General features: G+C 54.9%; 10 protein-coding genes, 1 long non-coding RNA gene and 1 pseudogene across 34 annotated transcripts; 5 read left to right on the top strand and 7 right to left on the bottom strand.

Moving 5' to 3' along the window:
* Positions 1-1,973: 1,973 nt before the first annotated feature.
* GIPC3 (GIPC PDZ domain containing family member 3) lies at positions 1,974-4,844 on the bottom strand. Its single transcript, XM_036315488.1, has 6 exons — positions 4,446-4,844; positions 3,577-3,762; positions 3,264-3,444; positions 2,728-2,840; positions 2,381-2,462; positions 1,974-2,257 (listed from the first exon to the last, which is right to left on the bottom strand). Exons 1-6 carry the CDS (start codon positions 4,668-4,670, stop codon positions 2,106-2,108), a joined length of 939 nt encoding a protein of 312 aa, XP_036171381.1. The 5' UTR covers positions 4,671-4,844; the 3' UTR covers positions 1,974-2,105.
* Positions 4,845-7,707: 2,863 nt separating this feature from the next.
* On the bottom strand, positions 7,708-13,061 carry HMG20B (high mobility group 20B). Of its 5 annotated transcripts, none has more exons than XM_036314526.1 (11): positions 12,961-13,061; positions 12,653-12,708; positions 12,121-12,229; positions 11,974-12,027; positions 11,396-11,599; positions 10,665-10,785; positions 10,424-10,470; positions 10,086-10,158; positions 9,608-9,823; positions 8,868-9,000; positions 7,708-8,362 (listed from the first exon to the last, which is right to left on the bottom strand). In XM_036314526.1, the coding sequence occupies exons 2-11, from the start codon at positions 12,688-12,690 to the stop codon at positions 8,350-8,352; spliced, it is 1,008 nt and encodes a 335-aa protein (XP_036170419.1). In that variant the 5' UTR covers positions 12,691-12,708; positions 12,961-13,061; the 3' UTR covers positions 7,708-8,349. The 5 variants fall into 5 exon arrangements, with proteins under 5 accessions (XP_036170419.1, XP_036170420.1, XP_036170421.1 ...); XM_036314527.1 differs by having other exon boundaries at positions 12,875-12,966; XM_036314528.1 differs by lacking the exon at positions 12,961-13,061 and adding an exon at positions 12,918-12,958.
* Positions 13,062-25,899: 12,838 nt separating this feature from the next.
* On the top strand, positions 25,900-36,428 carry MFSD12 (major facilitator superfamily domain containing 12). Of its 2 annotated transcripts, XM_036313455.1 has the most exons (10): positions 25,900-26,334; positions 29,543-29,753; positions 32,615-32,753; positions 32,874-33,056; positions 33,340-33,432; positions 33,523-33,615; positions 34,542-34,712; positions 34,804-34,898; positions 35,862-35,992; positions 36,085-36,227. In XM_036313455.1, coding segments are annotated over exons 1-10 (1,416 nt in total). In that variant the 5' UTR covers positions 25,900-26,036; the 3' UTR covers positions 36,087-36,227. The 2 variants fall into 2 exon arrangements, with proteins under 2 accessions (XP_036169348.1, XP_036169349.1); XM_036313456.1 differs by lacking the exons at positions 34,542-34,712; positions 34,804-34,898 and having other exon boundaries at positions 36,085-36,428.
* A 135-nt stretch (positions 36,429-36,563) lies between these two features.
* On the bottom strand, positions 36,564-40,474 carry CUNH19orf71 (chromosome unknown C19orf71 homolog). 2 transcript variants are annotated; one of them, XM_036313461.1, is made up of 4 exons: positions 40,087-40,474; positions 37,079-37,317; positions 36,875-37,000; positions 36,564-36,781 (listed from the first exon to the last, which is right to left on the bottom strand). In XM_036313461.1, exons 1-4 carry the CDS (start codon positions 40,167-40,169, stop codon positions 36,603-36,605), a joined length of 627 nt encoding a protein of 208 aa, XP_036169354.1. In that variant the 5' UTR covers positions 40,170-40,474; the 3' UTR covers positions 36,564-36,602. The 2 variants fall into 2 exon arrangements, with proteins under 2 accessions (XP_036169354.1, XP_036169353.1); XM_036313460.1 differs by having other exon boundaries at positions 36,875-37,317; positions 40,087-40,324.
* A 220-nt stretch (positions 40,475-40,694) lies between these two features.
* FZR1 (fizzy and cell division cycle 20 related 1) lies at positions 40,695-67,628 on the bottom strand. 5 transcript variants are annotated; one of them, XM_036313450.1, is made up of 14 exons: positions 67,427-67,628; positions 50,165-50,299; positions 48,958-49,083; positions 48,786-48,849; positions 48,571-48,698; positions 47,815-47,897; positions 47,222-47,405; positions 46,392-46,457; positions 45,839-45,941; positions 45,514-45,698; positions 45,065-45,298; positions 44,589-44,693; positions 43,929-44,021; positions 40,695-43,757 (listed from the first exon to the last, which is right to left on the bottom strand). In XM_036313450.1, exons 2-14 carry the CDS (start codon positions 50,231-50,233, stop codon positions 43,464-43,466), a joined length of 1,734 nt encoding a protein of 577 aa, XP_036169343.1. In that variant the 5' UTR covers positions 50,234-50,299; positions 67,427-67,628; the 3' UTR covers positions 40,695-43,463. The 5 variants fall into 5 exon arrangements, with proteins under 5 accessions (XP_036169343.1, XP_036169344.1, XP_036169345.1 ...); XM_036313451.1 differs by lacking the exon at positions 67,427-67,628 and adding an exon at positions 67,234-67,380; XM_036313452.1 differs by having other exon boundaries at positions 43,461-43,651; positions 43,920-44,021; positions 67,427-67,625.
* Positions 59,953-64,024, top strand: LOC118658241 (neo-calmodulin-like). The gene has a single exon (XM_036313462.1). The coding sequence runs from the start codon at positions 60,084-60,086 to the stop codon at positions 60,594-60,596; it is 513 nt and encodes a 170-aa protein (XP_036169355.1). The 5' UTR covers positions 59,953-60,083; the 3' UTR covers positions 60,597-64,024.
* A 10,772-nt stretch (positions 67,629-78,400) lies between the features above and the next one.
* On the bottom strand, positions 78,401-80,208 carry LOC118658243 (annotated as a pseudogene).
* Positions 80,209-82,639: 2,431 nt separating this feature from the next.
* On the top strand, positions 82,640-88,324 carry DOHH (deoxyhypusine hydroxylase). 3 transcript variants are annotated; one of them, XM_036313457.1, is made up of 5 exons: positions 82,640-82,795; positions 85,165-85,482; positions 86,302-86,378; positions 86,955-87,195; positions 87,487-88,324. In XM_036313457.1, exons 2-5 carry the CDS (start codon positions 85,209-85,211, stop codon positions 87,879-87,881), a joined length of 987 nt encoding a protein of 328 aa, XP_036169350.1. In that variant the 5' UTR covers positions 82,640-82,795; positions 85,165-85,208; the 3' UTR covers positions 87,882-88,324. The 3 variants fall into 3 exon arrangements, with proteins under 3 accessions (XP_036169350.1, XP_036169352.1, XP_036169351.1); XM_036313459.1 differs by having other exon boundaries at positions 82,642-82,795; positions 87,537-88,324; XM_036313458.1 differs by having other exon boundaries at positions 82,644-82,748.
* A 3,713-nt stretch (positions 88,325-92,037) lies between these two features.
* SMIM24 (small integral membrane protein 24) lies at positions 92,038-95,642 on the top strand. The gene is made up of 4 exons (XM_036313463.1): positions 92,038-93,843; positions 94,049-94,160; positions 94,461-94,523; positions 95,144-95,642. The coding sequence occupies exons 1-4, from the start codon at positions 93,777-93,779 to the stop codon at positions 95,256-95,258; spliced, it is 357 nt and encodes a 118-aa protein (XP_036169356.1). The 5' UTR covers positions 92,038-93,776; the 3' UTR covers positions 95,259-95,642.
* Positions 95,643-103,503: 7,861 nt separating this feature from the next.
* On the bottom strand, positions 103,504-168,040 carry NFIC (nuclear factor I C). 5 transcript variants are annotated; one of them, XM_036311843.1, is made up of 11 exons: positions 161,194-161,329; positions 151,308-151,839; positions 126,399-126,470; positions 122,909-122,983; positions 122,036-122,159; positions 121,317-121,441; positions 115,239-115,364; positions 113,176-113,360; positions 112,442-112,589; positions 110,347-110,432; positions 106,015-106,169 (listed from the first exon to the last, which is right to left on the bottom strand). In XM_036311843.1, exons 1-11 carry the CDS (start codon positions 161,221-161,223, stop codon positions 106,152-106,154), a joined length of 1,521 nt encoding a protein of 506 aa, XP_036167736.1. In that variant the 5' UTR covers positions 161,224-161,329; the 3' UTR covers positions 106,015-106,151. The 5 variants fall into 5 exon arrangements, with proteins under 5 accessions (XP_036167735.1, XP_036167734.1, XP_036167736.1 ...); XM_036311842.1 differs by lacking the exons at positions 110,347-110,432; positions 161,194-161,329 and adding an exon at positions 167,592-168,040 and having other exon boundaries at positions 103,504-106,169; XM_036311841.1 differs by lacking the exon at positions 110,347-110,432 and having other exon boundaries at positions 103,504-106,169.
* LOC118657618 lies at positions 136,914-144,060 on the top strand. Of its 2 annotated transcripts, XR_004968058.1 has the most exons (6): positions 136,914-137,059; positions 139,661-139,891; positions 140,264-140,344; positions 140,460-140,537; positions 141,301-141,531; positions 142,741-144,060. It is a non-coding gene; the product is annotated as an uncharacterized LOC118657618 (long non-coding RNA). The 2 variants fall into 2 exon arrangements; XR_004968059.1 differs by lacking the exons at positions 140,460-140,537; positions 141,301-141,531.
* A 46,513-nt stretch (positions 168,041-214,553) lies between the features above and the next one.
* On the bottom strand, positions 214,554-258,025 carry CELF5 (CUGBP Elav-like family member 5). 7 transcript variants are annotated; one of them, XM_036314219.1, is made up of 13 exons: positions 257,649-258,025; positions 241,940-242,022; positions 231,792-231,843; positions 229,901-230,029; positions 228,803-228,882; positions 226,720-226,866; positions 225,747-225,888; positions 225,516-225,662; positions 223,947-224,009; positions 223,467-223,553; positions 219,950-220,093; positions 217,732-217,974; positions 214,554-216,381 (listed from the first exon to the last, which is right to left on the bottom strand). In XM_036314219.1, the coding sequence occupies exons 1-12, from the start codon at positions 257,905-257,907 to the stop codon at positions 217,772-217,774; spliced, it is 1,536 nt and encodes a 511-aa protein (XP_036170112.1). In that variant the 5' UTR covers positions 257,908-258,025; the 3' UTR covers positions 214,554-216,381; positions 217,732-217,771. The 7 variants fall into 7 exon arrangements, with proteins under 7 accessions (XP_036170112.1, XP_036170115.1, XP_036170113.1 ...); XM_036314222.1 differs by having other exon boundaries at positions 217,732-217,899; XM_036314220.1 differs by having other exon boundaries at positions 231,795-231,843.
* Between the last annotated feature and the right edge of the window lie 746 nt (positions 258,026-258,771).

Here is a 258,771-nt window from a genome sequence, read left to right as displayed (position 1 = left end):
AGTCTCAGATCTGAGCTGGGTTCCAAAACTGGTCTGCGTTCTGGAACTGGTTTGGGTTCCAGAAACAGGCTGGGTTCTGGAACTGAGTTGGGTTCCAGAGCTGGGCTGAATTCTTGCACTGGCCTGGGTTTCAGAGCTGGGGAGGGCTCTGGAGCTGAGCTTAGACTCAGAACTAAGCCAGGTGCCAGAGCTGGACTTGGATTTGGAGCTAAGATGGGCTTCAGAGCTGGGCTGCATTCTTGAACTGGTCTGGGTTCCAGAGCTGGGGTGGTTCTCAGAGCTAAACTGAATCCTGGTGCTAAGCTGGGTTCTAGAGCTGAGCTGGGTTTCAGAGCTGAGCCGGGTCTCAGAGCTAGACTGGGTTCTAGAGCTGAGCTGGGCTCCGGAGCTGGGTTGAATTCTTGCACTGGTCTGGGCCCCAGAACTGGGCTGGGTCTCCGAACCAAGCTGGGCTCCAGAACTTGTCTGGGTTCTGAAGCTGGGTTTAGTTCCAGAAACAGGCTGGATTCTAGAACTAAGGTGGGTTCCAGAACTGGGCTGTATCCTTGAGCTGGTGGGGGTTTCAGAGTTGAGTTGAGTCTCGGAGCTGAACTGGACTCTAGAGATGAGCTGAGATGCAGAGCTGACCTGCTTTGCAAAGTTTGGATCAATATCAGAGCTGCCTTGGGTTGTGGCCTGAGGGGTTTCCAAGATGAGCTGAGTCCCAGAAGTTGATTGAGCCATGCAGGCCTGGGTCCTGGAGCTGGGCCTGCTCTTGGAGCTAGACAGAGTTGTGGAGCTTAAGTCTGTTACTGCATTGGTCTGGGACCCAGGACTAGAGTTTAGCTGGATTCTGGAACTCAACTCAGTATCAGCAACTGACTGTGTTTTGGAGCTCGATGAGATTTCAGAGGCAGTCTGTGCTCCAGAACTGAGTTGAGTTCTAGAGCTGGGTTGAGTGCCTAATCTGGATTGAGCTCTGGAAATTGGCCAGTCCTTGAAGCTGGTCTGGGCCCCAGAGTTGGAAGGTGTTCTAGAGCTGGTCTTCGTACTGCAGTGAGAGTGGGGTTCAGCATCAAGCTGGGTTGTGGAGACAGGCCTTGCCTCAGAGATGGATGAGGTTCCAGGGCTCGTCTGAATTCTAGAGATGGGCCTGGTGGTAGCACTAGGCTGGGATCTAGAGCTGGGCTCACTTTCTGAGCTGGACTCATCACTGGAGCTGGACTGGGCCCCAGAATGAAACTGAGTTTTAGAGCAGGGTTGGGATCTGGGCTGAGCTGCCACATGCATCGGGGTTCCTGAGCTGATCTGGGTTCGTGAATAGGGTTGAGTTTGGGAGCTGTCTTTGAATCCTACGCTGGAGAGGCTTCTGTAGTTGGGCTGATTCTTAAGTCTCACCTGGGTTTCAGAACTAACTGGTGTTCCTGAACTAAACTGGGTGTCCAGGTCTGGCAGCATCATGGAGCTATCTTGTGTTCCAGAGTCAGGTCGAGTTTTGTGGCAGGGCTTGGTCATAGAGCTGGGCTGGCTTCCGATGCTGGCATTGATCACAGAACTGGGCTGGGTCTTAAAACTTGTCTGGGTTCCAGAACTTGACTTAATGCCAAAGCTCGGCTTGTCCTCAGAGCTGTCCTGGGTTCTAGAGGTGGGCTGAGTTTTGGAACTGGGCTGGGTTCTGGAGCTAGGTTGGGTCTCAGAACTGGATTGTGTTCTAGAGATGAACTTAGCTTCAGAGCTAGCCTGTGATCTAGAACAGAGCTTGGTCTCAGAGCTGGGCTTGGTCTCCAAACTGGTATGGGTTCTAGAGTCGAACCTGGTCTCAGAGCTTGCCTGGGTTCTAGAGCTGGGTTGGGTCTCAGAACCAGATGAAGTTCTAGAGATGAACTTGGCCTCAGAGCTGGCTTGGAGTCTAGAGCAGGGCTTGGTCTCAGAACTAGGCTTGGTCTCAGAACTGGTGTGGGCTCTAGAGGTGACCTTGGTCTCAGAGATGACCTGGGCTCTAGAGGGGGACTGGGTCTCAGATCTGGGCTGGGCTCTGGAGCAGGGCTGGGCTTCAGGAACCAGCCTGCAGGGCTGGGGCAGGGGGCTGGGCTCCGGACTGGGGCTGCGCTCAGCCCCAGGGCAAATTAGCCACAGGCCTCCCTGGCCTCCCCGATGGCGGCCCACACCTCCACCACAAACTCGTCCGGGAAGGCGAACTCGCCCAAGACGGAGTCTAAACGGCGTGCAAACTCCTGAACGCTCACTGTCTTCTTGGATGTCTCCACCATGGTGGACGCTGCCAGGGTGGGAAGGAAAGTGGGTAAGAGTGCTCTGGGACCCCAACTTCCCCTTGGGACCCTACCTCCTCCCAGTGGGCTGGCCTCCCCCCAGGGTCCACCGGCTTACCCTGGCCCCTTACCCAGCTCTGGGTCCCGAATGCCCATGTAACTCTCCAGTAGGTCATCCACCTTCCGGGAGGCCTCCTCCTCAAATTCAGTGGGCTGGGGCGCAGGGGGACAAAACAGAGGGTCAGAACCACAGATCCCTCCAGCCCAGCCCCTCCCAGGCTCCTCCCCTTGGGTACCAGCAGGCCGGGACCTCGCGTGCCAATGCTCCTGCACCACCATTGCCCTGCCTCACCTGAAGACCCATTTTGCAGGTGGGGAAACTGGCGTTGTGTGAGGGAGGTCTCAGCCTAGGTCACGCTGACTCAGAGTTAGAGCTGTAGGTGTTAGAGTCCCTGAAGGCCCCCCTCCCCTCACTCACCACTTCCTCTACTGTGGCAGCCCCCCCAGAACGAAGCCGCAGGGTCTCCCGCCCGCTGGTCACTTTTGCTTCCACGGGGCATTTGCTGCTCCGGCTCCTCTGGCTGATCATGTCTGGAGGGGACAGAGTGGTGGAGGGGCACGTGTTCTGGGTAGATCCACTCTTTGTAAACACTGGGAAACCACCAGCTGAGACTTTCTGGAACTTTCTTATCCTTCAAAGGCCCCCTTGTGTTCATAGCCTTAAAGCAGCACTTTAAAAGCTCCCACCAAGTGACACAATAGATCTAAACACCGCCTCATCCTTCCTCCATCTTCCCAAACTCCCCCGTCCCCAGCTAGACTGTAGCAGTATGGAAACCACCCACCTGTCCCCAATACAATGCCAGAAGTTCCCCCTCATGTCACCAGAGGCATCTAGAACCTTCCATCCTACCCCACCCCACCCCCACCCTCCGCTGACCCCGGCATCCAGAGAACCCACTTCCCCAAGAGCTCCCCCCACCGCCTGCCCCCAAGGCCACAGGTGGCCCTCACCGAAGGCTCTCTTGGGCTGCACCAGGCGCAGGGTGAAGGGCTGGGCCTTGGGCAGCTCACGGAGCATCTTGGCGACCTCGTAGTGGCGGCAGCCGACGATGGAGTGGTCGTTGATGGCCTCGATGCTGTCGCCCACACACACGGCTTCGATCCTGTTGATGATGCTGCCCTCCTTGATCCTCTGCAGGGACCCAGAGTCACTCCAGGGGCCACCCCCGCAGAACCCCTTTAGACCAGAGGGGGGCAGGGCCTGGAGCACCCGGAAAGTCTTACCCCCCCTTACCCCCCCCCCCCCCCCCCGCACCGCGGGCACCTTGATGAAGGCGTAGCCGGCCCCGTTGTCCGTGATGGTCAGCCCCAGGGCATCCTCCGTCTTCGTGACCTCCACCTCCTTGGTCTCGCCGCGCACATGCGCGAAGATGAAGTCCTCCAGGCCGATCTGGCCGCCCAGGAGCTTCTGCATGTCCACCTTGTGGCTGTTGAGGGTGCAGAATAAGATCTGCCCCGGGGAGGGGAGCTCAGGATTAATGACAGCGCTCACGCCCCGCTGTCTGCGCAGAACCGCGGGCGGGATGGGCTCAGGGGCCTGACGGGGAAACCGAGGCACAAAAGACACTGGCCCAGCCCACAGGATCTTCGGGGGTGGGGGTGAGGAGACAGGCCCCCAGAATGAGGGGCAGGGTGAGAAGGAGGCTGCAGGAAGAAACCTCCTTTCCCACCCCCGACTTCTGTTCCAACCCCTTGGTGCCCTGATCCCCACCCCCCCATCTTTCCCGGCCGTTCTGCATCCGCTGGCGCCCCCTGGGGGCTGCACGGCGCACCGCTCTGCACCCGGCCTGTAACCCCGGCTGCCTCCGACGTATCGCCTGGAAAGGGGCTGCCTGGAACCCCAGCCTCCAGCCGCGCCCAGGAACCACAGACACGCTTCCCCGAGGGCTGTATCCACCTTGGCTGCGGGGGGGAGGGGGGTGAATTCCCGGACGATCTAGCGACTCACTAACCCCTTAGACCTGCTCCTCTTTTGTGCAGGCCGCTCAACGGGGCATCTCCAGTGCATGGGCACCATTGGGTCTGAGTGGTGCGTCTCCGAGGCCCCGGGCCCCCAGTCCAGGGGTCCGAGCTCCACCCTTACCCCCGGGTCAGCCCCGTGGGCCTCGGGCGCTGGGGGCCCGCGGTCCTCACCTCGGTGGGCGCGATCCCGAAGGCCTCGGCGATCTTGGCGTAGAGCTCTCGGACGTTGGTGAAACCCTCGATCTTGCCCGTGGGGCTGCCATGAGCCAGCTGCGTGCGGAAGACGAGGCGCGGGCGGGCGCGGGGCGCGGCGGGGGGCTCGGAGGGTGCGGGCGAGGGCGCGGGCTGGCGCGGGGCCTCGGCCCCTCGGGCCTCGCGGGCCGCTGCGCTCTCCATGGCCGGAGGAGCTGGGCGACCCGGGCCACCGCCTCCGCCACCGCCGGATCCGCTGCTTCCTGCCGCCTCCCCTCCCCCGGCCCAGGGCGCGACAGCCGAGCTGCCCGGGTAAGGGGATCCAGGAACCCGAGCCGCCCAGGAAGGCGACACCGCGGGGTGCGGAGAGGGGGGCCCGGCCCCAGGTGTCCAGGCCCTGCCAGGGCCAGCTGCGCGCTCCCCAGGGAGGCTGGGCGGTCTGCGGGGCCTGGGTTGTAAAGCGGGAAACACGGATCACAGGAAAGGAGCTCACTGCGAGGGCGCTCGCTTGATCCTTGCAACAGCCCGAAGCGGTGGGAGTAAGGTTCCCCTGGTACAACCTGAGGCACATCCCGTCCTTCCTCTGCCCACCACCCTCCAAGCTCCCACCTCCTTCACGGTAAAAGTGGGCTTTGTTCCTCAGCCCATATGGCCTTGCACGACCTGCCCCCATTCCAGCCCTGTCCTCACTCTCTCCCCCTCCATCACGATCACGGCTTCAGCTGTTCCTCGACTCCCAGGCACAGTCCTGCCCCAGGGCCTTTGCTAGTGCTGTGCCCTGTGCCCCGCCCGGGAGCTCTTCTCCCAGATCTCCAGATGGTTCCTTCCCTCACTTCCTTCAGCTCTTTGCTCAAATGTCACCTCCTCTGACTACCTCCGATCTCTCTTCCCAGCTTTCGTTTTCTCCCTAGCACTGAGCATCACTTGACAAACCAGATTATTTTTACTTATCCTTCTTGTGCCCTGTCCTCCCAACTGGAAGGTCGGCTCCGGCAGGGCGGCGGTTCTGATCTCTTGTTCCCCTGCTGTGTAAGGGGGCCCAGTGCCAGGCACACAAGGAGCAGGCACGCGGGCAATATTTGATGAGGGAATAAGTGGAGCCCCAGGTTACAGATGAAGAAGGAGGCTCCAGCGCCAGGAGGCCTCTGTAAGAATCCCCTGGGAACACAACACTAGGCATCAGGAAATCTGGCTCAATGAACAGTGGTGGAATGCCGTTCCCACTGAATGAGGGGCCTCTCGCCTCGGAGGACTCTCAGAATCCAGACATTGATGGGAAGAGGCTTTGGGTGATGTAAGAAAATGTATGTAAATGTTTAAAGCCTACAGAACATGACACACACCACAACATGGATGAGCCTTGCACACATGATGCTCACTGAGAGAAGCCAGACACAAAAGGCCACTCAGTGTGCGGTTCTATTTGTGTGAAATGCCCAGAACAGGCAAATGCCCCGAGACAGTAAGTGGATTCGTGGAGAGAGGGGCTGGGCTGACTGCTTAGCGCCACCGGGCTTCTTTTTGGAGTGATGGAATGTTCTGGAATTAGATTGTGCCAATGGTTGCACAACTTTGTGAGTACACTGGAAACCACAGAATTGTACACATTAAAACCTTTAAAAAACGAAAAGAAACCCAAAACGATCAAAATGGTACTCTTTCAGAAGGACATATTCATGTGCTAAAAGGATGTCTAAGACCTGCCCAGGAGTGATAAGCTCCAAATTTGGGATGGAGATACCTGTCCCAGGGAGCTCACACCTGGGAGGGGGGGGGGGCGGGGGGGGGAGTTAACAATATCCAGTTGTATCAGTCTCCAAGGGCTGTCATAAAAAAGTACCACAAACCGGTGGCTTAAAACAGATTTATTTTATTTACAGTTCTGGAGGCCAGAAGCCCAAAATCAAGTTATCAGCGCGCCAAGACCCGGGGTAGGATCCTTCCTTGCCTCTCCGAACGTCTGGTGGTGGCCTTGGCATTCCTCAGCAGCTTGCGGTACCCAGATGTCTGCCTTTGTCATCACATAGCTGTCTCCTTTCTGCGTCTGTGTCTAAATTTTCATCTTCTTATAAGGACACCAGTCATACTGGATCAGGCCCACCCTACTCTGGGATGACCTCATCTTTTCACTAATTATATCTGCAAATAAGGTCATATTCTGAGATCCTGGGATAAAGACTTCGACATATCTTTTGAGGGGACATAATTAAATCTGTAGCATGGGTGTTGGTCAAATTAGTCTCCAAAAGTTTTAGAATGTTTTATTTATTTATTTGTTTGTTTGTTTGTTTATTTATTTATTTATTTTTAAATATATTTTATTGATTTTTCACAGAGAGGAAGGGAGAGAGATAGAGAGAGTTAGAAACATCGATGAGAGAGAAACATCGATCAGCTGCCTCTTGCACATCTCCCACCCGGGATGTGCCCGCAACCCAGGTACATGCCCTTGACCGGAATCGAACCCGGGACCTCTCAGTCCGCAGGCTGACGCTCTATCCACTGAGCCAAACCGGTTTCGGCTGTTTGTTTATTTATTGATTTTTACTGATTTCAGAGAGGAAGGGAGAGGGCTAGAAACATCAATGATGAGATTCATTGATTGGCTGCCTCCTGCACGCCCCCTACAGGGGATCGAGCCCACAATCTGGGTTCAATGCCCCTGACCAGAATCAGGAACCGGGACCCTTCAGTCCGCAGGCCGATGCTCTATCCACTGAGCCAAACTAGCTAGGGCTAGAATGTTTTAAATATTCCATTAAACACTGAAGTCTCAGAGTTTCCTCAATAAGTTAAGCATAGAATTACTATATGACCCAGCAATTCCACTCCTGGTGATGGACCCAAGAGAATTGAAAACAGGTACTCAAATGAAAACCTGTGCATGAACGCTGAACGTTCACAGCAGCACAATTCACAATGGCCAAGCTCAAATGTCCATCAGCAAATAAACACAGTGTGTCCATCCACACACCGGATATTAGTCAGAAAAGGAGTGAGGCACTGACACTTGCTATAATGTGAATGGGCCTTGGAAAGGGTGCTGTGAGAGAAGCCAGACACAAAAGGTCAGAGTGTAACCCCAGGTGAAATGTCCAGAACAGGCAAATCCAGAGACGGAAGTGGATTCCTGATTGTCAGGGGGCAGCGGGAGGGGGAGGGGTGTGGGGGGCAGGCCTGGGAGCATCTTGGGTAGTCCTGGGCACATCTGGCTCAACCTCCTACAAAAACACACACAAGCTTGAAATTCAAATTCCACTTTATTACTTTTTTTAATTTAAAAGTCCAGATTAAGCAGTGGCCAAGGGGCCACCTTCATGACGGTCGGTTAGCTGAACGAGGGCAGGGGGTCAGTCCCAGTTACTCCATTCTGAGGTGCAGGAAGTCGAGGGCCACAGGCAGAAGGCTCTCCCTCAAGCATGAGGGCATGTCCTGCAGTGTGCCTGCTTGCGTGGGGCACTTGTGGTCAGCACCTTCGGGGAGTCCCTCCCTGTGTCAGGTATGGGTTTCCACTGCCCTGTGTCCTGGGGCAGATCCCTAGAGCCACTGTAGCCTGTCACCCTCCCTACACCAGTGTGGAGAGCTGCTGTTGGTCCCCTTGTGTCCTGGGTCATGCTGCCCATGTGTGGTGTTCCCACATCCCTGTAGTATGACATGCTCTATGAGGCCACGGGGTTCTGTGTGTTGTGCATGGCAGGTGACTTTTCTGGATTTGGGGTGCTGGGGAGGTTGAAAGCTAGGGGATGGTGTAGAGTAATGGAGCTCCCAAGGTGCAGGATTGGGCCTGGCCCCAAAGGGTGGACCCCCCCATCCCTCTTCCATGGGGTGGGGGCCACCAGCAGAGCTTGGTCTTCGCTGGATCCCCACGAGCTGACCAACACCTTCATAGGTGCTCACTGCAACAGGAGAGAGGAGGGGAGTCATGATGGGGGACGCCATCATCTCAGTCCCCACCACCATCCTAGGGGACACCAGAGGCCACCTTCCTTAAGCAGCTCCAAACAGATGTCAGGGTAGGGGGCCTGAAGCTGACCCCATCTAACCTGGGGAGCCAGAAGACACCCAGAATAAATTGCCAAGAAGCTTTGGAGAAGTTCTGGTTCCCCTAAGTGAGTCCAACTGGCCAAGGGAGGCTGGCAGATCCCACCCAGCAGCGTTAATACAGTCTCGCTGAGCTCGTGGTTCCGCCATTGGCCTCCTGCCTCAAGCACCAAATAAGTCCCACCTGGTAAACCTCAGGTGGGCGGGACCCTCAGAACAGGATCCGGCTGCTGGATCCCAGCCGGCAGTGCCCGGGGATTTCCAGAATCCCACCCAAGGGGAAATGCGGTCAGGGCCGGTCTAGCCTGCGGCAGTCCCCCATCCAGTCCCCGGCTGAGCCAGGGGCAGACCCGCACACACCTGGCAACCTGGGCCAGGATCTCCTTGATGCGGACCACGAGCTTCTCGTGCTGGGCGGGGTCCCGCTCGATGGCTCCGTGCAGCTGCGTCATGTAGAAGTCCAGCGTGCTGAGCGTGGGCGTCTCGCCGGTGCCTGCGGGCGGCAGGGGGCTGGTCAGCCGGGCCCGGTGTTGCAGTAGCTGTGCTTGGGGCTCCAGGGCACAGAGGTCAGAGGACTGGGGTCTTTATGGGAGGAGTCCTGGGGAGGGGGCCCGTGGCGCGTGCCCGTGGGGTCGGGTGAGGGGTCAGGGCGTCTGGACCTGAGAGTCAAGGTCAGTTGTGAGAGAAGGTGGGGGTGAGGGTGGGTCAGAAGACGTTAGTTGGCCCGGGAGAGGTTCTGGTGGGAGGTATGGGGGTCTAATGGGGGCGAGAAAATTAGTCAAAACTGGCCAAAGACAATCACTAAAGGCGGGACGGCTGGGGTCAGTGAGGCCGGGCTGGCTTGGGCCTGGGTCAGTGAGGTGGGGCAGCAGCGCTGACCGGAGCTGCGGGCAGTCAGTGCGGTGGAATGGGGGTGGGGAGTGGCAGGTGCGTGCAGTGCTTGGGGTAGGGAGGGGGTCAGTGGGGTCGGAGCTGGCTATTTCCAGGGTCTGGGCAAGGAGGCGGAGACACCAGGGGCATGACTCCTGGTGGCCCGGGTGGGGGTTGAGGTGGGGCAGGGTTCCCCGGACGGGACCCCGGTGGGGGCGGGGCTTCCGCACCCGGGACGGGCAGCGAGGCGAAGCTGGCGGTGAGCGCCTGGCGCACAGCCTGGAGCTGCTGCTGCAGCGCCAGCGTCCGCCGCTCCTCCAGCGCCAGCTCCTGCTCCAGGCGCTCGCGCGCGCTGCTCATGTTCTGGGTGTGCCTCTGCAGCACCGCGTTCTGCTCCTCGAAGGCCACGTTCATCTTCCGCAGGCGCCGCAGCTCCGCCTCCCGGGCTGCAGCGGGAGCCAGGTCAGGGCTGGCATTGCCTCCCCCTACCCTCTGCCAGGCCTTTGCCCGAGCGGTGCCCCGCGCCAGGCCTTAAGGCATTGCTCTGCCCCAGACCCATCCTTGAGCTCCCCAGCCTCAGGGCAGGTGAGGAAAATGGCTTGGCTTTAGGGGTAAATACTCCCACTCCCTACCTGTTGCCTTGGAGCCCTCTTTTGGCCCACCCTCCTCCTAACACCTGTTTCCCCAAGAACCCGAGTTGGTGCTCACCTTTGTTTTGGTCCAAGAACTCTTCAGTGAAAATGGGGACATCAAAGGTGGAGAAGCCATCGGAGTCCCCACCCTGGGACAAGACAAGTGGCAATGTTTATTTTGAGGGGGCATCCAAATGCCCTCTGGGACATCCCCCAAGCCTGGGGGTCTCCTTGAGCCACTGAGGTCGAGTCTGTTAACACTCCCAGGGGGTGGCTGCCCCTACTTACACAGGGTGGGCAGGGCCGTTCACTGTCCATGAGCCTTGGTCCTGGCTCACTCAGGGCCTCACCCAGGGGCCTAAAGACTTCCGGACCTTTCTCACCTAGGCGCTCTGCTTGGAGGAGGCCACTTACCTTGTGTCCATTCAACAGGGTATTCATGAGCCCGGAGCCCGAGTCCTCTGGGGGGGAAGGGGAGGGCAGGGTCAGCCTCCCAGGTCTCTCCTCTGACTCTGCTTTGCTTTGTATGTGCTGCTCCCCTGCCTGGAACACCCGCCGTCCCCTCCCTCCCATGTGAACCCCATGGAGGTGAGGGGTCTCCAGGCTCACCCCTCAGAGCAGGCACTCGGCTGCCTGGGGCTGGGGCCCTTCTCACCTTTCTTGATCTTCTTTTCCTGGATCTTCTCGGTGCACATCTTGTAGGCTTCTGACTGCTGGTACGCGCGCAGCTCCTTCATGTACTGCTGCTTCTCCCGCTCCGCCTCATCCAGGTACCGCTGGCAGGGCAGCATGAGAAGGCTTGACCCAACCCCAGGGCCGAGGAGACCTCCAAGGCCAGGCCCCCATCCATCACTCATCTCACGGTGCTGGACATTCTCCGAGCGCATTACCCTCCAGACAAAACCTGGCCCCTGAGCCTGCTGCTCAGGGTGCCTCCTAGCTTCCCACCTCACCACCAGCCTTCATGAACCACTCTACGGGGTCTGACCATAGGCTCCCACCTCCAGGCTGCCCTCCAGCACCCGTTTCACCTGTTGAAATCCCACTTATGAGGGTACAAGCCAGTGGTGAGTTTTGTTACCTTTTCTTGATGCTTATGCAGTTTTTAAATTACTAGGATTTGAAACTCGGATTTCACATAAAAATCTAGCTCCCGCCCCTACTTCTTTTAGACGTTGGGTGACCACACTGGTTAAGTTTTCTGTCTAGTCTCCCCTATTGCTACCCTCCCCACAATGAACTGGGGAGGCCTCATGGGCGGTCAGTTCTCCAGGAGGAGGAACCCTCCACACCAGGTCCTTTCAGGATATGGCTGCAGGGGCCTGAATGGGTGGGGGGAGGTCAGTGGTCCCGGGCTGGCCCCATCCGCCGCCCCCTGCCGTCCACCTGCTTCTCTGTGGGCTGCAGTTTGCTCCACTCGGCACCCAGCATCTTGGTGATCTCAGGAAAGGGCAGGTCCGGGTGGCGCGTGCGAATCTGCTCTCGCCGCTCGTTCAGGAAGCGCACGTAGCCAGTGACAGGTGCTTTGGGGCCATTTGGCAGGATCTTCTTTCGCTTCTTTCCCTTGGGCCAGCCTCGCTTCTTCACAGGCTGCGGAACCAGGCGGCGCCGTTGGGAGGGGCCTAGAGGGGGGCCCAGAGGGGGACGGGGCGGAGCCTTGGAAGACGTGGGCGAGGCTAGTGAGGTGGCTAGCCAGCAGGTAGGACCCAGAAGGCCTGGAGGTGTGGCCAGGTCAGGGGCTAGGATTGTGAAGGGAGGTCGAGGAACCCTGGATAGAAGTGAGGGGTATCAGAGGCACTGGAAACAGGGGTTCAGGCGGTTTCTGTTGTGGGTGTGGTCTCTAATACGCCAAAAGGTGCTCCCCCCCCCCCGGGGGGAGGCAAGCAGTGGGCGGAGCTTGCATTCGGTTGTGGGCGGGGCCTGGCGCAGAGTGGGCGGGGCCTGGACGCAGAGTGGCAGCGGACCTTGTGAGGCGTGGCATCTAATATGGGGCGGGGTCTCAGCTTCCAGACGGAAATCTGGGCAGTGGGCGGAGCCACAGCGGGTCAGCGCTAGTCGGAGGTGAGGCTGGAGACCCAGAGCCTCCCCCACCACAGTTCGGGGGCTCTCACCTCCTCCTCGTGGGACCCCTTCTCACTGGCTCGCGGGCCCTCGCCGCGCTCTTGCTTGACAGCCACCACGAAGCCCCCATGCTGTGCAGGAGCCTTGCCGCCCGCCGGCCTGGAGTCACGGGAACGCCAGTCACTCCCACCCCGACCCCGACCCCGACGGTGGGGATGGCAGAGCGGGGGCCTGAGTTCTGGGAGCAGGGGTCTCTGGGGGGCAGGGTCCGGAGGTCGGATCAGGAGCCAGTAGGGACCCCCGAGAGAAGCTTAAGCCACAGGACTCCAGGGTCACACCCATTCATTACCCCCGACGGCAGATAGGGCAGCAGCGAAGGGACCCGATCCCTGTGAGGGGGGCAATGGGGACCCCTGGGAGGGGCTGGAGCCCGGGCGTGGGGAGAAGCCCGTGGAGGCGCTAAGGCAGGGACTGCCCGGGTGGCGGGGAGTCGAGACCCTGGGGCCGGGGTCCAGGAGCTCTAAGGCGAGCGGGGCTGAGCTGCGCCCCAGTGGGGGCTGTGGAAAGGGGAGTCGCACTCACGCGACGGCCGCGCCGGGCTGCTTGGGGCCGTGGGACATGGCCGCTCCCGGCCGCACCTGGAACGCAGACGCGTGGCTGAGTAAGGGGCGCCCAGGCCACCGACACCACGGGCCCGCAGCGCTTGGGGGGGCCGAATCCCGGGGCTGGGAAGGCCTCCAGGGCGGGCGCTCCTGGGATCCTTTGTTGGGCGATCGGCCCCCGCAAGGCGCTGGTCCTCCCCACCTGGCCGGCAGGCAGCCCCGTCCCCGTCCCGAGACCCCCGCACCGCCGGCCCCTCGCTGGGCCCTGAGTTCCGCAGCTGTTTTCACCTCCAAAGAAACTTTCCCGGACCTCTCGGCTGCGGCGCCTCGCCAACCAACCGTCCGGAGCCCGCCCCTGCCGCCCGCCCCGCCCCCGGCAAGCCGATGGCGGCCTCCACGCGCCGTTGGATTGGGTCGCGCCCTCTCCCGGGGGCGTGACCATGCAGATGAGGGTCGGCGCGCCGGGCCGCGATTGGCTGGGGCGGCCACTGAGCCGCGTGGGAGGTGGAGAGGGAGGCTGCGGGCGGTGCGTCAAGTTGGGCTGCGCTCGGCCGCTCGGGGGCTAATCAGGGCGCTTTGAGGCCTCGCCTGGCGGAGCCTCTTAAAGGGCCAGTAGGCACGGCGCCGACTCCTCCGCCGCCGCCGAGGGAGAGATTCCCCGCTCCGGCCAGACCGGCTTTGGCCCCGCCCCAGTTGTCATAGGGACGGGGGCAGGTTGCTAAGGAAGGGGTTAAGGACCATCTGGGCAGCCACTGGCCTCAGGGCGAGGTGCACCACGTTCTTAGCATCCTGCAAACCCGGTGGGAAAGTTTCCCGTTTATTGACGGGATTTAGGGCCCCGGACACCCCCCTGTGCCTGGTCCTGCTCTGAGACAAGGCAGAAACTGCGCTCCCTCCTGTGCAATGAGGACATGGACGATGTCCAGGACCAGGAGGCTGGGGTGCTCTGAGGCTAAGACCAAGAGGCTGGTCAGGCTGGGGCTGGGTGAGGAACTGGGCTGGGAGCACTTGGGCAGAGGTGGTGCGACAGGAAGGCTGCTAGGACCTCGTGAAGCTGGAGGGGCAGGAGTTCTGCCCTTGGATATCGGGGACCTCCCGGGCATAGCCTGGTCTTCTCGTGGTCTGGGCTGAGGCTGCCTCTGCCTCCAGGATGCCAGGAGCAGTCTCTGGATGCTCACGATAAGCCCACTGGTTCCTAAACAAGCTGAGAGACATCACCTCCTGCCCCATCTCATCTCACTCCACTCCCCCCTCCTCTGGCTTGCTCCATGTTCTTCAAATACATCCATTTCATTCATTCCCACCGCTGGGCCTTTGCACTCGCTGTTCCCTCCACCGGCCTGGCCTACCCCGAGACTGTCTGCTTGACCTCCTTCAGGCCTTTGCTCAAATGTCACCTTCTGAGCGAGGCTTTCTCAGGCTTGTACCCCACGTCATACACCCCGTCTTATTTTTTCTCCATAGCTCCTTTTCCTCCACGTGACCTGTTGGCTTGTTTTCAATTGATTTGAGAGAGAGAGGGGAAGAGAGAGAAACCCCGATTTGTTGTTCTGCTTATTTGTGATTCACTGGTTGCTTCTTGTATGTGCCTTGACCGGAAATGGAACCTGCAAGCTTGGCATATCTGGACGATGCTGTAACCAACTGAGCTACCTGGCCTAGGCGGTGACCTGCTTGTTTGTTTGTTGCTGTGTTCCCAGCACAGACAACAGTGCCCACAGGAGCTGCTTAATACATCGACATTGACTCCTGTACTTTTCTAAGCACACGGATGCGGCTAAACCTGGAGTTACCATGCGATCCAGCAATTCCACTCCTAGGTATCCACCCAAGCCAACTGAAAACACTTGTCCACACAAAAAACCTATGCAAGAAAGTTCACAGCAGCAGAACTGACAAGAGCCAAAAAGTAAAAACAACCCAAATGCCCATCAATTGATTACTAGATAACCAATATGTAGTCCAACAGAATGTCATGTGAAACAATAGAGTATTATTGGCCATAAAAAGGAATACACTGCTGACTTATGCTACAACAGTGGTGAATTTTGAAACATGATGCTTGGTAAAAGATGCCAGTCATGCCCTGGCTGGAGTGCCAAGTGGTTAGAGCACTGGCCCAACTAACCCTAACTCTGCCTCCCTCCCTCCCTTCCTTCCACTCTCTCTAAAAATCAATGGAAAAAATATCCTCAGGTGAGGATTAACAACAAAAAGAGAGATGCCAGTCACAAAAGGCCACATAATGTATGATTTCATTTATATGAAGTATCCAGAACAGGCAAATTCAGAGAGACAGAGAGCTGACTCGTGGTTGCCGGGGGATAAAGAATGAATGGGTGGTTCTTTCACGGGTTTTGGTACCAAAAAAAGAAAAAAGGATTAATTTGGAGGGGAATAGGCATGACTGCTGATGGGATGAGGTTTTGTTCTGGGAGATCAAAATGTTCTAAAATTAGACTGTGGTGATGGTTGTATAACTGTAAATATACTAAACACCTTGGAATCATACACTTTAAATGGGTGCATTATATGCTACGTGGTTTAAATCTGGCTAAAAGGATGAGTGTGCCCTGGAGTCCTGACAGACCCAGAGTCCTGTTCGATTGTTTCTCAGCTGTGTGTTCTTCCATGCCTCTCTCTGCTTCCTTAAAGACAATATAGGTAACATTGAGGGCAAAGACAACTATTCAAAATTTCTAATTACATTCTTTTTTTTTTTTTTTTTGAAAGATGGGGCATGACCCTCTATCCACTGAGCCAAACCGGTTTCGGCTTGTGTGTAATATATTTTATTGATTTTTTACAGAGAGGAAGGGAGAGAGATAGAGAGTCAGAAACATCGATGAGAGAGAAACATCGATCAGCTGCCTCCTGCACACCTCCCACTGGGGATGTGCCCGCAACCCAGGTACATGCCCCTGACCGGAATCGAACCCAGGACCCTTCAGTCTGCAAGCCGACGCTCTATCCACTGAGCCAAACCGGTTTCGGCTAATTACATTCTTTTTTTTTTTATTCTCATCCGAGGATATTTTTCCATTGATTTTAGAGAGAGTGGAAGAGAGAGGGAAAGACAGAGAGAACATTGATGTGAGAGAGAAACATCGAAGGGTTGCCTCTCATACACACTCCGACTGGAGACTGAACCCACAACCTAGTGCCCTGAGCAGGGAACGAACCAGCAGCTTCTTTGGCGTACAGGGTGACACTCCAACAGACTGAGCCACCTAGCCAGGGCTATAGTATTCCTTTTTTGGTTCTTACTGAAGTTTTCATTTCATTTTCAAATATGAGCCCGGTGAAAATGCCCAGATGATAAGTGCACATATTACATTTTGTTCACTTATCATAAGCCACTTTCTTTTTCCTTTGTACTCATTGACTAAAGAGATACATGTCACATAAAAAAAATCCAGCAAGCCAGCTCTGGCTGGTGTTGCTCAGTGGTTAGAGCGTCCACCCGCACATGGAAGGGTCGCGAGTTTGATTCCTGGTCCAGGGCCCCTACGGTGCTTGGGTTGCAAGTAGAGCCTTGGGTGCACTGGGGAGGCGACCAACTGATGTGTCACTCTCACAAGGTATCTCTCTCTCCTCCCTCTCTCCCTCCCTCCCTCTCTCTCTAAAAATCCATGGAAAAATGTCCTCGGGTGAGGATTAACACAAAATTTGAAAGTATAAATCAGCATATTTTATTTATTTATTATTTTTTTTAATTTTATTGATTTTTTACAGAGAGGAAGGGAGAGAGATAGGGAGTTAGAAACATCGATCAGCTGCCTCCTGCACATCTCCCACTGGGGATATGCCCGCAACCCAGGTACATGCCCTTGACCGGAATCGAACCTGGGACCCTTCAGTCCGCAGGTCGACGCTCTATCCACTGAGCCAAACCGGTCTCGGCGAAATCAGCATATTTTTAAAAAATTCTAGGTAAGACTTGCAAGCTGGAAAACCGGGAAAGACCCGCCCTCTGAGCCCCACCTCTTTTGCTTGACTGACAGTCTGGTGTTGCCATAGAAACAATGTTTCCACTCCCAATGTACCACACAAGGAATTCAGGGCTCTTCCTGCGCATCAAAAAGAAATGAATGGCTTTGAGGGCAGTTTGGGAAAACAGTCTGTAGCTCCTTGGCATCAAGAGAAGTGCTTTGCACCCCGCCAGTTGGCTCAGCTGGTTGGAGTGTGAGTCACCCAGACACCAGAAAGGTTTCAGGTTGGATTCCCTGTCAGGGCACATACCTAGGCTTCCGGTTCAATCCCTGGTTGGAGTTCATTCGGAAGGCAACCCATCTATCTTTCTCCTCTCTCTCTCTCTCTCTCTCTCTCTCTCTCTCTCTCTCTCTCTCTCTCTCTCTCCCTCTCTCTCTCTCCCCCCCCCCCCTTCCCCTCTCTCTAAAATCATTAACATACCCTCAGGGGGAAAATGACTTGCATCTGGGAGAATGACTGCCAGCAAGAAATCAACAAACAGGTGTTGGGGAGATTGTAGAGAAAGGGGAACCCTGGTGCGCTGCTGGTGGGAATGCAGACGGGCAGCCTCTATGGATAAGTGTGGAGGTTCTCAAAAAATTAAAAATGGAACTACCTTAGGACCCAGTGATTCCAATTCTGGGTATATATCCAAAGAAACCCAAAACACTAATTTGAAAGAATATATGTTCATTGAAGTGTCTTTTTAAAAATATATATATATTATTGATTTTTTACAGAGAGGAAGGGAGAGAGAGAGAGAGAGTCAGAAACATCAATGAGAGAGAAACATCGACCAGCTGCCTCCTGCACATCTCCCACTGGGAATGTGCCTGCAACCAAGGTACATGCCCTTGACCGGAATCGAACCTGGGACCTTTCAGTCCGCAGGCCGACGCTCTATCCACTGAGCCAAACCAGTTGGGACCTTTCAGTCCGCAGGCCGACGCTCTATCCACTGAGCAAAACCAGTTAGGGCTTTTTTTTAAAACAATAACCAAGCTATGCAAGCAACCCAAGTGCCCATCAGTAGACAAATGGATACAATGGAATATTACTCGGCCATAAAAAGAATGAAACCTGCCCCAGCTGGTTTCCCTCAGTGGATAGAGCGTTGGCCTGCGGACCAAAGGGTCCCAGGTTCTATTGTAGTTGAGGGCATGTATCTTGGTTGCAGGCTCCTCCCCGGGTTGCAGGAGGTAACCAATCGGTGTGTTTCTCTCACATGGATGCTTCTCTCTTTCTTCCCCTCCCTCTTCCACTGTCCCTAAAAATCAGTGGAAATATAGCCTCAGGGGAGGATTGGAAAAAAAGGAGAATGAAATCTTACCATTTGCGACAGCATGGGTGGTCCTAGAGAGTAGTAAGTGAAACAAGTCAGTCAGAGAACAGCAAATACCGTATGACTTCACTACGAACAAACAAAACAGAAACAGACTCAGGTACAAAGAACAGACTGCTGGTTGCCAGAGGGGAGGGGACTGGGTAAACAAAGTGAAGGTCTTGAAAAGTATAAATTGGGCCCTGACCAGTTTGGCTCAGTGGATAGTGCGTTGGCCTGCGGACTCAGGGGTCCCGGGTTCGATTCTGATCAGGGGCATGTACCTTGGTTGCGGGCACATCCCCAGTAGGGAGTGTGCAGGAGGCAACTGATCGATGTTTCTAACTCTCTATCCCTCTCCCTTCCTCTCTGTAAAAAATCAATAAAATACATTTTTTTAAAAAAGAAAAGTATAAATTGGTAGTTACAAAATAGTCACGGGGATGTAAAGTACAGCATAGAAAATACAGTCAATAGTCCTGGCCGGTTTGGCTCAGTGGATAGAGCGTCGGCCTGCGGACTGAAGAGTCCCAGGTTTGATTCTGGTCAAGGGCATGTACCTTGGTTGTGGGCACATCCCCAGTAGGGGGTGTGCGGGAGGCAGCTGATCGATGTTTCTCTCTCATCGATGTTTCTAACTCTCTATCCCTCTCCCTTCCTCTCTGTAAAAAATCAATAAAACATATTTTTTTTTTAAAAAGAAAATATAGTCAATAATATTGTAATAACAATGTGTGGTGCCAGGTGGGTATACGTAAAGTATATGATTGCCTAACCACTGTGCTGTACACCTGAAGCTAATACAAAATGATATGGAATGTAAATTGTAATTGGAAAGAAAAGCACTTTTCCTTTTCACTATGTCTAACAATGTCTTAATGACAGAAACGCATCAAATAAAGATAAATACAGGGTGGGGCAAAAGTAGGTTTACAGTGTACATATGGAAAATCTATACTAATAAAAGCCTAGGTGGCCCTTGCACGCCATGTCATCACAAGATGGCCTCGCGCACAGTGGAGGGCTGCTCAGCACAATGAGGCCTGGGGGGTCCCGCGGCTCCGCACAGCGCAGAGGAGGCTGGTCTCAGCGTCTCCACTGCCTTGCGCAGAGGAGGCGGGTCCTGGTGGAGGAGGCGGGCTGCAGCAGGAAGGGCAGTTGGGAGTGATTGGGCCGGCAGGGGAGTGGTTAGGGGGCCATCAGGCTGGCAGGCAGAAGTGGTTAGGCAGGCAGGCAGGTGAGCAGTTAGGAGCCAGCGGTCCTGGATTGTGAGAGGGATGTCCGATTGCTGGTTTAGGCCCCATCCCTGGGATCAGGCCCAAACCAGCAGTCGGACATCCCCTGAGGGGCCCCAGATTGGAGAGGGTGCAGGCCGGGCTGAGGGACACTCCCCCCCCATGCATGAATTTCATGCACTGGGCCACTAGTAATACAATGATTAATAAATAATACTACAAGAATAAATTCTGTGTTTCGAGTATTCACAACTGAAAACCTACTTTCGCTCCACCCCGTACTTTTTCTGGAGGAAAAAAATGCCTTCCTATATTTTCTAGAAAAAATAATAGTGTATTCAGTCCAGTTCATGCTATTCATACACAGCCCAACCCCCAACAGGCAGCATTTATGTATTTACATCCTTCATACATTTATCTAAAAGCATATCCTTTTGTCCCCAAATTATAAATTGGTTTTTCGTGGCGGCATGAAGTTCTCTCAATTCCTAGCTTTCAGTGCAACCAGTGACCCTATGATTGTTTGAAGGCATATAACCTCATGTTAGTTTCTTTGCATCCATTTCTATGCTTCATTTGGAAATTTTATAATATCAAAGCAGGAAAAATACTCCAATTTGTAGCCCTAGAAATACTAGAAATATGAGATCCATTCAGGATGTCTTAAACTTTTTGTTTTTGAAATTAATGTTTTTATGCAAATATTGCCCAAACCCCTTTTATTTGTACAAGATTAGTGTATTAAGGCCACCATACTCCCCATTATCAGCTTGTTACATTTATATTTCTTACTAAAACTTCCTCTCTCTCTCTCACTCACACACACACACACACACACACACACACACACACACAGCTTCCGAGGGCTGCAGGAACAAAGCACCGCAGGTAGGTGGCTTGAACTACAGAACTGTATTGTCTCGCAGAATTCCAAGATCAAGGACTCGGCCTGGATTGGTTCCTGCCGAAGCCGTGGTTGCTGGCAAGTCTCAGGTGTTCCTTGGCTTGTAGAAACATCACCTCATCTCTGCCTCAGTCATCACATGACGTTCTCCCTGCGTGTGAGTCTGTGTCCAAATTTCCCCTTTGTGCAAGGACATCAGTCATACTGCACTGGGCCCGGCCTACTCCGGTGCCACAACTCCTTCCATCTGCAACCACCCTGTTTCCAAATAAGGTCATAATCCGAGGTCCCGGGGGTTAGCACTTCCTCATATTAATTTTAGGGGACACAGTACAAAGCACAACACATTCATACGCACGTGTGTGTGTGAGCACGTGTGCGTGTGTGCGTGTGTGCGTGTTCCTGTAAAAACTGAGGTCAGATCTTGCTTTTGTGATCACCCTGCCCTCGTGTTGTAAACATCAGCCTGCAGGTCGCTCCTTCCTCTGATCGCCTTTATTTGTTGGGTGTGCAGCAGAGCCTTGGTCCCTCTGCTGTGTAACATTCCCCTGAGGGAGGGACCGCCACCTGCCCGCCAGTCCTGGCTGGTCCCCGTTAGGGTCCGTCCCAGTGTAACAGCCCCAGCTACAGACATCTCCAGCCTGCGGTCTGAGGCTCAGAGACAGCTTTGCCAGGGTAGGCAGAGTCATGAAATTGATGGCTTGTAGCCCTTCCCAGTTAATTTTTTAAAAATATATTTTTATTGATTTCAGAGAGGAAGGGAGAGAGATAGAAACATCAAAGATGAGAGAGAATCATTGATCAGCTGCCTCCTGCACGATCCACAATGGGGATGGGGCCGCAACCCGGGTATGTGCCCTGACCGGAAATTGAACCTCAACTGCCTGGTGCATAGGTTGATGCTCAATCACTGAGACACGCAGGCCGGGCCCATTTAAATTTTTAATGCTCATTTGCCAACCTGGGGTGAGTCAACTCTTCTCCATCCCCAGGAAGAGTCAGGGTGTGGGTGGTGCTTCCAGGACATGCCAGCCCCCCCCCCCCCCCCCCGGGCTTTATCACACACTGAATTTAGTACGTGGATCATTTTAATGGGGTTGAGAGGCTGAGAATGCAAAAGGGAAGCACAGGGGTAAGAGCTGCTGGAACAAAAGGGTGTAGGGACAGGGGTCTCAAGCATCTGAGGAGAGGGCACCCCTGTAGCTGCTGGACCCTCAGACGCTCAGGGAGGTAGCCCTGAACCCTAGCTGTGTGGTTTGAGCAACTTACCAAAACTTCCTGTGCCTCAGTTTGCCCTTCCTTGAAGTGGGACAGTAACTACCTTCATGAGGTCGTTGAATGGACTGAATGAGTTTAATTCAAGCTTGGTGCTCAGAACCGGGCCTGGCCGGTTTGCGATACCTGAGGTCCAACTCTTGTCCATCGAGAATGCAAACCCCTTTTGCAGAGAATTTTCTAGTGAATCCAGGGCAATTCAGTTCCTCAGGGGCACTGGACCATGTCTAGGGATGATTTTGGTTGTCACAACTGGCAGGAAGGGATGCTCCTGGCATCGAGTGGGCAGAAGCCAGGGGTGTTACAATGCACTGGATAGCGCCTATCACAAAAACTGATCATGTGCCTGCCCCCCCAGCCATCCTCCGATCAAACCCTCCCTTCCCTTTCTCCCCCACCTGCCTCCACCTCCAGCTTGGGTCATCCTGGGTCTGAGTCAAAGGGAGAAGATCAAAGGAAACACCCCCACTCCCTCTACCCTTGTCCCTTCCCCAGATCTGAGGCTGGACTGGGGCCATCAGAACATCAGATTTCTGGCCAGGGGAGGGGGGACGCAGGTCTGGCGTCAGGGGGCAGCTGGGGACGCTCTGAGATATTGAAGGCTGTTTGTATCTCTCTTGACCCCAAGCCTGTCTGTCTGTCTGTCCAGTTCCAAGGGCTGGGAATTCATCTGTCCTTCCTGACTGCCTTCCCTCTGGGCAGAGCCTAGATCCTCCTGGCAAATCCAGGCCCCCCTTAGCCCCTGGGGCATGTCTGTCTCCACTGGTTGCCCAACCGGTAGCTGAGTCAGTCCTGACTGGGAATGAACAGCCCACCCCTCCCATAGGACTTTTTTTTTCTTTCTCCTCACCAAGGATATTTACTGATTTTAGAGAAAGAGGAATGGGGGGGGGGGGGGGAGAGAAAGACTTTGTCCCCCTTACTCTGAGGGACTGGGACAGAACTGCCAGGGCCCCTGGGAGGGCTTCAGCTGGAGAAACCTAACAGGTGATTGGCAGATAAGGGGTCAGGACTTTACCCCCAGGTCACCGAGGACTTCAGGTGGAGTTTGGGGGGTAATCTGAAAGAAGCTTGAATACTGAGCCACCTTTTCCCATCCAGGTGGACCCTCCCCTGCGGGGAATGAATAACTCAAAGATATTGGTGGTCACCTGTTGACCGGGGTTCAAACCTGCAACCTTTTTGGTTACGGGAGGACACTCCAACCCACTGAGCCACCTGGCCAGGCGTCCCATAGGACTTTTTATCTGACTCTTCCATTCTCTCCCAAAACTCTGCCTTAAGTCTTTGGTGACCTGGAGGTAAAGTCCTGGCTCCTTATCTGCCATTCAATCACCCTTCTGGGTTTCCCCAGCTGAAGTCGTGACCATGGGGAATTGGGAGGGTCCAGCTCTGACCTGGTCCCTCAGACTAGAGGGGTCCCTCAGACTAGGGGCTCCAAATCCTTAGGGATCCAGCATTGCTCAGCATGAGGCTAGATCCCCTGAATGAATGAGTCCACGAATGAAGGGCAGCTCTCCAGCTGAGCCTCAGAGTCAGCGGCAGCCTTGCTCCTGCCTTCCCCACAGTCAGGGCCAGAACCCAAAGATGTGTTGGGGCTCCCCCCTCTTGCTGGTGCTGAGTCTGTCCCAAGAGGCTGCTGGGATGATCCCCGAGTTCCTGCCCCACACAGAAAGCTGATGGAAGAGTGGACACTGAGCCACCTTTTCCAGTGCCTTTCATTTCTCTTGGTTAAATCTAAAGGGAGTTTGACTTTCAGGAAGGAATTGAGGTTCTTATCTTTTCTTATCCCTTTATCTCCTCCCTGTCTGAATTTCTGATTCTCTGCCTGTATGTCTAGCATTCAATTATGTGACAGACATTTATTTTTAATTTGTATTTCAATTAAATGTATTGGGGGTAACATTGCTTAATAACATTATATAAATATTAAGTGTAAAACCTTAAAATCTGACATCTGTGTGCTCCATTGTGTGCTCACCACCTGAAGTATAATCTTATCTCCTCACCATGTATTTTACCCCCTTTACCTTCTTCATTCTCCCCCCAACATCCTTCCCTCTGGTAACTAGTGTTCTGTTGTCTTAGATATTTCTTGAGCTCCTATTATGCGCCAGGCATTGCTGGAGGCAATGCAGTTACTAAGACTGTTCAGGTCCCTGCCTCGGGGCAGACAGTTACAGCTGGGAGTGGGGAGAGCAGATGCTCAGGGCTGTGATGGAAGCAGCCCAGGGCACTGTGAGAACCCAGAGTAGTAACAGGGGTGGGCAACCTTTTGTGAGTGCGTGCCAAAACCAGCAAAATCTCTGACTCAAAATTCTTCTGCGTGCCAACCCTAATTTTTTGAGAACATGTTAACACCTACTTGATATCTCTTAAGGTGTACATATGTGAAGAACCTTGAAGAAATAATAAAATTCATTAGAGCGACAAAAACACAGTATATGATGATGAAAAATACATTTATTTTTTAATGTGTACATGTACACTGATAGTCCGACAGAAAACTTTATGACTCCGTTTGATATTATCAGTGGGACTTTTTCTGCTGCATCGCTGATGACAGAGATTTTACATCAGGTTTATATTTCGTGACCTTCAGAGATATGCATGAGCTACTAGTTTCATCCGTCAGGCTACTCCTATTACGAGACTTATCAAAATTCATCACTGAGAACAAAGATTCACAAGCGTATGTGGATGAAAACATGGAGAGTAACGCTGTTGCAAAGCTTTTTAAACAGAAAAAATTTTCTGGAATGGCATTCCAAGTCCTCAATAATTCGTTTTCACACTATTGAAATTGCTCTTCCCCTCTCTTGTCAATCCATGTCTATGGTCTTTAAGATAACTTGTTATGTAAAATTATTTATTTATCTAAGATGCACCTACACTGAATTTATCTGAAAAATAAAGAAGTCAATATTAAGAAAAAAATTGTAAATGGAAGATTATAAGAGAGGGTTTTGCGTGCCAGCAAAAGTTATTGGCACGCGTGCCAGGGGTTGCCCACCCATGGCCTAGGCAGTGGTTCTCAACCTTCCTAATGCCGAGACCCTTTAATACAGTTCCTCATGTTGTGGTGACCCCCAATTTCATTGTTACAAATTGAACATAATTAAAGCATAGTGATTAATCACAAAACAATATGTAATTATATATGTGTTTTCCGATGGTCTTAGGTGACCCCTGTGAAAGGGTCGTTGGACCCCCAAAGGGGTCGCGACCCACAGGTTGAGAACCGCTGCCCCTAGAGGGTGCTGAGAAGGCTTTCTGGCTGAGAATATTAAGAGCTAACACATCTATCACTTTTTGTTGTTAATCCTCGCCCAGGATATTTTTTCCACTGATTTTTAGAGAGAGTGGGAGGGAGGGAGGAAAAGAGGGAGAGAGGAGGAGGAGGAGGAGGGAGAAACATCTCGGTAAGAGAGACAATCAATTGGTTGCCTCCTCTTCGCGGGGGAACCGGGGCCAGGAAGGAGCCTGCAACCCAGGTATGTGGCCTTGACAGGAAATCGGACTCATGACCCTTCCGTGCTCAGGCTGATGCTCTAACCACTGAGATACCAGGGCGCTTATGTCACTTTTAACATACATTATACCCATTCTAGAGCTGGGGAGACTGAGAACCCACGAACTTAAGGGGCTTGTCCTAGCTGGAACAGCTAGGAGGCGGGCTGGTCCGGATCCCAGGATTCTGGCCGTGCAGGTTTAAAACCACTGCTGGAGGAGGCCTGGAGGCCAGAGCTGGGGGTGGAACTTGAAACCGCTTGTGTGGTGACCAATTGTCTGGGAAGAGAATTGAAACAGAGTAGGGAGGGGTCCAGAGCACTGGCTCCCGGGAATGCGCGCACCTGACTCGCTGTCAGGTGAACACTATGCGCCCTTGAGCACCTCTCTTGCTCTTTGGGCGTGTTTCTTGCCTGTGAAATAGGAGAGACTTGCTCCGCCTCCCGCCCAGCTGGGATGAGTAAATCCACGTGGGGTGTTGGCACAATTGGCGCTCATTAAATGCCAGCTGGTGTTATTATGACGCTTATCCCCATTATTATCCTTAATAACTAATTAATTAGAACTAATGCGTCCTCTCCGCGCCCAATTGGGTGTCTCCGGCCGCAAAGCCACCGGACCCCGCGGAGAGAGGAACGAGCTGCATCTAAGACCTTCCCCCAACACACATCCCAGCTCAGCCCATACCCCCCCCCCCCCCCAGCTCACATTTGGCTGGTAAAGCTGGGACTGGCTTGGGTGGCATGGGCCTGGCAACCGGAGTCTGGGTGGGGGCGACCCTTGCGTCACCCCCAACTTCGTGGTGAGGGGTCCGAGAAGCCCGAATGACCGTAGAGCGCTAGGACCCCGCAGCTCTGTCGGAGCCGGGTGTGTAGGCCCAGCTTACCCCCCAGACCACGCCCATCTCCAAGATGATTGGCTCGCCACACCCGGCACGCGGCCCCGATTGGCGGAAGAGGCCTGGATGCCCCGCCCCTCCCCTCCCGGACCGTAGTCTCGGGGCCAGAGGCTCCAGGGCCGCAGGAGCGCTCGGCGGGGCGGACGGGCAGAGGCAGTCGGTGGTGGGGGGAGAGGGGCTCCCACGGTCGGGCTCGGGGGTCCCGTTTGCGGCGCGTCCGACGGCCCAGGCCGAGCCCGGAGTGCTGCCATGGGCCCGGGGCCCCCGACGGCCGGAGCTGGGGCGCCCCCGCGGCCGCTGTCCCTGACGGCGCGGCTGAGCTACGCCGTGGGCCACTTCCTCAACGACCTGTGCGCGTCCATGTGGTTCACCTACCTGCTGGTCTACCTGCACTCGGTGCGCGCCTACAGCTCGCGCGGCGCCGGGATTTTGCTGCTGCTCGGCCAGGTGGCCGACGGGCTCTGCACGCCTCTGGTGGGCTACGAGGCCGACCGCGCCGCCGGCCGCTGCGCCCGCTGCGGGCCTCGCAAGGCCTGGCACCTGGTTGGTAAGTCGCGGCCGAGCCGCTCCCATTCACCTGCCTGCCCAGTGCCCCCCGTGGCCAGATCTTCCCTTCTGTGTCTGCCCCAGTGCCTGAGCCAACCCCTCTGCCGAACTCCCTGCCCTCCCCCCGCTTCTGTCTCTCTGTCCCTTGGCCTGAACCTGCCCCCTAGTCTGTCACATGACCTGAGCCTTCTGCCTCTGCCCCAGGCCCTGAGTCTTCTCCCTCTGTCTGCCTAAGGCTGCTGTCTGACCTGTCAAGCCCCTTCATCCGACTCAGTTGGTGAGACCTCCTGGTGTGCTTCCCTTAGTCTGACCCCTGGGGCTCCCTGAACCATCTTCGGGTTGGGTCTGTCAGTCTGGCTTGTCTGGCTTGACCTCCTCATCTCTCTATCAGGGTGACCACCAGGACAGCTTGGCCCAAGTGGGGGTCAGACTAGAGCCCCCTCTGCCTGGCCGTCCGTTTCTGCAGTGCTCTCTGTCCGTGCCTCCCCAATGTGGGCAACGTGGCGCTTGGGCGTTTGGGGGAGCTGCCCTGGCAGCTGAGAGTTGAGTTGGGGGCAGGTGAGACAGAAGGGTGAGGGGTCTGTACCTGACTAACGGGATGGGGTCTGCTGGACAGGTCGTGGGCTCGCCCTCTGGCCTGGGGCCTTTGCCTGCCTAGAGGGCTGTTGGGGAGGGTAAGCAGCAGGTCCCAGGGGGCTGGGGCGCCCTGCCCTGTGCGCACTGATGATAAGCCTGTGTCCATGCGCCCTTCTCTGCCCGCCCAGGCCTTGAGCTTGGAGATTAGCCCTGGCCACTTTCCCTGGCACTAGTGCCCACCACAGCCTGGCATTGGGGGCCCTCCAAGCATTTCAGGAGGCAGGACCAGGAATCCTGCCACTCGGGGAACTCTGGAATTCTGGGTGGCAGCTTTTTAGAAGGCAGGCGGACGATGAGGGGTGAGACATTTACCCTGGGCCCTTTTGAGTGACGTTTTGCAAGGTGCTACAGATCTCCTAATGGCCTGAGGGTGGCTTGCTTAGTGTGGCCACATCCTGGGGGTGGATTTCAGGTTTGTCAGGTCTGAGCTTGCCCGGGCTGTTCTCGGGCCACTTTAGATGGCTGGACACTCAGTGAGGGTCCCACCTGACCCCAGGAAGAACTTGATTTTCCCCCGCAGAGGTGGGTGGTAGGGGTGCTGAGGGCACTTTTGTAAATAAGAACTGAACGGTTTGTGTTTATGCAAAACAGGCCTGGGGGTGGAGTGCCCCAACCAGATACCCAGGTCTCTACCTGCACCCCTTCATGCCCATCTTGAGGTGGAGGATCTGTGGAGAGAGGAAGCCGGGGTAGCCCCTCAAAATGCCTGATGAGGTGACTAGGGCGACGGTCACCCCAGCAAGTGCCCACTTCTCTATTTGCCCCTGAGTCTGTGGGTGGTGGTGATAAACTCACTCTTTCCCTTAACAAGCCCTCCCAGCTGCCCTCTTGCCTAGAGAGGCCATCGAAGCTGGACATGGATACTCCTGTGAGGCTCAGGCTGGCAGGCGAACGGACCGGGCTTCATAAGAAAGAAGCAGAGCTCTGAGAAAGACAGGAAATTGCCTTTGGGGTTTTGGAGGAGGAATGAAAGTGTGTTTCTGTGCCGGTTGTGGGGGTACATTCCAAGTAGTGGGAAGAGCTTGTGTGAAGGTGTGAAATATCATGGTTTTGAGGCCGCTGAGGTGGGGAGTAGCTCAGTAGCCACTTTCACACATTAACTCTCAATTCTCACATCGACCTCAGGAGGCATTTCCATGTTCTGGACACTGAGGCCCCGAGAGCAGTCACATGCCCAAGGCCCCCCAGCCAGGCAGCCTCGCTCCTACAATGGTTAACTGGCCTGGGCAGCAGCAGGGTGGAGTCCACCCAGGGCTGCACATTCTTCTGACCAGCGTCTTCAGTTGGTGCTTGGCGTGCATTTGCCCAGGATGCCCCTCCCAATTCCAGAGAAAGAACCAAGCTGGTTTTGGTTTCATTTCCTGATCCCAGAGCTGTGGGGGCGAGCCAGGGTCTGGGGATGAGGTCATCTCCGGAGCCTGGGGGAGTAAGGAAGTCCAGCTGCCAGACCCCTTCCAGGCTCAGGGATGGGAGGAAAGGACTTTGATAGACCTGGGACCCATCCCAACAGGACCCACAGTCTGGTGGGGTAGGCAAACAGGAAACAAGCAGACAGACAGACAGACAGACAGACATAAGAATTTCTGTGTGTGCTAAGGGGTGAGAGGAAAAGAAAGCAGGGTCCAGAATAGACCCTATTGAAGTGGCAAGGGGACTGTCAGTGACTGAGCTGATCAGGGAGGGCTTCTTTGAGGAGGTGGCATTTGAGTTGAGTCCCGAGGGATGGAAAGAAGAGCATTCCAGGCAGAGGGCACAGCATGTGCAAAGGTCCTGAGGCAGGACTGTGCCTGGCATGTTGGAAGAGCCCTGTGTGGCTAGAGTAGAGTGAGCAAAGGGGCAGGGAGGGGACGGGGGCAGGTTGTGCAGGGCCTTGGGGAGGACTGGGCTTGTTCTGAGATATTGGAATGTTTGCCAGGGACAGGTCCCCTTATGAGCTAGGGCAGGATCCACCCTCACCTGACCTCCTGACTCCTGGTGGTCCCCAGGATCCTTGGTAGGAACCGGGGAGGAAAAGGCTCGCTCCCGGGAACAGGAAGTTGTGGGTGTAAATGGTGTGTCTGTAGTGGGTGGTTTTCCAGGGGACCCCACAGCAGCCTTTCAACCTGCTGTGTGATCTCAGGGTCTTTGCGCTTCAGCTGCCCCACCTGTCATCAGGGGCAACCCCCGGGGAGTCCTGGACTGCCATGGGGAGGCCCTGCTCTTCCTCCCTCTTATTACCTGGCCACACGTCCTGGTCCTGCCACTCGTGTTACGGCGTGTAACCTCAGGACCATGCCAGCCTGTTCTGTGTCTCCATTGGATGGGTGGGTGGAGGCCTGCCCACCCCCCACCCGTTTGGCTGTGTGACTTCTAGGGAACCCCAGATCTATCTGCTTCAGTTTACCCATTTGTCACAGGGGCCATAAGCCTGAGGAGCTCTGGGCTGCTGATCCCATACACCACACTGCGTGACTTTGGGAGGGTCTCTAGCCTTTTCTGTGTCTCTGTTTTATTCTCACCTGGTCACACCCCAGGGAGCCCTCGGCCACTGTGGGAAGGTCCGGCGTATGACCCCCTACTCTGCCCATCCACAGGCACCATCTGTGTTCTGCTCTCCTTCCCTTTCATCTTCAGCCCCTGCCTGGGCTGTGGGGCATCCACACCTGAGTGGGCCGCCCTCCTCTACTACGGGCCCTTCATTGTCATCTTCCAGTTTGGCTGGGCCGCTACACAGATTGCCCACCTCAGCCTCATCCCCGAGCTCGTCACCAATGACCACGAGAAGGTGGAGCTCACAGCTCTCAGGTACGACCCGGCAGGGCGGGGTTGGGCGGGCACATGCACAGCAGGTGAGGACCGGTCACACCCTCGGGGACTCCCAGCCCAGCTGATACCTCTGTAACATAGTAACCAGTCACCTGCAGCTGCTTGTATAACGAATGACCACCAAGCAGCTTCAAACAGCATTTATCATGTCATGGTTTCTGTGGGTTAAGAGGCTGTCTCAGTGGAGTTTTCTGCTTCAATGTCAGTCTTGAGGCTAGAGCTGGTCTCATCTGAGATTTGGGGTCCCTCCTTCCTGCTCATGTAGTTGGTGGCAGAATGAATTTTCTTTTTCTTTTTTAAAAACTCCGCCCACCAGGGTGGCCTCCCCCCACATCCAGGCACTGGCTTCCAGGACAGCCTCCTTCCTGTGGAGTACCCCCCCTTCCCCAGTGGCATCATCCAAAGCTACGAGCTGCAGCTGCACAGGGCTTGCCTTCCGCACACAGACGCTCCCTGCACCCCCAGCCAGACGGAGACGCGGTACAGGGCCCGGGGCCCAGTGCCAGCCTGAGGGGGCTCCAGCCTTACACCACCTACAGGCTGCGCAAAAAACAAACAAACAAAAAAACTTTTTTATTGATTTCAGAGAGGAAGGGAGAGGGAGAGAGATAGAAACATCAGTGATGAGAGAGAACCTTGATTGGCTGCCTCCTGCACACCCCCTACTAGGCAATCGAGCCAGAAACCTGGGCATATGCCCTTGACCGGAATGGAACCTGGAACCCTTCAGTCTGCAGGCCAACGCTCTATCCACTGAGCCAAACCAGCTAGGGCTGAATTTTTTTTCTTTTTTAAAAATTGATTTTTAGCCCTGACCGGTTTGGCTCAGTGGATAGAGCGTTGGCCTGCGGACTCAAGGATTCCAGGTTCGATTCCGGTCAAGGGCATGTACCTTGGTTGAGGCCACATACCCAGTGGGGAGTGTGCGGGAGGCAGCTGATCGATGTTTCTCTCTCATCGATGTTTCTAGCTCTCTATCCCTCTCCCTTCCTCTCTAAAAAATCAAAAAAAATATATTAAAAAATAAAAAAATAAATAAAAATTGATTTTTAGAGAGAGGGGAAGGGAGAGGGAGAGGGAGAAACATTGATGTGAGAAACAATGATAGGCTGCCTCATGCATGCCACCTACTGGGGATCAAGCCCACAACCCAGGCATGTGCCCTAACTAGGAATCGAACTGGCAACCTTCCAGTGCCCAACCAACTGAGTCACCCCGGCCAGGGCCAGAATTCAGTTTCTTACAGACGGAGAGCTCATGGTGGCTTGCTGATTCTTTGACACCAGCAGGGAGTCAGATCTCAGGGATGGCTTAAGCCCTTTTTCTAAGAATCACCTGAGAAGGCCAGGCCCACCCAGGATAATCTGTAATTACACCTGAAAAATCCCTTCACCTGTAGCACAGAAGTTGCCTAAATATGGGTGTGCTATCCCATCACATTCAAAGGTCCCATCCCCAAGGGGAGGGATGAGGCACGGCAGGACCGGGGCGTGGGAGTCTCCAGAGCCATCTTAGAATCCTGCCGACGACCAGTTGGTGCCCAGCTTATCCAGCACTTGCTTGAGGTGCTAAAGGAGGCTGTTCTGGATCTGCTGATCATAGGAGCATTTGTGACGTGCTTGCTGTATGCCAGGCACAGTTCTGGGCCCTTCACATGGTCCTCTTCTGTAATCTTCACCACACACCCAGGTTGTCATGTGCCCAAGGCCAGACCAAAGTGCCTATGGGACATGCACGTGAAGAAAAAGGAGGTGGCAGTTCCAGCCCGAAGGGAGAGGGCATGTGAGGGTCGCCAGTGTTGCTGGAGCTCAAAGAGCCCAGCTGACAGTTGGCCCCCGGTAAGTGCATGTTACTCTTGCTATTTTGTAGCATCTTTGTTGAGGGTCCTGCCTGCCTCCACCTCAGCCTGTTTGGTCCCAGTTTGGTCTGCTCCCCATCCGTCTTTGAGTTCCCCATTATGGCTGAGAGCTGCAAGCACTAACGACACGGGTTGCTCAATGCCCCGGCCCCTGAGGGCCCCAGATGTTAGGGGTCAGGCTACGCCAGGCCAAGCTCTGGTGCGCTTCTACCTGCAAGTGCTTTATTGCCAACGCTGTCATCTTCACTGTGACCTCTGGGTATTGTTCTTACATTTATTTATTTAAATATATTTTTATTGATTTCAGAGAGGAAGGGAGAGAGATAGAAACGTCAATGATGAGAATCATTGATCGGCTGCCTCCTGCACGCCCCCTGCATGTGCCCCAACTGAGAATGCAGAATTGAGCCCGCAACCCAGGCATGTGCCCCAACTGAGAATGAAACCGTGACCTCCTGGTACATAAGTCAGTGCTCAACCACTGAGCACACCGGCCTGGCTGTTCTCCCTTTTAGAAAGGGAAACTGAGTCCTGGTGAGACCCAGAGGTTGCTCCTCCCCTGACCTTCCCAGCCCCTGAAGGGATATCATGCCGGGGCTGCAGGCAGGCGCAGACCCAGATGATCCTAGACCTTGCCCTGCTGAAGCCCAGGATCTTGGTACCAAGAATTCCAGAATCCTGGCTTCTGAGCATCTTGGGTTCTCAGACTTGACTGGACCCTACTTTGCTGAGTCTCTGCATCCCAGCCCCTTGTCGTGGTGGTTGAGGGTCAGAGTTGTAAATCATCGGACAACATGCAGGCTGGGTAAGCTGGGGCCAGCAGGGGCTTCCCTGGGGCCACCCAAGGTTTGGTGGCTAAAATTATCTGTCACCCGGAGGTTCCCCAGAACCACAAGCAGCTCTCACTGTGTTGCTGCCTGGAGAGGAAGTGGCCCTGTGGTTTCCCGGGCTGCCATGTTGAGGCCTCGCCTGTCCCCACCAGGTACGCCTTCACTGTGGTGGCCAATATCACTGTCTATGGTGCTGCCTGGCTCCTGCTCCACCTGCAGGCCTCTGCAAATACGGGGCCCACCCCGGATGTCAGTGACCAGCTGGGGGTCCAAGATGTGCCAGTATTTCGGGTGAGCTGGGGCCGGGGTGGGGGCCAAGGATGCTGCTGGTGGGATGGGACCTCCCCCAGGCCCTGAACTTGGGCCTGGGCCGTGAGAGCCACTGCTGATGCCTTTTCTGCGGATCCTCAGAACCTCTCCCTTTTGGTGGTGGGCATTGGTGCCATCTTCTCACTGCTGTTCCACCTGGGCACCAGGGAGGGGCGCAAGCAGCTGGTGGAGGAGCCGGATGAGCACAGCCCCCTGTTGGCCCCCACCACGGCCCGGCCCTTGCTGCTCTGGAAGCACTGGCTGCGGCAGCCGGCCTTTTACCAGGTAGGTCTGTGATGGGGCAGAGCTGGCTGGAGTGGATGCCTGTCTCCCACCTGGCCCTTACTCTGGGGCTGCAGGCAGGATGGCCAGTAGATGAGCAAACAGATTTTCCATTTCACAGCAGGGCAGACATTGCTAATCAATTACTGCTCTCTTCTCCCCCTGTCCAGCTATGGTCCCTAATAGTGGGTCAGGTGTCCCTGCAGCTAGGCCCTGTGTCCCCTGCTGGTGGAAGTGGAGAAGGGCCCTGTCTGACCCCTGAACCAGCCCCTCTGTTTGCCCGTAGGTGGGCTTCCTGTACATGAGCACGCGGCTCATCGTGAACTTGTCCCAGACGTACATGGCCATGTACCTCACCTACTCCCTCAACCTGCCCAAGGTGAGCTGGGGAGGGCGGGCCAGGGCTGTGGGTGGGTCCTGCGCCCAAGGAGGCCCACCTGACACGCCCATGTCCACTCTGCCCCAACAGAAGTTCATCGCCACCATCCCACTGGTGATGTACCTCAGCGGTTTCTTCTCCTCCTTCCTCATGAACCCGATCAACAAGTGGATCGGGAGGAATGTGAGTGTGGGTTGGTGGGGGGCAGGGGGTCACGCATAGACAAGGACCCTCATAACGCAGGTGCACAGAACCCAGGTAATTGCATACCTCAGCTTCTACACCTTGTAGCTGCCCTGTGTCGCAGATCCATCTTCTAGAATCCTGGCTTCTGAGTGTCTTGGGGCTGCAGAGCTCTAGAAATTTCTGTGCTGACCATGTGCTAGCCAGGGTGGCTATGGAGTACTTGAAATGTGGCAGGCATGATGGAAGAACTGAATGATTTTTTTAAAAAAAGATATTTTATTGATGTTTTTACAGAGAGGAAGGGAGAGGGATAGAGAGCTAGAAACATCGATGAGAGAGAAACATCGGTCAGCTGCCTCCTGCACACCTCCTACTGGGGATGTGCCCGCAACCAAGGTACATGCCCTTGACCGGAATCGAACCTGGGACCCTTCAGTCCGCAGGCCGACGCTCTATCCACTGAGCCAAACCAGTCAGGGCAAGAACTGAATGATTTATTAAAAATTTTTAAAATGTATTTTTGATTTCAGAGAGGGAGAGAGAGAAACATCAATGATGAGTCATTGACTGGCTGCCTCCTGCACCTACTGCACTGGGGATTGAGCCCATAACCCAGGCATGTGCCCTGATCAGGAATCATACCGTGACCTCCTGGTTCATAGGTCAATGCTCAACCATTGAGCCATGCTGGGCCATTTTATTTAATATTAATTGATTTGCACTTAAGATGTAAATAGCCACCTGTCCCTAGACTGTCAGCTCCTGGGTGAGGTCAGAGCTGGGGGCTCCTTAGGGGTGGCCCAGCTTGACCCCCTCACTCTCTGGGGTTAGGGACTAGGTGGTGGTGGATTGAAGACCAGAGAGGGCAAGCGCCAGGCTAGGAGCTGCACAGTGAGGGGGCCTGATGCTGGTCTCTCCTGCAGATGACTTACTTCGTGGGCCTTCTGGTGATCCTGGCCTTTGCGGCCTGGGTGGCATTGGCAGATGGGCTGGGTGTAGCTGTCTATGCAGCAGCTGTGCTGCTGGGCATGGGCTGTGCCACCATCCTTGTCACGTCACTGGCCATGACAGCTGACCTCATCGGCCCCCACACGGTAGGGCTGGTGGGCCGGGCTGGGTGGGGGTTGGGGCCCAGGGCTCGGGCCCAGGCCAAGGGTGTTAACCTCCCTGCCTGTGTCCTCCCAGCACAGTGGAGCCTTCGTGTACGGCGCCATGAGCTTCTCGGATAAGGTAGCCAACGGGCTGGCAGTCATGGTCATCCAGAGCCTATACCCCTGCTCGTGAGTGTGACTCATTTGTAGTTCACGTAGCAAAGGCGCACTGTGTGTGCCCGGCACGGCCCCAGGTCTAGGGCATTGGGGGAATGCGAGTGGGCAGTGCTACAGGGGAGCCGGGCTGTGTCACTCAGACCCTCAGAGCCTGGGATTTCAGTCCTGATGACTAGACCACTGAGTTCTCGCCTTATAGAAGCCCAGGATCTGGGAACCAGAACTAGCCTGGTCCTTTGTCGTCATGGAGTTGGGGGTAATACAAGCCATGTTAATCACAGGAATAAATGTGTGATCCAGACCAGTGGCCAGGGGGGTGAGGGACACCACATACGGAGGCCTGACTGGTGCAGGTCAGAGAGGACTTCCTTGAGGAGGTGACATTGTCCTGAGAACTGGGGGGTATTGGAGTTCTAGGCAAATGGGAAGGAATAGCCAGTGCAAAGGCCCTGGAGCAGGACCAGGCCTGGTTTGTTGGAACAACACAATGGAGGCCCGTGTAGCTGGAGCAGAGTGAGTGAAGGGGAGAGAGTGGGGAGAGGTTTGCGCAAGTCATGCAGAGCCTTGTGGAGGACTTGGGCTCTCACCCCAAGGGAGTTTGGGAGACCTGGAAGGATCCGGGCAGAGGGGAGGCCTGACTCAGATGCTTACAGGCGCCCTCTTGTGGCTGCCTCCAGAAGGACAGTCTGTGGAAGGTGAGGGCTGGAGCCTTGGCAGAAACAGCCACACTGGTCCAGGTGGGTGGTGACGGGCTGGTCCAGGTGGAGGGAGAGGAAGGGGAGCAGTGGAAAGAGCTGCGATAGACTTTGAAGGCATAGCTGGTAGTACTGGCTGAAGTGTCATGTCGGAGGAGGAAAGGTGGTCAAGGGCGACCCCCTGGTTCTGGCCCGAAGCTGAAGTGGGCGGAGTAAGAGGCTCAGGCTCGAGAGTCCCCACAAATGTCTGCTCACCTGCTCTGTCCTCCCCCTTCCCCAGCTCGGAGCTCTGCTGCAGGGCCTGCGTAGGCTTCTACCACTGGGTGATGGTGGCTGTGACAGGCGGCGTAGGTGTGGCCGCCGCCCTCTCTCTCTGCAGTCTCCTCATCTGGCCCATCCGCCTGCGGAGTTGTGAGTTGTAGACACTCCCCTCCATTCCCAACCTGGTCATGGGTGGGAGGACTGGGGCAGGCCCCATGCTCACCAAACCCCCTCTCTTGCAGGAGTCCCTGGAGCTCAAGCCTGACATTCCCATATGGCCTCCTGCCCTATGCAAATGAGCTGCAACTGCACATTTCACGCCCTGCTCCTCAGGTGCCCACCTTCCCCTTGCCTGGCTGCAGGGATGGTGGGTGAGGACAAGAGGGGCTGGACCCCACTGGCTCATCTCCACCGGGGCGAGACACATAGCTAGGCCCTCTGGTATCGGAAGCTCATGGGTCCTCATAGACTTGGGGTGCCCTTGCTATGTTGCATGGGACTGCCCTGAACTCAGCTGCCCTCACCCCTGGTCTAGCTGGGGTCTCCAGGGCACTGCTGGCAGTGAATAAAGAGCTGCTCGCGGGAAGGACTGACCTCCGCTGTCTTCCTGGGCCCAGGACGGGGAGGGCAGTAGGGTCCCTACTCTGTCACTGGGGTCTTGGCTAGTAACTCCCTTCACCTGGCCGACCGGCGCCCCAGTCCCCAGATGTAGACAGACACCTGAGGAGAGGCACAGGGCCCCCACAGGGGACGGTCTTTATCAGACAGTGGGCATGTAGATGGGTGGGGACCGCTGGCCAGTGGATGGGCAATAGGGTTCCAGGTCCCACTGCCGGTAGTTCTGGGTTGTGTAGAGCGGACGCTGCATTGCCGACAGGTAGGGTACGTAGTCCGACACCCGCCCCAGCGGCTCCACCCCGTATTGGTGCCTGTTGACCACTGTGGGACAGGACCCAAGTCACCTCCTGGCTCCTGTTTCCTGGACCCAGGCAGTTTTACCCCCTCCCCTGGCCCCTGTGATGCCAGCCTCACCATATTCCTTGCCCCGGATGGGTCTGTCTTTCCACAGCATGGCCCCCCACCGCGTGCTGGGGGCTCTGTACTGAGCGGGCATGATGGGGTCATACCAGGCAGTCTCCTGGAGGCGCTGGGTTTGGGCTGCAGGGAGAGTGGGAGAGAAGGTCATCTTTGGCCCTTGAGACTGGCTAGGGTCAAGGTGGGCGGCCAGGCACGCACCTGAGGGCATGCTGTGCTTCCGGTGGCTGTGGCATCCATGCCAGTGGGTGTAAGCCTCCCGGTAGGGGCTGTCCAGGGCCCGTGGGAGCGTGTACCAGGCCTCACGGGGGTCCGAGTTGGTTAGGCCGGTGTACCATGTCTGGCCGGCGGAGTCACGTCCCATGGGTGTATACTTCCAGCGCACTGCCTGCTTGATGGCTGGTGTCCAGCGGGGCCCCTCCAGGGACAGGTAGTCATCACTAAGGGTGGAGGTAGGGGGCAGAGGCTAAGCCCGTGGCTGTCCCCGGCCCCTCCCTGGGCCACAGCTTGCCCATCTCTAGAATGGGTCTTTTACCCTCACTCCCACATGTGACATGGAGGGTGCAAAGGCCCAGCCCACACCGCAGAGGGCCTTCCTCCAGCTCCACTTGGCCATGTGTCCTCAGCACTGGACACTCCCGCCCAGGCTGGCAGGAGAGGCCCCCTCCTCTCTGCCACATCCTCCCTAGAACCTCAACCTTTCACCTTTTCTTGCCTCTCCCCCAAGGGACACCAGGGAGCGAGGATATAAAAGCTCTGGCCACTCCTGTGGTCCTAAGTCCTTGTCCAGCCTCCAGGAAGCCCCTTGGTCCACAGGCACGCCAGGAAGACGTGGTCTCAGCTGAGTGAGAGCATGTGGGGTGCCCACCCAGTCATCGGGGACCACTGGGAGTGAGGACAAGCTTCCATTAAAGGACAGACTATGTAGCGATTCATTTGTGCCTATTCCAGAGGGTGTCTCTGGTGCCAGAGCCTGTTTAGGTTGAGAACACAAGCAAACTGAGAAAGTAGGTGCGGGAAGGAGAGGAGGAGGGAGAAGACCACTCCAGGTGAAGGAAGTAACATGTGCAACTGCTCTGGGGCAGCAGAGGATGGGTTAAGGAACAAAGGGCTGCAGTGCAGAGGTTAGTGGAAATATGCTGAGGGCAGAAATCAAACCTCAATGAGGTACCATTAAAACTAAAAAGCAGAGCCCTGACCAGGGAGCACAGCTGGTTAAAGCACTGTCCCCATACGCCAGATTTCGGGTTTGATCCCTGATCAGGGCACATACAAGAACTGACTAAGAATGTATAAATGAGTGGAACAACAAATTGATGTTTCTTTCTCCCCCGCCCCCACCTACCTCTCTGAAATCAATTTTTAAAAAAGGCAGAAAACAACCAATGCTGTTCATGTGAAGCTGCAGGAAAACTTGCTTAAGCATAACCCTCACGTGGCAGCTCCTCCTGGAACGCATCCTCATAGCACCCCTGCCCGAGGGACAGAGACGGGCGTGTTCACCTAGTGAGCTGCTCCTGGAAAATCCCCGGGGAGCGAGCCCGGCTGCCCAGGAGGCCTCAGCAGGGCCACTGACAGAACGCTGCCATCACTGCCACGCAGAGCCCGGCTAGTTCTCCCTCCAGCAGATTTTTTTTTTTAAATATATTTTATTGATTTTTCACAGAGAGGAAGGGAGAGAGATAAAGAGTCAGAAACATCGATCAGCCGCCTCCTGCACACCTCCCACTGGAGATGTGCCCGCAACCAAGGCACACGCCCCTTACCGGAATCGAACCCGGGACCCTCCAGTCCGCAGGCCGATGCTCTATCCACTGAGCCAAACCGGCTACGGCCCTCCAGCAGATTTGATAGGAGCATCAAAACTAGAAACGCAGGGTCTCGTCAAAGGTGGAATGAGCCTGGTAGGTTCGGGAACATCAGTCTCAGAAACCTGGCAGACCGGACTTACCACCCAAAGGGACATTTCAAGGTCGCCTGGGGTACCCCGCCCTTTTGAAACTAGGATTTCTAAACTGCAAAATGCACATGGTCTGTAAAATGCAATTAAAATGCTCCAATGTAATATACAATGACCAGAGAGTATCCCTTTACCCCAGCCACCACCTGGACCTGGGCTGCCACTCCATTTCTTCCGGAAATGGGCAGCACATGCCTGTGTCCCCACTAGTACAGAAATGTGGACACTTGCTGCCCTGTTTCACATCTTTTTTTTTCCCCTTGCATATGGAGTGGCACAAAGAACACTCATCTAACTTTGATTTTTCGGCTGCAAGATAATCATAACTTACTCAAATAGCCACTTATTAATGGATACTCTACTGCAGGGGTCCTCAAACTACGGCCCGCGGGCCACATGCAAATACAAATATTGTATTTGTTCCCGTTTTGTTTTTTTACTTCAAAATAAGATATGTGCAGTGTGCATAGGAATTTGTTCATAGTTTTTTTTTAAACTATAGTCTGGCCCTCCAACGGTCTGAGGACAGTGAACTGGCCCCGTTTAAAAAGTTTGAGGACCCCTGCTCTACTGGGTTGAATGTCCTCACAATGGCCATCCACCTGGAACCTCACATGAACTTATTTGGAAACAGGAACTTGGCAGATAGAACGTAAGATGAGGTCATAGTGGGTAGGGTGGGCCCTGTGTCCTCATAAGGACAGGGGAATCTGGACACACACACAGGAGGAGGTCAATAATGAAGGCAAGTGTCTACAAGCTGAGGGACACCAAGAATTGCCAGTAAATCACCAGGAGCCAGAGAAAATGGAACAGACGTTCTCTCCTAGTCCCGGAAGGAACCAGCCCTGCTGACACCTTGATCTTGGATTTCTGGTCTCCAGAACATGGGAGAGAATAAATCCCTGGCATTTAAGCTACCCAGTGTGTGTTACAGCAATCCCAGGAAACTCCCAGATACCTACTTTCTCAGTTTGCTCTGTGTTGTGCCCACAGTGAGCAATCATGTGTGACTTGCACACCCCCCGCCAGTCTCCAAGCCTGCCTTGCTCTGACCGTTAGCGGGGGTGGGGGGGTGAAGGGAAGGAGAGGCTACCCAGGTGCAGGTGGATGGGAGGTGCAGGGAACTGACCAGTGAGGGGCAGCACCAACATGCCCTTTTTGAAGAATTAAACACTTGGGAAAAGCCAAAACAAATCCCATCACCCAATCCAGAGAGGCCGTGCCTGGGGGTAGGGTGAGCACTCACCTGTAGAGAGGTGGCGGGAAGTCCTCTTCGAGGGCCCCCTGGGGGACATAGGACTGGGTGGCCTCCCGCCTCAGGGTCTGCATGTCTGCCTCTGGGTTCTTGGGTGCTCCTGCCTAGAAGGCCTGCGAGGCCATTGTTGCAGCAACAAAGACCATTCTCTGTGTCCTGGCAATGCGGATGGTAGCCTGGCTCCCATCCAGGCCACTCCCTCCTGCCCCAGCTGAGGGGTTGGCGGAAGGAGGTGGGGCCACACCTGGGCGGCGTGGGCCTCAGTGCTCCCTTCCTCCCCTCCCCACATGGCCACACGGGGTCTCTGAGCCGGAGAGCCTTCTGATGCTCAGGCCAGAACTGCCAGTCCCCACCCTCCCTCCTCACCCCACCCCATCCAGTCCTCAGGTTTCAAAATCCACCAGAGCAAACACCCGCGGACAAATGCTCACAGCAGCATGATTCACAACCAGCGAGTGGGAACAACCAAAATGCCCATCCACTCGGCACAATGTGGCCCACCCAGGCCCGCGGGAAGTAGTACTCAGCGTGAGAAGTGCTGCCGCAATGGGGAGGATCTTAAACACAGGAGCTCAGTGAGAGAAGCCAGACACAAGCCATAGTGTGTGATTCCGTTTATGGGAAATGTCCAGGACAGGCCCATCCAGAGACAGAGTGGGTTCATGGCTGCCGGGGGCGGAGGGGACTGAGTGGAGGTGTGGTTTTTGGGAGGGTGATGGAAATGTTCTGGAGTTGGAGGTGCTGTTTGCACAACATTATAAATACACCAAATGCCACGGAATGTTAAGTTTAAGAAGGTAAACATTAAGTTATGCATATTTTACCACAATTAAAAAATAATAAAATCCACAATCTCCCCGCTTTTCACCACCTCCACCGGGTCCAGGCCAGTCACATCATCACAGCCTGGCAGAGCCGCCTCTGTGGCCTCTCTGTGCCCCTGCGCCAGTGGTCACGTCTCCACATTCACCACCAGGCCCTGCAAGACCTGCCCAGGCCCCTCGCTGCCCTCACTTCCTCCCTCCCTCCCCTCCACTTGCTCACTCTGCTGTACCACAAGGGCTCCTCACTGCTCTCCACACTCCAGGAACTTTCCTCTCGGGGCCTTTACACAGGCTGTAAAGTCCTCTGCCCAGAGGCCTCCTGCTCTTGTCCGAACCCTTCCTTGCTCAAACATCAGCTTTGTAGCAAGTCCTGGATCCAAAGCTGTCCTTTCCTAAAGTCTCCTTCTTCCCTCACACAGCACACACCTCCCACTCACACCCAACAGAAGCCCCATGAGGGCAGGTCTTGGCGTCTGGTCTGTTTTGTTGTCCCCAGTGCCTAGGTCAGGGATCTGCCCCAGGAGGAAAAGGCCTGCAGGCTCTGCAGTCACAGGCAGCTGCAAGGTCCTGTCTCCGCCCTGGGCTCTTAGGGCCTCACCGCTGCACTGGCCTCTGCCTCACCCTTAACTCCCTTTTCCCCTTTCCCCAAAAAGCCACATTCAATAATCAAGGGTGCCTGACAGACTATGCCCCACCCACCCTTCAACTTTGCACAAGTGCAGACACTGGGTGGGCGATGCCCCCACTGCTGACTTCAGTCACGTCAGGTGGAGATGGCAGCAGGGCCTGCTCTGAGAGCTCCTGTGCAGCCTGCAGCCCCCAGTAGGCCCTCCCTCCCCTGCCTCCATCTCACTGCATGTGGAGACCACCCCCACCCCTCCAGCTGCAGGGACGGTGTGAATGCATGTCACCCTTATCCCTATTAGAACATGAAATCAGAGACACAGGCATCCCTCAGAGAGCGCACCCAGGGCAGGGTGCTCATCACCTGTTTGTGACGTTCAGGCTGGTCTGGGGCCTGGGTATGTGCAGACTGCAGCTGTCAGCCACCCCAGCCAGATGGACAGCCAGCCCAGCCGTGCATGAGCCCATACCTGGTATAATGACAGTGATACTCCACTAGACGACACAGGGCTACTCTGCAGCCCCAGGCCCGCAGGCCGGGGACACACATTCCTCTCTGTTGTCTCAACTCCCAGGCGCGGGTCCGACACAGAGCCAGCTCCTGGCTCTTCGGCAGCTACACAGGGTGAGCATGTGGTAGGGAAGGATTGTTTTCTCTTAAAAAAACACTCAAAAATAAGATGACCAATCGAAATACACAAATCTATGTACACTGTCCTTGCTTGAGGCTATGGCACACAGATGCTGGGATGGGGCAGGGTCCCACCCTTCCCCAAATCCAAGCAGGTTCAGCTGATCACCCCTCCTAAATGAAGGCTTTAAAAGCTGTGACTCCTGTCACCCCCAGGCAGGTTGGGTGGGCCATGCCCTTCTCTAATTAGCCTCAAACATTTCTGGGACCCATCTACAAAACACAAAACAATCCCAAAGAAAAGTCACAGATACATATATACACATGCACACACATGGCCGATTGCGGGGGGAACACTAAATGAGGGGGACCTAGAAGCAGAGCCAGAGTGACCTCCGCCCCCCCCCAGACCTGCTCTGCCTTCTCGCCACACCTGGTCCACCTCTCTCCCTCCAATTTCTCCAGGTCTGGAAGAGAGGTGGTACCCAGCTTGGCCAGAGGACAACAGGGTGGGGGCAGGATCAGAGGACACCTGGAAAGCTTCTGGGGGACCAGTGGTTGCCCCCTCCTCTCGCTCTCCTCCCTGGCTTCCCCATGGTCATAGGCATGGTTGGACAGGACACATGGGATAGCTTGATGGGGAAGGAACCTGGGAGGAGGGCGAGGCACCCTTAGGCCACCTAGATCTGTACACCCAGCAAGCCGCAGGAACCGTAGTCCCGCTGGTGACAGAGCTCAGCTGTGTCCCCGTCAGTGACAAGGACAGTGCAGGGTCAGGGCAAGCTCATGATGACAAGTGGACCCAACTTCCGTTTTCCTGGAACAAGTCCATCTCGAGATGACCTCCTCTGGTGCACAGCCTGCCTGGGCCTGCTCCTGATGCCTGGCCCCTAGCAAAGTCACCGGGATAGCTGCCAGCAAAGGGACAGCAGACGTGGCCGCAAGAGACCTATCAGGAGTCCTGTGGATCCACGGGCTGACCTGAACCGTCCTGCTGCTGGGCCCTCCCCTGGCTGACTGGCTTGGCATCCAGCTGTTACTCCCGTCGCAGACGTGGGCAGTGGCAATACTGGTGAACCCATGCTTCTGGGAAGAGCATGCAGCTCAACAAAGTGACGATGGACATAAAGGGAAGCAGGTGGGGTCCAGGGAGGCGTCCATCCCCATCCGAGTGTAGACGGTCAAAGCTGGGGCCTTGGGGCCACCTGGTGTGAAGGGAGCCGGAACCCTGCGTGCCTGCTGGTGCCCAACCACATCCCCACCCCAAACACCGCTGACAGGGTTCGCAATCAGGCTTTAATGAGAATCTTCAGGGTCTCTCTGGGCCCGGCTCCCCGCCCACCCCAGCTGCTTCCTCTGGGAACATGTGCAGGAGGGAGGGTCATGCACGTGATGACAGGTGGTGCTCCTCTGCCCTGATGGCTGGGCCCGTGGTTTACCGGATCCTGGTGAAGAGGTTGAGGACAGACACAGATTCCTGCAGGGCACACAGGAGAGAAAGCTGAGCCCGCGCAGCTGGACGGGAACAGGCTTCGGACCAGAGGAGGAGCATGAGTAGGCACCATTGTTTCCTGGCACCCTGGCTGGGGGTGCAGAGCAATGCAGGAGCAGTTAGAGGGGATGCAGGCAGTCCCGGGGGAGGTGACAGCAGCGTCTGAACAGGGCTGCTCAGATGGCAGTGGGGGACGGCCCCCAGGATAGGCTGAGGGGATGCGCATGGGGGAACACCTGGCGCTGATACCGACCCACTTTACCTTTGTCGAACGAGTTTTGCTAAAGACATTCCAGAACCTCAGGGTTTCGTCTCCAGCACCAGTGACGATGGCCTCTCCATCAGGGGACATGGCCTGCAGGAGGAGAGACCCTCACTGTTCTCGGGCCTTGCAGCTGGTCCCATGAATGGAGTCAATGATGGAGGACTGGTGCAGGGGGGCCGGGCCCCCACCAAAGCCGAAAACACAGGATGCCCCAGCCTCTACTCTATCTACTCTGTGCACTTGAGCAAAGGATCTGACAGTTTAAGCACAGAATACTTCTTCTGGAAAGAAAGAAAAACACTTGAGGAGGGATGGAGAGGGCCTGTCCTCAGGCCCGTGCAAACAGGTATCTGATGAACTGTCCTCAGATATTTTCTAAGGAGTTGGATGGGGGGTTAATTGTGTTTTATCATAAAGATAAACTAATGTGGGGAGATTGTCAGGAGGGCACAGCTGCCCTTCCTCACAGAGCTGGAGAGTTCAAGAAAGTAGATTCAAAGTGATGACACAATTAACGTTTGAAAGCAGAACATGGGAGCTGGCCTGGCTGACCCACCCCACCCCACAGGCCCAGGTGGGGGAGACTACCAGCTGGATCTGCACCCGGCCTTCCCAGGGGCCCAGTGCTGGGACCGGGACCCGCCAGTGCAGACTCACCAGGTACAGAACTCGGTAGGAGTGCCCGGTCAACTTGGCCACCTGGGTCAGGGACGGGTACTTCCAGACCAGGATCTGGTTCTGTGAGTAGCCATGTGTGCTAACCTGTGGAATGTAGAAGGCACTGTCAGAACCTGGGCTCCCCTCTCACGACCCCAGGGCTCAGATGCAAGCTGTCCACTCCCCCTGATGCACCCACTGAACAGCAAGGACACCTGGGACCTGCCCAGCCCCTTACCCCCAAACTCTGGTTGATGCCGAAGGTGACAGGGAGCTACACTATACCCAGAGCTCAGCCAGCCTCTGCTGGTGGTCAGCAGCACGGGCACCCAGATTAGGGGCAGGTACTTCCAGATTGACCTGGGTGGCAGGGTCCTGGCTTCACCCTAGGACCCCAGGGAAGGCCTTGCTGGGGCCCAGGGCTCCTGCTCCAGAACCTTCCCGTGCACACACAGAGGCCCTGCCATGGCACTCACCAGCTCATTGGCGTGCTTGGACCAGGCCAGGTTGCACACCTGGGAGCCTGTGTCGATGCACTGCAGTGGCTGCCCTGTGAGCGTGTTCCAGAAGCGGATGCAGCGGTCGGCTGTGCCACCGCCGGATGCCAACAGCCCATGCTGATGTGGGGACCAGGCTATGGCTTTCACGGCTGCCAGGTGCTCTGTGTACTGCTGCACGGGACTCAAACTCGAGTGGTTCCAGACCAGCAGCTGGGAGGGTGGGGATGGGGATCGGCAGCAGCTGTGAGGCCCTCCACTGGCTGTGGCCCCTAGGCAAGCCCTCCAGGGGAGGATGAATGGCTCCCTCAAACCCATCATGGTCCTCCCTCGGGGCACACCCTTGTCACTCCTGCTGTATGGATGAGGGCTGGCAGAGTGGATAGGATATTCCCGAGGCCGGACAATGAGGGGCCCAGGGCATCTACCTTGTTGTCATTGCCTCCTGAGGCAAGGAGCTGGTGGTCCGTGGACCACTTGAGCCCACACACCTCCTGCCGGTGGCCCTGCAACCGCCGCTCCGACTGCAGGGGCGGGGTGCGGATGTCCCTTTGCAGGATCATGCGATCCCGGCTCCCAGATGAGAGCTGGTCGGCATTCCAGGCCAGCGCTCCTGGAGACCAGACAGAAGGCTGGGTGAGGCCGAGGCCTGGCCTCTCAGAAACAGGATGCGCTGGGAATCGTCACTTCCTTGTGCCTAGAATCACTCCCACCCATTGGGATGACACCCCATCAGGACCCTGGGCTCCTCACCAACTCGAGCTGTGTGGCCTTCCAGCATGGAGAGCTTCTTCCCCGCAGCTGCGTCCCAGATCTGCACAAAGCCCTTGTGCGTGCCGACGGCCACCAGGTTCCCCTAGGACCAGGACCCGGGGAGAGCAGGCATCAGGCCCAGCCTCCCTGGGCCTCCCTTCCCCGCTCCTCACATGTCCCTTCTGATCCAGTGACACCCACCTTGTCCTGGAACTTACTGGGGAGATGATTACACAACACATGGGTTTGTCAAAATCAGCCAACGCACATGTAAGACCCATGCACTTCAATGCATGAACTTGCCTGCCTGAGCCTGGCCTGCCCCTGGCTGGGGTGAAGGCTGGGGCTCTAAAGGGACTGCACTCAACTCTATGTCTGTGGGGGGACCTGCCAGCAGCCCTGTCACTGTCACAGTCTCTGCCGGGCTGGGAACAGGCGGGATGCAGGCATCACTCTGGGGCCCCCAGGCCCCCAAACACTGCCGAGGACCCTTGCCAGCAAGGCCCAGTCAGACCTCCCCTGCCCAGCCCAGGAATGAACCCTGTATACTAACCCGCTCAGACCAGCCCACAGAAGTCACCGAGTCCCCTTCCACAGAGAGGTCACAGAGCCGGGTCACCTGGGGGAAGGAGGGAGCGGTCGATGTGAGCTGACGTGCTGCCCGCTGATCCTTCAAGGCCCCCTGTCCATTTGTTCATGCATCCATCTGTTTATTCATTCAGTCACACCTCAGGCCTATGGGCACTGGTGTTAATGCTGGGACCTGATATAATGATGCTGGGGTGCCCAGGAGACTGCAGGCTGCAAGGGGACACATGCAGCACAGGGATGAGTGACTGGAAAGTCTGGGGAGGAATGCTGGGGAGGTGACGAGGGCATCACACACGTTGGGTGCTTTCAACAGGTGGCAGCCCTCTCTAGGGGGCATCACCACTTGCATTAATCTCTGAAAACGTCCCACCCTGGCAGGCGTGTCTGAGCCCATGGTGGGCCTAGCAGCAGCTCAGAGTTAGTGCTGAGGGTGGGGTGGGCACCCCCAGGCTCAGCCAGGCCTGAACACCCATCTCCCCTCCTCTGCAGACACAGGCAGAGGCAGAACTCAGGTAGAGAGCAAGGACTACCAGTCATTACAGGAGACAGCCCACAGCAGAAGGGCCTCCCCTCATACCTGCTGACTATTCCCGAGTTCCAGTCTGTACGTGGAGGGTGGGCTCAGATGTGAGAGGTTGGCCAGGTGCTGCCCCAGGCTCTGGAGCACCCAGCCACACTTAACCTTCACATGGGCCAGCCCGACTCAATGACTAGAGGAAGCCACCCCACACCCCTGAAGCACACACACACACAAGCACTTGCACACACACTTATGGGCACCGGAGCACCCACCTGGCTGGTGCAGGCGCTCCACAGGTACACGCAGGTGCCCAGCCCCACACTGAGCACATTGAGAGATGACCAGTCCACCAGGTTCAGGTAGAAGTCGTCCTGCAACTCAGGTGCATCCAGAACCTTGAAGGGGATCTTGGAGATCTTGCGGGTGGGTTTTCGTGGGGATCGCAATAACTTCTGACTGTGGGGAGAGCCCGAGACTGTGATTTTCTGTCAATCAGCCATGTGGTTATCATTACTCTTCGGCTAATGTTACTACCCCTGGTTCACATTAGTTCTTGGCATATCTTCTCCCACTCACCTTGCCCCTCTGCATGCATGATCCCCAAACGGTGGGTGACCCCATGGACACAAGGCCCTTTGCCCTTGGGTGTTTGGCCACCCCAAGACTTGATCAACAGCCACACCATCCTCTCTACTTGGCACCTCCTCCAGAGAGCCCTCCCTGACTCCCCTCTCCCCCCGTCTGGACCCAAAACCTTCAGGCTGACAGTGTGCCCCAGGGAGGGGTCCTAAGACTAACTGCAGCTCCCATGTACCGCCCAGCTGCTCACCTGCCCTGTCCCCGCCCTCAAAGACCCCGAACTCACCTTTTGTTACTGACTGGTGACAAGGAGTAGGGAGACACATCATTTCCGTCATCAGGGCTCGAGCGCTTGGTACTGAGGGAATACTGGAGGGAGCGTGGACACATACCTACTGAGTGGACACTGTGGTCCCAGAGCTCAGGAACCTCAGACCCAAAGCTTGGGTGCCCTGAGCTTCTGGTGGTTGGGGGGAAGAGTGAGGGTGCTACTCGCCCTAACCAGGAAGACCTCTAACTAGGGGTGTCCTGGGTTCCAGAAACTCAGAAAAGCAAACCAGGATCCCGCTCGGTGTGACTGCCAGCATGCTCCTGCCCGCTCACAGCCATCAGCCCCTCAGCCATCCTGAGGGACTAGAAGTCAGGCTCTTTCTAACACTACCAGGGGCCCCCATGACCCAGGATGACTTAGACATGCTCTTTGGGGTGGCTCTGCTGAGGCCACTGTCCCTTCACCCTGCACCTGAGCACCTGCCCCAGAGTTACCTCTGTCTCAGCAGATGCCCAGGAGGGCTACAGGGCAAGCCTCGGGGGCCTGGCCCTACCTTCTCCCACCCTCTCTGGGGTTCAAGGCCCCCAGCAGGGCTGGTGTGTGTGGGGGAGGAGGAGGAACCTAGGGAGGCTGAGACTGGTCTCCTGGAGGAGCCTCCACACAGCACAGGAGGCCAGGGATGAGGGCTGAGCCTGGATCAGTCATGGAGGAGAGGGACCTCTAGCCCCAGCAGGAAGCATCGGTCAGTGTGGGCATGGCTGGCAGGCTCACCGTGAACAGGCCCTTCTTCTCGGGCGTGGAAGGCTGCAGCCTGCGGTCCTCCGTCTGTGGGTCCTGCACCTTCTCAATGCCGGCCCCTAGCAGCTCATTCTTCAGCAGGGCTGAGTAGGCCAGGCCATCTGCAGGCACCAAACACAATGAGAGGCTGGGGTGGGACCAGGTGAGGGGGTGAAAGAAAGAGGGTGTCTGTGGCCCTGACTCCTGACCTTTGCCATTGTCCGAGGTGGCATCCTTGGCTTTCCGGTTCTGGCTGGGAGACTTCTCATTTTCCTGCGGGAGAGGGAAGGAGCAAGAGGAAGGGGGGGTGAGCCAGAATGGCGTGGCCCTGCCCCAGGCTTCTTGCCTGACCCTCCCACTGGGGGGGTCCTCTGTCCTCACATTGATCCTGTGGAAATTGACACTCCAGTTGGCGCCCGCTCTCGAGGGGATGAAGCGGTCCCCATGCTTGCTGGGGGAGGACACGGGGGAGTTGGTAGGTGTCAAGGTCCGCCGCATCTCTGAGACCTAAAAGGATGGCAGGGTGGGGCTGGGTGCCTCAGAGCCACAGCCTGACCCACCTACCCTGCCTGCTGCCTTCGGTCTCTAGCCACTGACCGAGGGGTTCAATCTTGGAAACCCAACGGGCAGAGGTAAAACATTTGGGTACATAACTCATATGCTGGACCTGCTGGCAGCTCTGTGAGGCAAAAAGAGGCCAAGGAGCAATAGAGCCCAAGACATTAGCACACTACAAGATGGCTTTATATTTCTAAGCAGCCACAGGACCAGAAAGTTGAAAGTTTATTCCCTGAGCACTGAGAACCTGTTGCCCCGCCGCCTCGATTTCCTGCACACGGGACGGATCTTCTCCCAGAGAACAACAACCCCACCACCCGAACCGACTTGATTATCTGGCGAACGTCCTTATCTATAAGCCATCTGCTGTGGGTTGAACTGTGTCCTCCAAAAGCATATGTTGAAGTCCTAGGCTCTAAAATGAATGCCTGGTATCCTTATTAGAGTCAGAGATACCGACACAGAAAAGAAGGGAACATGAAAACGAGGCAGAGACTGAAGTGATGGATCTAAAAGCCAAGGACTGCCGGCAAAACCAGAAGGACCTTCCCCAGACCCCTTAGCCCGGTCACCCCTGCCCCATAGGCTCCTGGGTCCCAGTACCCTGACCCCCTCCCACATCAGCCTGGCCAACCCAGGCCAACTCTCCTGCACAGACTGTGGGGCCAGGGCTGAACCCCAGCTTTGTGTTGCTGGGCCCTTCACTGACTGGGAAGGTGGCTCACATTCCCTCATCCCCCAGTCAGTCCTGACTACGGCCCAAGAGAAGAGCTGGTGCCCTCTGCAGGCCAGGAGGCAGAGGCCTGTAAAGAATAAGGGGCCTCCAGCAGGAGGAGGGGAGGTGCACTGCAGCTCTGGTGGCTGTGGTGCCGTCATGGGGGAGTTCTGGGGGAGGAGTGTTTTCACCTGCACAGCACCTCCCTCTTTTGCTGAGGGCAGAAGCCCTGTGGCCAACCACACCCCTCACCCCATCTCCCCACAGCTCCACCGGGCCAGGCCAGCACTGGCAGGGTGACCACTGGCTACTCACACACGGCATTGTATTCTCGTTCTGGATGACAATCTGCCGAAGGAGGCGCCGCTCATAGTCCTGGTCCATGGTGGGGCAGGGCAGGTACGGCTGCCGGCCAAGTCAGGCCACCAAGTTCAGCCAGCCAAAGTCAGCCTGGGGCAGGAAGGGCAGGACAGCTCAGCACCAGTGGGCAGCAGCCCTCACCACCACCCGGTGACCACAGAACCCCTTTCAGGAATGCCCTACCATATGGCAGGTCCTCCCTCCCAGGAGCCCAGAGCTCAGGCGTGGCCATACCCCAGAGGCCTTGGAAGGCACAGGGAGATACAACCTGGACAAACAGGACTCCTCTCTGCTTCCTCTGCGGGACCTTCTGACAGGACCCTTCACTTTTGTCCTGGTTAGGGCAAGGCTGCCCCTATCCCTGACCCCCAAGGGCTTACCCCAAGTCCCCCGCTCCTCCAACTCAGACCTCCATCTCATTGCCTTACTTCAGACCCTCTGAGACCATGTGCCATCCAAGGAACCATTTCCCTGGCTCCTTGGCCCCTGTCCCCAAGAAGGAGGCATGGGGCTGGGCATGGGTTGGGGCTGTACCAGGGAGGGTCAATACACTCCCCAGGAGTCTGCCAGAACTGACTGGGCCCCAGGCCCTATGCAGGCACTTGAGCCCCAGGGCCAGGCAGACCAGGTTGTGACCCAGGGAAATTGGCCTCCAGCTTCTACCCAGCTCCCACTGAACTCCAACCAATCTGGGGAGGCCTCTCGGAGGAAGCGGAGTGAGAGATCGCCAGCAAAAGGAGGCTGGAGGACAATACTCCACAGAGGGGAGAGCAGATCTGAGGAAGAAAGGGCTCTGGGCGTTCCAGGATGGGGCAGAAGTGAGTGGCAGCCTCAGAAAGAAGGGCTGTTCTTTATGGCAGGCGTGGCAAACTGGGACCCAGGGACAAACCAGACCCACAGCCATACTCTGGCTGCTTTCAGAGAAAACGTTTGCCAGTCCTGCCTCCCTTCAAGGCACTGCAGAGCATGGAGGGTAATGCAGGTTTCCAGGACAGAGCCTGACACAGACGGGGTTCAGCAGACTGAAGCTTCCTGCGGTGGGCCTGCCCTGGGCCCCAGAACTCTGGCAGCCGCTGTCCCTCTACTCCTCTGGCCGGAGCCCCAAGGCCCACACAGTGAGATATGTAGGCAGGTCGGCCTCAGCTCTATTCTCAAAACCCCGAACGGCCTCTCTGATGAATCCCTGGGCCCATCACAGAGACCACGCACACTGTGTGGGGGCAGCACCAGCTCTAGCCTGCCAGGTGCTTGTCCCTCACATGTCGTCACTGCACACACGGGAAGGCCTTCATGTGGCCCAGTCCCGAAGCCAGTTGCTTGGTCAAAACGCAGGACACAGCCACTGGTTCCCAGTGTGTTCCCGCCACCTTCCACATTAGCGAGCTTGCATGTTTTACCTCATGCTCCCCCCCCCACAGCAGCATGAACTAGGTGCCCACACCCTCATGCAGATGAGGATGTGAAGACTGAGCGAGGGGCAGCAACACCCCCAGTGTGCCCATGGCCCTCCCTCCACACCCTGGGGCTCCCGTGAGCCTGTGCTAGCTTGGAGCCCCAAGCCCCACTGTCCCCACCTCAGTAGACCAGCTTTGATGAGAAAAGCAGGACCGCAGCACCTCAGCACCCCTCAATCTTGGGTAAACCTCTGGAAGCCGCCATCCCTTCTTGGCTACATCCTTCCTGCTCCCCCCACCTCCCCTGCAGTAACAGAGGTCCCCAGACACATTTTGGTCCATTGTAGCCACAGGACAGTCTCCTGAAGGGACTGATGATGGCTTCCGGCCTTCCTTACCTCTCTGGGGACTGGGGCCACGTCCTCCACCTCCTCCGACTTCCTGCCAGCCTAGCCTGGCCCTGCCTAGCTCACAGTCCACCCATTGGCTTGCCCCAGAATGTACCTGCGCCTCCCTTCCTCCTCCAGATTCTCCCCAAAGCCCAGGCCTTGCCCCACAACACCCCTCCCCACTCACATGTGCCCTCATCACATCTGAGCACTCCTGTGGCAGCACAGCTGTGCTTGGGACACAGAGAGGTCTGTGCCTGCCTGAGAGTCTGTCCCAGGTGGAGACTGCTGTTCAAAAGGTCAGTTTCCCAAGGGTGGGCCCAAATCATCTCGACCACTGCACCAGGCTGCATGCAAACAGAACTGAGCTCCAGGCCCACCTTGACCGAGCATCCTGTGAGTGGGGTTGACAGGGGCTAGACACAAAAGGAGTAGCCATGGCTCCATTCTAGTAGTTCCAACAGTCAGTGGGCACTTTCCCAGATGTGGACCAGTTGGCTGTACCCACCACTTTGCAGACAAGAAAAAAAAAAAAGCTCAGAGAGGCTGGCTAACTTCCCCCACTGGCCCTGCCTGGGCCTCATTTGCCACCCACCAGTGAACTCTCAGGAGATAAGGTGGATGGAGGCTATGTCTTGGTCCCTGTGCTTAGCAGTTGCCCCTCCCCATGGCTTCCCAACATACTGTTGCTGAAAGTGAACTATTCCAGACAAAGTCAGCAGCTCACTCTCCCCAGGAAAAAACCCTAGGGGCCTCATATCGGGGACGGGTCACGCTATGGGTGGAGTCATCTAAACCTCTTGGCCGAGATGAATTCACTTCCCCTGGAGACCACCTCCATTCACAGATCAATGGCACCACGTTGAGGCCGGCAGGGCTAGTCTGTTTCAGGATAGCAGGCCCCCAACAATAGCTTAGATGCACTCTGCACATCAGAAATTAAGCAGAGCCCAGAATGCTGCAGTCATCTCCGAGACAGAGTGAAAGACAGGCTTCCCAGGACGAGTGAAGAGGCGAAGTGCCATCCAGCGGGTGGTGTGCTGAATTTCAGTCCAGAAGGAATGTCCAGAGTGGCACACCCTCCTGTCATCAGCAGATCAGTTGCCCCTGTCTGCCCACTTACACTCTGGTATGGCCACTTACAGAAGCCCGTACAGTGGGCAGCATCTCACCATTTAGATGTGGCTCCTGAGGGCCAGAGAGGTTCCAGACTGCCCACATGTGTAGGGCCCTAGTCCCCAGACCCGTGGACATGTCACCTCACGTGGCAAAAGGAATTTTGCAGATAAAATTAAGTCAAGGCCCCTGATATAGGGGATGATCCTAGACTCCCCAGAGGGCACAGTGTCAACATAGAGTCCTTATAAGAGAGAGGCATCAGGGCAGAGTGAATGATGAAAGAGGCTGTGCTGCTGGCTGTGAAGGTGGAGGAAGGGGCCGAGAGCCCAGGATATGGTGCCTCTAGGAGCTGGAAAAGGCCAGAAATGATTTTCTGTTGGAGCCTCATGAAGGACCAGCCCTGCCCACACCTGAGTTTAGTCCCGTGTTGGACTTCTGATATCCAGAACTATAAGATAATTTTGTGGGTTTTCAGGTCTTTTTTTGTTTTTTAATTTTCATTTTTGCTAATCCTCCCTCGAGGATATTTTTCCATTGCTTTTTAGAGAGAGTGGAAGGGAAGGGGAGAGACACAAAGAGAGAAACTTCGATGTGAGACAGACACATCCAGTGGCTGCCTCCTGCACTAGTCCCAACCAGGAACGGGGATTGAGCCTGCAACCAAAGTACATGCCCTTGACAGGAATCAAACCTGGGACCCTTCAGTCCATGGGCCAACGCTATTCACTGAGACAAACCAGCTAGGGCCATTTCTGTTGTTTTAAGCCACCAAGTTTGTGGTGACTTGTTATAGCAGCTGCAGGACACACACTAGGGCAGGGCAGAGAAGGCAGTGACCATGCTGCGGCCTTCTGTCATGGATCCTTCTAGGGGTGGCTGCTGAGAGGGTTCCTAAGGTGCTTGTGTTGAACACAGTCCTTTTCTCTGCCCAGTCCCATGTGGCCCACTGTGGATAGCCAACCAATCCTTCTGTCTCCATCATCCCCTCTCTCCATAACCCCACTCCCCACCCCCCTGAGTTCCAAGATCCCTTAGTCTTCCGGAGAGGCAGTGGGTCTTCATTCTGCCAAGAGGGACATTTGCTGACTGTCTGCCCAGAGGCCTGAGGCAGGTGCCAGGGTTAAGCAGGCAAGGAGACAGACATGGTCCCACCCTCCTGAGCTTCTTTTACTAGTATATCAGAAGCAGCAAACCAGAAACAGGGAACTAGGTGAAGAACAATTTTGGGTGGTAGTACCTGGTACCAGGAAGCACATTCTAAAAGTGGCTCCAACATTCAGCTGTCAAAGTAAAGGCAAGTTGGAGGGAGTGGAGGGGGCACTGGATCCCAGCACCCAGCCTGGGATGTCTTTCCAAGACCAAGTACCCACAGAGGGACCCATGGGATGCCAGCACGGTGGAAGGGCTCCAGAACTAACTCGTCCCAGGCTCTGACCTGGTAAATGCAGGTTAACATCCCCAATGGGGTGAGCCTTCCTGCTGGCCAGCAGGGATGTCGCTCTTGTTTCTAAATTGACCTGCTACCTTCAGAAGCACCCCCCCACACACTCACATATCAGATTTTCTCAATGAGGAGGTGGAGGTAGACAGACAAGATGGGTACATGTGGGGAAGCATGGGACTTGGTTGGAAAGTCTAAGGATTCTCTGAAAGGTCAAAGGTCTCTGGGGGACCTTGCCAAAGGTGGCACACACTGCCTTGACTTTTCCAAACAAGTCTGAGCCTCCAGGTGTTTACTTAGACACGTCCTTGCTTAAAAGACACTACAGACACATGTGTCTCCTCAAGGATGCTTACCCTGCTGATAGCATCTAATAGTTAATTTTAGTACAAGCTGTTGTTACAATAAAAGCCTAAGGAGGCAGGCAATCAAGGCTGTTTTTGGCTCCTTATGCCAACCAGTCCCTTAGCCTCTCTTCCACAGAAGCATGTGTCAGAGTAATCACTCATCTGTCATTCAGGGTCTGTTGGTCAGTCCTGGCAGGCACAGACCAAGATCTCAAGAGAGTGATAACTAGCAGGTCCAGTCAGGCACAAATGCACACCCAAACCACGTGACCTGGGAAATACAACACACAACCAGGCCTGCCCACCAGCCCAGAGACCCTGTTCCAGCCTGACCTCGGAACTAAGGCCTGGAGCTCGGCCAGTGTGCAGACTGGCTCATTCCAGAAAGCTGAAGGCCACCTCAGTCCAAGGACTGGGACCTCAGGGGACACCGAACTTCAGCTTGGGGACCCTCCTCCAAAATTGCTGCTTGCTGCACCACAGAAGGGCAAAGACTCCCAAGCTGTAAGAGAAAAGTCTGGTCAATTCATCACCAGAGAAATGAAAAGTGTCTGCAAGGCAAACACACCATGTTTTAAAAAGAGACAACTAGGGCCCTGACCGGTGTGGCTCAGTGGGTTGGGTGTCATCCCATGCACCAAAAGGTTTGCTGGTTCAAATCCTGTCCAGGGCACATGCCGGGGTTGCGGGCTCAACTCCCAGGATGGACTGCAGGAGGCAGCCGATGACGGTTCCCTCTCACCTTGATGTTTTCTCACTCACTCTCCCTTTTATTCCTCTCTCTCTAAAAATCAATTAAAAAAAGACAACTAGAAAAAAATCTGCTACCCTGAAGACAGACCAAAGGGGCACAGGACATGAATAACTGTTCCTGGAAAAAGCACTCGTCCTCACTCACAGTTGGAGAAGGCGGTTCCCACTTCCCTGCCCTGAGTGATTCTGAGATTAGGTGACACGCCCTTGCCACGGATACATAGGGATTGCTCGCCTGCACTGCTGGCAGTAGCTGAAACTAGTACGACTTCTAAGAAAGGCAGCTTGGAAGGCAGTTTGGCAACTGCTTGCAAAATCTAAAAAAGCACATCCTTTTTGATGCAGTGTTTCTACTTCTAAGAATTTGCCCTTAGCAACTCTGGGCGTGTGCGTGCAAAACCTCGTGTACAGAGCTGTTCTGTACAGACGGCTTATGAGAGCAGAGACCATGGGGAGTGACCCGAGGGCTACCTTAAGGGCAGGGCTTCTTCCCCACCAGGAGACACTGAAGTAAAAGGCAGGCCTGAAGGTCTTGGGGACCCGCTGCCTGTGAGAACAGCATTGTGGGGATGAGCAATTTCTGCAAGGCTGGAGAACAAGGTTGTAGCAGAGGTTGCTCTTGGGGAATGGAACTAGGGCAGTGGTTCTCAACCTTCTGGTCCTTTAAATACAGTTCCTCATGTTGTGACCCAACCATAAAAGTATTTTCGTTGCTACCTCATAACTGTGATGTGGCTACTGTTATGAATCGTAATGTAAATATCTGATATGCAGGATGGTCTTAGGCGACCCCTGTGAAAGGGTCGTTCGACCGCCACAGGGGTCGCGACCCACAGGTTGAGAACCGCTGGACTAGAGGCTGGGGGTCAGGAGAAAGGAAGCCTTGCTCCCCCTGGCTCATCATTTGGTGCTTCTTGAAATCAGTGAAAGGGAACATGTTAGCTATTCAAAGAAATAAGCCAGCTGGGAAGAGGTTGAACTACATAAGTCCAGGGCCCGACTGGAAGTCTCAGAGGTAGGAGCAGCGCTGGCTGCACCAGAACATGTGCTGCCTTTGCTCTATGAATGTTAGAGAAAGTAATGAGTTCTCTGTTAACAAGTAGTCACTTAGCACAGACAATCTGTAAGGCCTTGTGATTGGGGAAGGGGGGGTGGTAAGGATGGGGCCAGTGGCAGTGCCAGAACTCTGGCCCTGGAGAGGTACCTGCCCTGCTGCCCTGAAGGGTGCCAACTGTAGGCTGGTGTCCCTGGTCTGGTGAGGTGGCCAAAGCCCTGGCTGCTTGGCTTCCTACTATTACTATTCCCTCTGCAGGGTACTGTCATTAGGGGTCTCACTCACCCACCAAGCCAGCCCTAAAGAGGAGGGTCTCCTTTTCCCTGGGTCCCCCAGAATGAAGAATCAGGAGGCCTACCTTCTGCCGCTGCCTCAGACAAGCCTCAACCTGCTCCTCTGGAAAAGGGGCACAACCCCAGTCACCTAAAAGGGCAGAAATGAGGTCCCCACATGGCTAGGGCTACATGTCAGGGATTCTTGACAACCCGGGGGGCTGTCTTCCCGGGCAATCCGAATGTGCATGCTTTCCAGTCAACAGGTAGCAATGGAGCAGGGCCCTTGTTTTCAACCACCTGCCCAGTGGCCTGCTGCACCTCCTGAGGGGGCTGTCCCTGCCACTCCTGGCTACCCGAACCTCACCGTTCCTATAGGGTACACATGGTTCCCACTCACCAGGTACTTAGGGAAAACAGGTTGCTCTAACCTGTTTAAATCAGTAGTTCTCACTGGAGTGACTGCCCCCACGGGACACTGTGGTCTCATGACAGGGATGCTCCTCAACCCCCTCACAGTGCCCAGGATGGTCCCCACAGGGAATGACCCAGCCCATGTCATAAGTGCCCAGACACCTGGTATAGGGCCAGACCATGGAGTGCTACCTGCTGAGTGAGACAGTGGTGCTTGTGTGGGCTAGCCCTGGAGTTAGCAGGGCTAGAGGGGACTGAAGACAATCCTGTGCCAACACCTGCGAGTCCTTTTTCCAGCTGAAGTCAGTGATAGGCGGAGTCCCACGTGAGGAACAATAAGGGAGGCGAGCTTTAACTCTACCAAGTCACCCCCTGGCCTCCCCTCCTCACAAATGAGAAAATCAGGCGGAAGAGCCTGTCTGGGCACGACCCAATCATACAGCATGCAGCACTCATGATCATCTTAGCCCAGTGATGGCGAACCTTTCGAGCTCGGCGTGTCAGCATTTTGAAAAACCCTAACTTAACTCTGGTGCCGTGTCACATATAGAAATTTTTTGATATTTGCAACCATAGTAAAACAAAGACTAGTATTTTTGATATTTATTTTATATATTTAAATGCCATTTAACAAAATCAACCAAAAAAATGAGTTCGTGTGTCACCTCTGACACGCGTGTCATAGGTTCGCCATCACTGTCTTAGAGGCTTCCTCAAGAAGGGACATGCCGCCGAAACCGGTTTGGCTCAGTGGATAGAACGTCGGCCTGCGGACTGAAGGGTCCCAGGTTCGATTCCGGTCAGGGGCATGTACCTGGGTTGCGGGCACATCCCCAGTAGGAGATGTGCAGGAGGCAGCTGATTGATGTTTCTCTCTCATCGATGTTTCTAGCTCTCTATCTCTCTCCCTTCCTCTCTGTAAAAAATCAATAAAAAATATATTTAAAAAAAAAAAGAAGGGACATGCCGTGTTGTAGGTACACAGGGCCTCCTGTATGGCCTGGATACAGGCTGGGCACACATCCTATGAGTTCACAGCAGGCCCAAGGCCCCCAGGATCAGAGCACTCTGCTTCCTGAAGCCAAGTTTCAAGGCCTTCAAGATCTTGCTTATCTCGAAAAATTGGTCCTCACTGTTTTTTATATTTTGTAAGGCTCTTTAAAGAGCCAAAAGAAGACATTCCTATGACACATCTTGCATGACTCAGTATTTTTAAAATATATTTTTATTTATTTCAGAGAGAAGGAGGGAGAGGGAGAGAGAAAAAGAAACATCAATGATGAGAGAGAATCATTGACTGGCTATCTCCTGCTCGTTCCCCACCAGGGATCGAACCCGCAACCTGGGCATGTGCCCTGATCGGGAATTGAACCATAATCCCCTGGTTCATGGGTTGACACTCAACCACTGAGCCACACCAGCCGGGCCATGACTCAGTGTTTTGAGGCTAACTGTGGTCTGGGTGTGCTACCTATGAGATGGGTTACACCATCGGCACTGCTGATCCTGGGATCCAGTCATTCTCTGTGGGGGGTAACCTGGGCACTATGGTGGATTGAATAGCATCCCTGTCCCCACCCCTCAATGCCAGAAACAACTGTGACAACCACAAATGCCCCAGCCATCGACAGTGTCCACTGAGGGCAGAATCACCCCCAGGTGAGGGTGGGGCGATCGTCCCTTGGAGAAGCTGCACCAGCCAATAGTGAGAGGTGTCAAGTGGCACCTGCTATGCACGAGGGATATGGAGAAGGAGAGTGAGGAAAGCCTCTAGCAGGAGCCTGTGATCACCTGCCTGGACATGTCCTATGCAGGCAGCAGGGTCCTGGATGAACGGACACTGCTCCTGGCCCCGTGAGGAGATCATCAGAACATGGTGGCAAACTCCACCTGCACCCCTCATGAGCCAACACAGCTCGAAGCACTCTACATGCTCTATTTAATTTTGTCCCCAGGGACGACCCATCTCTCCATTTCACAAACTAAGGAACTCAGGGCCCTGGCAGTTGGTGGGTGGTGGAGCTGGGACTGGAACGCCACCTGCTATGACCGCTCAGGTCACAGTGTTCCCATGGGTGAGGGTCCCAGGCTCAGTATGGAGCGAGCCAGCAGTCTAAAGCTGAAAGGACTTCCCTGGATTACATCACACGTGAATCTCTCCCAAGCACTTCCTGCAGGAATCATCCAATTAGGGGTCATGATGACAAATGAATGGGGGCTCCCTGGGAACTGTCATCTTGGGGCACAGACTTTCACAGGCCCTAAATCTCCAGAGAAAAGTGCACATAAGGGGAGGAACCAGGAAGTTGGGAGGTGGCTCAAAGCACCCCCAGATTACCTGTGGGCCTTGAACCAGCCCCTTCCTCTGAGAAAGGTGGGGGATCTTGCTAGGAGCCCAGGGGCTGTCGTTTTATTCCCAGCAATTCTCTAAGGGGTTGTTGGAGAAGTCCCATATGAGAAAGATCCAATCAGAAACAAGGAGTTGTCCAATTTTCTGCTCACGTTGGATCTGGGAGGTTAGGAGAGGAATCTCTGACCTTGTTCTATCGCCGCAGGTCAGGCAAGCCTGTGTCCAGCCTAAGGCTCCCTCCCTTCCACTACAGCAAATCCAAATACTATAGAGTCCGAGTGGAGCAAGCGAACTGAGTGGTTGTGTAGCTGCGTCTCGGGGAGACCGGTAGCGCTTGCAGCATGGCTGACCAACCAACAGAAGAAGCTTTTTCACTATTTGACAAGGATGGTGATGGAACTACTACTATAACAACAAAGGAATTAAGAGCTGTAATGAGGTCTCTTGGGCAGAATCCCACAGAAGCAGAGTTACAGGACATGATAAATGCAGTGGATGCTGATGGTAATGGCACAATCGACTTCCCAGAATTTCTGACAATGATGGCAAGAAAAATGAAAGACACAGACAGGGAAGAAGAAATGCGAGAAGCATTCCGCGTGTTTGATAAGGACGGCAGTGGCTATATTAGTGCAGCAGAGCTTCGCCATGTGACGACAAACCTTGGAGAGAAGTTAACAGATGAAGAGGTTGATGAAATGATCAGGGAAGCAGATATTGATGGTGATGGTCAAGTAAACTATGAGGAGTTTGTACAAATGATGACAGTAAAGTGGAGACATTGTACAGAATGTGTTAAATTCCTTGTACAAAGTTGTTTACTGGCCTTTCCTTTGTTTGTAACTTATCTGTGAAAGGTTCCCCCTGTCAAAAAAAATGCATGTTTTCTTCCCTTATCCTACTGTTACTGTCCTGAAACCTTATTTTAGAAAACTGATCAAGTAACATGGTGCCTGTGGCTTACTCTGGATATATCTAAGCCCTTCTGCACATCTAAGCTTAGATGGAGTTGGTCAAATGAGGGAACACCTGGCTATGCGTTTTTAAGTAGTTTTCTTTAGGAACTGCCAGCATGTTGTTGAAGTGTGGAACTGTAACTCTGCGTGGACTATGGACAGTCAACAATATGTACTTAAAAGCCGCACTATTGCAAAACGGGTGTATTATCCAGGTACTCGTGCACTATTTTTTTGTTCTGCTGGTCCTATAACAGAAACATTTTTTTTTTATTGTTACTTGCTTTTTAAACGTTTAGTCACTTAAAGAAAATCTGCTTATGGCACAATTTGCCTCAAATCCACTCCAAGTTGTAGATTTGTTTTCCAATTAAAAAATTTTTTACCTGCCCCCCCGCCCCAATACTATCCAGCTGTCAGCCAGTTATGCCGTGTGCAGTGGAGCAGGGAGGCTTTGCAGAGGGAAGTCCTGGCTCTGAGTCCTGGTTCTGTCTCTTCATCTATGAAGTGGGGATAAGGGAAAACACTGCCTATGTTGCTTTGAAACTGGGCTCAACTTCTGTGAAGCAGCTGGCAGAGTGCCTGACCCAAAGGAGATGCTAGGAAGTGGTAGCTATTCCCATGGGCCTAGTGACAGGCCCACTACAGGTCCCAGCCATGCCTGCTTCCTGCTCCTCCATCACGCAGTACTCCTGGGCTGTGTGGCATGGGAGGTGCCTTGGTGACCACGGCTGCTGCCTCAATGACCTCTTGGTCACCGCTGCAGGCTGAGTGGCCAGGTAGTGGCCCCGCCTCCTCCCACACAGTCAACGAAGGTGAAAAGGACCACCGTTCTTCAGAGTCCGTCCTCAGTTAAGGACATGGGAGGAACAGGGCTGCCTGGCAGGAGGGCTGGCTGTGGTTTTACAGATATGGACTCTGGACTAGAACCCAGCACCTGGCCTCACGACAGAAGCAGCAGAAACTGGGATGTTTGAGGGGAGCGGTCCCTCACTGCTAACGAAAGCAAAAGCATGCGGTAGGAAGACAACACACCTTTCCTGGACGGCTGTTGTGAATCCCAAAGCAAGTTATTCTGGGGACCTGTGGTGGGGGCCCCTGAGGGGCATATTCCAGCATGCATGCAGTCACTCATTTATTTACTCCCACCTAGCATGTGCAGGTGGTCCTAGAAGCTGATCAAGGAGCCAGAAAGTAGAGGCCTGAAGTCACTGTCCCCCAGGGCTCACAGAGCAGAGACTGATAATTCTGTCAACACCTCCTCTCTGGACCCATGGTGACACCGCTGGAAGCAGGGGCCATGCCCACCCCAGGTGAGAATTGCTGCTCTAAGCTCCGAAAATGATGCCCAAAGGGAGATGAGCCCCTACTCCCCCATCTAGCCTGGTGAAAGTTTCAGACCGAAAGGCCATTTGGGTCTGCTGCAGCCCGAAGGATGCAAACCCCACACAAAGGAAGAACATCAACTTGATTACCACCCCAAATGATTAATGACCATTTATGTGATTCTAACTGTGACTGATATCAAAGGGCCGATTCTCAAGACTGGATGGGGCCTTAGAGGGGATCAGATTAAGCCCCATGAGGTTCCCAAAGCCCTTCCACAACTCTGCATCTGCTTGCACACCTACAGGGACAGGGAGCTCACCCCCTAACAAGTAGCCTGAACATCAGTAAGTGCTTCCTCAGTCTGTCTTACTGCTGTTCCCAACCATGGGTCCAAGGTGGGGGTGGCAGAAGGAAAAAGCTATTATGTTTAGGGCAGGGTATTTCCTCTACCCCCCCCCCCCCCAACCCCTAGCACTGCTGACACCAGGGACAGGTCATTCTCTGGGGAGCCATCCTGGGCACTGTGGGGAGTGGAGCAGCATCGTTGGCTCCCACCCACTCAATGCCAGAAGCATCCGCTGTTGTGATAACCACAGAGGTCTCCAGACATTGCTCCCAGTGGAGACCCCCTGGTTTAGGGGAATCCTTAGGGAAATAGTTGCTTCCAAAGACCAGTGAGCTCCACAGACCAACACTAACCTTTCCCAGCTGCTCAGCCCTTCAGAAAGTGCGGAGACAAATACCCTCCATACAGCCATCTACTCCTTCCCCTGCTCCCACCATCCTTCTCCCTTCCACCCAGCTGGCCTCTCCTTGTTGTGCAAACACAGCCTAGTCCTTTCTGCAGTGGCTACATGCCCCACAGGGACCAGACCGCCCTGAGAGTCACAAAGCACTAGTTCCCGGATCCGATCTGGTCTGGGAAGAGCACGTACAAAAAGGCATGGGATCCAGAAAGAATGGCCTGCAGTGAACAGACTGGGGAGGCTGCATGCATGGAGTGCACTGGTAGCAGAAAAAGGGAAAGGTGGCAAGGCCAAGAGGGTAGTCTCCTGAGACTGTGTGGTAGCAAGGAGCTGGGAAAGGGATCAGAAGTCGAGAGTGGAATGATCAGATATGGGCTTACAGACCAGCAGAGTGTAGTGTGGAGGCAGGGACAGCAGTGGTGAGCAGGGGAACCAGGGAGCAGATGCCTGCCTGTTCAGGTGAGAAAGTCGGCATCCTGAAAAGATGTGGGGTAGGGAGAGGAGAGGCCTCGTGTTGAAGCTGGAGTTGTAAGGGGAAGGGGGGTGGGGGAGAGTGGGTAGTTTGAGGTACGAGTGACCTCTTCTGGACACACTCAACCCAAGATGCATAGGAGAGATGGACAGAGACACTCAGGAGAGAACTGGCCGCTGGCTACGTGGGCCTGGAGTTCAGGAGTAAGCTTTGGGCACCAGCAGCAAATGAGGACAGGAAGCTAAGGGTGAAAAGCAGGCAGGTCATCAAGGAGCACGTGTAGAAGAGCAAAGAGGCATCTGAGTACAGATTAACAAGGGCCACCACACAAGAACCTGTTCCTGACTGATCATAGCAACGCTATTTATAATAGGCAAAAGGTGGAAACAGCTTGTGTCCACCAACTGTGATGGACAAACAAAAGGGGATATATCCATACTGGAGTATTATTTAGCCACGAAAAGGGACGAGCACTGAAAGCATGATGTTCACTAAGAAGCCAGACACTAAAGGCCACATACTGTGAGTCCATTTATGTGCAATGTCCATCCAGAGACAGAAAGCAGATTTGTGGCTGTCAGAGGCTGGGGGGATGGATGGGGAGTGACTGCTGACGGGGAAGGGACTTCTTTTTGAGCTGATGAAAATGTTCTGGAACTAGATAGTGGTGATGGATACACACACCTGTGAGCATACTGAAAACCACGAATTGTACACTTTAAATGGGTAGATTGTATGGCATTAGAATTATATCTGAATAAAGCTGTTATCAACAACAATTAATGAGTAAGATAAGAAGAAGGAGAGCCAGTGAAGGAGACAGAGGGACAGACAGAATGCATAGGAGGCCAGGAGAGTGGACTCTACATTCCCCTTACTTGGGGAGGGGCACCGTTTATCATGTGTACTGGTTGAATGGTTAAGTAAAGCAATGCTCAGTGTGCCCTGTCATTCCATTCACACGTGAGGAAACTGAGGCAGGGGAAAGTGGGCACTAGCCCAAAACACAGGATGTATGGCAGTCAGGGCACAAACGTCCTGGCAAGCGTGCACATCGGGGAGCTTTGGTCACGTACTGAGTCTCAGTGCTCAACAGATGTCTGTGCTTTGGAGGGAGGAGCTTCAGGACTTGCCTGGCTCCTAGCTGCATGCACAAGCAGGCCCCGCAGTGGCCAAACTCTCAGAGAGGTTGAGTGGGCAGAGTGGAGACCACTGGGGCCGGTGATGGGACAGAAACCAGACCACCAGGAGCTCTCGGGGCAGAAAGGGGGCCTCCACACACTCCTTTCTGCCGGCTCCCTGCATCAACCCCCAGAACGGGCCTGGCCCTCAGCATCCACTCAAGCAGCGTGTTCCAGCTCCAGCCCCACCAGGGCACAATGCAGGCTCTGGAAATAAAGTCCCTGCCCTCCCAGGGCTCACGGTCTGAACTTTAGCCCAGGATCTCCGCCCTCCGCGCTGCTGACAGAGGTGAGGTCACTCACTGTGAGGGGCTGTCCTGGGTATTCTGGGGTTTGGAACAGCATCCCTGGCCCCCACCCACTCACTGCCAGGAGCATCTCCAGTGTGACAAGCACAGACAGCCCCAGGTGAGAGCCTCTGCTCTGCGAGAGAAAAACTACAGGGGAACTGCCCTTCGGCTGGTTCCTAAAAGACCAACTCCCTTGATCTCTACACAAACTAGCCGACCCTGAGAGAACTTTAGGTCCTCATCCCGCTCAGTGACACTGAGCAAAAGGTCCCCACAATCAACCCCACTCGAGACCTCCCCAAACTCGGGAGTCCCAAGTGCACAAAACCTGCCTGGCCAGAGGTCCCAACAAAGAGCACTGGTGGGCGATTTCTGCTAAAACAGAGGAGCCAGTGTGAAATCAATGCAAAGCCACTTCTGAAGCCTCATTAGGTTTTCCTGTTTGCTTCCAGGTACTCCTCCCCCAGCCCCAATCCGCCGCCACCACCAGCACAGACACCTGAGACACTGCCCCCACCTCGGCAAACCACCTGTCCTTTTTGACCCAAGAGCTGTCCAAGGCCCAGAGCCCTGATTTTTGGAGGGAGTGGGCCCAAATCTTTAACAAAACCCTCCTGGAGCAATCCAACCTCACTTGCTACACAAAGATAGCAACCAGCACACCTGTTTCCACTCTCAGTTCAGAAGGGAACGCCAGTACACTATTGTCAAAACAGAAGGGGCCCCCAACATCAAAGGCCATGATGGTCCGAGAGAAATTCTGTTCAATACGCAGCCTAGGGGACAACGTACCACCCTGGGGACAGTCCCCAGAGGATCTCACCGGCTCCCAGCATGCAAACCCTGCTCCCTCCTCCAGGGGAGACTACCCAGCCTCCTTCTTTTCAAGTCCCTCCCACCTGTCTCCACTCCAGGGGGTGGGGGGTATGTATGCTGTGGGTGGATGGTTTTTCTTTAGATGAATTGTCTTCATTTAAAGTGTGGTTAAAAGGGGGGGAGGGGGGGCTTAATGGGGGGGGGGATGAGGGCACATTTGTAATACCTTAACTAATAAAGAATTTAAAAAACAATAAAATAAAGTGTGGTTAAAAAAAAAGGTGAAGGGATTAAGCCTACAAACTGCCAGTTATAAAAATAGTCACAGGGATGTAGCATACAGCATAGGAAATGTAGTTAATCATATTGTAATAACTGAGTGGTGCCAGATGGGTATCAGATTTGGCTAGTTCCTTACAGCACAGGTTAGGGCATGGGCCTGCTGTTGTGGGGATGAAGTGGGGGCCCTGGTTTTGGGGAGCAAAGCTACGCTTGCTATTTACAAAAGGATTGTGGGGGATAAGTGTAGGAGGGGAGGTCACGGGGTGCAGGTGGCTCAGAATGGGGAAGTCAAGCAAGGTCGGTTTTGGCGGTGGGGAGGCTCTAATTTGGGGGGAGATCATAAGGTATAAAAATGTCTAATCGCTATGTTATACACCCGAAACTAGTATACTATTGTATGTCAACTATAACTGAAAAAAAGACTATGTTAAGATGGAGGGGGTGGTAAAGGATGAATACAGCCTCACCAGTGAGAGGAATGAGCACATCACCTGGTGGACGGGGGTAAGGGGATCCATCTAGTTCCCAGCCTGAGAGGCTCCCTGAACAAGGAGATGATTTTTTGGGGGGGGGAGAACAGGGAAAAACAGATTTAGGCTGGACATCTGCACAGTGGTGGGTCTCAGGCTTAGGGTCTGGGACGGGTCTAGGTGATGCAGGACCAATGCAGGGGTGGGGGGGGGCATCATTTTTAGGAGAAAACAGCTCTGGCTGGGGAGGACATTCCACACTTGGAGGTGGGGTGTCTGGGGTGGTGGGGCTTGTGCTTGCAGGAAGAGACAGACCCATCCTGGATCTCAGAGCAGCTGGGCACAGACGGGCCACCTTAGATTTTGGTGGGGTCAGCCAAAATGGGAGAGCTTGATCCTGGGTAGCGGGGATTAGAAAGCAGAGGGGCTAGAAGCGAGGGGGGTGTTTATGCATTCAAACTGCCTCGCCTAAGTGCTTCAGTGTCAGGAGCCGAGAGGGGTGCGGTGAATACAATGGGGCACTGGGATAGACAGGGTCTCCACACCTCAGCCTACTTGATTCAGAGTCCACAAAGCTCATTTTGAATGTTATTGGGATGGGCGCTGGTTCGAGCCTGGGTGAGTCACATACAGCTATGGAAGGGCTGTTTAAATTTGGACAGGGCCTGACCTGGGATGGCCCGAACTTGGAAGACCCGGGTTTGACAAGCCAGAGATTATAGTACATATTAGGGCATGGACCCGCTGTTCTAGGGGTGAAATGGGGGGTGTCTCTTGTTTTTGGTTTTGGGGGCAGAGCTCGGCCCCATGTTATAAAAGGGTTGCAGGGGAGAGGGGGCGGTGAGGTCGACGGCTGCAGGTAACCCGGATTGGAGAGGTCACTCAGGGCTGGGTTTGGGGGCGAGGCTCGGATTTGGGAGTTAAGACGGTAGTGGGATGCTGAGGTCACCTGGGCCTAGCTCGGCTTGGGGGCGGTGTTCGGGGGTCCGGCTGCCTCCTGAAGCGCCCTAGCTTGGGTGTCGCAGCACGGCACGTCGACTCGGTTCTAGGGGGCTCTGGGTTGGTCCTCGCCGCCGCCAGGCCCGGCTCGGGGGTCGCGGCTCGGGTCCAGGGGGCGGGTCCCCAGATTCCGGCCACCTTACCTGGCTTGCTCCCGTCACCGGCTGGCTCCGAGGCCCCGCCTCTTCCGGCGCCGCGCCGCGCCGCACCGCCTCCGCTGCCCGCAGCCCCGCCGGGTCGGCTGCGGCCGCCACTGACGGGATTCCCGGCTCCGCGCTCCTTAATATGGCGGCGATCGCGGCTCCGCGGCCTCCCGCGCCCTTCTCAGCCGCGCGCGCTCCCGCGGCCGGCCACGCCCCCGCGCCGGCGCGGTGCGTGCTGCCGCCACGCCCCACCACGCCCCCGGGGCACGCCCACCGCACGGGGCTGCGCCTGCGCGCATTGGGCATCTCGGGAGGACGTGACGTAGCCTGCAATTCGAATCAATACAGGAAGCGCGGCGCCACGCGTTGCCAAGGGCAACCGTAGCCGGAAGAGGACCTGGGGCCTGGTGAAGGTGGCTCCCTGGAATACAGGGAAAAGGCTCTGATTAGTAGGGGATGGTCGCAGTAACGGACGCCCCAGGGCAGACCCACCATAGGGTGGACAGAAGCCAGACCCACATAGCAATGAGGCAGTCACACCAGGTGATGGGACCCAATGACAGGTGTATGTGCGGGACATGCAAACCCCTCTACCTGCAGACATTCATTCATTCATTCAAAACTAATGCTCCTCCAGGCTCTCCAAGCAGGGAACAGCACAACAACAAAAAAAAAATCTGCTAAAAAAATAAATAAAATCTCTGCTCCAAAAATGGAAAATGGGCAAAGGATCCCAACAGACAATTCTCTAAAGAAAATGAATGGCCCATAAGCACATGCTCACCATCATTAGTCATTAGGGAAATGCAAATCAACCGCAGTGCGATACCAATTAATGCATACCAGGATGGCAATGTTAAAAAACAAAAGAACCCCCTACCCCAGAATATAACAAGTGTGGCCAAAATGTGGAGCAACTGGAACCCTCACACATTGCTGGTGGGAATGGAAAATGCTGCAACGACTGTGGGAAACAGCCTGGTGTGGTTCCTCAAAAAGTTAAACAGCCCTAGCTGGTTAGGCTCAGTGAATAGAGCGTCGGCTTGCAGACTGAAGGGTCCCGGGTTTGATTCTGGCCAAGGGCACATGCCTGGGTTGTGGGCTCAATCCCCAGTAAGGGGTGTGCAGGAGGCAGCTGATCAATGATTCTCTCTCATCATTGATGTTTCTATTTCTCTCTCTCTCTCTCTCTCTCTCTCTCTCTCTCTCTCTCTCTCTCTCTCTCCCCCTTCCTCTCTGAAATCAATAAAAAAGTATTTTAAAAAAAGAAATATATTTTTAAAAAAGTTAAACAGAGTGACCATATGATCCAGCAATTCCACTTCTAGGTATATAATCAAGAGAATCTATACTAATAAAAGGGCAATATGCTAATTAGACCGGGTCAACTGGCCATCTTCCAGACATCCTATTTCCTTCTGGACAAAGCCATGGTGGTGAGGGCCGAAGCAGAGGCAGTTAGGGGTGATCAGGCTGGCAGGGGAGGGCAGGTGGGGGTGTGATCAGGCTGACAGGGGGTTAGGGGCAATCAGGCCGGCAGGGGAGGGCAGCTGGGGACAAGATCAGGCCAGCAGGGGAGGGAAGTTAGGGACTTAAGGCAGGCAGGCAGAGGCAGTTAGGGGCGATCAAACAGAAAGATTAGGGGCAATCAGGCAGGCAGGCAGGTGAGTGGTTAGGAGCCAGTGGTCCCAGATTGCGAAAGAGATGTCCGGCAGTCAGACATCACACAAGGGGTCCCTGATTGGAGAGCCTGCAGGCTGGGCTGAGGGACGCCCCCCCACCCCGTGCACGAATTTCATGCACCAGGCCACTAGTTAAAGATACATGTTCAGGAGAAACTAAGATGGCGGCATAGATAAACACCGGGATATCGCTGCCTCCCACAACAACTTCAAAAAAAACAACATAAAGACAAAACGAACAGCATCCAGAACTACAGGAAAGCTGGCTGAGTGGAAATTCCACAACTAGAAGGAAAGAAAACCACACTGAGAGCCAGAGGAGCTGCGGAAGTAAAGTGCAGAGGTACGGAGGCTCGCGTGCGTGGAAAGGGGCTGGTACCTGAGGATGCGGCTGTCTTTTTAAATTGAGAGGGAATCACAAGCTCCCGACTGCTCTGAATTCCGGTTCCGGGAAGTCTCTGGGGACCCAGGACTCATACGGGGAGAAACTGGACTGTCTGGCAGCGGGCAGAACTCGGAACTTGAGGTCGGCTTTCCCTCAGAGGTGCTTGCAGCAATTACCGGGACACTGAGACGCGCGGCCCCTTAGGGCAGGGCTGGGAATCCGCCATAGCTGCTTGCTCCGCCCTTTGATTCCCGGAGACCCCGCCCCACCCAGGCTGCGGCAGAGGCTTTTGCATATGAATGCCCCGGCCCTTTGCAACCTGAAAATTACCTAACAAACTGCAGCGGGGCCACAGACCCAGAACTTCCAAGAGAAGGCCCAAGGCCCCACAGCAGCTTGCATTGCTTCACAGCTGGGCCTCATCAGGGTACCTCCAAACTCCAAAAAAGGAAGGGGAATCTGCAGTTCTCTTCATAGCTCCTGCTGTGTAACCTCAGGCAGAGGCTAAATTAGCACCTCCTTAGATCCAAGAGCCAGTGTACCCAGTGGTCAGAGAGGGACCATCCAGATTACAACTCCTCAGATCCATAAGGGACACACTCAGGGTGCAGACTCAGTGAGCACCAAATCCCCACTGAAGCAAGTCTTGCCCCAGAAGGGTGTCTTCAGCACAAAAGTTCTCCCACTGCAGACACAGCTGATTCTCACTGCCAATTGGCCTGGAGGTCAATTCCTCCCAGTGATCCTACAACAATCAAGGCATAACTACAATAAGACTGTGCAAAAAGCCCACAAGGGGGTGCACCAAGAGTGTCCACCTCAGGTAACTGGGGAGGCTGAGCCACTGGGCCCTATAGGACACCTAACACACAAAACCACTCTACCAACACAGGGAAGCATAAAAAATGCGGAGACAAAGAAACAGGTCACAAATGACAGAAATGGAGGAAAGCAAACGACTGGATATAGAGTTCAAGGCCAGGTTTATAAGGTTTTTCAAGAATTTTATGGAAACCGCCGATAAATTTAGTGAGGCCCTCGATAAATCTAGTGAGACTCCCGAGGATATGAAAAAGGACCAACTAGAAATTAAGCATACACTGACTGAAATAAAGAATAATATACAGAGATCCAACAGCAAACAAGAGGATCCCAAGAATCAAGTCAAAGATTTGAAATACGAAGAAACAAAAAAGACCCAACCGAAAAAGAAAAAAGAAAAAAGATTCCAAAAATATGAAGATAGTGTAAGGAGCCTTTGGGGCAACTTCAAACGTACCAACATCAGAATTATAGGGGTACCAGAAGAAGAGAGAGGGCAAGATATTGAAAACCTATTTGAAGAAATAATGACAGAACACTTCCCCTACCTGGTGAAAGAAATAGACTTACAAGTCCAGGAAGTGCAGAGAACCCCAAACAAAAGGAACCCAAAGAGGACCACACCAAGACACATCATAATTAAAATGCCAAGAGCAAAAGACAAAGAGAGAATCTTAAAAGCAGCAAGAGAAAGTCAGTTACCTACAAGGGAGTACCCATACGACTGTCAGCTGATTTCTCAACAGAAACCATGCAGGCCAGAAGGGAGTGGCAAGAAATATTCAAAGTGATGAACAGCAAGAACCTACAACCAAGATTACTTTACCCAGCAAAGCTATCATTCAGAATAGAAGGTCAGATAAAGAGCTTCACAGATAAGAAAACGCTAAAGGAGTTCATCACCACCAAACCAGCATTATATGAAATGCTGAAAGGTATTCTTTAAGAAGAGGAAAAAGAAAAAGGAACTCTTACCATTTGTCACAGCATGGATGGAACTGGAGAGCGGATAAATACCACATGATCTCACTCATTTGTGGAATATAATGAACAACATAAACTGATGAACAAGGACTGATCCAGAGACCGAGAGGCATTGATTGGACTGTCGGGCCTTGGAGGGAAGGTAGGGGAGGGTGGGGGTAAGGGGGAAAGATCAACCAAAGGACTTATATGCAAGCATATAGGCCTAAACAATGGACACGGACAATGGGGGGGGGGGTGAGGGCATGAGCGGGGGGGGGGGGGAGAGGGTAACGTGGGGATAAGGACACATATGTAATATCTTAATCAATAAAAAATATATTTAAAAAAAAGATACATGTTCACAGAAATATTTGTACATGAATGTTCATAGCAACATTATATATAACTAGAGGCCCAGTGCATGAAATTCATGCACGGGTAGGGTCCCTAGGCCTGGCTGGCGATCAGGGCCGATCGGGGCCTTCCAGCTGCTGGCCGGGGCCTTCCTTCGTTCTGTGCCACCCCCTGGTGGTCAGGACACATCATAGCGAGCAATCGAACTCCCAGTCTCCTGGTCGAACTTCTGAGGGGACACTTTGCATATTAGCCTTTTATATATATAGATAGCCAAAAACTACAAACAACCCACCAACAAATGAATGGAATGAATAAACAGAATGTAGTATATCCATATCGTGGCATAGTGTTTGACAATAAAAAGGAGTGAAGCACTCACATATGCTACAACATGGATGAGCATGTTGAAAACACGATGTTCAGTGAGAGAAGCCACATAAAAAAGGCCACATAGTGTGTGATGTCATGTATGTGAAACGTTGAAAACAGGCAAATCATGTTCTGGGACAGGAAGTGGATTTGTGGTTGCCAGGGGGAGTGGGATGGGGGGTGACGTTTAGGGACTTCCTTATTGGGGTGATGAAAGTGTTCTAAAATTGATGTAGTAATGGTTGCACAACTCTGAATATACTGAACCCCACTGAATTATACACTCTAAATGAGCGAATTTTACAGTATGTGAATTACATCTCAGTTGTAAAACAATTCCTGTATGCCTGGAGCTGAATTGTGGAGAATAACAAAAACAAAGTGGAAAGTAAAGGTCTTAAATACAGTGATCATGGAAGGTCTCACTGCAGTGATGACACTGGGACAAAGATTGGAAAGGAAAGAGCACACTGTGGTATACAACTTCTGTTCCTTAGTATGAAATTATATAATACAAATACTTGCTTATTTGATTTCAGTGAACTCCGCCACCACTGTAGGATTTGGATCAGCGCCATCCAGCGTCACTGGGGGAGCTACAAAAGCAAGGGGCTGTGCATGGACAGTCCCCACAGGTGCTGGGCTATCCTGGGCCAGTGGCTTGGCCTTTCAAAATGCCTCTCCTATGGCAGGGAAGGAAATGGAGCTTCTAGGAGCCAGACCCCAAGGAGAAGGGAGGGAAGGAAGGGAGAAGGGATGCAGAGGAAAAGAAGCAGATGAGGCAGTGAGAGTCTTGGGACATAAATACATGGCCTTTCTGACTGAGAAAAATAAAATAGAGCAGGCCATCCAATAGAAGCATAACATGAGGCACATAATTAATTTAAAAATTTCTAGTAGCCACATTTAAAAAGTACAAAGAAACCAGTGTCATTGATTTTTTTAAAAAATATTTTTTTATTGTGATCAATAAATGTTAACATGCAGAAGGCAACCAATTGATGGCAACCATGGCAACCATGGTTGCCATCAATTGGTTGCCTCCCTTCAGAGAGGAAGGGAGAGGGAGAGAGATAAAAACATCAATAATGAGCGAGAATGGTTGCCATCAATTGGTTGCCTTCAATTGGTTGCCTCCCTTGGTTGCCTTCTGCATGTCAACCATGGTTGCCATCAATTGGTTGCCTCCCTTCAGAGAGGAAGGGAGAGGGAGAGAGAGATAGAAACATCAATAATGAGTGAGAATCATTGATAGGCTGCCTCCTGCACGCCCCACACTGGGGATCCAGCCCACACGCCGGGCATGTGCCCTGACTGGGAATTGAACCACGACCTCCTGGTTCCTAGGTCGACACTCAACCAATGAACCACACCAGGTGGGCCAGTGTTACTAATTTTAATAATATATTTTATTAACTCCATATGTCAAAAGGTCTTTACTAGTACATTTAAACATGAAATCAAAATCAACAATTATCAATGAGATATTTTGTTACTTTCTCACATTAGGTCTTACAATCCAGTGTGTATTGTATATTTACAGCTTATCTCTATCTGGGTGCTAATTTTCACTGAACATGCTGATCTCTATGTTTTAGAAAATTTTACAGTGGAACAAGGAGATTCACAGACTCCAGGTGAATCTGCTTACAAGTTTTCCAATAACTGAATCGCATATCAGATGTTTTCATTGCCATTTAAATTACTTACAATTTTAGGCCCTGGCCAGGTAGCTCAGTTGGTTAGAGCAATATGCCAAGGTTGTGGGTTCCATCTCCAGTCAGGGCACATACAAGAAGCAACCAGTGAATGCATAAGTAAGTGGAACAACAAATCAATGTTTCTCTCTCTCTCTCTCTCTCTCTCTCTCTCTCTCTCTCTCTCTCTCTCTCTCTCTGAGAATCAACAAATAAAATTAAAAACAAAATTTTTAAAGTGAAAGATTCAGTTCCATAGTGGCCACATTTTAAATGCTCTGTAGCCACAGCTAGTCAGTAGCTACCACATTGGATGCCCAGATATGGAATGTGAATATCGTAGAGAATTCTTCTGGACAAAGAAGGTCCACGGCAGTGCCGAGCATAGAGAAGGAGAGCCATAAGTGGTCAATGGAGAAACGTCTTGACTATCTGCCCCTCCAGACTAGGTCTGATTTATCTCTTTCCTCCAGCCCAGCACCAGATTCAATAAACATGTCTCTAATATTTACTGCTCCATACCCCAAACCCAGATGATCAACATTCCAACTAAAACATGACATGTAGAACTAAACAAAATGATTCCGATGGGCTACACCTTTAAAAAAAATTCTGATGGTGATGAAAAAGTGTCCAAATCCTCAATACGTCTCCCTTTTGTTTCAGACAAACTAGGTGCACACCACAGTAGCAAAAGAAAGTGAGCGCATTTTATCTGAATCAGAATTCCCACTCTGACATTGGACTTGGTTGTTTTCTTTTCAATGAAGACGGCATTTGACAGGGCTGGATCCTGTCTTTATTTAAAAATATGGATTTTTTGTATTAAATTTTAAGTTAATGAGGGAGGGAATGTGTTATAAAAGACCAACATGGGAGATCATTGTGCATTGGTTTCCTATCGCTGCTCTAACAACTGTCAATATAAATGTTAATTTTTAAAAAATATTTTTTATTGATTTTAGAGAGGAAGGAAGAGGGAGAGAGAGATAGAAACATCAGTGATGAGAGAGGATCATTGATCAGCTGCCTCTTCACTCCCCCACTGGGGAATCGAGCCCACAACCTGGGCATGCGCCTTGACCTGGAATGGAATTGTGACCTCTGGGTTCAGAAGTAGATGCTCAACCCCTGAGGCACGCCGGCCAGCCGGGCTCCATTGAGTTTTAGAGAGAGTGGGACGGAAGGAGGGAGGAAGGGAGGGAGGGAGAGAGGGAGGGAGAGAGGGAGGGAGGGTAGAGGAGGAGGAGGAGATGGAGGAGGAAGAGATGAAGGGAAGGAGAGAGAGAGAAAGAGAGCTCTATATGAGAGAGACACATCAATTGGTTGCCTTCTGCATGTGCCCCAACCGGGGCCGGGGATTGAGCCTGTAAGCCAGGTATGTGCCCTTGACTGGGAATTGAACCCAAGACCCTTCAGTGTGTAGGCTCATGCTCTAACCACTAAGCATACCCACCAGGAAGATGTCAATTTAAAAAAGATAAAAATTGAATTAAAATATTATTTATCTCATTGACTAAGTTTCTTGGGCAACTTTCAATTTTATGCTCATCTCCCACCCACACTATGTCCTCTCTCTGGTCCTGCTCATGGAGAATATTATTTGATTCTTATTCATTCCACCCTTTTTTTTTAGCGGAGGTTGACATTTTGACAAACTAGAAGTCCAGAAGGGTGACAGAGCCCAGTAAACATTCAATCAATGGTTCCTGGCTCTGCACTGGGTGCAGAGAGACAACAGGGGACCCGAGCCCAGAGGAAGTCCCTCACTCTGCCCAGGCTGGGGCAGGGGGCCAGGCTGAATGCCCACGCTGAGATCGTAACTATAGGTGTGGTGGTTTCAACTGTGTCCCCCAAAATGCCATGTCCACATCCTGACCCCCGAGACCTGGAAATGAGACCTTATTTGGAAACTGGGTCTTTGCAGATGGAACCAAGTTAAGGTGAGATGATCACGGAGTAAGGTGAGCCCCCAACCCAGTGACTGGTGTCCTTATAGGAAAAGGGAGATGTGGACACACACAGGGAGACCATCACAGGAGACGAGGCAGAGACTAGAACGATGCATTAACACCAAGGACCAGCCATCACTAAAAGCTGGAAGAGACAGGAAGGACCCTCCTCTGGAGCCTTCAGAGGGAGTAGGGCCCTGCGGGCACCTCGAGTTTGGCCCCCTGGCCTCCACAGCCTTGCTCAAGTGTAGAGGGGCCTAGAACAGAGGGTGTGAGAAGCCGCAGGTTTCTGTCCTATCAGGCTCTCACAGGTCCGCAGGCTCAAGGTTCCAAGTTCCCTGACAGGCACAGACCGTGCTTTGGGCGTGGCTCCCATATCTGCTTCCTGCATCCCTGGGCCTATCTCCTTCCCCCAGAGCAGCACTCCTGACCCTGTAGCTTTCCAGTGTCAACATAGGTGTGAACATTAGCCTGAGCCACACAACATGACGACACGGTGCACTTGCCAGGCAGGCAAAATTGGCTGCAGAGTCAGTTATCTGGGGTCAACTTTGGAACGCACAGGAAGACAATAAAATAATAATCATCAGAATGACAGCTTCATGAGGCCAGAGACAATGTTTCACTCTGTGTCCTCCAGGCCTGGGACAGTGCCTGTCATACAGTAGGTGCTCAATAAATATTTGTGACATGAATGACTGAATGTCTTAAACCCGTAGTGGGCACTTTGTTCCTAAGAATGGCATATTTAATCCGTTATTCATTTTAAAAAATTGGTTGATTGATTTGAGAGAGACAGGAAATGAGAGAGACAGAGAGAAACATCAGTTCATTGTTTTACTTATTTATGGATGCAATGTGCCCTGACCGGGGATCGAACCCACAACCTTGGCGTATCTGGTTGATGGTCTAACTGAGCAATCAAGCTCCCTGGCCAGGGCTAATAAAAAAAATTTTTTTTGTTAATCCTATCCTGAGGATATATTTTCTATTGTTTTTTTGAGAGTGGAAGGGAGAGAGGGAGGGAGAGAGAGAGAGACATTGATGTGAGATACATTAACTGGTTGCCTTCTGCATGTGCCCCAACTGAGGCTGGGGATCAAACTTGCAACCCGGGTATGTGCCCTTGACCAGGAATCGAATCTGAGACCCTTCAGTGCACTGGCCAATGCTCTAACCATTTAGCAACACTGGCCAGGGCCAATCCATTTTTTTTTTTTTTTTCTGAACAGGCTTTATTACACACACAGGGGTGGGGCTCAGTCCTCCTTGGCTGCTGCTTGCTGCATGGCTGCAAGGACTTCACTCAGCTCCTCTCTCTTGCTCTTGGCAGGACGTGTGTCCCCATCCTTTTCTTCTTTTAAAAAAAAATTTTTTTTTATTGATTTCAAGGAGGAAGGGACAGGGAGAGGGAGAAACATCAATGATGAGAGAGAATCACTGATCGGCTGCCTCCTGCATGGCCCCTACTGGGGATGGAGCCCACAACCCAGACAGGTGCCTTGACTGAGAATTAAACCATGACCTCCTGGTTCATAGGTCAACGCTCAACCACTGAACAACACCAGCAAGGATATTTTTTTTAAAGGTTTTAAAATTGATTTTTAGAGAGAGAGGAAGAGGGAGAAAGAGAGAAACATTGATGTGAGAGAGAAACGTTGATCAGCTGCCTCAAGCATGTCCCCTACCAGGGCTGGAGCCTGCCACCCAGGCATGCGCCCTGACTGAAATGGAACTAGCAATCTTTTGGTGCATGGGATGATTCCCAACCAACTGAGCCACACTGGCCAGAGCTATTTAATCAGTCCCCCTATTGATGAATGATTCATTTATTCCTTCCTCAAATACTTACTCAGCACCGGCTATGTGCCAGGTGTGTAACAGTTGCTGTGGCCCACTCAGTGATGTGCTGGAGCCGTGTGTATTGACTCCCCGAACTCAACGTCAGGAATTAATGAGTGGACCACGGTGGGACTATTTCCACCAAAGGAACTGCCAACCACTACAAAACAGGGATCTATTTTCCAGCCAGACTGCATCAGATCAGACAAAAATCCCTGCTCTCATGGTAATTACATTCTAGTGGAGAAGACAGATAGTAACCAAAATAATTAGAAAGTCATATGGTAAAGTATAGAGGCCATGGGGGAACATAAAGCAGGGAACGGGACAGAGGAATGCTGGGAATGAGGCTATGATTTGAATTAAAGTGTTCAGGGAAGGCTTCACTGAGGAGGTCACATTTGAGCAAAGGTTTCAGCGAGGGAGTGAACAGAAGTATTTGGAGGGAAGATGTTTCAGGTGGAGTGAACAGCATGTGCAAAGGAAGCACAGCAGGAGGTTCATGTGGTTGGAGCAGAGGGAGCAAGGGAGAAAGAAGGGGGAGGTGAGAGCCGAGAGTGGACAGGGGCAGGCAGTGCAGGGTCTTGTGGGCCTCTGGGAGGACTTAGGCTTGTACCCCAAGGGAGGTAGGAGCACTAGAGGGCTGTGGACAGAGCAGAGATGAGACCTCACTTGGGTGCTCACAGGCGCCCTGTTGTGGCTGCTGCGGAAGGTACAGACTGTAGGAGAAGAGGGTGGGGGTGGGGGTGGGGGGACAGGATCTAGGGTGGAGCGCACTTGCACTGGTTCAGGCAAGTGATGATGGAGGACTGGACCCCATGGAGGCAGAGGCCGGGCTGTTAGGATTTTTGCTCACCCCATCCCCTTTTCTTTGCTATTTCAAATAATGTTGCAACAAGTGCTTCATTTTCATTTTTTTAAATTTAAAAATTTTTGAATTTGTAACATTTTAATACAGTTTAGATCTGTGTGTCTGGTTCATTTCAGCTCCTTCACTACCAAACCTGGGGGCAGGGACTGCTTCAGTTTCTCTGCCTTCTCTTTGTGTAGACCAAGATAGAAAGATATCTGCTGCATCAGACTTCAAACTTCACATTATCCTTATTTTTCTTGATCTTGACAGCGCTGTCATCCGTGCACCTGGCTGGCTGTGAGCAGGAAGTCCTTGATTTCCTCAGTTTTGCCAGGCATGGCGAGGAGGCATGCGGAGAGCCTGCGGCTGGCACCTCGGATCACCCCACTATCTCTGTGTACCGTCCAAGAGGCACTCGGAGCAAGAAGAGCCTTTTTACTGTTTAAGAAACACTGCTCTAGTGCTCGACTTGTTAGCACATGTGCTAAAAATAAAAAGAACACTGCTCTCTTCAGTTCGTCAAAATGGATTTGTAGACTCAAAGGTTTTGCATTTAAAAGTTAAAACATTTCAAATGTTTAAGCTTGAGATGTTCAAACACTAAAAAAAGAAGTAGCCCTCTTTCCTCCCCCGCCAATTTTTCTAAAGGTTTATTATGAAAACTTTCAAATGCATAGAAAAGTTGAAAGAATTTTACAGTGAATTGTCATTTGCCCAAGGTCCATTTTCTCCAATTGCCATTTTCTATATTTGCTCTATTATATACCTATCCATAAATATGTCAAATTTTTTATGCATCTCAACAGAAAAATCACACTTATTAGGATGGCTCTCAAAAATTGGAAAATGACAAGTGTTGGTGAGAATGGGGACAAATTGGAACCTTTGTGCACTGTTGGTAGCTGCTGTGAAAGAGTTTGGCGGTTTCTCAAAAAGTTAAACATAGAGTTACCATATGACCCAACAGTTACATGCCTAGGTATTTGCATACCCATGTCCACCGAAGCATGATTCATAATAGCCAAAAGGTGGGAACAACCTGTATCCATAGATGAAGAGATAAACAAAATGTGGTCTATCCAGTACAATGGAATATTATTCAGCCTTGAAAAAGGAAGGAAATTCTGGCAAATGTTACCATGTGGATGAACCTTGTGGACATTGTGCTCAGTGAAATAAGTCAGACACAAAAGGACAAATATTGTATGTTTCCACTTTATGAGGTCCCTAGGGGTGTCAAATTCACAGAGACAGAAAAAATATAATAGAGGTTAATAGGTAATAGGGCCCGAAGCCACTGTGAATAATGCTGCTATGCACATGGGTATACAATTTTTAGGGTCCCTGCTTTCGTTTCTCTTGGGTGTAGACCTATGGTAGTTCTATGTTAACTTTTTGAGGAACCACCATACTGGTTTGACACAGTCACTTAAAAACTTCTTCTTGTGTGAACAGCATCCTAGTGACAGCCTGTGGTGGCTTGGACCGTTATGGGGTGATAAAGATGAGTGAAGTGACTAGATTTAGACTCTATTTCAGAGGTAGAGTCAACAGGACTGTGGGTGGACGGGATGGGGAGGCTAATGGTGCTGTCTCCCCAGTACTCAAGTCTACATCCTTGTACTTGTACTTGACAGAATAAGACTCTTCCTCCTAAATTTCATATCCAATCCACCTGCAAATCCTGTTTGCTCCACCTTCAAAATTAATCCGGAATCCCATTGTCTGTTTTTTTCACACACGAGCCTGACTGACCCTCTTTTTATTTTTTTTTTAAATATATATATATATATATATATATTTTTTTTTATTGATTTTTTTACAGAGAGGAAGAGAGAGAGAGACAGAGAGTCAGAAACATCGATGAGAGAGAAACACCGATCAGCTGCCTCCTGCACATCTCCCACTGGGGATGTGCCCGCAACCCAGGTACATGCCCTTGACCGGAATCGAACCCAGGACCCCTCAGTCCGCAGGCCGACGCTCTATCCACCGAGCCAAACCGGTTTCGGCTGACCCTCTTTTTAAAAAAAACCCCTCACCCGAGGATATGCTTGAGAGAGTGGAAGGGAAAGAGAGACATGGATCGTCTGCCTCCCGTACGCACCCCTTTTTTGGTGTAGGGAGGACACTCCAACTAACCAAGCCACCTTGCGAGGGCCTGAACGATCCTCTTAACACCTGAGTCAGGGTATGTGTATCCCAGATTATGACAAGACCAGTGGCTTCTCATGGGAAAAGCCTGCAGGTTGCCTTGTTCTCAGAACCCAGGGGTTAAATGAAATCTTCTATCTATCCATACTAATAAAAGAGAAAATGCAAATTGACCGTACCATCACGACGCACACAAGCCAATCGGAGTATGCAAATTAACCCAACAAAGATGGTGGGTTAATTTACATACACAGGCCCCGAGCGGCCGGGGGCGGGGCAGGATGCTTGTGTCATCACCATGGCTAAAACACAGATGTTCTGCACTGCCCCAGCCGCTCCAGGGGCAGCGTGGGAAGGCAGAAAGGCGGCTCTGAGCTGGAACGAAGGCAGAAAGGCGGCTCCAGGCTGGAGCGAAGGCGGTGCCGGCAGCCAGGGGAAGGAAGGCTTATTCTTGCACGAATCTTCATGCATCAGGCCTCTAGTCCTATCTAATAATAGACAAAGATGGTAATTGACTGTACCTTCACTACGCCTCCCATTGGCCAATCAGCAAAATACGCAAATTAGCCACCAACAAAGATGGCGGCTAATTTGCATACTGCATGCAGGGTGGGACAGTTCGAGCCACTATCTGGGCCCTGTGTGCCTCCTAAGCCCCGCCCCCAGCCGCGACCCCCGTGTGCCACCTAAGTCCCACCCCCAGCCACGACCCCCATGTGCTGCCTAAGCCTCGCAGCCAGCCGGGACCCCATGGCGATCCGAGAGCAGGAAAGTGCGGCCTGTAGGCAGCACCCAGCAAGGCCTGCTCCTGGGTCACCGTGGCGATCCCAGAGCAGGAAAGTGCGGAGGCAGGCAGCACCTAGGAGGGCCTGCCCCTGGGTCTCCGCGGCGATCTGGCTATCTGTGAGCAGGAAAGCGTGGCCTGCAGGCAGCACCCCACCCTGGCCACAGCTCAAGGGAGAGTACAACACGCAGTGGAGGCCAGGAGCCTGAGAGATCAACACAGAGGGGCGCCTGCTCCAAGCCTCCACGGTGTGGCTGGGGGCAGGCCCCCAGCAGAGACACACATACACACACACACACACACACACACACACACAGAGCCTGCTCTGAGCCTCCAATGTGGCTGGGGGCAGGCCCCCAGCAGACACATACATACACACACACACACACACACACACACACACACACACACGACGCCTGCTCTGAGCCTCTGCTGCCAGACTGTGGCTGTCAGTAGGACATCCACTGAGGGCTCCCGGACTGTGAGAGGGGCAGGCTGGGCTGAGGGAACCCCACCCCCCCCAGTGCACGAATTTCGTGCACCGAGCTTCTAGTACAGCTGTGGGCAAATTACCGCCCGCAGGCCGGATCCCGCATTTGAAATGAATAAAACTAAAAATAGAAAAGACCGTACCCTTTTATGTAATGATGTTTACTTTGAATTTATATTAGTTCACACCAACACTCCATCCATGCTTTTGTTCCGGCCCTCCGGTCCAGTTTAAGAACCCATTGTGGCCCTCGAGTCAAAAAGTTTGCCCACCCCTGTTCTAGTGTATACATAAAAGCCTAAGCAACCCTTACCACCCATTCAGTGGCTGGGTTGCTGTGACAAGCACTGACCACCAGGGGGCAACACTAAGGGAGGAGCTGCCCCCTGGTGGTCAGTGCACCAACTTCCCCGGGCCAGCCAATCTCCCCCAGTTCCTCCCCGCAGCCTGCCGCGCGATCGCGGGCCAGGCCGAGGGACCCCACCCCTGCCGAATTAGTGCAGCGGGCTTCTAGTCTTTTAATAAATCCTTCAGTTCTCAGTCTTGGCCACGCCCTAGAGAGCTTTGATCCCGCTTCCGGGACGCTGCGCATGCTCCGTCGCTAACCCCTCTTCCCCCTCCCCCAGCCCCACCCCCGGCTGAATCGGCACAAACCATTTTCAGTTGTGTCTGGTGAGGAGGCTCCAGAGACTCTCTTCCGGGGACAGGGTGGCGTTGCGCTCCGCCTTCCCTGAGGCATACGCTTAGGTGCTCCCTGGGGTGGACGTGTGAGCCACGGCGCCGGTGCCCACTCGCGCCTCCGGGCGTCCTCTCCCGCGGAGCCTTGCGCGGCGCCCTCTCCCTTCCGGCGCGGCGGTGGTGCGGTCCGTCCGGTCACGTGGGCCGCAAGATGGCGGCCCCCAGAGCGCGCTGCCAGCATTGCGGCCCGTGAGGCGGCCGCGGCGGCTGCGGAGGAGACCGGGCGGCGAGGTCTGCGTTTCTGGAGCTCGTTCGGGCGATCGGCGGCGGGGAGCACGGTGCGGGGCCGACCTGGCGGGCGGGCGGGCGCGGGGAGGACGCGTCATGGGGCGGGGGTCCCGGCTCTGGGACTCACTGGCTGGCGGTGCGAGGCACCTCCTCCGCAGGAGGCCGGCGAGCTCTTCCACCGGCTTCTGGGGACCCTGTCTCCGAGGGTCCCTTCGCTGGGGACCCAGCGCGTGTTGGGGGTCCCATGTCAGGCGACTCCTTTCTCGGAGTCCTGGGGGAACCGGTTCGTGGGGGACCCGCGTAGACAGACCTGGAAGCATCGGGTCCCTAGGAGTCTTCCGAGCGAAGGGGTCCGGCGCGCAGCCCCGCGGGATTCCGCTGCGGCGACCCCTCCGGAGGGGGAAGCCGAGTTCCCGGAAGTCATTTTGCTGGGAGTTGTTGGTACAGAGCGGTCTCGGAGGGAAGGGGTTTCGGAGATCCAGGTCTCCTCTCCCTCCATCCCTTTCCCGTTCACCTTGTCTGTGTCTGAGGCCTTCCCAGGGTGAGCGGATTCCCGCAGCCCCACGCCCACACCCGGTCCCCTGCCCACCGAGAAGCAAATGGGCCTCGGGGTGAGCCGCGGCCCCGGCGGTGGGTGTCCCCTCCCTGTCCCGGGCGCAGAGGCGGTGCGGGCCCCTGGAAGCAGCACCGGCTCCGGCGGCTGTGCCTGCAGCTGGAGGAGCGGCTGCTGATGGGATGCCGTGCGGGAGGGGAGGGGAGGGGAAGGGAGGCGCCCGCGCGGGGCTGGGCGCTGGGAGCGTAACTTCATGCGCTGCGACTGCGAGGTCCCGGCCCCTTCGGCCCTTTGGCAGGTGACGGCAGGTGCGTCCGTGTGTACGTGGCTTCGGTGCGGGCCTGGCAGGCAGTGGATGTGCAGTTCACCCGACAGATACTCGCCCAGGCCCGTCAGGAGTCACTCACTCCTGGCGGCTGTGGGTTCTGACTGTCCCTCACGCAGGAGTCACCCCTTTGATGGTCACCTGCGCGCCAGCAGCCGCACCGCCCTCGCCCTCGTGGAGCCTGGTGGAACCTGCTGTGCTGCTGCTGGGAGCAGGGGCCGCGGGGGTCAGGGGGCTGCCGGGGGCGGGGGCTGCCGCCGCCGCTTTCAGGTTTATTACGAGGCCTCCAGGTCCTCTTGGTCTGGAGGAGGAGAGGGTTCCCCTCCTTCCAGCCTCAGCCGTGTCTTTTCACCGTATTTCATCCATTCAACACAGTGTCTGGCTTAGAGCTCAACCGCCTGGGTTTCTAACTTTTCACATTGCTTCTAAGCAAGCCTTTAACTAAACTCCCTGTGCTTGCTTCCTCTCCTGTAACATGGCAACCATCGCAGCCCCTGCCTCACCCGGTTACGGTGGGGCTTGCATGCGCTCCTGACTGTAAAGGGCCTAGAAGAGAGTTTGGCGCCTGCACATGCTCTGTGGATGTCAGCTGCTGTGACTGGGGGTGGTTCTCATTGAGGGTCCCCTGTGTGCTGGGGTGCAGCAGTGACTAGAGACGCCAGCTTTCAGAGTCTCCTAGTCTAGCGAGGCGTCAGAAGGGCCACGGTCAGCTAAACCAGTAAACTCGCAGTACGGTAGCTACTAGTGGGAAGTGCTGCCAGGAAAGATAGAGCAGAACAAGGGGGAAGAAACAGGAGCAGCATGGGAGGTTGTGATCAGCGAGGCTTCTCTGAGGAGGTGACATTTGAGGCTCAGGAAGTGAGAGAGAGCGGGGCACTGCGGAAAGAGTTCCCGAGGGGCAGAACAGTGCGGGCAAAGGCCCTGGGGCAGGCGTTTGCCTGGTGTGTTGGAGGAACGCGAGGAGGCCTGTTTGGAATGGAATGAGTGAAGGGAAGGGAGGAAGTGAGGGTGGGAAGGGCACCTAGGGCCTTTGGGGACTCGCAAGGAGCTTGGAGTAATAAGGCACCACAGGAGGATTTTGCAAGGGAGCCGCAAGTTCGGTTTCTATGCGGAAAGGATTCCGTATCAGTCACCTGTGCTGTGTAACAAGTTACACAGTGTTTCTTACGACCTGCCCTCATAAGTCACACTCATTTCTTCCATATCCTGTTGTTTACACAGGTCAGTCCTATTCATTGTGGGAGGGGGCCACACTGGGCACAGATACCAAGAGGTGGGGGTCATGGGGAGCTCTCTTGGGGACCAGCTACCGGTCTCTGGCTGCTGTGTGGTTAGCAGACCCGAGGATGTAATTGCTGATACGTAGGCCAAAGACCCTGGGGAGGTCCACACAGTAAGCAGGTGGGGCCAGAGCCAGACTTTCAGAGATATCCAGGCTGGACAGCAGGTCGGAAGCCACGTGGCCAGGTTCTAAACTAAATGAACAAGTCACTTGAGCAGGAGGGCGCCTCTAACCTGGCCTTTTGGTTTTCTGTGGTAAGGTTCTTGTGCCGAGAGGAGCCTCGGAAGGAACAAGGCGTGCACCATGGTGACGGAGCAGGAGGTGGAGGCCATTGGGCAGACACTGGGTGACCCCCAGCAGCCCCTGCAGGCCCGCTTCCGGGCACTCTTCACACTGAGAGGGCTTGGCGGCCCAGACGCCATTGCCTGGATCAGCCGGGCCTTCAGGGATGACTCCGCCCTGCTCAAGCACGAGCTGGCCTACTGCTTGGGCCAGATGCAGGACCGCCGAGCCATTCCTGTGCTGGTGGAAGTGCTGCGTGACACCCACCAGGAGCCCATGGTGCGCCACGAGGCAGGTGAGTGGTGAGGTGAGGTGAGGGCACCCTCTGCTTCTCATTCATACACGGTGCCAGCCAGGGCTCAGCACATCTCTGTAAAGGGCAGGTAGTAAGTGCTTTCAGTCCCACTGGCAGACAGGCTGTCCCACAACTCAATTCTACTTTTGTAGCATAAAAACCACCATAAACCAGAGTCAACAGATGGGTGGGACCACATGGATGCTGAGATTTGAATTTCATATAATTTTCATGTGCCGTGGAATATTATCCTTTTGGTTAAAAACGCTTTTTCTAGCCCTGGCTGGTATTCTCAGTGATTAGAGCACCATCCTGTGTACAAAGGGTCGTGGGTTCGGGCCAGGGCACATGCCCAGGTTGCAGTTTTGATCCCCAGTTGGGGCATGTGCATGAGGCAACTGATCTATAAAAGCCATTCTATGTGCATATAAAAACAGATGGTGGGCCGGAACCGGTTTGGCTCAGTGGATAGAGCGTTGGCCTGGGGACTGAAAGGTCCCAGGTTTGGTTCCGGTCCAGGGCATGTACCTTGGTTGTGGGCACATCCCCAGTGTGGGGTGTGCGGGAGGCGGCTGATGGATGTTTCTCTCTCATCGATGTTTCTAACTCTCTGTCCCTCTCCCTTCCTCTCTGTAAAAAATCAATAAAATATATTTAAAAACAAACAAACAGATGGTGCGCTATAGATTGGAGCCCCTTTTTCATCTATTCATGTCATTCACTGGACAAAAGTTTTTGAGTGCCTGTTGTGAGCTTCCCCTGCGGTGCCTACGTCCTTTCTACTAATCAACATGAACTCTCTCTGCCCGCTCTTCTTAGGGGAGGCTTTGGGCGCCATCGGGGACCCAGAAGTTCTGGACATTCTGAAGCAGTACTCCGCCGACCCTGTTGTCGAGGTAACTCGGCCGGGCCCTCCCTCGCCCTGCCCTCGCCCGGACCAGCCCCAGACCCGGGTCTGTTTGCAATGGTGACTGCTTGACTAGGAATTCTGGAGAGAGGTGCAGTCAGGATGGGTGCAGGCTGCTCCCAAACTGGGCACAACCGAACACTTCATTTCCATCCAAACCCACCCTGCCCTGGGCCTTGAGTCACCGTGGAGCTGGCCTCACCTCTCTGGCACCTCCATTGTCCATCTCTCTCATGGCTACTCATCACCTCTAGGATAAAATTACAAGTCCTCACTGTGGCCCACACGCCCAGAGTCTGTTCTGACCACTTGTATTCAGGTCACCTTTGTGGTTAGCTCCCCCTCAGTTCTCCCCTGACAGGTCTGGCGGGTCCTGCCTCGGGGCCTTTGCACTGGCTGCTTCCCCCTGACTCCATCTCTCACTTGGTTCTGATGTCACCCCCACACTGAGCCGTGCCCTGGCCCTGTCTCCCTTATGACTCCCTAATTACCCCCAGAGAACAGGAAGGGGGCCCACAGGCCCACCACTGTGTCCCCAGGGGCCGCCTGCCACCTTTCTCTGCAGGTGGCTGAGACGTGCCAGCTGGCTGTCTGTCGGCTGGAGTGGCTGCAGCAACACAGCGGGGAGCCAGCAGCAGCGGGGCCCTACCTCTCCGTGGACCCGGCCCCTCCGGCCAAGGAGCGGGATGTGGGGCGGCTGCGGGAAGCGCTGCTGGACGAAGCCTTGCCGCTGTTCGACCGATACCGAGCCATGTTCGCCCTCCGGGATGCCGGCGGCGAGGAGGCTGCCCTGGCGCTGGCTGAGGGTGAGGAGGGGCCCCGGGTGAGGCTTAGTGGCTGCATCTGTGACATGGAGCGACTTGTCCCGGGGACGCGCACTGTGGGCCTGGCCCCAGAACTTCCCCACGGGCTTTACACAAATTAACTCCTGCTCAGAGGTGGGTGGGCAATCGGAGAGGCAAGGAGACTTGCCTGAGGGCACACACCCAGTCAGCAGAGTAGAGCCTCCGCACCCTGGCTCCAGCATCCTTAATGTCTTCCTGTCATCACTTGTCTCTGCCCCTGGGTGCCCAGCCCATGTCCCCGCTTGTCCTCAGCTTCTCTGACGGCACCACACAGCCAGCAACTCCTCTGCTCCCTCCCGCAGGCCTTCACTGTGGCAGCGCCCTCTTCCGCCATGAGATCGGCTACGTTCTCGGCCAGCTGCAGCATGAGGCGGCTGTGCCCCAGCTGGCTGCGGCCCTGGCCCAGAGGACCGAGAGCGCCATGGTGCGACATGAGTGCGCGGAGGCCCTGGGAGCCATTGCCCGCCCCACCTGCCTGGCTGCCCTGCGGGCCCACGTGGCCGACCCCGAGCGCGTGGTGCGGGAGAGCTGCGAGGTGGCCCTGGACATGTACGAGTATGAGAGGGGGCCGGCCTTCCAGTACGCGGACGGGCTGGAGCAGGTGCGCACGCCCTCCTCCTAGAGCTACTGCCGGGGCCTCTACCTGAGGACTCAGCATATAAACTGAGTTTGTGTGAATCGGATCTTGCTTCCCTGGCTCCCTGAACCTGCTCACTTGGCCGGATCTCAGCAGCTTTTGCATCTTGATTAACCCCAGGACGAGGCTGAGGTCTCTGCTGTCCCGACTGAGGGCCTAGCACAGGCTGCAGTGTACGGGCGGGATGTCAGCATGGGAGCGAGGATCTGGGGGTGGGGGTGCAGGGGTGGGGCTGTGCTCTGGGGAGGTTGTGTGGCCCAGCTTCTCCAGGAATGAGGGGGTGCAGAGAAAGGCACTGTGGGGAATCTGTGCCTGGTGGGCCTGGGCGGGGTCTGGGCCTCTAACTCCCCACCTGGGGCCCTGGGTGGGCTGGGCTAGGGACTTGGGACACGTGACAAACAGGCCCCAGGCACTGCTTACGTGGAATATTAAATTATTTTTGCCGAGCAGTCACTCTGTGTGTGTGTTGGGAGGCTGCGGGGCTTAACTTGGCGCCTCTCAAGGAGCAGCTAAGTGTGGGTGTGGGGTGGGGGCGTTTGGAGAGCTCAGCTCTGCGATCTGCCTGTGCTAGACGTGACCGACGCCGGCTGTGTCCCCGCATCGCCACCCACTCCCTGTCCAGTCAGCCCCCTCCAAGAGGGTCAGGAAACAGCCCTCCAGCCTGCCCCTCCCCAGGCCCTCATGGGGGGATGAGGAAGGGGTTTTGTGGTATGGCTAAGAGCTTGGGCTATGGACTGCCATCCCAGGTCCCTGCCCTCCCCTCCACCCCCCTTCTCCCAGATGCAGCCTTCAGCAGGCCATTTACCACTCTAATGAGCCTAACAACTAGTTTCATATTTACTGCTTTCTGTGGGTTAACAACCCTGATGCAGGTGGTGGGGATTCCACGAGGGCATGGGTGCCAGGAGGTGTGGTCCTTGGGCACAGCTATGACCCGTTTTTACAACAACCTCTTCTCTGCTCACAACTCTTCTGACACCAAGTGTTTGAGTTTTCCACAGCAAGCAGTTCTCTGTTTCTCTGCAGACACCAGCTGGGCGTCCTGCAATTCAGTCCTGACACTAAGGGCCCGGAATGAGCACAGACACCACCACTTAAACGGGCTCCAGGCCCCGTCCTGTGCTTCTGACCCACCAGGGTTCTCACCACCCCCTGCTCACATCTGAGGATTTGCTAGGAGAGCTCCCAGAACGCAGGAAAGGGCTTTACTTACCCATTTATTGCAAAGGACAGATGAAGAGACAGGGCTAGGTCCAGAAGGGCCCCAGCACAGGAGCTTCTGTCCCCCGGAACTGGCACACCATCATCGGCACGTGGAAGCCCCTGAGCCCCTTCGTTTTGGGCTTTTGTGGAGAGTCCATCACTTCGGCACCTTGATGAAATCTCTGCTAGTTGATGCAGGCAGGGTCGGGGGTGGGGCTAAGGGTTTTCTCCCACCCGCGGTTGGTTTTCCCCTCCCAGCCCATCATTAGCCTAACCCGGGTATAGTGGGAGGGGTGAGTTAAAAAGCACAAAGGGCCCTAGCTGGTTTGGCTCAGTGGATAGAGTGTCAGCCTGCAGACTGAAGGGTCCCGGGTTCGATTCGGTCAGGGCACATGTCCGGGTTGTGGGCTCGGTCCCCAGTGGGGGGTGTGCAGGAGGCAGCCAATCAATGATTCTCTCTCATCATTGATGTTTCTCTCTCTCTCCCTCTCCCTTCCTCTCTGAAATCAATAAAAATATATTTAGGAGAAAAAAAAAAGTACAAAGGCCTGGCTGGTGTGGTTCAGAGGTTGAACATGGATCTGTGAACCAGGGGGTCGCAGTTTGATTCCTGGTCAGGGCATTTGCCTGGGGTGCAGGCTCAATTCCCTGTAGAGGGCGTGCAGGAGACAGCTGATCAGTGATTCTCTCATCATTGATGTTTCTATCTCTCTCCTTTCCTCTCCCTGAAACCAATAAAAATATATATTTTTTAAAAGCACGAAGGGCCGTAGCCCATTTGGTTCAAAGATTAAAGCATTAGCCCATGGACTGAAGAGTCCTGGTTTCTATTCCGGTCAAGGGCATGTACCTCAGTTGCAGGCTTGATCCCTGGCCCTGGTATCAATGTGTCTCTCACATGTGTCTCTCTCTCACTCCAATTTTTTTCATGTTTCTCCCTAACTCCAAAGTCATTAAGAGAATGCAGCATTCATTTAAAACAAAACAAAACACGAAGGGGCCCTCTCACCCTCATCACTCAGGAAGGGGCAGGGTTTTAGGAGCTTGGTGCCAGGAACCTGGACGAAGATAAGTATACGTTTCTTATTATCTCAGTGTCACAGACACCCCCTCTTCCTGGGACCCTGCATTTGCCCAGCTTCCCTCGCCCTCTCTCCCTCATTGCCCAGGGCTGGTTCCTGGGGGGCAGGGGAGGGGGGGCTCAACCCTCTGAGTGGCCTGGTCCCCTGTAGGGTATCTAACCTCATCTGTGCTGAGTCCTGTCTCCAGCCGGGGGTCCCCTGAGCTCCACACTCGAGGCCCAGCTGCCCCTCCGCATCTCCACCTGATGAAGCACCTCAAACCCAGTGTATCCTTACATTTCCTCTTACTGCCTCCCAAGTTGCTTCTCCCACCGGAAATGGAAACTCCATCATTCTCGGTGGTCAACCTAAAAACATTCAGGTGTGACCAATTAAAACCCTATCCCAGCCCTAACCGGTTTGGCTCAGTGGAAGAGCACCGGCCTGCGGACTGAAGGGTCCCAGGTTCAATTCCGGTCAAGGGCATGTACCTTGGTTTCAGGCACATCCCCAAAAGGAGGTGTGCAGGAGGCAGCTGATCGATGTTTCTCTCTCATCGCTGTTTCTAATTCTCTACCCCTCTCCCTTCCTCTCTGTAAAAAATCAATAAAATATATTTAAAAAACTACAACAACCTCTCCCAGATCTGCACACTTCCCTCCCCTTCTACCTCTACCCAGGTCCAGCCTCATCATGCCAACTTGGACCAGCTGTTCCCCTGGCCCTGATCGGCACAGTCGCCAGAGGGCGCCGTTGAGCTCCCGAGTCAGGTTTCTCTGCCCACAGTCCTCCAAGGCTCCCACCTCCCTGGGAATGGAGGGGGGAGAGCCCAAATCCCCTCCAAGGCCCACAAAGCCCTGCACAACCTGCTGGGTCCCCTCCCTGCTCTCACCTCCTCTCTCTCTCCTCCTTGCTCACTCTGATCCAGACACACGGCCTCCTTACTGTTCCTCCAAGACGCCAGGCACCGGCCAACGACTTTGCTCAGGCCATTCTCTCTGCCTGGAACACTTTCCCCCCTGGTACTCCCATGGCTGGTTCCCTTACTCCTCTGTGTCTCAGCTCCAATGTCATCTCAGCATGGCCTTGGCTGCCCTATTTTAAACTTGAACCGCCCTCGTAGTATTACCGGCCCCTCCCCCTCCACTACCACTCTTCATTTTCTCACCCAATACATCATTTACTCTAAGGTTATGTTTTTCTCGGTCCATTTTCCCACTTTGAATGTCAGCACCATGAGGGCAGAGGTTTTTCCAGGAGAGGGACAGCCTGTGCAAAGGCCCTGAGGTAGAGGTGTGCAGGGTAGCAGCAGGTGTGGCTGGAGCTGAGCGAGGGAGGGGGCAGTGGGCAGAAGTGATTTGCCATGTGATTCATCCAGGCAGATGGTGGCCAGAGGGAAGCCCCAATCTTCTTACCCAAAGCCCCTTAATACTTCCGCTGCACGGGTCACCCTGGGCCTCTCCTGCTCCAGGTGGCCACCATGCCGGGGCTGGTGGGTGAGGCAGGGGCCGAGAGCTGGAGCCAGGCCCCCCCACTGTATGAGGAATACCGCCCGCCCCCACTGGATGCCATCCGCCTGCCCAGGTATGTGCTGTACCTGCTGCTGGCTGCGCTCCTGGTGGTGGCTGTGGCCTATGCCATTGTCGGGCATCTCATCAAGGACCTCGCCCACGACCTGGCCGGTGAGTCCCAACCCACCATGAGCCTGGCTTAGGCTAGTGCTGGGCCACTGGGGGGCGGGGTGTCTGAGGGCCTCCCCAAGTCAGGACAGGGAGGAGGGTGGATGGGGACTTGGGGAGGCAGAGGGCCTCTATAGGTTGGGGGGGCGGGGGGAGGCGGGTGGGCAGGGCCTGGGATGCTCCTCACTAGCTCCTGCCACAGATTGGGCCTTTGGCCCAAAGCCAGACCAGGAGGACGCCCCCCGGGAGCTGCGCCCAAGCCTGGAGGGTGAGGATCTGGAGGAGCTAGACCTGCAGCTGGCCCTGGCCTGGCGGGGTGATGAGGACAATGGCGGGGGTGGTCAGGGGGCACCCGCCCGGGCCCCCCACTGCCCCTCCATCGCCTTCAAGGAACCGCCCACCCGAAACTCCTGGAGGCTGGACTGAGCTGGGCACTGCCCTCGGGCCCAGGGCCCAGGTGCCACCCTCCTTTCCGCCGTACAGACTGGACCTGTGCTCCCGGAGCCCTTTCTCCACGGCTCTGCCCTGTCTTGCAGAGAACGTTCCCTTTCTTGGCTTCCAGGACACTGACTATTTCTACCCTCCTGCGCCCCCAGACTTTCAGAGTTTAACCCCACCCAGCCTCCAGCAAGCTGCAGGCCATCTGTCCACCCAGAGTGCCAAGAAGATTTTAAAAATAATAATATTAGTAGCCAGCCCTTGCCTAGTGCTTAGTACATGCCTGCTGCTATTGTGCTAAATGAGCCATTTCCATGTATTATCTCATTTAATCCTCTGAGTGAGACTTAGATGGGGAAATGGAGGCACACAGCCTAGAAATGACTTGTTTGGGGTTCTGCCCCCACTCACTCTTCTGAGCTCACCCACTTCCGAATACCACCCCCCCCTCCCCCCGACTCCACACCTCATTCCCGGCTCCACTGCTCTGTTGCTGGATCTGTTTCTGGGGGTCCTGAATACCAGGACAGCCTGCGAACTGGGGACAGCACCTGAGGCTTCCTTCCCTTCCAAGCTTTGCACAGGACAGACATACAGTAGGCGCTTCATATATGCCCGCTGGCTGGTCGAAGGGGGCCTGTTCTAGGGCTGGGTTGCCTGAGCAATGACACGTGAGTGGCCCATCCGCACGGTGGTTAGAGTCAGACCTCAGGAAAGTATGCAGTGAGCACTCCATAAGTGCATGTGCAATGATGCTGGCATTCTCCAGCCCCCAGCCTGTGGAGGTCTCACAAGCCTGAAGAAGGGCCAGCCCCCACCCCCTGGCCTCCCTCCCACGTGCCTGGGCTGTGGCTGTCCTGTGGCAGCTGGGGGGGCCCTCCTGCACTCCCGCAGGCCCCGTATCTAATCAACCCGGGGACCAAAGTTGAGAGCCTGAGTCATCAGCTGCCCAGGGTGCCCTGATCTCTGGCCACAGGGAGTGGCTGGGTTTGGTGATGACTAGTGGCCCATCACTCATCCTTCCAGTTCAGTCCTCACCCCGTCAGTGACTGTGGGTCCCGAGGGGTCAGGGAAGCAGGATGAGGCAGAGCAAGCTGGTGGGGAGGGAGACCCAAGCTCTGGCCGTTTCTGCACCACCGCTGTGCTCCTGGCCTCCCTGCGCTTCTATAAATGGAGGTGTTCAGAGAAGGAAGCATGACACATAAAAGTGCTGAGCCTGGGCTGGGAAAAGGGCTAGGGCCGCCCCAGCCTGGCCCCGGTAGCGTGGAGCCTGGGGGACCTCGGCATTGGCGGTCCTGGGCAGGCGCAGGGCGCAGGTGCCAGAGTCCCTGGGTTAATTGTTACACCAGGTCCAGAGTCTGCCCTCCTGGAGGGAGGGGGATGCCAACCAGGTAGGGCGAAGGGAGGGCCTGCCCCTGCCCCGGACCCACCTGCGCCTTATCAGGGGCTGGGCAGGGCCTCGCCCAGCCAAAGAGGACCGGGCTCGTCCGGACTGCACACTCCCGCTGCCGGCTCCTCCACGCCATGGAGGCCCTGAAGACCCTTCTGGTGATCAGCGCCCTGCTCCTCTTGCCCGCTGAAGCCCAGCAGGGTAGGGGGGCCCACCACGGGGGCGGTGGGTGGGGAGGGGTCGTGGGGACGAGCCCACCTCCCCAGGCTGGGTCCTTAGCACCTTTCCCTTCTCGGACACCCAGCCCCCATCTGACTAAGCAACCCGGACTGCCTTCTCCCCTTCACCTTTGGTGGGGCCCTACACTCCCCGTCTCTGAGTCCCACCTCCCCCTACCTTCCAACAGCCACCGAGCATCGCCTGCAGCCGTGGCTGCAGGGCCTGGCTGCCGTTGTGGGGTTCCTGTTCATAGTGTTCGTCCTCTTGCTCGTCAACCGCATCTGGTGTACCAAAAGGAGGTGGGAGCATCTGTCCCCCACACCCCCACGCCCCCGGAGCCACCTGTCCCTTCGCCCTTCACCACCCCTCCCCAAAGTGCTGGGCACCCCCTCCCACTTCTTACCCTCTCTGGTAAGAAGAGAAGGCCCCCATCTCTCCATTTCCCTGTTATTCCTTAGACTCCCATCTCACAGACCAGAATAGCCGTGCTACCCACCCCTCCTTGCTTCCTGGAGTTCATGAACCTCAACCCTGTTAAGACTGGGGTGAGGCTATCCCCACTTCCCATCCTTTACACCCTGTCTCCATCTCTCCTAAAGAGCCGAGGACGATGAATCCATGTTCATAAGGGAGACCAGGCCGTACCAGAGCACAGACCTGAGGTACTGCCTGTGAGTGTGTGTAGATGTGTGAGTCAGGGAGTCAGGGGGTCAGTGTGAGCCCCCTTCTGGGGGAAATGGGTGTGTACAAATGACCTTTTTGTCCTTGAACACCTCAAGCACATTCCTGCCCCAGGGCCTTTGCACTTACTGTGCACTCTAATTGGGACCTTTTCCCTATAGCATCTGGCTGGCTCCTCCTCAGTCGCTGCTCAGATGTTTTCTCCTCACAGCAGCCCATCCTGACCACCAGCTTTCCTGACACTGTGCCCCACAGCCATGGGGCCAGGACTAGGGGGCAAAGGCTTGGGGCAGGAGGGCAGGACCTGAGAGGAGACCAGCCTTGGGCTCAGCTGAGCCCAAGATGTGCCATCCACCCACCCATCCACCCACCCATCCATCCTCCCACCTCCCACCTCCCACCTGGTCCTCCATGGGACAGCTGAGCTTTAGTGTCTGCCTTTGTAAGGTGGAAATAACAAAGTTGCCTCATTAGGTTTTATTCTGAGGATTCAATGAAGACACTTTCTGTAAAACACTCATCACAAGTTCTGGCACAGGTAAATTTCCATTAAATAGGAGTGATGGTTTCTTATTGTGGTCTGGGCCTTGTGTCTCTATAGTAAAGAAGGCAAGAGAGAGAAGGAGAAAAGGGCCAAGAAGGAAGGAGAGAGCAACTTGGGGCTGGAACTGGAGGAGTCCCAACACCAGGCGAAAGCCACGATCACCCCCATGTGAAGATTTCCTGCCCACCTCCTCCAGGCAGACCTCCAGAGATGCCTCTGTAACAGGTGACCTGGACCTGAAACGACCGAAATAACTACAGGAATACAGACCCCGAATGAAGAGGCTTGGGACCTGCCTCCCCCCACCCCCCAAGAGGGCTCTTTGCCCCTTCCATGGTCTCTATGCACCTCCTTTCCGATTTGTCCTGTGTGGTGATTCTTACTGACGCATGATGAAGAAATCCCCTACCTCCCACAACCTCGTGGCTCCCCCGCTCCCACCCACTGTCTGGTTTCTTTTCCCTCTGCCTGATAGTTCTTGGTTAGAACCTCCCCGCTCAGGATCAATATGGGCCAGGACTGCCTCTTGGGAACTTGCATTAAATAATTGATCAGAGCCCAGCCAGTGTTGCTCAGTGGTTAACGTCGACCTATGAACCGAGAGGGTAGGGTTCAATTCCCAGTCAGGGCACATGCCCAGGTTGCGGGCTTGATCCCCAGTGGGGGATGTATAGGAGGCAGCCAATCAATGCTTCTCTCCCATCACTGATGTTTCTATCTCTTTCTCTTCGGTCTCCTTCCCTCTCCCTTCTTCTCTGAAATAAAAATATATTTTAAAAAAGAGAATTGACCAGAGCTGCCTAGCCAGTGTGGGTCTATGGATAGAGCGTTGCCAGTATACCAAGAGGTCACATGCCCAAGTTGCAGATTCCATCCCCAGTGGGGGGTATGAGGTAGCCCATTGATGTTTCTCTCTCACATCACATTGATGTTTCTGTCTCTCTCTTCCTTTCTCTTCCCCTCTCTCTAAAAAATAAATAAAAACATATTTTAGCCCTAACTGGTTTGGCTCAGTGGATAGAGCGTCAGCCTGCAGATTGAAGGGTCCCAGGTTTGATTCCGGTCAAGGGCATGCACCTTGGTTGCGGGCACATCCCCAGTAGGGAGTGTGCCGGAGGCAGCTGATAGATGTTTCTCTCTCATCGATGTTTCCAACTCTCTATCCCTCTCCCTTCCTCTCTGTAAAAAGTCAATCAAATATATTAAAAAATATTTTTAAAAAAGAAAAGAATTGATTTGCCCTGGCCCATTTGGCTCAGTGGATAGAGCATCGGCCTGTGGACTGAAGGGTCCTGGGTTTGATCCTGGTCAAGGGCACATACCTCAGCTGCAGGCTCGATCCCAGTCCCTGGTCTGGGTGCATGGGAGAGCAACCAATTGTGTCTCTTTCACATCGATGTTTCTCTCTCTCCGTCTCTCCCTCTCCCTTCCACTCTCTCTAAAAAATCCATGGAAAAATATCCTCGGGTGAAGATTAACAACAACAACAACAACTCGATCAGAGCCTTTCGGAAGGGCTTCTGTCGGGACTATTTCGCATGGGAGAGGCAGCTTTTGGTTTGGGGGCAATGCCCAGGCAGGTATGGAAGGAAGAGCAGGCTGCACAGATGCCCTGGGCAGAGGAAACGCTTCCCCTGCAATCTTGATTTTGCTGCCCTGAGCCTGGGACTTTGAGACCCTAGGGCTGTCTCCTGGGAAAGTCCTGCTTCTCCCTCCCCCATGTCTGGGCCACTCTGTAACCGTTTCTGAGAAGTGGGTCTTGGAGGACGGCCTCGGGGCCCTGTATTTTCTTGGGCTAGAAAAGCATTTCTCCTCCCAGTTTCCAGCCGTCCCCTTCTCCTCACTTTCTCTGGGCTCTGGACCTTGCCCTGGACGTTAGCCATTTCTGTCAAATCTTCTTAATGAGGATCTAGACACAGTACGGCATTTGGAGCGCCGTTCTGGGCCCATAGCTGGGGGTGGTAGGATTCCACCCATAAGGCTTCTAAGACGCTCCCATGATCCCCACCAGGTGGGCAGGAAAACCATGAAGAAACGAACGAAACAGACACCCTAATAGATGCTCCCACAGAACACCTGGCGTCTTTATTCTCTCTCAGTCTCCATCGGTACCTAATTAGCCCCATTTCCCAGGTGAAAATACTGAGGCTTAGGAAGAGGGGCAGGGCTCCCTGGCTGTTGTTGACAGAGCCATGATGGAAGTACAGGCTGCCCAAAATATGGGCGCTGGCAGGCTGTGGGTAAGGTGAAATTTGGAGGTTCAGGTGCTGGGATGGTGGTGGTGGGGTTGGGGGTGGGGTATCCTTTTCTTGCTGTGGTTCCCACCTGGGAGAACTGTGTCCCTCTGGGGTGCTGCCATCCACTCCCACAGTTTTGAGAGCCAGGAAGCCAGAGGGACCAGATTTGGGCTCATGTAGCTCCTGCCTGGGTTCCAGCACTTCCTTCCTTTGCGAATTGGGCAAATGTCCTCCCCTGCCTGAGCCTCAGCGTCCCCTCTGGACCATGGAAACCACAAGGGTGCAGGACGCAGTTCCTGGGAATTGTGAGGCTGGGACAGTGAGTGCTCATTAAACTGGGTTATCTGGGCCCCTCTCGTCTCCACAGCAATAAAAAAAAGGAAGAGGAGACGGTGAGGAGGAGGAGGAGGAAGGAGTGGGCGACCAGGGAGGTGGGAGCTGAAGGGGAAAGAAGAGCCTCCAAACTGGGAGAAGGGCGAACTCCTCCTCAGGAAGGCTCCCACTCGCCTCCCCCAGGCAGCGCCAGGGCTGCACCCTGTAAGCCAAGACCTGGTTCTGGGGCCAGCAACATGGCTCCATCAGGGCGAAGAGTCCCTGAATGAAGAGGGCCCGGACCCGCCCCAGTTCCCTCCTGGAGGGTCCTTTGCACGTTCCGAGGGTGGGACATACCCCCTCCCCAGGTCGGTCTCCACCTGGTAATTTTGCTCACGCTCGGAGGGTACCCCTGGACAAAGAGCTCCCCACATCCCCGAGCCCCCCGCCAGCTCATCTCTACCCAGTCTGCATGGCAGGAACCTTTTTTACCCTCTGCTTGACTTCTGAATTCCGCTGCCCTTTGAATTTCATGAGAGAAGCCAGCTCTTCCTCCTGCCCGTCTACCTCCAAGACCTTTTGGGGTCCTGCTCCCACGAGTTCATAGGAACCACTTGACTCCCAGCCTCTCTCCTGGCCTCGGTTTGCTTCTCTGCTGCATGGCAGTGGTCCAAGACCCCTTTCCCCTGCAAAAGGGAAGGTGGGGAGAAACTGCAAATGGTTCTGCCTGTCTCTGCATGGCCCAGGGCAGAGCCAGCCTTCCTCCTCCCGTAATCTTGCTTTTGCTATTCCTGAACATGAACTTTGAGCAGCTCAGCACGGGGACTGTTTCCTGGGAGATGAAGGCCCCTCCCCCACACGCTGTTTCAGGGCTCTGTCCTGGAAGCGGTGACACTCAGGAGCTGAGGTTTGGGGGTGCACAGCACCATCACCTCACTCTTCCGGTGCTGCACTGATGGTGCTGTGGGCCCCAGGCAACTAACTTTACCTCTCTGTGCCAAGTGTCCTGGCCTGTTAGAAGGGAGGAAAAGAACTAGAACCACCACCCATTCCACTAGGATTAAATGAAACAATGTCTACAAAACTCCTAGCACCGAACCCAGAACCCAAAAGGTGGCTGATAAAGGCCAGCTTTTTGTTTTGCTGAAATGGTAACAATGGGGCAGGGGAATGACACTTCCCTCTCCGGCGAGGGGATTCCGAAGGTCAGAGGGCGTGTTTTCTTATTTCGTTTTTTAAAATCCTACCTGAGGATATGCTTTACAGATCTGAGAGAGAGAAAAGGAGGGAGGGAGGGAGGCAGAGAGGGGAGAGAGAAACATGGCCCTTGCGGTGCCCTGATCCCTCCACGCAGGTATGTGCTCTGACTTGTCATCAAACCAGCGACCTTTCGGACACGCTGACCCGCACCGGCCAGGGCCAGAGGGTGTGCTCTCTGACTGCAGCTCTGGGAATGTAGGAATCTTCTGCCTCCTGTCTCCTCTGTGCACAGTCTGGGGGTTCCCAGTGGCTGGGGTGCTGGGGAGGGAGGGGTAAGAGGGAGGGGCTGTCCGGACTCCTCTCTTTCTGCAGGTGGCAGAACCTCCCCACTAGGGGCCATGTGGAAATTTGGGGGGAAATTTTTTAGGTTGTCACAAGTCTGTCTCCCTTTTATGGTATTTAGTGGGGGCCCAGGGATGGTAAGAAGCCTGCAGTGCTGGGATAGGCCCCCCAAGCCAATAACTGCTCTATCCTAGGGGCCAATGGTTGAAAACCACTGAGGCTTCCCTTGAGATGAAAGGCCAGAAGGAGGTCCCCAGCCAACCCCCCGAGACCGCAACCCAACTGAGCCCTCTCTAGCTGAGCTCCCACCCCAGATGAGTCCCCCTAAAAGCAGCTCCTGCAAACGCCCCCATTTCCACTGCGGGGAGGAGCTGGACTGTGGGGATGGGGATGGCGGTTTGAGTCCAGGTCCTCAGTCTGCCCACAAGGGGGTGCCAGACCCTCACTGCTGAGGGCAGGAGCAGCCCAGCATCCTAGGGCTGGAGAGGGGCGGGGCCATCAGGCACACAGGTGGGAAGGGCCTGGACTCGGCTCACCCCAACCCGCCATCAAAGCAGCTCTCTCCCCCTCAGCACTGCTGAAACTTGGGGTTGGGTTGTCCTCTGTGGGGGGCTGTCCTGGGCACCACCCTTTCCATGTCAGTAGCTTTCCCGCTATAACCACAGCTGTCCCCCGGCACTCTGAAAGGTCCCCTGGGGACATCTGATCTAAAGGTCTCAGGACACCCGCCGCTCACCCAAAGTGTTGGGGTCCCTGTTTCCGGGTGCCACCTGCCCTGCCCCTCCAGCCTCCTCCCTTCACTTGGCATGGATCACAGAAGAGTCCGCAGTGAACACAGAAAGGACCAAAGACAGCCAGAAAGAGTCGAAGCATAGCTTGTTTAATTTTTATACATTTTTTCTTTTCTTTTTTTTTTTTTTGCCTTTTAATGAATATTTTATGGAACCCCCCATTTTTCTTTTCTTTTTTTTTTTTTGCATAGGGAAACAAACAAAATAATAACAGCCAGAATCACTTTCTGTAAATGGTACTTAGGCGCATCTGCAAAACCGAAATGACTGCATAATATACAAGGTTATGATCGGAGTATGATGAGGGAGCAGGGTGGGTGAGCCAGGGGAGGGAGACGGCTGGGCTCCGGTCTGCCCAGATGCCCCCTTGACCCCCATCCAGTCCCCACACTGGGGAGGAGGAGGCAGACCCAGCCAGAACCTCCCGCATGAGCACGGGGTGTGTATGTGTTATCCGGTATGTGCGGCAAGCAGAAAGCAAGAAACAGAGTAAGCTATCCTGGTAATATCAGTAAAATACAAAATGAGAAAAAAAAAACCCTCAAAAATATCTTGAAAGAAAAAGAAAGTGAACAGCAATACCACCAACAATTTTAAGGATGGATGGATGGATGGATGGATGGAAGGAAGGAAGGGAGGGGGGAGGGGAAGGAGGGAGGAAGGCAACTCGGAGGAAAATGGGTCCCTCTCCCGTCTCCCTGTGCCCCCCACGCTGTGTGCTCTGTCCCTTGCTTCACTCTGCTTGTCCTTCCCCCATGTGGGGTCCTGGGGAGTGGGAGGCCAGGAAACGGGGCAAGGGCCAGGACCCCTGGACTTGAAGGGGCTTTGGTTTGGGGGGGCCTGGCTGGGACCCAAGATAGGAAGATCAACAGAAGTGTTAATGCACCTGGGAGTGGGCTTGAGGGTTCCCAACTGCAAGGGGCTGGGGAAGCTCCCGTCCCTTCCCAGAGGGTCCCCGTCTAGCCAGGAGGTGTGAATGGAGGGCTGCAGCTGGGGGCGGTGGTGACTTCCTTTCCCTCCCGGAGCCCTTATTCCTGTTAGATCCCGACTCCCGTTTTCTGAGGCACCCCCCCCCCCCCCCCCGCCTCCCGCCCTCGGAGCTGGGGAGAACTCCAAAGCCACGCCAGCAGACGTGTGAGGCACTGCTTGGGAAAACTCTGTTTTGGTATCACTGGCAACAAGTCCTGCTGGGATCGCTTTGGGTCTGTCTCCCTGCCTTGCTGGGGGCAGGGGTGGGGCGGGCGTCCAGGGCCACTCCAGACCCCACACTCTGAAATGCTCAGGGACGGGCGGAGGGGGAGGCCATGTCGGCTTGGAGGTGGGACTCTTAGAAAGTGTCCAAAGGTGCAGAAATGGGGGGACATGGGAGGATGTGGAAGAAGCTGGATTTGAGGGTGGCTCTCTGAACCCCTCCCCCAACACCCTCTAGAAAGAAAGTAAAAATAAATCAGGGTCTGAGAGAGAGAATCCAGGCCCAAATAAAAAGTAGCCACCGTATAATCTGTATTATAAGAAAAAATGCGTATATATCCCTACACTGAAAGTCAAAGTACCATCGGAGAAGCGGGGTGAGGGGTGTGCGGCCCTCCCTCGGGCCGGAAGGCTGCTTCTGGCCCAGCGTCCTGCTCACTGGCTATTGTCCACTCAGGTCCGCCTGACCCGGGCACACGCCGCCTCTGGGGACAGGGAGTGGGTCCTGGGGCTGCGGCTGGGTGCCTGCTGCTTGGGGAGCTGCAGCAGCCCCTCCAGTCTCCTCTGGGGTTCCTTTCGGGTCGGATTGTCTAGCTCAGAGTTGCAGACCTGGGCCCGGAGGACTCCACTCCCGTTTCCGGTCTGACAGGGCCGGGTCTTCCCACAGCTCCCTCTCCCCGGGTCTGGGGTGTCTGGTGCCCCCAACCGTGAGGGGCGGGGCAGCCTCATCCATTTGGGAGGCTCCCTCCTCTTTTCCACCACATGAGCTGGACCCAGGGTCAGGGTGGGGGGGCTTCGCATGGGTGGGGGTGAGTGGTGGGTGGCGTGGGCTTGGGAGGGGATGGGGTTTGAGAAGATGTCAGTTTCATACATGTAAAAAAATACACACACAAAAAAACAACCCAACGAGGCCGCCATCCCCGCCCTGGACATAAACCCAGACTGCAGAGGTGGGTCAGGGTCTGGTTCTAACATTTCTGCCTTACTCTGCCTGCGATGAGGGGCCTGGGCACTTTGCCCAACGGGGACCCTGTATCTTTTCCAAGAAATGGGAACAAAGGGCCCCAGGACAACGCACAGGCTGGGAAGGAATCGCCGACCGTACCAGCAACGGTGCCCACAGGGCACGCTCACACTCCTGGGGGCGGGAAGGGGGCGCTGTGGGGTGCAGTCCACGGAGGGACAAAATGGCTCCAGCAAAGCCCTTGCAAAGGGGGTGGGGGGGGGAACAGAGACAGAAATCAGACACATGGACACGGACACAGGCAGCCGTGGGCTCTCCGGCCAAGTGACGGCTCTCAGGGGCACTGCCACGCGTGGCCGCGGCCAGGGCTGGCTGTGGTGTCTTTTGGGAAGAAAAGGTGGGATGAGCGTACGGTGGCTGATGAAAGCTGGGACCTTCCTGCAAAGTCCCACCCTGCTCTGGAGACGATTCTAAAGTCCAAGGGGCAGCAGGCACATAAGTGGACAACGTCCCACTGGCGAGTCCCCAGAGGAGATGGCTGTGGGGCCCCAGCCCTGCGGTCCTCCCCGCTGGGACACCCCGCTCACTGCTACCATCTCACCTTCCACTGAGTTAGGGGAGAGGAAACTGGAACTTTAAAAAAAAAGGAGGAAATGAGAAAATAAAAAGCAAGGAAAAGACAACAGCATGGCCAGCCATCCGGACAGAGGACTGTGATGGGGCGTCCCCCTGGCTGCCCCTGACCCATGGCCGCTCTAACGGGGCCTCTGATGGCTGGGCTAGACCTACAGGTACAGACAGACAGATATTGCATATATCAAGTTTGGTTTTTGTTTTTTTGTTTGTTTCATACCAGATACCCTCCATAGTCACAGCTGGAAGACGTAGTACTGGGTGTTGGGGGGCAAGGAGAGGGCAGGAAGGAACTGACACCCAATGCTGGTGTCCAGGAATGGGGGACAAGTGGGTCCTTTGGCAAGAAGGACGGGGGCACACAGGGGAAGAGAGGGGGCCTCTTTGGGGGTGGGAGAGCAATTTGACCCTGAGCCAGAGGAACGCCAGCCTGCATGAGAGGTGGGGTGGGGAGTCTGGCTGTCGGCAGGGCGGCCTCCCCGTGGGGGTACAGCCTGGGTCATGCATGCATGCGTGGCGTCTGGGGGACTAGCCGGAGGCCCAAGAGCCAGGGCGCACTCCTGAGGTCTGTCTGCTGCTGTGGTGGGGGCTTCAGAAACGACCCCTTGGAGCAGAGGGGTGGGGCTGGGGTTGGCGGAGCACCAGGGAGCACCCCCAATGCAGCAGGAGCCATGGAGACAGCCCAGGGCAGGTGGGGCGTGGGCAGGGGTCGGGTCATGGGGCAATTGCTCTGTGGACTGCTTTTTAGCATGTAATTTTTTTTTTTTTTTTAGTTCTTATTTTTGTTTTGTTTTTTTACAAATAGAAATACATCCCTTTTCCATTTTTACTTTTTATTTCATGTCATTGTTTTGTCTTTTTCTTTTTAACTACACGAGCAGGGCATGCAGCTACCTTTGCGCTGATATTGTTTAAAGGTAATACTTATTTTCGGAAGGCAAGGCACATCATGTGGTAGAAAATTTCGTGCAAATTAGGAAACATGGACTTTTTTAAAGGTATTTTTTTTGTATCTTTTTTTTTTTAAAGAGGAGGGGAGTAGTGGGGCTGGGGCTGGGAGACAGAGCCAGGTAGAATCTGCCATGCAGTGCCAGCTGCAGTGAGCTGACAGCAGGAGCCAGGCCACAGGAGTCCTCGACTAAGCACCATGCAAGTTAGGTCGCTGGGGGCTGCCAGGTGCCCCCTCCCCTACCACGCCTACCTGCACCCTAAGGTTCCCGGCTAAGCTTCCGGATACCCTAGCTGCGTGACCCACCCTCCTGCCCTCCCAACCAACGGCCCATGCTTCGGCCCCCGGCGGCCACCTGCAGGGCCCTGGGGACCCATGGATGGGCCCAGGGGTCTTGAACCCCTCTGGACAATGGGAGGGGGAGTGGGAAAGGGTCTTGGATCTTTCTCTTTATGATCAAGTGGGTTCGCCAAGCCCCTCGGGCTGGTTTGGGAGGAAAGTCCGGTTTCTGGAAGTGGCGGGAGGCTGGCCAGGCCCGGGGGTAGCAAGAGAAGGAGCTGAGGGCCAGGCTGGGAGCAGATGAGGCGGAGGCCCCGCTCAGGGCACCAGCTTTGGCCCAGGCCCGGGGCGGGTCATGGTGGGTAGATATTCCTCAGCGCCAGGCATGGAGGCTGGAGGCCGCCAGGGGCTCAGGAGGAGGGGCCGGGAGGGGTCTGTGTTTGGGCCTGGTTACCCTACAACACCTAACACTCCCTCCTAGGCCCCCCACTCAAGATGGCCACCCTGGGGTGGGGGTGGGATGGGGCTGGGGAGCCGGGGTGGGGGGCACCCGGTGTCCCCAGCTTAGTGTTTTTGGAGCGGCTCAACGGAAAATGCTTAGCAGATGGAGGTCCCCTATGCAGCCGCAGGGGCCCAGAGGTGCGGGCACCCCCTCCACCAGAACCCCCGCCCCGTCCAGGATTGCCGTCCTTCTGGGGGTCCTGCTGCAATGCACCTCCCCGGCTGTGCCCACTTTGGGGGGAGATAAAAGTGCAAACCGTAGTCCCCCTTTGGGCTGAGGCACCAGGGAGGGGGTGTCGCTCCAGGATGTAAGGCACTGGCAGAGGAGGCGTTGGGGGGTGCACACCAGTTTCCCCAGACCCTGCCCCCACGCCCCAGCACAGCAGGATGCTTGGGGGACACCCAGCTCTGTCCCTCAGGCCCACTGGGGGGCCCCCATCTTTCTGAGGGGAGCATAGCAATGAGGGGTCAGGGACTGAAGGTGGCCGGGTTGTGGGGGAGGGGGTGGGGATGCCCACGGCCACTCTCACGTCTCAGCGGGACAGAGGGGTGGGCGGTGGGCATCAGGCACTTAATCCACTCGCTCTCACCCCCCACCTCCTCTGGGTAAGTGGGAAGGGTCCTCCCCCCCCAGGGCTCAGTGGATGGAGACGCCAGACGACCTCCTTCCTTGAGGAGCTCTGGGTCTTCCCATTCCGCCCCCACAGCCCCTTCCTCAGAAAGTGCATTTCTTACAGTGTGTGCAACGTGGATCCCTCCCCTGGGGGTGTGGAGCCGCAGGTGGGTGCGGTGGAGGGGGGGGCCTTCTATGCCGCCGGGTGGGGCTGGGGGGCAATTGCATAGAGACTTCTCTTCCCAGACAGACAGGCGTGGGGCTGAAAGTCCCGAGCCAGCCCAGCACGTGCACGCTTTGGGGCAGGTAGAGATCCCGTGACGGCCCCAGGACGCTCCTGAGAACAAACCTGCCACATGTCCTTGACCCCTGGTGATGCCCAGGGTCTCCCACAACCTTCGTCTGCCCTTGTCGCTCCCCTGCCCACCCTGGCCTCCGTGGCGCCTGCCTTCCTGCTCGGAAACGTCACCACCAGCGTGGGAAGCCTGGCCAACATCCTGGCGGCGGAGACGAAGGGGACGCGGGGGAGAGGCGGCCCTGCTGGGTGTCCTGCCCCGTGGGGCCTGGGCACGGGCATCAGGCTGCGCTCACCTGGTCCAGGTGGAGGTGGAGGCGGGCACCTGCCCTTCCAGAGCAGCAGTGAGAGATGAGTAACTTAGAGAGACCCCCGGGCACTGTCATGTCCTCGTGCCCTCTGCCGAGGGGTGGCAGGTCCAGCCGAGGGTGGCAGATCCAGCCGAGGGTGGCAGGTCCAGCCGAGGGTGGCAGGTCCAGCTGTGGCGTCCCAAGGGTCCGAAGCGTTGCCGTCTTTACCTTTTGTCTTCTTGCTTGGGTGGGTTTATTTTTATGATTTTTTTCCCATTTGTCTTTTTTTTTTTGGCTTTTTCTTTTTTTCCTCCTGTGTGTATGTGTCTATGTGTTTTGTCTTTTCGGCTGGGCTGGGAGTCGGCAGGGTGTTCTTGCTTTGCTCTAACTTTCCACCGAAAACGTGGGCTGGGGGCCGGCTGTGCAGCCCACCCGGATGAAGGAGCAGGGCGTGGGAAGAAATCGTTCTTATCCCAGATACCAGGACTAGCCGGCCCAGGGGGGACACAGCGGGAGAGAGAGGGAGAGAGAGAGAAAGCGAGGTCAGGCTCTGCCGCTGCCCACACCGCCCTCTGCCCCACCCTCGCCCTGTGACCTCTGTCTCCCCCAACCCAAGTCTGTCGTCACGTGCTGGGTGACCCTGGGCAAGCGACTTCACCCCTGAGCAGGGCTGCTGGATAAAACAGCGCTCCCCGTGAAATCCGAATTCCCTATACATCTTCCAGTACCAGCACACACCACGAGCTTTTGGAATATACTCACGTACCAAAAAGAAAAAAAGTTCTAGTCCTTCATTTATCCGGAATTCACATCTACCTGAGCGTCCTGTCGTGCTTTGTGACTGGGCAACAGGACTCCGAACTCACTGCCCTGAGTACAGCGGGGGGGTGGTTTCACTTTGCCTCCAAGTCAATTTTCTGCAGTGCCACTCTACCCAGGTATTGTGGCCAGGGTTGCTTCTCTTTTTAAACAGACATTCTCCCACTTAATGATCCCCCGAAACCCCTGTGAAGGAGGGCCCACCCCATTACCCAGTGGAGAAAACTGGGGATCACAGAAGTCAAATAATTTGCCCAAGGTCACCAGCGTGGGACGCAGGCAGCGGAGTTTACACTCTGGCCTGAGATGCTCCAGTCCCTGATTTTCCCTCTGCCCGGGACTGACCACTGAGCCTGGGCCTCAGGGACTTCGGATTCCCACTTGCACAGTGGGAGACAGCGGCCCCGGAAGGGAGGCCAGGCCTGCCCCGACAGCTCAGTGTCGGTCTCCGCAGGGAAGCTGCTGTGGATGCCTGCCCCGGACATGGAATCTGCCCCTGTGGGGTGGGCCTGGGGACCACCGCCCCTTCCCTGAGGTCAGGGCAGGGCTGTCCCCCGCCCCTGCTATAAATCAATTGTATCTCCTCCAACCAGGCCTTCAACCAGAGTGCCCTGCAGCGGCTGGGCCATCCCATCCAACTAGCGCTGTGGCTCCCAACCCCCACCTCCAACCAAGTTCAAGTTCATCTTGGCCATTACCTCATGTCTGGTTTCCCTTGGCAACCAGACAGACTCTGGGCGTGGCCCTCTCCAGTGGTGGCCGGCCTCCCTTTGGCCCGGCCTCCTCCTTCCTCCCCTCCCAGACCAGCTGCCCAGCTCTGGCCCCAGGAATAGGGCGGCACCCTCAACTCCACATCCTCTCCCTCCGCTGAGAGGAAGACTGAGGCAGTGCAGTGCCAGGGGTGAGGTCTGGGCTCTGGCATTCCCCTGGGCTGGTTGAGCCACCAAGTATGGCTTAGGGCATGTGGTGGCTTAACCCCCTCTGGTCCTCAGGACACTCATCTACTGAAGGGGTGTGATGGGCTCCTGAGCAGAAAGGTGGGGGGGGGGCTCTCACACAGAAAAGGGGGTGAGGTGTCAGAGTCCCTGGAACCCCCTCTGGGGGTCAAAGTGATAGCTCAGGACTGGGGGGATTGATGGCGAACGACAGGGAGGGCGGGAGGGCATGAAGAATTGACCAGGCGGAGATCAATGGACATTGTTCAGGAGGGGGCTCTGATGGGGGAGGGGATGGATACTGATCAGGGGGAGGGGCACAGATGGAGGGAGGGAATATTGATTAAGGGGAGGGGACATGGATGGGGAAGGAAATATTGAGGGGGAGGGGCACAGATGGGAGGAGGGGGTATTGATCAGGCAGACGGGTACTGATGGGGTGGAAGGTAGCAGATGGAAGGGGGCGCATGGGGAGGGAGCGAAGCCACTGCAGCCTGGGGGTGGGGGGCAGAGAAAAGCAAACCTGCCAGGAATCAGGAAGGCGGAGGCAGAAGTGCTGACTGGGCCAGAAACCAGAGGCCTCGAAGCGCAGGGGCTGAGAGGGGGGAGCAGGTCCTCATCCACAGCTTCCTCCTCCCCACTCCCCTCCCTTCTGAGAAGAAGGGGGGCTGACCCCCCCAGGGATTGGGGTGTCCTTTGTCCAGTGACCCAGGGTCTGGCCTGTGTCGTGTCGCGGGACTCCCCACCCCCAGACCTGCCTTCCCTGTTCACCCAGACTGGGGGCCTGGCCTCCCCCATACCCCAGGCTCCCGGGGGAGTCTCTCATCAATCTGTCACCTCGCTTCCATGTCTCACTGCCCCCAACACCAGTCCTAGAAAATTCTTTCCAATTCCCAGACCTGGCTATGCCCCTCCCTCCCTCTAAACCCTTCCATGGCTCCCCAAGACCCCCAGCCAGAGCCCGTGTTCGCAGGTTTTCCACAGTCCAGCTATTTCTCCATCCCCTCTGGCCTTCGTCAGTGCCAAGCCCTGGCCTGGGCACCCGCATCCTTCCCTGCCTGGCCAGCCTTCGCTCCCTCCTCAGAGCGTCACCAGCCCTGTCCCACTCTCTCCTGGCCCCAATACTCCCCCTGACCCGCCTGTCTGCCTGCTTCAGTGCCCTCCCCTTTCGGGCTGTTCACGTGGGGCGGCCCCTCCCCATGCAGAGTTGATAAGGGAAGAGGTGAGGTGGAGGGTGGCCGGGAAGGGTTAGGCAGGCAGGGCCCCTTCCCTGTTGTTTTCATTAACTTTGGTTCCTGAAGCCATCAGGACATTCCCAGCCTCCCGTGGGGAGGGCTGCCTGCGGGTGGGGGCGGGAGAGGAACCGCCTGGCTCGGAGCACTGGAGGGGGAGGCATCCAGCTGCTGGGACTCGGAGAGGGTGGCGAGGTCATGGGGGCCTAAAACACAAAGCAGGAGGTCCTGGGGTCCCCCCAGTCGGCTGGGTGCCCCTGACCCAGTGAGCCCTGTCTGGCTCCCGGCCGGGACTCTGCAAAGCAGCGTGATTAACACGTGGGCACGTGAGGGATGCGGGCGGCCTTGCCCTTTCGGTGCCCCTTTTTGGATGAAACTCGTCCCTTAACGTTCTGGGACCTTCAAAGTCCCCCCAGGAGGTACCCAAGGTTAGAAGACAGAGGTTCAAAGTAAGTGAAGCAGGGCCGGGAGGGAGGGGGCGGCCAGGTCATCCCCACACACTCGGCACCCCTGGAGCTGTACCCAGGTCACCAGACTGTGGCGGGTGACTCCTTGGGTCTGGTCAGCGTGGCAGATCCTGATCTCCGCGGAGAATGAGGGATGTAGCTCTCTCCCACCGCCTCCCCACCCCTGTCTGAGGGCCCTCCCATAGGAGCTGGAGGGCCTGAACATGACCCCCGGGACCCTGCAAATCTCCACGCTCTGTGGTTCTGGTGGTTCGGACCCGTTGCGGAGCCTGGGTGGGTTTCTCTGTGCATCTGGGCCTCTGAGGGCCTGCGGGAGCTGGTGCTGTCCTCGGGCTATTTTACACTCTGCAACCCCCTCCCCAACACGCACCGGAAATCAGGGGCTTCGGTCCAGCCACCACCCTCAGACATCGTCTGTCAACACACTCCCCGCCTGCACACAGCACAGACTCGAACCCTGACCGAGGGCTGGAGCCAGGACACATGGGTGGGGGGCTGAGGCCACCTCCCACTCCACCAGAAGCTGGGAACCGGTCCCAGTTCTGGATCTGCCGGGGCTCTGTCCTCCACTGCTGTGCAGCCTCAGGCAACCTGCTCCTCCTCTCTGAGCCTCTGGCCTCGTGCTCAGCCCGCCTTCCTCCCAGCCCTGATGCACACTCAGCTGCGGTAACACCAACGCTGCCTCTGCTGCCACCCTCCCCGCCTTGCAGGCTGAACCTGAGGTGGGTGCATGCATGCTGTACTGGGAGGCCCCATCACCTGTCACAGGCTGCCTCGGTTTCCCCACGTGCCCCTGGCATCCGGGAGTCCTCTGCCACCTCCTGCCCACCTCCCCCATGGTCCCTCTGACCGATGACACGGGAGGGATGAAGACCAGGGGGTGGAAAGCTTGGGGTGACGTGATCCTGGGCAAATCCCCTCACCTCTGTGGGCCTCTGTCTCCCCACCTATACAAATGGGCCCAGGGGAGGCAAGAGCCCATGAGGGTCTCCTGGGAGGAAGCTGCAGGCAGGGGCTGGGGCTATAGCCATACCTGAGGCCCTGGAAGGGTATGGGAACCTGGTCCCCCTGCCACACTTAATGGCCACCGTGCCATAGTACGGCGAGGGGGGTGGCATGGGACCCAGCAGGCTGGCCTCTCCTGCACACCCAGGCTGGCCCCTCTGCCCTGGCCCACCCTCCCACCACCAGCCGGCCTCTTGGCCCCTACCTGTGCCTGATAAATGCCCGCTGGATCCCTTGGTCCTAATCCCACAAAGGAACGGTTTGCAGGGGACGTGCCGGGCGTAGAGTAGGCTGCAGGGAGGAGAGAGACCGAGAGCCCGTTAGCAAAGGGGGCCGCACGGGAGCACCCAGAGAGGGTGGCCGCTGCCCAGGGTCACAGAGCACCCAGTGCCCTCCCTTGGCCGATCTGGGCACCCAGAAAAGCCCACAGCCACAGGCCCCTGGGGTCACTTGGGAGGGGCGTCTGCTAGGAGTGAAGGCGCAGGATGAAAGATGGATAATTCAGAAACCGCCCGTGAATTATTCAGGGTGTTCCACCGCCTGGTCCATCCTGCGACGGCAGCCTGCATCCCGCACAGGGCGCCATCAATTATTGAGGCTATTTTATTTATTAATTTTCCTCCTGGAGAGGCAGGGGGAAGGCTGGGTATGTACATCCACATATATATATCTGTATATTTGTATTTTAATTTCACCCATCATTTTGTGGGCGAGTGAATAATTTATGGCTGGGTGCTACTGTGGGTCGGGGCCTCAGGCAGGCTGGGACTGGGTGGGGAGGGTTTCTGTGTGGTCTTGGCCAGTGAAGTCAGTGGGAGGCCGTGAGGCTCCAGGGCTACGGGGGAAGCAGACTAAAGCTGCAGTTAGGAACCGGGTGACGGGAAGAAAAGGGAATCCGTGTTTACTCTGCATCTATTAAGTGTCTACTGTATGCCAGGCACCGGGCATGATCCAGTTACCCCACAGTGGCCTCAATGAAGCCAACATGATTATTTTCCCCATTTCACAGACGACACAGTAGGTAGTCGGTGATCACCATCACCGCATACTGACTCCACTCTGTGCTCGACGTTGCACTAAATGCTCTCCCTGATCTATTTCACTGACTCGCTCCCCACCGCCCCACAAGTATGGTGACTGTCCCATTTTGCAGCTGAGAAAACTGAGGCTCAGAGAGGGGAGGACATTTGCCCAAGGTCACACAGGGAGTGAGTTGCAGAGGCAGGATTCAAACCCAGCGCCCTACACTGCATCTGGTGTTCAGGCAAGACCCGTCTGTACCTGAAGCTGCCTGCACCTTGGCAGGCAGTGATGCTGCGGGCAGGAGTGCTCATGCAGGAAGGAGACCAACAGGGCCAGAAGGGACCACTGGCCCTATGGCTCAGGCAGGGTGAGGAATCTCATTTGGGGAGCGAGGGAGACATCGAAAAGGGGGTGAGGGGCAGAATGAGGCCTCGGGGAGAAGCCTGGGGGTCTGAGACTATCTGTCCACCTGGGGCTGCTCAGCCTGAGGATGCAGGGGTCGGAGGCCCCAGCGAGGCCCCTGGCGAAGCGTGGAAAGCCCGCCTCGCCTGCTCTGGAGCCCAGGGAGGGTCTGGGCACACAGCCCCTGCTGGTGGGTAGACCCCAGGACAGGGAATCTGGGAGTGGCTTTCCAGCCTGGAGCAGCCCCAGATAGGGGGAGTGCATGGGGCCAGCGGGCCGTAATCTGGAGCCATATCCAGAGAGTGCAGAGTTCTAGAAGGTAAGGAGACCAACCCAGGGGCTTCGCAGCTCACCTGGGCCTCTGGGGTCAGGCGGGCAGGCAGACACCATCCCATGGATAGGTATGGCTCAGCCCAAGTCACTAGCAAGAATAGGGCCTGTTGGGGTCACTTCCCCCCAAACTTTGGAACTCTGGAATTTTTATGTGAAATGTCAGGATTTTAACACAAGAGATTCTCATTTTCCACAAAGGGCAGCTGTGGGCCATGTCTGGCCTTCAGGCCGCCAGTTGGAGATCTTCATCTACTGTCAGCGGCTGCTGGCATGGAGGAGGGCTCAGGGTCCAGAGTGGGCAAATGGGGGCCCCAGGCCACTTGGCCAATGGGAGCACACAGCAGACTTGGCCCTGATGTCCCCTAAGGCTGCCCTGGCCCTGTGGGGGCCTGACCCTGCAGCTCCTCAGTGGGGAATCAGGGAACTCGCCAGTACCCACCAAGCTGGGCCTGAGCCCCCAGCGCCAGCAGTCGGGGAGGGGAGTTGGCGGGGCCCCTTGGGGACGCCCGCCCTGCCTCAGGCACCGCTTCCCGAGTGCTTACAGGGCGAGGTCGGTGACGTGCTTCCTCCCTCGGAGGCGGGTTTGGTGGCAGGGGGAAGCGCCAGCCTCGGCAGCCCGGGGGGCAGGGGTGCCAGCATCTGAGCAGAAAGGCAGTGACTGGACATTTTGAGCTGACCACTTCCATTTAACTGGGGGGAACAGAGAGACAGGTGGTTAAGGCGGCGGCACCCCCGCCGCCTCGGGCTGCTGTTCGCGGTCCCGCTGGGGGACAAGGGTGGCATGGCGGGACGGGTTTGGTGGGTACCACGGGCCCTGCAGGCCTCCAGCATCCTGGGCCTGCACTCCCCCGTCTCCTCCTTAAGCCACGTCATCCCCTCGCTTTCCTTCCGCCAGGTGCCGCCTTGCCCTAAACAACATGGTGGCCTCACGGTGCTCTGCTTTCCTCACCCACTGCCAGGACCTGGCCATCCATCACCTCGCCAGCGGTCCTAACATCCACAAAGCTCTGAACACCGAGAACTTTCGTGGAAGTCAGGCCTGAGCTGCAGCCATAGGACCATGTCTGATTTCAAAGCGCTTCGCAAGATACACGCTGTCAATTCTAACATCTGAAAAGCCGAATCCTGAACCGGCCCAGCTCTAAGTGCTTCGGAAGAGAACCATGGCCCTCCGCCATTCGGGAAACCATTTACAACAGAAGCTGCACATTAGCAGGCCCCCTGAGACCTCGCCGGGAGCCCGCGTGGGAGGGGAGGTCTGTGCCCCCAAACTCACCGGTCCAGGTTGCTGGCTGGCAGGGTCACAGGCCAGTGAGACGAGATCTTTGAGCGGGTCCTGGGGGTTGAGGTGAGGTGGGTAGCGTATGGCTGTGTGAGGGAAGTAGGTGGAGGCCGCCTGGGGCAGGATGGAGGTGGTGGGGAAGTGCAGGGCCGAGGACGGGTGCGGGCTCCGGGCGATCCCTGCAGGGACGGAAAGGGGCGGTTACTGCGGGCTCTGCCCCGTCTGTCCTGCTCTCTGGGACCGCACTGTGGGTGGCACCTGCATCTCGGTGCCTTTGGTAACAATGACAGCAGCCAGGCCCAGCAGGGCCTGCGATGGCCTGGCCTTGTTGTCATTCATACACCCAAACGTGCTGACTTTCACAGAAAACCCTCAAGGTTCTGGCGCCATCCCTGCTCTCAGGGGTTATGTCCCCTGCCCCGGCCACACAGCAAGCGGATGCTGACCCAGGGCTGGAGCCCAGGCCATCTGGCCCCACAGCCCACACCCTAACCCTGGGCTCAGCTAGCTCTTTCTGTAAAGGGCCGGGTGGTCAGTATTTCCTGAGACTGAGATATAATTTGCATACTATACAAGGGTGGGCAGAAGGACGTTTGCATTCAACCACTTCAGGAGGCCGTGGGGCTAACCCACGCGGGTCACTGAAGTTCAGGTTTACTGATTTTCAGAGCTTTAAGCACGTGAGCATAACGAAGCCAGCGATTTGAGCGCTTACAAGGCTGCACCTAAGTGCACTGTGCCATTCTTTGGCGTTAACAGAGCTGCTGTAATAACCACAACCTGCATGTCTTCCCATGTGAACAACTGGAAACCTACCCTTGCCCACCCCTGTACAATTCGCCTTTTAAAGTGTACACAATGCAACGGTTTTTACACACTCACAGAGCTATGCAACCAACACAGCAATCTCTTTCAGAAAACGTTCGTCATCCCCGAAAGAAGCCCCCCGGCCCCGGGCAAACACTTCCTGTGTGTGGGCCTGCCCGTCCTGGGCCTTCACGCAAACGGAACCGCACACTGGGTGGCCTTGTGTGGCCGGCTGCTCTCACTGAGCGTCGTCTCCAAGGTCCAGCCACGTCGCAGCTTCAGCGCTTCACTCCTTTTCGTGGCTGAATCTGTGCTGTTTGCTTTCTTCGTTTCTAAACAATTTAGTCTGTTTTACTACATTCACTCTCTAATTCCAGAGCATCTGTGTCCCCGAAAAGAAGCCCTGTGTCCATTCACTGTCACCCCCCTCCCCTTTTCTCTCCTGCGCCTGGCCAGATAGTCAGTATTTTTGGCTTTCTGGGCTGTACGGTCTCTGTTGCAGCTACCCAACTCTGCCGTCCTAGCCAAGAGCCGCCACAGAATGGGTATGGTGGGGGGTCAATAAAACGTCATTTATCAGAACAGGCTCTGAGGGCCATGGTTTGCCAGCTGCTGGCCTGAATCACTGTTGTGCTGATTTTCGCCTGCCTTCCTGTATGTATTTCTGCCCTTGTATGGAACCAATTCATTATCATCGCAATGGGGCAACAGGGGGCATTAGGGAGCTTATCACAATTTAACTCCCTCAGTCCTGTGACAGCCCCGGTCGGTCGGTCGGGGGAGCCCTAACTGACAGGTGACATTGGAAGGCCTGGTGCAGCGTGCCCGGCTCAGCTGACACCCTGTGATTCCCGGAGCCTGTCTCCCTCTGTTATTTGTGTGACATTCCTGTCTGTGTGCCAGGAGGGCCCCCAATCACCTGCGCGGCCCGTGTGTGCCTGGCCACACGCCAGGTGTATCTGCCTCCTTCTGTGACTGCCCCACACCATCGTCTGTCTATGGGCTATTCAAATGTGACATAAGGGAAGCGGGTTAAGGGGCAAACCACAGGCTGTGCCTCTTTCCCATGCAAAAGGGGAAACTGAGGCCCCAGGAGACAGTCCGGCCTGGGCGCTCTCTACCACGGCACCTCCGGGTTTCCTTGCCCAGCAGGGAGCTATAGCGACAGGACTCAGCCGGTGGGACTTCCCGGCCTGGAGGGGACTGACAGAGTGCCCGGGGCGCCTCCCCACCGGGGCCGAAGTGCTCACCACTGTGCACGGCTATGACAGGCCGGTGGTGCTGGGTGAAGCTGGAGAGGCGCGGTGAGTCCTGGGGAGACGGGCTGTTGAAGGGCGACTTGTCCATCTCTGTCTTCTTCACCGGGGATGAGATGCCTGTGTGGGGAGGGGCCAGAGGGTCACAGGGCTGCCGGCAGGGTGGCTCTGCTCCCAGGACCCCAGCCTCCCTACTGGAGCCCCTGCCCCTCTTTCTCCCAGCAGCGTGTGGGCAAGGGGCCGGGGGTTGGCTTTATAGATGGAGCGAACTGAGGCTCATGGTAGAGAAGGGAGCCGCCCGGGTTTATGGCCTCGATGCCACCACAGGCCCCGGACACCCCCACTGGCCCCGCCCCTTTTCTCACTCCAGAGACACGCCTCCCAGGGCTGCCCAAGCCCCGGAGAAAATGGCAGGGTGAGCAGACGGGGCTGGGTCTGGTGAGCCGAGAGGACCCGGACAAGCCCCTAAGCCATGGAGCTTGTGCTCCCTCATCCTTACAGGGGAAGGAACAAAACCCTTGCAAGGTCACCTCAAGGATGAAATGAGATACAATGTGTGAAGGGCCTGGCGCACACCCACCTGCTGGCATTACTTGCTAACTGTCATACCTCTGAAGATGGGGGCCTCACTACCTCCCCTGCCCTGGCCTTCGGGAACCCTGACAGCTCAGTCCCTTCAACCTCCTGTGAGCAAATGAATGAACGAATGAATGAGTGAATGAATGGTGTAAAATGGGCACACGTCGAATCCATGGGGACCTGGCACAGAGCAAACACTGGCTCAGGAAGAAGCCGCCGTCACCATGACACAGAGGATGGGCCGCACCAGGGCCAGGCACACGTGAGTGCGCCTTGCCTTCCTCCCTGCACCCCACCTCCGCCAGCCTCCAAATGTGAGAGCTAAGGATGGTGGCAGGCCCCCCCCAAAATGCAGATCCGGCCCCATCCCTGGAATTGGGATCTCAAAGAAGTGGGGCCTGGAGATGGACATGTTTAGAAATTATTTTTAAAATTTATTTCAGGGTGAAATGTTCCCATTGAGACCCTGATGAGGTCTGACTTTCCTGCCACCCAGCACAAGGTCCCTACTCCAGAAACACCTCCCCAGCACTGCGGCCATCAGGGCTGCGCTGGCCACTGTGCGGTGCTGCCAGCATCCCTGGCCCCCACCCACCCCCGTGTGACAACCACGTGTGTCCCTAGCCAGGGCCCAGTGTCGCCTGTGGGCAGAGTCACCCCAGTTGGAACCCCTGCCCTCCTCCGAGGCATGCTGTCACTGCTGCTGGGGGCTCCTGCCCGTGGCTGTGGGTGGGCATCTGCACACGTTCCCCAGCCCTGTCCCGCCTGCACACTGCTGCCCCCTCTCCCTGTGGCGTTTCCACACGGGCAGCTTCCTGTCCCCGCCAACAGCATAGCTTGGGGGGAACGGATCGGTGAGCCAAACCTGCTGCCCTCGATGGCCCTGAGGACGCACCTCACTGTTTGAGGGGGCGAGTCCCGGTGTGTGGGTCGGCAAAGCCTTGGGAGCCAGGCCCGGGCTTTCTCAGGGACCAGGAGGAGCGGTGGGGTGGAGGCTGTGGGCAGGAGAGGAGGTTGGCCCTGCAGGCTGTGCGTGTGCGTGTGTGTGCGCGCGCGTGTGTGTGTGTGCACATGCGCAGGAGGAGGGTGGCAGGCTTTCTGCTGGTGCAGGGCTGTGGCAGAACCAGGTTAGGACTGTCAGATGCTCACTTAGGAGGATTTCCTAGAACAGCCTGTCCTGGATGGAAATAGCCTGGTGTGGACCCGCCCCCCTGAGCTTCCTGAGATGGGGCCTTCGGGAGCCAGGGCAGGGCATGGGGGAGGGGGAGCCCGGCAGGTGCTCCTGGGCAGGCTCCAGAGGTCCCCCCACCCGTTTGTTCAGCATACAGGCCGGTAATGCCCCACTTGAGCCAGTGTTATCAGCTAACACGTGCTCTGTGTCCTCCATCTAAGCCCCGCCTCTCCATTTAACCTGTAACATGCCACCGCCATCTGAGCAGCCATCTTCCTCTCAACACATACACCTACAGGTCCCGTCCGAGCATCCTGCGTGCCCCCATTAAGGACGTACACACGCCTGTCTGTCCCGCCGAAGCACAGGCTCTTCGGGGAATAGCAGGCCTGTATACCTCCCAGCTGAGCATCCCTGTAGAACAAGGCCGTCCCCCGCTGGAAGGCCAGCTCCACTGTGGGTCATTCGCGGTGACATAAGGGAAGCAGGTTGCGTGGCAAGCCACAGGCTGTGGGGGGAGGGGGTCCCCTCTAGCTGACTGCTGGGTCTCCACCGCCCCAGAACACAGGGCGGTCAACAGGAGCGTGTGGCGAATGGAGCGCTTAGTTCTGCCGAGCCCAGCCATCAGTGAGCACTGACACCACAGTGAGGCCTCTCTCCCTTGGACGGCCCAGTGTCCTCTGGGGGCAGAGTCGCCCTGGGTAAGGACCCTTTGCGAGCTCTGGGGCAGAACCCTCGGAGCCTGCTCTCACATCACCCTCACAACTACCCCATGCAGGGCTTACAGGAGTCACCCCCATTTCACAGATGTGATGACTGAGGCCTGATGGGAGAACTCACTTGCCCAAGACCACAGAGTTAACAAGTGGTGGAGCTGGGATTCAAATCCCACTCTGTAATTTCACAGGCCACACTCCACCACCCAGGGAGCAGAGGAGAGAGGCGGGGCGGGGACGGGCTGCTTGCTTCACCACTGTAACAACCATGTATGTGAAGGGCCTATGTCCCCAGAAGGGCCAAAGCAGCAGCAAAAACAAAGCACCCTGGGAGCTGAGCAGAAGGTGCCCTCTTTCTGCCCTACTTGGATGGGTAATCAGGGAAGGCCTCAGGAGGAGGTGGCCAGGAAAAAGGGCACTCCAGGCCCAGGCATGGAAAGGGCAATGGCCTGGAGGCTGGCTCATGGGGCCTGAAGGATGTGGCTGCAGGGGTCTTGTCTGGGTGGGGCTGGCGTGATCTCCCCAGACCTCTAACCCTCCCAAGCAACAGAGTATGGCTGCTGGGTGAGGGGTAGCTGAGCACTGCCCTTGCAGCCACAACAGAAGGGAGAAAGTACTCCAAGCAGCTTAATCCCCTTAATGAGCAGCTAATTGAGGGCTATCTAGACAGGAAGCTGGAGGAAGTCAGGAGGAGAAAACGGAAGATGATGGGGGGAGGGAGACATATGAACCTATCTCCCATACTAGCTGTGAGCACCTGCAGGGCAGGCACAGGCGTACAGTAAGGGTTTCTACTGAGGCTCCCACAGGAGGGAGTGAGTTTGCCATCACTGGAGGCAACCAATGAACGCTAGAGGGAGACACACACCCTGTGACATTCCCTTCCAGTTCCCTCATTCCCCATCACACACCAGAAGCTGGTCTAGGTTTTCACCTCGGTCCCCTGTTGGTGACCCTTCCTTCTCAGGGCAGGAAGGTCGGACGAAGCCACAGTGACTAGCTCTAACATATCCTTCCTTTTAAAACTTTTTCTGTTTTCAGCTTCCGGAACTAAAAGCTAGGTTCTTTCCAACCTTGCTCTTTTCCTCATCAACAGACTTAAGGCTATAATGGTACCACCTCTCAGGGCTGCTGCGGCTCTATCACAGAGGCTGTCTTTCAGCTCTAAACAGTATATACTTTATATGCAAACAGCCTCTTCAATCACAGAGTTAATGACAAGTGCTTCTGAGTCCCCAATCTGTAAATAACAGGGCAGACATCTCCCAATATCTGCTCTACCCTTCTTCCTTAGTAACAGAGCCCTTAAATTTGAGATAATTGCCCAAAATAAGACTACAGTTCCCAATGCCCCTTGTAGCGGAGTATGGCCACATGACTAACCCAGGAGCACAGAGATACACAGAAGATAAGTGCACCTTCTGAGAATTATTCTTAAAGGGACAGGACATGCCCAGTCTTGACCCTTCTTCTTTCCTGCTGCCTGGAATGCAGAAATGAGGGCTGAAGGTCCAGCAGTTGTCTCGGACCATGAGGTGGAAATGAACATCTTATTCAGTGGATTATAAGGCAGGAGCCGAAGTCCCTCACATCACACTTGCTAGGGCTGCTGATGGCTGGACATTTACTGGCAAGAGAAGGCACTATCCCTTTGAGTTTTCTGTTTTTCATAATTAAACGTAAAGCTTATTGAATGCAGGGTCTTTTATAGAGTCGGGGAACCCACAGAGGCAGAACCACAGAGACACTCTGACCCATAAGTTAAAGCCTGATAATACAGAGACAGGTCCTCCCAGAGTTAGGGACCTGCTCGGGGAGCCCACACCGTGGAGGGGGAGGAGACCTGGGACCTCAAAAGTCAACCAGATGTGTTAAGAGGCTGATTCGAAGAGGTGGGAATTTTAAGACATGAGCAACAATAAACTCTCCTGCTTCCTGGACACTTATGTGCTATAGCTTCTCTACCCACATCCTTCTACTTCCTCCTTCCAACTTTCTGAAAGAAGAGTTATGCATCACTCCTGCTTTGAGGATGAGAAAACCGAGGATCAGGTAAGTTACGTTACCTGCCCCAGGTAACACAGCCCACAAAGCAAGTCAGGGCAGCGCTGGGATTTGAACCTAGCTCTCTCTGGTGCCTGAACCTGCCCTCTTTATTGTAATGCTGCTTTTCGAGAATCCTACAGGTATGGACAGATCTTTATGAGAAAGCAGCTCTAGAGCAGTAGTTCTCCACCTTCCTAACGCCGCGTTCCTCATGTTGTGGTGACCCCCAATTTCATTGTTACAAATTGAACATAATTAGAGCATAGTGATTAATCACAAAAACAGTATGTAATTATATGTGTTTTCCGGTGGTCTTAGGCGACCCCCAAAGGGGTCGCGACCCACAGGTTGAGAACCGCTGCTCTATAGGGATAGGGAGGAGGGAAAGGGGGGGGGGGTAGAAAACACATCCTGAGGTTTACTGGGTGCTTATTAAGTGCCAGGTCTGTCCTAGGGATATCAGCTGTATCAATTCACTTAGTCCCCACAATAACCTGTAAGGTGGGTACTGCAGGTATTAACACCCCAATTTTACAGATGAGGAAACTGAGGCTCAGCGAGGCGGGGTCACCAGGAAGCTCTAAGAACTGGTAGATTCAAGAGTCCATTTCATAACCCTTAGGCTATCCCACGGGGTGAATTCTTGATAAGGGATAAGAGACTGGGTAGAGCGATGCTTCCAAAATTGGCGCGGGGGGGGGGGGGGGGGGACAGACCCTGCTGAGAACCTGAGAAATAACAGGGATGCCTGCCTGTCCCAGAGCAAAGGCAGCCTGTGGGCCACTTTGCACACCGTTTCCTGAGAGTCACAGATGCTGGCCCACTGGAGAGAACCTTAGGGTGAAAGGGATTCTTTAGAGGAGAATCTTGGTGGAGACAGGGCCCCCCAAAAAAGGGAACTCTTTGGAGAAAGCACTTGGGGAGACGTTATGTAAACAAAGAATCCCCAGGAGCCAGCGCTCAATAGAAAAGAGACTATGGAACTGCTGACTCTATAAAATAGGAACCGCGTGAGAGAGAGCCTGGAGAGGTCCCTGTGAAGACAGAAGAGCAACAGAACGAAGCCCCCCTGAAAAAGAGCGCTAAGAGAAGAGAGACCTGGAATCACCCGGGGAAGATCCCCACGGAGGTGGGAGTCTCTTAATACAGGACTTCACCGAGGACCCCAGTGAGAAGGGATCCTACATCTCAGGACCCCCTGGAGGAGGTCTACGGCAGACGCCTAGAGGAAACACCCTGTTGATCAGAATCATTAGAGTCAATCTTATAGATCAGCAACCCCACAAAGACTGGTCCCTGAAGGGCAGCGAGCAGGACAGTCGGGCGTGGGAGAGGCTCCCTCTACCCCCGCCCGCCTGAGCGGAACCAAAAAGCTCCGGGAACTTGAGCCCGGACTTGACTTCCAGCTGCGCGCAGCCGCGTGACTACAATTCCCGGGAGGCCTCACGGATCCAGGCCCGCTTCCCGCTCCCTGGCAAGCAAGTAGTGCCTGCCGGAATACGTAGTCCCCGCCGCGTAACCCCGACCGGAAGGCCGTCTCCACACCGCCGCCAGCCCCACCTCCTTCCATGTCCTCCGTCCAGTTTCGGCTGCTACTCGTGGGAGAGCTGGGCGAGGTGTAGTAATCGCCGCCGGGGCTGGTGTCTACGTCTTCCTCCATCGAGCCCGATTTGTGCCGCTTGCTCCTAAAGGGCAAGGGAAGAAGAGCGCAGGCCGGTTACCACGGAGACGCGGGCGGAGGCGACGGGCTTTGTAACTTCCGGTCCTTGGGGGGCGGGGTGAGGAGGGTGCTCTCGCGAGATCTCAAAGAAACCCCAGACTTGCAGCCAGTTATGGTAACACCTGTGTCAACCTGCCTATTGCTTAGATGAGACACTTGGGGCCACACTGCAGGAAGCTAGCAGAGGGTGACTAAAGCCCTGAGGCCTGGCTGGTGACTTGGCCTGCTGTCGTCCTCTGAACAACCGGTAGGACTGTGATCCCATTTTACAGAGGAGGACACAGAGGCCAAATAGATGCGACCAGTCATGGTCACACAGCACATGTCGGCAGGAAGCGGTGTCTTCATTGCCATGGAGTCTCAAGGTCTGGGCCTGTAGGGCTCAAGCCCAGAGAGGGATGTCTGGGGAAGGAGGCACTTGGGTTTTGAAGGATGAGCAGGCATTTCCCAAGTAGACCATGAGCGCAGGCATTCCAAGGAGAGGAATGAATCAACTGGGGCCAGCTCACGGTGCGCGAGGGGTCATGAAATGCCCGGAGATGGGGACCCAGGCACATACCCACTGGAGGAAGTGCTGGGTAGCGTTCTTCTCATGCCGGTGCTGGCTGGATTCAGGTCATATGCCAGGTGCCCCTGAAGCTCACCCAATGAGAAGTTAGGTCCCGTTCCGGTCACCACAGGTGCTGCAGAGAGTGACAGGGAGGGGAATGAGGGAGGGAGCAATGTCCAGGACTGCAATTTGCCCTGGAGGGGTAGGGAGAGCCCCTTCCCAAACTGGCCAGGTTCTTAATTTGGCCAGGACTGGCTTTATTCAATAGACTTAAAAAAACAAAAACAAAACAAAACAAAAAAACACCCAAGGCCATCAAGAGAAGCCAAGGCTGTGCTGTGAGGCAGAGGCATAGTCAGGGCTGGAGACCAAGCTTTCCAGCACTCCCAGAGGCTGATCTGGATGGGAAGATGGTGGTCAGGGTTAAGCAAAACTCCCTGGGGTAGAATTCAAATGGGGGTAACTGAGAGAGTGGGGTGAGTCCCCAGTAAGTTCATAGGGAACGCAAGGGGGCAGGGATCAAAATGGGGGGGGGGGGACTCCAGGAAAGAGAGATGTCGGGAAGAAGCTTCTTCAGCCCCTCCCCCCAGCATATGGATTCTGTTTCCTGGGGAGGAGCATGTCACCCTGACCTTGGGCTCTGGGAAGGGCCTGGATACTGCCCTTCCTAGGAACCTTGGCTTGTGACTAGGTAGCTGGAGAGGACAAGGGAGAGAAGAGGGGGTGATGGGGTCCTTCCTCTTCCCTGAGTCCCTACCCTCTCCCTGAGATGCTTTCCTTCTTGGAGCCTCCATCCTGAAGTCCCTTCTACTCTCCATCGCCCCTCCCTCTGTAAGCCCCTCCCCTGTCCGGGTCCCAGCCCAGGCAGGTGGGTATACTCACTCCGGGACACTTGGATGAGCTCGGTGACACTGAACACACCAGAGGTGACAAAGCTCTCCTGGAAGTCGGTTGTGTCTGGAAAAGGGAGGGGATGGGTGTCAGTGTGTCTGTTTCCCTCCTCAACACCCCAGCGCTGCCCAGACTCGGGGCTGGACCCAGCCTGGGTGGTCACCCCCTCTCCTCCTGCAGCCCTGCAGTGGTGGGGCTACCAACTAAGCCACTCCAGCCAGGTGGAGAGTCCCTCTGCCCTTACACAGCTGGAGGGGACATGCTTTTCTTAATATCTGCATCCAGTTTCCCCTTCTCCTGGCGGGCCCCATAACCGGCCTCCTCTTCATGCGGGGCTCCCCAAGCTGCAGCAGGCTGCAAGCAGAGGTCGGACCCCGGTTCAAAGCTCGGCTCAGTCACCCCCTCGGTGGTGGTCTTGAGCAAATCCCTTCCCCTCTATGCTCCCTAACCTTGAAAATGGGGGCCACATACCCCGTTGTCTGGGTGGTTGAGAGCTACGAACCAAGCTACCCAGGAGGGGCAGGCTTGCTTTCTTTATCAGTCATCACCCCAGGCAATGCTGTCCTGCAGTCTCTCTCCCTCCAGACCGGGGGCTTCACAAAGGAGGGACTTCTCTGCCCAGGCCCCGCCCTGTCCCTGGCCAGAGCCTGGCAAAAAGGCTCCGACCACAGGCTGAACAGAGGGTCCACGGGCACAAGTGAAAATCCTGCGTCCCCAGAACCACTCCCACCTAATGTCAGAGGAAGAGAACTCTGCTCTCTGGGCTGGGCTGGTTTGCACACAGATGTTCACAGCAGCACGACGCGTGCCCGCCTGAACTGGGAGCAACTCAGTGCCCACTGACGGCTGGACGGCTGGATAAACGACCGTGGCCCATCCAGACAACAGGGTATTTTTCAGCCATAAAAAGGGTGAAGCACTGACACTCACTACCATGTGGATGAACCTTGAAAACATGACGCTCAGTGCGAGAAGCCAGACACAAAAGGCCACATAAGGAGTGACCGGATTTGTGTAAAATGTCCAGAAGAGGCAAATCCACAGAGACAGGGTGAGTTTGTGGTTGCCAGGGACTGGGGTGGGGTGGGGAGTGACTGTTAAGGGGGAATGAAGTGTCTTTTGAGGTGATGGAATGTTCTGGAACTAGAGAGTGGTGATGCTGGCACAACATTGTGAATGTACTTAATGCCACTGAATTTACATTGTAATCAGGTTACAATGATAAAGTTTATCTTAGGTGTAGTTTATCACAATAGAAAAAATGTTAATATCACTAAGTCCAGCGTGAGGTGTGTCAGGCAGGGGTAGGGCGGGCAGGGTGAGGAAGCTCCTGGGAAGGGGAACTGTCTGACTCACAGGCTCAGAGAAAGCCGCACGGAGAGGGCAGCATTTTACCGAGACCCTGGGGTACCTGCCGGTGGAAAGCGGGGATACGCGCGTTCAAATGTGGGACGTGCCAAGAACAGCAGCAGTGGCACAGGGTGACTGCCCTGCACGTGTTGGCCACTCCGGTTGGGACGATCATAGATGTGATGTTTCACCACCTCCCTGGGGGCCACCAAGTTCCTGGTGGCAAGAATGGCCCGTGCAAAGGCCCTGGGGTTGGAACGCACTTGGCAAGGTGGAGGCCAACAGGGCTGGAGTGAAAGGAGCTTTCGAATCCTTTCCATTCATCAGGGCTCTGCTCCCAGCCCTGCTTCTGGGAGAGTGGTCAGAAAGGGTGTGGGGTGGGCAGGCAGGAATCTCTAGGCTGTGTGTGTGTGTGTGTGTGTGTGTGTGTGTGCTGGGCGCAGTTCTTCCGGCCCCCACGGGGCAGCACCAGCTGCAGGGAGCTCACCACGGTGCTGTTCTGTGGTCCAACATCCTGGGCAGCCCAGGAGCCCCAGCCTTCCTGATGACAAGCTCTGTGCCCACCATTCATTGAGCACCTGTCATCTTCCCAGGCTCACCTGGGAAGCACAGGGTCACCACATCCTAGGAAGGACAGGGCGGTGGACCCCCAGTGTCCAGGGCAAGTGGCCATGGCTGTTTCCTGCCCACCCAACTGGCCGGCTGGTGTCGGCCGGCCCCCTGCCCTCCCCGCGCCGGGGCTTCCTGTTTGTCCAGCACTCGCCCGGCTCCATCTCCAGGGGACTCCCTGGCGGGTGGAAAGGAAGTGATTTCCTCCGCCAGACGCTGGAGCTCCTCAGGGGACCAGGCCAAAGTGTGCAGCTGCCCAGCCTCCTTGAACGTCTGAGTCAGAAGGAGGTTCCGGGGTCTCAGGAGGCCAAGGAAGACTCTGGTCACAGATGGCCCGTGAGGAGCGGCCTGGGGGCCTGGGAACCTCCTTGAAGCAGCCAGCCTCTGTGGGCATGGCTGGGCCGGTACCTCCAACAGGATGCCCTCACATACTGGCCTCCCTCCCTCCCTCCCTCCCTCCCTCCCTCCCTCCCTCCTCATCTCTCCAGTTTCTTTTTTTCTCTCTGCTTCATACCTGCCTTCCTCCTTTCTTTCTCTCTACAAATATTTATTGAGTCACTTACTGTGTACCAGGTATTATTCTAGACACTGAGGACACAATAGTAACCAAGATAGACAAAAACCTCTGCCCGGTGCTGTCCCATTAGGGGAGGAGGCAAACACATAAGCAATCACTAACTTTCTCGGAGGGAATAAAACAGAGGGTGGTGATCAGAGTGGCCGAGGCTGCTGGAGCTGAGGGCCCTTTGAGGGGTGCATTTGAGCGGAGGCCTGGAAGATCTGGAGAAAGCGGGAGAGCGGATAGCTGTCCAGGCAGAGCTCACAGCACATGCCAAGGCCCTGAGTCGGGATCATGCCTTGCATGTTGGGAGAACGAGGAGGAGCCCCATGTAGCTGGAACAGAGCAAGTGAGTAGTGAGCAGGAGAGAGGAAGGAGGGGAGAGCAGGGAGGGGACAGAGGTAGGTGGGGTGAGGGTCTTGTGGGAAGGCCTTGGGCTCACCCTCCACCCAAAGTGGGAGCTCTGGAGGGCTTTGGGCAGAGAAGGGTGGGACCTAACTCAGGTGCTCACAGGCGCCCTCTGGCCACTTTGGAGAGAACAGACTGTGGGATTCCGGATCGGGGTGGGTGGGGGTGGGGGTGGGGGAGGGGTGGGGGGGCAGGGCAGAAGCAGCTTCCAAATCCCTTCCATTCTTCAGGGCTCTGCTCCCAGCCCTGCTTCAGGCAAATTCTCCCACTTTCCACCTCCCAACATAGAACTGACCTTCCTATTTACTGTTAAATATCCCCTGGGAATGCAGGGTGCCCTAGGGCCTCTCTCCTGGGCTGAGTGAGTGCCTTAACCTCTCTGAGCCTCAGTTTCCTTACTTGCAACATGGAGCCACCCAGCAGCTGCCCCATTGCGTCGCTGTGAGGAACGAACCGTTCACGTTCACGCACGCGAGGGGGGTGCTCGGAAAACGATCCCCACATTCAATATGAGGACGGGCCACGCCCACCACCCCTCGCCTGCCCCAGACTCACCCAGCGTGATGGGCTTGCTGTCCTCCTGGTCAGAGCCCATCCCGGCCCGGGGACTGCCGCTCTGCTCCGCGTCTGCCAAGAGAGGAAGGAGTTGGTGATGCAGGACGGGCCCTGAACGTTCGAGGCCCCGGGGTCTTTGCTTGGCCCCTCCCTTGGCTGCTGCCCCAGAGGGTCATGGGTGTCTGGCCGGGCACCTGCAGGCATGAGCACAGGTGCCAGGGCTCTTGGTGTAGCCAGGTGCTGGAATGTGGCCTCACGCACAGGGCGAGAAGCCGTGTGCAGGGGCCGACTGGGGGGGGGGGGGGGAGGGCGGGGGGTTACAGCTCTTCCCCTGAGCCTCAGTCTCCTCATTTGTGAAACAGGGGGGCTCATTTAATCCTGCCTCGGTCCTAGGAGCTTACAGATGGGGAAACTGAGGCCAGAAAGATGAGTTCTTGAACGCTGGGGCCCACTCCTCTCGGCCTCTGCCCTTCAAGTCCTAAGGGCTCAGCCCTTGGTCTCAGGGTGCTACTCAGGGTCTCCAGAGAGGGGGCCACGGGGCACCCCTCTGCAGCTGCAGTGCCCCCCACGCGCTGCCTGGCTTGCGGGCTACCTCCCGCCCCAGCACTCGCCCATCCATCTTATCTAAAAATAATCAGGCTCCTTGGCAGACGGGTGCCGCGGGCAGACGCTGAGCTCAGCGTTATCGGCTCCAGTGGCCTGGATGAAGGGCGATCACGCCAGCTCCCTCTGCCGCCCCACACCCACCCAGGACCCAGCCTGAGGGGGGCCCAGGGCCCAGCCCAGCTGCACAGAACCCAGGACCCACCCATCTGTCTTTCAGGTCAAACAGAAAGGTGCTGGGAATCACAATCCAATGCCAGGGAGACTCAGCCCCCCACCCCCGCTGCCCCGCCACACCCAGAGCTGTGTGACCGTGGGCCAGTCACCTACTCCTCTGAGCTGCAGTCTTCCCCTCCTTCAATGGGCGTGAGCATGGCCCAGCCTGACTGGGTTGCCAGGAGGTGACAAGGGGATAATACATATGAAGCGCTTGGGCAAACATGGTAATGTCCTCATTATTATTATCATCATCCCTAGAGGCCCGATGCACGGAAATTCGGGCAAGGGTAGGCCTTCCTTCCCCCGGCTGCCGGCACTGGTTTTCCTCTGGCACCCAGGGCCTGGGCTGGCTTCCCTCGGGCCGCCCGCAGGCACCCGGGACCCGGCTGGCTTCCCTCCGGCCCCAGCTTCGTCTGGAAGGACGTCTGGAAGGACGTCTGGTCTAATTAGGATATTACCCTTTTATTATTATAGATTATGTTTAAAATCCCTAAGATGACTGCAGATATTGCTGTTCCCATCTTATATGCTCCCTCAAATCCTTAAGACAGCCACAAAGCTGGCATTGTTACTGTACCCATTTTATAGGCAAGGAAAACAGGGTTAAAATGATGAAAAGGTCCCCGCCCCACAGCCCTTGTGCTCTGTGATGAGGGCCACAGTTGAGCCTGGAACAATGCGGGGGTCAGGGGCGTTGTTAAAAATCCTTGTAACGTTGGACTCCCCCCAAAACTCAATTAATAGCTTACTGTTGACCAGAAACCCTACTGATAACATAAAGAGTCTAACACACACCTTGTCTGTTACATGTACGACAGACTGTACCGTTACGATAAAGTAAGCTAGAGAAAAGGTTGTTCAAAAAGCATAAGGAACGGAAAACACGTTTACAGTATTTACTGAAAAAAAAATTGCACATAGAAGTGGATCCATGCTCTTCAAGCCCATGTTGTTCAAGGGTCAACTGTGTTTCTTCGTCCGCCTGGGCAGGCGGCCAGACATCCAACCTGCGCGTGCGTGCGCCACTGGCTTCTGGGATCAGACGCGAGTTCCCTCCGTCTGGGAGCCTCAGAGGAGGTGTGGTCGTGGCGAGGTCACTTCCCCTCTCGGGGCCTCTGTTCCCTGGGTGTTGTCATGGAGATAATAATAACGCGGATACTTCCTAAAACAGTCACGCGCTCCTGCTGTCTGCCTGGCACTGTGCTAGCGGCTTTGCACACGCTGTGTGACGTACACCTACTGGCTGCCAAGATGGAGGGTGCCTGTGCGAGGCCCCGTGCCTCAGTTTCCCATCCTGGAGTGGATGGATGGGGGCAGCTCCTTCTGGACTTGGCTTTGCAGCCCCAGCCGTGGCCGACTGGGCTGGGCATGGCTGGGCAGCAGCCGAGGGGAGTGTGCCCGGCTCGGCCCTGAGCCCTGTGGCCACTTCCAGGTTGGGCAGCCAGCAGCCCCTCGGAGCTGGCCAGTCCCGCTTGGATGGCCCCACGGCTGGGCACGGTGGCCACTCCATTGGGAAGTGCCCAGCCTGGGCACTCATCCGCCGGGCTCTGGGCCTCGGGCACGGGACCCTCTTCCAGAACTGGTGCCCACAGGGACTCAGCAGGCAGCAGTGCCTGGCTGACACTCCGGAACGGGCATGTTTCCTGAGCACCGCCTGTGTGCTTGTGGCTTTGGAACCAGGCAGACCAGGCTGTGGGCCTCAGAAGCAATGCTGCGTCTCTCTCTGAGACTTACTGTCTTCATCTGTGAAATGGGCACAACCCCAGCACCTCCCCTGAAGGCTGTTCATCGGGGGAAAGGTGATAATGCTACAATGAAGTGCCCGAAACAAAGGCTGGTGTGCAGTAAGTGCGGCGTCAAACGGAGGAGGAGCCTCATTACTATGATTACCAGCTTTGCTGCTTGTGCCGTGGTGGCTCTGTATCCATTACCAGCGACTGCACTAGACTGTCTCATTGTTTACTCTGGGCCCGCAGGCCAGCCACACCCCCTCTTTGAGCCTTGGTTTCCTCATCTGTAAAATGGGCAAGATAACAAACCCCACCTCCCGGGGTTTGCTGAGTCACCCCGTTAGCTAATACGAAGTGTAAAACAGTTGCCATCCAATTGCCAATCAATACATGGTAAGTTCGGGGACAGACTATAAACGATACTGTGTTTTTAATTTTTGTTTCTAATTGTTCACTGCTAGCATTTAGAGGTGCGATTGGATTTTTTGTGTGCATCCTGTATTTTGCAGCCTTGCTGAACCGAACTTACTTCTTAGTTCTAAAAGCTTTATTTTTTTTAATTCCTTGGGATTTTCTATGTAGACCATGATGTCCTTTGCAAATAAAATAGAAACAGTTTTGTTTCTTCCTTCCCAAGCTGTAGGCCTCTGATTTCCTTTTCGTGCCTTATGGCACTGGCTAGGATCCCCAGAGCCATGTTAAGAGCAGCAGGCAGCCGTCCGCCTCACTCCCGAGCGCCAGGAGCTCGCGCACGCCCTCACCACTAAGCCCGGCGTTCGCTGTGGGTTTCTGCAGGTCCCTTTGTTGGGCTGAAGATCTCTTCCTTCTCTATTGTCCTGGGAAATATTTTTTTTTTAATTTAAATAAGCATAATTTCTTAATATGACGATGTACTTATTTGCTATCTCATTAAAATATTTTTACATTTAACTTTCAGACTGCAGTTAAGAACATGGCATAAAGTTTCACCATTTCTCAGTGTACAGCTCATTACCTACATCCACAATGTTGTATAACCGTCCCCACCATCCTTCTCCAGGACTTCCTCATTTTCCCACGCTGATGCTCTGTCTCCATTAAACACTAACCGCGCCCCCCCCCCCCCAGCCCCTGGCTCTCACCATCTATGTGTATGACTTCGACTCCCCTAGAGACCACGTCTGAGTGGAATCACACAGTGTCTGTCCTTTCGTGCCTGGTTTATGTCACTGAGCGTAATGCTCTCAGGTCCATTCATGTTGCAGCCTGTGTCAGAATCTCCTTCCCTTTTATGATGCCATCTTCTTTCTAATCATCTCTGAAACCTCAAAACAGTTCTCCCCCACCTGCTGACCGCTTGCCTGTCATCTGGGTCAGCTTCGAGAGCTGTCTAGTAGGAGAGCCACTAGCCACATGCGACTTTGCATTTAAATGAAATGAATTGAAATGAAATTTTCAGGACACCAGTTGCACTGGTCGCCTCTCAATACTCCACAGCCACACATACGTGGCTGGTGGCGACCAACCGGGACCGTGCTGAACACGGCCAGCGTCACTGCCGGCTCTGCTGGGCGGAGCTGCCCTGGATGTTCCCTGGACAATCGGGGCGGGGGGGGGGGGGGGGAAGGAGGCACAGCGAACTCCTCCTCCTCCATGTACTTAGACACCCAGCCCTGAAATGCATCTTCCTCCCATCTCCACAGATGCACCCGCAGCAGATAACGCTAGAGGCTGGCTCCTGTCCCAGCCCCAGCCTCCAAGCGGGCAGCTTCCAGTGCCAAGTTCTCACCGTGCTAAGAGCTTCCTGGTGCCATCCAATTAAATCCGCCCCATTGACGAAGTGGGTAAACTGAGGCCCAGCTCAGCGAGTCGGGTTCCCAAAGGTGGTATCAGAAGCTGTCTGCCTAGCCTAGAGGTTCTTAACTGGGGTGATTCTGGCCCCCAGGGCTGTGCTTGTCACAATGGGGTGCTCCTGGCATCGAGTGAGCGGCGGCCAGGGTTGCTGCTCAGCACCCCACAGTGTCTGGGACAGCCCTTGCCCAGAGTGACCGGCCCGTATCTCAGCAGGCCAAGGAGGGGCCCCTTGTCTAGATCTGTCCATCCTCAGTGGGGTGGTATAAGAGGATTAGAGAATGTTGCTCTTTTAATGTATAGAATATAAATATATGTATAGATATAGACACACTGCATAAATAGGTATAATAATATCTATTTAATAGATATTAAAATTTCCTGGGGTGAAGTGATTCGGGAAAAAGAATGTCTAAAAGGCTCTGTAGGGGGAGGTGCTAATGGAAAAAAGGGTCAAACCCATTTGTACAGGGTTGTAAACGAGGAAAAGAAGGTGGGACAGAAAGCGTGTGTGACCAGCCAGGCCTAAACACGCTCTCTCCGTCCCTTTGCTGTGTGCTCCGGGCAAGGCCTTCATGCCTCTGCGCCTCTTTCCTCATCCGTGAATCGGAGCTAAACGGCACTGCCGTTTACCTCTCTCCTTTGACACTCAGTGTGTCCTGGGCACCCAATGCTCAGAGGACACAGCAGTGACCCTAATGGACAAAGGCCCGGCCCTGGTGGCGCTGACGTCCTAACGGGGGAGCAACAGGCCATGAACAAGTCACCACAGACACCAGGAGGACGGTTTCAGGCTCTGCCAAGTGCAAGGGAGGCCACACACCCTGGGATTCCGGAGGGGGGCGGGGGGCAGCCCTGGCACGTGAGGGGCTGAGACCAGCTCCCGGGAAAGTTGACAAGGTCACTCCTTTTCAGACGGTACATCCAACAGTCACACTTCGCCGGCATCCCCTAGACCAGCGGTTCTCAACCTGGGGGTCGCGGCCCCTTTGGGGGTCGAATGACCCTTTCACAGGGGTCACCTAAATACATCCTGCATATCAGGTATTTACATTATAAATACTGATTCATAACAGTATCAAAATTAGTTATGAAGTAGCAACGAAAGTAATTTTATGGTTGGGGGTCACCACAACATGAGGCGCTGTACGAAAGGGTCGCGGCCTTAGGAAGGTTGAGAACCACTGCTCTAGACTGCGGGGCTCCAAGTGTCGCTTCCACGGGCTCATTTAAACTTCAAAACGCCCCCAGAAGAGACGTGATGATCGCGCCCATATTCCAGACGGGAGCCGGCAACACCGGATACACCGACTCCCTGCAGCCGCCCTTGCCTGAGGCCGACAGCCCCGCTCACCCTCACAGCAAGGAAAACAGACACGGCAGCCTGGTTCTGGTTGCTCCTCCCGGAAAAACATAACAATGGACATCTTATCGAACCTTGGCATTGCTTGTTCGTGACCTTTCTCCTGACCTTGCCGCCCCGCCCCGCCCGGTTTCGGCAGTCCGCTCATTCGATCTGGCTCACAGTGCACTCGGATGGCAGAGGACACCGCGGGCGGACAGGCTGGGAGAGCCCAGGCAGGGCGGCGGAGGCTGGTGAGCCGGAGCTGTGCTGTCGGCAGCTGAGCTGGGGACGCCTGTGGGGTCCCCGAGATGTGAATCACATCCCCTGAGCGCGGGGCTCCCGGGTCGAAAGGCATCGCTGCGGAGCTCTCGGGCCGGTGTGGGCCGCCCAGAGCCTGTCAGACGCACTGGGGTCGTGAGGAAGAGGCGGCCGGTCACAGGCTCCTCTGAAGGTGGGGCATCTTCTGGAAGCGACAGCTGTGCCCCAAATCCTGGGTGCGAGTCCCAGCTCTGGCACCGCCGGGCCTGGGAACTTGGACTACTCGGGTCTCTCTCCCCTGGGCCTCGGTTTTCCCCATCTGTAAAGTGGGCATTCTCTGTCCCCTGACCTTATGGGTTTGACTCGAACCGTGTGAGGATTGTAGAGCTCAAGGAGGAGAGGGGCCAACCACAGACCAGGGGATAAACCTGTTTGGGGGAGAGCATTTCGCCAAACTCACAAGTTAAGCGATTTTGTCCCTCCTCCGCTCACAGCCTCCCAGGCTCCCACCTCCCTCGGAGGAGGAGTCCGGGTCCTCCCCGTGGCCCACAAGGCCCTGCGTGATCTGCCCTCAGCCCCTCCCCGCCCCTCCCCCCCCTTGTTCACTCGGCTCCAGTCACACAGGCCCCCCCCCCCCCCACTCCGCACGGGGTCCTGCCCGAGGACCTTAGCACGGGCTGTTCCCTCCGCGCGGGACACTGTTCCCTCAGTATCCGCCGGGCTCCTGCTCTCCCCTCATTCTGGAACCTTCCTCAAAGATGTCCTTAGAAAGACACGCAGGCTCTCGCAGCAGGCACGGAGCACCGCCACGCGCACGCGCCGTGTGAGCGAGAGCCCGGCCCTCGGCAGCAGCTGTATTTCCAGCGACATCCCCGCTTGGCTGGGGCCCAGCCCGTGGGGGTGCTCATGTGCCGCTGGAATGTCGCCGCCCCCTGCAGCCTTCTGCTCGAACAAACACATGCTCAGGGCGACAAGAGAAACGTAACCTGGATCCCGCTGCCGGACTGTCCTGGCTGTTCTTTCCTGTCCGCGGCCACGAGCCCAGCTCCGGTCTGTCCCAGCCCGTGACGGAGGCGCCGCCGTGGCCTCTGCTGCCGCCCTCCTGCCCTGGCGCCCCCGCCCCCGGCGCACCTGACCCCGACCGACCGCTCTCATCCCCGCGGCTAAAACTCCCAGTTCGTAGCTGGGAGATCAAGGTGCCACCGGCATGCATGTCACAGATGTTTACTGACCAGCTACTGCTTGCCAGGCATCGGGGAAATGGCAGAGAGCCAAGGGAGGAGAGACAGACAGGAAAAGAACAAACAGGAGGAGGCTGAGATAATTTCAGACGTTTCCACGTTCCACAGAGGCAATGAAACTGGGTGAGGGGACAGAGGGAGGCTCTGGGGGTGGCTTTCAAAATAGAAGTCAGGCAGAACCTCTCTGAGGAGGTGACGTTAGTGCGGAGGACTGAGGAATGGGCAGAAGCCAGCCGTGGGCAGAGCTGGGGCAGATGGTGTTGCAAGTGCAAAGGTCCTGGGGCAGGAATAAACATGGGATGTTTGAAGAACATGGTGAGCAAAAGCGATCAAAGAGGAGAGGAGCTGGGCCATCAGGGCCACGTGGGCTGCAGTGAGAAGCTTGGGTGTTATTCTCAAGCACGATGAGGAGTGACAGGACGTGACTTGTGTTACATTTTTAAATGCCTGGCTATGAGGATGTGGAGAAAGTGGAACCCTCATGTACTATTGATGGGCATGTAAAATGGTGCGACCACTGTGGGAAACAGCTTGGCAGTTGCTCAAAAACTTAAACTTTGAGCCCTAGCCGGGTAGCTCAGTTGGTTAGAGCCTCATCCCGATATGTCAAGGTTATGGGTTCGATCCCCAGTCAGGGCATATACAAGAATCTACCAATGATGCATGCATAAGTGGAACAACAAATCGGTCTCTCTCTCTCAAAACCAAATAAATACATAAAATAAAATAAAACACAAGTTAGACATAGAATTTCACTATGACCCAACTATTCCATTCCTATGTACAAACCCCAAAGAATTGAAACCAGGGACTCAAACAGGTATTTGCACACCTATATTCATAGCAGCATTTTTCACAACAGCCAGAAGTTGGAAGCAACCCGTGTCCATTGACAGATGAGTGGATAAACACAATGAGGTCCATCCAGACAGTGGAATAGTATTCAGCCTTGAAAAGGAAGGACATTCTGACACCTGCTACAAGGTGGATGAGCCTGGAGGACACTGGGCTCAGTGACATAAGCCAGACACAGGACAGATACTGTGTGATTCCACTCCCAGGAGGGCCCTAGGGGAGTCACATTCATAGACCCATAGGGAAGCAGACGGTGGGAGCCAGGGGCTGGGAGAGGGGGGTGGAGAGGTAGTGTTTAATGGGGACAGAATTTCAGTTCAGGAAAACGAGCAAGTTCTGAGGATGTATGGTGGGGACAGTTGCACAACAAGGTGAATGTACTCAATGTCACTGAACTATACACTTAAAAGTGGTTAAGCTGGTGAATTTTATTATATATATTTTACCAAAATACACACACACACACACACACACACACACACACACACACACACAGAGTCTCTGGCTGTTGAGTGAATTCTGGATTCTTGGGTGCTGGGAGGGCACGGAGGAGGTGTGGGCAGCGTCCCAGCCGGCATAACAAGCTGGCTCCGGGTTTAATCTTTGGGATGTAGAAAGTACAGGACTTGCTGAAACGATAATTACACGTATCTAAAACCTGGCAGGATACTGGGGATCCTAGCGTTCCCACTAGGGCCCAGCGGCTTGTCTGCTGGACCAGCACCGGCTGCCATGGAGAGCTCACCTGGTTTATTTTCCAACCTTCGCCGCCTTCCAAGGGTAGCTGGCTTTGCTGGGCTGCCACGTCGGCCTCCCAGCGCCAGCCAGCTGGAGAGAGAGCCAAAGCCAGGCCCTGGAATTCCCAGCTCCCCGTGTCACCAGCCATTTTTAAACCTTCGCCGGGGAAGGTTCACCGTGCTTTGTCCTGGAAGGCCTCTGTACACGTGACCTGGCCTTCCTCCTCCCGCCAGGCTCCTCCGGCACCTTCCCTGCCCCTCTCCCGCTCAGGCAAACTCTAGCCACCGTTCCCAGCCCATTTTAACATCTTTTCCGGAACACCCTCCCTCGGCCCCTTTTCCAAACCGTTGTCCTCCCCTGTATCCTGCCATCACACTGGACTGAGTTTGGGTCTATAACTGCATGAAAGTCCAAACCCTTCCGCGGGGCCCACACGGCCCTGTATGACCTGCTCCTCACCAGCTCCCTCTCCCCTGCTTGCTCCCTCTGCGGCTCCTCACTGTCCCTCCGGCACACTGGGCACGGCCCTGCCCCAGGGCCTTTGCACATGCTGTTCCGCTCCCTGGCAGGCCTTTCCTGCAGACGCTTGTCCGGCTCTCTCCCTCACTTATTCAGGCGTCTGCTCAAACGTGGTTTGTGTGTCCATAGGGCCGGACTCTGGCTCTGAGCTCCAAGTTGGAGACGTTCGGTAATTGACCTCGTGTCCCTCCCCAGAAAGGTGAGAGCAGGTTCCGCACACGCCCAGCTGTCACCAAGCGCTGGGGTCCCGGAGCCTCCACCCCCATCCGACCCTAGTGTCTGTGCAGACCCAGGCCCAAGGGGAAGCCGTGGTTCCTTCATTCATCACGTGCACTGAGCGCCCGTGTGTGGCAGGCCCTGTGCGAGGCTCCGGGCACAGCCAGCACAGACAGACACAAGTCCTGCCCGAGGCTCACAGGCCTGGGTCTCCCCCGACCCGACCCGGGGGGCCAGGGCGACCGCGCATGCAGGCCCTGGGCGGTGGGCCGGAAGCCCAGCACCGAAACGCCCGGGAGGCAAGGGGCTTCCTGGAGACGCGCATCCTGCCGGCAGCAGCGAGGCCCGGCAGCTGTGCGCCTCGCAGGACCTCCCGGCTCCGGGGCTGCGCACAAGCCCGCGGGGAGCAGCTGCCGGGCGCAGGGCACCGGCCGCCCCACCGACCGGACGCCCGCCTGCTCCCCGTCCTTCCGGACCCGCCGGCTCCGAGTCTGGACCACACTTTCCATCTCCCTCTCCCGCCTCCGGCCCTGGGCCCGAGCCAACCTGCCTGGGAGTCACTTTCAAAGAAAAGTTTCTTTTTCTTCCCACCGCCCGCGGCTCCCCGCCTGCTCGTGGCCTGGCCGTCCCCACGGCTCCGGACACCTCGGGCCAGGGGTCAGGCCGGGGCCGCGCACACCCCCGGGGCCGGGCTGCCCACCGGGCCGGGGCTGCCCTCGCGGCCGGGCTTGGCCAGCGTGTGTCGGGTGTTCGGCCCCGAGGACACAGGGCCCACGGCGAGGCTGCAGGCCCCGGCTCGCCCGCCCCGCTCTTGGCAGCCGCGCCTCTGACATCACCCTGCGGCGGCCATTTTCCCTCCCGGCGGCTCCACGGGCTCTGGGCCGGCGGCCATTTTGTGCGGCGGCGGCGGCGGCGGCGCGGGCACGGCCAGGGGGGCCCGGGCGGGGCGAGGGGGCTCCCGGCGGCCCCGGCCCGCCCCCCCGCCGCCTCCCCGGGGGGACACGCGCGTGTGTGCCCGCCGGCCGTGCCCGCCGCGGCCCGGAGCCCGTCGCTGCCACCCGGCGCGAACCAGACCCTCGGGGTGGCACGGAGGATGCGGAAAACAAGGTTAAAAATACCCACGCGGCCCCCCTCCGTGCCCAATGTGTCAGCACCGGGAGGGGCCGCCCAAAATAACTGCTGTTTACATTGGGAGCGGATTCTTGGCGCAGCCGCGGCCTCCCCGCCGCCCGGCGGGCCCGGCTCAGCGCCAGGAGCGGCGGCCGGGCCTGGGGCCGCGTGTGCCACGGGCTCCGCTCACATGTGCGGCCATGGGGGGGGAGACGGGCGGGGGGGCGGGGGGACCGGAAGCCGCGGTGGCCGCAGTGGCCACGGCGGCGGAAGCGGAACCTCCGGCCTCTGCCCAGCTCCGGCTCCCCCTCCTGAGGTTCCGGGGGCAGGTCACTGGCCAGCGGCCCCAGGAGGCCGCAGCCGGTCATGGTCACGGCCACGGGGGTGGGGTGGGGGGCGGGTGCGGGCAGGGCTCCGGGCAGCGGGGCGGCGTGGTTCGGGCAAAACCTGCCTCTGGGCCTGGCATCGCAGGGGGGCCGTAGGGAGGTCCCAGCCCCGCTTCGCTTGAGGGGCAGGGGGAGCGGTGCACGGCGGCCCGCTCCGTGCCTCGGTTTCTCTCTCTGCAGAAAGCACACACCTGAGGTAGCTGGACGCTTGACGGGGGGAGACGCAGGGTCCGGGAAGATGTGGGGTTGGAGCCCCGCTGCTGGGGTCCCAGTGCCCATGGGGTCAACCGGCCGCCTCGCAGGGGGAGGCTGGCACTAGAGGGCCCGGCGCCCCCACCCCGCTCCGGGAGCAGGGCACAGTCAGCGCTCGGTAACGAATGCCTGCGCATGGCGGGCAGCAGCGGCGGGAAGACCAGTGTGGTCATCAGCAGAACCGGGCACACAGTGGGCACCCAGCACATGCTCACTGGGAGGATAACCTGGATCATTCTGATACGGCCTGGCATGCCGTATGTGCAGAATGAATGCGTGTGGGACAAAGGAACCTGAGGAAGGATGGAAAAATCGGGATATTCAGAGGGAAAGACCAGGTTTAGGGAGATGTGGACTCCAAGCAATGGTGACATAAGGGATTTCTGACAACAGGCCCAGGCACTGCCCATCTCCGTCCCCGTGGTCCTTTGAGAATCAGCAGAAACCCTCTATTGAGAAGCCGAGCCAACTGCTCCAGGCCCTGGATATCAAAGAGAAGGAGATGTGGCGGGAGGAGCCCGAGGAAGGGATGGGAACCTGGCCTGGAGGAGGAGGAAGACTTCCTGAAGGAGGGGACATTCGAGTTGGGGCACTGACGTATAAGTAGGAGTTTGCCAGGCACAGAATGGGCTTGTGGGGAGAGCAGTGTATGAAAATAACAGTAACAATCACTTTCATTTCTTGAGCACTTATATGCCAGACCTACACATAATCCCGAGACCTACATACAGAGCCACAGCGGGGCAGATGAAGCCCTGTGGAAGTTAAGCAATTGGTCTGAGTGCGTACAGAGACAGCTGCCTCGCTAACGTGTCTGGGTCTGACAGACTGAGAGGTGCACAAAGGTCTGAGGTGGGGCCAGCTCCAGCCCTTCTACTGGGCAGGTGAGGCCAGGCCTGCTTCCCCAGAGCCAGACGGGGGATGCAGTCCGTTCCTGTGCCGAAGGGCTTGGATACAGAAGGAGCCCCATTAACCTGGAAGCCCCCAGGAATCTGCTTTCTCCTCTTCTGCCAATGCCAAAGGAAAACTGGGGGGTTCCCTCCCTCAAATGTCTCCCCAGTACCCCAGGAGGATGGTCTGCAGGCTGGCCAGATAAACCCTTGCAGCTTCTTCCTGGATGTCCAGAGATTCCTACCGACCCAGCCATGTGCCCATTTCATGGATTTGGAAACTGAGGCACAATGAACATCTTGTTTCTTGGGTGTAAGAACCATGTGGCAAGACTGCTCGTGCCTTTCTTTGTCCCGGATTGGCTGTGTGACTCCAGGCCAGTCTCTGGCTCTCTCTGGGTCTTAGTTTGCCCAGCTGTCCCATGGGACTGAGACTGCAAAACGTCAGCCTGGACACCTTTCTGAGCAGGAATTTGGTTCGGTACCATAGGGGTTCTGTGGGTGTGGTCCCCATTTTACAGGAACAAAACGGGCTCAGAGAGGGGAAGTCAGTCACCCAGTGAGTATTGTCTGCTCCCATGCCAGGGAGCTACCTCCCCACCAGCCTCCTGCCTTATTGCTGCTAATCACTGAATTGGCACCTACTGTTTGCTGGATGAACAATGACAGACTATCACTCCTACTCCACAGAGGGGGACACAGGCACAGGGTGGGGCAGCAGCTGGCCCAAGTCCACCTGGCAAGACTGGGAATAAAAATGGGAAAACAGTGCCTGTGCAGGTGAGACACCCAGCTCAGGGCTGGGCAGCTGGCAGTTGCCCATCCGGCCTGCCCAGAGTCCCGCAGGCGGCCTGGGCACCACATCCCGACTTGCCCGCTAACAGCGTTCTGATTCCAGGAGTGTCCCTGGGTGTGTCTGGGGTGCCATGTCCTTGCTTTGCTCCTTCCTTTCTTGCATATTCCCAGGCAGGTGCTGCTACAGACGGAGGCGGGGGCCAGAGGCAGGAGGGCAGTGCCAGCCTCAGAAGGAGTTGCGTGAATCGAGTGACTAACTTGCATGTTCCCACTAGGGCCAGGCTGACAATCGCAACGGATTCTCAGACCTCTGAAATCTGCCTCTGCCTGGCAGGCCCCCGTCATCACTGGCCTGAATCAGGGCAGGGCCTCAGCTTGTCTCTGAACTGCCATCCTCGCCCCCTAGAGTCCACCCTTTCTGCTGTGGCTAGAGGGCGCCTGTGAGCCCCTGAGTTAGGTCAGTCCCTCGTCTGCCCAAGGCCTTCCAGGCGCCCACTTCCCCCCAGGTAAGAGCCCCAGTCCTCCCTGGCCCCTTCACCTCTCTACCCTCACATAACTTCCTCTGTCCCCCTTGCTCACTCTGCTCCAGCCACAGGGGCTTCCTCGCTGTTCCTCCGATATGTCAAGATGGATTCTGCCCCAGGGCCTTTGCATGGGCTGTGCCCTCTGCCTGGAATGTCCTTTCCCTAGTTCTTCACACAACTGCTTCCTCCTCACCCCTCAACTCTCAGCTCAAATGTCAAATCCGCAGACAGACCTCCCCCAAATAGGCCCCCACTCTGTCCCCTTGCCTTCCTTTATATTTCTCTGTAGCCCTTAGGAACTGGTATTAGTTCCTTATTCTTTATTTCTTACTCTCTGTCCGTTTCCCACAACAGACTGTGCGCCCCAGGAGGGCTGGGTTTTTGTCTGTGGAGTTCACGGCGGTGTCCCCAGGACCTAGAAAAGTGCTTGGCACAGTAAGTGCTTAATCAATATTTACTGACAACAAAGCAGTGCAATTGGCTGAGCACTGAGCATGTGTGCGCAATGCTGTCCTAACCCCTCCGCGTGGTTTCACCGTGTCTCCTTCAGCAGCCCCAGGAGGAAGGAGTATTTACAGATGGGGAAACTGAGGCCCAGAGAGGGATGCCACTTGCCTGAGGTCACCTGGTGAGCAGTTGGCAGGGGCAAGACCCCCCACTCTGCCCCACTGCCTTTCTTCACTGGCATCTCCCATCGCCCAGATGGGGAAACATACTCAGGGAGAGGAGGGATTTACTGAGCATCAGAGCAGGAGTGGACCAAGCCAGGACTTTGTGCCCGACTCCACCGATGCACTGCCCGTGGGCAAAAATACTGTGACAATAAACAACATCAATGACAATAATAATAATGATGACAATGATGGCATCGATGAGCACAGAATTGGCCAGCGTTTATGCAGGGCCCTAAAAGGGAGACTCGGGGGACTCGGGTCCCTTTAAGAGCCTCCCCTTCCCCAGCTGGGCCCTGGCCCGCCTCCCTTTATGTAAGCAGGCCAGCTGCCCTTGCATAACCTGATTACATAAGAAAGCAGGGAACAGGCTTGTCCATCCGGCAGCAACCTGTCCCAGCAACCTGTCCCGGACTGTCTGTGGGGCTGGCCTAATGCGCAGGAGAGCCGTGGCCACCCAGAGTGGCCACTAGGTGCAGCTCGGCCCGGGGGATGCCCTGACCCCCAGACACAGCACCCTCTGGGCGGGAGAAGGTGAAAGGCTTCTAGTGTGTGCAAGTGGACAGGGCTAGTCCCATTGCTCTGACGGTGAAACTGAGGCCCAGAGAAGGCAAGTAAGCAGCATGGAGCTGCACAGCCCAGAGTGGAGGGTGGAGGTGGCAGAGTTGGGGTGAAATCGGCCGTGTAGCCTCAGCCTGAGCCTTACTCTCTCTAAAACAGGGCTGCCAACAGGACCTTTCTCAGCAAGGCCTGTGTGCAACAGGCCCTCAGTAGTGGAACCTTAACCTGGGTGTGGGCCCTGCTCGAACACCGTTTTAATTCTGCCAGCTGGCTTCATCCTTGCTGGTTGAACTCATTCTACACCTGTGGAAACTGAGGCACGGGGGAAGGCGAAGTGAACGCCCTGTCCACGGGGCAGGCGATGCTGCTCACAGGATGCCCAGGCAGCAGGTGCTGTATCATTGCACAGTGGGTGCGGGGAGAATGCCGGCTGGGTACCAAGTCCTGGCCCAGATACTATTCTATCTGCCCCCCAAACCCTGAGGGTGGGCACAAGGAGCCCCAGACGCAGATGAGGAAACCCAGGCACAGAGGGGAGAAGGGATGCCCGAGGTCAAGCCCAAGCCCTGCCATGCGCGCGCCGTCTTCTCCCTAGCAGGCTTCCCCTGCCACCCCTCTGACCGCGGAGGCTGAGGGTACCTGGGTAGGGTGCCCTTCCTCCCCACCATGCACATTAATGCTTCCCTCTTTGGGAGGTGTGGGGCTGGGGAGTGGAGGCGGTCCCTCTCCTCCCCCTTCTCTCTGGATGCTGGCCCTTTAAGGCAGCAGGCTGCCAGGGCTTGTCCTGGGGTGACCCCAAGGGGCGGGTGTGGTCAGGAACAAGGGGCCCATTCAGCTGCTGCTGCTGCCTCCGGGCAGCCCACAGGCTGGCCTGGGGTGGGAGGCAGGGAGGAGACCGACAAAGGCAGGGAGAGACAGAGACTCAGAGAGAAACAAAGAGACAGAGAGACCCAGAGACAGAGAGACAGAGAGACAGACGGGAACAGCTGCCCAGGCTGCACCTCTGCCTCTCTGGTTCCCCCAGGTTGAGGGTCTGAGGCTCGCCCACCCCCTAGTTAGGCTCCAGTCCCCAAAGGTATTCCTTGTCCAGCTGAGGTCTAGGCCCAAACGGGGACTCCGGGGACATCAGGGGAGGCACCCCAAGCAGCCCCTTCCTGGGGGAATATTGTGGGCCGTCAGAGATGCCGGACCTGGGTTCGAATATTGACTGCCTTTTAGCTGTGCAATCTTGGGCCAGTGGCTTTGCCTCTCTGGGCCTCAATTTCCCCATCTGTTAAATGCACTTAATGCTGATCCCCACCGCAGTGGAATTAAGGTGAAATAAAGTGGTGCACATATTCCTGACATTTACTGAGGGTTTAACTAGGTAAGCCCTCAATATGCCTGTAAGCGCCCCCAGCACCCAAAACACACAGGCAGACAACCCCTGCCTCCTGCCAGATGTCACCATCTATTAGAGTTACTGCCTTCAACTGAGGACCTACTAAGCGCACACGGCCCCACAACAAACTCTGGAAACACAGCCAGGGTCCACGTCCCACATCCAGTGAACAACAGACATTTACCAGGGATTAAATAAAGTCTCCACTCTTGTTCCAGGTTCTCACAGCCACATAGCCCCACCATCTGCTCCCAAACACCGCGAACCACACGGGCGCTCCCATCCAACTGGCTGCCCCAAGACCGCCTCAGCCAGAGACACTAAAACCCACCTCCTTCCCCCTCTGAAGGCATCTTTTCTGGAATATTCTGCTCAGTCACCAATGTCTGAGGACAGGCTTATTCAACTCTGACCTGAACTTTCTGGATCCCCGACTCTGAGAATTCTAGAACTTGCCCCCCTGGATGTTCTAGAAACCAGCTCAAGACAATCCCAGAGTCCGACCTTGGGCGCACAAAAACTCAGCGTAAGGAATTCTGCAACCGGCCATCAATGGTCCAGAACACACTGGAGGATTTCGTGGATATTAGTAAGACCAATACTGGATGAGACCACTGGTGACGGATCTGGGAGCTTTAGAATCTGTCCCCATAGTCTCGAGAACCCTGCTTGGGAGATGTGAGAGCTGTTCCCAGCTGCTGTGAAGATTCTCCATGAAGAATGCTAGAACCCACCCCAGGAGGGTCTAGAACCCAACTCACAAAACTCTGAAGCTCGGCCGTGGGTAAGCAAAAATTCTGGACTTTGCTTCTGGACACCCAGAAATCCAACTGAGGAAATTCTGGACCCTGCTCCTGGATGGCCAAGAATACACTTGAGGAATTCTAGATCAAGGAACCAGCTTTCGGGATTCTGGCACCGTTTCTTGGGTGGAAAAATAACCTAACTTCGAAGAACTCCAAGGCTCCCCCCCCCCCCCCATAGCACAGTGGTTCTCACTGGGGTGATGCTGCTCCCCAAGGACCCGGGGTGACGTCTGGAGATATTTTTGGTGGTTAGTGTCGGAGGATGCTCCTGACATCAAGCTAGGAATGCTGCTTACCCCCCACCCCCACAGTGCCCAGGACAGCCCCCCACGGGGTCCGCAGTGTGACGAGGGAAAGCCCCAGGTGAGACCTTCTAGAACCCCCTCCTTGCATTCTCATAACGTGGGAGCTCTGAGATCTGCCTGGGAATACTCTAGAATTCAGATGTTCTAGAGCTGAGCTGCCCAACACGCCATACGTCAGACTGAATGCCTGAAATGTGCCAGCTGGAATGGAAATGTGAGCGTGGAACACATGTCGAATTTCACAGGCTCGGGACAAAAAAAGAATGTAAAACATCTCAGTAACTGCTTCACATCGATTATGTGTCAAAACGACATGATTTTGGATGTCCTGGGTTAAATAGAAGAAATTGTGAAAATTAATTTCCCCTGTAGGTTGACACCTGTAAGTATTAGATACCAAGAAAATGTTTAATTATGTGGTCCATAATTTATGTATTTCTACTGGGCTGTGCTGTTCTGAAACTCATCTAGAATCACCCGGAGGGTGAAGACCCCAGCTCTGGAAATTCCAGAATCTGCCCCCTGGAGGATCCAGAAGCCGTCTCAGGTCTGGCATCCTATGGTCTCCCAAGTCCCAGTCCTGAACCCCCTTCCTGACTTGCAAGTCATTTACTCTGAGATATGAGGGTCCCCCCTTTCCCTGCCCTGGCACCTCACAAGTTGGCCTGGAACTGAAGATGGGTCCGAATGGACCAGAAGATGGGCCCTTACTGGGTAACCTGAGCAGTGCCCCCCCCCTTTGGGCCTCAGTTTCCCCATGTGGACAAGACATCCATGTGTCCCCAAGTGCCCCCTCCTTTATCCTTCACCAATTCGGACCATCTGTGACTTCCTGCCCACACCCAGCTGAGGGAGAGGGGCTGGCCTGACAGCTGGCTGGGGAGGGGCGGCTGGGAGATGTCCCTAGTTGCCCTCACCACCCCTAGCTCCCTGGGCACAGGGCCAGGGTACCAACTGCAGTGCTGTCATGCCAGGAAGGCCGCCACAGGTGCAATGTGATGCCTTCCGCTTCTGCTGGCTCCTCCGGGGGCTGGGCCCTGCCTGTGTGGACAAGGCACCCTCATGCACTGCCCCGGCAGCCTTGTCCTGGCGTGTGCAGGGTGCCCGCAGGGCGAGGACCTACTCGCCAAGAGCTCCATGGCTAAGCACTCACTGTGTGCTAAGAGGCTTCTTGTTCTTAGATCAGCGGCTCTCAACCTGTGGGTCGTGACCCCTTTGGGGGTCAAACGACTCTTTCACGGGTCACTTAAGGCCATCAGAAAACACATATATAATTACATATTGTTTTTGTGATTAATCACTATGCTTTAATTATGTTCAATTTGTAACAGTGAAAATACATCCTCCATGTCAGATATTTACATTACGATTCATAACAGTAGCAACATTACAGTTATGAAGGAGCAACGAAAATAATTTTATGGTTGGGGGTCACCACAACATGAGGAACTGTATGAAAGGGTTGCGGCCTTAGGAAAGTTGAGAACCACTGTCTCAGATGCTACCTGGGTCCCCTTCACTGAATACTGCCTGTACTGACTCTACAAAGTAGGAGCTCAGAGATGGGCACTAACGTGCCCACGGCTGCCCAGTGGGCAAGAGGGCAGAGCTGGGCCTAGAACCACAGTAGGATGATGGCAATGGTTGTGATCATAGTAACTATTATTGTATTACCAACACTGATATTACATTTATGAATTATTTATCATTATACATATAGAAAGCATCACTATTTATTAATCATTTTTATTAACAACAAATAACTTTAAAATCTGTGGGACAGTAGTGATAATAAAAAACTTGCCCCTTTCACAATTTTCAGTGCACAGTTCAGTGGCATTAAGTCCACTCATATGCCCCTAACTTCCCAACACTGTGCAGCTCCAATGCGGGCTTTGGGCCTGCTGTGTTAGCAGCATCCTCACCTGTCAGTCCCTCCTGGCCACCATAACCATGAGCCCAGCGGCCTCCCACCGTTGCTATAAATATACCATCAGCTGGTGTCTGGGCCTTCACACTCATGCAGCCACCTTCCCCGTGCAGACAGGCGGCTGGCACACCTGGGTGCCTGGGCCTGGGAAAATCCAGGCTGCCAGGCACCCCTCAGCCCTTTGCCACCCAGAGGCTTGGAGGGGCGACCAGGTGCCCGTCCTGGGACATGTGTGCCCCAGTGCGTTCCCTGTGGGCAGAATGGCTCAGGCTCTCTGAGTAGAGCTGAGGTCTTCCCACTGCCTCCTGTGGCTGGGCAGAGGGTCCAGGAAGGGACTGAGCACTCATTCAGGGCCTCTTGTGTGCTTTTCGGGAATCGCTTACTCCAATTCCTCAATTCAGTGGACACAGTTTGTATTTACCCCACTTTACAGATGGAAAAACTGAAGCTCAGAAAGGGGATACGCCTCACACAGCCTGGGGCAAGCACAGCACGAATTGTATCCATTATAAAAGAAACAGGCACCCTCAGGCACCCTCCGTCCACCCTTTGTCTCCCCAGCAGACACCCAGTGCTGCGATGAAGATGATCAGGGACCAGAGCCCAGCCGGTGTGCTCAGTGGTTGAGCGTCCACCTATGAACTAGGAGGTCATGATTCAACTCCTGGTCAAGGGCACATGCCCGGGTTGTGGGCTCCATCCCCAGTGGGGGGCATGCAGGAGGCAGCCAATCAATGATTCTCTCTCATCAATGATGTTTCTATTTCCCTCTCCCTGCCTCTCTAAAATTAAAATTTTTTTTTAAATAACAGGGACCAGAAGACAGGGGAACCTCAATCAAGGGCTGGCTTGCTTTGCTCTGTGGCCCACAGGCCCTTCCCTCCAGCCCTCAGCTCCCTTCCATCTAGACCAGAGAGACAGGGCTTTGTCTTAAGTCACACATAAGCCAGGGGCAGAGCTGTGGCTGAGCGAGGTCCCCTCACTCCAGCCCGCAATGCCCTTTATGGAGACCTTGGCACCCAGGTTTGGGCACAGCAGGTACTTTTGTTGTTAATTGTGAGCTCACCCAAGGATATTTTCCCATTGATTTTTAGAGAGAGTGGAAGGGAGAGAGAGAGAGAGAGAGAGAGAGAGAGAGAGAGAGAGAGAGAGAGAGAGAAGCATCAATATGAGAGAGAGAGAGAGAGAGAGAGAGAGAGAGAGAGAGAGAAAGAGAGAGAGACACATCAATCGGTTGCCTTCCGCACATGCCCACACCAGGACCCGGGATCAAGCAGGCAATCAAGGCCTGTAACCAAGGTACGTGCCCTTGACCGGAATCAAACCGGGGACCCTTCAGCCTGCAGGCTGACACTCTATCCACTGGGCCAAAATGGCCAGGGCAGCAGGTACTTAATAATATGGCTCCTTTATTCACTATGTACTCAGGGCCTGCCCTTATTATCATCTGTACCACTGGGAGGGTGTGGGTCCCACCTGATAATCTCAAAAGTGTTTTTCACTTTTTTTCTTTTAGGGGTTTTGAGGACTCAGAATCCATGGGTTCTAATTCTGCTCTGCCTCTTACAAGCTGTGTGACTTTGGCAAGTGTCTGACCATCTCTGGATCTCTGTTTCCTCATGGGAAAGGGGAGAAGTTCCCTCGCTCCCAGGAATGGGAGAGAATTAAACCAGTAGAGAGCGGAATGGGCCCAGAACTGGGCACACAGTGGCACTCAATATGTGCTCACAGTTCCTATTAACTTTGTTGTTATTACTGCTTCCTGGTTCCATCCAGGAGGAGTTGGGGATCCCCCCAGTTTTTCCTGTCTCCTCCTTGGGACACCCTGGGCAGTCCCTCTCCACTGAGAGCTTCCCAAGCTGGCCCCTGCCCACAACGCCATTCAGGGAGGTTGGCACCGCACAAGGCGGGAGCAGGAGGCTGGCCCATGGCAGCGTCAGCAAATGGGCACCAGCTGGGCCGGTGGCTGGGGCGGGCTGGCAGCTGCCTGGAGCCGGCAGGCCTGGCAGCCCCTCCCCTGCCCACCCCTGGCACTGTGCCCCACCAGCCTCAGGTTTCTCAAGCCGCCAGAGGGGGCAGGGAGGCCTGGCTGGGCTTCAGGGTTGGGCAGGCGGCTTCCCTCTCTGGGCCCTGTTTCCTCCAGGCACCTTCCCAAATGCAAGGCAGGTTGAAGAGCGGCTCCTGGCCTCCCCAGCACCCTCATCACCTCCCTCTCCAATAATGCCTGCACCCTCTGGGCCATTCCAGCCCCAGGGCCTTTGCACTGGCTGTGCCCCTGCCTGGTGCACTCTCACTCAATCCCTCCATGCCTCCATCTCCTTCAGGCTTCATCTCAAAGGTGACCTCCTCTAAGAGTTCCTTCCTGTCCAGAGTGCACCCACCGGCCCCTCCCCATACCCCTCCCCCGCTCGTGTTTCCCTGACATCACATTCTTTTTCATTGAACTGTGAACTGTCAGCTTCTGCATCCCCTGCTCAGGGCTCCTCCCACCCAAAGTGCACTCAGGTAGCAGGCAGCCCCCAATGTCCCAAGGGGAAGCTCTCATCACCCCTCATTACAGGCCCTGCAGCTGTCCCCTAGGCTGGCCCTGGGGCACACGCTGTGACCCGTCCCTGGAACCCAGGTTCATGGCCATGGTGGCGCCAGATGGACGCCTGGGGCAGCCAAATTTGGGTTCAAGAGGTGCCCTAGGCTCTAACAGCCCAGTACTGAAGGAACCTTTCCATAGCTGGTCTCCACCCCTACATCCCCCAAAATAAACCCCAGGGTGGAGGCCTGGGATTCCCCTTTGGGGTGTGGCCCCACAAGTCCACCTGACACCCTTGGGGAGAGGTGGAGAGGTTGGGGGGTGTGTGGCACGGGCGGGCCTTGTCCAAGGACAGGGAAGGGCTGAGAGGGCAGGCGTGTGTGGTACCTCCAAGTCTCTCCATGTCTCTGGGTCCATCTGTCTTTCCGTGTTTCTGTCTGCATCTGTGTGTGTGTGTGTGTGTGTGTGTGTGTGTCTGTTGGTTCTGAGGCCCCACTCCTGATGTTGGGGGTGGCACCTCCTTTCAGCTGTACAGCGGGTGCTCCCCTCATCATCCACCCTGAACCCCTCCAGAGGCCAACTGAGGCCCGTCCTTACCCCTCATCAATCCCATGCCTCCCGTCAGGCGGAGTTAGGCACACACTGTGCTCTGGCCTATGCTGGGGCCCCCTCCAGCCCTGGAGCCCACAGGGTGGGAGCAGGGAGGTGCTACCGGTTCTCTCTGCCATTCGACTGACATCTGCCTGGCCGAGAACAGACTTAACTCTGGCCGAGAACAAGGACAAGGGTCCTGGGGAAAACGGCAGGGAGCCGAGGCTCAGCAGGGGGTCCTGGGGCAGCCTCGGCCCCGGGACCTTGGATGAGGCCTTGGCTGCTGGAAGCCTGGAACACAGACCCAGCCTGGGGGTGGCCAAGCCGTGATGACTGGCTGCCCATATTGCAAACCACAATTTCCCTTCATCCCTTTCTGCCATGGAGTGTGGCAGGCTGGAGGGGGTGTCAGCTCAGAAGCTGCCTGCATCCAAGTCCCACTTCTCCCCTTTCTTGGCTGTGTGACCTTGGGCAGTCCCTTCTTCGAGCTTCTGTTTCCTTTTCTGTGAAATAGGTACCACAATGATTTCTACTCGCGGGGCTGCTGGAAAGACGGGAAAGAATTGCTAAGCTGTCAGAAAATAATGCCTCACAGAGAAAGTGGGGCTAGGAGTTGGAGTTTTGAAGCATGAGTAGGAGTTTTCCATATGGGAAAGGCATTCCAGGCAGAGGGAACAGCAGGGGCCAAGGCCTGGAGGTGGGAAATCGCAATCGTAATGAGGATGTACAATAACCATCCATGGAACCCTAGCTCTGCCTGGACCTTGCCTTCAACAACTATGAGCACCCGTTCCTACAGTTATTGTCGAGCTTCCCATTTTATAGACACGAAAACACGGCACAGAGAAGCCAAGTGACTTGTCCTGGATCACCCAGCAGCAGGCAGCCGAGTTAGGGCCGGAATCCAGGCCCCGTTCTCATACACCACCCCCACTGCAGGCCGGCTGGGGCCGGGTCAGCCGGGTCCAGTGTGAGCAGGGATTCCCCTGGGATAATGGAGTCGGCTGGAAGCAGGGGAGGTTGGTAGCCTTGACCTTTCCTGGCCCTCATTCAAGGAGGTTGACCAGACTGGCCAACAAAGGCTAGAAGTGGGGCTTGGAGGTGTCTGGGGAGGCCTGGAGGCCTAGCTTGCCTGCTGAACTGACGGGGGGGAGGGGGTCTGTTGGGGGAGGGGAGGCGCCTGGAGATTGTGCTGACGCTGGCAGAAAACTCTGCTTCAAAATTTTATCAGCTCAGCTCAGAGGAGGTGGGGGTGGGGCTGGGTGGCGAGGATGGATGTGGAGGGGGAGACCTGGACCTGCATGGTAATGAGCCAAGGCAGTCCCTGCCCCCTGCCCTCTGCCTGAGACAGTCACCTCCTCCACTTCTCTGCCTCCACACTCCGCCAACACTGCTTCACTGCTGCCCCCGTGGGCTTGCTGCTAATTGGTGCGGGTAGGGCGAGGGGCAGATGGGGTCAAGGTCAAGGAACCAAGGTCAAAACTGGGAAATTCTGTCTGGCTCTCCCTCCTACACACCCTGGAGACCTGGAGCTCCACAGACTCATCTGATCCTTATACCATTGCTAGGAGTCGGCATGGCCCTTCTCCCATTGTACAGTGGGGGGAGACTGAGGCACAGAACTGTGAGATAGCCAAAGTCACGCCGGGGCTGCATGTGGAACACAGACACACAGACAGGAAGCAGCGGCCCTGGCTTTGGCCACCGGCACCAGTGACCTCAAGAGGCTGGACCAATATCTGGCCTCCACATCTCTGCCTAGGCTGCCGGCCACGGGGACACCTTCACGGCCGCCACTGCCCAGCCATCCTGCAGAACTTAGCTCAGCCACCCCTCCTCTTCCAGGAGGCTGCCATGGACTGTCTTCACCCTCAAAATCCCTGCTGGTCTCAACCTCAGGCATTTGACCACAGAACCAGCAAACACCCAGCTGAAAGGGCCAGAGCCGGGGGCACTGGGGACCAGAGAGGGCGGTGACCTGGCCAAAGTCACTCAGCACCCAAGCTTCCCACTCACAGCACAAACGTGTGCCCTGTTGGGCCTCCGCTGGAGGTCCGAGAGTCAACCAACCAGTGTTCGCAGCGCACAGCCCCGGCACGCTCCCAGCTTTCCCCAACAATCAGATTGTTCAACCAACTGTCTCCCATCAGTCAGTCTCCTGTCCCCATTCCTGTCCCCAACAGGCCATATTGTGCCCATCAGACCTGGGACAGAGTCTCATCTCCTGAGACGCCAAGGGCACGCCAGCCCCCTCAGACATCAAGGCCTCCACCTTTAGGTTCTCAGGACGTACCTGCTTTCCCATCACACTCTCCTTGCATCATACCTCCCTCCCTCAGACCTTCACATCGAGTGAGCCTGTCCCCTCCAACCCGCTTGTAGGCCCACTTCTCCCCTTAGACTCCCTCTGCGCCCACCCCACCCTCACAGCTCGGCAGCCTTCTCCCGCTGACCTTGCGAAGGCCAACTCCCCGTTCCAACGGCGCGGAGGTTGCCTCCTCCCTCGGACCGTGCCTGGACCCACCGTAACCCACATCAGACCTCACATATGCGGCCTCCTCCCTTTGGCCTTGCACGAGCCCACCTTCTCCCTGGCACAGTGGCGCCGCCCCCCCTCCCGGCTCACCTCTCTCGCGCACGAAGTAGGCCAGGTAGAGGTCGAGCTCCTTGACGGCCACCCCGATGTGGTGCGGCTGCACGCAGAGCACCGGGTGGCCGCACTGCGCCGCCTTGACCAGGCGCTCGCCGTCGGTGCTCTCCAGGGGGATGCCCTTGAAGAGGATGACCATGACCAGGTCCAGCCGCCACACCTTGTCGGCCTGGCGCAGGCAGTCGATGCGGCGCATCTTGCCCTTCTGGTCGGGGTTGGAGAGCACGCAGCCCGGCGCCTTCTTGCCGGTGATGGCCAGCACGAAGTCCTCGCGGCACTCGGGCCGGATGTCCTTGCGCAGCTTGGCCAGCAGCCGCGACGCCCACTTCTGCTTCACCTCGGCCTTCTCGCCCAGCAGCTCGTCCTTCACCGCGCGCTCCTCGTCCTTGGACATCCGCTTCTCGTGCTTCTTGAAGTACTTGCGCTTCCGCGCCTGCAGGTTGAACCAGGTGTAGGCGAAGGCGCGCACGTGAGGCAGCAGCGCCTCGATGAACGGGTGGAACTCATCCTGCGGGCGGGAAAGGCAGGAGGTCAGAGGGCGCTGGGCACCGGGGACCCACTGCCGGGACCAGAAGACTCAGGCTCGGGAACCCCCAAGCAAACTCAGTAGGCGGAGGGGGAGGGGCAGGGGACCACTGCAGACCCCTCCGCCTCCTGGGGAAAGCTGAGGGGGCCCAGCAGAAGTTCCTGGGGGACAGGTGAGAACTCATTGCCCGCATGGGGAAACTGAGGCTTGGATTAGATGGGCAGCCCAGGCCAAGACAGGCATTCATGGCCCGGCCAGCATGGCTCAGTGGTTGAGCATCGACCTATGAACCAGGAGGTCATGGTTGGATTCCTGGTCGAGGCACATGCCTGGGTTGCGGGCTCGATCCCCAGTGTGGGGTGTACAGGAGGCGGCCGATCATTGATTCTCTCTCATCACTGATGTTTGTCTCTCTCTCTCCCTCTCCCTTCCTCTCTGAGATCAATAAAAATATATTTTAAAAAAGAAAGACATTCATGAAAAACTATCTTAAACCCCAAAACAGGACAAGCTGAGGGTTCCAGGTGGAGACGGATGGGGACCCATTGTACAGATGGGAAAACTGAGGTCGGGCGAGTGAGGATGTCATGGATCCATTCTCTGTCTTCTAGAACTGGGGTTTGAAAGTACCATAAGAACAGACAGTGAATATTTTAGTAGCCACTATTCCACTCCACACTGTAAGTGTAACCTGGGTAAGATGTAAATGACGGCAGAGCGGTATTCCAATAAGACTTTATTGACAAAAACAGGTAGCTGGCATCGGGTCCCAGGCTGTAGTGTGAGCTCTACTGTTGAGAGCAGGGCCGAGCACACAGTGGGTCCTCAATGACTGCAGGAAAAACCAGGCTTGGAGAATAACGCTTGGGGCTCCTTTCTCAGACTCACTGCTCAGCGGAGGAAGCTGACACCAGATGGGGGTCCAGGGCAGCCTCTACTGGCCCTTGGCACTGATGGAAAAAATGAGGGCAAGGGGCTGTTTCTGAAGAACACGTGTACAGACAGGGCTGGCTGAAGCCCACAGGCCAGACTAGGACCCCTGGGTGTCAGGGGCTGCTGGTGGGGGCTCCTGCACAGACCCACTGAAGGAGCCAGGAACGCTGAGGCCGGACACACAGGTCAGAACACACTGGACAGGGGAGCTCAGCCATGGAGGTTCAGAGCTAGAGAGAGGGGCCCCTGGAGGTCAGCTCCCCTCCCCCTCCCCACAGACCCTTTCCACAGATGGAAAAACTGAGTCTGGGGAGGCTGAGACCTGGCCAGAGCTGACTTCAACACCTCCCTCCCACTGTGCCTAATTAGTGTTGCTGGGCCCACAACGAGGAAACAGAGACTCCAAGAGGGGACCCAGTCATGAGGGGCTGGGACCAGACCCCACACCCATCTGACTTTCTCCACAAAAGCAGCAACCCCAGTAGGGTCCCTCGGAGAGCCACATGGGGAGCCCCAGCCCCTTCTAAGGGGGTATGAGGGCCGCGTCCTTCTCTCCATTTTCTAGCAAGGGAAACAGCCTGCAGGACATCCGGGACCTGGTGTCTCCATCTCCAGGAGTGAGACACTCAAGGAGAAAGGAAGACAGAGAGAAACATCGGTCCTACTCTTGCCAGGACCATGCCAGGCTTCTTGAATGGGGTGATATCTCTTCCTGGCTTATGAACCCCATTATCTGCCCAGCTCTCAAAAGGCTGCATTAGTTATTACTATTATTATGGACATTGCTACAATATTTTGGTTGCTTACAGTCTTCCAAGGGGCAGGAAAAGGCCCAAGGCTTTGCTATCCATTGCGTGATGGGGAAACGGAGGCTCCGAGAGGGGTGGAGACCTGGCCTCGGTCCCACTCTCAGAGCCTGTGTGAGAAGAACCCAGGACCCTCACCCCGAGAAGGCCATCAGGCCCCTTTCTCAAAACAGCCTGCTCTCTGCCAGGCTGGGGTCTCGGAGACAGGAACAGCTGCTCTGGACTCCTGGTTGGCTTTCCAGGTGGGTGTGGCTGGGCTCGGCCCCCCCTCCAGGCCTGGGTGCTCATGGTGCCCCCTGACTGGCTCACCCTCCCCGCTCCGGCTTTATCTCCCTTTGAGCCGTCTCCGGCCACGGGGTGCTGGCGGGAAGGGGATGACCTCAGGTTTCACCTATGACCGAGGCTCTGAAAATAGCCTCCTGCCCTGGCCAGGGCGGCGTATGAGGGGGCTCAGCTTGGGCGCCCAGTTCCCACTCCAATGTGCCCTGAAGCATGAGTCACTGAAACAACTGTGGCCGGGACTGCACTTGGGCCCTCCGCGCTGCCCCCCGCCCGCGGACCTGCTGAGGCAGCGGGAGGACGGAGCGGCCCACCCCCTGCCAGTCCGACCCAACCCGAGTTGCCTGTCTTGTGCCTGATGCCACTTGCCATGCCAGACCCAGAGATGGGGACCCACACAGCCAGGGTCACACAGTCAGCAGAGCAGGGACCAGAGCCCAGGCCGTCTGGCTGGGGAACCGAGGACGGGGAATCGATAGAGGCACAGGTCACTGTCCCGCGGAGGAGATGCCAGGGCAACGGTGTGGACGTTGGGCTGTGGCTGCCACCCAAGTTCTGGTGATGGCTGTGGCCCTGATAAGAGGGAGCTGGGAAGAGGCCGCTGGGTGTCAGCCAGCAGGGGCAGGCTACGGTCCCCAGACGCCTCTCCTGACCGCCATTCTCTCTGGGCACCTCCCCACTTCTGAACCCCTCTCCCTCAATTCCTGTTCTAGGTCTTCGCTCCCCTTCTCAGAGCCCCAATCCTTTTTCCAGCTCCTTCCCTTTCTGAGCCCTCCCCTCCCTCTCCCCCCTCTCTGATCTCTACACCCTCTCCGGGGAAAGGTGCCAAGGAGGAGAGCAGGGGTGGGAGCCCACGTCACCAGTGACCCTAGCTGGTCCAGCAGGAAGGAAGACAAACAGTCCGTAACTGGGTCATGGACCTGCTGCCCCAGCCTCCCTTGTCCTCCCAGAGAGGTCAGGCTAGATGAGAGGCAGGCCTGTCACTCTCTTTGTCCCACAAGACCTGCAACAACCGAGGCTTCTTCCGCAGGCACCTCCCGATGCCCTCACTGGCTGACAGGGCACAGGGGACCGCCAAGGCAAGCTAGACGCTGAGAATCCTCCCACACTCCTACACATCCCTCAAAGCCCTATTTCCAGGGTTCCTTCCTTCCGGCAGCTCTCCCCAGGGCTCCCTCAGACCTCGCCTGGACCACACAAGCTGTGGAGTCTGAGTCCAGCTCTTGCTCCTCCTCCAACCCTAAGTCCTGGGGCTGAGGCACTCCACTGCCACGCAGCCCCTGTGGGTGGCATTAGCCTCCGTTTTCACCTTCGGCCTTGGGCTTCAGTCTCTCATTTTGTACAACGGGCAGAAAGGGATACTGCGGCCTGTTGGGGGTTGGGGATGGGGTGCTTGTCTATTGCCCTGGTAACCAGAGAGTGGGGGGAGATGGAGCAAGACGAGGCCTTGCCCAGAAACCCCACGTGGTCCACTGGCCCTTCCAATGAGGGCAGCAGCAGGTTAGAGGTGGGCACCGGGTCCAAGCCCTTGCTGGGCCCTATGGATTGGACAACTAATTGTGCACTGGGCTGTGCCCCTCCCTGAATCCCTCCCACCCTGAGAGCCCAGGGCAGCAAACGGCACATGGAACTCCAATTCCCACTCCAAAAGCATTCCTGGAAGGATTCTCTCTCCTTCATTCACTCAGCAACTCAACAAACACTGCTGAGAATCTATCTGACCCACCTCCTAAGCGCTTAACCCAAACTCCTATGCATCCCTGAAAGCCCTGACGCCAATGCCCCCTTCTCGAGGGAAAGCCCAGGTGAAATGGCAAACAGCAGAGCTCATCTATGAACACAGACCCATCTGGCACCACAGTTGGGGCTCCTAACCTAGGTCACTCCGCCCCTGAGCTCAGACCATATGTATAGCTCTTATCTAATGAGGGAGAGAGTCATTCAGTTGCTCAACAAACATTCCCTGAGTGCCTACTGTGTGCATGGTGCTGGGGACCCAGCTGTAACCGGGGCTCGTCAGGTTGAACTAAGTGGTTTGAGGAAATGTGAAGGAGTTTGAGGGGCCAGGGGACCCCTTGGGGTTGTGTTTAGCTGGGGGTGGGGATCAGGAAGGGTCTCTCACAGGACAGGACACTTGAACGAAGACCTGAACGGTGACAGCCCTGAGCAGGAGCTTCCCAGGTGGAGAAAACAGCGCCAGCGCAGGCAAAGGTCTGGAGGCAGGACCGTGCCATCAGCAGCACATTCGATGGAAACAGTGAGGAGGCAGTGAACAAGAGGGAGAGGAGAGGTGGTGAGTGCAGGGAGGAGACCCAGGCGGGTTGTGCAGGACCTTATAGGCCAGGCCAAGGAGAGGAATTTTGGCAAACAAACCAGAGTGAACACCCCCTGCCCCTGCTCACAGGTGAGTGTGAGCCCTGGCTCTCTGACTTCCCTCTCTGGTGTCCCAGGAAGAGGATGGGGCTGAGCCAGAGGACCATGGTGTTCGAGAGAGAGGTGAGGAGCCAGGCTGTGCCCCGTGGAGGCTGAGCATTGACTGTGCCCACTGTCTGGAGGGAGAGACTGAGGCACAGAGCACTGAAGCCAGAGGCCCAAAGTCACACAGCCAGGAAGAAGCAGAGCTGGGGCCTCCACCAGAATCCCTGTGACTGTGGACCTCTGGCTTCCTCAACCCCATTGCCGGGCCCCTGGGCACGTGGTCTGACTCATCAGTGGGGCTCCCCAGTTCACTCTGCACTCTGTATGCGTGCTCTGGATTCTGTGTGACTCCCTTCCCCTGCTCCGTCCGCGGCCACCTTCTCCTTGGGGGGCTCACCCAGCCAAAGAGGCAGCCTGTCACCTTGTTTCCTGCCCCCCAACCTAGAATCCACAATCTCATCCTCTGCCTCTTGGCCCCATTCACACACCCCAACTAACAAAGGCCGCCAGTACCCACTTGGTCTGGCCAAACTTGGGAAAAGCCTGGACAAGGCTGGGCTGGGAGGAAAGTTCAACAGAAAAACCCTCATGGGTCAAAGCTCTCATTTTTTGTGGGGTCACCGCTAGCCAAGTTATTTGGCGCCTACTGCACACCAGGCATTGTGTGATGGTTAAAGAATCGATCGAAGGGAGGCATGATGATGCTCCCCATGTGGGGACATAGGGAGAGAGGCTGAGACTCAGAGAGACTCAAGTGCCTTCTTTCAACTGGCAGAACCCCCCGTCCATTCACACAACATGTATGAGGACTGACTGTGCGCCAGGCCCTGTGCCAGCACCTCAGCGGTGTCCTGCTTCCCTGAATCCTCGGGCAGCCTGAGGAGTGAAGGTTACCAGGCACTTCATTGCACCAGGAAGACAGGGAGGTCTAGGTTATCCACCCCGTCACACAGCTGGAAAGAAAACTCCACTGGGAGCCTCCTGAGCAGGATTTGCATGAAGATCTGAGACCACCCCCTACCTTAGAGCACATCTGAAGTGGGGTGGGGCTCTGTCCCCATAGGAGTGGTGTCAGTGAGTGTGCATGGGAATGTGGGGGCGCCCCTGTACTGCTGACCACAGGTCAACATGCACCCCGGGAGGTGGACATGGGCAGGAGCTGCATGGAGCAGGCGGCCCCATTTGTCATGAGCTAGGGAGGGAGGGAGGCTGAGGCAGGAAGAGAGAAGAGAGACAGAGGGAGAGGGAGACAGAGGGAGAGAGACAGAAGGAGGGAGGGAGGCAGGGAGGGAGAGAGGGAGGGAGAGGAAGAGGGAGAGGGAGAGAGAGAATGCTGACTAGGCCAGAATCCCAGCAGATTTACAAGGCGCTGGGCCCTGATGCTGAGGCACCTCCACCGCAGAGAAGGGAGGGGTGAGAGATACAGACTGGGAGACAGAGACATGGAGTGAGGGTGTGCCTTTCACAGCATCTAATCAGAGGCCATCAGGCCCTGAGTGGAGGGCACACAGGGAGTGCCCACCTGCCCAGGTGTGGCCAATGAACCAGGTGTGCCCCAACCCCCAGCCTCACCAGCCATGCTGTGCTGCCCTGGGCAGGTCCTGACCCTCTCTGGTCTTGGCCCCTTTCCCAGCCCAGAGGTGCTGGGGAAGCCTGACCCTGGCAGAGCCCATACCAGGCCTAGATCTCACTGCCTTCTGCCTCTCCCCACCCCCATGAGAGATGCTTAATGATTATCTATTAAATCAAACAACAGTTGGGTGCCCTCTCCCAGCCTCAGTCTCCCTGCTGGAGAAATGGCAGTAAAAAGAGTGCCTCCCTGCCCGGCTGGTTTGGCTCAGTGAATAGAGCATCGGCCTGCGGACTGAAGGGTCCTGGGTTCGATTCTGTCAGGGCACATGCCTGGGTTGCAGGCTCGATCCCCAGTGGGGGGCATGCAGGCAGCAGCTGATCAGTGATTCTCTCTCATCATTGATGTTTCTATCTCTCTCTCCCTCTCCCTTCCTCTCTGAAATCAATAAAAATATATATTTTTTTAAAAAGAGTGCCTCCCTGAGAAGGACCGGGGTGAAGGAGTGAAGGAAAGAATGAATGAATGAGGGAGGGGCCCTGGCAGCTGCACCGTGTGGCCCCGGGGAAGCCTGGGCACTGCAGCCAAGAGAGATTTGGCCCCAAACCCGGAATAACTAATGTGGCGGTGGCAGCAGGCAGGAGGGAGGCAGGGGGGAGGCCCAGAGTGGGGCAAGCGCAGGGAGGCCGGCCTTCCCGCTGGCAGGATTTATGGAAGTAACGGCTGCTCCACACAGTTCCTCTTAAGAGTAAAAGTGAAAAAGTGCTTGAGTCACCACCATCGAAACAAGGACAGGGCTCCCAGAATCCTTCAGGGCCACCATCCCCCCCTAGGTGGGCAGGGCCGGGGGCACAGGGCGGCTGGCACCAGAGCTGCCCCCCACCCCGCAGCCAGTCTCAGCTCCTAGGAGGATCCAGGTGGGATCAGCTGAAAGGGAGCTATTTTAGGCTGGACTCAGGTTGTAAAATGAGTCGTCAAGGGGGGGCATGGAGTCAGAGAGACCCGGGAGAGACAGATGGGGTAAGGAGAGAGAGACACAGGCAAAGGGGGGAAAGAGACGGTGAGAAGCAGACATGGAGAGAGACAACAGAGGCCAGAGGCGGGAAGAGACAGACAGATGGAAGGACAAGGAGAGACAGAGATGGAGAGAGAGAGAAACAAATAGAGACAGGGAGACATAAAGATGGAGAGAAACGGGGTGGGGGTGGGCTAGGGAGACTGAGCCCTGGGTGGGGGTCCTGCAGGAGCAGTCAGGGTCCAACCAGTTCCCCAACCAGACCCTGATGGGCCTTCGAGGAGCTGCAGGGATTAAACTGAGGCTGGGAGGGTGGGGTACCTGAGAGGGGGGCTCCTCTCCAGGGTGGGGGAGGGCAGTTGGGAGAATAAACAGAGGGGGAGCCCCTGCGTCGGGGCTGCTCCCTCCCCGCCCCCAGCGGGAGCGCTCTTGCTTCTCTCTGCCCGTCTCAGGCTCCTTGTCCCCTGTCCCCTGCACCCAGCAACCTCTGATTTTTGTGATTTCACGTTTCTACACAAGGAGCGGAGCGCCGCCTGGCCGATCCCTGCCCTGCTCCTGGGGAAAGCCAGGCCCCGTGAGTGCCCAAGTTCACGGCGATGCCAGGGCTCTGTTCTCCCGCCGCCCCCTCTCTGCAACGTGGATGGAGGCCTGTCTCCCGAGGCGTCCTGATGGGGGAATTCCAGGGCGCAGTGACAACAGGCGGCCTTCCAACCTCCTCGCCTGGAATAGCCTTCCTCTGCCTGCCCCCCCTGTGGCTCTGGGGAGCGTGCAGGAAGAGCAGAGGGGCAGGGGCACCCAGAGCCACCCAGGCCACCCACCCCTAAGGCCCAAGGTCACGAAGCAACTGGACTAGAGCCCTCATGGTTACTGGGGAACTTCAGGATGACTGGGAGACTGAGATGGGCCAGCGCTGACGACTTTGAGGGTCCCTCCCCAAAAGTAGCTCAGAGGGGGAAAGGGAGGGCTGGAGAGAGGTCGGGACTGGCCCAAGGTCACCCAGGAGATGCCAGTAGGACAAGCCTGAGACCCCTGCAGCTCCAGCCCTCACTGTCTGCCTGGAGGCAGGAACTCCTCAGTGGGTGCTGGAGGGGGCCAGTGACAAAGACCCTACCGAGAATGAGGGGGACCCCAGGATCAGGAGTCGGGGGGACCCCTGGCAGAGACTGACAGTCCCTGGGGCTCAAGCTGGACATCTGCGTGCTCCCACACAGGGCTCCTCCGATATCCGGGACTGCACTCCACAGCTTGCAGGCCACGCTGCCCCATGTCACCGCGGGGGAAACTGAGGCCAGAAGCCCACTGGTCCACAGGCACCCAGAGACAAGGGATGGGGAGGGAAGCGGGAAGGCAGAACCAGGGGCGGGTTGCCCGTGAGGGAGCTGGGACGTCCCGGGTGCGGCCTGGGGAAGGGCAGCTCCCCCGCCCCGTCACTGCACCAGGGCCCACTGGGCTGCCTGGGAGCCCGGCCAGGGGTGAGAGGCTACGGGAGGGGGCAGGGGCAGGTGCCGGCGGCTGAGGGCGGGAGCAGCGCCGCAGTGCCCGCCAGACCCCGGAGCACCGGCCTCCCGGCTCCTCCCGGCTCCTCCCGGCTCCTCCCGGCGGCGGCGGCGGCGGCGGCGGCAGCGGCTCAATAATCCCCAAATCGATGCGGCGAAAACGTCGGGACGGTGGTGGGAGCGCGGAGGGGGGTGGCGGGGGGAGCGGGAGATTTAGCCAGGACGTCGAGCACCCCTCCTCCCACCGCGGGCGCCTCCAAGTTCGTGCACCCCCTCCCCCTCCACGCACACGTGGGCCAAGAATGGGGGAAAAGGCAGCCCGGGCTGGAGCGCCGGGGCGCAACCTTGGCGCGGAGAGGATCCGGGGAGCACATCGGGAGCGCTGGGGAGGCCGGGGCCAGCCCCCCAACGCCTCCTGGAGGCAGGCCCCGGCCCAGGCACGGAGTTCACACGGAGCCCTGTCTTTGGGGCGCCCCTCGGACCTTCCCGAGTGGGTGGGGGAGTTCGTCCTGCAAAGTGGTGGGCGAACCTGCAGCCCGAGCCGCCCGTCCGGGGGGAGGGGGGAGAATCCGGGCGCGGGGGGGGGGGGGGCGCGGGGCTGGAGTCCGCGGCGAAGGAACGTAGGAACGGGGGTGGGGGGGGTCCCAGCTCAGCCCATCCCCCACCGGTCCCCGATCCCAGGTCCGGGCATCCGGTCCGGGCGGCCGGAGGGACGCGTGCCTTTTCCGTCCCGCCTCCTCGGGCGTCTCAACTCCCAGGCCCGGTGCGGGGGCGCGGGGCCGGGGCCGGGGCCGGGGCCGGGGCGGGCGGGGGGCGTACCTGGGTCAGGCAGAGCGGGGACGAATACATCCCGGGCGCGGCGGGAGGCGCAGGCGGCGGAGCGGGCGCGCTGAACTTACTGAGTCATTTTTCCAGCCCCCCCGCCCCCCCGCGGCCGCGGCCGGCGCGCTCCTCGCCGCCTCCTCCCTCGGTCGCCCGCCCTCCTCCCTCCCGCTCGCTCCCTCCCGCTCTCCTGCGTCTCTCTCTCCCTCGCTCTTCTGTGCCTGCCCCCCACCTTCTCGCTGCCTCTCCCCTCCTCCGGCTCTGGGTCCCTGTCTCTCCTCCCTCTGGCCACCTCTCCCCTCCCGCCCCCCCAATTTCTCTCCCCTCCCACCCGAACCTCTCCCTGCTCCACATCCAACTTTCAAAGAAACGAGGGAAAAAAAAAGAGCGCGAACGGGGAAGGAGACACGCTCCCCTCCGGCCTCGTGAACCCCATTATTGCTACGAATTTCTCGCCGCGGGGCTCCGAACCCCGGGTGGGGACCCGCGGCCGCGCAGGGAGACCGCAGAGGGTCTCCCGGGACCGCCCGCCCGCGTCCAGGGGGGAGGGGGCGCTGGGCTGCTGCTGGACATTTGGGGGCCGGAGGTAGATTTTTAAGACTCCCCCCCCCCCCCCCCCCCGCCCGGAGCTGGCCGGGAAGTTGGAGAAAGGAGCCAAGGGGGGGGGGGGGAGGTGGAGAATGAAGCAGTGACGTGTGCAGAGGCCGCGCAGTGCGAGGCTTTCCCCTTAAAGATGTAGGTCCGGAGGTGCGTGGCAGGAGAAGGGGTCCCTGCACCCCCTCCCCCTGGTCCCCGAGAGCCAGACAGGGGCTGCAGTGCCCCGGCAACGGGGCTTGGCTGCCACAGCGCCCTCATTGGCTGGAGGGGCCCAGCTAACCAGGACTCCTGGCATCTGCTCTTTCCTCCTTAGCCAGCACCCAAGGGGGACAGTGGGGCGGGGGGGGGGGCGGGGGGGGCCGGGAGGGGGCTTTGGCTTCCCCCTGCAGGTCTCAGCTCCCCAGGAGGACGATGTCCAGACAGAATTCGGGTAAACCTTAGAGCCTCTTCCCGGGCGTCCACCGACTCCCACGGACCCCAGCTAGCCATGTGCCCGTTTCACACACCTGGAAACTGAGGCACAGTGGGGCCACCTGGCCCAGGAGCCCACATTCTTCAAGCTCCAATGTTCTCCCCCCCCCTCCCCCCAGGAATAACTAAGCACAGACCTGCCCTCCCCTGGTCTGGTCCCCAGGGTGCCTGACGACCTTGACCTCAACTCCTGGGCTCAACTCAACCTTCCAGGTTCACCCCCCAATCCTCCCAGCCTGGCTCAGAGGCCGCCTAAACGCGTCTTCCCACCTGGGTGTCCTGCCCTGTAAAGTGGCCTGGCAGTGCTCACCTCACGGGGTCAGTTGGCATAAGGATGATGTCACTTAGCAGAAACCTGACTTCCTATGAAAAGTGCGCCCAGAGGCCCGCCTGCAGGGCTCAGTGGTTGAGCATCGACTTAGGAACCTTGAGGTCCCCATCAGGGCAAATGCCAGGGTTGCGCTGGTCCCACTGTGGGGAGTGCAGGAGGCGCCGATCGATGATTCTCTCTCTTCATTGATGTTCTTTCCCCCCCCCCCTCTCTAAAATCAATAAAAAATACTATTTTAAATGCACCAAGACATTGTTAGAAAGCTTGGCCCTTTTGACTAGTCTCTCAGAACATCCTGAGGCCAATGGCATCCTGTTACCAACATGGGGCACCTGCCCCATGCCCAGGCCAACAACCCTGATTCCCCTGTGTTCCTGGGGAGAAAACGGAGGCCCACGGAATGCAGGCCACTTGTCCACGGCCCTGGTGCTGGACTAGGAGGGAGCAGGGTTCCTACCAGCACATAGTCCCTGGTCACTGCGCTTCTCGCAGTGTGCGTGCGGCTGACAGTGATTTAAACAGCGCTTAGCACATCGTGAGCACGTCACCAATGTTTTTTTAAACCCCCATTGTGCAGCTGTGGTGGGCATTTCAAACTCCAGGGTGAATGGGGGACGCAGGTGCCTAGGAACCCAAATACAAACATAAAATAAAGCAGTATTTTATTTTAAAAATGCCAGGAGCACATAGATGGCAAACCCCCCTACCCCAATTCACAGACGTTTAAAAGTTACAATGGATTTCTGAGCATTCTCTCAGAGCGCCGCCGCCTCCCCGCCATGCCTGCAGCCCTCACGGAGCAGGTGAGGTTCCTTTCCAAGGTAAAGTTTGGAGAGCACAGACTGCCCTTCTGGGAACCTCAGTTTCCACATGTGTGAAATGGCAACATGAGGACACAACCTGGAAGACTGCGGGTATCAGAGTCCTTGAGACAATGAGATAGTGTGTGTGAGGGCTGTGTTAATATTAGTTGTGGTGGATGGTGGAACCTTCTGCAAGTCCACTACCAGCAACCCACACACACACACACACACACATACACACACACACACACACACACGGGGTTAGCAAAAGTAGGTTTACAGTTAGAATACAATAATTAATAAATAATACAAGAAGGAACTCTTTCACGTACTCACAACTGTAAACCTACTTTTAAATATATAATATATACAGTTCAGGTAAGAAGAGGCCCCTGCAGTGCACATAGTAGGTCCATAGCAGGCCAGTTGTGCTGAAAGGCTGCAGCCTGAATCTATGTTTCCAGCCAGCAACTTAACCTCCCCTGTGCCTCAGCTCCCCCCTCTGTGAAACTGGGTGGTCCATGATAGTCCCTACCCCCTGGATGGTGGGTAAATCCACGACAGCTTGGCCAGAGGTTAGGTCACTGCCTGCACACAGTGGCTTCTTTAAAAAGCAGCTGGTGGAGTCAGACCTGTGTGTGGAAGGGTCCCCAGGGGGGTGCATAATTTAGCTCCTGGCAGTTTGGAGCACAAATTAGCTCCTTTGTTAAAAAATTTTAAAAAAATGCACTTTCCTTAGAATTTGCTCTTGGCTTCTCTGTAACTGTCCCAGATACCGATGCACAGCCGTGTTGACAATTTGGAGCCAGCCACCGTGTGTCCACCTGTGGGTGGCCAGTGCGGCACTGCCAACGACGTGGGCACGGGCTAGAATGCTGCGCAGCTCCACAGAAGAACGAGGGGCTCCTACCTGGCCCAGGAGACAGCTGGGGAAAGTGGGGTCTGGACCAGACTCCTCCTCCCACGACATGCCAGGAACAGCCCCAGTCGTGATGGTCACAAATGCCCCAGACACTGCCCATTGTCCCCTCGGGGCAAAACCATCCCTGGTTGAGATCTTCAGTTGTAGACTCAGCCAGAAGACTCAAGTCCTCATTTGGGATTTTTTTTAAAAATAAGAATATACATGTATCCTTTATGGTATAAGATATAAATGTAACCTTTATGAGAACATACATGTGTCCTTTACAAGAATGTGTGTTTGTTCCACCTGCAATTCCTAAAATAAAGTTGGATGATAACAGGGCATCCCTGACTGGGGCCTGACCAGGGACGGGGTGATGAGGAAGGTTCCGTTTTTACTTTTGTACTCTCCTTAGAGGTTCATGAAAAAGTGAGTGGCATTCACGGAGTAGCTCTGGCGGGGAGAACAGGAGCCGGGTGGTCACACCCCAGCTGCCACACCCCGAGAACAGAGGATACAGCAGGGAGCCGGGCCTGTGAATGGGGGGTCCTGACCATGCCACTCCCCCTTGGCCATGGAGTGGGAGTGTCCACTTTGCAGATGAGAAACTGAGGCTCTAGAAGGGAACATTCAGGTCCTCAGTCATGAGAAGCAAAGGTGGGATATGACACTAGGGCTGGCCCTGTCACAGATACACACACATACAGACACACACAGCTTACCACACAGTCACAGATTCACACCGACGCACACAGACATGCCACACACACATTTTCACATACACAGACTCATATACAGATAAACAGACCCAACAGGATACACACACACAGTCACACACAGAAACAACACACCGATTCACATGAAAACAGCGCCACATAGACGCACACACAGATCCACACAAATTACATGCACACACACAGACCCACACAAGTGTACACACACACACAACACACATACACTCTCCCATAATCACACACACCCAAACACAATGACACATGCTGACAAGCACACACACCTGCAACAGAATCCAGTATTCATACACAGGTACATGGACACACACACACACACACACACACACACACGTGCACACAAGGACACACACCCCCCACATCCCTGTTCCTTCCTCCTGGCAGTCCCCTCTCCCACAAGTGCAGGTGCCTGTGAGCGCTCGTGTATTTGTGTCCCTCTGACAGTGTGGACGTGTGTGGTTGTGTGTGCAGAGTTCAGTGCAGGTGTGACCGTGACCAGGCGCCTCGTAAGGATGCGTCGTGGGTGTGCGCTTGTGGAGGTGCACACGGGAATGTGTCCCCCTGGGCACCTGGGGACGAGGGGATGAGGTGAGTGCGGTGCAGGGCAGACCAGGTAAGTGTGACTGCAGAGGAGTGCGCTGGGAGAGGGCTGCGTCTGAGAGCAGCTGCTGCAGGGAAGGGTGAGGATGAAGTGGAAGGGCTGAGGGTGGGGGAGCTGGGGGGAGCATGGAACCCTGAGGGCTGTGTATGGACCCCTTTTCCTCCTCCTTCCCAAACAGCCCTTCCAACATGAGACGCGGGTCTAAAGTAAAAAGCAGAGATTTGGCCTGACCTCCGGGCTTTCATATTTAGAAAGTTATATGGAGGCCCTGGGCAGGGGTCTCCCTGGAGGGTGGAAAACAACACTTGGACCCCCACCCACCCCTGCCTGGCCCCCTGGCAAGTGCAGAGAGGCAGGAGGGGGTGAGGGGGTCTACTTGGCCACACCCCTGAGACCGAACTAGCCCTTGCGCTTCTGTAACCAACCCTCCTCAGGACCTCCTCCGCAGTAGAGGGGGGACCCCCCACCACCCTGTTCCCCTCCCCAGTAGGCACAGCCCCGGGGGTGATTGTGCCCCTGAGGCACCTCGGCCTGAACCTCAAGCCCCGACCATCTAGGTCCATGCCAGTTGGGGATCCCAAGGCAGGGGGAATTGGAGGGGGTGGGGTGCGGATGAGGTCAGGTAGAGAGGTAGAGGAAGCACCCGCCCCCACCCAGCAGCCCCTGGTAGTTAAAAAGGAACTGGGGGGGGGGGCAGGGAGGAGAGTGTAGTGTAGACCCATCCCCAAGATAGACACTCAGCGCCAATCACCTGCACAGAGACACCCAACTGTCCCCTGGGATGTGGCCACACGACACCGTTTCCCACTCACCGACACCCCCCAGCTGTCACACACACGGGGACACCCCATAAGGTCACCCAGGGACATCGCTGCCCCCCGGGAGCACACGACGCAGCTACACAGCCTCACGGCACCATTCCACGGGGACACATGGCAAGTCGCCCAGTTACCCAAAGGCACACGCATACTGTCCAGAGCCGACAACGCTCTACCACACGCAACACAACACACCCAGCCACGTGGATGCGCAGACACATAAAGAAGAGGACCCGACGTTGGGGACCCGGGGACCCACCGACAAGGACGGGACTACCTCGCCGCGCAGACCCGCGAACGCACCCCCGGATTCCCGTGCTGATCTGTTTGGGAGCTGCGGAGCCCCAAACGCACCCCTGGAGTGCGGATGCCACCGCCACCGGCGGACCAGACACCGGAACCCTCAAGTGCAGGCACGGACGCTCGCCGGCCTGGGGCGCTCGGGCCGAGACCTGGTGACCCCTCCCGGCGGAGACCCACCGTGCGCGGCGGCCGGGCCGGGGTCGGCCTGTGGGCGGGGCTCGCGCTGCGCGAGGGCAGGCCCCGGGCTACCCCTGCGCGGCGCTAGGAGCAGCCGCCCGCCCGGCTCCAAGTTCAAGGCGCCCGGCGGCGGCCGAGGCGCGCTCTCCGCCCCTCTCCGCAGCGGCCATTTTCCGCTAGCTGGCGCGTCGCGCTCGCCGGGACTGGGGCACCCCGGGGGCTGCCGCAACCCCGGCCCCGACCCCATCCCGGCCCCGCTCCCCCGCGGGCTGCGCGCTACAGGGTCAGCCGCCCCAAGCCGCGCCCTCCCGCCTCCCACCGTGCCGGATAGGGGGCGGGGGTCCGGCCGGATTGGGGGGGACCCTCTCCCGGGAGCCCCGCCCTCCCCGCCGATACAGCGGCTCCCGCGAGGGGCCCCCCCACTCGGGATCCCCCGCTGCGCCCTGCTTGCCAGCTCCGCCCCCAGACGCGAGGGGGGGGCGTCGGCGGGCGGGGGTCCTGGGTGGCGGGAGGGAGTGGGGGTCCCCGCATCGAGCCCTTCCTCGGGGCAGCCCCCCCAGACCTGACAACTTTCGCCCGGAGCCCACGCACCACCCCAAAAAACTCCCCGGGCGAAAACGAAAGTGGGGGCGGCGACGTACCATGGCGCTGCTGCGAGGAGGCGAGGCCGGCGCCGGAGCGAGCGCGCTCGGTCCCCGGCGAGGGGGGGCCGGAGGCGGCGGGAGGAGGCGGCGAGGGAGGGCGCGCGGGGGAGGGAGCGAGCGCGCGAGGGAGGGGGCGCGCCGTGCCCGCCCCCCGGTTCTCAGGACCCTCCCCTCGGCCCGCCTCCCCCGGCCCCGCGCGCCGCTGGCTCTTCAGGCTGCTGGGCGCCCCGGCCCCGGCTGCGGCAGCTCCATCCCCCGCCGGCCCGCGCCAGGGGAGGCCGGGCGAGCGGCTGCGGCGGCGGGTCGTGGAGCCCCCGGCGGGCTCGCGCCGGACGGAGCGAAACCTGCTTCTCCGCGGCGCGCGCGCTCACACTCACACACACACGCGCGCACACGCACACACACACGCACACACACACACACACACACACACACACACGCACGCCGACGGCTGGGGGCACTTGCGGCCGGGCCTCCTCGTCTCCGACTGTCGCCACGCACCCCGACGCGCGCAGACCAGCACACGGAGCGCGGGCAGCGGCCACAGACAGCCTGCGGGCGGCACCCAGACACACGGGGACCCGCGCGCACAGCCGATAGGGTGTCCAGGGTGCACACCTCTCGCAGGACGCCACCAGCACACTCACACTGACAGCCTGCGAGTGCCACCCAGGTAGACACACGGGGACCCACATGCTCACAGCCTTGGCGTGTCACCTAGACATCCAGAGCCTTCAGGGTGTCATCGGGCACAGAGATGGGCAATCCTAGCAACATCCTCCAGACCTGGGCTGACCCGCACGCTGACCCCCAGGACCGCTGTCCGAGGCCAGCGCGCCAGCCACCCTGGCCCGTGAGAGGGCAGGTGTCCCGGATACACACAGTCACAAACACGCACAACGGCAGACGGGACAGATGGGGACACAGAGGCTCGGACACCGAGGGCGACAGACCTGGGGGCGGGGGTGCCCTGGGGGTCACGAGGGGCTTTCAGGCGGGACAGGGGGGGCGGGAGCGCTCCGTAGGCGCAGGGGGGGCGGGCGCCCCCTCCCCGTCAGGATTCATGACGAAGTCCCCGCAGTGGGGGACGGGAGGGGCCGTGGAGGGTCGGCTTGGGCTGCCGCGGGCTGGGACGCGGTGCCGCAGCGCTCCACTCCCCCGCCCCCCCCCCCCCCCCCCCGCGCTCTCCCGCAGTCCCCCCGCCTCTGGCAGCCGCAGAGGAGGCGCCGCCCTTCCCCCTCCCGGCTCTGCTCTGCGTCTGGCGCAGCGGGGGGACGATGGGAGGGGATGCTCTCGGGCCTGGTGGGGTGGAGAAGATCCCATATCTTACTTGCGTCTGGGTTTCGTCCTGCCTGCGACCCCAGTTCCCTCCAGGAATTCAGGGACCCCTTTGGGGAAGCGGCGTCCAGCTCCCCCATGGAGGACGCTAGGATTTAGGATGGGGGCAGGCAGCATCCCAGGAGAAGAAAACCAGACCCTTGGCCACCCTTCTGGAGCCGTGGCCGACGCTAGGGGCACTAGAAGTTGATTTTGGGGGTCTGTGTGCGAGGCTGGGCCCCCCGGGGGCCTGGGAAATCTCAGACAAATAGGGGTGACGGTAGCCCCGCCAACATAGTAGATGCTTAGTAAGTATAGGCTCCATGTAGCCAGTTTCAACCCTCCAGGGGCATTCACTAGGCCCTAGTGACTAGGGGATGCGGAGGTTTTCTGTTTCATCTACACATTCTTCTGCCCATTTTTCAGAAGAGAAAAGTGAGGCCCAGGGAGGGAAACTTACCCCCACCTCCCCCGCATCAGCCAGTATGTCAGAGGCCCAAGGAACCTAATCCTAACGCCTTCTTTAGGGCCCTCCGAAGTGGGAGTGGGGAGATTTGGAGGCGGCCTCCCCTCTCCCACACCTGAAGTCAAAGGAAGCAATGTGGGTACCCCAGCTCTGGCTTTGGCGAGGGAAGGGTTAAGGGGATAGAGATCCTCTCTTCCTCATCGCACCTCTAATCTGCTTCTGTTAATCCCCAGCTGGATGGGATCCTGGTCCCACCCCTGCCTCAGGGAATTAGGTACCTGGGAGGAGAGGGGAGGGGGGGAGGCGTACATTGATAGTCAGGAGGGGATTGGGGTCCAGAGGGCATTAAGCAGGGGCACAGAAGCAGCCCTCCACCCACCATTTCCCCCAGGAGGCCGCCCCTGGGCCTGCAGGCAGAGTGTTAAGAGTCTACACAAGCCTGCTCGTTTAACCCTCACACCCCTGTGAGGGGCGCTGTCACCGTCATTCCCATTCCACAAAGGAGGGCATGAGCTCAGCGGGGTTTAGACACCTGCCCCGGGCCACCTGGTAAGCGGTGATGGTCTGGAAGATGCTTTCCTGATAGTGGATCCCCTAATTTCAGCTCCTTTTGTGAGCTGAATAGACCGAGGATCTCCCAGATAGTCAAATCCTGGTTTCTTTTTGCCTAACACTTCTTCCCGCCCACATTTTACTATGAGCGGCAAGAAGAAACCAGGAAATCCCCCGCTGCTAAATACCCAAGTTCGTCACTTAGTTACAAGCTCTGCTTTCCTGATAACTGTGGGACACAGCTCCGCTAAACCTCTGCCCCTCTGGAGTCAGGACCGCCTCTCCTCCAAATGTGTTGGCCCACAGTCCTTCCCTTCTAGAACATTCCCAAAAGACAGACTGGTTAGCAAACATAGAAAATGTCCAGCTTTACAGACCAAAGAAATGATAATAAAAATAAGAACATATCATGTCCTGGCACTCATTAAAATACGTACAGCTTTGCCCTAGCCGGTTTGGCTCAGTGGATAGTGTGTTGTCAGCCTGCGAACTGAAGGGTCTGGGGTTTGATTCCCAGTCAAGGGCACATGACGGGGTTGCAGGCTGGATCCCCAGTAGGGGGCGTGCAGGAGGCAGCTGATCAATGATTCTCTCTCATCATCGATGTTTCTATCTTTCTCTCCCTCCCCCTTCCTCTCTGAAATTAATAAAAATACATTTAAAAAATAGGTAAAGATTTAAAAATTAACAAAACCCAGTGCTGGCGAGAATGTAGTGAAACAGACATTTTCATAACTTGCTTGGAAGTAAATGTGTGTATGGATTAGGAAAGCCATTTGGCAAGAGGTCTAAGACAAGTTCAGACCATATGGTCCAATTCCCAGGAGTCTATCCTGATCTTGGGGAAAGATATATATGTCCTTAAAGATCTTCATTGCCATATGCTTGTGAGAATTGCTATAAATCAGTGTTTCCCAGCCTTTCTTTCATTATTAGTCCCCCCAGAGCAGTTTTAGATATTTTTCCTAATCACTTCTTATGAAATTTTAGTACCACCGATATACTGCATATTAATTTACCTACTGTACATATATCTGTGTTTTGTATATTAAAAGAGTAAGATTTTTCACCTTACAAGAACAAATTTTTGCCCCAGCTGAGAATGAATGCTATGAATAATGGTATGGCCTTCTGATGGAATATGATACAGTCCTTTAAAGACTCAGGTTCCACCCGGTCAGCTTGACTCAGTGGTTGAGTGTCGACCTATGAACCAGGGGTCATGGTTGGACTCCCAGTCAGGGCACGTGCCCGGCTTGCTGGCTCCATCCTTAGTACGGGGTGTGCAGGAGCCAGCTGATCAATGCTTCTCTCTCATCATTGATGTTTCTATCTCCCTTTCCCTTCCTCTCTCTGAAATCAATAAAAATATATTTAAAAATAAACAAATAAATAAAAAGAATGAAGTTCCAAATAAGAAAAAAGACAGCTACTTAAGAGGAAAGTGTGCAAAAAGCATGAACAGGCATAGTGTGAACAATGAAACACGTGCATGGAGAGAGGTCCAACCCCTTTAGGGATCAAGTGGATGCACGACCAGGTCACAATGAGGCCTCGTCTCACCCCTATATCATCGCCCCAAATTTAAAACGTCCACCAATACCAGATGTCGGACAGGCTGTAAACACGCCGGGCTCTTCCACATGGCAACCACTTTGGGAAACAGACGAATACTAAACACCGAACATTCATGTATCACACAACATAGCCTGTGTCCCCCAGACACAGAGCCACAAGAAACCCGTGCTTGTTGCCCCAGGAAACATGCCCCATAATGTTCAGCACTATACTGTGAAGGAGAGGAAAACGCCGAGAGAATGGAGAAATGCATTGTGGGAAATTCACCCCAGGGCCTATTGATCAGCAGCCACAGTGGTGCTCTCAGCTACAGGCAAATAGTGTGGCTGGATTTAGCAACAGAACATCAAGTGGAACAAGAAGTTCCCAAATCTTCCACATAGCACGATGCCCTCTTTGTAAAGTTATAGTAACTAAAGCGAAGCAACATTTTTTGGGGGAAATACATGTTAGAGAGACAATTATTTTCAAGCAAGGAAAGGATAAATTCCAGTTTCAGGAGGATGGTTAACTTTGGGGTACAGGTTATTGCTAAAGTTCTGTTTATCCTGGTGGTGTTGAGTTTTAGGGTATTTATTCTATTAGCAAACCTTTACATTTACTAACAAAAGGAACAATGGTGAAAGCAAGTCCTGAGTCAGACTGGGATTACACTCATTCTAGCATCGAAAGCCCAATAAATAGTTAAATCGTCAACTCAGAATGAGAACTGTGCTGGGAGTAGACTGTCAGCTAGATGATGGGGTGTGGTGGGGAGGAGTCAGTCTTGTTCACAGCTGAATCCTGGACACAGAAAACAGTGCCTGGTACAGAGCAGGTGCTCAATAAAAATTTGTGGAATTAATAAAAGTCTCAGAGAGACCAAAGGGCTTGTAAATCCCATTTTAAAAGAATCATATATGTATATATATTAAATATACGTATTATATATATGTAAAATATATATGTATGAAATATGATACATTTAATATGTACATATATAAATGTATGCTATTAAATAAGTATTATGTTATACATGATATATTCATATATAAAATACAAGTATGTTAGATATGCAACATATATTATATAAATATAATTATTATATTTAATTATAATATTATATATAATACTAGAGGCCCGGTGCACAAAGCTCATGCACGGTAGGATCCCTAGGCCTGGCAGGTGATCAGGGACCATCAGGGCTTCTTCCCCTGGCTGCCCTCAGGGGCCTTACTTCGTTCCGTGCCACCCCCTGGTGGTCAGCGCACGTCACAGCGAGGGATCGAACTCCCGGTCTCCCCGTCAAACTCCTGAGGGGACACTTTGCATATTAGCCTTTTATATAGAGAGATAATTTTATAATTATTATGTTTATATGTTAAAATATAAATATACATATTTAAAGGAATCATACACACACATATACATCAGGCTTCCTTAACCACAGCACTGACATGAACTGATCTTCAAGATGCTTTGTTGCCCAGCTGGCATGGCTCAGTGGTTGAGCATAGACCTATGAATCATGAGATCATGGTTCAATTCCCAGGCAGGGTACATGCCTGGGTTGGGGCTTGATCCCCAGTGTGGGGTGTGCAGGAGGTAGCAGATTGATGCTTCTCCCTCATCATTGATGTTTCTCTCTTTCTCTCTCCCTGTCCCTTCCTCTCTGAAATCAATTTTTTTTTAAAGATTCTTTGTTTTGGAGGGGGTAAAAAAAAGACAGCCCACATTACTGAGTTATAAAGATATGCTTCCAACATTTATGTAAGAAGAACACAAACAAAGTCACACAATACAAAGTGGCAGATATCTAGCCCCATTTTGCAGATGGGGTGACTGAGGCCCAGAGTTACTAACTACCCAGAGTTACTCACTCCTCTACTCTGCGTTTGTAGCACCCAAGCAGACACAGATAGTAAGTAAAGGGATGGGCGTGGCTGTGTCCATCACATTCTTTCGTGTCTGGTTTCTTCCACTCGGCATAATTATTTTGCGGTCCATCCACGTTGTTGCGTGTCCCAATAGTTCATGCCTTTTTATGGGGCTTAGTACCTACACTAAGTGCATTTATGTAAAAGTCTTTGCATGGCCATAGCCCTTCATTCCTCCTGGGTAAAGACCTGGGAGTAGAAGGTTGGATCCCAGGGTGGTAGGTATGTGTTTAACTTTTTAAGAACCTGTCAGACTGTTTTCCAAGGTGGTTGCACCATTTGACACGCCTACCAGGAGAGACAGGGAGTTCCAGCTGCCCCACTTCCGGTGGCTGAGGCTGAACAAACAGAGGGACAGATGCCTCCTCTGGCTGAGCGAAGGGAAGAGTGCCAATCGGATGGGGGAGGGGGCAGTGCGGGAGGGACCGTGGGGGTAAATCCAGCAGGGGCCGGATTCTGTGGATTTGCTGGCCACGCCCCCCAGGCCCAGGAGAAAGGAGGGGCTGCAGGTTTGGGCGGCACTATTCAAAGTAATTCAAGATGATATATGGCGACAGGAGAAGATTTGACTTTGGGTGGTGGTCAAACGGAGCAATATATAGATCTTTTTAAAAAAATTTTGTATTGATTGAATTGAGAGAGGCAGGGGGAGACATCAATTTGTTGATCCACTTATTTTTGCATTCATTGGTTTCTTCTTGCATGTGCCCAGACCGGGGATCAAACCTGCAACCTTGGCATAGCAGGATAACACTCTAACCAATTGAGCTATCAGGCCAGGGCAATATACAGATCTTGTAACTTAGAAACCCACACCTGAAACCTATATGTTCATGTTGACCAATGTCACCCCCCCCCCCCAAATTTAATAAGTTTAAAAAAACACAAAGTAGCTCAGGGCTTGAAGTTTTTCTGTAAAAAGCCTCAGAGTTCATATTTTAGCTTTGCCAGCCAGATGGTCTCTGTCCCATCTGTTCAGCTCTGCCCTTGTAGCTTAAAAGCCAAAAGATACCAGAAATGGCATGCCAACAAAACTTTATTTAATTTCACATAATTTTTGCATGTCACAAAATATTATTCTTTTGGATTTCTTCCAACCATTTCACAATGTAAAAACAATCCTTAGCTCACATGCTGAACAAAAACTCCAGCCCCTGTAACACAGTTTGCTGAGCCTTACGTTAACCCATTGCCACAGCTCCACATGAAAGGTACTGCCACCATGTCCATTTACAGATAAGGAAGCTGAAGCACAGAGAGGTTAAGGGGGTTGCCTAAGGTCACACAGCCAGTATATGGTAAGCCTGGGATTTGAACCTGGGCAGCCTGTTCACAAGGCCCATCTTTTTAACCCCTGACGGTCCCACCTTCTAGCTATCAGCTATAAAAAAGGGCAGGGGAAAAAAAGGTGTGTGGGGGGGGGAGTTGGGAGGCATGGACAAGAAGGAAAGAGGCCAAAATTGCAACAATGGTATTGGCTGATTTTTTTCCTTTTCAGTGTTTCTGCAGAGGGTATTATTATCATTGTGGTCGAGTGAGGAGGGTCTGACTTCCCAACAGAAGTCACTGTCCCCACCTTCCCAGAACTTTCTCAGCCTTCAGATGTCCCCTCAGCAAAGCATCCTTACTCCTTGAATTCTTTGGAGCCTGGGAGGTAAGCAGCAGCAGGTATCATTATGCCCACTTTATAGATGAGGCAATTGAGGCCGCAGCAGCCCTGGAGCCGTAATGAAAGCTTACATCGTACAGGCAGCCATTTGGGGCTATTGTCCCATTTGATGGATACAAGCCCTCGAGGCAGGCCAGGGAATGCTTATTAGCTTGTTTGATAGACAAGGCATGGCTCAGGCCCAGAGAGGGAAATGACTTGCCCAGGGTCACACAGTGAGTGTGACCAGGTCGGCTGGGGTCATGTCCCCAAGGGTCTGTCTCCAGGGGTAGGGGCCAGACCTCCATCATCCTATTCCTTACCTCCTTACCTTGTATCCTTCCCCTCCCCAAGGCTTTTGGATTGGCCCTGGCGCAAACTAGATCCCCAGGGCCTAAGAGAGGGTGAGGCAAGTGAGACACTTATTGTGTGTGTGTGTGGGGGGGGGGGGAGGGGGGGTGTGTGCAACATTTAAGGAAGGGGGCTGTGCCAATAACTCAGTCATCAAGATAACTAATGTTTGGCTTTTTTGTTGTTGTTGTTAATCCTCACCCGAGGATATTTTTCCCATTGATTTTTGATTTTTTTTTTTTTTTTTTTTTTAGAGAGAGAGGAAGGGAGGGAGGGGGAGAGAGAGAGAGAGAGAGAGAGAGAGAGAGAGAGAGAGAGAGAGATTGATTGGTTGCCTCCTGAATGCACCCGACAGGGGCCAGGTACCCCAGGTACATACTTGACTGTGAATCGAACCTGCGACCCTTTAGTGCGCGGGCCAACGCTCTAACCATTGAGCAACGCCAGCCAGGGAAAGATAACTTATCTTTTAAAGAACGCAAATGAACGCAGAACATCCACAAGGAACACAATATCATGTTTAAATAAAGGCATGATCAGGATTACTGAAGTTTCCTTTCGCCTTAGGCTCCATCCTGGCTCACATGGACCCTGTAGCTCCATCCTGGCTCACATGGGCCCTGCAGGTCCAGGGGGATGGACGACCAGATCCAAGGTGGTCTGGGAGGATGCTGAGATTGATGGGAAGGGCATCCCAGCAGAGGGAACAGTCTATGAAAAGGTCTGCAGGCAGCAAAGCTGCTGAGAAACTGTGGGGAGAGGGGCTGCAGCCACCGCCAGGGGGCCTTGAAGGCTGTGCTTGGTGTCCTTCCAAGAAGCCACACCCCTTTTCTGCAAAATGCAGGGATGCTAGTGGACGATGAACCTCTCCATCCTCCCTTCCCGCCATCCCACTCCCAGCTGCTCTAGCTGAGAGGCCAGAAGAGAGCCTGCCTAGTCTTGGCTCAATACCTTCTTCCTGCCAACAACTAACTCCCCCCCCCCCTCTCTCTCCCCCTTCCCTCTCTCTCTCTCTCATTCTGTTGGGGGGGCGGGAAGGGGAGAAACAACAAAAGCCCTCTCCCTCTTTCTCCACCCGCTGCTGGGAGGAATGTGTCATGGCAGCAGGCCCAGGTCTCCGCCTTCCCCACGCTGTCCTCTGCCAAGCGTTACACGTGGCCAAACCTGAGAACCTTGCGAGAGTGGCACCCCCCCCCCCCCGCCCCGGGCACGGAGACATGGAGGAGCTCCCTGCCTCAGTTTCCCTTGTGGGGGCGCAGCAGATCAGCTCCAGGGACCTCTGGTCCTTTCCAGGGCTCAGCTCAGCACCCCACCCACTCGGCCTGAGGCCATCTGTTTGTTCATCATGGAAAACCTCAGCGCTGGGGTTTCCTTGGCAGAGAGATCCTGGAGCTGATGGCAGGGCTGCCGGGTCTGAAATGCATGAGGAGAGGGCTGGCCTGGGCCTCGGCTGGCCTGGGCCTCATTGGCTCCTGCTGACCCAAGGTGGGCTTCTGGGCTGGGAGGGCGCTGAGACCCCTACACACATCTGCTCACATCCACACGGATCCGTCTCCTCATTTCCCCCAGGAACCGGGCCGACACCTTGGTGCTGGCCAGAACTGAGGCCCAGCCAACCACTCAGCGAGGCCTGGCCAGGCCATGGAACCTGCCCGCAAACACAAGCAAGGCCACCACCTCATTTACTCCCTTTCTAATTCAGAAAGAGAAGCATGTGGACATGTCAGTGGCTGTCAGTGTGACAAGGCGGCGGAGGGCGGCTGGAGGTGACAGAAAAGTAAAGCGAGGAGAGAGGGGAGGAGAAGTGTGGGCCAGGGTAGGGGTGCAATTTTAAGGAGCTGAGACCTGAAGGAGGTGACTGAGGAGTCATGTGGGTCTTTGGAGGAACAGTGTTCCAGAGGGAACCAGCATATGCAAAGGCCCTGGGGCGAGAACAGGCCTGCCGTGTTGGAGGAACAGTGAGGAGGCCCAGGTGGCTGGAGCAGAGTGAGTGAGGAGGAGAGAGCAGGGAGGTGAGGGCAGGGGGGCAGGGTGTGTGGCAATAGGTCGTGCATGCAGGGCCTTTTGGACCACAAGGAGGTCTGTGGGCAGGAGTGGGGGTAGGGGTGGGGTGAGGGTGGAGGGGTAGGACCTGACTTCCGTGCTCACAGGTGCCCTCCAGCCACTGTGGAGAGGACAGACTGGGGCAAGGATGTGAACCAGGGGACCAGGACTGGGGGGACCACACAGGTCCAGGAGAGCGATAACAGGGGCTGGGTCAGGTGAAGGCTGTGTAGCGACTATGCGCCAACCACCTTGCTGGACCCTTTGCCTTCACATCAGTTCCCCAAACAGGTATTGTCATTCCCCAGCTGATGGAGGAGGAGATTGTGGCCCAGAAAGAGGGAAGGGACCTTGTCCCAAGCCCCACAGTCTTTAGGTGGCACACCACATCTCCCCCTGCCCAAAGCCTCCAGGGCGCCCCACTGCCTTTGATAAAACCCACTTTCCGCCATGTGGCCCACGGGCCCTGACGAACTGCCCCCTCTCCACCCTGCTCTCACGTCTTCCCTTGCTCACTCTGCTCCAGCCACACGGGCCTCCTTGCCCTTCCTTCAGCACACGAGGGCCACTCCTGCCCCAGGGCCTTTGCATAGGCTGTGCCCTCTGCTTTCCCTCCGAAGTGGCTTTTCCTCACATCAGCTTCACAGCCTCCATGAATGTTTAATGAATGACTTACTGAACTTTTACATATACTACTGCTCTAATAAGGCACTAACGGCTCAAGGGCACACATCTGAACAGGGAGCTCCCTCAAACCAACCCTTAGCGTCCCCATATTAGAAAGTACCAGAGAGGATCTTCTGTAAGGGACCAAGAATGCTGGATTTGGGGGACCTAAGGCACCCACCCTCAACACTTTCATTGGGCCAATGAGTTTCACCTGGAGGTGGGGCCTGACTGACTAGGGCAGTGGTTCTCAACTTTCTGGCCCTTTAAATACAGTTCCTCATGCTGTGACCCAACCATAAAATTATTTTCGTTGCTACTTCATACCTGTAACGTTGCTACTGTGATGAATCGTCATGTAAATATCTGATATGCAGGATGGCCTTAGGCGACCCCTGTGAAAGGGTCGTTCGACCGCCCAAGGGGTCGTGACCCACAGGTTGAGAACCGCTGGGCTAGGCCCTTCTCATTGACCAGGACAAACCTAGCTGTGTCTTAATTGGTCACGCAGCAAAGCAAAGTCTCTAACTGGGCCCTTCTTTTCCAGCGGCCACCCCCAGGCCTGGGGTTCCACCTTTTGTCCTGGTGCCCAGTTCTGAGTTGCTTTCTCTTTCCTGGCGGTGCCCACGGGGCTGAGGTAGTGGCAGTGCCCAGGCATGCCGCCCTCGAATGTTGCAACTGTGGCATGCCCTGGGCTCCTTCTGCCAGTTCCTGGAACCCTGGGATGGCTGGGGGTGGACTGCCCACCCCTCCCCACGTGGGCTCAGGGTCGTGCGCAGTGAGGGAGCCTAGGGCAGGGCCGGCTCCACCCCGAGTGCTGTGTGCCCTAGCGAGTCTGTGCCCCTCTCTGAGCCTTAGTTCTCTCCTCTGCTAAAGGGGGACTTCCACCTGCTGCAGTGGATGTTAACTCGGCCATAGAGCAGGGGTTCTGCCCCAGGGGACACCGGATGACATCTCTGGGAGAGTGTTCCGGGGGAACCAGCATATGCAAAGGCCCTGGGGCAAGAACAGGCTGCCGTGTTGGAGGAACAGTGGTTTTCGCACGGGGGTGCTCCTGGCCTTGAGTGGGTGGGGCCAGGGATGCTGTTCACGCAGAGTGTCCAGGACAGTCCCCACCGAGAGTGACCCAGGCCCCAACGTTAGCAGTGCCAAGGGAGAGAGAGTGCATAGAGGCCTAGCCATTTCGGAAACTGGAGGACACTGTGTGCCAGAAAGGGGCTGCCTGGTCATTATTCTTTCTCAGCAAGCTTTTCTCGGCCTGCTGTCACGGGCCAGCCCCTTCTAGGGCGAGCTTCATTTATCCCCATGACAGCTTGGGGAGGTGGGGACAGTGAAAGCACGACAGGTTTACTGCGCACCTACTGTGCGCCAGGCACCACCCACGCCTCCTCTCCATGTGAGTCCATTGCACAACCAGGACGTGGCCATCTCTCCTCGCTCCATTTCACAGATGTGTACACTGAGGCCTGTGCTGCTGGTCACACACTGAGCCCAAGGCCAGCTCAGGCTCCCTCCGCCCCAATGCCCAGCCCTACCAGGGCTCTCTGTCCTCTGCCCAGTGACCACTGTACCCGCCTCTATAGGCTGCCCTGGTTTGACAAGAGTGCACAGTAGGTGATACTCCTGCGGTTCGCTCCCCAACGCTTGCCTGAGACCAAGAGTCAAAGTGTCAAGACTGTTCACCCACCCAGAGGCCGTTCCCAGTGGCCACAACCAGGGTCTGTTCTCGGGCAGACCAGGCTCTGGCGGCTGTTAAATGCCGGGGCAGCCCTGCCTGGGGTGTAATACAGACTCACTGGTATCACACTGGGAATATCCATAGCCAGCATCGAGGAGAGCTGCTGGGTGCCAGGCCCTGTGCCAAGTCTTTTACACACGAAACGCATGGGTCCTCAGAGCTGACTGTGTGTGGTGGTGGTGGTGGGGGGCACGATTGCCCCATTTTACAGATGGGGAAACTGAGGCCCAGAAAGGTATGTGTCTCTTCCAGGACTCCATGGCCTCGTGTAACATGCATGTTCCCGGGCATCTTGGTGGGACCCCGCCCCATGCCTAGAGGCTGCTGCCTGTGTTTCTGCCAAGTTGGGTCCCCCAGCATCTCACCCCAACCGCCCCGGGAAAGGGGGATGTACGGCTGTTGATATGCCCAGGGCTTATCCGGGCTCCTCCCTAAAGAGCTGGGAGGAGAAGCAAAACAGCAAGACACCTGGTAGCACTTCCCAGGTGTGGAGATCTGGGGAGCAGGAGACTTACTCAGTCTTTCTCCCCCCTGTGGGCACATCTCACGCCCTTGAAAATGGATCTGAGCCAAGAGCGGGCGAGTGATGACCCTTTTGGGGGAGACAGGGTAGTGCGGCTTGGGGAGCTGCAGCCACTGGCACGGGGGCAGCAGGACCCCTGGCTTTTGGGGGAGCTGGTGCCCTTGAATCCTTTGAACTTCTCCAGGGGTCGTGCTGGGGAGCTGGGCTGGGCTGAGCTGCAGTCCTGGCTTTGTCACTGCTGTGTGACTTGGGCAGAGGTCTGGAGGGGGGACTGAGCTTGGCACGTTCGAGGACAGCGAGGCCGTGGAGTGAGGTGGCCAGAGCCAAGCCCAGACTGCACGGGATGACGGGGAGGCCTCCGCCCAGCCCCTTGCCTGGCGGGCCTGGCGCGAGCACCTGGGTGTGGACGCGCCCCACCTGGAACTCAGGAGCCTGCCCACACACGCCGGCCCCAGGGCCAGCCTCCCGAGTCCCGCTCCCATCTCTCTGGGGTCTCTCCCTTCAGATGGAGAAACTGAGGCCCAAGGGTGCCAGGACCTCACAGGGGGCAGCTGCTGACAGATAGAGGCACGGGGACACCGCCCTCATGTCCCCATTAAGGCCCCTCGGTGCTTCCCAGGTAGGCTGTCTCCCACTGACGTCTGAGCCTCTGTCCCCATCTGTCCCACATGCGCCCCTGCCTGGCGGGGGTCGCTGCAGGGGAGAAGGGACATCTCGTTTTGTGCAGGAATGGGGAGGTGGCATTGTGACTGCCGCCCCGCAGAGCCCGCCCAGGCCTCCTTCCTGACGCCCCCAAGGCCCTGGCAGTCAGGCCTCTGGAGGTTCCAGCCCCAGCTCTGCCGCATCCTGGCCAGGCAGCAGCCTCGCCTGTGTCTCCTCCCATCCATGGAACGGGCGCAGTCCTACGTGCCTGTGGCTGTCATTATCTGCCGACCGCACCACTGGCTGAAGGAGAGTCCCCACAGCCCACCTCACATGCCCCCAAATCCACTTCCAGGCCAGGGCTGGGGTCATTTCTGTGTACACCCCGAGGGCAGCCCCCCCCGCCCCCCCCCCCCCCCGCCCGCTGCTCTGAAGTCCTGCTGAACTGGAGGTTCCTTTCCCTTCTCCAGTTTGGGGGACAACTCCTGCTTCTCTCCATCTGAAAAAGGTCGCTTCTTGACCTTTGCCCTTTGCCTTTTGATCTTTGGGCAAAGGGCAGGTAGCAAGCAGGCTGCCAGCCAAGTGGCAGAAGGGGACCTGGCGATGGTCACCAGCAGCCCATGGACCCATCCAGGAGGATGTGCCACTGCAGGGGGACAGAGGGAGGGGGGCAGAGGGTGGGGGCAGAGGGTGGGGGGGCAGAGAGAGGGGGTGGGTGTTCACTCCTTGGGGGCGGGAACCTCGGGTGAAAGATTGAAACCCTCTGCTCCTGTGAGCCCAGGGTAGGGGGTAGGGAGGGGGTGGCTGGTACCCAAGGTGGGTGGGTAACGGCAGGAAGTCGGTTACAGAGGGAGGGAGTCGTTGGCACTGCGATTTCCGGCTGTGCTGCCACTGCCGGGTTATGCAAAGGGGTGGCAGGTTGGGGAGGGCAGGCACCCCGACACGGCTGCCCACCCCAGTCCTGTCTGACCGAGGAGGGAAATAAAAGTTCAGAGCAGGATGGCCACTTGCTCGAGGCAGCCAGGTGGGGATTTGAATCCTGGCCCATGGGGACTGGACGCCCTCGCCCCATTTCTCTGTCTGCCCCAGAAGCCCCTCCCTGGGCACCATGGGGGTGGAGAGGTGGGAGCAGAAACTTGGTTTCTGGACTCCCTGCCCTGCCCCTGATACACCATGTGAACCCAGCCTCAGTTTGTTCATTTGCGCAATGGGGTTATTTATTTACTTCTCTTTTAGCTCTGCCTTTCTCTTATTTAGTGCCAACGCCCATTCTAAGTGCTTTGTACAGATGAACGAGCGTAGTCTCTCAGAGACCCTGGAGGAAGAGGGCACACTAGCACGATCCCTACTGTACAGACAGGGAAACTGAGGCAGGCGCGGCGAAGTGGCTGCGATGGCACAGCTGGTAGAGGAGGAGCTGGGACTTGAACCAGGGCTCCCTGCGGGGCCTCCCTGAGACTTAGATGAGGGAGAAGGTATGCCTTGTCCTCTGGAACCTTGATGAAAGCCACCAGGGTCATAGTATCCGGGGGGCGTCCTGGGCTAACCTGTGCCCCGGTGCCTGTGTGTGTGTATGTGTGCGCGCGCACGGGGGGTGGGCACCAACACCTCTCAGGCACCAACCCACGTTAACTGAGCACTTGCTATATGCCACGCTCTTTCCTTGTGTGGCCTTCTCAACAACTTGGAAGGTGGGGCCACCAGGGCCCCCATTTTCTGGAGGAGGAAACGGAAGTGCCGGGTGGGGAGGTGATATTCCAGAGGTCAGAGCGGGGCCAGAGCCTGACTGTGGTGCCCTCAGCTGGGCCTAAGCTCCCATCTCTAAGACATGCTCCAGCCGCCATGCGCAGCCCCAGGCCCCTTCCACCAGCTGGACCTGTGGATCCTCATGGAGAGGGAAGGGTGGCCAGGGCCCGGGGGGTAGGGAGGGTTGAGCTGCAGACCCCCCTCCTCAAAGATGCCCGGCTCCAAGCGCCCCACCCCTAGCGCCGTGAACAGGGCGATTAAGGAATGACAGACGAGGGGAAGCCTGTGAGAACTAAACAAACACAGGGAGAGGTCGGTTTATATAATCTCTAGGACAGCGTGTCCTCCTGAGCCAGGATTAGGCGCTGGCGCTTCCCAGGCGGCCCTGGGGGTGGGGACGGGCACCCCACTCCTGGTCGGCCCTGCCTTGTCCTGCCAGGTGCCTGCCTTAGCCGTCTCCCTCCTGAGGCACAGCCTGCCCGGACCCCTGTTTGGGGAGATGGGAGTGAGGGTGGGTGGGTGCAGCCAGAAGGGTGCCAGTGCCGCCAGAGGAGGGGTGTGGGGTCCAGGAGCCTTGACACCGGGCAGATCCACTCCCGGGCTCTGCCTGCTCCACCGGCTCCTGACGTTTGACAAACCAGAGACCTCGCTTTCTCCCCTGGGAGCAGGGCCACGCGCTTGGAGCGCGGTACCCAACTGGCACTAAATAGGTGCGCACCTCGGAAGGCCTCAGACCTGGGTGTGGGCTCCCCACACTGCTGAGGGGGTGTCCACAACAGTCAATCATCAGCTCTCAGCACCATTTCCGCTGTCCTTGCCGTCCGAGCCTCCCGGACACGTGCTGTTGCTGTTTGTTGTCTGTCTGTCTCCCTGGGAGGCCAGCCCCACAGGATGTGTATCTTTGTTTGATTCCGCGCAGTACCGGCACCGCCAGCACCTGGGACAGGACCGGGCGGAGGCGCCCTGTGCCTGCTTTGGGAACGGAATCGCGAAGCCGCTCAGGCCCGTGCTCTGTGCTCAGAGCGTCGGTATCACATTTGAGCCTCACAAAACCAGGAAGGGGGTTTCATGGCTCAGAAGGGGGTTAGGGGTCCCCTTCTTCAGGTAACTCTGGAAACAAAGCGACAGAACTGAGATTCGAGCCCAGCCTCCTCGGTGTCCAGGCTCCTGACCGACTTGCTACCTTGTTCCTCCTGGACACGCTCTGGGACCGATGGCGAGGACACACGTGGGACAGACAACTGGGTGGGGAGGGGGTTCAGCCTGGAAGCACACCAGTGGCCGTGCATGCTTGTCCCCAGCGGCCGGGCTGGAGACCCCGCCTGACACCCGCCCCCGCCCCCACCCCGAGGATGCACTGCAGCCTGGGCTGGCGGAGTTCTTTTCCGGTGAGGATTACTCAGCTCGGGATCTGGGAGAAAGGTCACGGCCTCCGCCAGCAGCCCAGCTGGACCAGACCAGGGCGTGGCGGGAACTCCCCCCATCTCCCGGCCGGCCTCCTGCCCGATGCCCCTTTCCGGTGTCTGGTGGCCCCAGAGGCAGAAAAGAGGCAGCAGAGGCTTCCTCACCCCAGATATGCCCAGCCCGTCCCACAGGGGCCCCCGTGTGGCCCGCCCACTCCCCACTCAGGCCCATCTGAGCCACCTGGCCTCAGCCTGCAGAACCCGGGCCCTCTGACCGTGAGGGGATCCAACCGGCAGCTTCTCCTGGGGACCCCCTCTGCCCATGGCTGGCACAGACCCACGGAGCGTGGGCACGCACTGGCCACGCAGGCACAGTTTCCCAGGCCCTTTCAACCTCCATCTTCTGCTCTCCCTCCATTCTATTCCTTGGTCTCCCACGGGTGCCGACCAGGCACTTGACATATGTCAACCTCGCCCAGGATCACTTGGGGACACCCTTCCCTTCCCCCAGCCTCAGTTTCCCCCCGCCAGACGGAGACTGTCAGAATCCCGACCTCACAGACAGTGCCCAGGGGGCAATGTGTTTACAATAATCCAATGGACGCACGGAGAGAGGCGAGAGCCCGGGGACGCACCTGAGCACCTGTGGAGGGGCCACACGAGCTGGTGGAGAAAAGACGGTGGTTCTGTCAACGCGCTCGTTTCAAACGGGTTCCCTGACTGCATCACCTGGGAGGCCGATGCCACCCGATTAAAGACCCAAATGGGAAAGATCAAAGGGGAACGTTAATAGAAGAAAGTGTAGAAGGGCTTTATGACTTGGGGGCGAGAAAGAACTTCTTAAACAAAACTTCTGAAGCACAAGCCCGAAGGCAAAAGATGTGTGAAATTGGTGGCATTGAAATTAAAGATTTCTGTTCAATGAGAGAACAGGCTGGGGGTTGCCAGAGAGGAGGGAGGTTGGGAGACTGGGTGGAAAAGGTGAAGGGATTAAGAACTACAAATTGATAGCTACAAAGTACAGCACAGGGAATACAGTCAGTAATCCTACATAATAAAAGGAAACACTAACAGTGGAACAAATTGACCCTAACAGTGGAACAACTGAGAACAACTGGTTGCTATGATGCACACTGACCACCAGGGGGCAGACGCTCAATGCAGGGGCTGCCCCCTGGTGGTCAGTGTGCTCCCACAGGGGGAGCTCCGCTCAGCCACAAGCCAGGCTGAGGGCTTGAGCGCAGTGGTGGTGGCGGGAGCCTCTCCCGGCTCCTTGGCTAAGCATGTCCAGCTGACAGCTTAGGCCTGCTCCCCGCTGGCAGGTGGACATCGCCTGAGGGCTCCTGGGCTGCCAGAGGGCACAGCCCCTCCCTCCCCCAAGTGCGCGAATTATCATGCACCGGGCCTCTAGTATTGTAAGAACTATGTATGGGGCCAGGAGGCTACTGGAAATATCACGGGGAACGCTTTGTAAAGGATATGATTGTCTAACCACTATGCTATACACTGAAACTAACACAAAATAATGTTGAATAAAAACTGCAATTGATTTTTGTTGTTGTTGTTGTTAATCCTCACCCGAGTTATTCCATTGATTTTTAGAGAGAGTGGGAAGGAGGGGGGAGAGATAGAGAGAAACATTGATGTGAGAGAGACATATCGACTGGTTGCTGGGCTGGAATCAAACCCGTAACCCTTCAGTTCACAGGCTGATACTCTATCCACTGAGCCAAACTGCCTAGGGCTAAAAACTGTAATTGGAAAATAAAATTTAAATTTAAAAGGATATATATATATATATATATATGAGACCCTAACACATAACTAGGCTTCCATACTTATCTTAACAAGATTAATACCTTGGTGATTGTGCCCCCTTAATTACTTCCATTATTTATTTATTCATATGGCCAAATCTAGTAATGGTCAAACAGAGTTATTCTTAAGATGTTTGAAATATGTTTTTTAATTAGGTTTAAACTGAGAGGGGGCTCTATTTCTCTTTACAAACCATTTCATTGACATGCCCAAGTTTATTATGTGTTTGTTTCTGTTTTGGTTAATCCTCACCTGAGGATATTTTTTCCATTGATTTTCAGAGAGCGTGGAAGGGATTGGGGGAGGGGGAGAGAGAGAGAGTGAGAGGAAGAGAGAGAGAAACATCTAGATAAGAGAAACACATCAATTGGTTGCCTCTCACACACACCCCGACCGGGGCTGGGGTTGAACCTGCAACTCAGACACCGGCCCCTGACCAGGAATTGAACCCGTGACCCTTTGGTGTGTGGGACAATGCTCCAATCACTGAGCCATGCAGGTTAGAGCTGTTCTTTCTTTCTTTCTTTTTTTTAAATGTATGTACTTATGTTGTTTTTCTTTTCCTGTTTAATTATCCCAACTTTCATGTCAAGCCAGTAACTGGAAGGGTGTTTATCTTGTCTTGTAAGTTGCACAATTAAAGTTCATTCTCAACAATAAAAAAAACATTTCTGTCCAAAGAAGGGCACCATGAACAGTGAATGGAGAGATGACAGGCTAGAGGATAGCAGGGCTGGTAGCTGGAGTTCACGAAGAACTCTGGTCTCACTGAGTTTCAAGAAGCGCCAGTGGGACGTGTGCCCTGGAGGTGTGCTGGGCGCGACCCTGCTCCTCAGAACTATGGCAAGAAGATGGCACCACGAGAGCAAAGTGGGCAACGTGTGCGAACAGGCAGCTTTCAGAGGACAGAGGCCTAAAGACCACCCGGCTCAAGAACCAACGCAGGCTCCCCACGTAATGCAAATTCGCACAGCCGTCAGGCATCGCTTCACACCCATCAGCCGTCAGGCATCGCTTCACACCCATCAGGGAGGCAGAAATGAGGAAGATAGATGATGCCAGTGTTCCGGGGATGTGAGGACCTTGGAGTCTGTGTGTGTGTGTGTGTGTGTGTGTGTGTGTGTGTGTGTGTGTGTGAGAGAGAGAGAGAGAGAGAGAGAGAGAGGAGAGAGAGAGAGAGAGAGATAGTTTGGACCGTGGCAGCCCGCCTGGGGAGCAGTCTGTCACTACTAGTTGCCACAGATAGCTACACACCCGGCAGAAAGGCCGCATCTGTCCAGCAGAAGGCAGGCCCAGGAATGTTCACAGACGCTTCGTTCATAAAAACCTCAAACCAGCCGAAGCCGGTTTGGCTCAGTGGATAGAGCGTCGGCCTGCGGACTGAAAGGTCCCAGGTTCGATTCCGGTCAAGGGCATGTACCTGGGTTGCGGGCACATCCCCAGTGGGAGATGTGCAGGAGGCAGCTGATCGATGTTTCTCTCTCATTGATGTTTCTAACTTTCTATCTCTCTCCCTTCCTCTCTGTGAAAAATCAATAAAATATATTTAAAAAAAAAACAACCTCAAACCAGAAACCACATAAGTGCCCCTCTATATTAGAACAGGTGCAAACACTAAGGCATATGCATGTGACAGAGCATTATACAGCGATGAGGAAGAACCACCCACGTTTATAACAACGTGTCATGAATCCAGTTGTGTCCCCTCAAAATTCCTACGTTGAAGCCCTAACCACCAGGACCTCAGGCTACGGCTGCACGTGGAGATGGGGTCTTCACAGAGGTGATCGAGCTAAACAGGAGGTAGTTAGAGTGGGCCCTCGTCCAAGACGACTGGTGCCCTTGTGCAAAGGGGGAATCAGGACAGAGGTGCCCACACAGGGCGAATGCCACGTAAACACGTAGACAACCACGTGCAAGCCAAGGAGCGAGGCCTGGGTCCGATGCTCCCTCACGGCCTCAGAAGGAACCAGCCTTGCCGACACCTCGAGTTTGGACTTCCAGCCTCTAGCACTGTGTGACAGTCCATTTCAGTTGGTTAGGCCACCCCGTTTGTGGTCTTGGCTACAGCAGCTCCAAGAAATGAACGCATTAGGTATAGCAAGCGATGGCCAAGGATCAAATCCAGTCTGTGGTGGTTACGTTGTATGTGTGCACTTGGCCAGGCCAGGGTGTCTAGCTATTTGGTCCAACACTCAGCTAGATGTGCAGGTGTTTTATGGGTGCAATTCACATTTACAATCGGTCGACTGTAAGTGAAGGAAACGGCCGTCTGCCACGTGGGTGGGCCTTGTCCGACCAGTCGGAGGACGTAAGGGCTAAACCCGGGCTTCCCTGGTGAAGGAGGAGTTGTGCCTCAAGGCTGTCACGTAGAAATACTGCCCGAGTGTCCAGCCTGCCCCCTGCCCCACAGATGTCAGACTTAAAACCACAACAGAGACTCTCACCTGAATTTTCAGTGTGCTGGCCTGTCCTACACATTTTGGGTTTGCCGGCCTCGTCTCTCTCTCTCTCTCTCTCTCTCTCTCTCTCTCTCTCTCTCTCTCTCTCTCTCTCCTCTCTCTCTCATCTATCCACACATGCATCGCACATATATGTACACACACACCCCTATTGGTTTCCTTTCTCTGGAGAAGCCTGACCAATACTCAGCCCATCACCTGCTTTTATAAATACAATTTTATTGGCGCACAGCCACACCCATTCACCACGTACCACCTTTACAGCCATAGCAGGAACATGTGCGCCCTGCTATAAAATGCACTTTTTGAAGAATGTGGAAATAAAGAAGACACGCACTGAACCCCGAAACGTTCATCGAAGGAGGGGAAGTAATGGAGAAAAGGGCTAGGAGTACTTAGGTGAATAAAACAACAACAAAAACAACAACAACAACAAGAAAGTGGGCTGAGGAACAGGAGAAGGAAAACCTTCAGTAACGGGCGCACCGGAGATCAAAGCATGAAGGCGGGTCTCCCGCTCATGTGCTTCCCCCTAGCGGCACCGGTGAGCATCGCAGCCCCTATCGGCTTACGTCACAGGTGGTTCGCCCATCAGAACAGCTAAAACTCAAGTCTGCTAGCGGTACAGTGGCCTACGGCATGGATGTGCCCCGCTGTTGTTTTTAAATTGTGATCAAATATATGTAACCTAAAATTTACCATAGCAACCATCTAAGTGCACAATTCAGCGGCACGAAGCACATTCTCATTGTGCAGCCATCACCACCACCCATTTGCAGATCCTTTTATCTTCCCAAACTGAAATTCTGTCCCCGTTCAGCACTGACTCCCCATCGCCCTCCCCCCGCTTCTGGCCCTCAGCATCCTGCTTTCTGTCTCTGAATCTGACTCCTCCGGGGACCTCATCTGAGTGGGGCACATGCTGCAGGACCTTAGAGGGCAGTAGGCAGAGGAGGGGCAGGACCTGACTTAGGTCTCACAGGTGCCTGTGGGCAGCTGCAGGGAGGACAGACTGCAGGGGCCAGTGTGGGGGCGGGGGGCCAGGGCAGAAGGAGCTGTACCAGCCCAGGCACACAATGATGCTCTCAGGTCAACTTTTCTAATTTCTGGGGCCTCAGTGACCCCATCACTACAATGAGATTGAAAGGCTTTGGTGACCAGACAGCCCTATGCCTGGCACATAGGAAATGCTCAGTAAATAGCAGTTTTCCCTGGATAGCTCATTTAATCTCCCCCCCTCCCCATCAGCCCTATGAGGAAGGGATTATTGTTAACCCTCTTTTACAGACACAAAAAACAAGGCACAGAGAGGGAACGTGACTTGCCCAAGGACACACAGCTGTTGAGTGGCCGAGTGGGGTTCTTGCTCTTGCTCCCTGTGTATCTAGGAGGTTACGATTGCAGGTGGGCAGGGCATGTGCCCCTGAGAGTAAATGACTGGAAGACTTGACCTAGTCTGGGAGGGCTTCCTTGAAGGTGATGACATTGGAGCTGAGACTAAAAGATGACCCAGGTAAGTTGGGGGAGAAATAGCACCCCTGGCGGGAGGAATTCCGTGGGCAAAGGACCCGAGGGAGGACCCACGGGGATGCAGGGGCACAGGTGGGTCCGCCCGCAGAGCCCAGGGCCACCTTCTCCCTGAGCCTCCCACCAACCCCCACCACCAGGTGGCTCTCCCAGCAGCACTGTCTGCAGCCCCTCCCTCTCCCTTGCAGATTGGGTGGCTTGGTGCTGACCCCCTCCCCCAGCCACCCCCAGCTGGTAACAATCCCCAGAAAGGGGTCATTAAGTGGCCCAGCTGAAGCCGCCGATCACCAGCACACAGGGACTATTTTAATTTTCCACTGATTTGTCTGCGGTGGGCCCCCCAGAGCTGAGCCATGTGTGTGCAGCGGAACATCAAGTTCCAATGTCGGTTATGGGGAGTGGAAAGGACTTGGGCAGAGGAAAGGACTTGGGTGGGGAGACCTCTCTGAGAGAGAGTTATGGGGACAACTGGCATGGTTTCTGGGGCCCCCAAGTCTTCCCTGCCTGGCCTTGAAATGGGGGATTCCTGGCATTATGCTGGGCCCTTTGTCCTTCACACTCAGAGCAAGTACTTCTGTCTCAACTCCATCCATCCATCCATCCATAGGTCCATCCATTCATCTATCCATCATCTATCTGTCTATCCATCTTTCCATTCACCATCCATCCCTCCCTCCCTCCACCATTCATCCCTCCATCCCTCCATCCCTCTACTATCCACCTATTCTTCCCTCCATTTCATTGACAAGCAGTTATTGATCACACAGGAGGCACCAGGCACTCCTTTGGGCCCACTGGTCTTCTCCACATCTATCCAGCATCCCCCCAGCTCATCCCCAGGGGCCTTGAATTCAGAATCTTCCTCCTCAGACCCACTCCTCCCGTGTCCCCATCTCAGAGACAATTCTACCATCTCTCCCCATCCCTGAGGCAGCGACCCAACCATTGGCCTCATTTCTTCCCTCCCCCGTCCCCACGGCCTGCCAGTCCCCACGTTCTGCCCACTCTCCCCCTGGGCCTTTCCCTGGCCTACTCGGTCTCACTCATGTCTCCTTTCCTTCCACCTGGATCATGGCTTCTATGGCCTCCTGGCCCCGTTCCCATTCCCGCACCTGCCCTGAGGTCTGCCTGTGCCACTCCTGCTCCACACACCCCCCCTCCCCGGCTCCCGATTTCCCGGGGAGAAAGCCCCTGCTCCCTCGAATGCAGCCTGGCATCCAAGGACCATCATGGTCAGGTGTGGCACGTCTCTCACCTCCTCCCTCTCACCTCCTCCCTATCGTAGTTGTCACACCCAGCACCCTCCCCGCTCCACACTTCTGAGCAGTCCGTCTCCAGGAAGCCAGCTGCTCCCTGCTTGTGACTTCCTCTCAAAGGACCAGGTGCCTCCGTCCGGCCATGTTCTTCAGCTCTCGCAGGCTTACAAGGACACCAGCGGCAAAGTTGGACAAAAGCTCCACATCATGAAAACCATGGACACTTAGTGTGAAACGAGGGTGTGACACACACTTCTGGGGTGACGCAACCCCCAGGATATCCTCCATCTGCAGGTTGCAAAACCAGACGCTGCCGCCTCTGTGCACTCTGACCCCGCAGGTGAGCGCAGAACCGTCATGCTACCTGCAACCTTGGACGATGACCGCCCCTCTCTGGGCCTCAGTTTTCCCATCCCTCAGATGGCGGTTACAATAGTTCCTTCTCCAGAAGCTTGCGGGGAGGGGGGCATTTCCGCTGCCTGTGACGCCACTGGGTTATTCTCTGCAGTCACGGCTCAGCACGGTGTGTGGAAGCCATTTGCTGTGTGATCTTGGAAATGCTGTCGCTTTCTGAGCCGTGGCTCCCCTTCTCTGATGGCTCCTAGAGTGAGCACAGCCCGGCTCCACCCTCCTCCTGGAGGGAATGCCTCAAGGGCCTGCACACCCCGTGCTTGTCTGCCCTGGAGGAAACGGACCAGGAGAGGCTGGAGTCGGATCCGAAGAGGGACTTCCCGGAGGTGGAAGTGCTGGGAGTGCACTGGAGAGTGGGGGTCGGATGGGTGCCATCAGGATTCGGGTTCGTGTCAGGTTGAAGTGGGAGGCTGAGCCAGCTGGTGTTTTCTGCCTTCATCCATCCATCCATCTGTCCATCTGTCCGTCCGTCCATCCATCCATCCATCCATCCATCCATCCATCCATCCATCTGTCCGTCCATCCATCCATCCATCCATCTGTCCATCTGTCCATCCACCGGTCACTCATTCACTGAAAGAACTGCACTGCCGCCTTTACTGCGGGTTAGCGGTGAAGCCCCAAGCTCTGCAGCCAGGTGGTCTGGGTTTGGATCTCAGCTGCCTCTCCCCAGCTCTGTGGACAAGTCCATTTGCTACTCTGTGCCTCTGTTTCTCCATCTTAAAGAGGGGGCCATCGCAGTGACAATAACCTCATGTTGGCCTGTGGTCCTGCCCAGGCCCGCCCCCTGCACTGGGCCTGCTGTCTGTGTCTCCCCAACTCTCTTCTTGGGGCTCCCCGCCCTTCCCCTCCTCACCGCCGACATTCCCGGCCCGGGCGCTCCGGGGAAACATTCCGTGGTTTGCAGCAGACTGTCCGGCTCCTTGGAGCCTCAGATGTGGGCAGAGTGGGCGGCGGCCGGGCGGGCGCAGGCCGGGGGCTGGGGAGACTGTGCACCCCCGACCCCCCACTCCAGCACTGGGCACCCGGTGGGGGTGGCGGTGGGTGGCACTCACAGATGGGAAGAGGGACCTGCTTGGGCAGATGGGGGAGCCTCCCCCCCTGCTTACAGCCTTCCCACGACTCCCTAGTGCCCCTTGACTAAAACCCAAGTCCTCCCTGCAGCCCACAAAGCCCTGTTGTCACCTCATCCTCTCTCCCCTTCGCTTACTCTGCTCCAGCCACATGGGCCTCCCTGCTGTTCCTCCAACATACCAGGCACATCCTACCCCAGGGCCTTTGCATGTGCTGTTCTCTCTGTCGCCAGGCCTTTGGTTCATTGAGATCATGCAGGCTGCAATGTCACCTCCTTAGAGAGGCCTTCCCTGCCCAACCCACTTCCATCACCCTCTTCTAATGTCTGCAGCCTTTCTCCCAATTTGAAATTATCTCATGCATTTATTCATTTTCTCTTTTACTCTTCCCTATGCTGGGCTGTGAGCCCAGGAAGGGCAGGGCTGGGTAGGCCTCATTCACCGCAGACACGTAACAAGCACTCACTGAATAGATGGAGCAACCATGGAAGTCCTCCTGGAATCTGACCACACTCTCTTCTGCTTTAGCTGCGTGAACTTCACACAGTTTCTATTCTGGGCACAGCCCTTAAGAGTTTGCAAGACACTTCCTCAGTCATCTGCTCATTGGATTTCCTACAAAGACCCTGTTTGGGGGGTAAGTTCTATTATCTATGACCCCACACTTTACAGATCAGGAAACTGAGGCACAGAAAGGTGGTGAGCTAACTTCCTCTTTGAACGAATGAACAGAGATCGAATGAACTTAGCTGCATCATGATTTTTAAGGACCTGACATGTTTTTGCCTTCCTCCTTAAAAATAAAATCATTAAACATTATCTTTCAGGGCTTCATTGGTATGCAGATGAATATAATCCAGGCTGGATTCCTTTCTATATATTCATTATATCATATTCATTGCTTTCTTCTGATTGTAAAAGAAGTAAAAATTAAAATATTTATGAGGGCCCGGCTGCCGTGGCTCAGTGGTTGAGTGTCAACTTATGAACTAGGAGGTCACAGTTTAATTCCCAGTCAGGGCACAGGCCCTGGTTGCAGGCTCAATCCCCAGAGTGTGTGTGTGTGTGTGGGGGGGGGGGGGGGGCGGTGTGTGCAAGAGGTAGCTGATCAACGATTCTCTCTCATCATTGATATTTCTATCCCTCTCTCCCTCTCCCGCTCCGAAATCAATTTTTTATCTTTATAAAAAAATATTTATGAGGGCCCTGAAAGTCTCGCAGACCCTCCTGTGGTTGTGGGAGGCGCTGAGTCTGTCTGGGATTTGGGGGCTGAGGCCGCAATCTCAGGCCCCTAACCTCTGTCCCCCATTCAGCCCCACATTTTAAATGCTGCCTGGACCCCTCAACCTCCTGGGGATCTCTGATGCTCTGACAATAAAGGCACCTTTTGGGAATCACCTGGCTCACCCTACTTAAAAGCATGGGCTTCCCACCAGTTGAGGCTTGGCTGCTTCCGGTGATGATGACCTCATTACCTTTCAGCCAGTGGGAAGTCCTCATGGAGGCTGAACCGGCCCTGCAGAGGCTGCGCTCTGACCTCTGGGGCTGATAGATGCCTTCCTACCCTCATCAGCTTCCTGTGCTCAAGGGCAGCCCTGCTGGGAAGGTTTGAGACAAGTTCAGCTCTTGTGACTGGGGCTCCTTGTGGGTGGGGCTGGAACTGAGCCTCTGTGGGGAACCCAGAGGACCCAACGGGGAGCTGTGCCCAGAGAAAGGTCAGGAGGAACAGGGTTAATTGAACGGAATTCCTCTCCCAGGCATCTTCTTTTTTGAGCTAAAGCCCTGAGTCTCTAGTCCTTTCCCTGCAGGCTGCCGAGCCAATGCTCTTTCCCCTTCCTGATATGCCCCAGGGTGACACCCGCTCCCAGCTGATCAGTGTGTCCACAGCCTCCCCTGTGTTGGCTTTTACCTCTATTGATAAGACCGCAAGTTTGCACAGAAACATTCTCCTTTTCTCAAATTGCCAGTTCCACTCGACTCTCCCAGGGCCGTGGAGATGAGGGGTGGAAAGTGTTTCCCTCACCTCTGACCCCAGCCTCTTCTCCCATCCCCAGCTCTGCCCTTTGCTTGCTGTGTGACTTTGAACTTCCAGTTGAAACACTAAGTCCCCACCATACTTCCTCTGAAACCCACCCACTTTTCTCCACCTCCAGGCGCCCATCATCGCTGGCCTGGACGCTGCCTCAGCCTTCCCCTGGTCTCCGCTGCCACGTCAGGCCCAGACTATCCCTTCTCCCCGCAGAAGCCCCAGGGAGCTTTAGAAAATGTAAAACAGGTCCTGTCCCTGCTCTGCTCACAGCACTTCAGGGCACCCATCTCATGGGAGTAGAAGCCCAAGTCCACACAGTCCAGAGGCCCTGCATGCCCTGTCCCCCCGTCCCCTTCATGCCCTCACCTCCTCTTTCCCTCACTCTGCTTCAGCTACATAGGCCTCGTCGTTGTTCCTCCAACATGCCAGGCATGGTCCTGCCTCAGGGCCTTTGCACATACTGTTCCCTCTGACTAGGCCTCTTCCCCCTTCTCTTCTAGTGAATTCTGACATCTGCCAGGTCTCAGATCGAATGTCACCTCCTCAGTGAAGCTCTCCTTGACTGCCCAGCCTCAAAGCCCCCAGCTTCTTATAAACCCTTACACAATCATAACTAACTCCTACTTTGTGCACTGATATTTTTATTTTCTGTTTCTTCCACTGGAACATCAGCCCCAAGAGGACAGGGATCTTTGTCTGGGTCACTGCTGTGTTCCCGGCATGAGAACAGGAGACACACATGAAGCCCTGAAGACACAATAGGCCGAAAGAGTGAAAAAGGAAAACAACTCATGAGACTCCCCCGGGTGTGGGGAAAATCTCTGTCCTCATGGACCCTGAGGCCTCAATACTCCGAGACTGGGGGAACAACTCCCACTGTCCCCAACATGGGTTCGCCTTCATCAGGTGAACCCAAGAAACAGAAGCAGCTAGGAGCGGGTCACAGAAGGTCATAGGTGCTGTCTCCCAGCCTGAGGCCTCAGGGACTCACAGAGCACTGGCCACGAAGCCCAAGACATTCAGGCCCCACACCATGTCCCCGATAGGAAACCAAAGGCCAGAGAGGGTAAGTCACTGGCCCAAGGTCACACAGCACACCCAGGTTCAAACCTGAAATGTGTGATCTAGAATCATGTTGATAGATTTCAGAGTTCTACTATGGGCGACAGGCCAGTTCCTGGGTGGACAGGTGGATGGACAGCAGGGCAGACAAGAATGCATTGGCCTAATGGCCTCATGCTGGCCTGAGAGACACTGGACGGCCAGCCCCAGGCCCATGGCTTGCACTGCTTCTGGCTTCTCCCCTCCCTGGCTGGGTCCTGGAAGCTTCTGGAAGGGTGCTAAGTCTTAGGGGTGGATGCTGCAGGGTGCCCACTCCCTCCCTAAGGTCGGAAGCAAAGAAATGGCCAAGGCCCTGCAGCGGCTCAGACCCCGAGCCTCCTGCCTCCTGGGTGCTCCCTAGCACCCCCCAGTCCCCCAGACCTCGCTGCACTCACAACTTCCCATCGCAGGCCCTGGGGCCACAGGCGTCTCCGTGACGCCATTGCAAGGTCTCGGGGTCCAGCCAACTCACTGCCAATCTCCCAAGAGAGCGGCCGCCGTGGCGCCCTCCCCGCCATGGAAACTCGGACGCAAAATCGCATCTGGGGAGTCTCGGCCACACTTTCAAGTGCGAGACTCAGGCATGGCTTTCTCTTCATTGTCTGGTCTCGGTTTCCCCACTTCTGCCCACCTTCCCCGTTGTCAAAGGCTCCGGGCAGGGTCACTGCTGCTGCCAACCACACCGGACACCCCAGCACCGGTGCCCACACATCTGAGAGCCCCCTGGCTGCCCGCTGTCCCCTCCTGCCCCTGTCACGGCCGCCTGAGACCCCCCTCAGTGCCGGGGGCACCTCCCCACTCACCATCCACCACATTTTGGCCGTCATGTCGTAGCAGAGCTGCCATTTGACCGAGGTCTCTCCAGGTTTGCTGGACACCGGGGCCCCGGGCACCTCCATGCTTGCACGGAGTGGGAGGCCGGCCCCACGTCGCCTTATTCAGACAGAAGCAGGGGCTGGGCCAGCTGCCTGGGGTGCAGGGCGCCAGCTTCCATGGCCCTGGGCAAGGGGGCTTTCTTCGGAGAGACGGAAGAGGGTTCAGAGCCGGAGATCATAGGGGAGAGAGAGAGAGAGAGAGAGAGAGAGAGGAGAGAGAGAGAGAGAGAGAGAGAGGAGAGAGGCGGAGGAATGGAGATACGTTAATCTGAGACACACCAGGCCACCAGTCTCATGCAAGTGGCCACCCACAGCCCCAGGAGGCTGTTGAAGGCCGTGTGCGTGTGTGTGTGTGTGTGTGTGTGTGTGTGTGTGTGTGTGTGTGTGTCGGCAGTCAGCGTGATCATACCAAAGCATGGATTTGTGAATGAGACTCTGATTGGGAAGACATCCACCCCCTCCAGCCCCAGAGGAGTGTGGCTTGCCCCATCTACCTTACCCCCCACATCTACCTTACCGCCCCCCCCCGCCCCCCGCTGCCTATTTGCCTCCCCATCAACTCCATCAGGAAAGAAAGCCTGGGGCCGAGACCCACCCAGGACCCTGTCCTGGATGCCAGATGGGGAGGGCACCCCTAACACTCCCCGAGGCCGTGCTAGCTCCGGGCGGGGCCCTGGAGTCACGGGGCAGTAACAGGTGTGTGTTGAGAGATGAGAAAGGGGCTCTCAGTGTTCGAAGAGGGCCAGGGGCAAGGACCTGGACGGGGAAGGAGATGGGTGTTGGGTTCTGGCCGTGTGAGCGTGGACAAGTCACTGTGCCTCTCCGGGTTTCACTCCTCCGACCTTAAACATGGCAGATAATCACCAAGAACCGTGGAGAGGTGAGGGGTGGACATGAGACAAACCAGAAAGCCCACCGAAGGGGCTAGAACTGTCATGATTTTCTTTTCTTTCTTTCCTTCTCCCAGTCTCTGAGCAGAGGCAAGCCAGAGGGATTCTTTGGTTTTCCTGTTCTAATCCTTACTGTGCTTGAGGGTGTGCGGAGTGTGTGTCCAAGCGAGATGGAAGGGGCCGGTCACTGCTCTCTGTGGGTGGGGTGTCCTGGCCCCACACTGACAGTAGGAGGCACTGAAGATGGACAGCAGGAGAACTTGCGAGCAGGGCTGCCCATGAACTTGAAAGGCCACGACGGGGTCCGGCTGGAAAGCTTTTGGCCGCTGCTTTTCCCTGTGGCCTTGCAGGCGATGAATTAGGAGTGGATGGAGGGAGCGGGAGAGGTTGAGCAGCAGGTGCTGGACGTAACTGTGGACCGAGGCCGATCCCCATGGAATTGGGAATGAGGAGAGTGGCCGGTGGCAGTGCGGCCACCACAGGCTTGTCCCTTTCCTGTGTCCCACAACCACCAGGAGGAACCTTCTTAAAACATACTTCTCACCAGTTCCCTCCTCGGCTTGATCCCACTGTCGCCAGGTGAAGGGCCGCACTGGGACTGCGGCTGGATCCCCCCCCCCCCCAATCCTCTCTGCCTGGCACACCCTTCCTCTTCCAGCACCTGGAAACTCCTATTCGTCCTTTAAAACCCAGCCCAGTATGCCCCACCCACCCCCAGAGTGAGAAAGAGAGTCAGATAGAGATAAAGGCAAACAGATACAGAGACAAAGAGACAGAGAGAGCGGGAGAGAGAGTGAGAGGAGAGGGTTAGAGAGAGACACCCAGCCACACCCCATCCATTGGCCGGGTCACACACTCTTAACCCCCACCCAAGACGCTTGGATTATCAACCATATTTTCCTTGAGAAAAAGATACCTGTGTGACACGCCCCCTCCTGGCCCCAGGCCCCAGCCCTGAGCACACGAGGGCTCCTGGAGGCCAGGCCCCAGGTCGGAGCCCTTCCTGGAACTCCTAGTCACCCCAGACAGGACCGTGCACACACAGGCTCCAATGATCACTGACAAAGTGTGTGCATTAAACCCCGTTATCTGAATCATCCTTATTAACATAAACCATTGATTGATCAGCTACTATGCACCAAGTGCACAATCACATCGAACCCTCCCAAAAGCCATGTGAGGTCAATACTTCGATTATTCCTCTTTCACAGATAGGGAAACGGAGGCTCAGAGACGTTTAGTCAGGAGCCGAGGGACACACAGTAAGTAGAATTCACCCTGTGACGCAGGGGTGCCAAATAGTCACCAGCTCCCTCTCCCCTCCTATAGGTCTCAGCTTGGATGAAGCCCTCCTATGGAAGCTGCTGTGACCCCCTGTTCAAAATTGCTCCTCCTCCCCCCGCACTCTCATACCCTCCAGCTTTAGTTTATTTGTTACTATTATTTATTTCTTGCCTGTGTCCCCAGTGGAGTGTCAGCTTTTGTCTGTCCTATTCACTGCTTTGGCCTCAGTACACAGAACAGTCCGTGGCAGAATAGGCACTCAGTAATATGTCTTGAATGAATGAACGAATGAATGAATAACGGGTCCAGGGTTTTGCAAACATTGGCATTTCCTGCTGACTTTCACAAAAGGCATTCACATCTTGGCATACAAGATGCAGGTCTGGCAAGGGGGTGGGGAGGGGCAAGAAGCCAGGCATTGCTCCCATGGCCGGAGTTGGGCTACGCCTCGGCCATCTCTCGCAGTTGAGGCCTGGGGAGCCCAGCCCAGCGGACGCGGTTCGCCCACATGGAGGCCCCCGCCCCATAACTATAATTTGCCTCAGTACCTTGTGGTCTAGGAGACAATTACCCCACAGATGTGCGGTTGGAGTGAGGCATTTAGATGGCGGGTCAGAGCCTGGGCCTTGGCGGAAGGCAGATGTGGGAGGCAGCCTTCAAACGGGAAAGAAGGGAGGGAGAGGGAGGGAGGGAGGGGGGGAGAGAGAGAGAGAGAGAGAGAGAGAGAGAGAGAGAGAGAAGAGAGAAGAGAGAGGAGAGAGAGAAGGCTACCCTGAGAGATAGAGACAGGGGAGAATGAAATTGACAGAGACAGAGAGAGAGTGGCAGGAGAGTGGGAAACAGAGAGACAAAGGAGAGAGAGACAGACACACAGAGAGAAACTACACACAGAAAAGAAGACAAGTAAAAACAGAGAGAAAGAGAGGGAGAATGGGAAAGAGGGGGAAGGAGGAAGAGAAAGAGAGAGACATACATTAGAAGAGATAAACAGAGATAGACAGAGACATACACACAGAGATAAAGACAGACACAAAGAGGGACAGAGAGACGTAAAGAGGATGAGAGGGAGACAGAGGAGAGGGAGACAGAGGCAGGGAGGGACAGAGAGACAAACTGAGACAGAGAAGACAGAGACACACAGAGAGACAGAACAAGAAAGACCAAGAGACCCAGCCATACTCCAGCCAATGATGCAGGTTGTGGAGCTTCTGGGCCACGTCCCCTATACTCCCACCAGAGAGGCCTGGTTTATCAGCTGCATTTTCCACTCAAGGAAACAGACCCCTGAGGGACAGCCCAATGCTCAAACTTCCAACAGCAGCTGTGCTGGGCCAGGGCCTGGATTGTGTGAGGGCTCCCCAGCTCCTCCACCAGGTCTCATCTCCCAATAACAAGGGCAGAGGACCCAGGTCCACTCTGTCTCAGTTTCTCCAGCTTTGAAATGACGAGGCTAGATAGGGAAGTCTCTCTCAATCTTCTGTAACACTCAGACCACCATCCCCATTTTGTCTGTGCCCAGGTATTACTTTTATTTTGATTGAACCATTTATATGAAGAGTCTTGGATGTATTTAAAGAGAAAAGTACAACTATAGGCTAATATGAGTCAAGGTCAGCTGTAAAGATAAATGCAACAAGAACCTCCTCAATCTTATCCAACTCTACCCAGAGATCAAGCCTGAAGCCTGCTCTTTTTGTTAAAAAGATACTCAAGAATTATAGAGGTGTCACAGACAGGTGAAGAGAACGCAAGGGCTGTGGGACAAGATTAAATAATCTACACTAATAAAAGAGAAACATGCAAATTGGTGTCACTCCGCTATGCCCACCAGCCAACCAGAGTGACTATGCAAATTAACCCAACAAAGATGGTGGTTAATTTGCATAGGCAGGCACAGAGCAAAGACTGAAGGTTACGACTGGACTGAAGACTGAAGACTGTGGCCAGACCAAAGGCCTGGGTCCCGGGTGCCAGAGGAAAACCGGTGCCAGCAGCCAGGGGAAGGAAGGCCTATTGCGCGAATCTTGGTGCAACGGGCTTCTAGTCTAACATATGTGTAGTAAGAATCCCAGAAGGAGAAGAAAGAGAGCAGAATATTTTAAGAGAGAATGGCCAATTCCAAAATTAAAGACATTAAGTAACAGATCCAGGAAGTTCAGAAAATACCAAACAGAACAAATATCACCCCAAACACATACCAGATTATAATATTCAAAATGCAGAAAATTAAAGAGAAAAAGAAAATTCTTGAAAGCAGCCAGAAAAAAAAAAGATGTTACACAGAGGAACAAAGACAAGAATAATAGCAGACTTCTCATCAGAAATGGTGCAAGCAAGAAGACAATGGAGTAACATCTTCAAAGTGCTGGTAGGAAAAGACTCTCAACTCAGAATTTTATACCCAGTGAAAATGTCATTAGAAAATGGAGAAATCAAGTTTTTTTCAGCAAACAAAAGCTGAGAAAATTTATGATTAGCAAGACACCAATTTTAAATAAAAGGTATAGATAAGTTACAAGTAAAAGGATAGGGGACATATATCAAGGTAACACTAATTTTAAAAATGCTGGAATGGATACATTAAAATCAGACAAAGCAATTGAATGTTGGCTGTAATTGAAAATTAAAAAAAAAAAAAGACAAAGCAGACATTACAGCAAGGGACATATAATGATAAAGGAATGTGATGCATCTAACCATGTACAATTCAGCAACATACAATCAAAATACATAAAGCTGACACTGATAGAACTTAAAGTAGAAACTGGCAAATCTGCAATTATACTTGAAGACTCCAACAACTATTCTTTCAGCAACTGATGGAAAAAGTAGACAGAAAATCTGCAAGGATATAGAAGACCTGAACAACACTACAGAGCAACTTGAAATGACATTTATAGATTACTCCATCCAACAACAGTAGAGTATATATTTCTAAAAAGTGACCATGGAACATTCACCAACATAGACCATACTCTTTAATCATATTCACTGAGATAGGCCATAAAACAAACCTTAATAAATGTAAGAAAATTCAAATCACCCAAATTATGTTCTCGGACCATAACAAAATTAATTGAGGTAAGGTATTAAATACAAAAAGATACATGAAAAACTCCAAATATTTGAAAATTAAACAACAAAGTTCTTAACCTATTTCAAAGAATAAAATCTTTGCAATCTGAGAAAATGCTTTTAATTCAATGAAAATGGCAACATATCAAACTTTGTGAGATGTAACTAAAACAGTGCTTAGAAAAAAACTATAGCTTTTAGTATTATTTACATTATATTTCATATATGTAATTCATATAAATGATTATGCTATAGCATTTTATATTCTTTATATTGTATATAATGTACATGTTTATGTTATAAATTGTGTGAATGTACTTTAGTGCCACTGAGCTGTACACCTAAAAATGATTAAAATGGTAAATTTTATGCTTCATGTATTTTACCACAATTGAAAAAAACACAAGGGTGGGGGAAATAAACAGACCATGGGAGGGACATTATCATCTTTACCAAATTCGATTGGTTAGAGCAAGTCCTGCCCACACTCAAGGGGAGGGGCTAATGTAAGGGCAGTGCCGGACAGGTGTCATGGTAGTTTGCAGTGCACAGCACTCCTCTGCATCCCACCAACCTTCCCAGCTCAGGACCATCTCTCTGACCCTCAAGCCCCACATATTGTGCCCATCGGGCTGCCAGTTGGATCTTATCTTCCTGCAACTGAACGACTTGATTCGCGCTCATGTCCTTCCTGTAGCCTGGAGTGGCCTCCTCTGACCTTCAACCTTCCTCACCACCCTTCCAGCCTCCACCCAAATGCCACCTTCCCCTGGAACCTTCCCATGACCACCAGAGGACGCTCTCAAGTGGTCTGGATTTGCTCAGGCAAATCCCTTCCTCTTTCTAAATTTCCCATCTGCACAGTGGGTCCAATGACGATCTCTTTGCAGCTTTGATGTGATATTTAATGTGATGTCAGATGTCCTCAAACCAGGGCTCTAGGCATGAGATATTTATCCATTCATTCATCAGACTTTTACTGAGCACCTGCTGTATGCCAAGTCCTGTCCTGAGCTCTGGGAAACATAATAAGACCAAGGCAGACCCCAATCCTGCCCTCCAGGAGCCCACAGTATGCTGGAGGAGGTGGACATGATGTATATAATTATATACATTCATGTTTAAATGACAAAGGTGACAGATTCTGGGGAACCCTGGCCTCATCTAAGCCACACCCTTGCTTGCCTAGAAGCCAGCACAAGCATCTTTTTACCTAGTCTCCCCTGCAGCATGCTCTTCACAGCCAGGGGAAGACTTAAAAATGCAGCTGTGCTCTGGCCAGTTTTCCCAGTGGTTTGAGCATTGGCCCAAGGGCTGAAGGGTCATGGGTTTGATGCTCAGTTAATCTTGGTTGCATGTTCGATCCCCAGCCCTAGTCAGGGCATGAGGGAGGTAACCAATTGATGTGTCTCTCTCCTATCAATGTCTCTGTCTCTGCCTCTCTCCTCCTGCCCCCTCCCTTCCACTCTTTCTAAAAATCAATATAAAACACACCCTCACTTCTCGGGTGAGGATTTTTAAAAATGCAGATGTGATTGTCTGACCTCTACCCCATATAAAACCCTCCCGTGGCTCTCTATCGCCTTTCGGATTGAGATCAATGTCCTCACTGCGTCTCTGGGGCCTGTGACGCCTCATAGTCCTCTGCTAACTCCTCCCACTCCCACTCTCCAACCAGGATACCCATGTGAGTGAGAAGAAGGTTTTGCAGGTGAGTATCTGCGGGAGGAGGGTTCCAGGCAAAGGGCACAGCCATGCAAAGGTCCTAGGGCAACACCATGCCTTGCATGTTAGCAGAACAGTAAGGAGGCCTGTGTGGCTGGAGCAGAGGGAGCGAGTGGGAGAAAGGGAGAGATGAGGGATGGGAGGAGACAGGGCAGGCTGTGCAGCGCCTGGCAGGGGGCGGAGGGGAGGACTTGGGCTTTTACCCCCAGGGAGGGGGCAGCTCTGGAGGGTTGTGGGCAGAGGGGCAGAAGAGGTTGCTCACACGCGCTCTCTGGTGGCTGCTTCAGGGAGAATGGACCAAAGGTGGTGCGAGGAGGGGACCCTGGGGACCAGAATGGAGGACTGTACAGGTGTAGGTGGGAAGTAATGGTGCTGGACCAGGTGGAGGCAGAGGAGTGCCGAGAAGTGGTTGGATCCAGGACAGAATTTTGAAGGCAAAGGCAACAGGACTTGCCAATAGATTGGATATGGAGTGAGCAAGAAAGAAAGGTGCTGTTTGGCCCCAGCACCTGGAAGGATGGGACTGCCATCTGCTGCGATGAAGACGATGTGGAGGAGCAGGATTGGGGACCGGAACAGTTTCGACCTGAGTGACATCTGCTTGGAGGTGTCAGGTGGGTTCATAGATTTAGGTCTGGGCTCGTTGGAGGCTTCGATAGGGGGCAGACAGGCAGGGAAAGGTTAGGCCCTTGTCCCCGTGGGCGGGCCGAGGGCTCGGGGTCTCTTCTGGACCCTGTCCCCAGAACCGCCTATATAACCACCCACCCACCCACACAGCAACCCTCAGTCCAGACCCTGGAGCTGTCCGCGACCCCCAGTGCTGAAATTCCAGCTCTCCGCTGCAACCTGGCAGGCGCATCCCTGCACTTCACCAGGATGGCAAAGCGATTCGGTGCCATTAGTCTGAGCTGGTTTCTATGCCTGGCACACCCCAACCTGCATTACACAGACCTCCCCAAAGAGATGCAGGTATGTGTCCCTATCAGTTGGTTCCAAACTTCCTTTTCTTTTTTTTTTCTCTTTTTTTAAATATCTTTTTTAAAAAATATATTTTATTGATTTTTTACAGAGAGGAAGGGAGAGAGAGATAGAGAGTTAGAAACATCGATGGGAGAGAAACATCGATCAGCTGCCTCCTGCACATCTACTGGGGATGTGCCCGAAAGCCAGGTACATACCCCTGACCGGAATCGAACCTGGGACCTTTCAGTCCGCAGGCCGACGCTCTATCCACTGAGCCAAACCGGTTTCGGCCAAACTTCCTTTTCTTTCTTTTTTTTTTTTTAATTAAATCTTTATTGTTCAGATTATTACATTTGTTCCTCTTTTTTTCCCCCCCATAACTCCCCTCCTCCCAGTTCCCGCCCCACCCTCCGCCCTCACTCCCCACCCACTGTCCTCATCCATAGGTGCACAATTTTTGTCCAGTCTCTTCCCGCATCTCCCACACCCCTTTCCCCCCCAAGAATAGTCAGTCCATTCCCTTTCTATGTCCCTGATTCTATTATAATCAACAGTTCATTCTGTTCATCAGATTATTTATTCACTTGATTCTTAGATTCACTTGTTGATAGATGCATATTTGTTGTTCATAATTTGTATCTTTACCTTTTTCTTCCTCTTCCTCTTCTTAAAGGATACCTTTCAGCATTTCATATAATCCTGGTTTGGTGGTGATGAACTCCTTTAGCTTTTCCTTATCTGTGAAGCTCTTTATCTGACCTTCAATTCTGAATGATAGCTTTGCTGGATAAAGTAATCTTGGTTGTAGGTTCTTGGTATTCATCACTTTGAATATTTCTTGCCACTCCCTTCTGGCCTGCAAAGTTTCTGTTGAGAAATCAGCTGACAGTCGTATGGGTATTCCCTTGTAGGTAACTGAGTTTCTTTCTCTTGCTGTTTTTAAGATTCTCTCTTTATCTTTTGCTCTTGGCATTTTAATTATGATGTGTCTTGGTGTGGTCCTCTTTGGATTCCTTTTGTTTGGGGTTCTCCGCGCTTCTTGGACCTGTAAGTCCATTTCTTTCACCAGGTGGGGGAAGTTTTCTGTCATTATTTCTTCAAATAGGTTTTCAATATCTTGCTCTCTCTCATCTTCTGGCACCCCTATAATTCTGATGTTGGTACGCTTGAAGCTGTCCCAGAGGCTCCTTACACTATCCTCGCATTTTTGGATTCTTTTTTCATTTTGCTTTTCCGGTTGGGTGTTTTTTGCTTCCTCGCATTTCAAATCATTGACTTGATTCTTGCGCTCCTCTGGTCTGCTGTCGGGAGTCTGTATAATATTCGTTATTTCAGTCCATGTATGCTTAATTTCTAGTTGGTTCCCCAATATAAGATCGAGGGTCTCATTAGTTTTCTTGTAGATCTCATTAAGTTTATCGGCGGCTTCTAAACAGTTCTTGAGAGACCTTAAAAGTGTGGTTCTGAACTCTATATCTTCCATTGACAATTTTGTCCTGTTTCTTTGTCTCCGCATTTTGTTATGCTTCCTTGGTGCACCCCCTAGTGGTCTTTGTTCGCAGTCTTATAGTTAAATCTTGATTGTTGTAGCTAATTCCAGGGAGGGTTTGACCTCCAGGCCAAGTGGCTATGAGAATCAGCTGTGTCAGCAGTGAGAGAAGTTCTGTCCTCTAGGGAGGTGCTAATCTGGCGTTTGCCTGAGGCTATCCGGCAAATGCCTGTGTGCAGGGCTTGGGCGGGGCGGGTCGCACAGGATCAACAGGGTGGGCCGGAGAGAGCAGTGATGGCAGCTCTCAGTCCTGTCCCCAGGGGCTCTGCCTCTCTGAGTCCCAGCACCCGCTGTAAAGCTCAGAGAGAAAGCTGCACTCGCTCTGACCGAAGCCAGACAGTCCCGCTTCTCCCGTTTGAGTCTGGGTCCCTAAAGACTCGCCTATATCTGGAGCTCAGAGTCTGTGACTCCCTCCCGATTGAAAACGCCAACCGCGCCCTCCGCCGCCAGCCCGCTCCGCGCACTCCGCACCTCAGAATTTGACTTCAGCACTGCGCCTCCTCTGAGTGTCCGTATGCGTTTCTCTTTCCTCCTAGTTGTAGGACTTCCACTCAGCCAGCGTTCCTGTGGTTCTGGGTGATGTCCCTTCCGTTTTTTGGTTTCACTTTTGAAGTAGTTGTTCAAAGCAGCAAACTCCGGCGTTAACCTATGCCGCCATCTTGGTTCCTCCCCAAACTTCCTTTTCTATGGGGAAGTTTGGAACTGACTTACCGTTCACTGCTCCTTTAAGGACCACTGAGTGCGTCACTCCTGACGTCACAATCACCCAAGCTCTGAAGTCAAGTCCGACTTCAGATTGTAGATTGGCTGATGGTCTGATGAATATGTAGATCACCCTCACTCCAACTTGTTTTGATAGGCGTGGAAAAAGGGGACAGAGAGGAGGTGGGCCTTGGGGCAGGATTCTGGGTTGGTGGGGGGAAGGATGGTCAGGGAATAGTGTGCATTTTGTTCCTGGCTGTGTCTCTAATACCTACCACAGCACCTGGCACAGGGCATGCACTCAGTAAATGCTTGTTGACAAGGCTGTTAATCTGTGTGCATTAATTAATTTCCCTGGTCGTTGCAACAAACCCGGATGGTGCATACCATCACAAGCCCCATTTTACATACGAAACGGAGGCTCAGAGAAAGAATGAGATTGCTCAAGGGCAGGCAGACGTCGAATCACTCAGCAAATATGGAGAACCCAGAGGTGAGCATGTCACCTAGGCCTCATGTCTGATTTCAATCTCAGTTTGACCACCACATGCCCTGCTTCCATCCTCTGTGCAGCCTTGAGGCCAACCAGGCTGAAGGCCCTCTATTCTGTGACTAGGCCCCGAATAATTCCTACCTCTGTACCTTGGCCAGTGCTGTTCCCAGTGCCTGAAAGATCACACGTGCCTTCATCGCACAACTCCAGGAGTAGGGGCGTGGGGAGGAGAGCGTTCCGTCTACATTCAATCTGGAGAGAGAAGGGGAGAGAAGCGAGGTGGGGCCGGCTTTAAGGGACGAGCTAAGAAATTCGCACAGGGTAGCTTTTGTGTCCCAGGAGAGAGCCTAGAATCGCCCTCACTACCTCACCCAGCTGCGCAGCAGGTGGCACACGCCGAGAGCTCAATAGTGCTTGTGGCATTTCCAATGAAGGGTCCAACAGGAAACGAAGGTGTGGGTCTCTGCTGGCCCCTGCTGGTGGTTAGGGGTGAAGCCTCTGGACAGGACACCTTTTACTTTTCAAAGGGATTATTCTGACGCTTCTGAAGTCTCCTCTGGGCTTTGGAACTATTACCTGTCACAACAACCCTCAGAAGTGTGTGCCCTATTAGCCTCATTTCCCAGAAGGCGGGGGCTGGAGGGGAAGGAGGACTGAGCTGCAGAGAGATTGGCCACTGGTCTGATGAACGTCATAACCGGCATTCAAATCCTGGGCAGTCAGCCTCCAGACTTAACCACTGTGCTTTTAGGACATTTAGCAAGCAGCTGCTCTGTGCAGGACTCTAAGGAATAGAAAAGTAAATAAGACACAGCAGACACGGATGACATGCTATTTTAATTGCTATAGCTTCATAATGTGCCTTCGTGTTTTATAGAGTAGCATGACATAGAGGTTAAGTGGGCAGGCTCCCCATCTGTGAACTAGACCCTAACTCCTAGGACTGCTGTGGTGATTAAATGAGATAAGACACACTGGGAACTATGTCTGGCACTTAGGAGGTGCTCAATAAACAGCCATTCATTTGGGCACATTCTAGTTTTGTTTCCCTTACTCTCCCAATTATCCACATGAGTTTGAGAACCAGTTTGTCCAGTTTCGTACAAACTACTGTGGGAATCTGAACTGGGCAGAAATTCAAGGCTCATCCAGGAGAGCTGACCCTTTAAAATCGTGAGTTGCCCTGGGTACCATCATTGTCCAATTCACTACTTTTTCTTTTATGCCTTTCAAGAAAATGTTACCATGTTCTCCAGGTTTTCCTGAGATTTATTTCAGGCACTTGGTAGGTTTTGTGGTTATAGTTTATGAGGTTTTGCTGATATGCAGGTTATCATCTATACTAATAAAAGGGTAATATGCTAATTAGACCAGACATCTTCTGGACGTCCTTCCAGACAAAGCCATGGTGGCAGGGGCTGAGGCAGAGGTGGTTAGGGGCGATCAGGCAGGCAGGGGAGGGCAGTTAGGGGTAATCAGGCCAGCAGGGGAGGGCAGTTAGGGGCAATCAGGCCAGCAGGGGAGGGCAGTTAGGGGCGATCAGGCCAGCAGGGGAGGGCAGTTAGGAGTGATCAGACTGGCAGAGGAGGGCAGTTAGGAGTGATCAGGCTGGCAGGGGAGGGCAGTTAGGGGCAATCAGGCCAGCAGGGGAGGGCAGTTAGGAGTGATCAGGCCAGCAGAGGAGCAGTTGGGGGCATCGGGCCAGCAGGCAGAGGCGGTTAGGGGCAATCAGGCAGGCAGGCAGGCAGGTAGGAGAGTGGTAAGGAGCCAGAGGTCCCAGATTGTGAGAGGGATGTCCGACTGCTGGTTTAGGCCCAATCCCGGGAACAGGCCCTCTCTTTCTTATAAGCACACACATGGCCCAAGAGAGAATGTATACTAAATTGGCAGTCGGACATCACCTGAGGGGTTCCAGATTGGACAGGGTGCAGGCTGGGCTGAGGGACCCGCCCCCCATGCACGAATTTTGTGCACCAGGCCTCTAGTCTATAATAATAAAAGTATAATATGCTAATTGGACTGAACAGCCGAACAACAACCTTCTGAACGTCCTTCCGGACAACCTTCCAGATGAAGTTGTGGTTGTGAGGGCCGAGCCCCTTGCATGAATTTTGTGCACCAGGCCTCTAGTTGCTGCATAATGAATTACCTTAAAACTTAGTGAGTTAAAACATTTATCTCATAGTGTCTGTGGGCAGGAATCCAGGAATACTTAGCTTGGTTCTCTTCTTCAGGGTCTCTCACAGACTGCAATCAAGGTGTTAGCTGGGCTGGGGTCTCTTCTGAAGGCCGAACTGGGAAAGGCTCCACTTCCAAGCTCATGTGGTTGTTGGTCGGACTCAGTTCCTGACTGGCTGTTGGCCCTTGTTACACAGGCCTCTCCACAGGGCAGTGGGGGCGGTTGTGTTAAATGTAGGCACTTTCCCCCAAATACCTCTCATACCTGCCTTTTCCATTCATCTTTTGAAAATGTATTTAAAATAAATTCTTAATTTCTTAAATAATACCTGAATATATTTAGGTAGACCTTGTAAAGATTGCAGCACTGCTTCATCCTGGCCCCCACCTCCTCACTCTGCAAAACCAGCACCTTCCTTCTGGTGAAGAGACTTCTAGCCCTTCCCTCTCTTTCTTTTTTTAATATATACATATTTTGTTAATCCTCACCCGAGGATATTTTCCCATTGACTCGATGTGAGAGAGACACAGCAATGGGCCGCCTCCTGCATGTGCCCTGACCAGGGCTGGGTGGGCCAGGGAGGAGCCTGAAACCGAGGTACATGCCCTTGACTGGAATTGAACCCAGGACCCTGCATTCCGCAGGCCAACGCTCTATCCACTGAGCCAAAGTGGCCAGGGCCTTCCCTCTCTTTCTTACAAGCATACACATGGCCCCAGAGAGAATGTATACTTACGCATTTTTTAGAAGCTACACACACACATCCCTCATGGATTATTTCCTGCTGTGTGCATTTTTCTGCATCTCTCTTGTTTTCATCTAACAGTATGACCTGGAGACGATTCCATTCTTTAACAGCCACACGGTATTCCACCATGAGAGTGCTCCCTGTGTGGGCCTCTGTCCCCACCTCCTGGTGTGTATGCCTGCCATGACTGTAGGCTAAACTTAGTGACTCGCTTCTAACAAACAGAATAAGGCAGAGGTGAGGGGGTGTGACCTGGACATAATCACAAAAGGCAGGGTTCAAGAGGTCCGCATGGAGAGGAACTGAGGTCTCTTGCCAACAGCCACATGAGGAAACCAGCTAGTAGGGGCTCTTCCAGCCCCAGTCAAGCCTTCAGATAAGGCAGCCCTAGCTGATGTCTTCACTGTGACCTCATGAGACACCCTAAGCCATAACCACCCAGCTATGTCATTCCTGGATTCCTGACCTACAGAAACTCTGTGAGTTAATGGATGTGTATTGTTTTAATCTGCTAAAATTTTCATGCAGCAATAGCTAAGTGATACACCCTGGGTGCCACATAGCCTATCCCCCTGGATGAAAACTTACACCACAGCCATGGCTCAGCCATTCCAAGCACAAAGCAGTTCACTCTATGGAGACATTCGTATTGTAAGGATGCACATTCTAAACGTTTACCAACTGTGAGTCTTTGAGTTAAATTTAAAAGCTTAAACTATTATAAATAGTAACTTGAATTACAATCTAACATTTGAATTTCAGCCACTACACAGCACAGGGAGGCAGAGCAGTGCAGCAGTTAAGAGACAAACCTGAGAGCCTGGATTCAACTGCTGCTGTGCACCTCAGGCAGGTCACTTAATCTCTCTGGGCTCCAGTGTACTAACTCATAAATTTGGGCTATTAATAGAACATACTCCCAGGATGGTGGTAGGCTAAGTGAGTTAAATCACATAAAACACCTAGGCCAGCCATGGGTAAACCACGGCCCGCGGGCCGGATCTGGCCCATTTGAAATGAATAAAACTAAAAAAAAAAAAAAAAAAAAAGACCGTACCCTTTTATGTAATGATGTTTACTTTGAATTTATATTAGTTCACACAAACACTCCATCCATGCTTTTGTTCCGGCCCTCCGGTTCAGTTTAAGAACCCATTGTGGCCCTCGAGTCAAAAAGTTTGCCCACCCCTGACCTAGGCCAATGCTGCCTTGTAGAACTTTCTGCAGTGATGAACATGTGGCTATTGAGCCTTAAAATGTGGTTTAGTATGACTGAGGCAGAGAATCCTATAAAATAAAAGTCTAATATGCAAATCGACCGAATGGCAAAACAACTGGTCACTATGATGTGCACTGACCACCAGAGGGCAGACGCTCAATGCAGGAGCTGTCCTCTGGTGGTCAGTGTGCTTCCCCTGTGGGAGCTCTGCTCAGCCAAAAGCCAGGCTCACTGCTCTTTAGTGCTGCCTTGGAGGCAGGAGAAGCTCCCAGCACCACCCCTGTGCTAAGAAGCCGGGCTTACAGCTGGTGAACACAGCGGCGGTGGCGGGAGCCTCTCCTGCTTCCACTCCAGGTGGGCGGTAAGGAGTGAGGGGTCCCAGACTACAAGAGAGGGATGTCTGACTGCCAGGTTAGACACGATCCCACTCGAGGGGTCCTGGACTGCGTGCGAGAGGGTGCAGGCCGGGCTGTGGGACCCGCCCCCCTCCTGTGCACGAATTTTGTGCACAGGGCCTCTAGTTTATAATAATTTAAATTTAAATAGCCACATGTAGCTAATGCCTACTGTATTAGATGACACAGGCTTAAAACAATACTTGGTAAATAGTAAGCGCTTAATAAATGCTTGAAAGGAATATTATCCTGCCAAATTATCCTCCAGAGTGTCAATTTACACCTCATCAGCTTGGAGGTACCCCAGGTATCCTCCTAACACCCCAATCTGATCATGCCCTTCCCCTGCTCAAAGCCCTTCTGTGGTTCCCCCTCACCCTAAGGTAATGTCCCAGATTTGCTAATCTCCTTGTGGCCACAACTTTTAGCATGCTCTGGAATGACTCTTTCTTGCAGAGGTGAGTACTTTTATGTTCTTGTCCACCTCTCTCCTTGACAGAGGCCTCGGGAGGGACAAGGTCTGGCACACAGTTATGTACATGATCAGGAAAGGACTCTGTAATCTGGCCCCTATCACCTCTGCATCTGTTTCTTTGCCCAGTGCTGCCGTCTTAGCCAACTTGTCCAACCACCACACCATCTCAAGCCTGGGAGCCTTGGCCCAGGCTGTTCCTTCCACCCAGAAAACCCTGCCAGGCAGACTCAGACTCCTCCTCCCAGCCCGTATCCCAGCTCAGTCTTGTTCTCTCTGTGGGTGCTAGAGCAAGGCACGCTGTGTCTCTGAGCCTCAGTTTCCTCAACCATAAAATGGGATGAATTACCAATAAGACACATGGTTTTGCAAAGTATTTGGCAGGATATGAAGTAGCTCATTAAATCGAGTGGTTAGTATGACTCCCACTAACTTCAAGAGGCTCAGCTTGGGTGTGGCTATCTCCACTATTCACACCCCCAGCCAAGGCCCTCCTCCAGAGCCTCATGTCCTCACCCCACGTGTCAGGATTTTTTTTTTTTTTTTTTTTTTGAGGCCTCCACTGGGCAGGAGCCAAAGCCACATCATCTCTCTGGTCTTATCTCCTTCAGTCATCACTTCCTCAGGGCACTTCTGGGTCCTTGGTTACAGGTTCAACTGGGAACTTTCTCCCTCAACATTCCAATTCAAAATCATTGTATAACAGTGCTGACAAGGGTGCAGAGAAACTGGAACCCGTACACACTGCTGGTGGGTATATAAAATGGGGCAGTTGTCATGGAAAATGGTTGGGTGGTTCCTCAAAGAGCGAAACACAGAATTACCACATGACCCAGCAATTCTGCTCATAAATATCTATCCAAGAGAACTGAAACAGGTGTTCAAACAAAAACGTATACATGTATCGTGGAACTATTTACAATAGCCCGAAGCTGGCAACAACCCAAATGTCCATTGATGGATGAATGGATGCACAAGATGTGGTCCATCCACACTGAAGTATTGCTCAGCCATGAAAAGGAAAAAGGCGCTGACACTCACTACAACATAGATGGACCTTGAACACATGATGCTCAGTGAGAGAAGCCAGGCACAAAAGGCCACACAGTAAGATTCCATTTTTGTGAAATGTTCAGAATAGCAAATCCAGAGATAATGAATTAGTGGTTGCCAGGGGCTGGGGAATGACTGCTAAGGGAGATGAAATTGCTTTTGAGGTGCTGGAATGATCTGGAATTAGACAGAGGTGATGGCTGCAAAATCTTGTGAATGTACTGAATGCCACTGAATCGTACACTTCAAAATGATAAAAATTGTGAATTTTAGGTTATGTGAATTTTACCCCAATTTTAAAAAATGTGTTATACTGTATAGTCCCGGCTGGTGTTGCTAAGTGATTAGAGCATTGGTCTGAGCACTGAAGGGTCCTGGGTTTGATTCCTAGTCAAGGGAACATACGTGGGTTGCAGGTTCGATTCCTGGCCCCAGTTGGGGTATGCGCAGGAGGCAACCAATGGATATGTCTGTCACATCAATGTTTCTCTCTCCCTCCCTCCCTTCCTCCTTTCCACTCCCTCTAAAAATAAGCAATGAAAAAAAAAATAACCTTGAATGAGAATCAACAAAACAAAAAAAGTCTGTTGTCATGGAAAATGGTTGGGTGGTTCCTCAAAGAGCGAAACACAGAATTACCACATGACCCAGCAATTCTGCTCATAAATATCTATCCCCACTGCTATCTATGTTGTATAGAGTCTCCTCTCCTGGGCTGCCTCCGTGAGGGCAGAGACTAAAGCCCTCTGGTCACTGCTGTGTCTGAAGTGGCCAGCAAAGAGACAGATGTGCAGTGAGTGTTCAAGAAACATTTGTGGGCTGACTGAATGAATGTGGGAATCAAGAGACACAGGCACCTGCTCTTCCCGAGAAAGAACACTTCATTTCCTCAAATTCTGGATGGAGGAGATGAAATCTTGGCTATGGGAACTTCAGACCTGCCTTCTTGGATGATCTCCTCCTGCATCTCCAAACTCTAAATCTGAATTTTTCTCTAGCCCAGGAACTCAATGGGGCCAGATGCACTTGGTCTTTACTGACACGAAAGGGCAAATAAGGAGGACTCAGTCCTTTAGCAAGTAAAACTTTTATTAAATAAACTTTCAGTTTTTCCAGACCAAAGAGAGGTGTTTTGGACATAAAGATGATGCTTGTAGCTTCTCACCTGAAACACACCACAGTGACAAGGACCTCTCTAGCCACAAAACTGGTCAGCCCAGAGTTTCTTCTAAGTCCTTTTCTTGCCTTGTGTGTGTGTGTGTGTGTGTGTGTGTCGGTTTGTTTCCAAAAGTTGGTTTGCAAGTTGAAACTTCATGAAATTACTAGTAGCAGAAATAAAGTACATTGTACAAATCATGTAGATCTTCGGTGTGGAGTATAAAAATGGTATTTACAGCCAGTAAACATGGATCAGGACACACACCACTGCACGCCAGGCCTGGCGGGAGCTTGGTGGGCACCGGAGACGCAGATGAGGCCCCCTCTTGGCCCCTGAGCACACGCTTGCACACGCAGACGCACGGGATACAGGCACACTAGAGAATGTCTTGGAACAATTATCAAACTCTGGAATATCGAAACAAGTTGGTCCGAAGGTTTTTTTTTTCTTTTCCCTTTTTTTTTGTTTTTTTGTTTTTTTTTTTTTTACTATGTGTTTTTCTTTTCTTTTTTTTCTGGGTTGGTCAACACATTTTGGTAGAAACAAAAGGGAATGCTGTGGGTTTTTCTTTTTTCCAAAAATTCTTTTTCTTGAGCTTATAAGTTCTCTGGTACCTCGTTTGGCAATAGGCTCCACTGGACGACCAGACGAACTTGACTCTGTGCTTCAAGGTGGGTTTCATGGTTTGGGTAGGTACAGAGAGGCGCCCCACAGGATCTCCCTCCCAGCCCCAGCTAGGAAACAAAAATCCATTGTTTGACCCCCCCACCCCCATTTTTCTTCTCTTTTCTTCTTTGTACCTGCTCAGAAAGATCAACGTTAAAAAAAAATTCTTTGAAGAGGTATCTTCGGCAAAGGGGTGCTTGGCCAGTGCAGGTTGGGCTTGTCCAACGAGCGTGGCAATCTTGGTTATGAGACCGTGAATTCCAGGCTGGTGATCCGAAGGCAGGGAGGGCTGGCTGCCTGCCCTTGGGAGGGGTAGGAGGAGAGGGGCTCCCACCGACCCCATCTACCCCTGACGGAAAGCTAAGGGCTATTGGTCACATGAGTAAGGCTATGACTGGGGGGGAAAGGGCTGAGGGAGGCCAGGGGCTCTCTTTTGTGCTGGGGAAGGCAGGGCCCTGGGACAAGGGAGGGAAGTTCGGGGTCCCGGAAGCTGCAGCTAGGACCAGGGACACTCAAGCCGGCTGAGCCCATAGGCCCGAGAGAATCGTCGGTGGCAGCGGCCAAAAGTCCTGGAGGTATATCGGTTGGCTGATGACTCCCAGTGCTTCTCTGGCACCCTGGTCTGACAATACAGCCGGGAGGTGAGGAGACACGGGGCTGTCCGGCCAGCCTCAGCCCTTCTTATGTCCCTGCTGAGTGACCAGCCTAGGGTCACCTTCTCTTGGGTGGAAGGAAGTCAGAAAAGTTTGGTCCCATGATCTACACTCAAAAAATATATATACTGTCTATAGCTCTCTCTATATATATGCATATATATATATAGAAAAAGTGGTGATTTAGTTTGGGGAAGCCACCAAGGTTGTGGGGGGTGAGGAGCCAGGAAATCTCCCAGGAGGAACTGGTGAACTCCTCAGCCCCCTGCCCTCTCCGGCAGCGCTTCACATTTTGGGAAGGGGGCTCAGGGGAGACAGGAGAGGAGAGGGAGGGCTGGTGTCCAAACTCGGTTGTAATTTACGGAAAAGTCCTGGATCAGTTGGAAGCGGGGAAACCCTCCTGGGGTGGAAGGCCCCTCACCTGGTGGAGAAGGGAGGGCGTTAGGGAGCTCTGAGCCGGGCACAAAGGCAAAGGACCTCCCCTCCCATCCACTCCCTTGCCCTGGCGAGGCTGGGGTCTAGAACCCCGATTCCTAATCTTTTCAGAAAGAGTCCATTTTGGAGTTTGGAGGCTGACAAACCTGGCTTGGAACAGAGTTAGGGTAACCAAGTGCGCGTCCTTATCTGGCAATTTGGGACAAATATTCCCGTTCATTTGTGCCTCCTCTCCCCTGCTGCCTGCCACTGGAGCACCAGGAAGGCAGTTTCTCCCCTCCCCCGCCCACCCCCAAGTTTCTGTTCGTGCGAAGCTGTGTCCCCAAACACTGGAAGCAGTGCCGAGCACATAGTAAGTGCTCAGGAAAGATGTGCTAGCCCAGCAGGTTAAAAGTGTGTGGGTTGCCTGTGAGTTGGTTTCCAAACGTGGCAGGTTTCCAAATGTGAGCTCCAAGATGCAGGATTCTGGCTGCACACCCTCAAATCTGTGGGTGCAGACCTGACAGGGTCTGAAAGGTACCTCCATCCCCTAACTGAGCACCTACTTTACGCCAGACCCCAGGCAAGGCTTTCTGATGACGCCAATGGTGATTAAAAAAGAAAAAAAATAGGAATTATCAAGAATTTACAGGTGGTGGATCCCGGGCTCAACTGGGAAAACACTGCATCCCCTGTGTGAGTCCTCCCTACTGCCTCTAGGGGAGGTGTTTTTATGAGCCCATTTCACAGATGAGGCTCATGGAAACTTGAGGTCAGTAGTTAGTTTCCTCATTGATCCCTTAGGCTCACTATTCATTCCCTAAAAAAGGTAATGAGTTGATGAAATTGTTTGCTCTGATGTCAAATCAAAATATACTCTTGGGGATTTGTTTGAGGGGACATTTTTTCTGGCATGGGGGGCGGGGCAAAATCCCACCTTCCCATCAACCCATTGGGTATGAACTATACCAAATAGAGGAGCTGAGAGAGGGACCCAGCTGGGAGTCATAGGACAGGAGAGAAGCCCATCCCCACAACATTCCCCACCCCATTCCCAACATGGCCCCTCAGGCAAATTTCTATTTATCCTTCAAAGCGTTCTCCAGGAAGGTTTCCGAACCACCCTTGGTGAGCACTGGCTTCCCCCACTTCCCCAACCCAATCCTACCCTCCCACGACAGGGATTGGGAGTGTCTTCATCCAGCTCGGTCCCTTACAATCCAACCTGGGGGCCCCTTAGCAACCTCACCCCCCTGGCCCTATTCCCACCCCCAGGCCGGGAGAGGGTTTGGGGAATAGGGAGGGTGCAGAAAACGCGGGGCAGGGTTGGGGCGGGTGGGGCCGCCTGGCGGCTCACCTGGGCCAAGCCCACAGCCTCCGGGCGGCTGTGGGCGTGGTCAGTAGGGGTGTCCCGGATCTTTGGGCCGCTTCAGCTGCACTTTCAGCCTCTTCATGCCAATCTGAAAGCCATTCATGGCCTGGATGGCAGTCTGCGCGCTGGCTGGGTTGTCAAAGCTCACGAAGCCTGCAGAGACCGGGGTGGACCCGCGATGGTGGGCAACGTGGGCGTCTTCCACTCGGCTTCCTGGCTCGTGGGGTCCTAGGGGCGGGGTGTGCGCTCGCAGGGGCAGGCAGCCGGCGGAGGTGGCAGGGCTTGCCAGAGGACACACAGCACCCCTGGCCTGGACTGCGTGCCTCTGGGGATGGGGCACTCATTCCTTACCTGGGGTTTGCTCTGCAGAGACTTCCTATGTGGAGTTGGGGACAGGTGGGACCTACCTCTGGGGGTCCAGGTCCTCCCTCCCACCAGGATGCCTGCCTCCTCTGGGCCCTGATGCTAGTTAGCCCTTTGCCTCCTCTGAGACCTCTATTCATCTGCGATCTTGTCTGTCCTTATGACTGTGTGTGTGTGCTTCTTTGTCTTGTCTCTTTTTCCATCTCTCCCTCCTTCTCTTTGTCTCTGTCAGTCTCTCTACTCCTAGTTTCCCCCAAGACCATCAGAAATACTTAAGCCTCCCCCTCCTTAAACTGCCACCAGCCAAAACTCCCTCCATCTGCCAGCTCAAGGCTGCCTGGCCCTACTCCGGCCCCTTACTTCTTGGTCATCACAGGGACCATGTGCAGCCCAGAGGCCAGGGACCCTCCGGGGGAGGGAACCACACAAGCATTTGGAGATGAGGTCACCTGAGCTCTGTGTGAAAGGCCAAGTGGGAGGTCAGGCAGAGAGATTGGGCTCAGGGTTGAAGGGTCTTGCTGAGGCCCATGGGGAGACACGGGGATTAACATCATTGTATTTATCTCCATTAAGTCCCCTCATTATATAGATGAGAAAACTGAGGCTCAGAGAGTGCATATGATCCCCCTGATGGTTGAAAGTGATTGGGTGGGTTTTCCTCCCGAAATTTCCTCTTCCTTCTGGACGCAGGTTACAGAAAAGGGGGCTTGGGCACTAGTGGGAGTTCCATACTTGCTGTGTGACTTCAAGTGTGTCACCTGACCATTTCGTTCCTCTCTTTTCTCCCTCAGTAAATTGGGACAATTCTTCCCTTTTATGGTTGGATACTGAGTATATACAGAAGGCACTTAACAAACAGTCAAGAATTAGCTCTTCAAAGAGGACGGGGTGGGGTTACCAGTCCAGATTTTGTAGTCAAACAGACTAGTTCTAATCTAGGTTCTGCCTCTTTGCAGCTGTGTGATTTGAACAAGTGTCAGTGCCTCTCTGAGCCCTAATTTCCTCTGTTTCTGGGGACAAAGATGATCTGTCCCTGTCCCCCACCTGCCCTTACCTCCTCCCTCTCTCCCCATCATTCACTCTGTTCCATCCACACAGGCCTCCTCACTGTTCCTCCAACACACATGGCCCAGCCCCGGGGCCTTTGCACATGCTGTTGCCTCTTCATAGAACACTCTTCCTACAGATTTCCCCATGCTGGCTCATCATCAGTCAGCTCTATCTTTCTTCATACTATTTATAATTCCCTGGCCTATATCCTATGATTCCTTATTTCCATCTCCTCCCCCTAAATCTGTGCTTTCTAATTTGGTAGCCACTGGCTCTTGTGGTTATTTTAATTTAAATTAATTTAAATTAAATACAATTAAGCATTTAGTCCTTTGGTCACACTGGGCACATTTCAAGTGCTTGGTAGTCACATGGGCTGATGGCTCAGACAGACCGGATGTAGAACATTCCGTCATCACAGGAAGCTCTGTCGGACGGTGCGGGAAGGCTGTGAGCTTTCTCAGGGTAGGGCTTCACTGCTATGTGCCCGGTGCCAAGCACAGAACCTGGCACACAGCAGGGACACAATGTATGCATTTATTGAATGAATGAATGAACGAGTAAGTCTTAGAAAGAATGCATGGCAAGTGTCCAGCAAACAGTAGGTGCTTAGTAAGTGTTCACTCTGATTATGAATGCGATTCTTTTTTTTTTTTTAAATGCGATTCTTTTGGACCAGGCTTGCTCAGGGATGACCAACCTCTCCCACCCCACCCCCATCCCCTGTTCCAGGGCCAGGGGAGTGGGACAGGCTGGCCAGCAGGAAGGGGCACCCTCCACAGGTACTCACCAAAACATTTGCTCTGGTTGGTGGCCCGATCCATAAACACCTTGGAGGAGATGATATTGCCGAAGGGCAGGAACATCTGCGTCAGCTCCGTGTCTCCAAACTCCTGGGGGAGGTGGTAGATAAACAGGTTACAGCCTTCGGGACCTGCAGGTAGGGGAGAGAAAGACATAAAGCCCCCAAGGAGAGGAGGCGGAGCCCCCCCCCAGGGGAGGGGCGGGTCTGGACCCACATCTGGGCACCTCCAGCTGTCAGGAGAGAGGTGCCCCATGATACCCAGAAAGAAGGGATGTGAAATGGGGGGTAAGGAGATAGGGCATCCTGGTCCCTGCTCTATAATCCTACACACAGATACTCCAAACCTCTGATAGTCCTCAGGCCCCAGATAATTTACAAAATTCAGATGATTCTTACCCCTCTGCCCAAACCAAGATAAATAACAGGAATTCCAAAATCCAGGAAAATCCCTAAACCTCAAACTCCTGATTATTTACAAAAGTCAGGTTAACTAGGTGTAGATATATGGAAACTATAATCTATCTTTTCAATTATTCTGTAAGTCTAAAACTGGTGCTAAAATAAAATGATGATGTGGTTTTTTAAAGTACGATGATTGCCCTGGCCAGTGTGGCTCAGTTGGTTGGAACGTCATGCTGTGCACCGGAAGGTCTCAGGTTCAATTCCTGGTCAAGGACCTTGATTGGGGTGCGTACAGGAGGCACTGATTGATGTATCTCTCACATCCATGTTTCTCTCTCTCTCTCTCTCTCTCTCTCTCTCTCTCTCTTCTTCTAAAATCAATTTTAAAAAATAGTAATAGCCCCAGCAGGTTTAGCTCAGTGGATAGAACATCGGCCCTTGGAATGAAGGGTCCTGGGTTTGATTCTGGTCAAGGGCATGTACCTTTGTTACAGGCTCGATCCCTGGCCCCAGTCAGGTCACATGCAGGAGGCAGCCACTGGATGTGTCTCTCTCACATCAATGTTTCTCTCTCTCTGTCTCTCCTCCTCCCTTCTACTCTCTCTAAAAATCAATGGAAAAAATATCCTCGGGTGAGGATTAACAAAAGAAAACAAAAAAACCAATAAAAGTCCGATGATCACAGAGTAAAACAAGAAAAGTATTCTCTGACCCAAAACCCAAATATCCAGATATATTTTCCAAACGCCTTGGATAATTCTCCTAACCTTGGATAATTTCCAAAACTCAGATGATGCAAAAATAAAATCAAGTAAACTAAAGAGAACTCTCCAGTCCTGAATCCCAGATATCCTGAAACCACAAATAATTTTTAAATATATTTTTATAGATTTTAGAGAGGAAGGGAGAGGTAGAGAGAGATCGAAACATCATTAATTAGAGAGAATCATTGATCAGCTGCCTCCTGCATGGCCCACACTGGGGATTGAGTCTGCAACCCAGGCATATGCCTGACTGGGCATCTAACCTCGACCTTCCAGTTCATAGGCTGACGCTCAACACTGGCTGGGCTCCCACAAATAATTTTAAAATTATTGGTCTATACCAACCAGACATACTTTAATTAATTATTTATTTATTTTTGTTAATCCTTGCCTCAGGATTTTTCCATTGATTTTTAGAGAGAGTGGAAGGTAGGGAAGAGGGGAAAGAGAGAGAGAGAGAGAAACATTGATATGAGAGACACATCGATTGGTTGCCTCCCACACAAGGCCAGACCAGGGCCTGGGATTGACTTGCAAACCCAGGTATGTACCCTTGACCGGGAATCTAACCAGAGACCCTTTGGTGCGTGGGCAGACACTCTACCACTGAGCCACACTGGCCAGGGCAGAAATATTTTTTTAAAAACATGGCTAACCCTCAAAATCATCCTTTCCCCATATAATCCCCAATGCATGGTTTATACACAAACTATAAATAATACCATTTAAAAACCCAATTAACTTGGGGTGGTGAACACACAATACACAGATGTTTTATAGAATTGTTCACCTGAAATCTATATAATTTTATTAACCAATGTCACCCCAATAAATTCAATAAAAAACAAAATAAAGTAAATAAAAATCTGATTATCTGAAGCCAAACCTGCTCCCAGGCTCCCCAAAACAAAGGTAGTGACCAAACTACCAAGAATTGCTTTTATCCTCGCAATGAATATTCCCCACCCCAGAAAATACAAAATCCAAGACCACACAATCACATCCACCCCCTACCTTTCTGATTAGAACCACGGTTCTGCTACAATGCTTGCTTTTATTTATTTATTGTTTGCATTTTTATTTATTATTATTATCTAAGTCTTTATTGTTGAAAGTGTTACATATGTCCCTTTTTGTCCCCCACCACTCCCCCACCCCCTCCAGCCCACTCCCACCCCCCACCCCAGGCCCTCACCACCCCATTGTCTGCGCCCATGGGTTATGCATATACGCATACAAGGTCTTTGGTTGTATAAAATGCAAGTGTGTTCCAATGTGACTGATATGTTACGGGACAATTATGAGCATAGCGCAAATTCTGTGTTTGCTTATAGGCTATCTCGTCGCCAGGAAACACTAGGTGAATGCAGAAACCCGGGCCCAGATGAACCAAGCCTCATGAGAAAACAAAATGCGGCTCACACACAAGCTCTACCACCCACCAACTTCCTCCGCCCCCCAAGTGTGTGAGGAGCCATACCTGTCCCCCCCTGAGGCTACGACCGTCTCATTTCCACAACCCTGTTTCCGCTAGTTCACTGCCCCTCTCATGCAGCTGCCCTTCCCAGGCCACTTCCACGTGCACATTTCGGCTCTTTTCCAAGATAAAATGCCACCACATTGCAGTATCATGTATTTCCTGGCCATCTGACGTTGATACAACTGTGCTATCGGTTTATTGGGGTCCTGTCTTTGTTTATTGACATGTCTGCGGGCCAGGCTCCCCTTGCCTTGGGGAGAGACCTGGCTTTCCTGGGCGGCCACTTCCCCAGCCTCCCCGCACCCCCAGCACCAGCACCAGCACCCGCTGGATGAACCAGAGGGTCTCCCCGTGCGGAGCGGCCCCTGCAGGCTCGCACCTCTTGGCACCAACAGTCGCCTGTGTTAGAGAGGAGGAAACTGAGGCCCAGGGTGGTGAGGTGCCTTCCTTTTGTCACCGGTCAGATCCGGGTGGGTCTGAATTCCGGTTGTCCGAGTCCAGAACCTAACTCTGGCACCGTCGACTTTACTGGGAGGCTCCAGTTTAGCCGAAATACCGCACCCCCTCTTCCCAACCTCACAATGAGCTTCCTCTCCAAAAATTCAGAGAATCATTCAGGTTTGGAAAGGGCACCTCTATGCCTACGGGGTCGAGCTAGCATGGTTCGGAGAGGGGGAGTCAGTGCCCCCCCCAAACTCCCAGGGACGGCACAGGACTTGAACCCCGGCCTCTCCGTCCCCTGGGCCGAGCTCTCAGCCGCGCGGTTCCCCGAGGACTGGCCAGGGGTGGGGCCTGCAGGCGATGGGGGCGGTCAGAGGGCGGGGCTGGCGCCCGCAGGAGGTCGCGGCCCCCTCACCTTCTCGCTGCTGCTGCTGCTGCAGGAGCGGCGGCGGCTGCGGGATGCTGTGCGCGATGGGCGCGATGGCCGCGGTGGGGTACATGGCTGTGGAGACCCGGAGCGGAAGCCGCGTGAGGCCGGCGGGCGCCCGGCGCGAGCGGGGCGCGGCTAGTTCTAGGGGCGGGGCCTAGGCTGAGGGCGGGGCCAATCGTGGGTCTTGGGGAGGAGGGGCGGGGCCACAACGAAGAGCCGGCCTAGGGGTGGGGCCCAGGCAACAGAGCAGCCCGGACTTGAGAGGCGGGGACACGGGTTAGGGGCGGGGCCAATGCCGACCTTAGGCAGGATCTGAGGGGCGGGACCAGCAGGACAAAGAGCTGGGATTGGGCCACGGCCAGAAGTAGGAAGAAAGATTAGAAAAGAAAGAGGAAGGGCCGAGCCCTGGGGGCGGGGCTTCTATGGGGCGGGCTTCCTGCGGGGCAGGCCGGCGTGCCTCCCTACCTGTGTACTGCTGGACTCCGGAGAAGGCAGGATGGAGGGTCTCAGCCATGGTCGGGCTCGGAGCTGCGGGCAGACGGAGGGGCTGAGTGGGGCGGGGGCAACATAAGACTTCTACCCACCCCCAATTCTTAAGCGCGGAAAAGAGAGCAACAGACATCCGCCCCAGCTTCATCTCTGCGTAAACAGTGCACAGGTATGCTTCCCATTTTACAGGTGGAGAAACTGAGGCTTAAAGAGGTGAAGTAACTGGCACAGGGTCACTTAGATCGGAAATGGCAGAAGCCGAACTGGAATCCAGGTTTCTGGGATTCCAGAGAGGTTGACACATGACTCCCATCTCTCTCTCTCCCTATTCCTGGCCCCCTCGCTCCTTCCTTTTATTGTCTATATTCTCCAGGACTCTGCTCCGGACCACCACTCACCCCTATCACTTCCTCTCTCTCACTCCCTACACCTCATTGGCAGTCACCCCATGGACCCCTATGTGGCTATGACCTTCCCAATGGCCCTAGTGGAGGAGTTAAGAGAGGTGAGAGTTTGTCCAGGCCACCAGAGCTGGTGAATCGAGAAAATTCAGCCAAAAGATTCCGTTTGAATGGAGAGAGGTTGCTAGAGGATGGAACAGTGTGTGTGTGTGTGTGGGGGGGGGGGGGGTGACTGTAAAGGGGTTGAATAAATGAATTACTTTGTAAAGCTGGAGCAGTTCTGTATCTTGATTGTGGTGGTGGTTACATGAATCTATATCTGTGATGAAATGGTATAGAAACACACACACACACAAGTGCATGTACAAAGCAGTGAAATCTGAATAAGTTCTCCTACTCCAGTTGAGTTCACTGTACACACCAATGTCAGTTTCCTGGTTTTGACAATGTCCCTGTGATTATCTATGATGTTAGCATTGGAGAAGCTGGGTGAGGGGTACACGGGACTTCTGTGTATTATTTTGGTAACTCCCTGTTAGCCTCAATCATTTCAAAGTCAAAATAAATCCTCTTTAATGGTGTAAACACAGATGACTTACTTCACTTCAGCAAGGCGTTGGAACATGTTTGCCTTGAAATCATGGTATAGTGGGAAAGGTGGGACCTCTGCTTCATGAGCTCAAATCAATGCATGGTCAGTATTGAGTGAGTGAATGAGTGAATGAATCCTGGTACTGATATCTTTCCAAATAGTAACAATTAATAATTAAGATTGATGGTGCCATTCTTAGTACTAGGTGATGTGTTAATCATTTTTTTATACTGATTTCATTGTCCATGCAACCTCATGAGGTGACTGATGTTATCTGCCCCATTTCACAGATGAGCAAATTGAAACTCAGAGACTTAAAGGAATCACCCAAGGGCCACCAAATCTGAATATGAACCCAGAAATGTCTGGGTGCAAATTTCCTATGTTTAACCTTTTTCTCTGTGCCCCCAGCACATATCTGCTCAGCTGAGATTCCCATTGTTCTGCCTCTCTGTTCCATGGGGCATCAAGACACAGGAAATTATGCTTGTCCTAGAGACACCGTCCTGCCCCCTCATGCTCTCCTAGGCCCTGGGGAACCACCCAAGTTACCTGGGTAGGGCATGAGGCCATTGGCATATACAGTCTCTAGGGCAGGGTGCCCGCCAGGGAAGGGCACGACACCCGCAAAGCTGTTGGTGATGGGAGCCATGAGGCCGGGCACGGCGGCAGTGCTGAGCAGTGGGGGCGAGTGCAGTCCTGCAGAGCAGAAAAACATCATGAGGAGCCTGGGCCTGGTTCTGGCCCTGCCCATGCGTCCTTGGGCCCCTGGCAGACTCTCACCAGAGGCAGGGGCAATGGGTGTGGCAGGCAGCCCATTAAGGCTGACGGCGCCGATCTGCTGGATGTGGCAGGGTGAGAAGGCCACGCCAGGGCTCAGGTAGCTGCCTGAGGTGGACAGGACCGTTGTCTGCTGCTGCATGAGCTGGGGGTGGAGAGGGAGTCAAGATGCACAGTCAGGGTGGCACCTGCCCTGAGGTCATAGGTCCCAGGGGGAGGCCTGGTCCTCCAGTAGCTAGGGGGGTCAGGCTGGATATCTTGGCTTAGGCCAGAATCAGGGATCAGTCAGGAAATGGGGCTCAGCCTTGGATCAGGGCTCATAGGAATCATGGTTAATCCAGGGATCTAGGTCCAGTCAAGAATGTGGTCTTGATCTAGGATCAGGGATCAGCCAACACTTAACACTTAACTGAGACTTAGAGGCTCAGTCTGGGTTTGGTCTCTGTTCAGGGTTGAAGCTTGACCTGAATTATTTGGGGGCTGAACATTGGGTCATGTCAGTCCAAGTAGAAGTTCAGCTTTGGCTCAGGGCTCAGTTTATGGCTGGAGGCTCAGCTAGGTGTGGGGCTTGGGAATCAGCCTGGATTTGTGGGCTCAGCCATGGCCAGAATAGGACCCTGAGTCAGAGAGATTAGGCAAGAGACAGAAAGATGGGCAGAGAGCCTGGCCGGTGTGGCTCAGTGGTTGAGCATTGACCTATGAATCAGGAGGTTCCAGGCTCGATCCCCAGTAGGGGGCATGCAGGAGGCAGCCAATTAATGATTTTCATCATTGATGTTTCTATCTCTCTCTCCCGCTCCCTTTCTCTCTGAAATCAATAAAAATATATTTAAAATTAAAAAATAAAATAAAGATGGGCAGAGAGGCCAAACCCCTCAACAGAGACTTAGATGGAGAGAGAGAGACTGAGCTGGATCCGCAGAGTAGTCTTGGAAGTCCCACTGGAGACAAAGGCCTGTTTGCTGGGGTCACTCACGGCCTGCGCATAGGCACTGTAGGGGCTGAAGGGCAGGGTGAGGGACGGTGTCAGGATGCCCAGCTGGCCCACCATCTGCTGCATGCGCCGTAGTGTTCGCTCCTTGTCTGTGTCGGCAAACTTGACCACCAGGCTGGAGGAGGCACCCTGCAGGAGCAGCCACAAGCAGGAAGGAAAAAAGGAGGGAGGTAACCAGGAATCTGGGGTCCCCAGACCCACACCAGCTGTGGTGAGGGCTACAGATAGCAACAGCTGTTGGCCCTGTCCATGAGCCCCTGCTGCAGACTTTGGGCACCACAGGGAGACAACCCGAATATCAGAGTCCTGGGTCTTGCACTTGATGCAACCACCCCTGCACACAGGTGAGGCATCTGGGCCCAGGGGGCTGTGTCTGGGATACAGTGGAGGACCCTGACTCTCAGGCACACTCCCCCAAACAGGAGGAGCCCTGGCCAGTGTGACTCAGTTGGTTGGATGTTGTCCCATGCACCAACAGGTTTCTGGTTCGATTCCTATTGGGGCACATGCATGGGTTACAGGCTCCCTGGTAGGGGGCGTGCAGGAGACAGCCAATCAGTGTTTCTCTCTTTCTCTAAAAATCAATAACAAATCTTAACACACACACACACACACACACACACACACACACACACACACAGGAGAATCCACCTGCTGGAGAGGAACATGGCGGCCTGGGTGGAGGACCCTATAATTGTCACCTACACCTGAGAACGGGTCAGAATACGGTCACCAGAGAGGAATGGGGCACAGATGGATAACTCTGCAAATGGCACCTTGCACCTGAGAACAGGTTAGATTGCACCTGAGAACAGCCATCAGAGAGGGTGGCATGACCCATTTGATGGAGAGCTCACTCCCTGTTATGCCTGCCAGCCCATCGCTGGGCAGCTCTGAGTAGGAGGAAACCTGACCTGGTGATGAGCTACATCCTGCCTGTCCAGGGAGTAAACTGGTGCCTGCTCTTCTGAGACTGCCCTGCACTCCACACCCATTTTCAAGAACTGAGAGACAAGTTGGTTCTCCAAGGCTGTCTTCCCCATGGGATTTAGACACTTACATACAGTGAAGATGGTTCTCAGAGCCTCCTTCCTGGGGGCCAGGGCCACCCCAGTGACAGGGTGGTCCTTCCCAGCCTCACACCACTGCTGACCCACAAGTTCCTGGCTCCAGTCTTGCCTCTGCTCACCCTTACTCTGGCCCCTAAGAGACATTTCCAACTAAACCGGACATCTTCCCTTCCCTGTCGAACCCCTCTGTGGCTCCCCATGGCCATAGGAGGAATCTGTGTGCCTCAGCCTTGAACTACAGGCCCCTTTAGCCCATCCTCCCCAGCTCCTCTGGGGTCCCCCATTCCAATCCTGCCTTTGATTTTGTCACTCCCCACACCCTCATGTCCCCCTGCTGGCCTCGGCAAATCCCATCCACCTTCAGGTCTCACCCCTCCTGTATACTCACACACATATACACGTGCTCACACACATTCACTCACCATGTACGCTCACAGTCATGCACAGCACTCACATATACATGCTCACCATGCATACTCACACATACTTGCACAATGCATTCACATACACATGCACAAAATCCCACATGTACACACCTAAGAATATACAGTCACTATGCACACAATCATATGCCATCACCCACACATACACACATGTACTTATCCATACACATATTCACAAACCCTCACACACACACCTACAGAGGCACATGCATGTACGTGTTCCCCCCACATCACCTGGGCATACTCATGCACTCAACATGCTTGCACACATGTACTTACACAGACATGCATGCACTCACATGCTCTCTTAGACACACACACACATGCAGCCACACGCTGGCAGTACATTCTTTCACACACATACATTCACACATATGTACAATCACACAGACACACACACCCATTCACATCATCACCAGAACTGCCTCCTTTTCCACCTATGCCCACTATGAAGAAGAACCAAGGACGACCAGGTGGCTGGGATGGTAGGAATAGGGCCCGCTTACCCCTTTCCCATGCCCACCACCTTGGCCTAGGGCAGCTCCTACTCACCGGCATGGTCTGGCTGCCATGGAGGGCGTGGATTGCCGCCTGAGCCTCCGTGTGGGAGGAGAACTTCACGAAGGCACAGCCTGCTCCAAGAGAAGAACAGGGAAGAGGCAATGGGGTATTTCTGGGTAGGTAAGACCACCGAAGCGGGGGCTGGGACCCTGGATGGCCAGTCAGCATCAGACACATGCAGCCAGAAAGTCAGACAGAGAGCCAGCCAGCCATTTGCTCAGACAGAGAGCTGGACAATGAAGGATGAGACAGTAAGAGAAGCACACAGCCAGCCATGGAGTTTGACAGTCAGCCAATCGGCCATCCATTTAGTCAGAAAGCCAGCCAGCCAGATAGCTGTTTGTCAAACCCACAATCAAGGGATGGGGACAGGCTTAGAGAACACCCACCAGCTACCAACACTAGGAGAGCCAGAGTTGTAATCAGATGTGCAGAATTAAAGTGACAAACCATGAGGCACGGATGCAGAGAGATATGGTCCTGTGCACACCCAGGCAGAGATGCACTCAGACCCAGATGGATCGATGCATGTGACCAGAGTTGGAGAAATGGGGATAAGTCACCATACAAAGGCAGACCCAGCCGATCAATCACATGAGCAGAATCGGATGAACAGATAGCCAGAAACCACCTGACACACGAAGACCCATACAGAAGTGGTCATTTGGATACCCGGCAGGAAGAGTCAGAGACAGAGATGCAGGAGGAGTGATACTCAGCCCTAGTCACATACAGTCACATAGGCAGACAAGAAAACATGTCTGTGGAGGTCATTAAACAATCATTCCTAGAAGGTGCAGCCATATAGGAATGGGGGAGTACCTACACAGAACACAGGCAAATCCAGGTGGAAACAGTCCCATGGACAGAGTCAGGTGGAGACAGGCATCCCCAGATGGACGACAGCTAGTAAGGCTAGACTCCACCCACCCGCCCAAGCATCTGGCCCCGCCCACCCTCGGGCCCCGCCCACCAGTGCCCCTCCGCGCGGGCCCCGCCCCGGGATCCAACCCCGCCCGCCTCGGGCGCCGCCCTGCCCCCTGTGTCCCCAGCCCTGCCCCAGGGGCAGCTCCAGCTCGGGCCTGTCACCTTTGCTGCTGCCATCAGGCCCCCGGAGCACCGTGCACTCGTCTATGACCCCGAAGGGCTGGAACAGCCGCAGCACGTCTTCCTCTGATTGCTGCTTGTTCAGCATCCCCACAAACAGCTTCCGGTCCCCTGTGGGCGGAGACACCACTCAGACAAGTCCTGGCTCGAAAGCCTCCGGGAATTTCTCCCCTGGGCCCTCCAGTCCTGCGCGCGCCAAGGAGGTAACAGCCGGGCGCTGCCCTGCGTCTCCCACGTTCCTGCACGATCCCATCTTCATGCCTTTGCTCACGCCGTGCCCCGCCCACTCCCCCCCCCCCCCCCCCCCCCCCCCCCCCGTCTGGAATGTCCTTCCTTCAATCCTTCGGGGCGTCTGCACCACTGCTCCCACCTCCCAGTAAAGATGGTCTCTCCCTCCTGTGGTCTCAGAGAACCCACACAGTACCAGGGTTAGGAACTACCTTGCCTGGCCTAGGTCCCTGTCGATCTCTCTGCCATGGAGATTCTACAGGGAGGGGTGAGCGCTGATGGCCTCTGCATCCTCCCCGTGCCCAGCAGAGCTCCCTGCCCAACCTTGCGGGGCTCAGGAGGGACTAGGCAATCAATGTTTGTTGAATGAGTGAGGCATGTGTGTGCACAGGACCAAGGGCCTGGGCAGCCTGCAGTCCCCAACAGGTGGAGCTGGAGTGGGGGCCTGGCTGGGACCTGCCCAAGTCTAAGGCCAGCGGTCAGTCTGGGCCAGCCTCTCCTGTGTGAGGCACCCGAGCCCTGGCCCCTGGGGTAGTTGTGCTGCTCCCCTGTAATCAGACAGCGGCAGCTTCCTCTCCCCTAGACAGTAAGATGGGTTACTATGGAGACCAGTTTTCTGGCAGCTGTCACTCATGGGGTGGGAGGGAGGGAGACACAGAAGCAGAGAGATTGCAAATCAGGAAGAGAAAGACGTATGAGAGTGAAACAGAGATAAGCAGAGAGGCACAGAGAGCAGCAGAGACAGGAAAGAAAAAGGTAAGGAGAGAGACAGAGATATGGGGGGAGAGGGAGCAAGAGAGAGGATACAGAGATGGAGACATGCAAACCCCAGCTCTCCAAACCCTGACCCACACTGGCGGCCTGAAAACAGGCTCCCAGCCCATATTGGCTTCACCAGGCTCTTACACATTTCAAGCTCCAGGGGTCCTAACAGCCCCGTCCCACACACCATCCCCCGGCTGGCTGTTCTCCCTCAGCCCCCAATCCACCTGAGATGGGGAGGAGAGACAAAAATCTCCAAGAATTTTTGAATCCCTCTGGGGACAGCCAAGCACCCCCCTCCCTGGGCACACCTCTGCCACACAGTCCAGCCCCTGCAGACACCAGGCCCCAACCTGCACGCCCACAGGCCCGCCTGTTACAGTCAAGCACACACACTTGAACATACATGCCCACGCACAGGCTGGGTGCGCAGCGGTGCACGCACCCCCGCTACACCAGCCTCAGAAACACACATGCATATGTGCACATACTTGCACCTGTCTGCACACAGGTGTGCCCAAGTATGCATGCTTATATACACAGACATACCCACTTGTCTAAACATGCAAACGTTCACACACACACATACACACAACCCCAAAAATCAATCCAGAGCCCTTCAGGGACCCCATCCCCTCTGTGTCTGAAGATCCCCATTACTGATCTCTGAGAGGAATCAGGTATTTCAAGCTCCGGGGCAAGTAGCTGCACGAGGCCTGTGGCCCTGTGGTCGGGAAGAGAGGACAGCGGCCCTGCTTCCTGTCTCCACGCCATTAGTGTGTGAGCAGGCAGGGCACTGCTGCAGCCTTTTGTGCAGGAACCTTCCCTTCTTCCCCCATCCCTCCACCAACCCCCAGCCTGGAGGTCACGGAGAGATGACAACTACCTCCACGACTTTCGCTGTCCGCAGGCTTCACCTGGATTGGCCGTGCCATCTGTGGGAAAAGGGGGTGGGGAGAGGTCAAGGTCGGCAGCTGGAGCAGCGTGGGTAGAAACTTTGCCTGAGCTCTGCCAGGCAACCCTGCCTACCTCCCCAGCCTCAGCATCCCACCAACCACCCGTCAGCAACTAACACTCCACTCAGACCAAATAATACATGGTCCCACCCACAGGACTTTGCTCACACTGTCTGGAAAACTCTTACTTAGCCTTTAAAACCCAGTAACAATATCCCTTCCGCCAGGAAGCCTTCCTGCCTCCCCAAGTGCCATGAGCTGTTTGCAAAGATATCCCAACTCCGCCAGTCCCTGTATGTGATGTGACTTTGTGGTTCCTCTCCTTGAGAACTGGAATCTATTTTCCTTTTGTATCTGCACTTGGCCATGTGACTTGCTCTGACCAATCGAAGTGAAGTTGTGGGAGTTCCAACCTTGGCCTCAAGAGACCCTGCAGCTTCCACACTTGAGACGCTGAGATTACCAAGTCATTCCAGGTCATGCTGGGGCAAACTATGGGAACATGGGAGCCCTCATGCACAGAGAGGCCCCGCTGACACACAGCACATAGCAGTGAGGCCGTCCTGACCCAAGCTTGCCCCAGTTAAGACCCAACTGATTGCAGCTGCATGAATGACCCCAGGAGAGACCAGCAGAAGAACTCCCCAGCTACAGGTTGGGATTACCGACCCACAGAATCATGAACAAATAAAGTGATTGGGGTGGGCCATAGCTGGTCTGGCTCAGTGGATAGAGCGTCAGCCTATAGATTGAAGAGTCCCGGTTCAATTCTGTCAGGGACACATGCCTGGGTTGTGGACTCAATCCACAATAGGGGGCGTGCTGGAGGCAGCTGATCGATGGTTCTCTCTCATCATTGATATTTCTCTCTCCCTCTCCCTTCCTCTCTGAAATCAATAAAAATACATTTTAAAAAACGATTGGGATGGTTTGTTCTCAGAAGTAGCTGACCAGTATACCAAGACTGCTACTTTTGTCAGCTCCCCAAGCCTTGGTGGGAGCACTGTCACACCTGAGTGGACCAACCTGGATTCGTTGTTCTGGACTCTTCTATCCCCTGCCCCTGGCCCTGAAAATGATGTTCAACAGAAGAAATCCACCCCCAGTTCCCACCCCCACACTTACCCAGGCACGGGTATGAGATAAGCTAATGTGAGTATTTGACAACAGACTTGAGGGATGTAGGATGGGGGTGGCATTTACTTCTCCGCTGGTCCTAGGACAGAATCCTCTTCCCAACCTGGTATCTCTGGTGAACTCCTAATCATTCTTCAAATCCCAACTCAAAAGCCCCAAGCGGGCAATCCTTCCCCTCTCTGGGTTCCCTCCTCCTCTGCCTCAGGGTAGGACATGGCTAGTGTTGCTCTTCTTCCTCCGGACTGGGGACCACAGCATCACCCCACACAGGGCAGGGCACATGGGAGATTCAGAGGAGCCTGCTGAACTAAGCTGACCAGAAGAAAGGGGTCAACATCCACCAGGACAGAAAGACACCTGGTCCCTCCCCAGCAGGTGTGGGGGCAGCGAGTGCTGGTCCTAGGTCAGACCATCTTGGAGTAGATCCCCACCCGTCCAGAGAAGGTGTTCGATAAATGTCATGTTCTAATCATAGTGCAGCTGCCCAGCAAGCTCGAGAGAGAGGCACGGTTTCACCCCGTTATATAGATGTCAAAGTCAAGGCCCAGAAAAGCTATTTACTATATCCACCAAGGTCACGGTAGGTGAGGTGAGGCACTAGGAGTCCTAGAAGTCAAATTTAGAGATCTTGCCACCCACTCCCATGAGCAGAGACCTCTCTCCAATGTTAAAACCCCTATGTCTTCTTCCCTCAAGACCCTGTCCCAGCTCTGAACCCCCTCCCTCACTGATCACCCCTTTCCCTGGGTCCCCTCCCCCTGTTGATTCCCCTCCCCACTCTAGCTTACCTCCCTTTTTCTGAGTCCTTTCCTTCTCTCTGCTCCCCCCATCTGAGACCCTCCAACTTCGGACGCCTCCCCCTTCTCTGAAAGTGTATCCCAGGCACATATGGGCCTGGCTGCCTCCATGTGAACTCAGCCTTGGGAGCTCCAAAACCAGAGAGGCCTCAGCCTCCCCAATCTGGTGTCCCCATTCCGGTAGCCCAACGATCTGCCACCCAGCCACACCCTCAGAGGAAAGGGGGAACAATTCTCCCTTCACTCACCAACCCCCCCCCCCCCACACACACACACACACTGAGCCTTCTCCACCTGGGTACCACACCCTGCTAGCTGGAGGCAGGAGGGGAGATGATTTCAACCAGATGGGACCAGATTCTGGGCTGGGGGCAGACTGAGGTGGTGAAAAGAAACGGGGGAAAGGGGGCACCTGAGCATCAGCCTCCTGCTTCCCCACCCCTCCCACCTCACCTCCACTGGCCCTCACCTCTTCCCCCCTCCCAGCACCTTGGGCAGATGAGGATGGTGTTGCCAAGGCAACACTGATTCACCACATGGAAGCTGGCAATTGTTGTTACCATGGAAACTGCCTCTTAGGGGCGAGCCTAGCTCCTGCCTTGCACAAAAGAGATATTTAAATATAATCTTCTAGAGATGGATGAGCCAAGAGAGGGAACAAGGGAGGGGGCCACGAGGAGGGAACCTGCCCCCAACACAGCACCCTCAACCCTCACCCCATTCTCATGGCCTGGGTACCTGCTCACCAACTGCGCCTTCAGCTGTGGCTGCAGAGCCTGGGTCTTCCACCTCCTACTGCAAGGCTCCTTCCCCCTTCAGGGTCAGCTTGGCAGGAGGAGGAGGTCCTGGTCTGCTCCCAGAAGCCAGGGGGGCAGCCCCCTCCTCTCCAGTCCCCCACTCAAAAGCCGAGGCTTGAAGGCCCAGCTATCCACACCCCACAGCCCCGTACCCCGCCTTACCCACCGGCCTAGAGACTCACACCAGGCTGGCTGGCATCCATGTGCTGTGGCCCGCACTGCCGGCCCTGGGCGCACAGGGGCGCATACGCAGCAAGAAAGCTGAGGCCCAGTGCCTCACTCCCTGAGCCCCACTCCCAGGCAACCCGCCAGCCACTGGCCAGGCCCTGCCCGCCCACGGAACGCTGAGAAGGTGTGGGGGGGGTGTCGCAGGGGGCGGGGGGAAGGCAGGTCTCCCCATACCCCCACCTCTCCAGTCACCCCTGCCCACCCTTCCGGTTCTGCCCACCTCCTTCCAGCTTCCTCTTTCCATCTGCCCCACCAAGGTCTCTGTGGAGTGCCCTCTCTCCCTCCTCTACCTCTGGCTCCCCAGTGTTGCATCTCTTCCCTCCCTGCCCCCTCCCTTCCTCTTTTCACTTATTCAACGACGTTCCCAGTGTGCCTCATACTGAGTAATGTTGCGTCCCAGGGAGGACCCCACTTGTCTGGTGGAGGGGAAGACAGAGGCAGATACAGACACTCCCAGACGCATAGGGTCAGGGTAGGGGCAGAGGGCAGAATCAAGGGCTGGAGAGCCGAGAGCAAAGAACAGTGAAGAGCCACAGACTGTGCTGGGCTGCACTGAAGACGGAAAGTCTGTGTTGGGTTTTGAAGTGAACAGGAGTTGGAGGGAGAGACTTTCTCATGTTGGAGCAATATGTATATCCACGGCCCCATTCATCTCCAAACAACTTTATGAGATGGGAACATTCCCGTTTTGTGGATGGGCAAGTCAGAAAGAGAAAGAAGCAAGTCAGAATCAGAGGCTCAGTCTCCTGCGGATTTCCTCGGGGTCCTCTGGGGACCCAGCCACACCTCCAGCCAAGCTCCTGTGGGCTGGGGCTCTGGGGGTGTCTGTGTTTGGGGTGGGCACACATGTTAAGTGACTGGGGTCCAGTCCTTGTTCTGCCCCCCAGCTTTGGCTGAGTGACTTCAACCAAACCATACAGCATTGGGAACACAGAACCCCTTAAGTCTGACCTGTGTCTATTACAGAGGAAACTGCGGCCGCTGAGGGGAGGGCCTGCAGGAGGAGTCTCCAGTGGTCAGGTGGGGGCCCAGAAGAGCCTCCTGGGTTTGCAAACTTGTGCCTTTAGAAAATGTGGGGACTCCAGGGGAAGCCCCACCTGGGTTGTTTCTGGGGGGGTGAAAGGAAGGAAGCAAGGTGGCCCCCCACTCTGGGCTGCCCACGCCACCATTCCAGCCTCCTCCTCTCCCACTTGGGCCCAGACCAAGCCCCCCTCCACGTCTAGATGCTGCCATGACTCCCTACTGCCCTTGGGGTAGCATTCAGTTCTTCAGCCTGGCATTCGAGCCTCCTTTGCCACTCAGGCCCAGGCATTCCTCCCATGGGGCCCCGGGGGCACTGCTGTTGCACTAACTTGGCTGGAATGTACCCCTCTGAACCCCATTCTCACCTTGAAGAGAACCCCTCAAATTCCACCTCCCCCTGAAGCCTTCCTCTCACTATCTATCTGCTTTGGTTGCTTTGCCCAGACCTTGCTTTGATCAAGGCATAACCCCCAACTTTCTCTCTCTCTCTCTCTCTCTCTCTCTCTCTCTCTCTCTCTCTCTCTCTCACACACACACACACACACACACACACACACACACACACTGTTCCTCCTTGGGGTGAGCTTCTCAGGGCAGGGCTGAGGGTCTCAGTGCCTCCTTACCCAAAAAGACCCAGCACAGAATCCACAAAGAACAGCTGACATGGGACGAAGCAAGACCTATGACTTTCACAGAAAGCAAAGCCTAGGTCCTGTCCCCATGGGCACAGAGCAAGCTGGAGATGTGCTGGGCACCAATGCTCAGCAGGGGAGGTAACCCACGAGTTTGTGCCAGGCCATGTCTACACTATCCCCCCTTCTTGGGAAGCAAACAGGCTTGGAAAGGCAACACGACTGGCCAGGAGTCCTACAGCTTGTCTTGCCTTGGATGGTCCGGTCATTCATTCAGCATAGATTTACCAAGTTCCCATCGTGTGCTTAGCACCTGGCAATGTGTCACCTCACAGGATCCTCAAAACACTCCTATAGTCCCATTTCACAGGTAAGTAAATGGAGGCCTGGGAAGGTCAAAGCATTAGATGTTCAGCCCCTTGGGGCCCTTTGCTCATTTGCAGGTTTGAATTGATGCTGAGCCAAGTCATGGGGTGTGGGTGTGGCTCCTGCAAGGGGGGCGCCTCAGAGACTCCTCTGTGCACAGAAAGGGTTTTCAGGAAGGGTTTGGGGGGGACCCACAGCTGAACAGACAAACACATCCCTTTCAGAGGTGCTCAGATAAGCAGTAGGGTGGCGACCAGATCTGGGGTGTCCCTTGCCCCCAAGACCTTCATGACGAAAAAGACGGTGTTGCCTTAAACAGTCTGAGAGACAGCAGCTGGCCACACTGGTCTCTGCTGTGGGACCCATTCCACTTCCAGGAACCCCAGCCTGGGGTTTGACAGCCCAGCTGAGAACCTCTGCTGGGCTCTGAGGCACTTGCTCCGCCTGGATTCAGGGTCCTGGGTCCATTCGGGCTCTATTCTGGGATTCTGTTGTATTCAATTCAGGATCCTATTCCAGGACGCTGAGATTTGATTAAGCTGTGTCCCCCCACGGACCCTACTGGCACACGAGGAAGGAACGGGAAAGGGGGGTCATTCTTATTTCAGAAAGAAGCATCAGGGGAGGGGGAGCTCGGCTGTTTCGTGGTGTGGGCACACAGGGCAAGCAGGTGACGGCTCACTCCCTTCCCGGTTTGACCGAGGGGAGCCGGTGGGTAAGAGAAGGGGCTCATGCAGGTCACCCAGCAGGTGAGAGGCTTGCCGCTGTATCTCACTTTTTATCAAGAGATAAAAAGACAAGTGTCCGCTGTACAATGCCTTCCCTAACTCACACATGCACACGGGGATTCGGGGGGGCAGTGCAGGGGACAGGAGAGGTGGTGGCTGTCGTGATTTCTAGATGATTCAGCTCTGGCCCCTGGCTCCCCGCTGTGTGTGCGAGCATGTGCGGGCATGTGCGGGCACAAGGGCCACAGGGCGGGTGTTCCAGCACCAGGCGACCTCATGAGGCTCTGTCTTTTGGTGGAGATCCCTTGGGGTGAGGGGCTCAGACTTCGGTGTTCAGAGGCAGCGGACAGGTGAGGGGGCCTTCTGCCCCCAGCAGCCCCCTTCCACCGTGCCGTCTGCCAAGGAGCCTCCAGATCTGGTTCTGCCAGGCTGGTCCCACATCTGTGGGTGTCCTCGGGGGAGGGTGGCTCACCCGGAAAGTCAACCCCTTAGCTAATCAGAAGCCAAAGATACACACACTTAGGGAGGGGTCAGAGCTTCTGGGTATGTGCCCGGTGGGCATGTGCCCACCAGAACCAAGCACCTCTATTTCGAACAGCAAAAACCAGGAACACCCCACATGTCCACCAGCAGGAGGAGGAACGATACACTGTGTATTCATGTCGTGGAATGCTAATATTTTAGCAACGTATTGGCAAGTGCTGGGGCCCTGGAGAAAAGCAGGGGCTGGGGACCAGAAAGGTCAGAACAGTGGCTCCTCCAACAGAAAGAGAGAGGCTGGGCTGGGGCTGGGCTGGGGGTTCCTGGGATGCCGCTTGTGTAGTGACAAGGCGGGTGCTTGCTTTATTGTCGTTTGTGTTGCGTGCACTTTCCTCTAAGTGTGTAGTATTTTGCAAACTTTAAGAAATAATCTTCAGAAATCATGCTGTACTCCTGGAGGATGCTTCCCAGGCCTGCTGGTGGTCCCCAGGGGTCCCTGCATCCTCAGGGTCCAACTCTGAACCACCGCCCCCTTATTTCTCAAACATCAGCCCTCACCTCCCAGAGGCTAGCGACCAGCTTTCTCTTACCCACCGTCTCCCCTCTGCCACACCAGCCCCCCTGGTGGATAGGGTCTTAGGTGAGGGGCCCCAACAGTGCTGGGCAACAGTGACCATTCACACCCAGGCTCCATGTGGAGGCTGAGGAACTGAGACCCAGAGAGGCGAGGGTATTGCCCGAAATGCCTCACCTCCCAACAGTGAGCTGGCATCCAAGAGAGACCTCGATCCCTGCAATCTAGATATGTAATAATACTGCATCGTGTTCCCGGGTCTAGAACATTCTGGGTCTGTGCTACCCAATACGGTAGCTGACTCCTGGCCTAGGATACTCCAGGACTGCACTGTTCAGTAGGCTAGTGGGCTCCTAGTCTAGAACATTCTGGCTCTGCACTCTCCAGTACAGTAGCTGGCCCCAGTCTAGAACATTCTGGGTCTGTGCTAACACAGTAGCCAACCTCTAATATAGAACGTTCTAGATTTGATCTGTCCAATGTGGTAACCACCAGCCACATGTAGTCACTTAAGTTAAAGTTTACATTTATTAAAATTAAATAACATTAAAAATTTAGTTCCTGAGTCATTTTTGCCACATTTTCAAGGCTCAATAGCCACGTGGGCCTAGTGGCCACCATACTGGACAGCACAGACAGGACATGTCCATCATGGGAGAAAGTTCTATTGGACAGCACGCGTCTAGAATGGCGAATTACAGCCTTATCCTGAGCCCCCTGCCTGCTTTTGTAAATAAAGTTTTATTAGCACATAGCCACGCCCATTCATTTACATCGTGTCTGAGGTGACCCTGGGCTTAGAACATTTTAGAACCATACTGTCCAATAAGATAGCCACCGGCCACATGTGGCTACGAAGCCCTTGAAATGGGGCTTGTGTGACTGGGGAATGGGATTTTAAAATTTGTTTAATAATAAGTAATAAACTATACTGACTGCCTGTTGAAATAATAAGATTTTAGAGATATTGGGTTAAAATGAAATATAGCATTAAAATTCATTTTACCTGTTTCTTTTTCCTTTTTAAACGTTGCTACTGGAAATTTTAAATGCTGCGTGTGGCTTGCATTATATTCCAGTTAGCACTGCTCACCAGCTCTTTTCCTAACCAGGACTTATCCACCTGGCACCACTGACTTGGGGCACATCATTCTTTGTTGTGGGCCGTCTTGTGCCTGCGGGGTGTTGTGCAGCATCCTGGCCTCTACCCACAGCATCTTCCAGTCTTGACAGTGACAAATGTCCCCAGACATTGCCCAGTGTCCCTTGGGAGCCGAATCGCCCTGGGCGAAAACTCCTCCTAAACTAATGTAAACTCTTCCGTTAGACAACAGAGGCTCTCGTGTGCTCTCAACAACACACCAGGCACGTTCCTGCCTCCGAATCTTGGTACACTCTGTCCTCACACCACCCCCATCTTCATCTCCATCTGCCACAATCCTCCCATCTCTCAAAACTCAGCCCCAATGCTCCCTCCTCCAAGAAGCCACCCTGTTTGCTGTCTACTGAGTCTGCCAAGCAGGTCAGCTGTTTCTCCCTGGTGATGCTGCCCCAGGGCGCCCTTCCATCTGGCCGTTTGTTTTGTGCTAACCTTCCGTAGCGGGTTGAATGATGGTCCCCCTAAAATATACCCGAGTCCTAAACCTCTGGAACCTGGGAATAAAATGAGACCTTACTTGGCCCTAGCCAGATAGAGCGTCGGCCTACGGACTGAAGGGTCCCGGGTTCTATTCTGGTCAAGGGCGCATGCCCAGGTTGCGGGCTTGATCCCCAGTAGGGGGCCTGCAGCAGGCAGCCGATCAATGATTCTCTATCATCGTTGATGTTTCTATCTCTCTCTCCCTCTCCCTTCCTCTCTGAAACCAATAAAAATATGTTTTAACAAAAAAAAAATCATAATAAAATGAGACCTTATTTGGAAAAGGGGTCTTTATGAATGGAATTAAATGACAGATCTAGAGATGAGCTCATCCTGGATGTATGGTCAGCCCTAAGTCTAATGGCAGGTATCCTTATACGAGAAAGGCAGGGGACATTGGAGAGATGCAGACACAGAGGAGAAGGCCCTGTGACAACGGAGGCGGGAATGATTGGAGTAATGAGTCTACAAGCCAAGGAACTCCTGGCAGCCACCAGAAGCTGGGAGAGTCACAGAAAGGATTCTCCCAGAGGGAGTGCAGCCCTGCTGGCACCTTGGTTTCTGATTTCTGGCCCACAGAACTGTGACACAATATATTTTTGATGCTTTAAGTGCCATGGTTTGTGGTGCTTTGTTAAGCAGCCCCAGGACTCCAGTAGTTGGAAGGAGGGTTTTGAACACTGAAATCAAACCAGGTCATTCCTCTGCTTGCCACCCTCCCATGGCCCCACTACCCTTGGAATAAAATCCGAACTCCTCACGGAGTCCTGTTCCTTCCTCTTCCCCATCCTCCTTCCACCCTCCTCCTCACTCCATGGCTTCACTCTGCTCATCCCCTCGGTGCTCCTCAAAGGCACTGAGTTTGGTCCAGCCTCGAGGCCGCTGTACTGGCTGTGTCCTCTATCATGGATGCCCTTTGGGCAGATAGGTTCTCTCCCTCCCTCAGACCATCAGGTTGCCTCCTCAGAGAGGCCTTCCCTAATCACCTGGTGTATCTATAACCCACTGGGCCGGCACACCCCAGACTTCCTGCTCCCAGCATTGATGGATACAGGTGCCCCAAGCAGCTCCTGAGTGCTTTTGCTGCTGAAGGGTCTCTGAGAATCCAGAGAGAATGGCAAGCTCCACCCCCAGAGCCACGAATCTCACTGTGGTTCCTTCACTTTCCAGCAGGAGGTGCTGCCTGGAGACCAGGCTCACTTGGCTCAGGGGACCTCTGCCCACCCAAAGAGGACAGGGCTGAAAGAAAGACCTGGTAGGTACAGAGCCTGGGCCGACCTCCCCTTGGGATGGAAATCCTGCCCAAGCAACCCCCAAATCATGGGGCTGAAGCTCTATTTGCTTCGATGTTCCTTTAACACTCTAGGCACAATTCTGCCTCAGGGCCTTTGCACGTGCTGCTCCCGCTGCCTGCTAATGCTTCCTCATCTTCAGGTCTCACACCCTCAACCAGTGCCACCTGCATAACCACACACAGCCGCTCCGGTATGACGCTTGGGCCCACTGTGCAGTAGGCACTCAATAAGTGCTCACACTGGTGACCATTTCTGTCCCTCTGAACCTATACCTCTTTCTGAGTCAAGACACTGCTGATCCCAAGAAGGGCCTTGGCCTTCCCCAGGCTGAGAGCCACCCCTCTGTTCTCCCCGCTCCCCAGGCAGCATCCAGACTCACCCCGGGCAAGGTCTTCTGTTCGTGCAGAGCAGTCTGAGCTTTGATGGCGGAGTCCCTGGCACAGTAAGTGAGGAAGGCACAGCCTGGAAGGGAGAGAATGGGGGTGTTAAGAGAAAGGGATGCTGTGCACCCATGTTCGTTCATAGCAGCATCATTCACAACAGCCAACAGGGAGAAACAACCCAAGTGTCCATGGGTGGATGAATGGACAAACAGTGTGGTCCATCCACACAGTGGAATATCACTCACTCTTTTAAAAGGGAAATGATGACACCTGCTATGACATGGATGGACCTTAAGGACATTTTGCTCAGTGAAGTCAGCCAGACACGAATGGGCAAATGTATAATTCTACCTGTAAGAAGTCCCCAGGGAGCCCAATCCACAGAGACAGACAGTAGACCTTGTCAGGGGCTGGGGAGGAGGATGAGGAGGTCATGTTTAGTGGGGACAGAGTTTCAGTTGGGAAAGATGAGAAGGTCCAAGAGGAGGATGGTGGTGATGGTTGTACAGCAATGTGAATGCACTTAATGCCACTGCATTATACACTTAAAAATGGTTAAGATGGTGAATTTAACATTATGTGTATTTTACTACAGTAAAACACCTGGGGGGGGGGGGAGAAAAACATGAGAAAATGGTTGATTTTATATTATGTGTATTTTACTACAATTAAAAATTAAAAAAGAGGACCCGAACCGAAGCCACCTTTTGCGGGGGGAGGGAGGGTGCAGTAGCAGTGGTTCAGCCCCGCCACTTCCCAAAGAATGAGACAGGGAGGGAAGAGAGGAGACCCGCTGATGATGGAGTCTGGGGCTGACACCAGATGAAGAGACTCTCCGAGCTGTGGGCTGGCAAAGTGCGGTCAGGGCGTGGTGGGGAGAGGACGATGGGGAGAGGACCCAGCACTGGGATGAGGAGCAGCGGGCTCTGCCACTGACTCGCTTTGTGGTCTTGGATAGGGCGCTGCCTGGTCTTTGCCTCAGTTTTCCCCAAAGAGCATGGTCCGAGAGCGCCTTGAGATGGACCCACCAAGGGGCATCCGAGGCTCCAGAGGGTGTGTGGTCCGGCAGCAAAGAGCAGAGCCAATCAGGAGAGGCCCTGGAGGTGTCCAAAGCCAGGGTGTGATTGGACTGCGTCCCGGGTTGGGGCGGGGTGCCAGATGTTGAGAGTCACAGAACAAGAAACATTGAGACAGAGACAGACGAAGAGAAGCAAAGAGAAAGAAACGCCCAGAGAAAGACCAAGAGATCAAAGATACTTTGAAAGATGTTTGCAGAAGACGGGGTGGGGGTGGCAGGCAGGTGTCCGGACCCCTGGGATGGACCCTCGAGGTCTGGGCCCAGGGCTGGGCTTTGCCTAACTTCTGCGGGCCTTGTTTTCACTGCCTGTGAAATGAGACCATCCTTGGCTGCTCTGATGCTGTTGGACCCTGTGTCCCCCGGCCCCAGCGTCTCCCACTCATGGTCCCTGTCTCTCTGCCTCCCTTCACTCCCGACTTCCCGTGCAGAGCTCTTGGGAACAGCTCTGGGGAGCACACTTCCACCCCAGGCAGGAGCTAATTAAAGCTGCATCCTGTCCTGCCGGGCGATGCTTACCACAGTGGCTGCTCCCACCAGCTGGGCTGGGTGGTGGGGAGGGGTGCCCACCCCACGCCTGAGAGGTCTCTTGGAACTCTGGGGAGGGGGGAACCAGGCAGAGCTGAAGACAGGCGCCAGCATTTAAAGAACATTTGTAAATGTAAAATGGTACAGCCGCTGTGGAGAACAGTCTGGCAGGTCCTCAAAAAAGTTAAACGTAGAATTGCCATATGATCCAGCAATTCCACTCCTGGGTAGATACCCAAAAGAATTGAAAGCAGGGACTCAAAAGAGATATTTGTACACCCATGCTCACAGCAGCATTGTTCACAATAGCCAAACGGTAGAGAAATACCTAAATATCCATCAACAGATGAGTGGATAGACGAAATGTGGGATATACAGGTGTCCCCCCAAAATGTGTACACTCCTTAACAGCTGATAGCTCAGTGTTGGAAATGAAATGTATTTTAATAAGCACTGCCTTTATAATTATTCAAAGTATGTGTACACACTTTTGGGACACCCTATCTGTACAACGAAGTATTATTCAGCCTTACAAAAGAAACAAATTCTGAGCCGTGCTACAACGTGACGAACCCAGGGACCTTATGCTCAGTGACATAAGCCAGACACAAAAGGACAAATAGCGTATGATTTCATTTTATGAGGAGTCACATCCATAGAGACAGGAAGTAGATGGTGCGTATCAGGGGCTGTGGGTGAGGATGAAGAGTTAGTGTTTAATGGGGATGAAGAGTTGGTATTAAATGCAGTTTTGCTGGGGATGGGGGGACACAGGGTCCAAGAATTTCAGTTTTGCAACATGAAAAGCGTTCTGGAGATGGGTGGTGGTGATGGTTGCACAACAACGTGAATGTGGGTAATGCCACTGAGATGTACACTGTAAAATGGTAAATTTTACCACAATAAAAAATTGTAATCGTATATATTACAAACCTCCTCCCCCACAAAGGGCAGCATCTGTAAGTGTATAATTAAATAATTATAAAGCCATGTGATCATCTCACAGATCCAGAAATAGAACATGGAAGCCACCGGAAGCCCCATGTTCCGTCCACCCTACGACCATCTTTCATCCCCAAGAAGTGGCCACGACCCTGGCCCTTGTGGTAACCAGATCGTGCTTTCATTATGGTTTCCCACGCCTCGTGCGTTGCTCATCACTGTAGCTGCGTGCTCCCCATGCTGAACTTACGTAAATGAAATCACAGTGTATGTCCGCTTTTGTGTCCGGTTTCTTCCACTCAGCTGTGGATGCTGTGTGTCTCGGGGATCAATTCCTTTCTATTTCTGTGCAATATTTTATCCTATGAATATACTACAAATGGTTACCCATTGTCCTGTGGGTGGGCGGCATTTAGGCTGTTCCCTGTTTGGGGCTACCATGAATAAAGCTGCCATGGGACATTCTCACATAAATATTTTGATGCACAAAGGCATATCCAGGAATGGGATTGCTGGTTGTAAGGTTGGTATATGTTTAGCTTCAATCGATTATTTCAAACAGTTTTCCGACGTGGTTGCACCCACGTATACTCCCACCAATGGGGTCTGAGAATCTTATTGGTGCTTCTTTCTCACCAATTCGGTTTTCCCAGCCTTTTAAATGTTAGTGGTGGGTGTGCCATTACATTTCATTGAGATTTTAACGTACATTCCTGAATTATTGAAGCTAGGCAACTTGTTTCTTTTTAGAAATTCTTTATATATATTGTGTGTTTATCTGTTTTTGTTTCTGTGTGATGCAAACATCTCCCAATCCATGATCTAACTTTCTGTTATGTGTGTGTGTGTGTGTGTGTGTGTGTGTGTGTGTGTGTGTGTTTCTATTTTCTGAATTTAATCCCCAAAGGTCTTCAGGGAGATGAGAGGTGATAAAATACCTAGCCCTGCCCTGGCTGGTGTTGCTAAGTTGTCAGAGCGTTGGCCTGCACACTGAGGGGTCATGGGTTCAATTCCTGGTTAAGAGCACGTACCCTGGTTGCAGGTTCGATCCCCAGCCATCATCAGGGCGTGTGTGGGAGGCAACCAACCGATATGTCTCTCTCACATCAATGTTTCTCTCTCTCTCTCTCTCTCTCTCTCTCTCTCTCTCTCTCTCTCTCTCTCTCTCTCTCTCCCCACCCCCCTTCCTTCCTTCTCTTCCATCCTCTCTAAAAAGCAATGGGGGAAAATATCCTCAGTTGGGGATTAACAACAAAAAAGAATAACTAGCCCTAAAACCTGAGGGAAATTAGGCATGGCTGGCAAGAAATCAGGCTGCCGGCGATCCAAAATAGGGGCAGAACCCTTCCTCCTTGGGCCCTTTCTCGCCTGTGGAGCCCCACCTGCAGAACATGGAAGGGCAGGGAGGGGCCCAGAGCAACCTTCCATACCACTGGGTCTCTGTGTCTGTGAATTTTGCTGCACGAGGAAGAATTAACCCAACCGCGGGTCGCTGTCCCTGGTGCTGAAATGATTCCCAGTTCTCTTTGCCCAATCTCTTCTGGGACTCTCAGTTTTTCTTCTCTAGTTGGTGAAAATGTGTGATGTTTACCCGTTTCTAGATTTATAGAGCCCTGGCATTCAGTTCCTGATAGGGTTGGATCGTCTCCCTAGCCCTCAATTCATATGCTGCTGTCCTAACTTTTAGGACCTCAGAATGTGACCTTATTCGGAAGTAGAGTCATTGCAGATGGAATTAGTTAAGATGAGGTCATACTGGATTAGAGTGAGTCCTAATACAACACAGCGTGTATCTTCATAAGAGCGAGGAAATCCTGACACGGAGACGTGCACACAGGGAGAAGGCCATGTGGACACAAAGGCAGGAATCGGGCGATGTATCATCAAGCCAAGGGAAGTAAGGACTGACAGCAACACTGGAGGCTGGGCGAGGGGCCTGGGTCAGATTCTCCCTCTCAGTCTCAGAAGGAACCAACTCAACTGATACCTTGATCTCAGACTTCCAACCGCCCTTGGAGGGAAAACTCAGCCCACCCAATGCCCACACTGGGTGAGCTGCTCACTCTGATTCCAGGCCTGGCCACCCCCACACCACACATCAGCCCCGTTGATGATGTGGGAGCCTGGCTGGGTGTCAAGCAGCCGCTCCCCAAACTGACTGAACCCTGAGGGGTTAACTGGTGAGTGGGGCAGGTAGAGAGGGCAAGTCCACCTGCAAGAACTGACAGCCAGAATGCTTAGCACGTGACAATTCTATGGTTCCTTTTACACACACCTCCATTTTCAACGCTAGGACCAGGGCTGATCTTGGGAGGGTCAGTGCCCACAGATCTCTTGAGAACCAAGGGCAGAGTTGTACCAATGGGGGAACCTATGGGGGGCAAGAGATTTCCTCCATGTATGAAAGTTTCCTGCCCAGCCGGTGTGGGTCAGTGGTTGAGCATCGACCTATGGACCAGGAGGTCACGGTTTGATTCTAAGTTGGGCACATGACCAGGCTGTGGGCTCAAGCCCCAGTAGGGGGTGTGCAGGAGGCAGTCAATCAATGATTCTTTCTCATCATTGATGTTTCTATCTCTCTCCCCCTCTCCCTTCCTCTCTGAAATCAACAAAAATATGTTTGAAAAATAAAATTTCCTAATACAGTGAGTAACTAGACGTGCCTCATCATGGATCTCTTTATAAGGAGAGGGCTCCCCGGCCCTGAAGGTAAGCAAGCAATGGCTCCACAAGGAGAAAACGTCTTTGCCAGGGAATCCTTAGGGTCCCTCCTCATGCCAACATCCTCTGCTCTCTGCTCTGAGATGTGATCTTTGGTGATTTCGTGTTGAAATTGTAACAACAATAATAGTTGACTTCCACTGAGCACCAGGCATCTTATGGGGGCATGCCACCATATCAATCCTTTGAATGCTCAGACTAGACAAAGATAATGGCACTATTGTTTCTATTATTATCTCCACCTTGCAGATGGGGAAACTGAGATGCCAGCCATTGAGTCATCTGCCCAATGTCACAGAGCAACAGGGGCCAGAGGTTTCTGAGTTTCAGAAAACCACCGCACACTGGGGACTACTTAAGTTGTTGAAGCTTGTTACACTGACGGAATGGCCTAAAAATGTTTTAAAATGAAAAGGATGGCTTTTCCTTCTTACTATTTATAATGCTTATTCTCATGCATAAGTCTGGGATTTCTGTCACTTCCTGGGGAGCTTGGTAACTCTGGGGACTGACCCTGGCTGGCCGCGTCCAGGCACACCCGTGCTCAGCCTCTCACTGGCGGGCTTTGAACACCACCTTTCCTTGGTCCACACACCCTAATCATCTTTGGCTCATTTCTCCTCACCTGAGTCACCCCCTCCTCTGGTAAGCCTCACCACCCCAACCGATGTAGGGTGAGGCACCTCATGGGCTTCTCCTGTGCCTGTGTGTCCCCCATCTCTGCTCACTCATGCTGTAACTGCCTCGTCGTGTGTTACTGGCCCCCAAAGGGCTGTGGGCACCCTGAGGGTGGGGACAGGGTGTGTCCCAGTCATTGACATGTCCCCAGCGCCCAGCACACAGAGTGTGCTCAGTAGAATTTGGCTACTGATAACGGCCTCCATCGTGGTCCAGCCCTATCATCTCCCACCTGGACAGGGCAGTTGCTTCTGCCCTGGTCCCCCAGCTTCTATCCTGGCCCCCAATCTGTACTCCCCACAGCAGCCACCAGAGGGTGACTGTGAGCACCCGAGTCAGGTTCTGTCCCCCTCTGCCCATAGCCCTCCAGGGCTCCCACCTCCTTCAGGGTGAAAGCCCAAGTCCTCCCTGAAGCCCACACGACCCTGCACACCCTGCCCCCATCCACTCCCTACCCTTGCCTCCTCCCTTGATTACTCTGCTCCAGCCACATAGGTCCTGCCCCATGACCTTTGCACATGCTGTTCTGAAATGTACTTCCCTAAAACCTTTTCATGGTTCACTCTCACTTCCTTCAGGTATTGGCTCAAATGTTATCCCCTTAGTGAAACCTTCTTTGAGCATCCTGTTTAAAATTACAGCCTTCAACCATCTCCCATCCTGTTCTTTTTTCCCCAGTGCCCTTATCACCATCTCACATGCCATATATTCTATTTGTTTTAGCTCTGTCTGCCCCACTGAACTGTAGCTTCCATTAGGAGTGGAGTTTTTATGTGTTTTGTTCAGTGGAGGTCCTCAGGACCTAAATAGTGCCAGGCATGCAGTATGTGCTCAATAAATGCTTGTTGACTGACTGACTGAATTTATTTCGTTTCCAAACTGACCTGCTAATATCAAGACCACTTCCTTGAGGGCAGTGACCACATTGGATGCATTTTTATTCCTCCTTCCCCCCACCAGTCAATATTTTCTGAACACCTACTGTGTGCCAGCTTTGCTGGGGAAACAAATGCAGGAAAGACAACCTTGTTCACCTTCTCTTTGATCCCCAACATCTTCTCTCCCCAGCCAGGACCCTAACCATAACTGATTGTGTGAACCCCTATTCCAAATCCCTTTGATCCCAAGCCCCTGCACACTGGTACCTCACATTCTTGGTCCTTAATTTCAGCTCTGTGATCTAGTGCCTAATCTAGGCCCGATGATTTTGGGCCAGCCACTTAACATCTCTGAGCCCCACTTTCTCATTCATAAAATAGCAGTCATAATACTATCTGTTAAGGATTATAGGAGATCTTCCCTTCTGCTTTAGGACCACTCTCCATCACCCGCCTGCCCCGGCCACCCTCTCCACCTTTTCCTTCCTCCTCGCAATCTGCAACCATCACCTTCGTCACTGAGAGCAACGGGCTGATGGGCCCTCTCCCCTATTCACTGTCCCTCCCCACACGTATAAACGTACCCGTTCCCGTCCAAGAGGGCAAGGCCTCAGGCTCAGGGATCACATTCCTGGACCCCTCCATTGGGTGCACCAGTTCTTGGCTGACCTTTTACCTCCCTGGCTGCTTTGCTGCCTCTCCTCTGCCCCCGCCTTCCATGTTGGGACTTTTCAGGGCTCTTCTGGATCCCCTTCCCAGATCTCCTGCCCACAGCCATCTTAACTCCTCCCAGGGCTTTAGTCACCAGTGATTCACCAACCCTTACACCCACCCATCCACCTGTCCATCTACTTATCCATCCATCCATCCATCCATCCATCCATCCACCCATCCATCCATTGATTTATCCACCTATCCATCCACCTGTCCATCTGTCCATCCATCTATCCACTATCCATCCACCCTAGAGCAGTGACTTATCCGTCTCTTCCCTTAGCACTGCTGACACTAGGGATGGGTCACCCTCTGTGGGGGCTGCCCTGGGCACTGTGGGGTGCTGAGCAGCATGCCTCGTCCCACCCACTCACTGCCAGGAGCACTGCCAGTCGTGACAATCACAGATGTCTCCAGACATTACCCAGTGACCCCTGGCAGCAGCGTCACCCTGGGTAACACCCACTTCACAAGAATCCTCTCTCTTCCTCATCTCCTACCCTCCCCAACCAAGAGCTGATAATTTGACATCTTAAATATGTCTCCAGCCATCCCCTCCTCTCCAAGCTCACAGCCCAGGCCCAGCTTGGCCTCATCCTCTCCCACCTGGACCACGGCTTGGCCACCTCTCTGACCTTTGGCCTCCCATCCTGCTCCCATCCTTCCTCCACACAACCCACCAAAGGGATATCCCTGCACTCAACTGTGAACTATGTCCCTCCCTGGCTCTAAGCCCGCCAGAGCTCCCCAGAGCTCTCAGGTCAGGGCCAAGATTGCCAGCCTTTCCCAACCTAATCACTGCTGTCTTCTGACCTCTTCTCTCAGTATTTCCCTGCACTGCCCTTAAATTCAACCCTCTTGTAATTTCCTAGACACACGTGCAGCCCCCTTCATGCCTCCAGGTACCTGACTCTGGAGTTCTAAACCCTCCCAAACACACAGTCATGTTCTAGGACTCTCTGTGCCTTTTTCCCCATCTAGTAAGTGGAAGGCCCAGAGCCCACATTCTCCAGATTCTGGAAAATGATCTCCCTAAGGGACCCCTGCCCACAGCCCTCCAGGGCCCCCCCCTCACCTCCTCCCGAGGTCCACACGGCTCTGCCGGACCTGCCCCCATCACTTCTCTGCCCTTTCCTCCTCCCTCTCTCTCCCTTGCTCCTTCTGCCCCAGCTACACGGCCTCCTCGCCTTTCTTGCAACAAGTCAAACTCATTCTGAGCTCAAGGCCTGTGCACATGCTGTGTCCTCCCCCTGGAAGACCTTTCCCTCGGCTTTAGAATAACAGTTTTCTCACCTATCATTCAGATCTTATCCCAAATGTCACCTCCTCAGAGAGGCCATCTTTGGCCACCCAAGGTAAGCTGTCACCCCCTAACACACATCTGGTTTTCTTCCTTCAGAGCAGCTCATTCCTATCTCAATCTTACTTATGTGTTTACTGGTTTACTGTCAGTCCCTCCTCCCTGCTGGACTTTTTGGTGTACCCAGAGCCTTGCTCAGTGCCTGGCACGTCATAGAGACTTGATAAACAGTTGTTGACTATCTGACTGCCTAACTATGTATTGACAGAAACAATATGCAAGGCATTACTCAGTAATTACGTCAATCACATTATATAAGTGAATTCTAATTTTTATAACGACTCTCTAAGATAGCTATCAATAGTCTTTCTATTTTACAGATGAAGAAGCTAAGAAAAGATGAGGTGACTTGTCAGAAATAAAAGCAGAGCCAGGAATGGAAATCAAGTCTGTCGGCCTGCAAAGCTGATGGCCATCCCACCCACCAGGTGAGAAGGAAGGTGGCAAATGTTGGGGAGGTGTCCATCTTCCATCCTTCAATGCACCCTCCCATCTACTCATTCAGCCACCCACTCTCCTGTCCATCCATCCACCCATCATCCACCCATCTTCCCATCTATCTATCCATCTTCCATCCATCCATCCATTCATCCATCCATCCATCCATCATACACCCATCTTTCCATCCACACTCCATTCATCTATCCACCATCATCCATCTTTCCATCCATCTATCCATTCCTCCATCCACCTATCTATTCTTTTATCCATCCATCTATATATTCATCCAGCCGTTCACCCACCCACCCACCCGCCCATCCATCAATCTATTAATTATTCTACCCATCTACCCACTCTTTCATCCACCAATACACTCATACATACATGGAGTCATTGTCATCCAACCATCCATTCATGCCTACATTCACCTACTCACTTTTCCATCTATCTGTTAGCCAGTCCACCCTTCCACATCCCATATTTCCCCACACTCTCATCTCCTCATGCCCTCATTCATCCACATGCTCCACTTCAAAATGGCAAACAAGACGCAGCCCCTGTCCTCAGAGAGCTTATGCCTCAGTAATGATCACTCCAGACCAACAAGACTATTGCTATGTCAGTGTCTCCCAGATCCAGCAGCCCCTCCCTCTGGCCTTGGTTACCTTCATTCCCACAACAGCCAGGCTCTTGGAAGGCATTCTTCTGAAGTGGGCCAGGCTCAGGCTGGCAGGTGTGGTGCTTGGCTATTTTGCTGTGTGACTTGGGGCTGGGTGTTGGCCCTCTTTGAGCCCAAATCCCTCACCTGACCCATTTGCTAACCTGGTTCTCTAAGAACCCCTGCAACCTGAACACATTCTGTTCCTTTACATCCCTCTCTTCCCACACTGTGGGCCTCACCACCCGGGAAGCTTCCACATTATCCATGCAGGTGTGTAGGAAGTGGGCATATTCTGAATAAGGCTGGGAGGCTGGAAAGAGGCTGGTGGTGGCAATGCAGGGTAATAAGACATAAAGCTCCCTTTCCATGAAGGTCTAACTGAGGTCCTCCTCTGCTCTCAATTCTTTCATGGCTCCCAAGTGCTCTCAGGAGAGAATCCAAGCTCAGTTTAGCATCAAAGGCTCTTCAGGGTCCGGCCCATGCTGATTCTCTGCTCATCTCCTGTGTCTCACTTAACTCCTCCTCAACTTCAGCTGTGCCCCTTCATACCTCCAGGACTTTGCAAACCCAGTTCCTTCTGCCCATATCCATAAGGACGAAGACATCCATCTAGCTGACCTGTTTCACACCCATCATAGGGCCCAGAACACAGTAAGTACTTCTGTTAGTAAATAAATGAAATGCTTTCACCACCTGACAAGCTCCTATTCATCCTTCAAAGCCTCAGTTCTGATGCCTACCTTCCATGCAGCAGGATTTCCGGCATCCCTCCCTCAGGCCCAGCCCTGACCACTGTGGCTGAAGGTGCCAGTGTCTGCTTCTATCTTTCCATCAGAGGACGCTCTCTTGCCCAGTATAAAGCAAGTCCCCCAAAGGCTTTCAAGACGTGTTGGCTGAAGGAATAAATAAATGCGTGTGGTCCCACTATGTGTTCATTATGGCCAGGTTCTCATCTGCCAATATTAGGGGTGAAAGAGAGAGACAGGAGCCTATTTCAGAGATAACTCCCGGGTCCAACTCCACTGCCAGAACTTCTCAGAAGAGGCCTGCTAACTAAGCCCCACATCAGAAGGGGCTCTGGGGCTCCGAAGACCCTTTGCTCCTTTCCCACCAGGGCAACAGCTCCATCCTCCCCGCACCCGAAGCTACCAGAGTTAGCGCTCCTCTGGGCCTTCGCACATGCTGTTCTCTCCACCAGGAACACCTTTCCCCTCACCAGGTCCTTCTCACACTTCCGGTCTCAGCTTAGTCACATGATACGCCCAATGCCACTGACCAAGCATGAACTCTGTGCTAAAAACTTTATCTGCCATCCCCATCCTCACCTTCCCCACCCCCCGCTGAGATGGGAGGCTCCTCGGCCTCTCGATTCTATAGATGACAAAACCCGGGGCGCGGAGAGACAAAGATGCCTGCCCAAGCCCACCTAGCCGGGAAGATGCAGAGAAGCCAGCTCATCTTCATGTTAAGCTCTTACCTGCTCTCCCACAATGACCGCCTTCTCCAGGAAGCCCTCCTGCCCTCCACACATGCGAGGGCAGAGCCTCCTCTAGGTTGTCCCTGCCAGTGTGTATTTCTGCCATCACAGCCTTGACATCAACGCTGTGTCCTCCCACCTGCTGGTTCTGAACCTAGGAGGGTCTGTGGGGTGCCTGTTTTGTCCAACATGGTGTACCAGGCCTGGCGCACAGCAAAGCTCAATAGATAGTCCTATGGGTAGTAATGGGTTCACGGATTGCTTACTCTCATAGAGATCCTGTGTGTGTGCGTGCAATTCCAGCTGTGCTCAAATACGGGCGCACAGTAGGTGCTCAATCAATGTCCTCTGCCTGAAGGAGGGCAGGAAAGATGTCACAGTCACTTGTAAGGCCCCAGGGGCCGCATAAAAGCCTGTTAAATCAATGAAGAGTGGGCAGCTGGGGAAACAGAGGCACGGAGCCCCCCGCCTGCCTCAAAGCCACACGGCCAGTCCCAGTGGCTTCTGCTCAGTCCCCACCCCCAGCCACTGTGCCCTCCGATGCCACAGGGAAAGGGCTCCTCCCTCAGTCCCCCACCCCGGGCAGTGCCTGCCAGCAGCCCAGCCCGTTGTCTCCCTGGGGCTGGCACGTCACACTCGGAATCTCACGCCTCTGAGCTCAGCGTGCTCCAGCCTCCCCTCCTGCCACCAAGCAGAGCAGCTGGTGCTCCCATGGAAACCACAGGCCCCCTATACCCCCACACCACACCGGCCCCCCTCACAACCTCCATTTTAAGATAAATATTGTCATTAACATGCAAATGCACATGTGATTACCATAAATGGGGGGCCACAAGGCAGCGGCCAGCGAACCCTATCGCCAGGACGGGTATTAATATTCAGCCCTGATTAGGGAAGAGGGACACCTCAGGGCTCCTACAGGCACCCAGCCCCCTGGAGCGAGAGTCCTGGCGGGGGGCGGGGGGAGAGGGGCTGTCCCCCACCAGGGGGCTGGAAGGGGCTGATGACTGTATACTGGCCACTGGGAGCCCCAGTCCGGGCCTCGGTTCCTGGCCTGAGCTCCTGGCTGGGCTGGGGACACCAGGGAGGGCCCGTTCCTCTGGATGAGGCACCGATCTGGGGGATGGGGTAGGAAGCAGCCTTGTGACCTCCTGATCCCCCTTCTCCATCTCTCTTTCTGATTCCCACCCTCTCTCTGCCTCTCCCTGTGTGTGGGTGGGGGGTGGCACGCTCTCTCTCTCCACTTCTCTTTAAAAAAAAAAAAAAAAAACCCAGTCTGCCCTCTTTCTAAGGACCCCTCACTTCTTGTCCTCTCCCCAAGCCCTGTTCAATCCCCAAAGCCCAGAGGATCTGCTGAACCCCCTGCCTTTCTCTTGGTTCCAGCAAGACCCCCCACTGTACAGGCCCTTAGGAATTGGAAGGCCCCCACATGCAGGCCCCACCACTGGCTGTGGCTGTCAGATGTCACAGCCACCTCCCCCGTGCCATCCGGGAGCCTCATCCTCATCTTGGAAGAACCTGTCACCCCTTCATCACACGCATATACTTCTGCTTCCCCTGGCCCGGGAGGGGGAAGGTGCGTGACAGTGGGGAGGGCAGCTCTGGTTGGTCCCTGGGACCCAGAAATTGGCCCAGTAGTTGGCCCTGTGAGCCTCAGTTTCCTTTTTATATGAAATATGGTGGTGCTCACAAGCCCCCCTCAGTGGCGAGCCCTTCGGGGAGAGATCAAACAGGCCCCTGAATGTGAAAACTAAGGATGAGATGGATGGTCATGAGGATAATGACAATGCTGGGGGTGGGGGGACGGTGACCACAATGGATGTTTTGGCTTAACGTCATTCTGGCCCCTGCAGCTGACCTGGTGCCCAGCCTCATGGGAGTCTCCCAGCATCCAGCGGCTCCACCACTGGGCCCAGACCCCTCACCCCGGCCACACTCCTTCTTGGCCACATGGAGGAGTTAGAGGTTAGTTGGTTCCCCAGAAGCGACACCAGAGAAGTGTTCTCTGGGAGGTACCCGAACTTCCCCTCCCCCACATCCCGTTCATCATTCCACGTCCCTTTGCTTGAGGCCCAGAGAGGGGAAGCCACTGGCCAGAGGTCACACAGGCCTCCATCCCAGCTGCTGGCACTCGAGACACCCCCACCTCCAGGTAAGGTCCCTCCAGGCCCAGGACCAGGTGGGACCAGGAGGGGGATCTATCCTTGACTTGAGGGTACAGGGTGAGGGCAGACAGGAGGGAAAGCCCCCCACCCCCTTGTTACCCTCAGGCCCTACGTCCAGGGCTCAGGCTGGCCCAGGGCCCCTGTGAAGAGGAGGATGAGGACTGAGCATCATGGATACCCTGCTTCCTAATTTAAGCCTCCAAGGAAAGATGGGAAAAGGGAAAGACCCTGAACACCCCCCCAATCCCAACATTCTCCAGCCAGAAAAAAACACCCCCGCGTTCATGGGCCCTGCTTTGGTAACAGTGGGGAAACTGAGGCTCTGGCCCAGGTGAACCTGGGCTGCAGCTCCACCCCTCACCTCTTCTCGCTTTGGGGGAGGATTTCCAGGGGAGATTTAAAAATGAGGAGGGGGCACCTCTGCAACCCATTTGCTTCCCTGTCCCAGAGCTCGCCAGCAGCCTTCCAGCCCAACATTTGGGGGGCCACATGGACACCCCCTGATTCCCATCAGAATCTTTCTAGAAATGGGCTCTTCAGACATACCGGAAAATGACCAAAGCCATGGAGTCCAGAGGGGTGGAGTGTGGACAGAGCCCTCTATAGAGCCGTGGATTCCTGAGCTGGATTCATGGGCAAAAGTGAGCCCTCTGTCCTCCTAGGCCACCTGGAGGAGTTAGATTTCCCAGCCCCCCCTTCTTTTTGTGATGATAGGATTCGATAAAAGGCTAAGGGGGGGAGTCTTTCCTTCCTAGGGTATCAGCTGAGGTCTAGCTGAAGTGACAGGCCTGGGCTCCATCCTACCAGGCTCACATTCATTCATTCATTCATTCAACAAACATTATTCATGATTACCATGCTGACACACGGAGGGGAGGATGGAGATAAATGATTCTGAAATAGGTCATGGGCTCTGGTCCACCCTAAGGTCCCTCCAGGGTCTTGCCATGAGTGTTCAGTGCAAAGCCTTTGCCATCCCCAACCCCAGCCCCCAACCGCCAACAGAAGAGCTGTCAATGCCACCCCAATTCAGACTGTGCTTATGATCCGAGTCAAGGCTGGGGCACGGTCCCCGGGCACCTGCGCCCAGCGTGCCATCGGAGAGAGAATCAGGTAGGAGGGAGGCAGGCAGTCCTCCCCCCAACCTGCCTCCCGCTGGTTTGCAGGCCGCCCACACCTCCCCTGTCCACCCCAGGATCTGGGCTCTGCCAGATGGACAGCCCAGACGCATCATCGTTGGCCTCAGACCTCAACACATTGCTAACGGGATCGGCTAGTTTTAACTTGAGCCAAAGGTGGAGGCATGGAGGGGGAGGGCAGAGAAATGGAGGGGGATGCTGATCCAAACAGAGAGGGTGGGCAGGGGGGAGGGTGAACGGTAGCATTTGAGCCACCGGAGGCTGGTGCTCCCCCCTCAGCCTGGCTCAGCTCCCTGCGCCCCCCAACCCCCCTCTGGCTTTCTTTGTAGTTACCGATTAGCCCGGGGTCCTGGGCATCCGTATGTCCCGGAGGCCAGCTGGACCTGCCCCACCGGCCTGGCTTTGTGAAAATGACCAAAGCAATGGAGTCCAGAGGCGCAAAGTTCCCCGACGGGGCCTGGGGAGGCCGAGGGAACGGGGGGAGCAGGGAGGGTGGTGGTATTCAGGCAGGTCCCCCAGCAAAGGGGCAGGAAAGAGTGGGTGAGGGAGGGAGGAAGGGTGGGGGTTAGGGGGAATGGGAGGGGAGAGAGAGAGATGCTTGGGGGGTGGAGAATGGGAGGTAAAGGGAGATGGGAGAGTAGAGAAAGGGAGAGAGAGAGAGAGAGAGAGAGAGAGAGAGAGAGAGAGAGAGAGGATGCCGGAAGGTGGAGAGGGAGGGAGATGGGGTGGAGGAGGGGAGGGGGCCAGATCGGATCTGTCAGCTGCACCCCCAGAGGGAGGAGGAGAGGGTGGGTGGAAGGGGGAGAAATGATGCCGTGGCAGAGGCAAGTAGAGGGAGGTGGTTAGGAGAGGAGGGCTGGGGGAGAGAAGATGCCGGAAGGTGGGGTGGAGAGAAGGGAGGGGAGGGAGGGGGCCAGGGCGCCCACCTTTGTGCATGCCCGTGTAAGGGTCTTTGAGCACCGTGAGCTCATAAATGCGGCCGAACTGCTCGAATAGCGGCTTGAGGTCCTTCTCGTCCAGGTTGCGTGGGATCTGGCCCACGAAGAGCTTGATGGCGTCCAGGTCCTTCATGCCGTCGGGCTGCCCGCCGGGGGGCTCGGGCCCGCTGCTGCCCACCGGCGAGGGCCGCGGCTGCAGGAGCTGCTGCTGCTGCCGGCGCGCCTCGCTCTCCGTGAGGCGGGCCATGACGGGCGAAGGCGGGCGGCGGGCGCGGGACCGAGCCGGCGGCGGCGGGCGGCGGGCGGACTCACAGCTACAACGACGGACGCCGCCTCCCGCCTCCCTCCCGCCCGGTCCCCGCGCCCTCCTCCCTCCTCCGCGCCCGCTCGCTCCAGCATCAGGACCACAAAAGGGCGCCTCCGCAGCGGCCCCTGGAGGCCAGCGCGCGCATAGCCATCCCGCGCCTTCTGCACTCATCCCTCACTCCACATCCCGAGAACCGGAGCCCAGTCCAGGTTGGGTAATTGAGGCCAACGGGCCGCAAACCCCGCCTTCTGGGTGGGTGACGGTGGGGCTCCCAGCAGGGCAGACCTGACTTCCAGGTGTCACTGGCTCCTTCATCTGATAACAACAGGAAACATCACTAAAAGTAGAGCCCGGCTTTTACTTAGCTGGGCTGCTCTTGCCACTTTTAAGACCACAACTCATCAATAACAACAAGAAAGAACACGTCTGATCATACAGGCACTGCGCTCGGCACTTTTACGTCGATAGCTTACTGAATAGAAATAGGAATCGTGTTTGTTACATCAACAACCAGAAGTAACATTTTTGTCACACTTGCAGTGTTCAAAATATTTCAAAAGCTATTGATGCATTTGGGCCAAGAACTCTATGGACATCATGTTTAAAACTCTCCAAAAATGTCCTAAGATTAGGACTAAGTCCTCTGTGCAGCTCCCAATGTCCCACACACCCGGCCCCACTCCCCTCCCTCCCCTCACCTCCTCCCTCTCTCCCCCTTGCTCACTTGCTCCAGCCACAGGGGCCTCCTGGCCTTCCTTCCAACACACCAGGCACCACCTGCCCCAGGGACTCTGCAGAAGCTGT

This window comes from Myotis myotis, unplaced genomic scaffold (genome assembly GCF_014108235.1).
Source record: "Myotis myotis isolate mMyoMyo1 unplaced genomic scaffold, mMyoMyo1.p scaffold_m19_p_6, whole genome shotgun sequence".
In the NCBI taxonomy this organism is placed as follows: Eukaryota; Metazoa; Chordata; class Mammalia; order Chiroptera; family Vespertilionidae; genus Myotis; species Myotis myotis.
Note: the sequence above shows the minus strand (reverse complement) of the source record. Positions and strands in the feature narration are given on the sequence as shown.

Bases quoted from the DNA above. Each gene is read 5' to 3' on its own strand.
- FZR1 (XM_036313450.1), bottom strand. From the start codon at position 50,233: ATGGACCAGGACTATGAGCGGCGCCTCCTTCGGCAGATTGTCATCCAG. The intron at 48,699-48,785 runs GTCAGGAGTCAG...TGGTGCCTGCAG, and splicing joins CACCTCGGACAATGGCAAAG to ATGGCCTGGCCTACTCAGCC. The intron at 47,898-48,570 runs GTGAGCCTGCCA...CGCTCCCTCCAG, and splicing joins AGAAGAAGGGCCTGTTCACG to TATTCCCTCAGTACCAAGCG.
- SMIM24 (XM_036313463.1), top strand. From the start codon at position 93,777: ATGGAGGCCCTGAAGACCCTTCTGGTGATCAGCGCCCTGCTCCTCTTG. The intron at 93,844-94,048 runs GTAGGGGGGCCC...ACCTTCCAACAG, and splicing joins GCCCGCTGAAGCCCAGCAGG to CCACCGAGCATCGCCTGCAG. The intron at 94,524-95,143 runs GTACTGCCTGTG...GTGTCTCTATAG, and splicing joins TACCAGAGCACAGACCTGAG to TAAAGAAGGCAAGAGAGAGA.
- LOC118658241 (XM_036313462.1), top strand. From the start codon at position 60,084: ATGGCTGACCAACCAACAGAAGAAGCTTTTTCACTATTTGACAAGGAT.
- CUNH19orf71 (XM_036313460.1), bottom strand. From the start codon at position 40,169: ATGCAGACCCTGAGGCGGGAGGCCACCCAGTCCTATGTCCCCCAGGGG. The intron at 37,318-40,086 runs GTGAGTGCTCAC...CTCCACCCTTAG, and splicing joins TTCCCGCCACCTCTCTACAG to TGATGACTACCTGTCCCTGG. The intron at 36,782-36,874 runs GTGAGGCTGGCA...CCTGTCCCACAG, and splicing joins CATCCGGGGCAAGGAATATG to TGGTCAACAGGCACCAATAC.
- HMG20B (XM_036314526.1), bottom strand. From the start codon at position 12,690: ATGTCCCACGGCCCCAAGCAGCCCGGCGCGGCCGTCGC. The intron at 10,471-10,664 runs GTGAGAAGGGCC...CTTCCCCCCCAG, and splicing joins GGAAAAGAAGATCAAGAAAG to AGGACTCGGGCTCCGGGCTC. The intron at 10,159-10,423 runs GTAAGTGGCCTC...GTCTTGTCCCAG, and splicing joins CCCTGTTGAATGGACACAAG to GGTGGGGACTCCGATGGCTT.
- NFIC (XM_036311841.1), bottom strand. From the start codon at position 161,223: ATGTATTCGTCCCCGCTCTGCCTGACCCAG. The intron at 122,160-122,908 runs GTGAGTATACCC...CACTCTCTGCAG, and splicing joins GCTCATCCAAGTGTCCCGGA to CACCTGTGGTGACCGGAACG. The intron at 113,361-115,238 runs GTGAGCACTTCG...CCGTCCCTGCAG, and splicing joins TGTCATAGCCGTGCACAGTG to GGATCGCCCGGAGCCCGCAC.
- DOHH (XM_036313457.1), top strand. From the start codon at position 85,209: ATGGTGACGGAGCAGGAGGTGGAGGCCATTGGGCAGACACTGGGTGAC. The intron at 85,483-86,301 runs GTGAGTGGTGAG...CGCTCTTCTTAG, and splicing joins CATGGTGCGCCACGAGGCAG to GGGAGGCTTTGGGCGCCATC. The intron at 86,379-86,954 runs GTAACTCGGCCG...CTTTCTCTGCAG, and splicing joins CCGCCGACCCTGTTGTCGAG to GTGGCTGAGACGTGCCAGCT.
- MFSD12 (XM_036313455.1), top strand. From the start codon at position 26,037: ATGGGCCCGGGGCCCCCGACGGCCGGAGCTGGGGCGCCCCCGCGGCCG. The intron at 26,335-29,542 runs GTAAGTCGCGGC...GCCCATCCACAG, and splicing joins CAAGGCCTGGCACCTGGTTG to GCACCATCTGTGTTCTGCTC. The intron at 29,754-32,614 runs GTACGACCCGGC...TGTCCCCACCAG, and splicing joins GTGGAGCTCACAGCTCTCAG to GTACGCCTTCACTGTGGTGG.
- CELF5 (XM_036314219.1), bottom strand. From the start codon at position 257,907: ATGGCCCGCCTCACGGAGAGCGAGGCGCGCCGGCAGCAGCAGCAGCTC. The intron at 228,883-229,900 runs GTGACAGGCCCG...CTCTTGGAGCAG, and splicing joins GCCTGATGGCAGCAGCAAAG to GCTGTGCCTTCGTGAAGTTC. The intron at 217,975-219,949 runs GTGAGTACCTGT...CCCCGCCCCTAG, and splicing joins CAACCAGAGCAAATGTTTTG to GACCCCACGAGCCAGGAAGC.
- GIPC3 (XM_036315488.1), bottom strand. From the start codon at position 4,670: ATGGAGAGCGCAGCGGCCCGCGAGGCCCGAGGGGCCGAGGCCCCGCGC. The intron at 2,841-3,263 runs GTGAGGGCCACC...TGTCCCCTCCAG, and splicing joins GCAGCCCAAGAGAGCCTTCG to ACATGATCAGCCAGAGGAGC. The intron at 2,463-2,727 runs GTGAGTGAGGGG...CCTGCGCCCCAG, and splicing joins CTGCCACAGTAGAGGAAGTG to CCCACTGAATTTGAGGAGGA.